At 52.5% G+C, this 279,390-nt stretch overlaps 10 protein-coding genes across 24 annotated transcripts; 5 read left to right on the forward strand and 5 right to left on the reverse strand.

Annotated features, from left to right (window-relative positions):
* Window positions 1-3,123: 3,123 nt before the first annotated feature.
* On the forward strand, window positions 3,124-15,297 carry SP2 (Sp2 transcription factor). Of its 3 annotated transcripts, none has more exons than XM_074926778.1 (8): window positions 3,145-3,213; window positions 5,218-5,383; window positions 9,037-9,112; window positions 9,707-10,660; window positions 11,236-11,572; window positions 13,567-13,741; window positions 13,825-14,018; window positions 15,159-15,297. In XM_074926778.1, the coding sequence occupies exons 3-8, from the start codon at window positions 9,050-9,052 to the stop codon at window positions 15,257-15,259; spliced, it is 1,824 nt and encodes a 607-aa protein (XP_074782879.1). In that variant the 5' UTR covers window positions 3,145-3,213; window positions 5,218-5,383; window positions 9,037-9,049; the 3' UTR covers window positions 15,260-15,297. The 3 variants fall into 3 exon arrangements, with proteins under 3 accessions (XP_074782878.1, XP_074782879.1, XP_074782880.1); XM_074926779.1 differs by lacking the exon at window positions 3,145-3,213 and adding an exon at window positions 3,450-3,504; XM_074926777.1 differs by lacking the exon at window positions 5,218-5,383 and having other exon boundaries at window positions 3,124-3,213.
* An 868-nt stretch (window positions 15,298-16,165) lies between these two features.
* On the reverse strand, window positions 16,166-19,427 carry LOC141970298 (uncharacterized). Of its 6 annotated transcripts, XR_012635167.1 has the most exons (8): window positions 19,374-19,427; window positions 18,725-18,902; window positions 18,189-18,607; window positions 17,902-17,972; window positions 17,508-17,753; window positions 16,982-17,228; window positions 16,655-16,859; window positions 16,222-16,348 (listed from the first exon to the last, which is right to left on the reverse strand). XR_012635167.1 is itself a non-coding variant. In XM_074926783.1 (7 exons), the coding sequence occupies exons 2-7, from the start codon at window positions 18,823-18,825 to the stop codon at window positions 16,750-16,752; spliced, it is 1,113 nt and encodes a 370-aa protein (XP_074782884.1). In that variant the 5' UTR covers window positions 18,826-18,902; window positions 19,374-19,427; the 3' UTR covers window positions 16,611-16,749. The 6 variants fall into 6 exon arrangements, 5 of the variants coding, with proteins under 5 accessions (XP_074782883.1, XP_074782884.1, XP_074782881.1 ...); XM_074926783.1 differs by lacking the exon at window positions 16,222-16,348 and having other exon boundaries at window positions 16,611-16,859; window positions 16,982-17,147; XM_074926780.1 differs by lacking the exon at window positions 16,222-16,348 and having other exon boundaries at window positions 16,611-16,859.
* A 108-nt stretch (window positions 19,428-19,535) lies between these two features.
* Window positions 19,536-22,597, forward strand: PNPO (pyridoxamine 5'-phosphate oxidase). Its single transcript, XM_074926721.1, has 7 exons — window positions 19,536-19,642; window positions 20,572-20,696; window positions 20,785-20,884; window positions 21,140-21,193; window positions 21,463-21,591; window positions 21,683-21,753; window positions 21,835-22,597. The coding sequence occupies exons 1-7, from the start codon at window positions 19,598-19,600 to the stop codon at window positions 21,998-22,000; spliced, it is 690 nt and encodes a 229-aa protein (XP_074782822.1). The 5' UTR covers window positions 19,536-19,597; the 3' UTR covers window positions 22,001-22,597.
* A 1,146-nt stretch (window positions 22,598-23,743) lies between these two features.
* Window positions 23,744-25,741, reverse strand: PRR15L (proline rich 15 like). The gene is made up of 2 exons (XM_074926974.1): window positions 25,637-25,741; window positions 23,744-24,668 (listed from the first exon to the last, which is right to left on the reverse strand). The coding sequence occupies exon 2, from the start codon at window positions 24,654-24,656 to the stop codon at window positions 24,357-24,359; it is 300 nt and encodes a 99-aa protein (XP_074783075.1). The 5' UTR covers window positions 24,657-24,668; window positions 25,637-25,741; the 3' UTR covers window positions 23,744-24,356.
* Window positions 25,742-26,894: 1,153 nt separating this feature from the next.
* Window positions 26,895-31,224, forward strand: CDK5RAP3 (CDK5 regulatory subunit associated protein 3). Of its 3 annotated transcripts, none has more exons than XM_074926645.1 (14): window positions 26,895-26,940; window positions 27,148-27,193; window positions 27,538-27,669; window positions 27,901-28,001; window positions 28,088-28,136; window positions 28,322-28,500; window positions 28,802-28,938; window positions 29,117-29,261; window positions 29,391-29,507; window positions 29,626-29,701; window positions 29,944-30,032; window positions 30,121-30,326; window positions 30,704-30,875; window positions 30,985-31,224. In XM_074926645.1, the coding sequence occupies exons 1-14, from the start codon at window positions 26,935-26,937 to the stop codon at window positions 31,048-31,050; spliced, it is 1,521 nt and encodes a 506-aa protein (XP_074782746.1). In that variant the 5' UTR covers window positions 26,895-26,934; the 3' UTR covers window positions 31,051-31,224. The 3 variants fall into 3 exon arrangements, with proteins under 3 accessions (XP_074782746.1, XP_074782747.1, XP_074782749.1); XM_074926646.1 differs by having other exon boundaries at window positions 29,629-29,701; XM_074926648.1 differs by lacking the exon at window positions 27,148-27,193 and having other exon boundaries at window positions 26,896-26,940.
* A 6,424-nt stretch (window positions 31,225-37,648) lies between these two features.
* Window positions 37,649-40,590, reverse strand: COPZ2 (COPI coat complex subunit zeta 2). 5 transcript variants are annotated; one of them, XM_074926810.1, is made up of 10 exons: window positions 40,552-40,590; window positions 39,968-40,036; window positions 39,693-39,774; window positions 39,457-39,548; window positions 39,330-39,385; window positions 39,032-39,109; window positions 38,671-38,722; window positions 38,477-38,577; window positions 38,230-38,268; window positions 37,649-37,980 (listed from the first exon to the last, which is right to left on the reverse strand). In XM_074926810.1, the coding sequence occupies exons 1-8, from the start codon at window positions 40,567-40,569 to the stop codon at window positions 38,491-38,493; spliced, it is 534 nt and encodes a 177-aa protein (XP_074782911.1). In that variant the 5' UTR covers window positions 40,570-40,590; the 3' UTR covers window positions 37,649-37,980; window positions 38,230-38,268; window positions 38,477-38,490. The 5 variants fall into 5 exon arrangements, with proteins under 5 accessions (XP_074782911.1, XP_074782912.1, XP_074782915.1 ...); XM_074926811.1 differs by having other exon boundaries at window positions 37,649-38,058; XM_074926814.1 differs by lacking the exon at window positions 39,032-39,109.
* Window positions 40,591-44,308: 3,718 nt separating this feature from the next.
* On the forward strand, window positions 44,309-54,238 carry NFE2L1 (NFE2 like bZIP transcription factor 1). Its single transcript, XM_074926934.1, has 8 exons — window positions 44,309-44,366; window positions 44,773-44,900; window positions 45,099-45,306; window positions 45,746-46,257; window positions 50,931-51,146; window positions 51,749-51,838; window positions 52,260-52,421; window positions 52,774-54,238. The coding sequence occupies exons 4-8, from the start codon at window positions 45,748-45,750 to the stop codon at window positions 54,097-54,099; spliced, it is 2,304 nt and encodes a 767-aa protein (XP_074783035.1). The 5' UTR covers window positions 44,309-44,366; window positions 44,773-44,900; window positions 45,099-45,306; window positions 45,746-45,747; the 3' UTR covers window positions 54,100-54,238.
* Window positions 54,239-60,739: 6,501 nt separating this feature from the next.
* CBX1 (chromobox 1) lies at window positions 60,740-71,749 on the reverse strand. Its single transcript, XM_074926592.1, has 5 exons — window positions 71,623-71,749; window positions 63,344-63,519; window positions 62,668-62,845; window positions 61,830-61,924; window positions 60,740-61,123 (listed from the first exon to the last, which is right to left on the reverse strand). The coding sequence occupies exons 2-5, from the start codon at window positions 63,481-63,483 to the stop codon at window positions 60,979-60,981; spliced, it is 558 nt and encodes a 185-aa protein (XP_074782693.1). The 5' UTR covers window positions 63,484-63,519; window positions 71,623-71,749; the 3' UTR covers window positions 60,740-60,978.
* A 318-nt stretch (window positions 71,750-72,067) lies between these two features.
* Window positions 72,068-80,170, forward strand: SNX11 (sorting nexin 11). 2 transcript variants are annotated; one of them, XM_074927019.1, is made up of 7 exons: window positions 72,068-72,138; window positions 76,055-76,103; window positions 76,439-76,525; window positions 76,914-77,014; window positions 77,227-77,325; window positions 77,503-77,715; window positions 79,070-80,170. In XM_074927019.1, exons 2-7 carry the CDS (start codon window positions 76,083-76,085, stop codon window positions 79,209-79,211), a joined length of 663 nt encoding a protein of 220 aa, XP_074783120.1. In that variant the 5' UTR covers window positions 72,068-72,138; window positions 76,055-76,082; the 3' UTR covers window positions 79,212-80,170. The 2 variants fall into 2 exon arrangements, with proteins under 2 accessions (XP_074783120.1, XP_074783121.1); XM_074927020.1 differs by lacking the exon at window positions 72,068-72,138 and adding an exon at window positions 72,253-72,705.
* Window positions 80,171-83,377: 3,207 nt separating this feature from the next.
* SKAP1 (src kinase associated phosphoprotein 1) lies at window positions 83,378-240,340 on the reverse strand. The gene is made up of 13 exons (XM_074926765.1): window positions 240,307-240,340; window positions 234,020-234,125; window positions 222,665-222,690; window positions 208,756-208,872; window positions 111,764-111,844; window positions 110,808-110,891; window positions 109,226-109,350; window positions 108,406-108,469; window positions 107,460-107,624; window positions 102,047-102,106; window positions 97,564-97,569; window positions 96,091-96,200; window positions 83,378-83,476 (listed from the first exon to the last, which is right to left on the reverse strand). Exons 1-13 carry the CDS (start codon window positions 240,338-240,340, stop codon window positions 83,378-83,380), a joined length of 1,077 nt encoding a protein of 358 aa, XP_074782866.1.
* Between the last annotated feature and the right edge of the window lie 39,050 nt (window positions 240,341-279,390).

Consider the following 279,390-nt stretch of genomic DNA (forward strand, 5'->3'; position numbering starts at 1 on the left):
CCCAGTCGTGCCACAGCCGCCTCCCCCCGGCACAGGGCTGAGCCGGGACCCCCTTGGGGTTGGGGTTGATGGGGAGCACCCAGCCACCCCCCCAGCCCACGGGGCCCCACGCCAGCCTGTCCCCATCGCCGGTGGCCCCACAGGGCTCAGAAGAGGCGGGGGCTGGCGTGGGAGCAGCTCCATTCCCCGTAGGACCAAAGGGTGGGCGCCAGGCCCTGGACAGCGGTGACAGCACCGTCCCCCCTTGCGCCCCGGGAAGAGCCTCCGCAAAACCGCTTGCTAATTCTCTGAAGAAACAACCAGGAATGGTTAATGGCCTCGGCTGGGCGCGGGGACAGGGACGGGGACGGGGACGGGGATGGGCTGGCAGCTGAGGAGGTGCCGTAATTGCGGTAATTGAGCGTGGGCTTGGGCGCGCTTCCCACGCCGGGGCACATCCCGCTGGCACGGGCATGGGGTGGGTGCAGGGGGCCTGGGGACAGGGACAGCGGGGGATGGCGTGTCCCTGCTCCGTGTCACAGCTCCGGGTCCTCTGGGTCCTCCCGGTGCAGCCTGGCTCTGCGGGTGTCCCTGCCCCGCTGTGTGAACCTGTGTCCCCATGTCCCCGTGTCCCTGTGTCCCCATGTCGCATACCCCCATGTCCTTGTGTCCCCGTGTCCCCAGTGTTCTTGTGTCCCCATGTCCCTATGTCCCATACCCCCATGTCCTTGTGTCCCCGTGTCCCACACCCCCATTTCCCTGTCCCAGCCCTGCTGTAGCAACCCCCCGTCCCCATCCCCTCTCTCGCTGCACAAACCCTTGTCCCTGTGTCCTCCTGTCCCCCGTCCCAGCCTTGCTGCGCCAACCTGTGTCCCCGTCCCCTCTCTCGCTGCACAGACCCTTGTCCCCGTCCCCACCTCGCTGCACGGAGGTGGCACAGTCAGAGCCGTGGGGACGGCCCTTTCCCAGGAACGATGACAGCAATCGTGCCCGCGCTCGCGTCCGCGCCGGGCTCACAGCCGAGAGCCGGCGTCACTGCCCGCCTGGGGAAACTGAGGCAGGGAGCGGCAGGCTGGGACTTGTCCCGGCAGCCGGGGCGGGAACGCCAGGAGCAGAGCCGAGGCCACACGGGCACCGGGCCAGGCGGTGGCCCTTGGGCACCGGCTGCCTCCCGCCAACCACCGGCTGCCCAGGGTCCCCCCATGGGGGTGACCCCGCTCCCCTCCCGGGTTGGGGTGCAGCCTGCCCCGGGTTGAACCCACGGGGACCCCTGTGCTGGGGTCCCCTCCCGGGAGGGTGGCGATACCAGATGGGGACCCCACGGTGTCCCCCTGCAGTGCTGGGCTGTGGGGTCCCGCTCGTGGGGTGCGAGGTCAGAAATGGGGTACGGGCCAAGGCAGCGCCACGGCGTAGCCGCGTCCTCCACGTGCGCGTCCCCGTGCCCCCGGCACGCGGAGGACGACGCCGGCGCGGCGTCGGGAGCGTCGGTGGCTGCGGTGCCTCCCGCAGCGTTTACGAGCTTGGCCGGAGTTGGGTCCCGGGGGTGGCTGTGGGCGGCCCCCACCCAGGGGACCCCGCCGGGCACCCAGCCCCAACCCTCCCCTTCCACCTGCCGCGCTGGGGGCCGGGCCCCCGCCTGCCTTCACCCCACGGCGGCGGGACAAGGACACAAGCGCACGGGGGGCTGCTTCATCCACCCCGAGATGGGTCACCGGGACCCCCACACCAAAGCGTTCAGGGCAGGGGGGGGACCGGGGGCTGAGGTGGGGGTCGGAGGCGCCGGTGCCAGGCGGTGAGTAAGCAGGAGCATGAGGAGGGGAGGTAATTAAAAGGGAGGCACTCGCCACAGCAAGTTCCCACAAATGAAGGCCCCGGGGCCATAGACACTGCACAACAAAGCACCGAGCAATTATTTGGCTCCAGTGGGAGGTGCTGGTCCCGTGGGGGCTGGAGCCAGCTGGGCACCCCCGGGGCCCTGGCAGGGCTGGCATGGCGGGGTCGGGAGGGGGGGGTGCTGGGTAGGAACCACTGGGGACCCCCCCCCGGCCCAGCAGCATGTGGGGTTCCCGGTCACGGTGGCCCCTCAGCTGCCTGGGTCTGGAGTGGGGAGTGTGGGAAGCTCCGGGTGGGGATGTGGGGGGGGGTGGCAGCTGCCCACGCCCCCCCGCAGCACCCCAAACTCTGTGACTAGGGACCCTGACCCCCTCTGGGCACCCCAAACCCCCCCGGGTACCCCCACCCCTGGGGGAGGTGGGGTCCTCCAGGAGCAGCGGGGCTGGGCGCCACCAGCTTTGGGGGGGGGGGGGTGTCCCCCCCTCGGTTTTTTCTCCCCGCTGGCCGCCCCCCGCACCGGGCGGTGGTGATGGGGGTGGGTTTGCCTCCCGCCGCCTGTTTGGGGAGCCCGGAGGGGACGGTGAGGTGCCCCCCGCCCCCGGCTCCGGTGCCTCAGTTTCCCCATTTGTAGCGGGGGGGGCTCGGCCTGGGCTCAACCCTCGGCTGGAGGAGGGCGGCAGCACCGGGGACACCCCCGGCCCCCCACGGGCGTAGGGACCCCCCGGGGGAGGGAGGGAGGGTCCCACCGGGGGGCTCCTACACGGGGCCGGGCCGGGGTCCGCGGCGGGGTCCGGGACCCCCCGGGGATCCCCGGGACTCCCCGCCCCCGCGGGGACCCCGCTGCCGTCATCAGGCCTCAACGTTTCAGACCCCACGGGCGCGGCCAATCAAAAGCGGAATCCGGCTGCCTCTCGTCTCCCATTGCTTTCTCTGCATGTCAATCAAAATGGCTGCGACCAACCGAGAGGCGGATTGTGGGTAGCTCCCGCCTACGAGGAAGTTCACCTCCTCCGCCTCGAAGGCTTGTCAATCAATCACGGGACGGCGACGGGCTGAGCTTGCTCCCATTAGCCAGCCGCGCTGTCAATCATAGATCTGCCCTCCCATTGGGTCTCCTCTTCCGTCCGTCACCTCAGAGGTCCGCGCCCATTGGCGGAGCTGCCACTCCATCACGGGTCCTATTGCTCGGTGGTGTTGCCCATCAAGCCGTAAATCGCGGAGGATTGGCCGACGATGAAGCATCTCGCCGTCTGTTGGCTAGAGCGCCAGAAAGCCGGGTGGGGATTGGTCAAGAGACTACCGAGGGGGCGGGTCACCTAGGGCGGTGCCCGGGCGGCCCCGGAGGAGGAAGATGGCGCCGTGAAGGGGTCGGAGCCGCCGCCGCCACCACCGCTCCGGCCGGTCTGTGCGGGGCCGCGGCGGGGGCGGGCGCGATGGCGCGGAGGGCGGCGGGGCGGGGGGCGGCGGGGCCAGCGGCGCCGGGCCCGGAAGGGGCGTGCGGCCTTCTCCGGCCCGCCCTCCCCGAGCGCCGGGCGGGCGGGCGGGCGGCGCTTCCGGGGCCGGGGCCCGGTCGGAGGCGGGCTCGCCATCTCGGCCCGCCTCCCCGGGGACCGCCGCCGCCGCCGCCGGGAGGGGCTGGGTGGGGCGGCCTCGCGGCCGGGGGGTGCCGGGCCGTGTTCGGGGGGTGCCCCGGTACGTGGCGGCGGGTGCCCGGGGCTGCCCGGGCGGTGCTGGGGGTCCCCCGGTGCCGCCCGGCTTGGGGGGCGGAGGTGTGTCGGTGCGGGGCGACCCTGCCGGGGGCAGCCGGGCTGCTGCGGGGGTCCTTGGGGATGGGGGTGTCCGTGCTGGGCTGCCCGGGCCGCGGGGAGGGGGCGCAGGGAGTGCCCGGGTCCGGGAGCCCCCACGCCTGTTGCCCGGGGTGGGGGGGGGTGTGAGAACCCTCCCCGGTTTTGGGGGGTGGGATGCGTGAGGCTGGGGGGGTGCTGATGCCTGTTTGGGGGGGCTCTGTGGGGAAGGGTGTTTCAAACCCGTCTCCTTCTGGCCCCTGGGACGTGGAGAGCGATTCGGGGTTGTTCCCGGTACCGGGGGCTGCAGGGCAGAGCTGGGGGAGCCACCCCGGGGCTGGGGGGGGCCAGCGGGGAGCTGAGGACCAAGGCGGTTATCCCTGGTCCTCGGGGATGTGCAGCGCAACAGGATCTGGCCCGCTCAGGGAGCCGCATTGATGGTGCTGGAAGTTTCCACCGGGGCCTGTTGCTGCTCAGGGGGAGCTGCTGCTCGAGGGACCCCCACAATCCGCTTGCTCCCGCGCCTCAAAACCTTCCTTGTATGTGCAGAGCGAGGAGCTGCTCCCTCCTCGCCGAGGCTGGCCCTTCCGCAGAGCGCCTGTACATCCTTGGCTCGCTTTATTTCAGCTGCTTCTCCTCTTAATCCTCCTTAAACGCAACCAAAGTGCCAGGGAATTTCCCCCCAGCATGAAGGAAAGTGAAAACAAACTGTGGCGTTGGCAAGTGGCTGTAAGGCCTGCGCTGTCACAGACACTGGTGGAGTCACACCAGGAGTTAAATCAACAACAACAGAAATCCTGGCCAGTTTATTCTAAGACATTGTCTGATTTCCTGCTGTTAATATGTAAATATGCAGGTGTTTGAGCTCCTTTATGCCTGACTTTGAATACTTGCTTATGGCCATGGCAAACACACAGGGCTGTTACCATCGGTGTGTTTTTTTTCCCCCGGTGTGTTTTTTTTCTCCGTGACTGTGCTTAGCTTCATAATCCCGAGCAGTTTTTTTGCAGTTGCCAAGGTCTTGCATGGATTTTAGGGGGACCCTTGGTTCACCTTCGTGCTCAAGGTGCTAATAAAACCATGGTAACTTAGATCAGGTGTGTTAACTGGCTTAAATAGAGTGCTGAAAGTTAGGATCACGTTCCCCCTCCCTGTGCCCCCAAAAACAGATCCATCAGGCAGATGGGAAGGGTATTTTGGGGAGCAGAGACTCCTTTGCAATTGGAATACCTGGACTGCTGGCTTGTGACCTGTCTGTAAATTGATGTGGTATTTCCTCTCTCAGAGGGGGGCGATGAGAAGGTAACAAAGATCGTGGTGATAGGGCTTGAAATCATGCTCCAAAATTTACAAAACCTTTCCAGACACCCCCAAAAGGGAATTTAGTAGCTGTGTAGAAGTGCCTGCGCTGCTTGAGCTGCAGGACGGGGCGTTGGTTGTGGCTCCGAGGACTGGCAAATACCTTCTCATCAGCGTTTGCCTCTGTCCCGGGCTCTTCCGCTGAGCTGGGAGCTGTAGATCCCACAGAGGACTGCCTGGCAGCTCTCCGAGGAGAAGGGCTTGTTCCTGGATAGGAAGGAAAAAAAAACCACACCATCTCTCCCCTTTATATCTCTTGTAGAATATTGAAGATAATGGCACAGTTTCCAAAGTAAATAAATTCTTGGGAGAAGCGAAGGAGCCACCTCTGAGCAAACCTACCAATCGTGCTGGTGTGAGCGGTCCAGCTGGCTGCTAGCAGGCGTTTCCTCCGGCTGGACATGGGGTCTCATGGGCTGGCGCGGTTGGTAAGTTTTCTCTTCCTACAGCTCCATCGCTGGAGTCCTTTGGACTTTTTTTTTTTTTTTTTTCCATCTGCTGTGAGATCATGACGGGCCCTGAGAGCTCCTCGAAGCGCTGTCAGGCAGACCTCAGGGTATCTGGACAGTTGGTCAGGACGTGAGGCGCTTGGTTCATGTGTCCCGGGGCAGGAATGAGTCCTGGTTGTGCTCGTTTGAGGAACTTAATAAAGGAAATGGTTCTTGAGCCACAAATCGCAGAGTTTTTAGTTCCTTTCTCCTTTTACAGGAGTGAAGGCAGGCAAAGGGCGAGACAGCTGTTTCCAGTCTGTAGGGAGATGGTTTCCCTACAAAACTGCGCTTGTGACAAGCTGAGGAAGAGGAGATGGCCAGAAAAAAATGAATTTTATGAATCAGCGCCCTTTAGTTGCCTTAAGGGGAAGTCCTCTTCCACTTGAGGCTTGGCTGGGGGGTTACAGAAGGACAAACTGGACCTGAACTGCTCAGCAAATTGTTTGTGGGGTGTGAATAAGTGTGTAACGCAGAGCGGGCGATGGTTTCAGGGCATGTGTCTGTGTGAGGGTGCTGGAGGGGAGCTCCTGCTTCTCAGGAGAGTCTGTAGCCCCCAGGGTGGATTTAGAATCATTGGCACTGACTGTCCCTCTCCCCCTTCTATCCTGAGCAAACACGTGGAGAGTGAAGCCTTGTGCTCTGGCACCCGCTCGGTTTCACCGCGCTCTGAGTAGGTTTATACCACGTTACACCCTCCAGAGGTGAAACTGTTGCTGCTGGACTCGGAGGTGAATTGTAGAAGTGAGAAACTCGTGGAGGGATTACACCGCAACTGCAGCGACCCAGAGCTTCTCCCCCAGTCATTATCCTTATTTATTTGTTAGGGCTAATGGGATCTCTCCTGGTATGTGTCTCTCTCTTTCTGGCCAGCTCAGCATTGCTCTTATTTGTAGTCAGGGCTGTTAATCCTCAGCAGTGCCCTAATTCTGCTGAAAGGGAGGGTGCAGCCGTTGAACTCGGGCAGCCGTACAAGCTCCCGGCTTGCTGGGAAGAAAGCGTCCTTTTATCACAGGCCAGCTTGCTGGGTGCGAGCGTCTGATGCTTTCGTCTCCGGGAGGTTGCCACAGCGAGTGGCTTCAAGGGAACGGATGCCCTTCGCTAAGGAACGGGGCGAGTTATTTCCATGCGATGCCATTCCAGGCGCCTGGGACTCTGACCTGACTCTTCCCGGGGATTTATGTGCTCGGTCGCAGCAGCAGGGCTCTGAAAGAGCCTCCGTGGTGCCTCGAGAGGAGCCGTGGAGCCTGTGCTGGCGAGGGGCGAGCTGCCTGCCTTTGGGAAGCCAGCTCCTTGGTGACTTGGCCTGGGGCCCGATCGCTCGATTTCTCAGTGGGTTTTTGTGTGGCAAAAGGCTTCGCCTTCCCAGGGAGGAGGTGTCTGTCTCGGTCCGTGCTGTGCAGGGGCAGCTGAGGGCCTTCACCTCTGGTTTTATGTGAGCATTGCCTGCATCTCAATTACCTGGAGGACTTTTCCCCCGACCTTAAGCTGTAGAAAGATGTGACGAGCGGCCCTTGCATTGGGCAGCAATGCATAAGCCTCCTGCGCTGTCCCCGCTAGCCGACAATTTCAAAACCAAACGAACCCCCTTATTTTCCCACTGCAGACGTGCCTTTTGCCCGGGGCTCCTGCAGCCACGTGCTGGCAGCGGATGCTGCTTCAAGCAAGGTCAAGTTCACTCTCCCTGTGGTTGGGTGCTGGCCTTCTTGCCCTCAGCCAGCCTGTGCTGATGCCTCTCTCCTCCGATGCTGCTGAGCCTTTGCTGGGCCGCAGAGCACGGCGTTTGCTGCCATCGAAACAAAACCCACAGCTGATTTTCCCCACCCATGTCGTCCCTCGTCCTGCCCTGGATCCCCCGCAGCTCCCCGGGCAGGGGTGTGAGGTTGTTAAACAGCTGCTCTGCCCGTGCCAGACCTTCTCTTCGCCGAGCTGGAGCCCAGCGCTCTGCCGCAGTCCTGGGACACGGTTCTTGCCCGGTCCCTGTAAGCAGTAAAAATTCACTCGCTGTGCTTACACAACAGTTAACTGGCTGGTACGATCTGTTATAAGCCATCCAGGGCTTTGTATCTTCATCCTGCTCCTTGTCCTCTGCCAGCATTTCCCATCGCTCCTGCCATCCGAACATCTCTAAATGCCACAGCACTGGCTTCCCGTCGGCTCGCCCGCGCTGGGGCTGCCTTTCAGAGACGCCTTGAGTAAACCCCTAGCATCTGTATTCCTCAGACGGCCGTAATTCCCCGTTTGAAGTCAGGACGTTGTCAGCAGCGGTAATAAAGTGCATTCGAGCTCAGACAAGTTCTCCCTGGCACCTTATCTAGGCAAATATTATCAAGCTATTGAGCCATACAGCGACTGCTGGATGGGGGTGACTGGGGAATTTGCCAAAGGAAATGTTGAGGATGAAATGTCTTGCTAGTCCAGAACAAAAGATTTAGCAAATTGTGAGGATTTAGGAGTCTCTTTCCCTGGCTTTGCTGTCTTAAACCTTTAAAAACAAACTGTTGTAACTGCCCCTGTGGCAAAAGCCGCCTCAGCCTCGGTGTTATCGCTCTGCGGCATTCTGGGCAGAAGTGCTGAGTGTCAGAGTTGCCAAACTCCCAAGGAGAGTGTTGAGAGAGGAAGGCAGCGAGGCCGCAGGGGTGGTGAATCGCCCCCCATCCTCACAGCTGCCCCTCGGGGCAGGGGGAGCCCTGCCTCATCCCACGCTCCCACCGTGCCATCGGAGGAGCCGCGGCCGCTCGCCCTGTGCCCTCCCTGCCCGCCTGTGCCTGCCGAGGCCCTCGAGCCCCCGGCTCCTCCACCGTAACTTGGCCCCTCGCCTCTCCCCGGCACACAGATCCCGTTTATTTAACCGCCGTCGGCTCGGTGGCCCTGGCTCCCGTGGGCACCTCCTCTCCTTCATGTGCCGCCTGCTGCCACGCTCGCCGACAGCTTTTCTCAGCCCCCCGAGGTCCCGCTGCCATTCAGCACCAGCAGCTTTTTTTATTCCCCGAAATGACCTTTTAATTACATAACGACTTACAAACACTCGGCACCCGACAACATACCAAAATAATTGAAACAATGTTTTTCCAGCCTTTAAAAACACCATTCTGTACCAAAACTCTGTCGTTTTTGATTCCCAAAGTTAGAAAAACAAGTTAGAAAAACATCTCGGGGAGACGGCGTGAGCTGGGAACGGGGAAGCCGTTTGCTCGCCGGGCACTCGCCTCCGCGTTGCAGTGGGGGGCTCAGCAGGGCTGTGATGGTCTCTGTCAGCCCGGGGGGGGCTGTAGCTGCGGGTCAGGGCTGTGCTGGGGTGCAGGCAGATGAGCGAGGGCTCACCGTAATTGGCATTTCCCTTTGGTGGCAAACAAACCTCGGAGGAAGGTGCAGGGGGAAGGTGATGAGGTGGTGAGATCTCTCTAGCCCCTCAGTAACCCCCCCCTGCTCTGCTGAAGGGGTGTGGGTGAGGTGTGACGTTGGGGGCAATGAAGGGAGACACCGGGAGAGGCTCTCGGGCGTCGGGGCCTCGGGCTGGGGGCACCGAGGAGCTGCCATCTCGGCTCTGGCTGCTGGTCTTACTCCTTCATCTCTCTGCTTCCTCCTCGCAGATCAAGAGGCAGCATGGCTGCGACTGCTGCCGTCAGCCCCAGTGAATACCTGCAGCCGGCCGCCTCCACTGCCCAGGTGAGCGCGGGGGCATCGGCGGGCTCCTGGCTCCCCCCCCGGGGTGGAGGGACAGTTTTGGGGGGCAGGACAGCAAACGCTGCGTCCTCCAGCCCCTCCTGCCTGCGCTGTAGCCAGCGTTGCCACGTCAGGAGGAGCAGGACAGGCTGGGGAGCTGCGCTCTGGACTTGTTCCCAGCCCCGACACCAACTCTTCCAGAGTGTTGTTTCTCCTCCCCGCGGTGTGTTTTCCTTGAGGGTCGTGTTAGAAGCTGATACCACAGGGTGGTCTTGAAATTAAAACTGCCTGTGACACTCCAGCGGTGTGTAATGGGTGTAAATACCAGCAGACTTGCAGGGTATTTGCAGCTTTATAGAGCTTGTAAGAACACAGGCACCACGATTAAAAGGCAGTCGCCATCCTGATGGCTAAAAGTGGTGTGAGGAGGATTAGCTAAAGGCACACGTGGTGTGGGTAATTAAGCAGTTCCCTTAATAAGGGATGTCTCACTAGCGTGGACTGGCTCACTTTTGATAGCATGTACCCTTTCCTTTGCTGACTTGATCTCCAGATGTTTGACACAAGCCCCTGTCTCTAACTTTCCCGGCTCCCCAGGACTCGCAGCCATCTCCTCTGGCCCTTCTTGCAGCCACATGTAGCAAAATCGGTCCCCCTGCCGTGGAAGCCGCCGTGACTCCTCCTGCCCCTCCTCAGCCAACGCCTCGCAAACTCGTCCCCATCAAACCTGCTCCGCTCCCTCTGGGCTCCGGTAAGAACAGCTTTGGGATCCTGTCGTCGAAAGGGAACCTCTTCCAGATCCAGGGCTCTCAGGTCGGCACCTCCTACCCCGGGGGACAACTGGTTTTTGCCATTCAGAACCCAACTGTCATCAACAAGGGGACCCGCTCGTCCGCCAACATCCAGTATCAGGCGGTGCCCCAGATCCAGGCTGCGGGGGGACAAACCATCCAGGTCCAGCCCAACCTCACCAACCAGATCCAGATTATTCCAGGCACGAATCAAGCCATCATCACCCCTTCCTCTTCCTCTCACAAGCCTGTGCCCATCAAACCGGCTCCGGCGCAGAAGGGTGGAGCTTCGCCAGTGCAGGGCACGAGCAACGTGGTCAAATTAGCCGGTGGCAGCAACGTGACTCTGACCCTGCCCGTCAATAACCTGGTGAACGCGGCTGAGCCGGCCACGCAGGCTCAGATCCTCGCAGAGAGCCCCTCAAAGCCCAGCAAAAAGACTCGAAAGAAAACCATGTCACCCGCCCAGCCCGCCGCCGTGGCCGTGGCGGAGCAGGTGGAGACGGTGTTGATAGAGACCACGGCGGAGAACATCATCCAGGCGGGCAACAACCTGCTCATCGTGCAGAGCCCCGGCTCCGGGCAGCCGGCCGTGGTGCAGCAGGTGCAGGTGGTGCAGCCCAAGCAGGAGTCGCAGGTGGTGCAGATCCCGCAGCAGGCCCTGCGCGTGGTCCAGGCCGCCTCCGCCACGCTCCCCACCGTCCCCCAAAAATCCTCCCAGAACTTCCAGATCCAGACGACGGAACCCGCTCCTACCCAGGTACCGCCTCCTGCGTCCTCCTCCGAGGTCCCTCTGCCCTGGTTCTCCTCTGAGCCCTCACCCGGGTTTTCAAAAGCTGAAGGGTTTTGTTTGCTGCCAAACGTCCTCAGCTTGGCATCCAGTTTAGGCATCGCTTGTGTGGATTCTCTGATGTCTGAGGAGGGCTGGGAGCGCAGCTGTTCCCTCCACAGGGCTTTATTAAGTCTCTCTTGCTGGCCACCTCCTTTTACGGTGGCCTTGAAACCTCTGCTGTGCCACCAGCGTGGGCTGGGCTGAGCCAGCCTGCTCAGAAGCTTTGGGGAGACAGAGAGAGGTGGGGCAGTGGAGCTTTAGAACTCTTAATGTTTCCTTTGGCAAGCAGGCTGCAAGGCCAGAGCAGCTCTTTGCAGCCGTGCAAGGCCAGGACCTTTCTTCAGGAGACCCACAAAGGGACTTCAGATGCTTGGGCAAGTTCTACTCTTTGGCTCATCGCGGGCCCAGATTCCTGGCTTGTGCAGGGAGGGCGACCACCGTGGTGGAGACGGCTGCGCCCGGTGGCAGCGGCTGGTCTCATTCCTCTTCTCTCCTCCCTCCAGGTCTACTTCAAAACGCCGTCGGGTGAGCTGCAGACAGTGCTGCTCCAGGAAGCCCCAGCCATGACGGTGGCTCCATCTGGGACCTCTTGCAGCAGCCCCGTGTCCCGTAACTCCGTCACGGGAAGCAGCAGCAGCACCAGCACCACCACCACCACCACCAGCAGCAGCAAGAAACCAGCCACGCGTAAGGAACGTCCCCTGCCAAAGATCGCTCCCGCCGGAGGCATCATCAGCCTGAACGCGGCTCAGCTGGCAGCCGCGGCGCAAGCCATGCAGACCATCAACATCAACGGCGTGCAAGTCCAGGGCGTGCCCGTCACCATCACCAACACCGGAGGTGGGCTGCGTCCCGCTCTGCCACGGGGCGGGAGGGACAGCAGGACGTGGGCAGCTCCCCCATCCCCAGGACAGAAAGCCACACATACACACACACCCCCCCCCAGCGCTTTTTTTGCAGCTGGGATATTGGAGCTTTGTAAACAGATCCCTTGTACCCCGAGGCTGAATGTTGCTGCCTGCTAAATGTTATCAGTTTCTGGAGCTCCCCTGTCGCTCCGGGAGGCTCCGGGTGTTTCGTAGGGTGTCTCTTTGGTGGTTCTGCTGGGTGTTTCCAAGCCCGGCTGGATGAGCTGTGTCAGGGAGGGTGGGTGGCGGAGGCAGCCGAGCTGTGTGGTCGTGCCGAGCTGCAGGACGTGTCTGAGCGCAGGGGCTGAGCCTGCCCGAGAGCCCAGACCAGCTCCGGCTGCTCCCGAGGTGCCGGGGTAAGGCTGAGCTCTGCCCAGGCCCTTGGTGTCTGTTTTTTCCAGAGAGCTGTGACCTAGCCAGGCAGGGGGATGTGGTGCACCAGAGTTTTCCCTCCTGCACAGACCGCCCTGCGGGACTGGGACATCTCACATCCACTGGATGGTAGTTTAGGCTTCCAGTAGCCAAACTGGGAGAGGCGTGTTCACACACACACAGGCTCTGTGCTCCTCCAGGCTCCGTAGCGAGGGGTCACCATTCCCTGTGAGTGAACCCAGCCCCTCACCACCACGGGGCGAGTGTCTTTAAGCCAAAAATAGCCATCAGTGGCCGTGGAGCGGCCTGTGAGCCACAGGCAGCCCTGCTGCCCGCCTGCCCCCGTGTCACCAGATCCTGGTGGCTGCTCTGTCTTCCCCTCCTGCCCAGCAAACCTTCCCCAGCCCAGTCCTGGGGCAGCCGAGGGGCGGAAGCTGTGTCTGAGGGAAGTTTTATCTGCTTTCTGATCCAGAAAGACCTGCTGCCGCGCGGTGGTTTCTCTCTCAGCAAGAACCGGGCAGGAGGCCCGGCTCGGTTTTGCAGTCGGAAGCTGTTCTTTCTTGCTTGACTGAACGCTGTCAGCATAAAACCCGGGCCAGTGTGGTTTTGTGCTCCGCAGAGGGCCGCCGTCCTCGCTGGGGTTGCTTTTAAGGGGGTTTTTAATTGCTGCTTGGCGTGGAAACCCGGGGCCAGCCGCAAGCGTCGGCGAGATGCCACAGGCAGATTTGGGTGCTGTCTGCGCTGCTGCCCGCAACGCGCCGCAAGGCTGGCGGGGGCCCCGCCGCGGCCCCGGCTGCGAAAGGGACCGGTAGGACCTGCTGGCTGTTGCCTGCGAACGAAACGAATTGAGTCGGGTCTCAGCCAGGGCTCAACTAGGACGTGCCCGAGCGGCCGCGTGGCCTCGCGGCGCTGCCAAAGGGCTGCCCCGACCCTCGGCTTCACGCTTTCCCTTCCCGTGGATGTAGTGGCACCTTTGCTCTGCCTGCGCCCCCCGATCCCTTCTTCTTTCTGCTGTCAGATCCCACTCCTCCTCCTCCTCCTCCTCCTCCTTCCCCGCTTGCTGACGCTGACCCCATCTTCTTCTTTCCAGCCCCCGTCACGGCTGCCGGGTGCTGTGCAAGGCCCAGGCTGCCGCCTCTGTGAGCGCCCGAGCGTGGAGCGGCCCTTAGGGTCTGGGGTAAGTCCCGTTTTTTTGGTCAATATATTGCACGTTTTTTCAAAGTTTCTTTTTTGTTTCCTCTTTGGTCATTTCCCCACCCCGAAGGGTCAAACCAAAAACTTTGAAAAACCGCACAGTATATTCAGAAAAAAGGGACTTACCGGCCCCGCTTGGGGACCAGCACGTGGCGGGGCAGGGGGGCCGTGGCAGTGCTGCATGCAGGGCTGGAGCTGTCGAGATTTGGGGTGTCCCGTCCCGCACACGGGGTGGGGAGGGGTCGGGGCAGGGGGGTCTTTCCTTCCAGGAAACCTCCGGAGGGGTTTCAGCCAGACCAGCACGAGGAGCATGGACGGACGCGTTGGGGCAAAGCCTGACTCCCCACTTCTCCTCCCCAGGGCAGCAGCAGCTGACGGTGCAGAACGTATCTGGCAACAACCTGACCATCAGCGGCCTAAGCCCGACCCAGATCCAACTCCAGATGGAACAAGCTCTGTCCGGAGAGATTCAACCCGGGGAGAAGAGGCGGCGGATGGCCTGTACCTGCCCCAACTGCAAGGACGGGGAGAAGAGGTGAGCGGGGAGACACGGAGAGGGGCAGCCCTGTGCCACCGGCGCCCATCTCCGAGGCTCTAAACCCGCGTTCTCCTTGCCAGGCCGGGCGACCCAGGGAAGAAGAAGCACATCTGTCACATCCCCGAGTGCGGCAGGACCTTCCGTAAGACCTCGCTGCTGCGCGCCCACGTGCGCTTGCACACGGGCGAGCGCCCTTTCGTCTGCAACTGGGTCTTCTGCGGGAAGCGCTTCACACGCAGCGACGAGCTGCAGCGGCACGCTCGCACGCACACAGGTCTGCGGGGCGCGGCGGGGCTCCTTCCCTCTTCCCCCCTGGGGGGCCCCCAAATCCCCTGCGGGGTCCTGAGCCTTGTGAGAGAACCAAGGGGATGTGCTGAGCCCAGGAGTGGGGTGATTTGGGGCCAGTGCAAGTTGTCCTTGGGGTTTAACTGAGTTACTGGGAGGGACTGGAGAACCTGGGGGGGGGCGTTGTGCTGCCTTTGGGCTCTCCAGGTGCTGGTGGTGGCAGAGGTGACATGGGAAGGGGCTGGGGTGGAGTGGCTGCAGAGGGGACCTGGTACTTGAGGGGGGGTCACTGTCACCCTGGAATGTCCCCGCTGGTTAAGGGGACACAAGGGATCGGCCACAACAACCCCCTGCAGCACTACAGGCTGGGGGAGGAGTGGCTGGAGAGCTGCCAGTCAGAGAGGGACTGGGGGGGTGATAATGAGCCAGCAGAGTGCCCAGAGGGCTGAGGAGGCCAATGGCATCCTGGCTTGTGTGAGCCCTGGCGTGGCCAGCAGGGACAGGGAAGGGATCTGAGCCCTGGGCTCGGCACTGGGGAGGCCGCCCCTCGATTCCTGGGTTCAGTTTTGGGCCCCTCACCCCAAAAAGGCCATTGAATGACTCGAGCGTGGCCAGAGAAGGGCAACGGAGCTGGGGCAGGGTCTGGAGCACAGGTCTGCTGGGGAGCGGCTGGGGGAACTGGGGGGGTTCAGTCTGGAGAAGAGGAGGCTGAGGGGAGACCTCCTGGCCCTCTGCAACTCCCTGCCAGGAGGGGGCAGAGAGGGGGGGTGAGTCTCTGGAGCCAAGGCCCCAGCGCCAGGCCCCGAGGGAATGGCCTCAAGCTGCCCAGGGCAGGGTCAGGCTGGCTCTGAGGAAGGATTTCTGTGCAGAAGGGGCTGTTGGGCGTTGGAATGGGCTGCCCAGGGCAGGGGGGAGTCCCCGGGATCCCTGGAGGGGTTGAAGAGTCGGGCTGAGCCAGCGCTGAGGGATCTGGGGGAGTTGGGAAGGGTCAGGGGGAGGGTCATGGTTGGGCTGGAGGAGCTGCAAGGGCTTTTCCAGCCGAGGTGATTCTGGGATGCAGGTTGGTGACGGTGCAGCTGGGGCCGTGCCGGCTGCCCCCCCCCGTGACCGCCGCCGCTCTCCCCCGCAGGTGACAAGCGATTCGAGTGCGCTCAGTGCCAGAAGCGCTTCATGCGGAGCGACCACCTGACGAAGCACTATAAAACCCACCTCGTCACCAAGAACTTGTAGGGCCGGGCGCTGCCCCACCCCACCCCCCGACCACCGACAGACCCCACCAGGGCACCCGCCTGCGACGCAGCAGGAGGAGAGGAGCCCTCGGGGACGTCCTCCTGCCCTTCCTCTGTCCCCCCACGCCTTCCCCCCAGCGGAAGAAACCCTTTCTGAAGGGTGCGAGGGGCCCGCGGACCCCCAGCGCCACGGGCTGGTGGCCTGGAGCCCGGTGAAACGTCTCACAGCCACGCAGGAGCCGGGCACAGAGAGGGGATGGGACGCTCCAGTGCGGGCGGGCCCGGGAGAGGCTCCACAGCACATTCCTACTTTATATTTAAAGTCTATAAATAGCTATAAATATCTATATAACCCCCTTTGGAAAGTCCCTTTTTTCTATGGAGATCGTTGCCTTACGCTCCCCGTTCCCGATTACGGACACTGTGTATCGTGAGTGCTTTTTTTAATCTTTTATTTAATTTCTCCGTAAGATGCTGCCCATCTTCTTGTCTCCCTTTTCTCCTAACGTTTCTTTTCCAATACTGAAGACGTTCTTGGGTTGGTTTTTTTTTTTTTTCTCTCTGATGATTTCTCTCTCCCTTCTTTTCCGTTTCCAAGTAACGTGGCGTTTCCTTTTGAACTTTGGGACTTCAGCCCCTTTTTCCTCCCCCGTGTGCTGCCCACCATCCCCACTGTGTATAGTGTACATTGTATCATAGATTATATTGCTTTTGTGTTTACTACATGTTTAAAAAAAACATATGGCTTGTTATTTTTGAGCTTTTAAATTAAACAAATCCACTTTATTTTTTAGTTGTAACTGCCCGAGGTTGTTTTCTGGATTACGTGACAGATCTGTTAGACTTTATTAACTGTAACTGGTTGGCCGGTGTGGAGTCAGCCGGGAGCTTTCCTTGCTAAATAAATTTAGTCACCAGAGGCAAATCCAGTGCAGCGTGTGCCGCCGAGGGTCCTTTCCTTCCCGGGCCGGCACGGTGCGAGCCGTGGTGCTGGGCCGGGCACTGGCGCGACCGGGGCTGCGCCAACAACGGTGGTGAAGAGCTGAGGGCGAAACGCTCGGGGCGGCTGCAGGGAGGGCGAGTGGCCGCCCTTCTCCAGCCGAAAGAAAGTGGGGTTTATTTACAGGAATCCCACATACGAACTTACTTACAGGAAAATGGCCCCGAGCCCGTCGAGTGGAGCCGCTGCTGCGTGCGGGAGCAGCTCAGCCGCCAGCCCTGCCCCCTGCGCCCGGGGACTCCCCGGCACCCTGAGCGTCCCTCAGCCCACCCAGCACCCACGAGTGCGGCTTCTCCCACGTGGGGACGCGGGGCTGAGCCAGACGGGTGGATCCTCCAGCTGCAGCCCCTCCGTAAGCACCAGGGCGCCATCCCGCCGTCCCCGGCGTGTCCCTACCTGTCCCCACCTGCAGCACCGCAGGGCTCCGGGCTCATTGCCCCCTCCCCAGCCCAGCGTGGCTGGAGGGCCGTGGCCATCCCGTGGGTCTCGGCTCACTTCGTCTTCACGACCATCTTCCTGACGGCCCGCCGGGACGTGCCGCACTTGCTGTTGATGACGGCGTTGAAGTTGCAGCCGCGGCCGCACATCTTGGTGACGTACTCTGCGGGGTGGAGCAGGACCCGACCCCCTTCGTGGGTGGCACTGTGGCTTTTCCTGACCCACCACCGTGGCCGACGTAGCACCCGGAAAGGACGAGGGACCCCTTCCTACCCCGTCCTTTACCTTTGATGGCGTTGACCACGGTCACAGGCAGGCGGAGGGGCCGCTCCATGGTGGTGTTGTTGTGGGCGATGCGTTGGCCCGTGGCCGAGGACCGGGCCAGCGTCTCCCGTGAGAAGAAATAATCGAGCAGCCGCCGGGTCATGAGCTTGGGCTTGTTGGTGGAGACCTGCAAGAGGTCGTCCAGCTGCGGGTGGGTGATGTAGACCCCCGAGTTGGGAACCAGCTCCCGTTTGGGCCTCCCGTTCTCCTGCGGTGAGGAGGAGAGCTCTTGTCTGGGTCCTGGATGGAGCCTGGAGACCCCCCTGCTCCCTCCCGGGGCACCCCTGGGGTAGCCTGACCCCCTGCATCCCTTGGGGACTCTCTGGGCCACCTCTCCTGCACACTGGGGGGACCCCCTTGTCCCTTCTGCTCCAACCACTGCATTGTGCCCGGTGGGGCCCCAGGAGCCTTGGTGGGACCCCAGGTCTCTGGTGGTACCCTGGCAGCTTTGGTGGGACCCCATCAGCCCCAGCTGGCCCCAACACACCTCAACAGGTGAGGCCCAGAGCGGGGTGCCATCAGGCAGCGTGTCCCCCCTGCTCTCCTCCCAGAGGCAGGCTGTGTTGGTGAGCACGGCCGGGCTGCCGGCCCCCTCCTCTGTGCCCAGGCAGGGGGGGAAGCCGCCGGGCAGCTCTGCCTGCAGCTGCCAGGCCAGGGGGCTCCGTGGGACGTCAGCCGGGGCAGAGCCCTGCTCCCCGGGTCTGGGAGAGGAGAAGGGCTGGAGCCCCCCAACCTGCAGGGACAGAGCAGGGTTGGCTGGGCACGGGCGTCCCGCTCGCCCCAGCTGGTCCCCAGCCTCTGCGGGGTGAGGAGCTGCGTGGGTTGGGGACACAGGGGCAGAGCTGTCCCCAGACCCCCACCCTGGGAGGACCAAGACCCACCTGCGTGGTGGCATTGCTCTCCAGCAGCCCCACGAGCCCCTTGAGGAACTGGATGTTGCTGTCGCTGACACCTGGAGGGACACGGTGGGGGCTCAGTCGTGGGACAGACCCTGTCCTTGGGCAATGGGGGGGGGGACCAGCCACTCCCCTCTGTCCTCCACAGCCCAACCAGCCTGTCCCTGTCCCCTTCCCTCCCCACTCACCCTCATCTGTCCCAGCGCCACCCAACAAACCGCGTCCCCTTCACGGCCCGCAGCGGGGACACCCCGCCCGCCCGCTGCCGTTACCAATGGAGCCGTTGCCCGCAGCCAGCAGCGTCCTGGTGGCAGTGGCAGCAGCAGCGGCCAAAGGTCCCCCGCAGCCACCCCTGGAGGACAGCAGGTCGTTCTCCTCCTCCAGGCTGCGGACTTGGCTCCGGAGCTGCCGGTTCTCCAGCTCCAGCTGCCGGATACGACGGTCCCGGCGCAGGACGGCCTCGTCCCGCGCTGCCAGCGCCCGCTGCAGCTCCCCCACCTCCGCCTCCAGCTCCCGCAGCAGTTGGGCGTACAGCCCCGTCACCCTGCCCGCCCGCGGCCCCCAGCCCCCCTCGGCACCCCCCGGCTCCCAGGGGCTCTCCGGTCCCCGGTGGTGGCTGGGGCTGGCCTGGGACCCTGGGCACAGCCGGGGTCTCTTCCTGGCTGTGATGTCCTCAGCGAGCAGGAGGGCCCTGGGGACACGGAGGGGGGAGACGGGGTCAGCGTTGGCCCCTTGGGGGTCACAGCCCCCTCCTCAGCTTGGGGACACGGCGGTGCCACAGGGACATGCCACTGCCCCCACCCCATACCTGCCATGGCCTGGGCTGGGCATGGGGGGCTGCGGGGCCGCGGGGTCTTGGTCCTCCAAGTGCTCGTCCTGGTCCCAGGGCTCGGCGCCACCGTCGGCCATCGGTGCCAGCGTCAGGGTGCACCAGCCCCCAGGCGCCTCGCCGGGGCCGCGGGACACCCCTCCTGCTCAGAGGGGACCTGGCGGGGGGACACGGGGTGGTCACCCAGCACCCCCCTGCCTCATCCCGTGCTCCCTGCCCACCCTGTACCCACCTCCCCTCGTCCCTGACGTGTCCCCTCTCTGTCCCCACCCCCCCCCATCCCCAGGGCCCTGCCTGTCCCCCCCCAGAACCCCTGGCAGCTCCCCTGCCCGCCACCCGCCTGCCCCACAGGCCCCCCACCCCTGTCCACAGTGTCCCCCAGACCCATGTCTTGCCCCCACCTTCCCTGTCCCCAATGTCCCCAAATCTCTGTCCCCCCATCTCCCAGCCCCTTGTCACCATCCTCTCAGACCAAGTATCCCCCCCCCTCCTTCCCTGTCCCCAAATCTCTGTCCCCCCATCTCCCAGCCCCTTGTCACCCCCCTCCCAGACCCAAACCTCCCCCCAGCGCCCCCCCGCCGCTGTCCCCCCCTCCCCGCCCTGTCCCCGCCCCCCGGGGCCGTTGTACCTCCACGGGCCCCCCCATGTTTACAGCCCCGACACCACTTCCGGGTCTCCTCCCGCCCCCGCCGTCCCCTCCAATTGGCTGCCAGAGTTCCTTGGCCCCGCCCCGCCGTGGCCCCGCCTACCAGCTTCCTATTGGCTGTCCCGGGGGAGGCGGCCGGGCCGGGCCACGCCGCGGGGGGGGCTGCGGGGTTTGGCTCCGCTCGGCTCCCGTCGGCCGCCGCCGGGATGGACCTGGGGCCGCTGCGGAAGAGCTACCGGGGGGATGCGGAGGTGGGGACGGGGGAGCCCGGGGACAGGGGGGAGGCGAGCGGGGCCGCGGCGCCCCCCGGCCGGTCTGTGCTCTGGCCGGGGTGACCCCCCTCGGGCTGTCCCCAAGGCGCGGGTTGACACCCCCCCCCCTTCCCACCGTGCTGGTAGTGACCCTGGAACTGGGATGAGCCCCCTCTGGAATTAGGGTGCCCCCGCGTCCACAGGCTGTCCCCAGGGCCCGGGTGACCCCCCCACTGTGCTGGTAGTCACCCTAAAACCAGAGTAGCCCCTGTCCCCAAGGCTTGAGGTGACACCCCCCCCCCCCCCCATGCTAATTGTGCCTCTGGAATTGGGGTGACCCCCCCAGGCTGTCCCCGAGGCCCGAGGGACACCCCCACCCCCCCCTTCCCATGCTGGTAGCGACCCTGGAACCAAGATAACCCCCATCCCGTGCTGGTTGTGCCTCTGGAATTGGGGTGACCCCCTCCAGGCTATCCCCAAGGCCTGAGGTGACCCCCCCCATGCTAATTGTGCCTCTGGAATTGGGGTGACCCCCCCCAGGCTGTCCCCGAGGCCCGAGGGACACCCCCACCCCCCCCTTCCCATGCTGGTAGCGACCCTGGAACCAAGATAACCCCCATCCCGTGCTGGTTGTGCCCCTGGAATTGGGGTGACCCCCCCCTCCAAGCTGTCCCCAAGACTTGGGGTGACCCCCCCCCTCATGCTGGCTGTATCCCCAAAGCCTGGGATCCCCCCTGGCCCTTCCTTGCACATGCTGCACCCCCAGGGCCGGGGTCACCCCGCTCTCTGTGCTCACCCCACCCCTGAGTCTGGGGTGACTTTTCCAACCTGAACAAATGATTCTGTGACACCCCCCTGGCCAGTGCTGGCTGTGTCCCCAAAATCCAGGGTGCCCCCCGCCTTACAATGTCCCCCCCCCGTGTCCCCAGGCCTTTGAGGAGCAGCACTTGGCTTCCCGCGACCCCATCCAGCAGTTCAGGGTCTGGTTCGAGGAGGCCGTGGGCTGCCCGGCCATCGGCGAGGCAAACGCCATGTGCTTGGCCACCTGCACCAGGTGAGGCCGGGGACAGCTGGGGGGATCCCCAGGCCACCTCGTAGCACGGGGGGGGACACCTGTCGTCGCCTCCCCTGTCCCCCCGCAGGGACGGGAAGCCCTCGGCCCGCATGGTGCTGCTGAAGGGCTTCGGGCAGGATGGCTTCCGCTTCTTCACCAACCACGAGAGCCGTAAGGGGAAGGAGCTGGTGAGGGCCACGGCCGCGCCGGGGCTGGGGGGAGGCTCGGGGGGGGTCCCTGAGCATGGCTGGGGGGTGGGCAACAGCTTTCCAGCCCCTTTGCCCTGGGGCTGAGACTCTCGGCAAAGCGAGTTTGATGGAGGCTCTGCCCGGCACCGCGTGCGGGCAGGTCCTGCCGCAGCAAAACTGGGGGGGGGAATCTCCGATTTTTGAAGCTGGTTTGCTGACAGCTCTCTCATATCTCCCCCCCTCTCTGTGCCCCAGGACGCCAATCCCTTCGCTTCACTCGTCTTTTACTGGGAACCCCTCAACCGGCAGGTGAGTCGGGGTTCCCTGGGGATGTGGGGGGGGCCGAGGGGGGCCGAGGGAGCACGGTGTCAGGCAGCGGGTGCTCCCTGCCTCAGCGTGGGGTGTTGGGGCTCACGCATTTAGGTGGGGGTCACACTGGGATGGGTCCCAGCCCCTGTGGATGAGACGGGACAGGGAGTGCCCATGTTTTGGGGGGTGAGAGTCGGGGGACAGAACGATTCCTCGCTCGGGAGCCCACACAGCCCGTTTGACACCCGTTGAGCCGGTGCCCCGCACAGGTCCGGATCGAGGGCTCGGTGAAGCGGCTGCCGGAGGAGGAATCGGAGCGGTACTTCCACTCCCGCCCCAAAAGCAGCCAGATCGGGGCGGTCGTCAGCCGGCAGAGCACCGTCATTCCGGACAGGGAGGTGAGCGGCCGTCCCTTTCCCCACGGCAGCGTTCGGAGGGGCTGGGAAACCAGGGCTGCCCTCGCCTTCACCACCTTCCCCCTCCCCGCAGTATTTAAGGAAGAAGAACACGGAGCTGGAGGAGCGGTACAGGGAGATGGTGGTGCCCAAGCCGGCGTACTGGTGAGTTGTGGGGGCTGTGAGCAGGGTGCTGCCCACCGGTGGGCCCCCACACACACTTAAATCCCCTTGTTTTTCTGCCAGGGGGGGCTACATCCTGCAGCCAGACGTTGTGGAGTTCTGGCAGGGCCAAACCAACCGCCTGCACGACCGCATCGTCTTCCGCCGCCTGCGGGATGGCTCGGCCCCCCTGGGAGACATGACGCACCGGGGAGAGGGCGAGTGGGTCTTCGAACGCTTCGCCCCGTGAGGCTGCTGGTGCCTCCGGCTGCGTTCGCCCGATCGGGAGCGTCACCTGTGCCAAACCTGTCCCCTGTCGTGCCCCGGGAAACGGGGCTGGTCTCGCTCTGCCCTTCCCCGGGAGACACGTGCTGGTGGGGGGCCCCGGTCCCGCCCCAGAGACGCTCCTGTCCCTTCGCTTCCCCGTGGGTCCCAGAGACCAGCTGCTCCCCGTGGGGAGCGACGGCTCCCAGTGCTGCTGGTGGTTAATTAATCACGTGAATGATTATGGAGGGACCAGGAAAGACCCCAGCGAACCCCCTGCCCGTGTCCTGCCGGTGCCTCGTGTTTCACCTAGAACCCTGCGGCGTGCTCTGTCTGTGCCATAACTTATTGAACCGCGGCTTTAATGTCACCAGTCTGTGCAGTAACTGATTGAATTGCAGCTTCAATGTCACCACCGTGTCACCAGCGTTCGGGGCTGGCCCTGTGTGTTGCCACCAGCGCGCTATGGGACCCCAACCCCTCAGCCTGTGTGTTTGGGGGGGGGCACAGGCGGGTGCTGCTCCCTGTTCCCCCTGCAGCTGCCTGTCTGAGCTTGGAAAAAATAAATCCCGATCGGCGCGGAGCCGTGCGTTTGGGTTAATATTTACCCCCACGACGCTCTCCAGCAGACAGAGCTTGGCCCTCGGAGCTGGCAGGAGGTGCTGGCAGCTCTCGCTCTGCTGGGCCACATCCCAGTGAAACCCAGCGCCGATAACCTTCACCCCCCAGCTCCGTGTTTGCTCTCCCAGTCGCTGGCTCTCGGGGCAGGATGGTGCCCCGAGGCTTTGATGTGGGTTCCCCCGGTGGGTTCCCGGCCGCGCTGGGCAAAACCCTGCGGTGGGGTGGCAGCGGGAGGTGCTGGTGGCTCGGTTGGTGCTGGGATGGAGGGAGCCGGGTTGGGTGGCCGTGGGGGTCGTCACACACTTTGTGACCCGCTCGGTGGCCTCGGTCCCTTGTGGGTGTGCTCATCGCTGAGGGACGAGCCTCTGTGGTGGGACGGGTGGGTTCTGGTGTCACCTCGAGGGGACAGTGTGAGGTGGCAGCTTGATGTCCCAGGAAGGGGCCGGGGGCGGCAGGTCTCCCACCCATCCTGGTAGTAGGAGCGTGGTGGGCAAGCCGGATACCACCATGATGGGCGTAAATGAGCCGATTGGCACCAGCTGGGTGCTGACAGCTCTCCTCCTCCCCGCTGCCTCCCTTCCCTCTCAGGCAGGATCCCTCCGGCGCTGCCAGCCCGGGACAAAGAGCAGCCTGTGAGCAAACAGAGCAGAGGGCGGGGGCCGGCGGGGGCCCGGGCCGCCCTGGCACAGGGTTTGTGCCGCAGAACGGGGTGGGGGGGGGTTGGACTCTGGTGCTTGGCACCATCCGGCTTTTGTAATAGCTGGGAAGTGGTGGCTGCTGTTGACTTCAGGCACGGCCGCACCCTGCTCTGCGGGGAGGACACCCCGGTGACGGCCACCCCTGCGTGTCCCCCCCACCTCCGCGGGGTCGGGGAGTCCCTGCGTTGGTGGCAGCCGGTGTCACTCCCCACAAGGGTGGCAGAAGGGAACCACAGCCCTGTGACCCTGCCAGGCGGGGGGCTGGGGGGGTCCACTGAGCTCTCCCTGAGCTGCTGTTGCTTCCAGACCTGGTTTATTAACAGCAGTTAATTATCAGCAGTCGCAAGAGCCGACTAAAGGCTCAGCTTCCAACAACCCGAACAAACACCGGGGTTGCCAGATCGGCTGTGGCAGCTGCCCTCGGCGTCAGCTCTGGCACCGTGCTCCGTGGTCGGGTCTCCCTTTCCAGGGGCAGGGAGCGATTCCTGGATGCGAGCGGGAATACGGCTCTCCTGGGAAGCCCGGAGCCCTCCAAGCTCCCCACGGGGGCACCTCAGCAGAGACTTTGCCCATGGGGTTGTTCCCTCGGGGCAGGGATGTGTCATGTCCCCTGGTTTGGGGGTGACTGGTGGCAAGGACATGGCATGGGTGGCTCTGCCCGTGGCCACGTGGCCCCTTGAGCTTGGGAGAGGCACGGGGGGTCCCCCGGTTTCGTCCCTGCAAGAGGGGGTCAGGATCAGGGCCGTCGTGCTCGGGGCAGAGCTGGGTGAACGATGGGCTCTGGCGGTCTGCGGCAAGCGGCCAAGCTGGGGTGAGCATCCTCATCCCAGTATGAACCAGTCAGCTTCGGGGGGCTCCCCATCCGTCCCTGGGGTGCCGCAAGCCTGCGGGCTGCAATTAAACAGGGTCCTTGCTTCTCCCTTAAATAAACTCCAGTCCGAGTCCTTTCTCCTTCCACAGCCCTGGGGGGGGACGGAGCCGAGCCAGCCGGTGGCGGTGGCAGGGGGGTGACAACCAACCGGGTCATTCCTCCTCCCGCTCGCTGGCGGCGCAGAGGTTGGGGTTCTCTGCGAGCGTTGCCCGCACTTTCTTTTTCTCCTTAAAGCGTCCAGAGTTGGAGACCTTGACGTGTTTGCCCTTGGTGCTCTTGTCCACGATTTTCTCCAAGCGGGCGGCGAAGCCAGGCGGCCCCTCCTCGCCCGGCCCCTCCTGGCTCTCGCCGGCGGCGGCAGCGTGGCTGTCGGGGCTCTCGTACAGCACCGTGGGCACCGACCGGCGCTTCCGCAGGAAGGTCAGCTTCCACCAGCCGTGGCTGTCGGCCATCGCTGCCGGCCCCTGAAATGGAGGTGGGGGTCGTACTCCCTCTGGGGGTCCCTCAGCCCCCCAGCCCTGCCATCCCTGGGATGGACAAAGCGACACGGGCTGGCCGCGCCAACGGGAGAGCCGGGCGCCACGTTTGCCAACGTGACTTTGGTGGTCTCCGACCGTCCCTGCCGGGATGCTCATGGCAGATGCGGGGGGGCTGCATGGGGCTGGAGGCGGGGGGCTGGGGTAGGAGGACCCCCCAGGTACCGGGAGGGGATGATTTGGGCATCGCCGAGCCCGGGGGAAAGGCTGGTGGCACCGCCGGGAGCCGCCGGATCAGCTGCGTGTAGTGGGGCAGGGAGGGAGCCCAGTAAGCAAACAGGAAGAGGAACTGGGAAGCGGGTGGGAGCTGGGGAGGTGCCAGGATCCCTGCCAGGGGGGGTCACAACCTGCTGCACCCCAGGGTCGGGGTTTTCTCCTTACCCAGCCCTGCCTGCAGGGACAGGCAGCAACACCAGTGGGGCCCCGGCAATCCCGGAAGGCTCCGGTGCGGAGCGTGGCTCCAGGGCAGGGCCAGGGAAGGTGGCTCGGAGCGGAGGAGCCAAACTCTGCCCCGGCAGCGGGCAGGGAGGGGATTCCCGCCCCGGGTCCCCATCCCGGGGGCCAGCGTGGCTCCATGCCCCCGCGCCGCTCGGCCATGACCAACCCCACAGGCCGACCCCTGCCCGGCTCCTCCCGGGTGGTGCCTCTGGCGTCGCGCCGGGTGCTGGGACAGGGGGACAAGGACACCGAGAGCGGGGCCACCACCCCAGGAAGACACCTGGTAGCCCCCTGGGCCAGTTTGTTGTGTCCCCCTGCAGCGCCGTGCCCCCGCCTGCTTTCTCCTCATGCCAGAGCCGGGCGGGACCCGTCGCAGAGCGGTGGCCGTGCCGTCACCTTGTGCTGGCAGCGGGGGTTTCCACATCCCACTCCCCACCGCGGGCACCCCCTGTGTGTACCTGCACCTCCCGCTTCTCTGCTGCGACCACCCAGCCCGGGGGGTCCCGGGGGTGCCGGGACAGCTCCGGCTGCGGTGTGCGGGCAGGTGCCGTCTACCTGCCGCTGCCCCGTTTGCTCCCGTCAAGGTGAACCCGCGAGCAAACCCCTCCTGCCTGAGCAAACAGCGGGGCCGGGCCAGGGCACGGCTGAATATTCATGACGGGGGAACCCGGGGCTGAGCCCCAACAGCGGCTGCCGGCCCGGGCCGGGTTCGGGTGCTGGCATTGACCGTGGCACTGGGCCGGGCTCGCCGCCCCGCTGGCCTCGAGGGCAGGTCACCGGCGGGTGCCGGGGTGGCTCATGGCACGTGTTTCGGGCAGACAGGAGTTAAGGGCAGCCGGCGGGAGCGTGGCTACGGTGACTTTCAACGGGATTAGCCGAAACCAGGGGCTGCCAGACCGGTTCTTGCCTCCCGCTTCTCCCCGTTGGCCTGCAGCGAGCTGTCCCCAAGGTTGCCACCGCCAGGGACGGGGCGATGCCACGGGGGATGGAGAAGGAGAGCCGCCAACTCGCCCCTGCGCAAAGACACGGCTCGTGGGGACACGCTGGCTTGGGGATGGCACCCACGGGTGTGCCCCCCCGCCCTGGAGCGATGATGTCCCCGGGGTGCTGGAGGCAGCTGCTCCCCCAGGGCCCGTGGGCATCCCGGGGCGGCAGCTCCCGGCGGGCGGGTCCGTGCTGGGGCACCCAGTGGTCCCCGAGGGATCTGGGAGCTGCTCTGTCCCCTCCCGGGGATCCCCAAGGGACGCTCTGAGGCAGCCGGGGGGTCCCAGGGGGGTCCTGGCTCCGGGCTGGGGGACCCCGCGATCCCCGAGGGATCCGGGAGCTGCTCTGGGGGAAGCTGGGGCTGGATCTGGGCTCTTCCTGCGGGACCCGGGATCCCCTCCGGTGCGGTTGGGGACCCCCGGGGGACCGGGCTCTGTGCTGGGGCCCGCACAGTCCCGCGGGAGCCGGGACCCGCCCGGGGATCCGCCGCACTGCGCATGCGTGCGCGGCGGCCCCCCCCTCCGTACCCGATCAACTCGTTCCGATTGGTCGGCTGTGCCCCCTCCCCCCGCTGCCTCCTAGCCAATCGGAATGCCGACACGCCGTCCCGTCTCGGAGTAGCTCCCTTATGATTGGTAGAAGGGCGGGGCCCGTTGGATAGAGCGAGTTTTGATTGGTTAAACTGCGGAGGCCGTGCCCGGGGATTGGCTGGGGCGGGGCGGGGCGCGGGGATTGGGCGGGGGAAAGCGGAAGCGGAGCGGCGGCGGGCGGAATGCAGGTGGGGGGGCGGCCCGGGCTGGGGCCTGCGGGAACGGAACGGAACGGAACGGGCGGGGGGAGCCGGGGAGGGCCCGGGGCAGCGGGGATAGGCCGGGCCCGGGCGCTGGAGTAAGGCGGGGACAGGCCGCGGCCCAGGCCCCGTGTGGGCTCCGCCAGGCCCGGCCGCGTCCCGCCGCCCCTCGCCTCCCCTCAGGTCTCTCCCCAGGACTACCAGAACGTGCCCATCGACATCCAGACCGGCAAGCTCCTGGGTACGGCAGCCCCGGCCCGGCCTCCCCCGTGTGGGACCACCCCGGGGTGGGCTTGTTGGGGGGGTTGGCGGCGGTGCCGGGTCTCCCCGGCGGGCGGGGGCGGGCTGACACCGCTCGCTCGTGTCCCTCTTCCACGGGAGGGTTTGTCACCCCGTCGTGTGGCAGCTCGTGGCCCCAGCGCTGCCCACCTTGGTGCCACGTTGGGTTGTCCCAGTCCAGACAGCAGCGGGGTGACACCCCACACACACACCCACCCCCTTTCCTCTCCAGCCCTTCCCAGCCCCGCTGGTGCCCCTGCCCCAGGGTCCCTCTCCCCGCTGACCCCCCGTTCCCCTGCCTCGCAGACTGGCTGGTGGACAGGAGACACTGTAACCTGAAATGGCAGAGCCAGGTGCTGGCGGTGCGCGAGAAGATCAACGCGGCCATCCAAGACATGCCCGAGAACGAGGAGATAAAGCAGCTGCTCGCGGGGGCCTGTGAGTGGAGCCTGGGGGTGTCCCAGGAGAGCTGGGACACGGGCGGCCGGGGCCGGTGTCGCACCAGGAGCCTGTTCCCGAGGGTTTGGTTATGGCAGCCTCCCCCCAGCTGAGGAGGAGATGGGGAGTCGGTGGCACAGCCCCTTGTGAGACACGCAGTCCCCGGGCTGAGGTGGGAGAGGGTGGCACCCAGCAGACATCCCGGTGACTGTGTCCCTCCCTCCGACGCAGACCTGCACTATTTCCACTGCCTGAGGATAGTGGAGATCCTCAAGGGCACTGAAGCCTCCACCAAGAACCTTTTTGGACGCTACTCGTCCCAGCGCATGAAGGTGAGCACAGGCCTGGGGACGTGTGGCTGGTGGCAGCCAGCGTGTTCGCAGCCTCCTCCACCCTCGGCTTCCTCGTCCCTCCCCAGGACTGGCAGGAGATCGTGTCCCTCTACGAGAAGGAGAACACTTACCTGGGTAAGGCGGCTCCAGAGAGACCCCGGGGGCTGTTGGTGGGATGAGGGATGGGGTGGGCAGAGAAAGGGGCAGGACGTGATTGAGCTGCCAAGTCCCGCGGGGGTGAGGGCCCTGGCGGGGGCACCCCGAGAACCTCATGGGTGGCTGGCACGGCCTCTCGGCACCCCCCTTACCTCCCCCTGCAGCCGAGCTCGCCAGCCTCCTGGTGCGCAGCATCAGCTACGAGATCCCCTCGCTGCGGAAGCAGATCAGCCGGTGCCAGCAGGCCCAGCAGGACTTTGCTCGCCGTGAGGACGAGTGTCAGCTGGGGGCGGCCGAGCTGCGGGAGCGCTTCTTCGCCTCCTGCAAGCAGTACGGCATCACCGTGAGTCCCTGCGGCCGGCCCCGCGGCGGAGGCCTTCCCTCTGTGCCCCCTGCCTCCCAAAGCAGCCCCCAGACCCTGCGTTTGGCCTCACTGGGGCTCAAGCTGTGACCACGTGTCACATACGATGTCCCCGTGGTGCCACCTTACCTATGGGAGGAGCTGGGGGGGGGTTGTACATGACCCCTCAGTCCTCCACCCCCTTCCTGCCCACATGAAGCTCCTCAAGTAGAGGGTGAAGCCACCCCGGGGGTGCTTTGGCTGCCTGTCTCCGTGCCCGGACACATCCCTGCTCTGTCCCCAGGGTGACAACGTGCGCCAGGAGCTGCTGGCCTTGGTGAAGGACCTGCCATCGCTGCTCTCCGAGATCGGGGCGGGAGCCAGCGCGCTCTCCGAAGCCATCGAGCTGTACCAGGCCTGCGTGGAGTTCGTGTGCGAGAGGTGAGCAGGAGGGGACCCCCACATCCCCTTTCCCCACCTGCAGGGACAGCGGGTTGGGCTGGCAGCTGCTCCCAGGCTCTGGGGCTCTCCCAGAGGGATTCTAGGGCAGGCAGGGGGGTGCTGGGAGGATCCCCCCACTTTGCGCCTTGGGCACTGATGTCCCTGCGCTGGCTGCCAGCTCCACGGAGCTGGTGGTGCCTCTGCTGCGGTACGTGGGGAAGAGAGGGAACACGACCGTGTACGAGTGGAGGACGGGGCTGCAGCCGCTGCGCGTGGAGCGCCCGCGGGTGGAGGAGGTGCCGGAGCCGCCCAAGGAGGACACGGTATGTCCCGCCCAGCCGGGGCCGAGCTGCGGTGCTGGGGAGAGCCCCAGCTGGCTCTGCCCTGTATCGGGTTAGGCTCTTTGTCCCCCGGTGTTTCAGAGGGGGGGTCTCTTGTCCTTCTCCCCACAGATCGACTGGGGAGACTTCACGCTGGAGCCAAGCAGTGTGGGTGATGGTGCCGCTGGCGATGGGGTGGCCCAGGGCGAGGAGATCGACTGGGGGATCACGCTGGAGCCCGCTCCCCAGGTGTGGGACCCCTGGTTGTGTGGTTCTTGGGGTCTGGCCCTGCTCCAGGGCTGGGCTGGGTATCTTGAGGGGCGTCCCGGGCCCCCCCCTGTCTCACAGGGTGCCTGTTCTTTTGCAGCAGGGTGATGGTATTGACTGGGGAGACGGGGAAAGCGAGGAGGTGCAGATCACGGTGCTGGAGGCTGGCACCGAGGGTGAGCACTGCTGAAAAGGGACACAGGGGGTCCCAGGGGGCAGCAGGCAGCGCCCACCCTGCCCTTCCTCCCCCTTCCCTGCCTGCAGGGACCCTGAGCACCCTGCCTGGGCACGACGGGGGGTGGATCTCCACAGAACAGTGCCATGGGGTGATGCTGAGCACCCTGCACGGCATGAGTTGGGGTGGGGGGGAAGGTGGAGATCCCTTCCCTGCCCCACTCACCCCTGGCTCATCCCCCAGTGCCCGAGGGGGTGGCCTGTGGCTCCGACGCCCTGACGCTCCTGGAAAACACCGAGACCCGCAGCCAGTTCATCGACGAGCTCATGGAGGTGAGGACAGCGCAGCAACACCGGGGCAGGGGCAGCCCTGCTGCCATCCCACCGCAGAGGTGAGTGTCCCCGGGCTCTGTCCCCACAGCTGGAGCTGTTCCTGTCCCAGCGGCTGGTGGAGATGGAGGAGGAGGCCGATATCGTGGCCGTGAGCCAGTTCCAGCTGGCCCCCGCTGTGCTGCAGGGCCAGACCAGCGCTCACGTGGGCTCCCTCCTGGCCACCACCCGGGCTCTGTTGGACCAGCTCTGCACCCGCAGCATGCAGCACCTCTTCATGATCCTCGCCTCCCCCAGGTCCTCTCGCTTTGGGGGGGGGGTAGAAAAAAAACCCCAAACCAACCAAACAAAAAAAAAACCAACCAGGGGGTCAAGGGCTTGAGGGGGGACCATGGGGCTCTGCAGGGTGGAGCTGGAGCGGGAGATGGAGGTGTCTTGGGTGGGAGTGGGCACCTGGGGGGGCGATGGGGGTGATTTGGGGCCTGATTCTCCTGTCCTCTTGCTTGGGGGGGGGTAAAAAAACCCAAACCAACAAGCCAGGGGGTCAAGGGCTTGAGGGGGGACCATGGGGCTCTGCAGGGTGGATCTGGAGCGGGAGATGGAGGTGTCTTGGGTGGGAGTGGGCACCTGGGGGGGCGATGGGGGTGATGGGGGGCTCGGCTCTCCCCACACAGGTACGTGGACCGCGTGAGCGAGCTGCTGCAGCAGAAGCTGAAGCAGGCGGAGCTGCTGCTGGCCAAGAAGGAGACGCTGAGCCAGAAGCGTCGGGAGGCCCTGGCGGAACAGGGCACCTTGGAGCCCAAACTCGACCGGCTGCTGGAGAAGACAAAGGAGCTCCAGAAATTGGTGAGGGAAGGTGGGGGGGGGGTGTGAACCCCGCAGGCCTCCCCACACACACTTTTAGCCCCCTACACCCCCCCAACACACCCCCCCACTCCCCGGCTCTGTCTTGCAGATCGAGGCTGACGTCTCCAAGCGCTACAGCGGGCGGCCGGTGAACTTGATGGGTGTCTCGCTGTGAGCCCCCCCCCCAGCCCCGGGACAGGCACCCACAGAGAGAGGGGCAGGGTGGGGGTCCTGCTCCCCACACGTCCCCCCTCATTTACAGCCCTGGGGTGCTGGTAACGTGGCCGTGGCCTCGCTTGAGGTGGGGAGGGTGTGGATGTTGCTGAATAAAGCCGAAGCGCTTCCCCCACCCATCGATTTGGACTTTGGCTGGGGGGGGGGGGGGGGAGCCCCTACATCCCCTCCTGTGCATCAGGCCCTGGGGGGTGGGCCCTGGGGTGACCCCAGGGATGTGGGACCCCTGTGCCCTGTCCTTGGGGTAGCCCTTGGTGGGTGGGGAGGGGCGGGGGGGTGCTCTCTGCTTGCTGAGGGGGGGGGGGGAGTGGGGGCCACGGTGGGGTGGCGAAGGAGGGGGGTGGGCGATTCGATTTTAATTTCATAGCAGAGCAGTTGATTCATGGCCGGTTGTCGCCGCCGGTGACGCCTGTAATGACTTTCCATCACGATGAAAAGTGGAGTGACACCGCTCATTATTCCTGCCGCTCGTTATCGCCGCGCTGAGGGGGGGGGCCCCCCGCCCCCGCCGGACAGTGAGCGATGGCCCCCATTAATCAAACACACTCCTCCCCCCCCCTCACACACACACACCACCCCCAGGCACCGCCACCCCCATCCCTTCCCATCAGCTGGTGGGGGGGCAAAGCCCGCCCCCCCCCCCACCGCGGCCATACTGGGCTCTACTGGGACATACTGGGCTGGGCGGGGCTGGAGGGCCCCCCCCCTCACTCAGCATCTTCTGGGAGGGGCCTGACACACCCCTACACGTCACGCATTGGCCACACCCCCATCCACCCCTTGGTTGCTGTGCTGCTTTTGTGTGTGTCGTCCCGTCCCCGTCCCCCCCCCCCCCCCCCCCCCCCCCCCGCCACCTTCCAGCTGCTCATTGGTCTCTGCTGTGGGTCAGCCCGCCCCCCCCCCCCTCCGAGGGCTGGGTGCTCTGTGGGGCAGGGGGGGGGTCCCCCAGTAGGGCCTGGGGGGTCTCATTGCCTCTGGGGTGCGGCTGGGGGGGGGGTGGGGTGGAGTCTGGAGCATCCTGACCCCATAGGACCCACTTGTGGGGCTGGGGGGGGGCACAGGGGATTTTAGCAGTCAGCACCCGAGCCAGACGTGGGGCTGGGGAAGGGGGGGGGCCTGTCCCCACCGGCTGTGGGGCCCTGGACCCCCCTCCTGTGGTTCCCTGTGGGGGGCAGATCCTGGGGTGCAGCCCCCCCCCCCCATCGTGGCAGCTGTGCTGGGTGGGGGCGGCCACCACCGCGGGGGACACACACACACACACACACACACGTGGGTGAAGGTCACAGGGAGTCACCCAGGCTTCGGGGCGCCCCTCGTTACCGGCTAACGGTGATTAACGGGCAAATTAAACGGTGTCTCTAAATCCGAGCTGCCTGGGGATGGAGTTGGGGGGCCGGGGGGGGGGTCCCCATCCTGCCAGGGCGGAGGGAGCTCAGCGCCGGGACTCGCGGGGGGGAGCGGGTGCACCCGCGGGGTCACCATTGTCTCCATAGCGAGCGCTGGGGAAGGCATCTGCCACGGGGGGGCAGGGGGGGGGTCCTGGCCATAAAACCCCCTTTATGCACTGGAACTAACATCCCCCCGCCGCGGGGCTGCCCCCCAACCCCTGACCCCAGCGGCCCCCCCCGTCCCTCACCAGCCCCGCGGGTCACGGTGGCCTGGCCAGGGCTGGGGGCAGAGGCCGTTGCCCCCCCCCCCCAGGTCAGGGTTGGGGAGGGGAGGGGGGGGGCTGGCAGCACCGCGGGGGCTTTAATGGGGAATTAAATGAGTCGGCAGTAGGGTGGGGGGACCCCGGCGGTGCCCCCCCACACACACATCGCTTCGTTAGGGCGGGGGCGCGACGCCGTTATTGATGTCGCTGTCTCGGGGCCCCGTGCCCCCCCCCGTCCCATCACCCATGAAATATCGGCCAGCGCCGCTGATTGCTGTTCCCATTATCTCCGACATTAATGACAGAAAAATAAAATTACCCCCCTCCTGGCTTGGGGGGGGTCAGCAGGCTCTTGTGTGGGGTTCCAGTCCCGTCCCCCCCCCCCCCGTGTGCACCCCGTGTCCCTTGGGGATGGGGGGAGTGATGTGGACAGAGGGGACTCGATCCCAGGCAAGGACACCCCCCAAAATGCCGGGGGGGGGGGGTCCCTGTGCCCCACACGGGGTGACTGATGTACCGCAGGCGATGGGGGGGGGGGACACCACAGCCCTGGGGTGGGGGGGGGCTCCGGGCTGGGTTTCCTCCAGAAATCAACAGACAAAGGGATGAGGCTGGTTTGGGGGCTCCCAGCGGCCCCCCCTCTGGCTGTGTGTGTGCCCCCCAATTTCCGATGGGGCCAGGGATCGGCTCTGCCCCCCCCCCCCCTTCCCCCTTAGCAGCTCGGGGCGGGGGGGGGGGGGCCGGCTGCCAGCGGCCTTGTGGGGCCCCGGCTGCTGCTTCATCTCACCTGCCAGGGAGGAATTTAATTACCAATTAAGGGCCCTTCCATCTGTGTGAGGCCGCCCCAGCACCGCGCTCCCCCTTAATTACAGCCCCGACAGCCATTTCACTCAATTAGCTGCGAAGCGCAGCAGAGAGCCGGCGCGGGGGGGGGGGCCAAAAATCCCCCCCCCCCAATCCCTTCTGCCCCTCACGATGTCCCCAACTGTCCCCATCACTGTCCCTGCGCCAGCCGGTGCTTTTGCCTGTGCCCTGCATCCCTCCATCCGTCCCCCCTCCTCGCCCCTTCCAGCCCATTTTTAGGGAGAAGATCTCCGGGGGGGGGGGTGTAGGGGGTGCTGGCACCTCCTGCCTGACACCCCCCCACACCCCCCCTCGATTCTGCCTGCGCTTTCCTGCGGGCAGACGCTGCAGCTGCTTAATGGGCTCGAAATTTCCTCGTTAAAATAATACGGAACGGGGGCGACAGATGCCCCAGCGCACCCGGGGACAAATGGATCACCCGGGGCTTGGGGGGGGGGAGCGCTGGTTTCCCCCCCCCCCCTCCCCAGAGCTGCCTCGGGGGTCCCGGGTGCTGGGGGGATCCTCCCGAGCCGTGGCAGGGGGTGAAAACAGAAAGAAGGGGGGAGTCGAGGCACCCAGAGAGGGGAAAAAGCTTCGTGGTTTATTTTTTTGGGGGGAGCGATTTGGGCTGGATAAGTGTGGGGGGGCTCTGTGTGCAGTCACCCCCCCTGTCTGGCAGCACCCATGGGTGGGATGAGCTTGGGGGGGGACTCAGCCAGAGTGGGGTTTTTTTTTTGGGGGGAGGGCAATGGGGGCTCGTTGTGTGCAATCCAGCCCCAAACTGGTCTCTGGGGGCTCCCCGGGCCCCCCAACCCCAGAGAAGGGGGGGTCACCAGCCCCGTACACACATACACCCCCCCCCCCCCCCCTGCCGTGAGGATGCTGCAGCGGGGCAGCCACCCCCGGCCGGGCCATCCATCACCGCGACAGCCCGGGGACAGGCGAGGAGGGGCCCCCCCCTCGGCACCCCAACCCCTGCTGCACCCCCCCGCCCCGGGGTCTATTTTTCCCTTTCTCTTCCTTTCCTCCCCCCCGGCCGGGAGACAAAACCCGGCTGACAAGATGGAGGCCGGGCCATCAATCAAGGCGGCCGCTGGAACCACCTCTCCCCCCCCCCGGCCCCCGGTTAATGAATCCCCTTCCCGGCACCCCCCGCACCCCCAACATGGCTGCGTCCCCCCACGCACCCCGTCCCCGATACCCCGCACCCCCCCGGACATCGCCATCATCTGCCCCCAGGGACTCGGGGTCCCAGCTGGGGTGGGGACGGGTCAAGGGGGACAGGGGTTTGGGGGTGACACGGTTTGGGGGTGACAGGGGTTTGGGGGTGACACGGTTTGGGGGTGATGGGGGTTTGGGGGGTGACATTGTTCAGAGGTGACGGGTTCGGGGGTGTCAGGGGTTTGGGGGTGACATGGTTTGGGGGTAACACGGTTCGGGGGTGATGGGGGTTTGGAGGGGACACGGTTTGGGGGTGTCAGGGGTTTGGGGGTGACATGGTTTAGGGGTGATGGGGGTTTGGGGGTGACATGGTTCAGAGGTGACAGGGGTTCGGGGGCGTCAGGGGTTTGGGGGGTGACATGGTTTGGGGGTGACGGGGGGTTGAAGGTGACATGGTTCGGGGGTGATGGGGGTTTGGGGGTGACATGGTTCAGGGGTGATGGGGGTTTGGGGGTGACATTGTTCAGAGGTGACAGGGGTTCAGGGGTGTCAGGGGTTTGAGGGTGACATGGTTTGGGGGTGACAGGGGGTCGGGGGTGACATTGTTCAGAGGTGACAGGGGTTTGGGGGGTGACATGGTTTGGGGGTGACAGGGGGTCGGGGGTGACATTGTTCAGAGGTGACAGGGGTTTGGGGGGTGACATGGTTTGGGGGTGACGGGGGGTTGAGGGTGACATGGTTTGGGGGTGATGGGGGTTTGGGGGGTGACACTGTTCGGGGGTGTCGTGGACCCAGACTGGCCGGGTTTTGGGGTGCAGGGTGGCACAGGGACAACCCGCCAGGATTTCGGGGTCTCGCGGCCGTGGGGTCTGGGGGTGGCGCGCGGCTGGGTCCGGCTAGCGGGGACGTGGGGCTGGTGGCCCCCAGCCCTGGCTCTCCCGGGGAAGCCCCCTGGTCCGGCCGGTCCCCGTGAGTCCTGTCCCCAGTTCGGGCCCCCCCAGCCCCGCAGTCCCCGGGGGGTGAAGCCCCTTTGTCCCAGGGCCTGCGGCGACGCCTTTGTCCCCGTGTCACTTGGGGGGCACCAGCTGTCATGGCCGGGGACCGCGGGGCCTTCGCGCTCCTCCTCCTCCTCCTCTTTGTTCTCTGTTCCCGCGCTGCCCGGGATGGGAAGGGAGGGGGGACCCGGGGTCCCTTCCCCAAGGGGCAGCTGGGGGGGGCACACACACAGCCCCCCGCCATGATGGGGCAGGCCCCCCCCCCCCTTCCATCCCGGACCAGACGAGACTCAGGGTGGATTTTGGGGCGCCCCTGGGTTGGGGGGGGTCCCTGGGACTGAGGGTCCCCAGGGTGAGAAACTAACCACCTGCCCGCCCCCCCTGGCCCCCCACCGCCCCCAGTTTGGGGGAGAAGAGGCGGGGGGGGGGGGGGGGGCGTCCCGCCAGACACTGCCCTTTGGTGCCATCGCGGAGGGGGGGGGCGTGGGGAGCAAAGGGGCTTTGGGGACCCAGGGCCGGGCAGGCGGCCGCGGGGGGGGGCACAAAGAAGTGCTGGGGGTTGTAGGGGGGGGTCCCGGCTGCGGGGACATCTGGGGCCCCCCCCGGGGGTTGCGGGTGGCTCTGCCAGCTGCTCTCCCTGCCCGGGGACCATCCATCAACGTCTGCCCGGGGCGCCGCCCCCCCCCAACATCCCCCCCCAACTGCCCCCCGGGATCGGGGGAGCCCCCGCAGCTGGGCCGGGTAGAGGAAAACTTTGGGTGGGGGGTCACTGGTGTTTTGGAGGGGAGGGGGGGGGCACACACGCGCATCTTTGGGGTCCAGGGGGGGTGCGGGGTGAGGGGCTGGAGCAGGTGGGGAGGGGGTTTGTTGGGGGGGGGGAGAGGGGTGCATTGGGGGGGGGTGTCACGGGGGCGACCCACAGCGGAGGGAGGGGGGTCCCGGGGGGGGGAGGGGGGTATATTCCCTAGAACTTGGGGGTCCCCAAGTGGGGCGATCCGGGGGATTTGGGGGATCCCAAAGCGGGGCGGGGGGGTGCGGGCTATGATGGGAGGGTTTAGGGAGGAGGGACCGGGGGGGTCCCGAGGTGGGGGGTCTCAGGGCGGAGGCTCCGCTCCGGGGGGTCCCGCGTTCCCCCCCCCCCCCCGGCCCCGCCGCCCGCCGGCAGGTGGCGCTGCAGGATCGCGAATGCGCAGTGCGGGGAGGGGCGGGGCATGCGGGGCGGGCAGGAGGCGTGACCGAGCACCATATAAGGGGGTACGCTTGGCGTGGGGGGCGGGGATATGCAAATATAGCCGTGGCTGCGCCAGGGCGCGGCGGGCAAGGGGCGGTGGAGGGGCGGGGGGGTCTGTAGGCTGGGGGGCTCCCGGGAAGGGGGTGATGCCAAGGGGGGGGTGTCCCCAGGCTGGGGTTCCCTAGGTTGGGGGTCTCCCAGGAAGGTGCTGATCTCAGGATGGGGGGGTCTGTAGGCTGGGGGGCTCCTGGGAAGGGGGTGATGCCAAGGTGGGGGGGTCCCTAGGCAGGTGCAGGGCAGACTGTGCCCACCCGTGGGTGCAACCACCACAGCCACCCCGTGCACGGGCACCCACGGGTGGGCAGCATTCCGGGGGGGGGGTCCTCTGCTCTTTGCCCCCACCCTCAGAGCCACGGTGGGGTCCCGTAGCCTCCTGCCAGCCCCAGGCCACCCTGTGCCCACCCTGTTGATCTGTGGTGGGTTAAAATTATGAACCGGTAGAGAGTGGGATTTAACAGAAAACCCCATAAATGTCGCCTTTTCCCCCAAAGAAAACACACCAAAAAGCGAAAAAAAACCCCAAAGCCCGGCCTCTACCCACGGGCACCCACTACCCCGCCACAGCTGAAGGAGAGCGGACACCAGACTGGGGAGGAAAACTTTATTTATGGCCAGTTTCGGCCGGGAGCGAGCGGGAACGGCGAATCAATTCTCCTTCATTAGTGTTTAATTTTTCCCTTGACATTATTAATTCCGGGGGTGGATCCCAGACCTGGGAGGGGGCCTCTGGAGGTGGGGGGTGCAGTCGAGGAGGAACCGGCCCAGGGATCCAGGCTGGGGTGGGGGGTGTGGAGTGGGGGAGGTCCATGTGTCCAGCTGCCCGGTGTCCCCCCGATTCTGGGGTCCCACCTTTCCAAGCAGCCCCTCCGAGGGGACACCCCAGGGCTGTCACGTCAGCAGCTCGATGTGCTCCTTGGTGGGCTGCAGCACCTGGCATGAGACCCCAGGGATGGGGTGGGGGGGCCAGGCTGACCTTGGGGTGCCCTTCCCAGCTGGACACCTGGGTTCCTTTGGGTGGGGAAGGAGGGGGGGGGTTACACCCCGTGCTGAGCAATTAGGGGTGCGTGGGACCCTCTGCTGGGGTGACAATGGGCGTGGGACACGGGCTGCGCCCCCCCTTCCCGCTGGGTAAAACTGTGCAACCCACCCCCTCGTTAGCGAGGCTAACGAAGCGCTTACCTGAGACGCGCTCCGCTGGGACAGAGGGTTGGCATCAACCTGGGGGAGGGAACGGGGGTCAGGAGCGGGGTGACGGGGTGAAGGGGACACCCCGACACAGGGAGCAGCCCCTCAGCACCCATCCTGCGCGGTGCCCGTCGCCCACGAGGCTGCCGCGGTTGGGAACTTTCCGGCAGCGGCCAGACCCCGACCCCAATCCCTGCCCACCCCGGCCTGACCCCCCCCGGGCACAGGGAAGGGTTCACACCTCCTCGGTGCCGCCTACTCGTGGCCACCGGGGTCCCTCCGCTCCGAGCCACCCGCCAGGTAGTCGAAGAGGACGAAGCCGTAGGCTGCCGGCTCCGGGGCCTGGGGAGGGAGGGGGTGAAGGAGAGGATGAGGAGGGTGAGGAGAGGCAGAGGAGGGTGGAGGAAGGCCACGGAGCGGAATGGCCGCGCTCACCCTCAGGCTCAGGCGCTGGATCACTTGCTGAGGGTCGCTCTCCAGGATCACCCTGCGGGGCAGCGCGGGGCTGTGCCGATCCCACCGGGATGCCCCCGCCGCCATGGCTCCCTCCCGCACCCCCCCGGGCAGCGCCGCCGCCGCCCCGTGCCTCAGTTTCCCTCCCTCCGTGCAAAGCCCCGAGGAAGAGCCGCAGCAACCCGGGGTGCCCAGCTGCCCCTTGGCACCCAGAGACGGGGCCAGAGATGGGGTCAGCCCCCTCCCAGCACCCAGGGGGACGCTGCCACCCCCTGTCCCTGCAATCCCCAGTGCTGCGGGCTGCTTGTGTCCCCCCCGCCGCCTGCCCCAAGCAGGAGCTCACCCCCCATCCACGATCTCATCCACCACCAGGAATGTCCCCTCCATGTTGTCCAGCAGCCAGCGCTTCTCCACCTCCCTCCTGCGGGCGAGCGGGTGGGAGAGTCGCTGCACCCGCTCCTGGTCACGGCCTGGGGTCCTGTGGGAGGTGCTGGGACCCGGACAACCCCTCCCCACTACCCTAAAGGAGCACCGACCCCCCCCCTCTCTCCCAGCCGGGGTTTTAGGGGACAGGGATTTCATCCAGGCTCACACAAACTGCTGCCCTGCCTCAGTTTCCCCACTCGAGGCCGGGGACTCACCGCAGGAGGTGGCCGAGGGTGTCGAGGAGGCAGGCGAGCACGGCCGACAGCATCAGCTGCGGGAGAACTGGGGGGTGTCAGCGAGGCCACGGGGGTCCCCGGGGATTCCCCCCCCCCCTCCACGTACCTCATTCTCCTGGCAGCCCCCCACCACGTAGAAGAAAAGGTCGACGCTGCTCCGGCAGAGGACGGTGAGTCCTTCCAGACAGGCCACCTCACCTACGCGGGGGACACGGGACGGCGTTAGAGGCCCCCCCAGGACCCCAGCATTCAATTTTTTTACAACTGTGTGTCCCCCCCACCCACCCCGTGATTGCAAAAGCTCCTGAGAGGGACCCCCCCCCCGCCGCCCCCTAAACTCACCACCCGCCCGGTGGGTCTGGAGGAAGATGCTCCTCTCGAAGGCCGCCTGCTCCTTGGCCGTGGGGAAGGTGCTGTCGTAGTACTGGGGGGGTCGGGGGGGGGGCAAGTGTGTGCTAAGACCCCCAAACCCACACCAGCCCCCCCCTCTCAGCCCCCCAAGACCCCTCAGCTTGGCAGCAGGGAGATGCCTGAGGTTGGGGGGCTGGGGGACCTGGGCAGCATCCTCTGGGGAAACTGAGGCAGGAGGGGGGGGGGAAGCGGGGGGGGGGCTTCACCTTGGCCAGGAGGCGCTGCCCGAGGCTGTCCAGGATGAGCAGCGCCTTCACGGTGTACAGGGAGGGCTCCTGGGGGAGGGGGGACGTGGGCCGAGGGGCTCAGCCCCGCGAGGGTCCGGCCACCCCCAGCCCATCCTGCACCCCCCCCCTCCAAGGTCTGGATTCTGGGGACCCTCTTTGCTCCCCTGTCCCGTTCTCCTGCTCCCTGTCCTGCCCCCCCCACCCCGTTCCTCCCCATTCCCCCCCAGATCCGTTACCCCATTTCTCCCCCCACTCCCCGTCCCCCATCTCCCCCCATTTCACCATGGCCCCCCCCCCGTCCCCCTCCTCCCACCACCAGCCCCCTCCCCTCCCATTTCCCCCCGTTCCCCCCCCATTTATCCCCATCACCCTCCCGTTTTCCCCCCGTGTTTATCCCGTGGATTTTTCCCTCGTTCCCCCCCCCCCGCCATGTTCTTTACGCCCTTGTTTTTCCTCCCGTCTCGTCCCCCCCCATTTTTCCCCGCTCCCCCCGTCCCGCCGCAGCTGCACGAAGTTCCCGGGGGGGCTGCGGAGCTCCGGTCCCGGTCCCGTCCCGGCCGTACCGGCCCCGCGGGCTCCATAACTCCGCCACCCCTGGCCCCCCCTCCCGACCCCGCCGCTGCCGTGACCGCCCCCCCCCGGCCCGCTCCGCCCCGGCCCCCCCAGCCCCGCACCCCGACTCCTCCCCGCACCCACAGCCTTGTCCCCCTGCACCCCGGGCTCAGGGCCCCCCCCGCAGCACAAGGGGAAAGAGGGAGGGTGTCCCCCGAGGGGGGGGGGATCCTGCACCCCAGTGTGCTGCACGGAGGCAGTGGGGGAACAGGGGGGGACACATGTGTGACCATGGGGGGCTGTTCCCCCAGTGCCCCCCTCCCACACAGAGGTCTTTGGGAGAGGACTGATGGGGGGGGGGGGGGGCAGTCGGCTGGGACAGGGATTGGGGACCCCCCCCCACCCCGAATTAAGGGGCTCAGGGAAGTCCCAGTAGGGGAAGAAGGCTCAGCAGTGGGACGGGGGGGGGGGTCACCCCACCCCTAACCTCTGCTATATTTAACTTGGGGTCACACACACCCCCCCGGGGTGAGCAGGGGGAGGCGGGGGGGGGGTGGGGGGGGTCCTAGGAATGTGGGGTCCCACCGGTGGGTGCAAGCACATCCCTGATCCAGGATTTGGCCCCTGCTGCGGGGGGGGGGGTCAGTACCCCACTATGGGCCATCACAGGTGATCCCAGCCTTGGGGCACTGCCCCCCCCAACCCACCCGTACCCAGGGGCTGAGCCCACGGGGGAGCCTGGAGGGGGGGGGGGGGGGAACGGGCAGCGGGACGCTGCTTGCCCCAGGCTGTCCCCAACTGTCCCCACCTGCTGAAAAGAAAGTGGAGGGGGGGGGCAGTTTTCCTGGGGGAGCAGTGGGGAAGGGGCTCCATGCCCCCCCTCGCCAGCACAAGGCACAGAAAGGCTTTTGCCTGCCCGAGGAGCCGGGCACAGGGACGCCTGCCAGCCCTCCAAATAGTCCCGAGGCGGGGGGGACACACTAAAAATAACCCCACGAGGGGCAGCCCGGCTCGGGTTGCTGGTGGGAGGCTGAGCACAGCCCTGGGGAGGTTTTTAGGACGCTGCCACGCAGCTGGTTTATCCCTGTGGGGTGCAGTGGAGGGGACACACACACACACACACACACACACGATGGGGAGACGGTGCTTGAATAAAGCTCTCAAGGGAAGCAGCTCTACCACAAACCCCTCGGGGTTGGCAGCACCCCCAAACTTCTCACCGGGTGTGAAACGTGCTGCGAGGCAGCTCTTGGGACCGAGGGGGAACCGCTCTGGCAATGGGGCCGCCGCCGTTGCCTCAGCAAATTGCCAGTTGCAGCGCGACGTGGGCCTTGGGCCGCACCCCGGCTTTTGTGGGTGTTTTGTGGCTTGTTTTCCAGGAGGAGATTAGTGAGACGGAGCAACCGGGGCAGGGCAAGCCCATGACCCAAAATCGCTCGGACCTGGGTGCTTCCAGGTTCCTCGCCACCTTCCCCTGGCTGCTCGGGTTCCTTTTCCCTCCCTGGATGCTCTGGAGCTTCCCTGCTCGCAGCGCTGGGGCTATCTGGGTTTGGGGGGGCTTGCTCAGCCTGTCCCCTGTCTCTCAGCTGTGTCTGCAAGCTTGGTCCTTTTCATAAAGAATCAGAAAACTGGAAAGGACTTCAAGGATCATCTAATCCAACTTTTCTTGGCAAAAAGAAGGGGGTTCTGCTCACGCCGCTGCCCTGGGAAGACACCCACGGCTGGGAAACCTCACCCCGCTGCGAGGCGTCGGAGCCCACGCTCATTTTCCACGTTTTTTCAGATGAACTATTGTCTCTGGCATCCTGTTTGTCCCGGCGAGTTTCTGGGGCAGGGAAGAGGGTGTCTGGTTTTGGCAGCTGCAGCCGCTCCGGGCAGCTGCAGTGTTGCAGGAATAGCAGGCAGGGGTGGTGCTGCCCGCCTGCCCGTACCTCCTACCTGTCTGCCCTCACTGCCAGGTCTGCCAGGGGCTGCCCCTCGCCCCGTGGGTGCTGGCATTGATTTGGGCAGGAAGCCCAGGTCGTTCGATCGATGGGGAAGGTATAAATATCCTGCTCAGAGGCGACGGTTTTAACACCGACTTCACTCCGTGCTTATTTATTTAAATAGTTGATGGAGTTCTTTGGTGAGCTGGTGGTTGATCATCCCGGAGCGGTGAGGATGGGATGGGGGCCTGACGCTGGCCCCGTTCCTGCGGCTGTTTGCAGAGCCTTTCTGCTTCTGCTCCTGCAGCTTCGACAAAAGATCCCGGCGCTTTTTGTCGAGTGGTTTCAGAGCCACCGGCTGCGCAGCGCAGGTCCTCAGGCACCAGGTGAGGTGGTTGGGATGAGTTGCAGCCTTTCCCTCACCTTTGCTGGGTAGTTACTGTCTCAAAAGGCATCGAAAAGTCGAGACCTCGGCTGTTCAGTCAAACTCAAACTGGCTGGTGGGTTCCCCTGTGATAAGCAGCGGTGCTTGTGGGGAGACCCACGGACAGAGCGACTTGTTTTGGGCAGACAAGTGCCGACCAGACACACGGACAGTCCCTGGCAGGCGGTCTGTGTCGCAGGGAGCCCCGTCCCACTCCAAGCACCAGCACCCAGGGGCACAGAGCCCCCCCTCCCCGGGCTCTCCCCCTCCCCACAGAGGGAGGCTGGGAGTTACATCTCTAACACAACCATTTGCACCTCCAGCAGCTCCCACCGCCACGGGCGAGCAGCAGCCGACCAGGAGAGCTCGCTTTTCTCAACCCCAAAACAGGCCTGGGCGTAATGAGCAGGGGTATGCCAACTGGGCAGCTGCCGGAGCATGAAATTAAAGACTTTTAATTAGCGAAGGGCTGGAGCAATGAAGAAAGCAAAGCACGGGGTTAGCAGGCGATGCCCTGGCTGCGCTCCCAGCCCCGCCACTGTCTCACTGCAGGGCCCGAGGCGAAGCTCCGCGTTCGGCTTTGACTCAGTCCTGTCTGCAAGAGGCTCCGGTGGCTGCCTCGCACCTGCGCGGGGCCGGAGACCTGTGAGGGGTGACCGTGGGGCAGGGTCGTGTCTAGAGGCAGCGTTACCAGCCCCAGGGCCTGCGGTAGCCCAGGGGAGGCCCCCGGGCCGCTCCGCGGGGGGGGGGGGAGTGAGGCCGAGGAGCCGTGACCCCACCACAAGCCCCGGCTGTGGCGCGGCCCCCTGAGGAGGCCCGAAGCCGCCTCTACCCCCAGGAGGTGTCGGGATCGGGAGGCCTGGGGACACGGCGGGCCCCGGGGCGGTGGCGGGGCCCTGCGGGGCGATGGAGGCTCCGCCATGGCGGCCGCAGGCCTCGCCCTGCGCTGGGGGGCCTGGGGCGCTCGGTGCCATGGCAACAAGCTGCGGGGCGAAAGGGCGGTGTCCCTGTGTCGCAGGGATTGGTGCGCGCCGCTGCCAGTTAAGCGCCCGGACGGGCGGTAGGCTTCTGTGCGTCGTCTCATTGGCGGTTGTCGCCGTCGCTCGGCGAGAGCCTCGCGTTCCATTGGGCGGACGCCTTGTCACTCAATCGCCACGGGGGGCGCGTCGTGTTGTCTCTCTTCTCCTCTCCGATTGGCTCGGCGCGCGGCCGCCGGGCCAAGCACGGGATCCAGCGGCGCTGTCGGCGCGTCGATTGGCCGCTCGGCCTGCCTATCCAGACGGCGGCGGGGGCGGGAGCAACGCCTCACCGTCACCTTCCATTGGGCCGTCGCTCCGTCCCGCCTCCTTTTCCCTGTCGCTGATTGGCGGCGGCGCCGCGCGAGGCGGGAGGGGGAGGTGGTTGGCCAGGGCGGGGAGCGGGAGCGGGGCCGGTGGCAGCGGCGGGGCCGGGAGCGAGCGGCGGCGGCGGCGAGCGGGTAGCGGCGGGCGGCGGCGCGGAGGGGCCGGGGCCGCGGCGGCGGTGCGGGGGGTGCGGGCCGGGCCTGCGGGGCGGGGCGGGCGGCGCTGAGGGGACGGCGAGGCCGCGCGGCGGGGGGGGGGGGCGGGTCACGAGGCGGGGGGGGTCTTAAAGGGCCCGGGGCGGGGCGCGCGGGGAACGGCACATGGTCCCGCCGCCGCACCCCCCCCTCATTGCTCGGTAGCGCTGGGACACCCCCCCCCCGGCCCCGGGAGGGGAGAGCGGGCAGCTCCCGTGCCTTGGCGGCCCCTCCCGGGAGCCGCCCTGCCGGGCTGGGGGCGGGCGGGGCGGGAGGGGCGAAGCCGAGAGTCCCTCGGTCTGTTTTGCCGCCTGTGGAAAGCCCGTGACGGGATTTTGTTTCGTAGAGCTGCTGGGAACGGGGCTAAGGAGTGAAAGGGAGTCGGAGCTGGATTCCTTCGGAGAGGGGGGAAGTTGACGCACCGGCCTAAGAATAGCTCAGGGAGGGGAAGTACGGACAGGATTGTCGCCAGAGGTAACCTCCGCGGCGTGAGTTTCTGTGCCCGTGTTGTGTCAGGGAAATCAACCGCTCGAGTGAAATTCGCTCCGGTTCCTCAGGGGCCCGCGCGCGGGGAAGCCGCCGCCGTTTCCCGGTGTAGTAGGTCCATGTGCAGTGTTTAGGGTGGTGCCTCGTCGGCGCCTTATCGCGTTTGCTCTCTGGTTTATATTTCAGCTGCTGATGAAATCGCGGCCGGGAGCGGAGGAGTCTTTGGACCTTCCCATGATTGGGACCTTTGACTTGTAAAAGGTTCATTCAAGAAGCTTCGCTGACCAGAAGAGGGGAAGAGCAGCCGGTTGTGGGAGGGAGCGGACCCCGTCCTGGAGCGTGGGGAACCGGGGGGGGGGCGAGAGGACATCGCTGTATGTGGAGTTTTTGGACAGTAAGTCACTTGGATTTTGTATGTAGCTGCATGGTCTGGGTTATAAAGCGGTTCTGGAGGGAAGAAAAGGGAAGAGAGGGTGGAGGCTGTCTTCTAGGGAAGAGTTTGTTGCCTTCGTGAGATTTAAATCTTTAATTACACTCTGCTGGCCGACCACTGTGTTCAGAATTTCAAAAGGAAAACAAAGTTATCCTGAACCCAAAGTCTTGAACGTTCTTTAAACTTTTATCCTGTTGTTTAGCGATAACCTGAACGCCGAAGTTGTTGGTTTATTTTGTTTGTTTGAAAGTGGGGCAGAGGAAAGACAAACCCAACCAACCTGTTGTGTGGAGAATTCATCTGACGCTGGTGGTTTGGTTGGTTGGTTGGTGGTTTGTTGTTTTTTTTTTTTTTTCCAAATTCCCAAACCCTCCACCTGTTTTCTTTTCTCCTCCACTAGAAATGCTTTCTTTGAAGAAATATTTCACCGAAGGCCTCATCCAGTTCACCATTCTGCTCAGCTTGATCGGCGTTCGCGTGGACGTGGACACCTACCTGAACTCACAGCTCCCCCCTCTCCGGGAGATCATTCTTGGCCAGAGCTCCGCTTACACCCAGACCCAGTTTCATAACCTGCGAAACACCTTGGATGGATATGGCATCCACCCAAAAAGTGTAGACCTGGACTATTACTTCACCGCTCGCAGGCTGCTCAACCAGGTGAGGGCCCTGGACAGGTTTCAGGTGCCCACCACCGAAGTCAACGCCTGGTTGGTGCACAGAGACCCCGAAGGTTCCGTGTCTGGTAGCCAGCCCAGTGCTGGCATCGCCCTAGAAAACGGCAGTGGCCTGCAGGATGGGAGCAGCCCCGACAACGGGGTGAGGGAGAGTGGAGCTGAGCAGGGCTTTGGGGAAGAACTGGAAGATTTGGGAGCAGTGGCTGCCCCGGTGAACGGAGACCTGACCAAAGAGGTAGGCAGGATCTTCTTTTGCCTGGGGTGGGGGTGGAAAAGGGAGCCCTTCGGCGGGGGGGGGGGCTCTTGCCCTCTGGGATCCATCCGAGGGAGCAGCACTTGGTACGTTGTGTGTGTTTAAGCACTTGGGAAAAGTGGGTCCCTGCTTGGGAATGGCGCAATACTAAATTATGGTTCGGTTAGATGGCTCCAGGGGAATGTGTGGGGTGGTTTTTCCATTTTGTTTGGTTTATTCTTGGTCTGCGAGTAACAGCGAAAGGAGGGAGAAAGGGTTGGGGGTCAGCATTTCAACCTGTGCGCATAGCTTTGTGTTGTGAAACCGATAAAACCAGGCAGGGAAATAAACAGGGGCATTGGGTAACAGCCTCATCCCAGGTGTCGGGCGGGCGGTTGGGTTACTTGGCTCTGGAGTTCATCCAGTGGAGATGTTTGTTGCTTGGTTTTCATCACAGACGGGTGGGGAGAGGTGAACTGGAAAGTGGTTTATTTTTTTCTGTCTGAGCACAACCTTTCGGAGGCTGTGATGCAATGTTGGTCCCCGGGAGCTGCTGTTCTTTTTTTCCTTTTTGGCACCGCTCTCTTTGTCACGGCATGTTCGGCGTCTCCCTGGCCGTGGTGTGGGGGGATGTTTAGTGCTGATTTGCAGCGTCGGGTCCTTCCAGCGTCGTTCTTGCGTCTCATAAATTGTCCCTGGGACGAGCTGCTGGGCATGGTGGGGAGGGGGGGAGCCAAATTCAACTTCTGCCACCCCCTGTCCCCTGCAGCGAGGGGTGGGCAGCGTGGCAGGCAGCTGTCGCGGGTGCCTGGGGCTTTTGTCATGTGGCTTCGGCGCAGCAGTGGGCAGGGGATGGAGGGCGGGCAGCGGTGTGAACGCGTGCGGGCCGCGGAGACAAAGATGACGATTGTTTTGCGTTCGGTTATTGAGGGATGAGCGGCGGGGATGCTGCTGCAGGAAACGTGGATGGTGCCTCGGCTGTAGCTTCCCCCCGTCCCCGCAGGGATCTCCTGGCTCCGGAGGCCTTTGGGAGGTTTCACTCCTGAGAAGGAAAACCCCGCTCTGGGTTTACAACCGGCGACCTTGGAGGCGTCGAGGAGAGGCGCTTGGGTGGCGGAACACAAAGGCGAATGTTCACGCGTTCAGTTTTTTTCCCTGATAAATCCAGAGGGGCAGCTCCCTGTCTTGGGAATGGGAGGGGGGGGAAATTTGTTGAAACGCCTTGTTACAAGGTCAGGCACAGCCCGTGCAAGACTCCGCTGCCCTTCCCCAGGCTGCGGGTGTCGGGGCTGGGGGAACCCTTCACGCTCAGCACAGATTTTACCCAGAAACGCTGCGGGTTTGAGCGCTGAGAGGCCCCTAACGCTGCTCTTTTCCAGAGGCCTGTTTATTTTTGTCTGAAAATACAGCCCTGCGTTCGACACCCTCACACCCGCGCGCGGGGTGCAGCTGCAGACCCGCTCGGCTCAGGCCGGGCTCACCGGGAGCAAAACTCCCGGCCAGGCGGGGCGATGCTCCCGCAGGAGCCGGGGGAGATCCTGGCCTGCACCTCCCTTTATCGCGGGTGTTCAGGCCTCCCCGTTCTTCTTCAGGTCTCTATTATCTGGCTCTTTTTCTTTTTTTTTTTTTTCCCAAACGCTTGGTTTGGCCAGGAGAGGAGGGTGATTTTTCTGCCTCTTTATTTTTTTTCCCCCCTGAACACTTGGTTTGGGCAGGAGGGGAGGGTGATTTTTCTGTCTTTTTTTTTTTTTTTTTTTCCAAATGCTTGGTTTGGGCAGGAGAGGAGGGTGATTCTTCTGCCTCTCTTTATTTTTTTTTTTTTTTTCTTTCCCCCAAACGCTTGGTTTGGGCAGGAGGGGAAGATGATTTCTCTGTCTTCTTTCTGTTTTTTTCCCTGAACACTTCATTTGGACAGGAGAGTAGAGCAATTTTTCTGTCTTTTTTTTTTTTTTCTTTTTTTTCTTTTTTCCCCCCACCCACCCAAACGCTCGGTTTGGGCAGGAGAGGAGGGTGTCACAGCACCTGCAAGGTGCGTTGCACTGCCGGGGGCACAGCACCCGGGCACCCAGCGCCAGGAAATCCCGTCTGCCGAGCCGGCCTCACACACCCACGTCACATCGTCACACCGTCACCCGTCACATCACCCTCTCTTCTCTCCACCCCGGGGCCAGCAAGACCATACTCGCTGCTGCTGCGACGCTTCAAAGCACCGAATCTTTTTTCAGAACGTTACCCTAGTGGTTGATTTTTTTTTCAGGTGGGGGGGGGAGAGGGTGTGTTGTTTTTTGCTGGGGTGTTTTTTTTTTGTTTTTTTTTTTTGGGTGTCTTTGTCTAGAATCTTGACTCCCCAGTAAGTGCTGAGCAGCCACCCAGCCTTTCCAACAGGAATATTCTGCGAGCGATGCGGCTCCCGGCCTCTGGAAAGCACCTGCAAGGCTCAATCCTTCCACACACCCCCCCCCGTCCCTCCCCACCCCGTGCGTTAGGTGGACGATGACGATATGCAGATGTCTTTTAGGGCCGGGGTTTAAATTTTTCCATGACTTTTTCCCAGCGCTTAAAATATTGCGACTCCCTGCGGGTCGTGTGGGCCAGGCGCGACCTTGCTGGGGGAATTATTAATAATTTTAGGAGCTGGAGCTCACCCTTGGGTGCAGTGTGGGGCTCTGGGCTGTAGCAGCAGCTTTGGGGAATCACCCAAAATGGGGAATTCTTGTTATTGTTATATTTTTAAATGATTTTTTAAAAATTATTTTTTAACCCAGGGGTGCCCACTCCTCCTTAGCCTAAAGACAAAGCTCGGTTTAAACCCTCTGCAGCATTGGGGGTGGGGAAGGCGGGAGGCATCGCTGCCCGGTGCCGTTTCCACAACAGGAGGATAAAAATACGCGCGCCCGTCATGACATGTGATGAGCTGCTGGTGCTCAGCCTTGGCCCCGGGTGACAAAGCCCCCCCCCCCTCCTCCTCCACCCATCCCAAGACTTATTGAGGGGGGGGGGGGAATCTCCTTACACTTGGCCTTGCCGTGATTCCCACCGGCTCTCAGGGTGGGCTGTGCCCCAGGTGGGGGTCTGGGGGGGTGAGGAGCAGGCGAGGGGTTGTGCTTTAACACACACGGACCCCCCCGCACCCCCCCTGCGTTGACTGACTTGGGGGGGGGGGCGGGGGGGGCTCTCTCTCCGGGCCGGGGTCTCCCGGGGGGGGAAGGAGCCAAGGTCACCCCGGTCTTTCCTCCCTCCCTCCCTCTATCCGCGGCGGGGCCTCTGGGACGAGCCCCCCCCCCGCCGCTGTCGGCGCAGGGCGAGGCCGGGGGTGGGGGGGGCGGCCCCGCTGCGCCAGGGCGGGGGAGCGGCCCGGTGGGCGCCTCGCAATCGCTCATTGGCTGAGGCAACGGCCGTCGCCGTCATTGATTGGTTGGGGCGGTGGCTCCCGGCGGTGCGGATTGGTCGAGGCCGCCGCCCGGGCGTGGGGCGGGGCTTGGCGGGTTCCATTAGCGGCGCGGAGAGAAAAGTGGGGGGGGGGCGGTGGGCGTGGCCCGGCGCCGCCGCATCCCGGCGGGGCGGGGCAGGGGGCGGGGCTTGGCCGCCGCCGCAGCCAAGGTAACGGCGGGGGAGGGGCGGGCGGGGCGCGCCGCAGCCCGGCCCGGGCAGGGCGGCGGGAGCCGAGCCCAGCCTGAGCCCGGCCCAGCCTGAGCCCGGCCCCGCCGAGCGGGGGGCGCCGCCGCCGCAGCTAAACCGCTCCCGGGGGGGGCGGGGGCGGCTCCTGCCGCCGCAGCAGCGGGGCCGCGGGCACCTGTGGCCGGTGGGGCGGAGCGGAGCGCGGCTCCCCGGCCGCCCCGGCCGGCGATGCGTGCGCGGCACCGCGCCCCGGCCAGCCCGCCCCGCCGCCGCCTCCCCCCCGCCCCGTTCCCCCGGGGACCATGATCGGCGTGTGCCGCGGCCCGGGCGGCAGCTGGGGACATGAGAAAGGTACCGGGGCCGCTCCGGTGGAGGGAGGGCGGCCGTTCCCCGGTGCTGCGGGGATGCTGCCGGGCCGCTGGTGGCGAGGGAGGGAGCGGGGCTGGTGGCGGAGAGCGAGGGGGGGGGGGGGGCGGATGACCCGGGGGAGGCGCGGCGCGGCGGCGCAGGCTGCCGGGAGGCGGGGGCTGCGGGGCGGGGACCGGCGGTTTGGGCGCAGGGCAGGCTCCGTGGGCGGCGGGGGTGCCCCGGGGAGGGGGTGAGAGGTGCGGGGGGGGGGGGTGGTGTTTGCGGGCAGCCCGGGGCCGGCGGTGGCGGCTCAAGTTGCATCAGGTGGGTGGAAATGCGGGGATTTTCCTGCCGGCGCACCCCACCCCTTATGCAAATGGCCGGGATGGCACCACGGGCTGATGCAAGGCGGCCACGGCGCAGCCACCGCCGCGACGTGGGCCCGGGCGGCCCCAGCCGCCTCTCCCGGTGGCGGGCGGGCGGCCATGGGCGGTGGGGAGGGGAGGGCCGGCCTCGCCCGCCATGCAGAGCCCGCAGAGCCGCTCTCGGGGATCCCGGGATGCAGAAAGGCCCCGGGTCACCGAGGAAAAGCGGGGTGCCCGGCGGGTGGGCTGCGGGTCAGGCTTCAGAGGGGAGGGTGGGTCCCTTGGGAGGGGCCGGTGGGTGGGGACCCTGCCCAGGGCTGAAGGAAAATGTGGTCTGTCTTTCAGGACATCGATTTGATTGACATCCTGTGGAGACAGGATATTGATCTCGGCGCTGGGCGAGAGATTTTTGACTACAGCCACCGTCAGAAAGAGAGCGAAGTGGACAAAGAGCTGAGCGATGGGAGGGAGCGTGGGGACAGCTGGAGGAGCGGAGGGAACGAGGGCTTGGATAGAAACCTGCTAGTTGATGGAGAGACCGGGGAGAGTTTCCCTGCACAGGTAAACACCCCCCCCCCCCGGGGCCACCCGGGTTGGGGTCTGCACCCGCCGTGCTGCAGCGTCCCGGGGCGGAGGGGAGGCGAGCGGAGCCACGTCACGTGTGACTTTCACCTGGGGGATCTGCTGAGCCGTAGGATCAGGGTTTTCCCTGGGTGGACGAGAGGATTTGATGCTGGGAACGTGCAGGCAGCCCGCTGGGCCGGGGAGCCGCAGCGAAGGCGGGCAGGGGAATGGCCGTGTGGCCGTTGGCAGGACGCTAAGGACGAGGGCGGCTGGTTCTTGCCGTGCCTTTGGGTTGTCTGGCAGAGGCGGTGGTGGCGCGGGCAGGCGCAGAGTCCCCTCCAGCCCCTAGCCGAGTCCTTGCGCTGGCAGGAGGTGAGGCTTGCCGGGAGCACAGGCAGCACGTTTCCTTTCCCCGCTGCGCTCGGGGAGGGGTGGGGGGGGGGGGCCGTTCTGAGCAGGAGGATGGAGCCTGCGAAGCACTGGGTGGGGCCTCTGGCTCTTTTTTGGATGCGCTGTAATAAAACCCTGCTGTAAGGAGCTCGTTTCTCATCACCACCTCTCTAATCCCGCGGCTACGATTGCTTGTGTTTTTACATCAGGTGCCCGGTGCGGAGGATCAGACAGCCCTGTCCCTGGAGGAGTGCCTTAGGCTGCTGGAGGCCACCTTCCCTTTCGGGGAGAATTCGGAGGTGAGCGGATGGGGTGACGGTTTCTGCCCCTCAGCAGATCTGGAGGCAGCAGTGGCTCCGCCTCGCTCGCTCGCTCGCCGGGGTTTCGCTGCCTCTTGTACCCCTAAACCCAGACCGCAGAACCGGGAGTAAATTGGGTTATGCTGCTTAAGGAGGCTCCAGGCATCGTGCCTGCGAACCCAGCGGCGGTGGTGGAGGATGGTGGGGTGGGTGGGTGGGGGGGGAGGTGGGTGGTCACAATTAATTGAAGACTTGCTTTGCTTCTCATTAGTTCATAGTGAACTGTGGAGGAATAGCCGCAACCGGTTTGCTTTGAACAAAGGAGAAGCGATTGCCCGCGCGGAGGTGGAAGGGCACTGGGGATTGCTGCTGCCTGGCCGTGGCCGAGCAGCCGGGGACTGACTCTGCCTCACGTGGTTAGTTTCCAGCTGCGGATGTCTCCACCCTGAGCGAAGCCGTGTCCAGCGAGAGCAGGTCTGCGGGCATCCAGACCGGCCTGCTGTCTCCTCTCCTCGCCGAGACCGAGTCGCCCTTCGATCTGGAGCAGCAGTGGCAGGACCTCATGTCTATCATGGAAATGCAGGTGAGCTCGAGGCGGAATCGCGGGGCGGCGTTTGCCCCTCCGGCCGCGCGTCGTTGCTCCATCCGATTTAGGGCCGAAGGCTCGTCCCCAAGCACCTGGTTCCCGGACGATTGTGGCTTGGGGTTGGTCTCAGCTGCTTTGGCGTTGTCCCCGCCGGCGTGGTGACGCCGTGCTGCCCTCGCTGCTGCTGTTTTAACCCTCCTGCGGCTGGCGGATGCTGCTGGAGAGAGCTCGTGCCGCGGGATCCAGCAGCGCTCTCCGGCCTCTTTTTTTTTTTTTTTGGCACGTGCCGGGGGCGAAGGCAGGGCTGGAGCGTGGCTCATTTCACCGAGCTGTTCCGCATCTCTTCCAGGCTATGGAAGTGAACAACACAACCGCTGAAACCCTGTACAACGGCACGAGCGGAGACCTGCTGACTTCTAACTACAGCCTGGCTCCGAACACTCCCATCAATCAGAATGTCAGCCTGCATCAGGCCTCTCTGGGTAGCTGCTCACAGGACTTCTCGCTCTTCAGCTCGGAAATCGAAAGCCCCTCCATGGCTGGCAGCTCGGCCCTGCTCCAGCTGGCGCCGGACAATTCCACCGGCCTCAACAGCACCTTTGGCTCCACCAACTTGAGCGGCATCTTCTTCCCTCCGCAGCTGAACAGCACGGTCAACGAGACGGCCGGCCCCGAGCTGCCCGACCCGCTGGGGGGTCTCCTGGACGAAGCCATGCTCGACGAGATCAGCTTGATGGACTTGGCCATTGAAGAAGGTTTCAACCCAGTGCAGGCCTCGCAGCTGGAAGAGGAGTTTGATTCCGACTCAGGTCTTTCTCTGGATTCTGGCCACAGTCCTGCTTCCCTGAGCAGCTCAGAAGCCTCTTCCTCCTCCTCCTCTTCCTCCTCATCCTCTTCCTCCTCCTCGTTTTCTGAGGAAGGAGCTGTCGGCTACAGCTCAGACTCTGAAAACGTGGACTTTGAAGAAGCAGAAGGGGCGGTTGGATACCAGCCAGAGTACAGCAAGTTCTGCCGCATGAGCTACCAGGACCCGTCGCAGCTCCATTACTTGCCTTACCTGGAGCACGTCGGCCACAACCACACCTACAACATGGCACCGGGGGCGCTCGACCCCGAGGAGCCCAAACTGCCCAGCGCGGGGAAGAAGAGCAGCAAGGAGAAGCCGTCCGAGTTCCTGGATAAACAGATGAGCAGGGACGAGCATCGAGCCAGAGCCATGAAGATCCCTTTCACCAACGACAAGATCATCAACCTGCCCGTGGAGGAGTTCAACGAGCTCCTCTCCAAGTACCAGCTCAGCGAGGCGCAGCTGAGCCTGATCCGCGACATCCGGAGGCGAGGCAAGAACAAGATGGCTGCCCAGAACTGCCGCAAGAGGAAACTGGACACCATCCTCAACTTGGAACGGGACGTCGAGGACTTGCAACGGGACAAGTCCAAACTGCTCAGGGAGAAGGTGGAATTCCTCAAATCCATCCGCCAGATGAAGCAAAAGGTGCAGAACCTCTACCAGGAAGTGTTCGGCCGCCTGCGGGACGAGAACGGCCAGCCCTACTCCCCCAGCCAGTACGCCCTGCAGTACGCCAGCGACGGCAGCGTCATCTTGATACCTCGGGCCGTGGCCGACCAGCAGGCCCGGCGGCAGGAACGGAAACAGAAGGACCGGAGGAAGTGAAGGGCCGGCGACGCGGGAGGAGTGGGACACTCGCTCAAGTGAGAACTGGAGAAGGGCTGAGCCTGGAAGTACTTAGAGGAACTTTCATGCCTTCTTATCCGATATATCTTCTCAAAAAAAAAAAACAAACAAAAACAAACGTGACTGCTGCCGGTCAGTGTACGGGAGAGACTGGGAGAGACTGCGGGAGCTGCAGGCTGAGGGGAGGGCTCCCTGCGGGGAGGGGCGAGCACCCTGCACTGCCCAGCCCGGCGCCTTCCACAACCTGGAATCCTTTGAGCGCAGGAAACCGAGCTGGCATCACTGGTGGGGAGATTGGCAGAGGTGGAAAAACTACTGTTAGGAACTGGCTTTAAATAAGAAAAGAGATTTAAGAAAATGAACTTAAAAACAAGTTATAGGAGAGACATTTTTCTGAACTTCCAAAGTTCTGTGATTTCAGGTAGTTGGTGTTTTTTTTTTTTTTTTCCTTTTTTTTTTTTTTTTCCCCTCCTTTTTTTCCTTTTTCCTGAACCAGTTTTGACATCGGTGTGTGTGATTCAATCTGACTTAATTCCAGATTAACCAACATCCCTTCCTAGATCAGACCAGTGCACACATGGAAACACAAGTGGTGTGACTTCCATTAACCCTTTCCAGTCCGAGGAAGCTCAGAGGAGGGGAGGGGGGCTCACAACTGTTACTGTACGTGTGGAGGAGCTGTGACACCTCGGGGCCAGGGGTGGGATGTTGGGGTCGGGGGGGGGGGTGCGGGGGCATGTAGAGCTTTAGGATTTTGGGGATGGGGCAGGGGGGGAGAGAAGGTGTGTGGAACTGGAGAGGGTTAACAGAACCGGTGCGATCTGCGTCCCCCTACCACACTCGGAGCATGTCACTGCCGCCGAGCCCACGCAGCAGCCTGCATGCAAACGCTGTCTTCTTCTCCCACTGACGGGCTGGGGAACTGCTTCAGGAGGAAGGTGGGGAGGGTCGCTGGGTCACCCCCCCCAGCTGCCCGGGGGCAGCGTACAGCACAAGGGGAGCAGAGGGTCCCCGCCCCGGGCCGTGGGCTTGTCACTTATAGAAATTAGACAGCTGTTAGGATTCCTGTTTCTTAACCGCGCTTTGATTTTTTAGGGCTTCAGCCCTGGTTTTCCCTATAGGGTCTAGAGTGCTTGTGTTGAGTAAAAGGGAGAAGCCCAAACGTTCAAAGCTGCTAAATGTTCTCTTTGCCATAAAGATTCAGTGTAACCGTGTGATCACATTATAGGATTCTCTTCTGTCCCTAGGTGTTGGTCTGACTTCCTTTGTTTTCAGGAGGGGGGTGGGGGTAGTGCCTTGATCACTGTCCGTCTCCGCCACGGAGACGATCCTAGAAGCTGTATTTACAATATAGCACAGCTGGGAGTGTACTGACTTTACCAGCAACTGAAAAAAAGCTTAAAAATGGCTTTTCCTAGCCAGTCCTGTGCATGTGATACGGGGTGAGGGCGGCGCGTCGGAGGGAAGACTCGGGGTGGTGACTCGAGGGAAGGAAACCTGGTGATGCAGGAGGGAGGCCTGGAGCAGCCCGCGGCGCTGCCCGGAGGGGAGAGGTCTGGCCCTGGGCACAGTTTTCCAGGCTACGGGGAAAGCAGTTGGACCTCCTCGGGGCGTGTTGTGGGGGGGTCGGTGTGGGACGGACTCGCCCAGGCCCCGGCGGACTCTGTCCTGGACTCCTGAGACTCAACGGCTTTACTTAAGCATGAGATGAAGCACAAGTGGTGGAGATGTGGGTGTGGGGAGGTTGGAAGGGAGCCCTGCGTGTATGTTTTAAATTATTTTCCTCTTAGAAACTTTTATTTTAATGATCTGTGACCTGTCAGGGAAAGAAGAGAGATTGTGTGAGCACAGGACAAAAATAAAACGGCTTATTCACTGTACAAGCATGTTTCATGGATTTTTTTTTTTTAAAAAAAGATTAAGCATGTCTGGGCAACAAAACAGCCTCTGCTTGTGGGTCCTTCTCCCCCACAGTAGCTCCTGGCCCAGCTGGGCTGAGCTGGGAGCAGGTTGGGTTTGCCTCCAGCCAGGGTCTGGGCAGGGAGTGGCTGCCACCCCGGCCTGCAGGTAACAGCCTCGCAGGGGAGGAAAATGAAAAGCTCCTCGCTTGTGGGAAACACGACACGATCTTCTTAAAGCAAGCCCAGGAGAAGCGTGTTTCCAGTTCAAGGTGGAGCAAGTCCTGGGTCCGAAGGCCCAGCCCCACTCCTTGGCGCTTCGACTCCCGTGCCCGGAGCCTCGTGTCCTGCTCTGGGTGAGCAAATGGCCTCGGTGCAGCTCGAACCTTCACAGCAGGTTTGGGCTGTAGCGTTGGTGACGGAGCCAAAGTTTATTCAAGCCCGGGTGTATTTCTATCGGGGCTCTGCAGGCCGGCTCCTGCCCCGGCTCCCTCCCCGCAGGACGAGGCCCAGGCAGGCCCGGGGAGAGCCAAGCCTTTGTTTGGAGCAGCGGAGCTGACAGCGGGGCACTGCTGACCCCCCCTCACTGCCCCTTTGGGCTAGTGGCCGGGGGAAGGTCTGGCCGTGAGCCCGCGGGCAGCTGCCAGGCCGGCGCTGGCTCCAGCCCCTGGTTTGCAGCCTCGTTGCCCAGGCAGGGCTCAGCAAAACTCGGTTCCCACCCAGCTGAGCTCAAGGACAGGCCCTGACTTTGCTGGGGAGCAGCACGGGGAGGGGGACAAACGGCTCTTAAACCGGGCTGGCACCAAAAAAACCTCTGTCTTGAGCCAGGCAGGAACCCAGGGCCTGCAGAAGCCGCCACGCGCAGCTCAGGTGAACAAAGTGGGGCTGGAAAACTGCTCCTGGGAAATGCTGATGCACCAGCAAGAGACTGGGCCGGTGCTGTCGCTGCACTTAAAAAGCAGCACTTTGGGATGCCTGTGGCTCAGCGCCCTATCAATCATTTCTATATATTTTTGAGTTCTAGACGCCTTTCTTCAAGGCTTTACTACCCACCGCCTTACTGGCACGTTGCGTTTTCTCATCTGCTAGCGTTATTATGCAGCAATTCCCGCGCCCTGATGTTGAATATTCAGTCAAAGCCAGAACGCCCGGGTGAGCCGCCGCGTTGGGGGGCACCAAAGCCTCGTGGCCACCAGCCTTGGCCACAAGCCACGCTGCCAGCCCCACTCCGCTCCCCAGCGGTCTTCCACTGGGCTTTCCGTGGGGTAAATGTCATTTTCCTGGGGATTAAACCTCTCCTTATGGGACTGGAAGAGTTCATCTACTCCTGCTGCCGGAGTTGAGCCCAGGCCAGCTCTACACACAGCAACAGCTCAGCCAAGGGGAACGCGAAGCATTAAAATGCTCACTCTGAGGTGCTTCCCGTCTCTCTTCCCAGGCTCTAGGGTATTTATTCCAGATATTCCTTCAGGGGCTGTTTTAGAATGTAATATCGGCTTGCAAAAAAAAAAAAAAAAAACCACCAAAAAAAAAAACCCGCAAGGGTTTTCTGTGCCCTGGTGATGCTGTGAGGAGGTTAGAGCCCCCCACCCCCGGCAGGGTTCCTCCCCCTCCCTGGCCGGGGAAGGGAAGCAGAGCCCGGGTGCGGAGGGACGCACACACGGTGCTACCCCGATTCTGCTCTCCCTTTGCTGCCTCTTCTCTGCAAAACGGGACCTTTTATGTGGCGTCTGCGCTCCTGCGCTCACACACGTCCTTGTTCACGCGCAGAGGAACCAGCAAAGCCCCCACCTGCCTCTCGGGAGGTTACAGGTGAGCAAAAAACGCTGTTCCCCAGCCTCCGGGTACAGCTTCAGAGCAGCGAGGCTGACAAAATCCATCCCCCTCCGGCAGCGAGGGGCAGCGATTTGGGAGCTCAAGCAGCTCCTTACCCCCGGGGCTGTCAGGCTGCTGTCAGAAGCTCCGGCTGCCTGCCAGCCCATAATCAGGTGAAGTGCAGACCTGTCATTTGCCAAAGCAGGAAGCACTTAGCCACCAGCGGGGCCTCGTGCCTCTGATCTCGGCGAGACGCGGCTCAGCGGCCCTTTGAACCCGCGTCCGGCTGCCGCCCGAGCCCTCAGCGCGCGCTCGCGGCCCGCGCCAGGCCCTGGTTTTTCTGCCAGGCTGCACGGGGGGGGACGGAGGAGCTGCCCCTCTCCTGCCCCGCTTCTGGCAGCCCAGGGCGGCAGCGAGCCTGGGGAAGACCCCGTCGCCATCGCCCCCAGATCTCTGAGCACGTTACAAGGGTCGTGCCTCGGTTTCTCCAGAGGTTGCCCGTCCCGCTTACACAGTGCCACAGCCAGGGACAACCGGGACCCAGAGATCCGGTGCCTGCCTGCGGCTCACGCAGGAGCCCCCACGTACTCCACAGTCCCACCTCCGGGATGAAGCAACCCGCATCTTCCAGCTACCTGCTGCGATCGATCGCCCCAGAGCCTCCCCAGGGAACTGCAGCTTTCTGATGTTCAATTAAGTGGACGTTACCCCTTCCATCTCTAGTGATTAATACAGCTTTAATTGCTGCTTCTGCTGGCTGCTGGGGCAGGGCAGACATTTCGCCACCCCGCCGGGTAGAGGCTTGTGCTGCTGCAAATAACCTGGATTTCAACCGGCTGCGTAGTTCTGCAGCCCCGAGTGCCAAGAGCCTCTGTTCAGCCCTAAACACCCCCCAAAACCTTGCTGCAAACGCCAGAAAACTCTGAGCCAGGAGCCACAATCCGGGAACGCTTCGGCCCACCCCGCTTGTCCATGCTGCTGCATGGAGCACGGAGCAGAGAGGACGGGTCTACTCCTCTCTCCCCACGCAGGAGCTCGTGGCCTTCAGCGAGGCCACACCAAGAATAAAGCAAGGCCATCTTCATCTCCAGCCACGCAGACAGTCACGAGAACCATCGCCGAGCTGTAATAACCCGTCCGTAAACGCAAAGTCTGCTCAACGTTCCGGTGAGAATTGAAGTAAAGGTCACTTACCCCCCGCTCTGGTGCCGGATCCTGGCGAGGAAACGCACGCTCCTGACTCAAGCAGCATCTTGCTACATCAAACGAGGTCCCGCATCACAGCTAATCCTCTTGTCTCCAGGGGCGAGACTCCACTCGGGCCTCTAGACACTAACTTCTACGCCACTTCTCTTCTCCAGACAGAAGTCAACATAAACCAGAACCTGCTGTCAGCTGCTCCAAAGCTCCTGCTGCTGTCCACACCCAGATCGGAGCCACGGGCTACCCTGGGCTGCGTCAGAGCTAACCTCGCTCCCAGCACCGCGGCCGCAGGCTCCCTTCCCTCCGTGACCTGCTCTACACCTCGTCCCTCATCTCACGCACAAAGAGCTGGAGGAAGGAGCAAGGTAGAGAAGAAAAAAATCAGCATTATAAATCTAAAATTTTATTGAGACAAAAAACTGACAGAGCTTGGTATGAAGTTAAAATCCAAACACGTACTTTACATTTAAACAACGTTTTCACAGAAACCTAAACACATGCTTTTAAAAAAAGGTTTGTACAATGCAAGTCTAGATACATACCACCCTACAAGGAGGTGCCAGGAGTCTGGTGGGGCTCATGACTCCAGACATTAAATAGTTCAGTATTTGTAATAAATCTGATTAAAAAAAAAAAAACAACTCAGAAGATTCAGGGTAACACATCCGGCTCCAGCACCAACGTCTGGCTTCCTACAAACAATCACTTGTTATGGGAGAATACAGAATTGATTTTTTTTTTTTTTTTTTTTTGTCTTGTGCTGCTGTTGATTTCATCTCCCTTCCACAACTAAAGGGTTCCCAATGCTGCTGGCTGGACAGTCAAATTAAGGTGAGAAAAGGAACAAGTAGTCAGAAGTCTCTCTTCCCCCCAAATTTTGAGAAATAGCACCTTATAACGGAAAGGGTAGAAAGGCTTTTAAAGGGTTAAAATCCATTCCCGCCCCACACCCCACCCTCCCACATACAATGCATGTGTCAGTAACTGGCAGTTCTGCTTCAGGACAATACGAATCACAAGTTTGCATTTTCACAAGTCTCCCCTCACCCCCCCTACCACCACCCCCCCTCACAAAAAAAAAAAAAAAAAAAAAAATTTGCTCGCAGGGTTTTGAGGATCTTGGCTCCAGAGATTTGGACGTTCACAGTTTCAGTCTCGTGTCAGTGTCCCTGTCTCCCTAGTTCTGTCATCAATACTGGGCTCTTTCCCTCCCCCTCTGCTTTTTTTTTTTTTTTTTTAATTTTCTTTTTTTTCTCCTTTTCTGTATTCAGGTTCTAAAAAAGATCTGGAAACGATCTGGAACATTGTCACCAGACCTCATCTCCCCAATTAAACAAGAGAACAATTTTCCCCACATCCCTCCCGCCCCAGCCCCCCCCCCAAAACCAATACACCAGTAAATAGCAAAAGAAAAAACAAAAACAAACAAACAAAAAAAACCAAACAAAAAACCCCCCAAAACCTACACACATGCTACGCCGTAAAAATGCAGAGTTAACACTATTGGGAAGAAGGCTGTGGGTTGCTGAGATGGTCTTTGAAGAATAAGCAGTATCCATCTGCACTCCCTTTCCCCAGCCCACCCATCACCAGTGATAGTCCTTCATGGAAGGGGCTTTGCTTCCTCTCCCACAAGCTGCAAAATAGACAGCCTTGAAACAAACACCCCGATTTTCCCCCTAACACTCCCCCCCAAATATCCCCCTTGTGTTTCCCTCCCCCTCCCCAAATTGAGCCGGGCTGGTTTGAATCTGTACGCAGCGTGAAGCTGCATAAAGCAGTTGAGCAGCTGCAGGGCACAGAAACCATACTGGTCTCTTCAAAGGGCATCTTCTCCAGCCATCGCTACGCTCCCAACCGAGCAGAGCTGCGTTCTCTCCCTCTTGCTCAAACCCACAGTTCAGATCTTTATACAAAGGCTGGCCAGAGCGGGCGCCAGGGGTTAGTTCTTGTCCTCTTTCTTGTCATCGTCCTCTGAGGGGTAGGAATGCCATGTCAACCTCTCCTCGTAGAACGAGATGACCACCTGTGGGCACTTGATGTTGGCTTCCTTGGCAGGGACCAGGTCGGCCTCGTCGGAGTTCTTCCTACAGGCCAGAGCAGAGGTGCAAGTTAGGGGGCTGTGGAGGGGAGGTGGAAGAAGTGGAGACCGGAGGAAAAAAAATTAAAAAAAAAAAAAAAAATAATCAAGAAGCGACAGGTAAACGGAATCCCTGAGGCGCTCGGGGAGGATCCAAGCGACCCCTTCGTGAGTGGCTCTGGAGCAGGGAGAAGCAGCACGTGAACCCGGGGAAAATTCAGGCGTTGTGTTCAGCTCCGTGTTGTCGGGGATGAGGGGAGAAGCCGAATCGAAGCTGCGGCCCTGCCCCCAGCCATTCTGTACTTCTGAGATGGCGCAAAAGCAAACGGCTCCCACACCGAGGCCTCAGCGGTTCAGCTCCCACCTGTGCCAGCGACAAGCCCGGGGTCACTACAGCCGGAGGGGACGCGGTCATCGTCACGGCTCTCCTCTGGGTGCAGCCTTCCGGAGCTGCAGCCCGCGCTGCAACACCAAGCCCCTCTTTCTCCCCCAAGCTCGCGCCTGCTGCAGGGGGACATCTTAAGAGTCACACAATCCTGAGGGCCCTACCTGCTCGTTTCACATCCACGTTAGCCTCAGCGCAGAGGGTCACCTCAGGCGGCAGCGCCATCGCGAGAGATTTCGTGCCAGGTAGCAGGGACTCCCCAGGCGCAGGTCCTTCCCTCTCTGGCACAGAATAAGCGAAGAAGTGACAGACACAAAGACACACTCACCACTTCATCAGGAACATGAGCTCCCCGCTGGAATCCGTGGCACCGATGATTCGCTCTGGCTCAAATCCTCGGGCGAAGCCTCGCGGTTTCTCCGACTGAAAAGAGACAAGTTTCTGTTTGTAGCATCACCCGGGGAGGGGACAGCCACAGCCCTGTTTCTGGTCACCAGGACACACCAGTGGCCGTTCAGAAAGCCTCTGCCTCTCAGATACTGGGACTCTAACGATAAGTTAAGGGCAGCGGGGAGCTGAGGAGACGGCTCGGTGTGAACCCCCCACACAAAGGTGATCTCCTGCCGGGCCCCGGGCAGCACGGCAGAGCGCCCCGCCGATGCCATGAGCAGAGGATCCCGTTTCCAAGGTCCTGCTGCTCAAACTCTTGCGCTGGCCAAGATTCAGCAGCTCCAGGGATGAAACTCAAGAGTCTTTTACCATCCCTTTTCCCAAGCAGCTATGAGCCCCCTAAGCAAGACGCTCTCTGCTCCACCTTGATCTCCCTCTTCAAGGGGCAACTCCTGCCTCCTGTTTCGCCTCATGTGCGGTTCCTCAGAAGCTGGGGCTCCATCCCCTTTTGGTTCAAGAACTGGCCTTTCAATTTAGTGCTAGGACTGGCTCTGGATTCACTAAGAGGCCTAGCTGAGGCAAGAGCTCACACCTCCTTCCGAAAACTACAGCTTTTCAAAAGCACTTCAGGCTGTGTCTCACTGAAGTGCAATAGTTTCCCTTCTGTGCAGGAGAACAGTTTGACTGAGGTTTTGGAGAGTGGCTGCTCTAGCTCCCCGACGCCGTGCCAAGTGCAGGAGTAGGGAGGTGAGCACAGAAATGCCACCCTGCCTCACCTCCTCCTTCTTCTTCTTTGGTTTGCTCTCCTCCCCTTTATCCTCCGTGTCAGACTCCGCTTTGCGCTTGCTTCCCTCAGACTTCTCGCTCTCATGGGCGGTTTTCTGGGACTGAAGGAACTCTGCAATGAGGTCTGGGCAGTCGAGGTTCTCCTCTGGCTCCCATGTGTTATCTTCACTGCAATCAAAGACAACAGCTTAGTTTTACGTGGGGGCAGCTTGCTGCAGCTTTCCCTGCCAAGAAAAGCCCTGGACACCAGATCACGAGGAGATGGTGAGAGAAGCAGCAGAATGGATGTGGGTGTCCTCACCCCATGAAACAGGACGCTGCCCTGATCTGGGCAGGGATGCCAGAGGGCAGGGCAGTTATTTTGCTCCTCGGGGGAGAGGCAATTTGTTTTATCTGGCTGCTTGTTTCAGACTAGGTTTAGAACAGCAGGGGAGAAGCTCCACCAGGGCACTGCACAGCCTGTTTGCAAGGCAGAAACGGGACTTCCTCACCGAGGCTGCGCTCTCCTCACCCTGATTAGAGCTCGAGGCATTTAGAACGACCATTTCTATCGTTACAGCTGCCCTTGGCCTTTCGCTCCATTTTACAGATGAGGAGAGGTGTGGGGAGACTGAGCCACCCGCCCGGAGGCTTCGGCATCGCAGCAGCGGGCAGGGAGTCACTTACTCTGAGAAGCCTTTCCACTTCAGCAGATATTCCACTTTGCCCTTCACCACTCGCCGATCCAGGACCTTCTCCACCACATACTCCTCCTCCTCTTCCTCTAAGACCTCTTCCACTTTCTTCTTGTTCTGTTTTTTTCCCATTGTGCTGGCCAGTTTTTCAGCTTACGGGCGACGCTGCTAAAAGAGGAGAAAGAACCACACGTTTTGTGTCAAGGTCAGGTTTGCCTTTGCCAGGCAGCAGACACACTGGATACGCAGAGGCAAAGCACAGCGCAGGAATGCTGCTTTGGAGAAGGAAAACAGGCACATACAAAGTAGGTAACACAGGAGGAGACAGGCCAGGAAGGTCCTGCCAGCTGAAAAGGCAAACAGGAATCTCCAGCAGCAGCTGCTGCATTTCCACAGTGCCTTTCTGACACACAGCTTTGGCCTTTTTTGTCTCACCAGCACCTTATTTCACCAGTTTCATCAAGCCTCTGCCTGATTCCACTCATACTTTGTCTCTGTTTTCAGCACACCATGTCTTGACCTGGCTGTTCCTGTGTGTTGATCACTGCCCTCCAGAAACGAAGCAGCGTCCTACCTCAGCTGCTCCACACCTTCTGCCTCTGCCGAGGCCCACGTCTGCCCCCCCAGCCTGTTTTCTCCCCTTTCCTCACCTCGCTGACCTGCCCTTCAGCTGAGTTCAACCCTGCCTTGAGCTGCAGAAAGCATCTGCAGAGCTGTACAGCAGCGGGAGGGAGAGAGCACACCGCTGATATTAACTAAAAGTTAATAAATAGTTAATCCAAGTTAAATACAAGTCACAGTCCTTAATACTGAGCTTCCCGTGTTCATTGCTTTGCTGGTTCATGCATGTGCACTCCGGAATATTTATTTAATTCACCAACCCAGAATATGGTGGGGTTTTTTTTTTTTTTCCTCCTTATCATCTAGAGCTGTTTAGACAGTCATAAATTCCTGCATATATATCCAGCACTTGCTGGGAAGTGGCAGAAGCGATGCAGAGCTCTCCGGCCCGACACAGCCCACGGCTACCTGCCCTGCCCGCCACAGCACACAGGCAGGGCCTGGGCACAGCTCTGCTCTCCACTCACACCACAGGGGGGTGGGACGATTGCAGAGGGGGAGCAGCCCTGCCAACAGGCCAGGCGCTTCCCCTAGGCTGAAACGAAACACCTCAGAGAGCCAAAAACCACAGAGAGGCCCCGCTTCCCTCCTGAAACCCAGCTTGGCCCAGTACGAGCACCGCAGCCAGGCAGATCCAGGGTCAGAGTGTGGCCCCGCTGCTGCTGGGGATGGCCACCCACCCCGTCCCTGCCCTCTGGCCCTGTTAAAAACACCCCAGCCCCTTGCAAACGCTCTCCAGCCTCTTCTCTGCTGGTACCAGTTACACCAACACATCCCAGCCCTGCAGCCAAGACCCTGAGCCACCACAGGGCCCCACGAGTGGCATCTCCTCATGCGGGGTTTTTTCTTTAGGTTTAAGAAAAATATCGAGGTCAGGTCTAGTACCCTGACCTCATCGCCAGCCTCTGCTCCGGAGAAGTCTACGCACTCAGCTGAGCGTGCTGAACAAGTTGCACGGATTTAGATCGACCAAAGGGTCAGGAGGTTCCCAGTCTCCCCATCTGTTATCTCTGATAAGCAGCTACGCCATCACGGAGAGCCACTGGCAAAGCTGGCAACAGGGCCCAGACTGCCTGAAACTGAGTCTGTACCTCAGCCTCCCAAAAACCCCACCCTGCTGAACAGCTGCCCGGGAAGCTCTCACAGCCTAAGCGCTGAGGAACAGGACTGCTTTTTTATTCCAGTAAAATATATATCTTCTGCCAAGCAAAATGACTGGTGAGCAGGTCAAACATTACCTGCCCGGAAACTTTCGTTTTGCCACTTCAGGTTATCATGAATCTTCTAGAATAAATTTCAGCTGGCAAAATCTATGCAAACTGAGGCTGGTTTATCTGGCAAAACAAAAATCCTTCAAGCCAGTGTAAATCTGCAGGAGATATCCGAGTTCAGCAACAGTCTCAGCTCTCGGGGTACAGCTGGATGAGCTCCCTAGCGCACAAGATGCTGCTGAGCTGAGCAGCTGCTGTTAAGAGCATCCTTCAGAGAAGGCTTAAAACCAGGCCCCACAAAGCTCAGAAGACGTACCGCCAGTTCAGACCAGTAGAAGCCACAGCAGAGAGGACGAGAGGGAGCACAGCCAAACCAGCCCACCCCATCACTGCCACTATCTCACAGACAGGGCTTGAGGGCAGCCAAGGAGCGTGGAAGAGCACAGAGGGAGAAAGCTGCACTTCTCTGCTTGGCAGGCGCTAGATCAACGTGTTTATGCTTTGGATCCTGCTACTGCACTGCTGCTTTCAACCTGACCTTGGTGTACGAGCTGTGCCAGCACCTGGGCACTCGTTCTGCAGGGCAACTGGCCTGGGGCCGTGCTTGCTGCCAGACAGACATCTCCCCTTTACACCCCATTTCTGCACAAACCAGCCGCGAGGTGACCGCAGCCGCCTCACTCGATGGCAACGTCGGGGTAGAAGGAGGAAAGGAACATCTTCCCCCTGCCACAGCCCCCAGAGCTGGGGGTTGCTCATGAACCCGGCAGAGGACTGGCTATACAGGCCGGGCCAAAGTGGCTGCTAACATCTCGGGGTTCTTGGTGGTCACTGAGCAAGTCCAGAGGTCCCAGAGCCCGGGCTCTGCATCGCAAGCCTCTTTCTCTTTCTGCTCATGTTTAGCACTAAACATCTCCCCCGCCTTTAACTGGTGGTCTCAGAAGGGTCAGCACCCGAACAGGCTGCAGAGCAGACCGGGACGAGGGAAGAGCCTGTTCTGCTGCTGCACTTGCAGAACTCCGGCGTGCACGAAAAGGTGAAAACTACCCCCCCTCCACTGTTAAATGAAGTGAGAAGTTCATTGCCCTGTACAGACCAGCAGCTGAGGTGGTGGCTGGGATATTCCCACAGACAGGCAGTGCTTCCCCTATGGATCCTTCATTCAATGCCAGAGGACACCCAGCCCCCCAAGGATGAAGTTTTATTGCCCTATTCAACGAAAAAAAACCCAACAACAACCAACCACCTGGAAACAGCCCACTGAAGAGCTATACAAGAACGAGCATCAGAGGGGCTTTTTCCCTCCTCAATTCTGGGCTGGAATACACCACCAGCATCTTCAGTCAGCCGCCAGACAGAGGCAAAGCTGCAGCAGCGAGGCTCCCGGTCGCCTGCGGACTGTGGGGAGGAGGAGGCCCGGCTGCCTGGCACCGCCTCAGCTGGTGTGCAATACAACAATGTAAAGCCTCCGACCCACCGCCAGCATCTAATCCCCGAGCAGGAGCCATCGCTGCAGCAGGAAGCCGAGAGATCGTGTTTCACTCTGGAATTCTTCAGGCAGTTCCTTCCTCCTGCGCAGGACAGCCTTCCTCCTCTCCATCCTCCTCCTCTGGCACCGCATGGCCAATGGAGAAAGGGGCCAGAGCCGAGCACGTCACGGCAGAGGAGATTCCCAAGGTGCTCTCACAGCTCCGACTACAACCAGCAAATAAACTCCGGGACAGCCTGCAGGGGTGAGATCTCGGGCTTCAACCTCTCTCAGCAGGAACTCCTGGTCAGCTGCAGCCAAAAAGACTTCAGTTGAAGGCACTGTGGTTATTGCTTGGAGATAGACTTGGTTTTAAGGCATCTAAGGATGCTCAGCTGGATTGTTGGGCCGCTTGAGCTGCTTCATAAGAAGATCAAAGAGTCTAACGGTAGAGTCTGGCCAAGCTGAGCCCAGAGGGGAGTTACTAAAACTAGAGGTGGCGTGTAGGACAGAAAATGGAGAGAGGTACTAGAGCGATGCAACGCTGAGGATCCACCGTTCCCTTGTGGTAAGAGCTGGGCAGAGAAGATCCAAGTCCAAGGCCAGGAGCACTTTGAGAAAGAGCTTCCCAAAAGGAGGGACAAACATACCAGTGCAAAGGGCTGCAGCAACCATACCTTAAGCGTACGGCATGCAGCAACCTCTCCAAAGCCCCCAGGCACTCGGGGCCTGCTCCTTTCAGCAGAGGTTTCCCTGTTTCTGACAGAGGCACTTACACCACAGAGCACCAGTGTCACCCCCCTTGCAGGGACCTGCTCTGCCTCTGTGGGTTCTCAAGATGTCTGCTCCAGGCAGGCTCTGGGCCCTGCTCACCAGCTGGCCCCTGGGCACTCATTCCCTCTGCTGGTTTTGGCTCCAGAGCCCCCAAACCAGAAAGGTGCTCTGGGCGGGTAAGGCCAAGCTGTAGTTCACAGCATCTGCTGTTAAACCCGGTACAGATTTTAGCATTCGAGCCAGCAGCACAGAGACAAGCTGCTGCACAGGCCTCTCGCTGCACTGCAGTCAAAAATGCAGCTCGAGTGTGAGAAAGGGACTTCAGCCCCCCCGGGGGGGAGGGTATGAACTCAGCTTTATCTGGGAAGCATCTGAGCTGCTCCCCACACCCTCTTCCTCTGCATCACAAATGCCTCTGTGGAACAGAGTGCCCGACAAAGATTTCAGCCTTCTGTGACCAGGAACATCCAAACCCTCCAATTTTTGTTATTAAAAACAAACCACAGCCACCCAAAGCACTGGCTGGTTTCTAGTCTCTGGAGGAAGGGGGAGAGGTTGAACAATCCCCGTCTACTTGGAAAGGCAGCGCAGACTTACCCCACGCTCTGCTCCCCCATCTCCAGAGCTTTCCACTAACCACATTTCATTCACACCGAGTCCCTGAGCGCAGAGGTGCAGAGCAAAGCCATTTCATTTTGCCTGAGCCTTTCCGGAGAAGGCAGACAACTCCTGGTACGTTTACATGAGCTCTCATGTAAACTCATGAGTTTATGTTCTCACATCTATAGAATTTGGGGCTCGATGACTCCCATCTGAGAGAGGTCTCATCAGTAGTGTGTTCCCTAAAATTCAGGTTCAACTTTCTATACCTAATGTATGAAAAAAGTTAGCTTACACCAAAAAATATGATTTCAAGACAAATTCAGGATGGGCTTAGGCCAAATTTTCCATTTTCATTTGCTGCTTCTTACCTAACACTCAAGGCCAAGCCGAAATCCTTTGTGAAGAGGAAAGCAGAACAGAGAGAGACCAAAAGAATAACTTCTTGGTCTGAAGCTAAGAGGAAAAGGATCCAGGACACACCTAAGCCACTTGAAAAGAATTCAAACTCTGGTAAAATGGCCACAAAGAAAGAGGCTCAGCACAAAGGTGTGTCCGAACGCCTGCGTTAGTGGGGCAGGAGGGGCGGACGGAGGAGCATGAGCTACCCCTGACAGCACGACATCACAGCAGGTCGGCACGAAGCACACGCTGGTATCGTGAGATCTCCTAGAGAACAGCATCCAGGTAGGAAACTGCTACCAGATCAGGATAAATCCACTCAGCCCCGCTGGCTGGGAGGCTTTCTGTGGAAGATTGTAAAGCTCTACCTAACACCCTTCCGTGATGCCTGGTGCTAAACTTTTCAGTAGAAAGTTTAACAAAGGAAAGGAAGACCAGCCTAAGAAGAAAAATGTGGAGACCCAGGGGTTTAATTTGAGTACAGACTAGTTCCATTAGTGCACCTTAAAGGATTAACAGTTCAGTTCGGCTTTAATGAGTTTTAAACTTAAAACATTTCCTCCTCCTGCCTTTCTCAAACTTGGCTGGGATCACTCATCTCTTTAAAGACTTATGAGCACGCCAAGTTTATTCCACACGCGCCAGGGAAAGGCAGCAGGCATCTTTCTTTTGAAGTGGGAACAAGCATGTTAAGTCTTCCACTCTCCAGAACCTGAAAACAGCAGAAAACATTTCTGGAAAGTTTGAGTGAAAGCTCAAGCCTTTGAGCGGAGACCAAACTAAAGAAAAGCCACAACCTTCAAGCTCAGCCACATCATTTCCAGTTAAATTCATGATCCATGAGAGAACGCACCTCTGAATTTAAGAGAAACACACATGCAGCAGGAGGAACGTTACCTCCCTGCTGAAAGAGAGAATGTGAGGTAAGAAATCCTGTCATGCAGACAGGAATTTTGTTATGCGGCAGCAGACACGACTTCTGAACTCCTCTAGATCAGATAAACGCTCACGGAATCAGAGCGGGGATTCGCGTTCTTCTTCTCCCTTTTGTATAAAGACGAGAAAAACTTTGCCCCAAGTGCTGCACCACCTCCTTCTCCAAGAGCCACCTCGGTCCCCGCAGCACCTTCTCCTGCCACCCTTCATCCCCAGTGACGGAGGGGACCACACCGGGGGACACTTCCCCCAGCAGCCCCGTGCCCAGGAGCTGCCTGTGGGCGCTCACAGGCCCTTCACTTGGTTATTTTTGCATTTCGCTGGCGTTGGGCAGCGGGGTTAGAGCAGCCACATCTGTTTCTCATCGTTTTCACTACCAGGATCTCAAGCACTAATAGGAAACCATGTCTGGGTCGCAAACCCAATGGGGACTCCAAACGTATCCATCGCAAAGACCTTCCCCTCTCTCAAATGCACAAGCTATTTTTTTTTTTTTAAATTAATAACATCTTTCATTTAGAGCCTACAATTATTCAGCCAGAAAGCTTTCTTATACTTTGATCTCTCAGTTTTATAAGGACGTGCTTGCTGCTTCCAAACTGATCAACACCAAGAGCACTGCCCATCTCTAGGATCCTCACACTCAGCCCCCCCCAGTCCCTGATGCTCCCCACCCAGACTCAGGCCACTTTCCAGCCCTTGCCATCTCCTCCACGCCACACCAGAGCAGGTCAGCTTCAGAGCACAACCCTGAGCCAAACCCTGCTGCCACCCCCTCGGCCAGCCCCTGCACTCCCAGGGCAGCTCCACATCTGGAATTTCCTTGGCAAAACCTCGCCATCTCCTTGTCCGGAAATACAAATCCCATTTTGGCTCCATCATCTTCCCTTGCCAGAAGTTCTACTCTTCCCTCAAATACTTTACAACTCCTATTCCATGCAGCTTGACACCCCCCCCCCGCCCTAAGCTCCCAAACCTCCTGCCCCAGCAAAGGAGCCAGAGGAAGGCAGCCCTGCCCAGGAGCTGCCCCGACACCCACCCCATGCTGCAGCTGAGCAGGGACTCGACTCAAACACAGCTCCTTCTCCGTCTCCCCCTCTCCTTCTCCAGCACATTCCTGCTTCCACCTCCTGCCAGCCACAACTTCCCTTTTCCACCTCCTGCCAGCCCCACGCCGAGCTCTCCGCAGGGGAGCTCTCCCCCAGCCCCAAGCCCTCACATCCCCCAGTTTGCTCCCCAACAGCTCTCCTTCCCCCGGCCCCCGGGATCGGCCGCCATCCCGCTCCCTGCCCTCCCAGAGCCTGTTGAGCGGCTTCCCGCTCATTCTCCCCGCCAAAAGTTGACACTCGTCCCCTCCCCGCTCTCGGAGCCTGAATCCCGCTCCTTCCTCAGCCTCCCCCTTTCCTCAAAGCTCTCCCCCAGAAAACACTTCCCTCCCCTTCTCCTCGCCCCAGGGGATCCACCAGTATTTTTTTTTTAAAGCACTGTCCCATCCAAACACCACCTCCCCCCCAGACCAAGGTCCCTGCTCCGGCCTCTCCCCTCCCAAAGAGCAATTCCACCCCGCAGCCCCCACCCCAGCCCAGCCATCCTCATTTCCCCAGACCCTCTGCAGCAGCCCCTCGTTCTCTCCTCACGCACCAGCCCCCTCCCAGCTCACATCTTTCTCCTCCATCCGAAGGCACTCCCGCACCTCTCCCCCCACCCCTCGGGGTCTCCCTCAGCTCCTCCGCTCCCCAAAGGACCATCCAGGCCCAGCTTTGCCGCCGACCCAGCCCCTCCTCGCTCCGAGGCTGCCTTTCCCCCACCACGCAGCCCTTTAGAGTAGCCCGACCCTACCAACACATCCGCCTCTCCCAGCACCCCCAAACTCCCCCCTAACGCTTCTCCCAGCACCCCAACCCCCCCTTCTACTACCCCCCCCTCCCAGCACCCCAACACCTCCCTCCACTACCCCCCCCCTCCCAGCACCCTAATCACTCCCCTCCACTAACGCGCCCGACCCCAGCACCCCCATTACCCCCCACTAACCCCCACCCCCTCGACCCCCCCAGCATCCCACCGCCCCCCCCGCTCCTCAACCGCCGTCTCAGCGCCATAAACACCATCTCCCCCAACAATCCCCCGCACCTCACCCAGTAACACCCAGTTTCTCTCCAGCATCCTTTCCCCCCCCCCCCCCCCCATCCCAACGCCCCCCCGCCCCCCCCTCCACACCCCCACTGCCCCCCCCCCGGCCCACCCGCGACCCTCACTCACCTTGCACAGCCCCGCCAACGGTTCCCGAGGGGAAGGGGCCTGCGGGGCGCGGGGGCGGGCGGGCGGGGCGGGTCGGGTGGCGCCGCGGGCCTGGCCGCTCTCCGTCCGCCTCCCTCGAACAAAAGAGCCCGGCCAGCCCCAGTACCCGCCGCACGCGCTGCGCCTGCGCCGCGACCCGCGCCCGCCCGCCCGCCGCGGGGCACCCTGGGAGCCGTAGTCCCGTCGCCGCGGGGCACCCTGGGAGATGTAGTACTCCCGTTCCGCTGCCGCCGCCCGCCCGCCCCGGCGCATTTTTTTCGGTTTAGACCCAAGCGCGTCGCCCCGGTGTGTATCGCGGCGTGGCGTGGCCGGGACTCTCGGGGATTCCGCCCGCAGGTGAAGGGCCTGGGCCGCGCCCCGCCGAAGGGGTGAACTACAACTCCCAGCATGCCCCGCGCAGGAAGGGGAAGCACCGCCCTTGCTATAAGGGCGCCGCGCCGCCGCGCCGCTTAAAGGGGCCACGGCCTGCGTGAGGAGGTGAGGGGGCCTGGGGGGGAGGACCGGCCGGGGCCGCTCGGTGTGAGCCCCCGCCGCCGGTGGGGCTGGGGGTCCGCTGGGCCCCGCGGCAGGCAGCGCCCGGCCCCTGACGGGGGAGCCTTGGCCTGCCCGGAGCGGCGGGGCAGGGCCCGGGGTGGCGGGGCTGGGCCTCACCCCCAGCCGCCGTCTCTCCCGGTGGGGCCGGGCTGGGGCCGCGGTGACCGGAGCAGCCGCCTTACAGCGGCATCGAGCCCCCGGAGCGCTGCCGGCTGCTGCGAGGCCGGACCGGAGCGGCGGAGTGGGTAGAGCGGCGCCGGGGCCCAGCCCCAGGCCCCGGTGCCGCTGAGCTCGGGGGCGGCTTGGCCGGGCCGCTGCCGCCCGGGTGGGTTGACGTTAATGCGGTCAAGCGTCCGGCCCTTGTTTGATGTGCTGTGGCGTTGGGCTGTCTGAGGACGTCCCCTTCCAGCGGGCAGCGGTGGACCACAGCGGTCCCGATCTGTGTCACCTCTCTGGATGAGGAGCCCTTTCCTTCCCAAATGAGCAAACAACCTCAGAAAATCCTCTCAGGTATCGGTTGTGCACAGCTCTGCCCGGGCGTGACAAGCAAAAGCAGCAACAAATGGGACTCGTTCCCTTTTTTTTCTGCTCCTCTGTGAGGCTTTCCTCAAAACTCAGAGGTTTACGTGGCTGGAAGTGGCCCCGGAGCGGTGCCGTGTTTATGCGGGTGGATGTGAAGCCTCGGCCAGGCTGGAGCTGGGCAGGGAATAGCTGGAGAGGGGAGCTCCGAGCGGGACTAAACCACCACTGGTGTGTGCTGGTTAGGAAAGAGTATTTGCTGTAGGCCCTTGCTGTTAGAGAGGGGTAGAGGCTGCTGTTATGGATGTGTCAGGGTCAGCAAAGATAAGAGATTGCAAGCAAGAGATAAAAACTAACACTTTCTCTGTCTCAGTGTGAGTACAGCTGGGGAGGGCAATCCACCTGGAGCCAGAGCGTGCCTGTGGCTCGTTAAACACCCAAACTGCTGTATCCTGGGCGGGTGGAAGTCCTGAGGCTCCAGGAGTGTGGGTGTGGGGTGTTTCTGTGTGGCTTCCACTGCTCACGTCCTTCTAGCTAGAAGACGTTGAACGTGTGAGCCCTGGAAACGCTGAAATGCAAACTGGAGGAAGATTAAACCAAACCCAAACCGCATATCCCAGGGCCCCTTAAACTGAAGCTTTAAGCAGAAGCCCTGAAAGAGGATTTGGTGTAACTGTTTAAAGCGAACTCGGAGCTATCTCCTCCATTGGGTCTAAGTTGATTTATTAAGTTAAGATCAATTAAGTCCAAATGTAGCCTAAATAAGATTATGTGTTTCTTGGTACAACTCTGGATGAAAGTGGAGTTAAAAGACGTGAGCGCTTGGACTCTCTGATCTCAGTTTTGCCCGCAGCCTCGCTGACTGCAGAAAGCCATCTCCCCCCTGGGGTCTCTCTGCTCTTTGGAGCACCCTTTCAGTAGCTGGGAAATTAAATTCTTCTTCCTGGCAACCCTCCGCTGTTCCATTAGGCAATTTCTGAGTCTCTCTCTTCTCCCTCCTGCATTTTTAATCTAGGCAGGGCTGTTATGCAGAGCAAGAAGCTTTAAAAGCAACGGGACGGCGGCAGTGTCCCCTGGGGAGGCCGGGGAACATAATGGTCAAGTTCTGCTGCTGAACTGGTTCTGGCTGGGAGCCCCCAGCACGGGGGAGGATTGGAGCTCCCCCATTACTGCGCTGAGCAAAGTGACTTATGTCACATTTGGCTCCTTCGCTCCTCTCCTTCCCCAGGGGAAGAATCATGTGTGCTGAAGCCTGGGGTTGTTTTGGGTTGTTTTTTTTTTTTCAGTAGGTTCCCCTCGCCCTCCCCCTTACAGCCCAAACTGGAAACAGCAGCAGCCTGACCCAACTCCAGTGAGAGTTCAGTTACTCTCAAGAGTGGGCCTGGGTCTCTGGGTGTTTATCCCAGAACTCTTCTCGCTGGTACTAATGCTTTCTCTGCTCTCTGGCTGGAATCGGGTGGCTGAAGTCTTGCAGAAAGTACCTGCAAACTGGTGGAGCCAGATTTTTAAAGCCTGGTTTGTGGCTCCACCCCTCCCCTTGTCCCAGCTAAAATTAGCTCCGTCTTCAGAAGAGCTTTGCTTCACATCTGAGCCTATAAATAAAGGCTGGCTTTGCAGCGCTGCCTGACACTTGGCAGCTCTCGTGGCCTAAAAGGCAAGACTCCAGGAATGGGGAACAGGTGAAGGGTTGCTTCGCCTCTGCGATCAGGCAGCCGCGTCCCTCCGGAGCCTGGGCTGTGACAGGCAAAGTCCTGCGCTGCCAGTTCATCCCGGGGGTTCCAAAATCTCTTGCAAACAATCCCGCAGAGGAGGTGAAACCGGGACACGGGACACGCTTGGTCTTCCAGCTCCCCCTGACGAGTATTCCTGGTTTGTGTGCGCACAGCGTGTCTGGGAGGGGGGACTCTCTCTCAGAGGGGCTTCACTGGCTTGGACTGTGCGTTTATTGGGTGCGGGGGGGGTTTATCTCGCTGTCCCCTTCCCCCCAAGTCCTGGCACTGTGTTCGTGGTGTTGCTGCAGAACAGGAATTACTGCAGGAGCAACGTAATGGTGGAGCAAATTAGCTGACACGGTCCAGCAGGACCTGGGAGTGCCGGAGGGATGTGGCTGAGGAAGCGGCTGGTGTGACGGGAACGTTCCCAGCTCATGGTGCAGCTGAGCCAGGAAAGCTGGGCAGCATGGGGGGGCACCAGGCACCTCTGCGGCTCCCCAGGGGCTCATCAGCACCCCAACTCCCACTGGGAGGAGGGGAAGGAGGGTTTAGGGAGGGACACAAGGAAGAACAGTCACCAGGCAGACACAAAACCTAGCCGGGTGGGGAAATCTGGTACTGGGTTTTTTGCTTATTCAGGTGGATTGTGAAAGAGCTGGAGAGAAACAGCCTCTCTGTGTCGGGTGCCGATGGGAGCCTTACTGAGGTGGCACTGGGGGACGGGTCTGATCTACGCAGAGAAAAGCAGGTTTCCTCTGGCGAGGAGCAGCAGGGGCCTGGTGTGGGCTGGCTGCTTCCCCTGCTCATACGGCCAAGGCAGCGAGGGGAGAGGGACAACTAGGAGAAAGAAACTGATAAAATCAGGGTTTTCTCCTCCCCAGCTGAACTGGCTCCCCTGGCATTTCAGTGCAAACCTGCCCGTGGGGGGAGTGGGCTGGGCTCTTCTCCCCTGTCTCCCTCCTGCGTTGCCAGTTCTGGCTCTGCAGGAGCAAACTGAGGACCTGGGGTCTCGGTGCTGTGCAACAAGGAGGCTGTTCCTGGCTAATGGGAGTTACAGTGGGGGAAAAGCTCTCCCGGAGCTATGTCTGGCTCTCCCAGAAACCCCGTTATCTGCCCGGGAGCGAGGACATGCTGTGGGAGAGGAGAGCAGGCAGCTCAGCTGGAGCAGCCGGTTGCCACATCCCATCCTTGGGTGGTTACAACCTGTCTGAGCTGGGAGCCCTGCTCACCTCTGTCTGCAGTCTGGGGATTTCTGAGTGCTGTCCCAGGAGGCTGCAGGATTCCAGTCTGTGGGCAGGGGTGACCTGAAGACGAGCCGTGGAGGAAAGAGGTGCTGCAGGCTCTGACTCCGGTCATGGCGCACTCCAGCATGCCCCAGCAAGAGCCCAATGGGCCACGTTGCCTCAGGAGCCCACAGGAGATTAATGCTGGATGCTCTTGCCCTGTGTGCTGCTGGATTTGCCAGCATCCTCTTTATTTTGTGTTGACTGAGGGAAGAGGATCAGGGTGGGGGCTGGAGAGGTATCTGCAGGATGGGACAGATGTGAGATGCCTGGGGGCATGCAGACTACATGAAAGACCCCATTGTGTTGATCTTGTCTTACTAAATCCCCTTTTTATCTGTACAGATGTTTCCTGCTGGGCTCTGGCTCTAGGATGTTGGAGAACCGAGAGGAAGTAAGAACTTTTCTGACGTGGGTTTTGTCTGTTGTGGGTTTGGCAGTGCCGGAGCTCGGCTGAGCGCCGTGTCGAGGGGGTGGGAGGTGCTGAACGCCAGGCAGAGGGGGTGGGAGGTGCTGAACGCCAGGCAGGGTCCGTGGGGCAGAGCTGAGGGGCAGCGGGTGATGGGGAGAGGAAAACCTGGAGGTGTCTGTGTTGCCCCTGGGGCAGGATGACCAGGCCGGGGTGGTCGTGGGTCCCCGGGAGGCCCCTCTGAGCCCTGCGAAGGGGGTGATGCTGGCGCGGGGCGGCGAGCGCTGCCTCCCTGCGCTCAGGCAGTGTTTGTGCCCTAGGAGCTGACCACGGTGCGTGTTCAGGACCCCCGGGTGCAGAACGAAGGCTCCTGGAACTCCTATGTGGATTATAAAATCTTCCTCCATGTGAGTCGTGACTGGGGGAGAGGGGTGAGCTGCAGAGCTGGGTCGGGCCACAGGCGAGCCTCAGGAGGGGAGTGGTCCAGCCGTGTCTGGGGGTGCTGTGTGAGGATGGAAGGAACCTCAAAGGGGGAACCCCCAGCAGCCCATCCCTCCTTCTGCGCTCTCTCCATGCGGGTCTGAGACCCAGCTTCTCCCCTGGGGCCTGCTCAGGTTTTCCAGGCACTTTTCTAGGCTCTTTCATCACGCTCAGCGCTCCCCAAAGCCCAGTGCTTCGAGGGGATCCCTTAGTCACTGAGCTCAGGGGTCCGTACAGGCGAGATCCTGCCCTCCTCTGCTTTGCTGCCTCTCAAGCATGTGGATTATTTCCGTGGTGGGTTTTTTATTTTTGCAGACCAACAGCAAAGCCTTTACTGCCAAGACCTCATGCGTGCGGCGCCGGTACCGTGAATTCGTGTGGCTGAGGAGGCAGCTCCAGAAGAATGCCGGCTTGGTGTAAGCATGCCTGTTCTCCCGCCTTTCCCCCTCCTGCAGCCAGATGCTGTTTCCCGTTGCCCTGTGAGACCCATGTGAGCTCAGAACAGACATGGGTAGAAACCCCAGACATGAACAGGGGATACGTGAGCTCCTGGGCTCCAGCTCTGCCCCCGTGTCTCCTTGTTCTGATGCTGGAGTTATCTGACCCTGAACCTGCTCTGTGCCTGCAGGCCTGTCCCAGAGCTGCCTGGGAAATCCACCTTCTTCGTGGGCAGCACGGATGAGTTCATCGAGAAACGGAGACAGGGGCTGCAGCAGTTCCTGGAGAAGTGAGTAAAGGGATGGAGGGGGAGGACTCACTGCTCTGGTCTTGCCTAGAAGATGGTGGCACTGAGGTGGCACTAGAGCTGCCGATGCTCACCCTAGTGACGCGGGACACGCGAGCTGTCGGCGGGGCAGGGCTCAGCAGGCTCCTGCCTCGCTCACCCTCCTCTCTCTGTGCGCAGGGTCGTGCAGAACGTGGTCCTCCTCTCCGACAGCCGCCTGCACCTTTTCCTGCAGAGCCAGCTCTCGGTCCCCGAGATAGAGGCGTGTGTGCAAGGCCAGGGCTCGCAGACGGTGACAGAAGCCATCCTGCACTACGCCATGTCCAACTGCGGCTGGGTGCAGGAGGAAGAGACCCGTCCCGCGCTGCTGCCGGGAGGGGACCTGCACGGCAGGTAACGCAGGCAGGGAAGGACCGGCCTGGGGGTGCCACCCTCGCTGTGCCTGGAGCAGGCCTTGGCTCCCAGCAGCACTCTGAGGCCGCTGGCTCTCTGTCTGCACTTCCCCTTGCCAGTGCTTGCAGCTGTGGGTCTGGCTACAACCTGATTTGAAATGGTTGGTGCCTGGGCGAGGGACTTTCAGCAGTTGCAAACAGCCTCTGCTGTGAAATAAGAGGAGCTGCCAGGCTTTCTAGAGATCCCTGAATGGTTTTGGATTTCCCTCTGCCACCCTTGCTGCAGTTGTTTGAGGGAACGATGCGGAGCGCGTGTTCCCCAGCCCTGCACACCCAAAGGGCAGGATTCCTGGGGGTCAAGTGATCGGAGCTGGACATCCTGAGCTGTCACCAGCGCTCTCCTGTGCTGCCCAGGAGGGTGACCTGGCCTGGCCTGGCCTGGCTGTGACTGAGGCTTAGCAGAAAAGAGCTTGAGTCTCTCAGAAGAACTCAAGTTGAGATTTACAAAGGTCTTGGGCTGCTTTCCTCCCTTAATCTCCGGGGAGTGAGGAGCCTTTGGAGGCTTTCAAAGCTCAGGCTTTCTGCGCCTCTTGCCTTTGTCCTTGCAGCCTGAGTTCGTTCTGCAATTCCTCACGCAGAGCTTCAGAGTGCTTGCTGCATGCTGGGGAATTAATCGGGCATCTCCCCAGGGGGCGGCTTCCCTCTGCCCCTGCAACCAGGCCAGGGGTTTTTTTTTGCACCTGGGGAGGCAGCTGGCCAGGTGGGAGAGGAGGAGGAGGCCATCCTCAGTCTGCCCCTGCTGCAGCTCCCTGCGAGAAGCTGACCAAGCACAGACATCACCTGCGTGTTTGAGTCCTGCAGCAGGCGCGGGCTCCCTGCCTGTGCTCCTGGCAGAGGTGCTCTGGGTCCTCAGATACAAGGTCTTTACCTGCTAAGAGGCCGTGTCTGGCCTCCTGTACCCACCCAGCGCCCATGTTTCTTCATCTTGGTTTTCAAATAGCAGGAAGAAAGAGGTGTCTGGACTCCAGCGAGAAACCTGTTTTTAAATAGAGCCCTTCTGGTTTAAGGAAGGGCTTTGTGGGAGTGCAGCAGCCCAGGCTCACGGGTAGGTACCCAGGCAGTGTGGCTCCTGGCTGCCAGCACCGTCTGCCTCTCGCTGGTGGCAGTGTCCCCCCTGTCCCCTTTTCTGCTCTGGGCTTGCGTGGGGGGCTGAGCTGGCTGGGAGCGGGGGGCTGTGCTGAGGGGAAGCGCAGAAGCGGTTGCGCCGAGGCAGCGGTGGTTTGATGCGGAGACACGTGGATGTCTGTACCTTCCCTCCATCCCTTCTCCACTCTGACCCCGTCTCTTTTTTCCAGCTGTGCCGGCCTGGGAAGCCCGCAGGGTCCGAGCTGCCTGGAGTCCTTCCCATACTGGAGTGACTTCGGCGTGGATGACACCCACTCGGACAGTCCGGATGAGCCAGCGGAGCCCCTGGGCGGTCGGCATGAGATGCAGTGAATGGCTCCAGCGATGGCACCCGCTTTCCCCAGGGGCCCCCCCCTTGCTGGGAGAGGGACCGCAGCCGAGCCGGAGGGATGGCCAGACTGGGGGGACTGGGCCTGCACTGGGGGCATGGCCTTGGCCTGGGCTCTGTGACTCGTGGGCCTCACGTGCTCTCTCCCTGCTGACTCTCGACTGTCCTTGCTGTCCCAGGCAGTGTGTTCGTATCGCTCTTCTCTTTGGAGAAGAGATCTAGTGGTTAGTGAAACCTGTGTTTGTTGTTCCCAAGGCCTTTGCTCTCTGACTGGAGCAGTAGCAGGGCTTAGTTAGGTGGCAGTGCCAGCCAGGCTTTGTGTCCCTGGCGTGTCCCTGGCCTGGGGCGGGGTGGGATACGCCGCCTCACGTCCAGCACGACGGAGGAAAGCTTTCCTTGTCAGGGCCACGGGCTGGGAGCAGGGGCTGGCCACTGCCCAGTAGGTCTCCAGTTTAGTCCCCTGTGCTGCAGGCAGGGGAGCTGCGTTTCCGTGCTCTGCGGCTCCTGGGGAGGGTGGTCTCAGGGTGGTCTCAGCTGCGTGGGGCTGGAGCCTGCACGTGGGGTGCTGATGCCACAGCCACACTCACCCCACACGTTGCCCACAGCCGGAGCTGAGCTTCCCCCTGGGAGCACGGGGCAGGGGAATGAGGTGGTGGGGAGGTAAAAGGGGGGGCAGTTTGTCTTCCCTGCCCTTCTGAGGGGGGGGATGCTCCTTCCTCACACCAATTGCTGTGCACAGAGGGTAAGGGGGGGGTCTTACAGCCAGGATCGAGTTTGTTTGGAAAGAAGGAGCATGTAGCTGCCTCAGAGTTGGTGTCCAGCAGCGCCGGGGCTCTGGCTGCTCTTGATGCCTCTCCCTGTGCTCTCCTGTACCTTTTCCTCCCACCCTCTGCACTGGTGAAGGCAGAGCCAACGTGCTCTGACTTGAAATAAAAATGAAGTAGAAGACACTCACTGGTTGCTGGCAATGTGTGTCCTCGCTGCGTGGGCAGAGGGAGCGGAGCTGAGGCTGAGCTAATTGCAGAGAGGTGGCTTTAGGGGAAAGGGGGGGCGTTACTGCACCTCACCACGGGGCTGGAGCTCCCGAAACCATCGGGGCTGACCCTGCCCTGGGCACCGGAGAGGTCCCTGGGTGGTGCCAGGGGACAGGCAGGCCTGAGGGGTCCCACTTTGACCCCCCCAAAGTGAGTTTTGTGGGGCTGGGCCCTGGCAGGGGGGAGGGTGTGTGTATGGGGGGGTGTTTCAGCCCCACACGGGGGGCCAGAACACGCCGGGGAGTGGGGGGGGGAAAAAGGGAGGGCTAGAAACCCGCCGAGGCGCATCCGAAATGTCAGGAGAAGTTCATTGCGAAGGCTGGCAGCTGCTGGCGCGCCGGAGCGCCGCTGCCATTGGCTGCCCCCCCTCATGCATATTCATGGATTATTCATGAATGTGCGGCTCCAAATGGCGCAGCTGTGAGGCCAGCTGTGCCCACGGACCTGCTCCTGCACCCACGCGTGCCCTCGCCCACACGGGGCCTTTCCCTCACGCGAGGCCCCTCGGCCGGGTCCCGCTCCCTGTGCTCCCCCCGCGCCGTCAGCGGGGCCTGGCAGGGCCGCAGCCTTCGCTTGACGCCTCGCCAGGAGCCAGCCGGCCCCGGGCCTTCCCGCTGAAGGTGGATTTGGAAAAGGCTGTTGGGGTGAGGAGGGCTCCAGCCCCTCTCCTGTCTCATCCCCCCCCCCGCCACCACCTCGGGGCTGCTGCCGGCTGTGGTGCGGAGCCAGGCAGAAATTATTTTTAGTGGTGTTGATCAGCTTTGCAAAGCTGTCGGGAAAACAGTGACTCAGAGGCAGACCTGGGGGTGGCGGGGGGGGAGCAGCCCTGCCCAGGGGGAGCTGAGCAGCGGTCCCCTCCGTCCCCCCGGCCCCAGGGCTGCAGAGAGCCCCTGAGGATGGTGGCGGGGGGGACGGGACACACCTGGGTGGCACCGTGCAGGGATTTGGGGGGGGGGAATTCCCTCTGCCACGCGTGGAGCTGCTCAGTGGAACCTTCCCCACCCGGAGTGGGTGAGGATGGCTCAGCCCCCCCCTCCCCATGCCCTCACAGCCTGGCGTGTCTCTCTCCTCCCCACCTCCTGCCAGAAAAACAGCCGCGCTGCTTGGAAGCCGGCCAGGCTCTCCAGACAGCGCATCCTCACCCCCCCGCCAAGGAAGGCTGGCTCGCAAAGACTTGCGAACAAACCCTGGTGCTTCCCCCTCCCCAACATGCCGGGGCAGGGGGGCGCTTCTGCTCCGACCTGGGGCTGGAGCAACCCAATGCTTGGTCAAAGCATCCTGCTCCCGTCTCCTTCTCCTGTTTTCCCAGCCCCTCCTCAAGCAGAGTGTGAATCTCAGGATCCGGGGCAGGATGAGGCCTCCTGATGCTCGAGCTTTAGGAGTGCTAACGGGCTGCTGGGCTAACCCAAGGCCTGGTCTTTTTTTGTTTGTTTTTTTTGCACCAGAGCATCCGCATCAGTTCCTTGCTGCTGGGATCCCAAAGAGCTCCCAGGAACGATGCTGGAGAGATGGACGCTGGGCCTGCAGCTGCCCCTGCGCCGTGCAGGACGCTCAGGGATGGGGAAATGGAGGCAGGAGGGGCAGAGCCGAGGGAGCCTTTCTCCCTCTCCCAGCGCACAGATCCCTGGCACGGGCTCCCATGTCTGCAGAGACCCAGGGCTGGAGGAGCAGGTCAGGAACACCGGCAGGATTTGAGCCAAGCTTGCACCCTGCTGAGCTGAGCTCGGAGCATCCCAAACCCATCGTCCACACCAAAGACGTGCCTGGCAGCGAGGTGCCTTCGCCGGTGCGAGCGAGGGCGTGTGCGGGACCCCGGCGAGGCAGCAGACACCAGGATGGGTTTGGCTGCATCCCCGCAGCCCCCTGAATGCCGTCGGGGTCCCCCCCTGGTTGTGCCTGGCTTGCAAACATCTGCACAGATGTGTCCGGAGTGGCCATTGGGCCGATGTCTGGGTTCACCCCACGGGTGATGCTCCTGTGTCGGCACCAACGCACCCCGGCGAAGGGCTGGTGGGTGCTGGGGGGCTGCTCCGGCGCAGCCCAGGGGGTTTGGGCACCCTCCTCGTGAAGGCTGCAGGCAGCAGGTACTTACCACCATCTAGTGGCCCTTCAGCCAAGTGCGGGAGGAGGAGGAGGAGGAGGAGGAGGATGGGTTAATCCTCAATCATGAGCTGGGCTGGGCCTGGACCTGAGAACTCTGGGGATGCTCAGAGCTGGGGCTGGAGGCGAGAGGTCGCTGCTCACACCCAGCTCCGGCTCCAGACCTGTGACGAAGTCTGGAGCAGCCAAATGTGGAGAGAAAAAAAAAAGGGCTTTATTATGGGCTGCCATGCCCCGACGGTATCGCAGTGGGTACCACGGGGCAGAGCGCGGCTCCGGGGCACCGTGCGCGGGCTGGGCGGTGGGACGTGGGCCTCTTCATGGAACGGGTGCCCGTAGCAGGGGGACGTGTCGGCGGTTTCTCAGCATGGCCAAGGAGAGAGAAGCAGCACCTGGATTTGGGGAGGGGGGGGAGACACGGGTGACGGTGGGGAAGGGGACACCAAGTGGGGCAGACACGGCCTCACACGTTGGTGACTCGCGGGCACAGGGGGGATAACGAGGGTGGGAGATCTCCGGGCGAGCGCGGAGCTTTCGCAGGTGTCAGGACTCTGCCTGTAGCTCGGCTGTAGACCCCTGCTGCTGTCACAGCACTGGCCTGTGCCTCAGTTTCCCCATCTGCCAAATGCAGGGTTTTGTTTGGGAGAAAACCACTGCGTCTGCAGCACCTGGTGTCGGTTGGTGTTACAGCCGCTGACACCCAGCTCTCGGGCTCCAGTGGAGGTGGCTGCTGTGGTTTTACCACATTTCTGCCACGGAGAACTTGAAATCTTGGGAGGGACGCTGGGCAGGGCAGCATCGTCCCTGAACTGTAACTGTGGTTCCCAGCCTTGCCTGCTCTCACGTAAAACAGAGACCAGGAGATGGAGCCAAAGACAATCCTCAAGGCTCAGCACCCCGCTGATGCCGGGACACCCCAGGAATGGAGCCGCCACCCCAGCACCTGCTTCCATGCCCTGTCCCTAGCGGGTGCACCCCAGGGTGCCACCTCTCACCTGGGGTGCCACAGTCCCCCATCACTCCTCCAGGTCGTAGGCAGCCACCAGATAATCCTTCGGGACGATCCCGACCACGTTGTTGAGCTCTCCGACCCACCAGCCGTACATGTTGTACTCCTGGGAAGACACAACCAGAGGGACGAGGGTTTAGTGCTGGGGCAGGGGACACGGCTCAGGCCCCTTCCTTCAGCACCTGCATGTACAGAAGGCAGCCCCCAGACCCCCACCAGAAAATACCCCAGTCCCACCTCTCCCCCTGGGAAATCCTCCCTAACCTCCCCTCCTTCATCCTGCCCCTCTCTCCCCGCTTTGCTCCGGGTCCTGCTTGGGGCTGGCTCAGAAACTCAGCGTTTAATCCACACCCTGATCTTTTGGGGTATTTTAGTTTCAGATGTCAGCCCTCGGGATGTCCCAGGCCCCAGCCTGGAGCTCTGTGAAGCCCCTCCAGGTGGATCGTGCCGGGCTAACATGTCCCCTCCCCAGATTTACGTGCGATTTTCCCCTGATAGCAGATGCTGGAGGCAGAAAACAGAGAAAACCTCCACCCCACCGTGCGTGTGAGAGAAGTTAGCACACACAAGAAGTTTGCCATCAAACCGGGAGATTATTATTTTTTTTTAAAAGGAGATGTTACAAGTGATGTGCACAGCAGCACATTCCATCCCGTGTCCCACACGAGCTCTGACATACCCCCCCCACCCCGCCAGCCTGGTTGGGGCATTTAACGCATCCCTGAGCTCATCCCTGGTTCCCTTTGCTGGGGACAGGGACTGAGTCACCAGAGCCAGACGCTGCTCCCGACGCTTCCAACTCTGCAGATGGTGCTGCCCTCGCTGGAGCCAGGAAAGGGGCTCAGGAGTCCCGACACTCCCCAGGTTGGGATCCCGATGCTCCCCGGGGACCCCCACCCCAGCAAACCCCCCTGTGATGCTGTTGGGACGGAAGGAGCAGATGCTCCATCCCCCTGCCCCTCTATCCTCACCAAGCAGGGAAGAAAAATCCTACTGCAAAACCAGAAGGAAAAAAAAAAAAATCAGGTTTATTTGCTGTAGCCTGGAGACCTGTGGGCAGAGGGGCCGAGATGCACCCCCCAGGCGTGACGGGGAGCCCCCAGCCTCTGCTCAACCCCCCCTCCCCGCCCCAGCTCTGCCATAGCCTGAACACTATGAGGTATTTTAAAATAATTTCTGCTTTGACGAATTGCCGGGTAGTCCGCGATTGCTCATAATCAAAGGGAGGAAAATGCAAATGAGAGCCAGCCGAGAACTTGCGGCACCGAGCGTTTATTTCACTGCGCAGTGCCAAAAAGAATTAAAACAACATTAAACTCCCAGCAATAATGTTTAAGTCCTCGTTTCCAAGTGCCAAATTGCACCACTCTGGATCATACAGATGTTCGTTAATTATGCTAATTTTTATTAAACTATTAAAACGAGGAGTGCACTGGCACAGCAAGGCAGAGCCCAGTGCAGGGTGAACTCTGCTCCCGTCTGGAGGTGCTAATTTACATCTCGCTAACGTGCTGATGCCTGAGACCGGCTTTTGGAGAGGGGGGGGGTGAGGAGAAGGAGGGAGCTCCAGGATGGTTTTGCTGGAATCTACCTAATTACATGCTAATGGGGCCTCTGTGCTCGGTACCTGCCTGGACTGGGTTGTGGAAGGGGGGGCCGAGGGGAGGGGGGGAATGTAATTTAGCTGAGATTTTACAGAAGGGACTGAAAACCCACTAATCGGGAAGATAATTGTTCCAGCGAGGTTGGTGAGCCCTGAGTGGTGGCACTGGGATGGGGGGGGGGGGGGGGGGGGGAGTGGGATGCTCTGCCCCCTCAACCTCCAGCAGGCGCTGTGTGAGGGGCCTGGAGGCAGCACCCGTGGGTGCTGATGCCACGCCAGGAGCCCCTGGGTCGTGGGTGCAAGGGGAGGGGGGGCAGCACCAGGCATCAACCAGGAGGCAGAGCAAAGCCACCGCTCGCAGAAACGCAGCGAACTGGGATCCCAGTGTCCTTTCCAGGCTGGTATATAATGGGGAACTGGATTTAGGGGTCACCCCAACACCCATCCTTCAGGCTCAGCCATTCTTTACACAGCTGTGGTGGCTTCACTCTGCTCCCCAAATGCTGTGATTATCTCCCAGAAGGAAGAAAAACCCTCAGAGCACTTCTCCCAGTTTCATTCCCAAAATCCCCGGTGCCAAGCGAACCCGCAGCAGACGCTCGTTCAGATAATCGCCCGCAATCAGGGCTTTTATGGCGGGTTGGTGCACGGGCCGTAAAAAGCTTTATGCTGCTAATCTCTGTCGAGGAGGGAGAAGGAAAAGGGGGGAAAAAAGAAACAACAAGACGGCAACCACAACCCCGTTTCCCTTCCTGCCTTGCCCCACGGCTCCTCCAGCATCACCAAGGAGAGACGATGCTCTTCCAAGGAGCGGGAAAGTGAAGTCCCCGAATGACCCAGTTCCAGATTCCCCCTGTCCCCATCACGGGGACATCCCACAGCGCAAGCCCACAGCCACAAAAGTGGCGACAGGACCGTGGCCAACCGTCCTCTCTGCATGGCCTCAGATGGAGACAACCTCCTGGCAAAACCCTAAAGGCGCAAGTCACATCTTTCAGCAGCACTTGCCCTGCTCCACCAAGCTCAAACTGTCCCATCCAACACCCCTCCCTGAGGAGCACGAGCCCTCTTCCTCCACGCAGCAGATGATATTTACTCCCCACCGATGCTCCCAAGCCCTCCTTGCCACCACGCTCCTTCGCCAACCCTCATAAACAACCCCGTCGGGCTTCGGGAAGGCCATTAATCACCCCCCTTCGCACAGAAGATCAATGACGCTTTGATGGATGCCGAAGGAAAAGCCAATCAGTCAGGGACTTATCGGTTTATGATTGCTCGGCCCCATTATTAGTGCTTGTGTGTCATACATTATTGTTAGGAAAATGGAGGAATCTAATTCATAGATGAGGTATGGTGGGCGTGTGAGGGGTCGGCTGACACCGGGGAGTTTTATACCAGGTCAGCTATACATCTATTTACCTCGAAAACCAGCTTGGAGCTGCGGGAAGCTCTGAAATCGAGGGTTTACCTGTCCTTGGGGGATTTTGGAGCTGGCAGCAGCTGAGGGAGGTGGCTGGGAAGACCGTTGCCTCAGCACATCATCCAGGCTGCAGCACGGAGGAGTTAATTTGGGTGATGCTCACCCTTCGCCTCAGACCACAGCCTATCATTACCTGCCCCCCTCACCGGGCTGATCTTTTGTAAGGTGAATCCCTATAAAAATAAATTAGTCCCACTTGCTTCCAATGATCCAATTCCCAGCTGCTGCGGGGAGCTGAGGACACACAGCTGGGGCTGGGGTGTTGCTCCTGCCCCCTGGTCCCATCCGCAGCACCTGCTCTGGGGTGGCCGCAGTGTCCTGTGCCACCAGTGTCTGTGTGTCCTGTCCCACCGGCGTCCGTGTGTCTCATCCCACCGGCGTCTGTGTGTCCCCTCCGCTGGGGCTCTCCATGTCCCAGCACAGGGGTGAGAGGCTACTGGAGAGAAGGGGCTCAGAGCAAGTGGTACCGAGGGAGAGGAAGATGATGGTGCCCAGCTGGGGAAGGCCACGCGGGAGTGACCACCCCGGGAGGCACGTGGGCCGTTTTGGCAGGGACAACAGCACGGCTCCTCCTTGAGAGGAGTCGTCAGGCCGTCCGCGGGGAGAGCAGCCTGACGGGAGGTGCTCAGGATTTAGCCCATTAAATTTCCCCATTAAAAACCACCAACGGGCCCAGCAAAGCGGCACCACGGACCCCGCCAACCCCTGGCCAACCACCCTGGGGGTGCCTGAACTCTGGGGTGGGAGGGACCCACGTCCCCTTGGGCACCCCAGGGCCGGCTCCCTGCACCCAGAGCAGGGACAGCACGGGGGACACAGAGCCAGGACAGACGGACAACGCCGTCCGGGCCCCCCGCGCAGCGCGGGAGCGGGCAGAAGGTGCAGCTGGAGCCCCGTCGGGGCCCGGCCGGGAGACAATAGCGGTGGCAGGCTCCGATCCGCGGCGCTGATGGGATTGGGAGCCCATGTGAAACTGCCGTATTAATATTTATTCCATAAAGCGCGCGGCTCCCAGCTTTGCGCGGCTCCGCCGCGCTCTGACCGCAGTACCAACCCTCAGGCACCGCAAACACAATTTGAAAACAATGTGACGGAAATGTTTAATCTGCTCAGCCCATCTGTGCTGCGTATTTCTCCAGATCTCCCTGAGAGAGGCGCCTTCGAATCTCCACATTGCCTTTAATATTCTCCTAAATCACCTCCCCACTGCACTTCAAGGGCCATTGCTACAATATCACAGGTTCATCGAGAGTGCACGGGAGAAGGGGGGGTGCAGCGAGGGGAGGGAGAGGGACTGGGGGTATCGGCTGGGATATTTTTTATTTTAAAATATTTCCCAGGGTTGGTGTTCCTGTGCCCCTCGGACAAGCGAGAGAGAGGAGGGGAAAAAAAAAAAAAAAAAAAAAAAAAAAAAGGAGGGGGGATGTGTGTGTGTGTGTGTGTGGAAATCAGAGGGAAGTTATTGTGCTGTTGCTGGGAGGCGATTAGCGAGGCTGTTTAGAAGCAAACAGGCTGGAATGGAGCAAAAAATCATTTCCAAAGAATCGCTTTTATTAATCTCCTTCCTCGGCCGCTTGCTTTCGCGTGCGGCTGCCACTATCCCTCCCTCCGGAGGCCCCATCCTGCTCTGAGCTTCACACGCCACCGGGCGCGGATGCTCGGGTGAGGGGGGAGCCCCCCAAAACCGCCAGCAGCCCCGGGGTGGGGGTGGCTGGGCCCAGTGCTCCTGCATCCCCCCTCCTGCCCCAGCACAACCGACCTAGAGCCAAGATGTTGCAGCTCAGGGGCATCCCTGCTCCGTGCCTCAGTTTCCCCATCGCGCCAGGGCCGAGCCCCCCCCCGCACGGGGTTTTTCGATGCGTAAAGGGGTCTCTAAGCAGGATGGGGACAGACTTTAGTCCAGCCTGTTGCGATGAGACAAGGGGTGATGGGTTTAAACTGAAAGGGACTGGATATAAGGATATTTTTTTTTACAATTTGGGGGGGTGAGGCCCTGGCACAGGCTGCCCGGAGAAGCTGTGGCTGCCCCCTCCCTGGGAGGGTTCAAGGTCAGGCTGGACGGGGCTTTGGGCCCCCCCCCGTGGCAGGAGGGGTCAGACCAGGTGACCTTTAAGGGTCCTTTCCCACCCAAACTGTGATTCTCTCCCCCCCTTCCCCCCTGGGTTGCTGGGGGCCGCCACCCCCAAATCACCCCACAGCTGTGTATGGGGGCCAGGGGGGGATGTGTGGGGTCTGGGGGTGTGCAGGGTGCAGGGGGGGGGGGGCGTGAGGCCTGGGGGTGCACGGGGTCCAGGGGGGGTGTGCAGGGTGCAGGGGTGGATGGGGTCTTGGGGTGCGCGGGGTGCAGGGGAGGTGTGGGGGTGCGCAGGGTCTGGGGGTGTGTGGGGTCCAGGGGTGCAGGGGGGATGTGGGGGATCCAGGGGGGGGCTGCGGGGTGCAGGGGTTGTGCAGAGTCCAGGGGGAGCTGTGCAGGATACGAGGTGGGGGGCGGAGTGAGGTGCCCGGGGCTCCAGGGGGGGGCTGTGCGGGATCCGGGGGTGCAGGGGCTCCCGAGGGGGGGCTGTGCGGTATGCAGGGGGATTGTGCGGGATCCCGGGGTCCAGGCGGGGGCTGTGCGGGATCCGGGGGTGCAGGGGCTCCCGGGGGGGGGCTGTGCGCTATCCAGGGGGATTGTGCGGGATCAAGTGGTCCGGGGGGGGCTGTGCGAGATCCGGGGGTGCAGGAGGTCCAGGGGGGGGGCTGTGCGGTATGCAGGGGGATTGTGCGGGATCCCGGGGTCCAGGCGGGGGCTGTGCGGGATCCGGGGGTGCAGGGACTCCGGGGGGGGGGGGACCTGTGCAGGATCCGGGGGGGGGGCTGCGCGGAGCCCGGAGGGTGCAGAGGGGCGGCGGGGGGCGGGCGGGCCGGTGCCGCATCCCTCGGCGTTGCCATGGCAGCCGCTGCCGGCCCCGCTCCCGCATCCCCGGGGGCCGGATCCACCTGCTCCCCCCGGCCCGCCGCGGGGTCACGGGCAGGGCGGCAGGATAAATGAACGGGAGCACTAATGATGTGTTGGCTGGCTGTTTATGCTCTCTGTGTGTCAGGGGCACTCACATTTAGAGAGCTCATTATGGCTGCAATTAGACTGCACCATTGCTAGATATTTAACTCCTTTTTCTTTTAAATTAGCATTTTAATAACGTGCTTTGAGCAGGGGAAACAAAATGACCATTTTTCACGGACAAACTTCCTAGCTGTAGGTGCAACTTTAATGGCAAAGTTGCAAGGGAGGTAAAATAAGATCAGGCCTGTTCTCTTCCCACCTATCCCTGCCCTCTCCCCCTCCTCTTCGCCACCGGGAAGGAGGGAAAAAAAAAAAAAAAATCCGGGAGAGATTTTTATTTGCTTTATCGCACACTCCATTTCCTAAATTTGTTCTGCAGCCAATTATTTTCGCCTTTAAAGTCCCGAACGCTCACGCCTGATGAAAATTAGCAGCCATCTGAGTTAAACTCTGCCTGTGACCTGTGAAGAGGGCTCGGAATTATCGCGTACATGTGTGTGTGCACGCGTGTGTGCGAGGAGCCATCCATCCCCGGGTCCCCGAGCTGCGAGAGGGGAGCGGGGGGCTGTGGATGGGAGCAGCCAGTGCCCGTTACGTGATGGGTATTATCAAAATATCTTTCTACAGTAACCCCCAGGGCCGCTTCCCTGCAAAGGTCACTGCAATTATTTCCCCTTCGGTCATCACTCTCTGGCTGGGCTTATGGGCCCGGGGAGGGGGGCAGAGGGGGGGCAGCTGAGGGGTTGGCTGTGGTCGCTGCGCCGGGAGGAGGGATGGGGACCAGTGGAGGGGACACGGCCAAGGCAACGGCTCCGCGACTTTACTGGGAACTTGCAAAACCGCCCATTTTCTTCGCACCCGACCCCAGCCAGCCCGAGCGTCGCAGTTCCGTTCCTCCGTTAAGATTTATGCTCCTAATTAATGGGTGACCCTAAATCCCCCAGGGATTGCTGGGAGGGCCGCGGCGAGGGGAAGAGGGACCCTGGCAGTGGTGTGCCCGCTGCTGCCGGGATGGGAGAGGGACCCAAGTCACCGGGAGCAGGTGCCCCCTCTGTCCCCGACCCCCGTCCCAGCCCCTTTCCCTAACAACTAGCATCCCCCAGACACAGCAGGTCAGCACCAGGAGCCAGAGCTGGGACCCCCAGGGCCCCGACGCAGCCGAAATCGCACCGAGAGTCCCCGAAATCAGCGGGGAACCACAGCAGGGGCAGGGCAGGAGAGGTGGGAGCGAGACGCAGCCTTTGCGAGAACGATGCTTTAAATGTTTCCTCTATTTGCATCCGCTCAGCTGTACCTTAGACACCGCCGTTTCATAAATACAATCCGGGTAGCGCAGGCTATAATTTGGTGATAGCTACCCCAGGACATATCTAGATACACTTCTGTTATTTTAATTAAATACTGCATTATGGTTTGTGACAACTTCATCGCTATAGCGTAAATGAATTTGGAATTAAAGTCTTACTTAGGCATTCCACTACTTCCCCCCCCCCCCTCCTTCCCCTCCACCCCTCCGTGTTACAAAGCAAAAGGCTATAAAATCAAGATGTTTGTTCATTTACAGATGGAGCAGCTTGGAAAAGGGAAAAAAAAAAAAAAAAAAAAAAAAAAAAAGGAGAAAAGGAGGCGAGACGGTGCAGAAGCGAGCGCGAAACACCGGTGGCTTGTGAGCGTCTTCGGGTGGAGAAGAGCACAAATGGGGGATGCTGAATATTAATTGTGTGTGTTAGCGTTATCCTCCGAACCCGGCTCCTCCAAACACCCCTTCCTTCTGTGCTGTCCCCGATTGTCGTTTTTAACTCTTGATTTGTGACTGCTGCGGCGAGGACGAAGCGCTGGAAGTTTTAGACCTTTGGGGATTCAGGCTGTGGGAAGGGCACGGCGGCGGCTGGAGAGACTGAGTTATGGCAAAGGGAAACTTTTTATTTTATGCCCAGGCCTGGGAGTTTCAATCCCATCCATCTATTAACTCGTCTCTAATGAAACTAGACCGTACGTGACATTTTGCAATATAACTGCTTTAAATGTTAGCACATCAATTGGTTTAAATGTTACCCGCGCCTCATGAACCGGGAGATGGTTTTATAATTATCTCCGTCTCTCTCTAATGAACAAAGATTTCTACTGTCTGCTGGTATTTTGCATTAGCAAAGGAAACAAGGATGCCCGCTCGAAACACGAGCGCTCAACAGGCTCAGGCAAATAAAACCCACAAGTTCTGAGGGTGGCAGAGGTGTTGCCTGTCACCTCTCGGCAAATCGGTGCCAGATTTAAACCCTTCCTCATCTATTTTACCTACGTGCAGTTGGGGTTTCATCCTCAGGCCTCCTCCCGTTCCCTCTATCGCCGATTAACCACCTCCCAAATAAAAACGACTCGCATCCATCTACCCGCGCGCGCGCATATCTATGTATATAATATGTAGATCCATAAAACGATGGCAGCCTGGGAAAGTTATGGCCGGGGAGGGACGGGTTTAACGACGAGGCCCCGCTTTAATATTTCCCGTCATCGCAACCCCAAGTGAAATTTCCACTTTCAAGCAGCCGGGAAATCGTCGGGCATTTGTTACGCTGGAAACAAAAAGATGATTTTTTTTTTTTTTTTAATTTTTAATTTTTTTTTTTTTGCCACCCATTTGAAACAGCAGCAAATGTCACCCCCACCTCCCTGGCAGATTAGCGAGGGGCTCGTTACTAAATCTCTGTCTAATAAAGGCAGAGTTGACTCTGGAGGAGCTACTGGTTATAACGCTGGCTTTGGAAAATGGAAGGATTGTCACACTTAAAGACACAAATTTCCCCGGTAATATATTCGAATGGAAACCTCTGAATCCAATACTACATGGGCATATCTAATAAATTCACGATATTTCAGCCTCAACAGCCTACGACGGTTAGTTTTAAAGATTTATGTGGTAAAAAATTACTCGGTGATGAATATAGTTTATTCTGCGCAGTATTGGAGGGTATAAGGAATTAAACTACTGTCTTTAACAGTGAATTTATTATTACCTCTGTCAAAGCCGAAGTCTTTAACAGCATTTATTATAAATTTCAGTGCAAAATAAATGGTCAGAGTACGCCTTAAACCCCTCCAGCAGAACCACGTGCCAGCCCAGAAGTTCATGGGCCGGGGGTGGGCAATGTCTCAGCAGCCCCCCCCCGAGATGGCCAGGGCTGGTGTTGGGGTACCACGACCAGGGGCAAGGGGCCACCACACAGCCCACCACGGCCACCGCGGGGACCGGGGGTGACCCAGCGCGGAGGGCAGGATGGCACGCTTGGTGCTGGCAGGGTGGTCGGTGTGGGGTGAAAGTAGCTGGGTTTGGGCAAAATTTGGGGTGTAGCAATGGGGATGTGCAGGTGAGCCCCCAGGGATGGGGCAAAATCTGGGACGCAGCATCGGGGACGTGCGGGCGCTGAGCATCATCGGCGCTGCCTCCCCGGCGCTCGGCCACCCTTTTGTCCTCGCCTGCGATGGGTGTCCCCTCATTTATAAAAATTACCTGGGAGGAATGAGGCTGCCAGGGGCTTGTTCTGGACGATTGGTTCCCGTCGGGGGGGGGCGGCGAGGGGGCCGGTGGGGGAAGGATGGCCCTCGCTTGAATTTGACCGGTGGGTGACCGTTGCCTTCCAGCTGACCCCGCCGTCCCATCCCCGTCCCTCCCAGCTCGGGAGCCTCCCAGAGGGGTTATTAATGGGAGCCGAACGCCGCCAAGGCCCGGGGGCCCATCTCCACAGCCCACCCCACCGGACACCCCCAGGGGCTGAGCCCCCCACCCCGGGATGCAGCTGCGCGCTGAGCCCCGACTGGGCTCATCACACGTTGGCTCCATCACCCACCAGGTTCAGTGCCGGGGGGGGGGGGAAGAGGGTAGGGGGGACCGTGACCACCCCTGTGGCCTCTCCCCACGAGCGAGATGGCCCCAAATCCAGGCAAAATGCCACTAGATGTCACCACACGCCTTTCGCTCGGGGTCCGGGGTATGGGAATATGACCCCCCCCCCTCCCCTCCCCTCCCCTCTCCTCTTTCCCCCCCCCTGCTTTCATTGAAAGCAATTGAGAGAATTAACTTATCCGGTTTTATGGCCTGCTTGTCACATCCAACTAAGCCCACTTAAAATAGGAAGTCTCGCTGCATTCAAATAATTATCATATCGTACAAATCACTCAGCCGGGGGACGAGGGACCGGTGCTGGGGACAGGGACGCGACGCCAGGGTTTTGCTGGGATTATGACTTCCCCCTCCCCAAATTAATTTCCCCACGTATTAGCCCGGCGGGGCTGCACCGAGCGGGACAGCGGGGTTCTGGGGGTCCCCGCAGAGCAGGGTGATGAGGAGGGGTATGGGCTCTGCAGCTCGGCCAGCTCCAGCTGTGACCCCCCCGCCCCGTGCCCAGCCCTGTTATCGCTGCAGCACCTGGGCCCAGCAAAGTGCTGGTGGCACTGGGGGGGGGCAACAAGGAGCCTCCTGCCTGGGTCTAGGGGGGGGGACGGTGGGAAAAACCCTTGACAGTGGCACCGCTGGGACCCCCAGTCAAAGCCTCCCGGTGCTGGCACAAGCGCCCAGGCGAGGGCTCGGGGCTGTGGGGACACGGCACCAAAGGGACCACTCCGAGGAGGGACGCGGCGGGTGTCGAGGCCGCCCTGGCCCCGAGCAGGGCCGTGTGTCCCCTCGGCCGCAGCATCCCACAGCCCCGGGGCTGTCGAGTCGTGTGTGTGTCCCCCCCCTCCCAGCTACTGATGTCCACTAACCCCCAAATCACTTTTCCCCGCTGTTGATGCTCGAAATGTCAGACAGGACCCGAGCAGCAGCCGGCGTGTGTTTCAAACACACCAGATGGATTTTTATATTAGCTACTATTTCATGTTCAGACAGAGCGACCGCACGGCTAAAACGGCAGCCTCGATGCTGCCGAGTTTGCTTCTGTGAGATTAATTCTGCGAAATTAATTGGGACAAGATTGAAAAGGAAATTAAAATGCAGCTGAGTGAACAGGCTTCTCAAACACCTTTCCCCCCCCCCTCCCCTCCTCTCCCTTCACCACCTCCCTCCTTCCCCCCCTTCTCCCCGGCCTCGCCGCCGCCTCCGTTCTGTGGCGGCCGCGAGCATCCGTCGCACAAAGTAATTTACGGGGAAAAGCTCTCAGGACCGATCGGTTACGTGTGAGGAAGCCAGCACAAGAGTTGCAATCTGGAGCCACTGAAGAGAGCAAAAACCCTGCCGTGACTCCAAGCTGTGTCCCCGAGCTGGCACGGGGGGGGGAGGAACCCGACCTGCTCAGCCATCGGCGGGATGGACCGAGGCACCCGGGGCTGCGGGTGTCACCCCCAGGGACATCTGTGGGCTGCTCCTGGTGTCACCCTCCTGGAGAAATGAGGTGATGAGCCAGGGCTGTGGGTTCAGTGCCCAGAGCATGTCAGTCCCGTCCCGGGGGGCAGCAAGTTGCTAAATGCTGCCATAAAATGCTTGGAGATCCACAGATGGGGAATTCTCAGCCTTCCAGAAAGGGACGGTGAAGCCCAGGCTCAAAGCTGCTCTCTGCTGCTGCCAGGGATGCAGCTGCCTCGGCGGGGACACACAGGAGCTGCCTCAAACACTCCAACTAAAAATATCCGTGCCACGGCGGCTGCAAAGGGTCGGGGAGGTGGAAGGGCAGCCGGCGGGCAGCCCACGCCGCGGGTCCGGCCTCGAGCGCTCTCACGGATGGGTAAAACCTCCAAGGAGAGGCCTGACACCGCTGCCGCCGCTCTCCAGCCCATCGCCGTGTCGGCCGATCGCCCGGGGCTACACCCCGGGACCAACCTGGGGCTACACCAGGATGCCCAACTAAATCTGATTCTTTTTCCTCGCTAGAAAATGTGGTCTTGGAGACTTGGAGGGGCTGTTTGTCTCCGAAGGTCCGTACCCACCACAGCTGAGCCACCGCTGCCCTTCCCCGCGTCGGGTACACTTGACCGTCCCCAGGTAGGTGCTCGCCAAGGGCAGGTGAGGCACAACCACCAAGTTCATCGCTGGTCCTGTGCCAGATCGAGGTGCAAAACGTTGCAAAACATCACCCATAAAACACAACCGCCCCAGTTGGGGCCACCGTGGTCCAGTGGGGACCGGCTGGGAGGCAGGACAGAGCCCTGCGGGCACAAGCAGGGCAGGAGGGGGTCACAGGCACCGGTGGCTCTGCTCTTGCCCCCACAGACCGGTTAATGCAAACACTTAATTTATTCACCTGCGTGCGCCTGCCGAAGGGAGCCCTGGTCACACCCGGCTGAGCAACTCAATTACCCCTGTAATACCTGAGCAACAGCACGTACAGACTCCATTACCATGGAAAAAAATAAAAAAATAAAAAAAAAATATCTCGCTTTGGGGCATGTGAAATGCCACGTGTGACGGCAGGGGGGGTAGAGGCAGGAGTGGCATTGGTGGGGCGGCCACAGAAGGTGGGGTGGGATGCCAGGATCCCCTCCACTAAATTCCTCGTTTAACTCTGGACCTTGATTTTTATCAAAATCGATTTAATCAGCTTTTGACCTTGCCCTTGAGCCCCAGCCCCGTGACGGTGAACACGGGGCTGCCACCGATGCTCTTACCTTGCTCAGGATGTAGATGAGGTCTCCGCGGTGGAAGGAGAGCTCGTCGGGGTGCTCGCTGCTGCAGTCCCACATGCCTTGGTAGTAATTAGTGTAATCACGCCAGGGACCTCCTGGGTGGGGGAAAAAAAAAAAAAAAAGAAAAAAAAGAGAGGTCAGGGTGATGGGGAATTATATGGGGATAAACTGGGGTTGTGGGGTGGAGTGTTGGGGGAGAGAGGTTGGTATTTGTTGGGGAAAGGAAGGAAATGCTGGTGCTGTTCATTTTGCATATCAATTAAAAGGCAGAGGCCAAAGAGGTGCTGCAAGAGAAAGGGGCTGGACAATAAATAAATGCAATAACTATCAGTAAACACATGAAAACACGCCGATAAACGTTTCTGTTTCAGAAAACCCTGAATTAAAGCTGTTTGCTACAAACCACGAAGGGAATCAAAGATGCCTTCCCTCCCTCCCAAGACCCTCATCTCCTCCTCAGGCTCAAACCAAGCTGTCCCCGAGGTGGGCACCCGTAACTTGGTCAAGGAGGGGACACGTGGCACCAGCGCCAGCTCTGCTGGGCAGAGTCCCCGCCATGGTGACGGCCAGTTATTGGCCGTGCCAGAGGCCATGGAAGAGGAATATTGTTAATTAACATCGGTATTTGCACGGGGCTGCTGGGAGGACGCTGGTGGGGAAGGTGATATCCAAGTTTATTTATTAATTAAAGAAGCCAGGCAGGGGATTGCAGTCGGTGGAGCAGGGCCCGCTCAGCAAGGAAACAGCATTGACTGCTCGACCGGGAGCAGGAGCAGGGATGGGAGGAGAGCAGGGAGCAAAGATCTGCCTTCACCCCCCAACGCCGGGAGGTCAGAGAAAGTCCCAAACCTTCCACGGCACAGACAGCTCAGGTCTGGATCTTCCCAGCGAGCTGTGAGTTTGGAAAGGCAGAGCCTCTGCTCGATGCCTGTGCTCACAGTCTGCTGTGGAAAGAGAAGGGAACGTGAAACAGAAAAGTCTTTTCCGCCCCTTTTTTTATTTTTTATTTTTTTTGGAGAGGCAAATGATCTGTTTGCTGGAAGCCGTTTGGGCCGATGAGGTTGTTGGCAAACGGTGCCGAGGCTGGGGACTGCCCTGGGCTGAATGTGCGCGTGGGTTTTCTGGAAAACGTCACAGCAGCATTTCCAGAACCAAACATTTCCCTCTTTGTCATCTCAGAATGGCATTTCCCACCCCAGAAACTGGTCCAGAGACCAGAGCCACCACAAACGGGGGGTCCCCGCCAAAGCATCCCACCTTGCGACGGGACCAGACGCGCCTGACACCAAGCTCCCGCGGAGACAACGACCAGAGGAGATGCTGCTCTGCCCGATTTGCAGAGTGGGGAAGCAACTTGTCCCAACGCATCCAACAGATCCTTCACAGCATCAAAAAAAACCCACCCCAAAACCCCCAGATTCCCAGTTTTCAAGCTGACACGATGATGGTTAAAACAGGCTCCTGGACCAAAGGCTTCAGGCAGGAGCCTGCTCTGATGGCACAGCACCAAGGTGGGGGTGAATCCAGATGTCACGACACGGACACCTCCGTGATGTGACCCCCGTTGACAATTAAAGCCAGTAAAACCACATCTTACAGGGGGGATTTGAGCACCGGGGCTGTACCAGCGGTCTGTGCTGCTCTGCCACGCGGCTGAACCAAACCCGAAAAGCATAAATAGAAAATATCGAGCACATGTTGGAGGAAATGTTTCTAATATGGTATAAGGGACCGAGTGATAAGGGTGCATCTGGAGTACTGTGCCCAGATTTGATCACCTAAATATGAAAAAGGACATTACAGAGATGGATAATGGCACAGCAGGGAGCAACTGGAATGACTCAGGGACTTGGGGAACTTAAATAGAAAGGCTGGGAAAAAAAAAAAAAAAAAAAAAAAAAAAGTAGGTCTGCATCCTTTGGAAAGTATTAAAGGGGGAGCACGCAGTGGTGAGGAAAAGATTGTGAAGGGAATAGAAGGAGTAGGAGCTACTGAGTTATTTAAGCTTGTGCTAAGTGCAGGAACCAGAGGTTATGAACCGGAGGCTGAGGAAATATCGGGGCGGGCGGGCGCTGAGCAGGAGGCTGAGGCGAGCAGCAGCTTTGGCAGGAGCCAGCAAATTGTGTAATTAACACAAAAGGTTGTTGTGGGAGGGTGTGAGGACAACACGGCGGTGTGGAGAATAACCTGGTATGGGGAGCGGGGGGGGGACACACGGTGCTTGGCACTGACCTGCTGGTGTCCCCTGTGAGACAAGGTCGGGAAATTGCTGCTGCTAACGGTGGTACCTCAAATACCAGTAATTTTATGGAGGATCATCATTAACCTGCTGGCGGAGATTTAAATGGAGTGATGCCCCAAATCAGCCTCTGCTCCTCTTCAGAGCGCTGCTCTGGGTCACTAACGTGTTGCGAGGGGAAGGGGGTTTGGGTTGAGGTAGAAAATACATTTCCCTGTGAGTCAAAAGTGCCCGTTCCCCACCCGGAGCTCCCCCAGGACAGGGACCGGGCCGGGGAGCTGGAGCCTCGTCCCAACTGTCTCTCCTTTACTGGGAGCACCCAGGAGGTGCCTCCCTGTCCCCCATCTGCTCTTTCCTGCTTCTCCGAGCAACAAGACGACCTTGGAGGCATCTTGCCACCCTGCCAAGGAGCCGAGAACGGAGCAGCCGTGGGTAAAACAGACTTTGCAGGAGCCGTGCGTGCGCGTCTGGGCACGATACCCTGCGAGTGCACAGGGGGAAGGTTTTCCTGCCCACAGGAAGGGTCTTGCTCCCCAAAATCTGGGTCTTTTTTTCAACTGTGTCAGCCGGCGGGATGGAAGGTCTCACCCCGCCCTCCAACCTCGCCTTCCAAAGGTCAGAATTAATTGCATCAGATGAGGAAGGTGCCTCAGGATGGAAGCGTGGTCGGGCTCTGCGCTCCGTTCCCAGCCACAGCTTCAAAGACAAGGAAGATTTTTGTGCCAGCTACCGAGAAGATCTCGTTAAAATGAAGATCGTTTGCAGAAAAGGGATCCTGGCTCATATTTTACCGCTTAATAAGGCCAGGGAAGGGAGAACTTCACTCCGCTGCCTCCACAGGGGATGGTGGATGCCCACGATCCTCCCAACCTGCCAGCTCCGGGCTGGGTGGGATCCAGATGAGCCACCCCAGGACTCCTGCATGAATTCTGCTCACTTTTACAGAAAAGAGTTTATGTTCAAAAAGCCCCAATGCCCCGTCCAGACGTTTCAATCTGTGTTCAGGGCAGAGCTGTGAGTTCAGTGCGACTGATTTACACTGATGTAAGTGGGACGAGAGCCTGTTCCCATGTTTATAGGCCCTGGGGTCATTAAGAAAACCAGCCAAATGTGACAACCGCATCATTTTCCTCTGCAGCCTGAGCAGCCCCAAGAAGAGGCTGTGGGAGAGGCACAATCTGCCCCAACTCCTTTGCTTCGGGCGTGTTGTTTCAAAAGTCTGTTGATGCTGAAGCCTAATGACAACCGTCTGCAGCTCAGGGGCTTTCACTGCTGTGCTCATGCTAGGTGAAACCTCCTGCCACGCTAAGCGCAGGGGACTGTGACAGGAGGCGGGCTGCGAGGCTTTTTTTATTTTCCAAGTAGAGGAATTTTGCTCTGTTTGTATTCAACTGGTAAGCTCGTGCTGCAGCAGCAGCCCCGAAGCCTGTCCAGCGCAGAAGGCAGGGATTAAGCAGCCTTGAGCAGAGCAAATGGGTGTCTTGGCAGGAGTAGCCTGAAGCTCTCAGCTGGATTTGCTGGGCTGCTCCAGCATTGTGGCATCCTCGTGGTTCTTAGAAATTAGAAACAATAGTTTCCCATTAGCCAAATGCTCATCTGGCACTTTGGCCGTGTGATATAATTAAGAAATAGCCCCTTCCCTCCCTCCCTGCAGCCCGGCCCTCTGCTCAAGGACTCCCGTCATCTCTTTCTCGCCCTTGGTCCAGTTGGACAGAAGTAGAAATTACTAAGGCAAAAGGCACGACGGGGGGGGTGTGGGGGGTGTATGTGTGTGTCCCGGCACTGCGATAACCTTTCCCTCTTGAAATGCAGCCCAGCATTTCAGAAGCAAGAGTCTAATATATTATTTAGTGTAAAACCAGACACAGGACTTAAAGCAATCATGACAATGCTAATAACTAAACCAGTTATAACGATTAACAACAATTACAACCGCCAGGCAGATGCTAATGAGTACGAGCAGGGTGTTTAAATGACTGGCAGGGCTGTGACAGGCGAGAGCCAAAATCCTCGGGGTGGCCTTGGGGTACAGATTCGTCGTCACCTCTGGCACCAGCCCATCCCGGAGCCGTGCTCTGCTCCCCGCTGAGCCCCACTTTGTGCTGGAAAACCCACTGGGGAGCTGCTTTTCTGCCGCCTGGTCCTTTGGATGTTTATACGCTGGGGCAGTTGCGAAAGGCAAAGAAAAACGCGCGTGTGTGTGCGTGCACGTCCCATCGCCTTCTGCTTTCCTTAGGCCGTGCCGAGGAGGCTCCAGGAAAAGCTGCAGTCCCGCTTTATGACCACGATACAGTTTATAAAGAGCGGGGGGACGCCGTTTTTTCCGAGCTCTGGGTGCTGGTACCGGCTGCAGCTGCCACATGCTCCAGTGGCCAAATAAGTCATTGTGCTGGGGGGGGGGGAGTGGGTGGGAAACAAGCTCTGCAAAACCACAAGGAGTGGAGAAACGCTGACTTGCAAGCAGCTGGGACTCAACCCTGTCTGTGCTACCAAGATTTCAGTAGAAACAGCCCTCCTGGGCTGGGGACAACTGCCCAGGAAACATCCAAGGGGGGCTGATGTTGGCTAAAGGGAACTGTTGGATCAGGTTTTTCAGAAACACCAGGAGATTGGCCATGGGGGCTCTCGGGCTGCTGGGAGGGGTAAGCCAGCTTGGGGTGCTCCAGCATTCGAGAGTACAAGCATGTGTGAAGCTTTAACCACCCACCATCCACAGCATCCAGCACCGAACCCCTCGGGTCTCCATCACCCAGCTAACAGGATGCCTGCTGTGGGTCCCCGGCCAGGCAGGCACCCCACGAGCTGAGCATCACCGAGGTGAGACCGTCCCCTCCGAGCTCTGAGAGGGAGGATGTCTTGGGAACCTCTCCCGAGCCGGGCTTTGCCAGGAGGATGTGTTTCCCCAAGCGGGGTGGCAGGAGGTCCCCGGCCAGATCAGCCCTTGCTGTTGGACACCAGCGCCGTTTTCCTGCGCCGGGGAGGAAGCGGCGATGGAAAGTGAAGCAGGTGGAATCGGGGAGGAAACAGATCTTCCGCTCCCGTCCCACGGTGCAGGTCCTTAAGGAAAAAGCAGGGGTGGGGGCCTTGGTGACCATGGCAGGCTCTTGGGCTGCCGGCGCTGGTTCCTGGGGTGGTGGTGCGCATCCTTCCGGCTTCCCGCGCCGAGATCCCTCCCTGTGGCGGCTTCCTCTGGGCTTTGACTTGCTTCCTGCCCTCTTTCCAGGCTGTTTCTGCCCCAACGCCTCGCCCCAGCCCCGTGGGATGTGTCGGGAGGGCTGGCTCCCTCTCCGTGGTCCAGGTGGGATGAGGGGCAAGGACGGGTGAGCCTCCGTGGGAGATTCAGCAGCGGGCAGGAGGGGGGATGGATGTTGGGTTCCTCCACGGAGAGCTCACAAAGGCAACTCCCCATGGGGTGTCAGTCCGAAAAGGAGAGGCAACCCCCATTCCCACAGCATGGAGAAGATGGGGTGAGCTCCCCGAGCCCGAGTTGTCTGAACTTCACCAGGTGCAGAGTCTTCTGTCACCCATTAGTCTGCTCCTGGGGCCTCTCCCACTCTCCACACACCCTCCATCACCACCCACACCCCAGGATGCTTGAAGACGGCTGGACTCAGACCCCTCCAACCATCACTTGGAGGTCCTTGGGGTTTGCCAAAGCAGGGCGGAAAGTCTTTCCTTGGCCAAAGCAAGTCTTACCACTTCTCTGTCTGCTGCCAGCATCCTCCTGGTCCTCTGGGAAGGGGAGTTCCAGCTCCTCATCTGAGGGGGGAAACAGAGCAGAGAAGTCAGGGGAAGGGCTGGCAGTGTTACTGCTGCACCAAACCCCTAGGCAGGCAGAGGGCTGCGAGAGCATCCGACTGTCAGAATAATAAATTCCTGGCTTAATTGTGAAGAGTGGAAGGGAGGAAGTCACAGATAATATTTTAAAACGAGTTGCATAAAAATATGAATTGTTGTTAACACTGGTAAAAACAAATCACTTATTATAGCCTCATAAATTTAAGCAGCACTTTGCCGAGTGCCCTATAGGAAGAGATGCTTCCTGTGCAGGACTCGCAGCCCAGAGAAAATGAGACACTGAGGAGAAATGCCAGGACAGAGAGGAGAGGAAGGATGAGGGACAGAAGCAGAAATTAAGGAGGAGAAAGAGGAACCCAGGCAGCGGAGGGCAGGGTATGGAGGAATGGGGAAAGAAGATGCAAGAAAATAATAAGAAATACCATGGAAAAGGTTAAGGACAGAGGGGTTGGAAGTCATGAGGAAGCCCCACGAAAATACCTAGAGACTGATGGGAGCAAGGATCTACACATAAATAAGTTTAAATAAGATTATTTAACACCAAACCAGGTACAACCCATCCAGCCTGAGCTGCTCTGGGCACGGGGACAAGTTGGGTGCACAGCACCCACATTAGCTGCTGTCCCGGCACCGCCTTCCTTCTGCAACCACAAAGACTAGAAGCAACCTAAAAAAAAATAAATAACATCAATAACCCCCAATTCGTTCGGAAACGTTTCAGAACGCCAACGCTCAGGCAAATTGCTCGCCTGCACCTCTTGCACCGCTGCTGGCAAAGGGCTGTTGGGGAGCGTGGGGCAGCCCCGGCACGGCCGCGGTGTCCCGGTGGCACGTTGGGGGGACGTGGCTTTGCGGTCACCTTTAGGCAGAGCCAGAAGAAGCCAAACCTGGGACTTCTGTTGCTCCCACGGCACCCGATCGCAGGGCAGGGACGTGCTGCTGCGCCCTGGCACCTTCCTAGGACACGGCCCAAGCCCCAGGCATCTCGCCCCCACCCTCCACCCCCCCGTGGCTAATCAATGCAAACCAGGTCAGACCTCCGCTGCCAATTACAAATTGCATCCCAAGTTGGAGGGTCACTGCAACTGCTCCCCCATTAGACGGGAAGCGGCACCAAAAATCTTTTCTAAATAAATCAGACTTTATTGTAAAACTCGGCTACTGACGAGACAGAATCTCATTAGCATTGATTTTAAAATAAATTATTGAAAGTGGCTTTTGCCTGCTCTTTGCATTTGTAAAAGAGAAAGTAAACATATCTGTGACAGCGCTCCCCCCCCCCATCATTCCCACGCACGCGCCCCGAACCCCCTCATCTGGATTCCTTTATACTTTAACCAATAGCACCGAATCCTGTTGTGGCATGAGATGGAGGGTGGTCAAACCAGCTCCCACACACCACAAAACCCCCAGAGCCGCCCTCCAAATCAGGGCAGCACCATTCCCCCACCGCTGTGGGTGACACCTGCATCCAGGGTCTCCCCACGGCCACCCCCTCGGGCTCGCACCCCCGCCTGCATCCTGCAGGCATCTCTCCATCCCGGAGCTGGCCTATCCTCGGGAAACTTCTTCCCAGAGCCCTTCTCACACCTCCTGGCACGCACACACACGTGGGAAGCGACAGGCGGTGCAGGAAAACACGTGCCGCGGAGGAAACGCTGCCGCTGGGTTCCCAAGATGAGCGGAGCCGCGAGAATCCTGCACAGGGAGGGGGTTAGTGCTGCCAGCTCCCTGCCTGGACGCGGTGCTGAGCAGCTGCGGGTGCCCCAATGATCCTGGGGACATGGATCTGTCCTGCTTCCCCCTCACTTTCCTGGGACACCCCCCCCGCCCCAGATTGCAGAGCTGGTCGCCCTCGCTGGCACAGCTAATGAGGAGGCACATTTACAGCCCCTAACGAGCTCAGGCAGCTCTGTGGGTGCCTCAGCCCCTCGCCCCACATTGAGCTGTCGTCCCCCTGAATCCTCACTCCCCAGGAGCCAGGCGAGGCTGCCAGGCAGGGGCTGGGGAGCCTTGCCAGAGCAGCCCCCTCGCCCTCTCGGGCCGTTTTTTTTCTATATTTGATGGAATGGGGCACATAATGGCCTCAAGCTGCCCAGGGCAGGGTCAGGCTGGCTCTGAGGAAGGATTTCTGTGCAGAAGGGGCTGTTGGGCGTTGGAATGGGCTGCCCAGGGCAGGGGGGAGTCCCCGGGATCCCTGGGGGGGTTGAAGAGTCGGGCTGAGCCAGCGCTGAGGGATCTGGGGGAGTTGGGAAGGGTCAGTGCTGGGTTAACGGTTGGACTGGATGATCTTCAAGGTCGTTTCCAACCTTGATGATTCTGTGATTCTGTTCTAACCAGAAATCAAAGCCAGGGCCCCCATCCCTGTTTCCATCGCCCACCTGAGACATGAGCTGGGCAGCTGACTGCTCCGTGGCTTGGACAAGGTGCTCTCCCGTGCCTCAGTTTCCCTTTCTTTTCAAAGCCTCTGCCCTGCCGACCGCTCACTCTGTGCCTTTTGCAGAAGGTACTCAGAGGAGAACCCCAGGTGACGCCTGGTCCCCGCTCAGGGCTGGCTCCATGATGGACGGAGCCTTTGCGGAAGGAAGGGAGGGAACTCACATGGGATTTTTCTCAGGAAAACGCGGTGGGGAGGCAGGTGGCTGGCACGGCTTCCCCTCGCCCTCCCGCACCCCATCTTCTCCTGCAACGCTGCAGCGGGGGCAGCCATGGCCTCTCCCTGCCCTGGGATGGCCGTGGTGGAGGCACTAATCCTGGCGTGCTGCTGAGCCCCGCGGCTTGTGCTGCTCCATGCTGGCCCCGGGCACGGCCCTGGCAGATTCTGAGCTGTGCAGTTCGTCAGCGGGGCCCGTGGGGACACGACGAGGTCCCCTCCACCCCGCAGCCCCGCAGCCTGTTGCAACCAGATGCTTTTCTGAGCCAAGTTTGGAAGCGACACTCTGCCTTCCCGGGGCCTGGGTGTTTGATCTCAGCCAATATCTGGATTTTATAGTGATGAATCAGAGGGAAATGATGAAAAAATGCATATCCTGGGGGCTGTACTGCTTCCCCCTATGCTGCCTCCCTGTGCAGAGCATCACAGCCTCAGCCACACCACCTTCAAGAAAATGTCTTTACTGGAGCAGCACGTCCCCGGGGGCAGCCCTGGGCACCCACACCCAGGGTCCTGAGCCCCCCCAGCAGCCCCCAGCCCCAGGCATGGCCGGGGAACCGGGGGCTGCGCACCCACCGCCGCGCCGGAGCAGCCTGGGCGTTGGGCAGATTCTCAGAGGAGCTGTGTTTTAATGTAGCAATTTGATTCAATTTTCCACTCTATAAAATTACCCATCACTGCTCGTTGCTTCCTAACAGACACCTTCACTCTTAATTTAACAATCCTATCGAATTCTGCCAGGGAAATTGGAAAAATTTATCACCTGTGAAATTTTATTTTTCCTTGGTTGTATCTGTTTTTGTAAAACTTCATTAACGACGATGACTTGCTGAGGAAATTATCTCTTCATCTTCCCTCCCCCTCCTTTCTCTTTTTCCCTCTCTCTCTTTCTCTGCTTTCACTCGGGACACGAGGGAGGCAGCTGCATCCAGAGGAGACCCCAGCTTGGACGGCGACTTTCCCTGCGCTTCCTGGGGTGTCCCAGGGGGGCGAAGGGATGGAGGGGGGATGAGCTCAGGACAGACCTCTCCTACCTGCCCCTGAGCTCTGCGACTGGTTTCTCACCACTCGCACACTGGGCATCTGCCTCTACAGCAACGTGCCACCACCACCTCCCTTAAGCTGGCAGGGAAACGGGGTCTGAGGGGGGTGAAAACTTGCCCAGTCAACAGACACCTGCGCCGTGTCTGAGCTGGGACGGGCAGGACAGAGAGGCCAGTAAAAGCCCATAACGAAAGGAAGGGTTTGGCTGGGATGTTCCCTCCTCCACCACGATGCTCTGCAGCATCAGGGCACGGATGCGCGCGTGGGAGCAGGAGAGCAGAATGTGGGGCCCAAGGGCAAAGCTGGCTGGCGGGGTCGGCTCCGGAGACACTCTGCATCCCAGAGCAGGGGCAACGGTGGGGTCTGTCCTTAAACCCACCCTGGGCAAGCTCCTGGCAGCATCACCATTAGCCACGTAGGTGTGGAATAAAAACCTCACGGCTAATCCCTGCTCTGCAGTCAGCGTCGGCAGCCTGGAGGCAGCCAGGGATGCTGAGAGCCCTTGGCCTGAGGGACCACCTCACACACACACACACCAGCCCAGGGACCACCACGCCGAGGGTCCTCCCAGCGGAGGAGAAAGCTGCTCCCCGACCAGCTGAGGGTGTAAACAGAGGAAAGGAAGATCAGGAAGGAAAGACGAGAGATGGGTAGAGGCTGAGGGTTTGCTGAGGGTTGTGCAGGCAGCCCCGGAGCCCCGGCTCCACTCCCGGCAGCTGCCTGGATGCCACTGAGCAGAGATTTCCTTCGGCAGCAATAACAAGACAAAGATCTTGGGCACCATAAAACTTCCTGGTGCGTTTAATTTTTTTTTTTTTTTAAATTTTTTTTTGTAGTTTAAATCACTACAAATATAAAGTTCTGAAATAAATAAGAAGGAACAAGGGCCTGCTTTGCATCTCTGAACGCAGACACCGAGGGACCCTGCTCTCGGGAATGGGGTGCAGAGGGCTGGGGGTTCCCAACCTCAGCGCAGAGGCAGAACAGCACGTGGGTTTGAATGAGGCTCAGGTGACCCGTTGACCAAAGCCCTGGGGCATGTCACACCGTGATTTCTGCTATAACGGTAAGAAACGTTGCAGACCGTGTCACCCTCGCAGGCTGTTTGGTTCTGTGCCAGGAAGATTGCTCCTGGCCCCTTTAACCGGTAGCCGCTGCCCTGCTACCTCCAGACCTCATGCGCTGTTAGTGAACAAGCACTTGTCTTTAATGCGGTTATTTTATCATCTCTTGGAAGGCCAGTAATTGTGTTACAGCCATGACTGCATGCCCAGAAGGGAGCATTTTCATCGTCTAAAGTCTGATTTTCCAGGTAACACAGCCCAGAGATTCCACTCTCACCAAACTTAATATTACTTGAGCTGAACGGAGCACAACCTCTAAAAGCTGCCTCACCTGAATTTACAAACCCTCCACCTCACCAGAACAGAAAGGGTTTGGTCTTGTGGCCCATCAACCAGTCTGAACCAAGAAATGGGGTCGAACCTTTGAGTTATGGGTCCCTTAAACTCAGCAGAGTCCTAGACGTTCATTCCCATCAACACATAGAGTGGCCAAGATCTCCTGCCGCGTTTGCAGGGCTGAGGCTGGGGAACGGCTCGGCTTTTGGTTTCTCACCTGGCAAAACCTCGTAGATGTCATTGTCTTCCCCCTCAACATTTGGCTCATCCTGATTCAGGGCAGTATTGTGGGATGTTGTGTTCACAGATTCAGAACTGTCCACATCATTGTAGAGCTCTTCGTCATCCTCCTCATCATATGGGATAGTGAGGGAGCTCAGGTCTGGCAGAAGGGAGAAAAAGCATGGTGAGAAAGAGAAAATCAAAGTACTAGCTGGGTGCTGATACTTTCGGCGAGCTGAAATCAAGTAACGAAGCCTGTGCTGCTGTACTCTGTGCTCACCATGGACCTTGCGTGGCCCACGAGGACCCGGGGTGAAGAAAATGGGATGGAAGCTGGGAACAGGCTAAAACAAAGGAAAAGGCCAAGAGAGGATGGCAAATGCCAGAGACCAAAGCCAAATTCATCACGTGCCTCAAGGAACTGAGCCTGACACCATTCCCGGGGAGGCTGCCTATGGTTTCCAGAGGGTTTCCATAGTCAAGGCTGGAGTCTTGTCTCAGTTTTACTGGTCTCAAACTGGAACAACTCCAGTGAAGCCAAAGCAACAGCCCGTTCCTCATCAGCCAAGCACAGAACAGCAGATCTGTGACCCTGGCAGTGAGGAGTGATTCCCACCCTTTTCTTGTCCCCACTTGGTGACACTTGCAGCCTTAGAGAGATCACAGGGCTCTATTCTCTAAAACCAGCCAAAAGCGCTGGGGAATTGACAAATGCCTGAGGGCTCCAACCAACCACTTCTTTGTAAGCACCCGCTCAAGACAGCAAAGCCCCAGAACATCTCTTTTGCTAAGAGGGGATGCTGGGACCCCAGCAAGGTCGTGGCAACCAGCACAAGCCCATGAGTTGCTGGAAGGAGCATCCTAAGCTGGGTGGGAAGGTGCTGCCAGGATCTGCCCAAACAAACAGGGCGCACTGGCTCGGGCCAAGCTGCCAGACTCACCTTTCAGGAGGAACTGGATCTGATCCACCCAGTCTTCAGCCTCTGCTGGGCTTGGGGCTGTGAACTGAAGAGAGGTTCAGCTGTTACTGTGCTGCTTCTCGTAGGGAAGAAGAGGAAAAAAATTTGCAGCTAGAACAGGAGATGGAGAACCTGGATCTGCCATTCTCGACCCTGTGACTTTGGGAAAGCCATTTCACTTCTTTATCTGCCTATTCCAAACAGGGAAGCAGAAGCGGAACAAAGCTAGACTATCCCAGAGGAAGGCTGTCAAGCTTAATTCATTAAAATAATTCAGATGTAAACCACAATCCCCACTGAATATACTATACTGACTCTGAACCAAGACTCTACATCCAAAACCTGCCTGAAGCTCAAGAAGGCTCTCATGCACACTTTGTGGATTAGGCCAAGTTTTTCATTACATCAGTTTTTAGGCTCCCCCCTGGACACTCAACTAACTGCAGGTTTAATTTTAAACTGTCTCTGAGTTGCCTATTTAAAAATGGGCTTTCCAAACCCAACCCTCTACTGCTTCTACCCCATGCTCTCACTTAACCCTTGTGCCCCACAAGTGCAAAGAGAGCCCAGGATCACTCTCGTGCCAAGGGAAAGTCCCTACTGAGATGACCTGCCAAGAAGGAGAAGCATCGTCACCTTCCGCAGGGCCCTTTGGGTTGTTTTGCCAGGGGGGTTGGAGATTCACAGCCCCCCTGATGCCGCAGGTCCAGCCTGCGCCGCTGACCCCAGACCTAGGACCATGCGCTTTCGTGCCTAGTGCTCACACCAGCACAAAAGGTCCACTTTTTCCCCCAGTTCCTACCTCGTAGGTGCGTTTTCCGGGGCAGATTAACTCAAAACAGCATCTTTTTCGAGAGTCTTTGCGGAGATGGAAAGCCAGTCGGGCGCTGTAGTGCTCAATGGAGAAATTGCCTTTCGGTTGCTTGCCTGGAAGAAGAAAAACGTGCTAAACCTGGAGTTTGCATCTTTTTTTATCAAGCTTGCAGTACTGCTGGGTGGCGCAGATGTCTGTTGCCCACGTAGGGAACCTGAAGTACACCACGTGTCGATGGGAAACGGCCAGAAAAAAACCCCCTTCGCTCTAAATATGTCCACCTCCAGGAAACCCGAAGGGAATATTATAAAATCTTCATAAAGACAGAGTAAAGAGGATGCCCTTTTAAGTCTCAAGAGATTGCAAAAGGTTGCCAGGGTCAGAAGGTTGCGTGAGATGAGCTGGTTGTAATGAAGCAGAGACCACTGTGTACTTGGGGAAATATGATACCAATGATTATTCTGCTGGTAAGGCATTAACGGGCTGGAGTACAGGAAGAAATACTAAGTGGAGCCTTTGAGAATTGGCCTACGGACCTTGCCGATGCGCATGCACGGTCGGTGCCAGCCAGGGTGGAGAGAGGGAACTTCCCTGCAGACACCTGAGGCGTCTTTATTTACCCCAGCTCAGTATTTCCTTATGAATCTTCTTGAGGAAGCGTGGACGCACAATTCAGGCGGTCGCTCTTAACCTCTTTTTTTGATTTGTAGATCTTTAAGAAACTTCCAGGGGTGAGGTCAAGCCCTGTACAAGGATTTCAGCCCATCGATAACGGGTTTGCTTTACCCTGTTGTCTTCTGGAGAGCATTGGGAAGCTGACAACCCCTCGTCCCTCACAAAATGTCAACCCTTGGCTTCAACACCTACCTCTGCTAACAGCTCGTACCCCTGCACAACCCCTGCTAGGGTGAGGGCAGTTGGGAAGCTTGTCTGGAAACTAGAAGTGCTCAAGATCCTCGGGCAAAGGATGTGGAAGAAGGACAAAGACTCAGCTTCATCCCCATGACCCACTGGAGTTTAATCCTGTCCTAGCAGCAGACTGGTCAGTGTAAACCAAGGATGTACGTGTGTATTTTGTAAGCTGTTAGCATGCTGTCTTTCTGGATGGGTGGAACAGAGGAAGGCCATCTATCTAATCATGCCAAACTCTGTTGGAGACATTAGCTGTCTGTTTATATGTACCTGATGGAGCATGACTGCAAAATATTTATATACACTGACACACGGATTATATACAGTCACTTAGGGGGTTGAAGCCCAGCTGATGGCTAATGGAAAACTCGGTACCTCGTTATATTTACGCACAGCTCTGTTGCTCGGTCTCTCTTCTTTCGTCCCATACCCACGTAGGTGTTTCAGGGCGGGGGAAGCAAGCTGAGCTCTACCTTTCTAGAACCTGCTTGTTATGCCCTGGTAGGGAATTACAACCTTCCCACGGTACACGCTTTTCCCTTGTCAGCTATTAGTCTGTCCTGCAGCAAGGGCTCTCCAGTTCTCTTTTCCAGCCCTTTCTGTGCCCTCAGCCACCACCCACGGTTTGGGGACCAGGGGCAGATACCTCACCACTTACTTTTCTCATTGGCGTAGTAGTAAAAGGTCCTTCTGTTGAGGACACACCATCGCTTCTGCCACTCTGAGCCGAAAAAGCTGTGCTCTGGAAAGAAAAGGACAGCAAAAGAGTAAAAAATACTTCTGCTCTTTCATCATATGCTTCAGATGAACATTTAGGGGAAAGAATAATTTTTTCCCAACAAAATCCTGCAGATTTCCGGCACAAAATTCAGGCAACAAGTTTAGATACAAACCTCAACCAAGGAGAACCAGGCTGGAGCCCCTGCAAGTCTTCCCAGCTCTCCAGGAAGAGCTGAGCTGAGCTGCTGTGACCCTTTAGTCCTTGGTAACTGGGAAAGAACACAGCTTTGGGTTAAACCTCCCTAATTGAGGTTTAAGCAAATGTCTTTTACTCTGTAATTGGAGCAAGCTAAAACATGCACAGGGCCAGTTACACAGATCAGCTGACAGCCATGAGGAAAAAAGGGTTGTTCTTGCCTCATACCACCTGTCATACAGTAAATAAATCAAGATAAAATCTGAGTGATGAGGAAATAATTTGTAGCTTTCACAAGAGTCAGTAAAATCAAGATAAACCTGAGGCTGACTCACAGTCCTTATCTCAACTTGCTAATGTGTGTGATGCTACGAACTACCTTGTCTTCACTGGGATTTTATCCTCATTAGGTAGTGCTCGTTAGAAGGGCACATCTTGCCTTAGAGGACTGGGCTGCTGCTTAATTCAATTTCTGGGTTTTAATCTTTGTGCAGTTTGATGATCTGCAAAAGAGAATAAATAAAGGCTGTGCCCTCCCTGTGTGTAAGAAAAGCCTGAAAGATTCTGCATGGGCCTAGAGATAAATCCGCAGAGAAGATGTATTTTTCTGTTTGTTCTTCATCTGAAAACTTGCATTCTTGGTAATTCTGAGGTGACATCCCCAAACCTTATCTTGTGATGTACTTGTCAGGCCTTACCTCGAGACCTCTTCTCCAGATATCCCTGCTTCAAAATGTTCCCTGTGTCTTGACCAGGCTTCAGTGCGAACTCCTCCAACCCTAGAGAGAGCAAAGCAAAGCGAAGCCTTGGGATTTCCCATCTGCACAACCCCTCAGCCCAACATTTTCAGCCCCTTTCTCTGCAGAAGAGGCTTGGGAAGGCAGATCAGCGGCTGGAGGTGAAAATCATGGTCTAGCACAATCTCACCAGCTATTCCCAATCCCGGTTGCAGGATCCCAGAAGCCCTCAAGGAAATCAGGATCATAAATCACGCAGCTACACAGACCCATCCTCAGCAAGCTGATGCTCAGCCCTTTACCCCCCAGCCAAGGCTCGCTGGGTTCCTGGGAGCCTTCAGCACCAGGTGGGATCTGGGCAGGTTTATGAGCTTGGAAAACACAATCCCTTTGTCCGATGTCTGGTCTAACCGAGACCACGGCACCTCGCCCAGGCTGGCGGATGGAGCCTGTGGCCACGGAGGAGCCCTGGCACTCATGGCACGAGGTGATGGCCACATCCTACCCCCAAAGGCAGATGTCCCCAAGCCACGGCCGGCTGGCTGCTGAGCAGGTCTCCCCGTCCTCTCCTGCTCATCTCCTGTCATCATAATTTGTATTAAAACACTAAAACTGATTAGTGTAATAAAAGACTAAAAATTACTAACTAAACGCCACTGATCACCTCCCCGGTGCCCAGCCTTGGCAGCCTTTGCCATATGAACAACTTCCCAGAATCCCAGGTCCCAAGACCTTCCCTTGTTTTCTTAGGGTGTCTCACTAACATCCAGCTCCCGGCCCAATCCATCCCCTCCGTCACCTCCCTCACTCAGAGGATATTTTCATTTTTCTGTTTTACAGTTTGCAAACTCTGGGCTCGCTATAAATCCTCCACCAATGGCTCTCGGGGTGAACGGCAGACACGAAGTTTGGGTTGGTGGGAAGGCTCCCCTACGTCTGTCTCCTCTGTTGGCTGGAAACCGCATCCTTCAAAGACCAAATCCTCGGCTTGTGAAAGCTGTCCGAGGCGATTTAGATTAGAGGAAGCTCTGGATGCTCTGGGCTTGCCCCTCTGCAACGCCTGGAGGACACAGACAGCCCCTTCCCGCATGGAGAAATCTCATTTCTCTCCAGTATAAGTTGGGTTGAACTAATTTCTGAGTCTGCTCCGGAGAAAGGCAAGTGGCAGCTTCAGCAAGGATGCAAAGGAGCAGGGTTTCGCCTTTAGTAAGTGCAACTCACTGCACAAGCAGTCGGGGAGCTGAGGGGAAATCGAGACCTTCCTACAAACAGCGCTGAACGTCAGCTTTATTATTTTTCTTCTAATGAAAACAAACAAGGATGCTGAAAAGGACCTAAATTCTCTTCCAGGGTTCAGACTGGCCACTACCAGAAGATTTTTCCCAATGCAGAGGGTGCACAGAATAATGCCCCGAGCAGCTCCTGCACCCTCAGAGATGGGACCCTGCGCTGCCTCCGGCTCTTGAATTTGGGGAAGGGGCTCTGCAGCCCATCAGCCCCAGACGGGTTGCCAGAGTAGCTGTGAGCAGAGGCCACAGTGTCCCCAGCCCTGCCACCTCCCAGGGCACCAACCTGGCATCCCTCCTCTGTGCACAGGTGAAGGCACCCGCCCTGCACAAACACGCTCAGGCATTTTTTTCTAGTGACGCTGAGCATCTGACTTGTGAAAAGGCACACTGTCTTCTCAAATCCAAGCCCCAACCCCTTTTGCTAAAGCAAATCTAAATGTCATTTTACGGGACATTTATAATTATGAAAATGGGACGGTGCTGCCGCATGCACAGGGAGACCCTGCGAGTATGAATATTACATTAACGTACCCAACACCAGCTCGCTGATCCCGCTGGCAGGAGCATAAGAAATGCTTGAGTGAAACTTTTATTTAGACGTTAAGAATCCAGGCCCCAGCGGGGTGACGGAGGCAGCCCCGGCGAGATCCCATCAGCGCGAGCGCTCGAATTGAATTACCCAGGGGGGAAGGCAGGAGCTGCGAGTGCTGCTTTGCTTATTTAATTTCATTTACTTTCAGTACATTATCAGCATGGGGCTTCCCTCTGCCCCCCGTTCCCCCAAGAAAACTGGCTGCGGAAATTGCCAGCGTGCAGGATGCTGCTGCTGCTTGAGCCAAGGCAGGGATGCGTCTGGCCACCCTGGTCCTCCTTGGGATGTGCTTTCTGCCCTTTCCTCGGTTGCCAAGAGAGATTTGGGGGAGCGCAAGGACCTTTCAGACACCACAAAGAACAACCGAAGTGGGGAAGCAGCGCGATGGCAGTCAGCAACAACCTCTTCCAGCCCCACATCTTCTCTCTTCACCCATTTACTCGGCGCTTGCCTGTAAGCAGGCAGGACCCCTGGCACAGCTCCTGCCTTCTCGGTTGTGCTTTGCCCTATTTGAGATCAATTTTCCAGCAAGCAGATCCCATGTTTCAGGTTATTTGGGGCCCTGAATCCCAGGATCTGCTGGGCTGGCAGCTCCCCGGGGCTGGGGCATCTCTGTGGCATCACCTCTGAAACATTGTCAGGAGCCCAAATCTCTCTTACTCTGCAAGAGACACCGTGCCTCAGTTTCCCAGCAGGAAAATCAGAATGAAAGGAGACTCCCTTCTTCTTAAATACTCGGCGGCTGCTCAGACAAACTAATACAATTAAGGAGGGGTTGCGTGGGCTGATTCGATTGCACAGGCTCTGGAAATTTTAAGTTTTACAGACTATGACACGAAGATGACAGCTGTAACCTGCGAGTTGCACGCAGCCTCTCTAATGCAGAGCCGAGAAGATTAAATCTGTGCGAGGTGGGTGAGTGCAGGGGCTGCGGCGCTCGGGGCTCTGCCTGGCTGCAGATGGGGCTGGGGCTATGTGGGGTGTCCCCATCCCCCCCCCCCCCCCCATGTCCCTAACCTGCCCCTAACAACAATCCAGATGGCTTTTGCTAGAAGCAAATAGCTAAATTAACCTGCAAAGACAGTCCCTGGGGTTTTTTATTTCTTTAAAGCAGCCTAATGGATGCCCAGAAGATCCAGAGAGGCTAGGTGGGAGCCCAGCCCCAGAAAGCTCTCTGATTTCTAAGGGCAGAGGGTTTATTTGCCCAGGCGGCCCCTGCCAGATGCCTCTGCCCCAGGACCACACAGCTGGCAGGTAAACCACAGCTCACCCCATCTAGGACTCCCAAGTGATGGAAAAGCCAGCCCGTCGCCTGGTCATTTGTTCCAACCACTAATGGCCATTCACCATTTATAAACACAGAGGAAGAAAAGGCCTCAGATTCAGCTGAGAGACACATCTGTGCTCCCCCAGACACGCGGCCCCTCTCCGGTCACCCCCGGCAGGGCTGTGCCTGTGTTTGGATGGTCTCAGGGGTCCCTTCACCCTGACATCTCCCCCAGCCCACCCTTTGCCCAGCAGACGGCTGGTCCTGGCAGCGCTGCCCACCCTCCACGTGCTGTTTCCTCCGGGGGCTGAGCCCGATGAGCTCCCCAACCTCCTCCAGACACCTCCCAGTGCCACCAGCACCACAAACCGCTTGTGGCTTCTCCTCCATCCTCCGCAGCCTCTCAAGCCTGGCTCCCGAGGGAGCTGCTCATCCCCAGGGATTTTCCCACAGATGAATTTCCCAATCCACCATCCACATCTGGAGCCTCCTGCAGAAGGGCTGCACATTGCTGGCGCTGGGAACAGCTCTGTGCCGTAATCCTGCAAACCGCTTTTCTGCAGCTGTAGCGTTTCAGGAGTGGGAGAAAACTGGAGCCAGAGACCCACACCCGACACCAGCTCTTTCCTCTCCCCTCTTTATCGCACCTCAACTTTGGCTGGGATTTCACCCCCCGGGTGCTCTCAGCCTCAAAGGCTTCGCTTCTGCATCAGGCTGAACCCACCGATGAAGCCTCTGGCTTTGCTGACCAAACGTCATCTTTTGGGCAAAGTTTCTAGGAGTTTGGCTGCCGAGCGTCGTGACCATTCCGCCCCATCCTCGCCATGTCCTCAAGGACCTCTGGCTTTCAGCTCTCGCCCCTTTGGTCTCTGAGTCATACACACCAGCTGCACAAAATGTCACAGTAGCTGCAGCCAAACATGCCCGGGGGCCGCGTCGGTGCCCACGCTGTCACATCAACCGACTCTTCAAAGGGATGGAGCATGGAGGCACCACGGTTACAGCTAATTCCCCATCCTCCAGCTTATTCACTAGGCTCAAATGTGCCAAGAGCAGATTCTGCTCCTGGGGACTTCGCAGGGAACACCCAAATACATTTCAAACCAGAGCACAATCGGCTGTGATTTCCCAAAGCCCTCTGTGGTGGCTGCGCTCTTTTTCCATTGCAGCTAATGAGAAAAAAAACAATCAGAAAGAGACAAACAACCCCTCCCGCTGCCTTCAAAGCGAGACGGACTCGGGAAATGCTGAAAGCTTTTGGAAATCCCACCCACCACCAAGGTCTGCCATGGCAAGCGGGCCCAGGACGTGGTTGCTGGGGCTGCTGGCACTAACGGCCACTGTCGAGGGGCATTTGTGGGTCTATTCAAACACGTTTCATACACGTAAAACCAAGGAATTGTTTGTAAGCCACGCCCCTTCTGGACTCTTATGGGAGATAAAACCCACCCGTTACCTTTTTCCAGGATCAAGAGGCTCTTGAAAGCATCTCTGCTTTCTCACATCATGATCCATGTGGGTACAGATTCCCCCCCCCTAAATCCAGGTGCCCTTAATCCGAGTTACCAGCCAGATCTACCCCATGGTCCAGTCCCCCGTGGGAGGAGAAGAGTGAGCTTGGCCCCTTGGCTCCAGACTCTGGCTTATGGAGGCTGGAGACATCGGGCACAGCTGGGCACGACCTTTTCAGTACCACGCAGATGCTGCAGCCGGGTGAAGAAGCCAGCAATGGGCATGGCCAGATGTCCCACTAAATGGAGCAGGAGGAGAAAGGCCATCGCAGGAGGCGAGCCACCATCCCTCAGCGTGGTCCCCCTGGTCTTGGCCTCCTCGTCCTCCTGCTTCAGGTCACAGCCCATCTCCTGGGTGGCTCCCAAGCCCTCAGACACGCTTGCCTCAGAGCCTGGGGAATGTCAACGAGCCTCTCAGCGCCTTGGAAACGGCTGGGGATCATTTATAACGACGGGAACGAAATGAGCAACTATTTCAAAGAAAATGGGGAACTAAACAATTGTCAACATGGATCACATGAAATAGATCTTGTGCCAGACTAATTTTATTGCATTTTTTTGAGCAGGAAAATAAGAAAGTAGATGAAGAAAAGGCAAGGCATGGCAGGGGAGATTTATTCAGGCTTCAGCGTGACTTTTCAAAAGAGGCTAGTAAGCAAAATTCAGGGTGTAGGCATCCACCCCATGATAACTACCTAGATTGAAAGCTAGTCAGCAAGCAAGAGGCAGTTAAAAATCAATGGCAACAAATCATCGAGAGGAAATTATCAACTGAAATATCCCTGTGTTCAGCTTCGGGATCAGTCGTCCTCAGGCTCAGGAGCCCTCGGATGCTACAAGGCTTCCCAACCCAAAGAGCCCATCCAAAAACTGCAGCTAAACCCTGAGCTTCCTCTGGGACAGGCGGGGAATTGCTAAATGGTCTCTTGTAGCAGCCAGTACAGACCAGTATTGAAGGCAGGAACCAAGATTAACTGGTCCCAGGCAACGGCTGAGGCTTTTGACAAGTGCTGACAGTCAGAAGCAAACACAAAATCCATGGAAGTCGCTCACAAAAACCACAATTCTCACCTGGGGTTGAACGGTGCCTAATTAACTGTGTTGCCCCTAACGTCCTTGTTGGACCACAATTAATGACCGAACACAAACAGATAGGGGACATACAGATGGACCTTTGTTAGGCACCGAGTTAGTGTTGGGTTCATTGTTTTTTCAGAGGAGTCCATGACTGTGGTTTTTATGATTGATAAGCAAATAAGAGAAGAGACAGTCAATGGCAAACAGTTGACTGTAGACTGGCCTGGGGTTTAGCCCAAGAGGATGGAAAAAAGCCTCCAACTTTTATTGGTGTTGGGTGTTTTTTTTTTTTTAATTCTGTCTGGAAAATTTAACAGTGAGTTTGAAGTTAAACCAACTTTGCCAAAGGAAAAAAAAAAAAAAAAGAGAAAAAGAAAAGAAAATTCAAAGAGGAGGCAGAGCTCTGCCCCAAAAGTTTCCTTCCAATTCACTAAGTCTATAATTGCAAAATAAAAAACACTAAATCTCAATATCTATTTGCACAGCTCATTAGCCAAGGGCTTACACTCAGCAAAGAGGGAGGGAAAAAAAAAAAAAAACAACAAAACCCTTCAGCACCAAGTGGATTTGGGGAGTTGCTATGGAAACAGGTCCTTCGAAGCCGCATCGCGCAAATGCCTGCTCAGATGGGTCTGTCTCTCCACCCATCCACCCGTCCAGCCTTCCCCAGGACGCAATTTTTTAAAAAGTCCTCTAAAAAAAAAAAAAAAAAAGCGTAACGTATGCAATATATAAATATATAATCTGTGTAACTCATTCCCCTGTTATTTCTCTCCCCCAAACATAACATTATGTCAGACATTCGACCTGCTGCGCTACCGGGACAACATGATTTACAACGTGAAAAGGGAAAACCTAAATCATCACGTAATGAAAACATTAAAGTTAATGCATCACAAGTGAGGAATTTATTACCATTAACTCCAATAAACAGTTATAAACCACCCGTCCTTTCCTGTCCACGCGCAGGGACACAGGCGCAGGGACTTCATTAAGCTCAACTTTCTTTTCTTCTTCACTAGACCGCTCATGTGTGCTCCAACCGGCCACCATTTATTGTTAACTGGACTGGCTCATTTTCCGGGGACTGGCGAAGGTTTGAAGGCCTCATCCATTTCCTTCCACGGGTGGCTCGGCGCAGACAGATGGAATAGGAAAGTTCACGAGACGTGCAGCTCGATGAGTTTATTTAAACGCTGCTGAAATATACGCTTTAACAAAAGCCAACCCTCGCCCCGGCCCTGTACGTCGTTACTCAAAGAGGCTGATGGATAAGTAATAACATATGGGCACGCTGTGCGGTTACACCGGACACCAGCTTACCTCAGGGTGCACTTGGCCAAATATTTGCTTCTCACTGATGTTACACCACCACCTTGGAAACCTAAGCCTGACATCTGATGCCTTATCGAAATCCCCCCCTGCCCTGGTGTGGGGGAGGACAGCAAGGCTGGCTGGTCCCTGCGTGGGACCGTCTCTCCTCGTGCCCCTCCGCTCCGCAGCGGGTTTCAGGAGGGGTCCCAGGAGGTTTTCAAGGATGCAACAACAGGCGCCGCTATCCAGTTGTGAACTACTGCCTCAAACCTGAGATGTTTGCAGAAAAACACCACCGGCTCCAAGAGGAGCAGCAGATCTGAGCCATTAACCGCGCTGACGGGTTCGTTATTGCAGGGATGCCAAGGAGGACTTGAACGCAAACGTGCTCTTCCCACAGCGCACAAATGAGACCCGCTCCCCCGTGTCCAGCACCCGGGAGCTCAAGCCCCGAGCCAGGACCCCACCACAGCTGGAAAAGCAAAGAGACGTTCCCTACAGTGGCCGGTGCCACGCGTGTCCCCTCGTTACATGTTCAGGGGGGGCTTTAGAGATGCTTCTCCTCTCTCTGGGGTGAGCTAAAAGCAAAGCAGTGGAGAAGTGGGGACGGGATGCAGCATTGGGGGGACCTCGGAGACACAGCCCTGCTCAGGCTGGAGCCCGTCTCCTCCCCGCCACTCCCCGAGCGAAGGCGCCGGTGGTTATCGATGCGGGGTGCAGCCGAGCAACCTTTGTTCCTTCTGCCAGAAGAAAGGGTGCTCAGCTCTTCTCCGGCTTCATTATGCACCCACTTGTGGAGCTCACAGGACCGAATACAGAGATCCAAGGGATTTGCAACATCCATTTCTCCCAATTCCCAACAGAAGCAAATTTCCTACCAAGGAGTTTCCCACTGGAAATAATTCACTGTCTGGAGTCTTGGACCATCGCCATGTCCATGCCGTACTGTGGTAGGATGTCAGTCCAGATGTGAGCATTATGGTTTGGGTCCAACCCCCGAAATTCCTCTCAGTCTTTCTCAGATGGGCACCTGGAAGGGCTGAGCCGCTCTGCAGAGCTGCCACAACTTTGTGACACCCCCAGAAAACACAAAGTACAGCACATCTGAGCCCTCCTGTGTCTTCTAAGACCAGGGTCCCTCCATATCTTTCATCCATGAACTTTCCTGCCAGGAACAAATGGTGAGGACAAAGGGAACCAGATGGGAACACCAAGAGGAAAGGACCCAAGCAGCAAACACAAACTTGGTGTCCACAGCAGCATCTCAGGCTGCTGCTCGGGCTCCAAGGGGGACATCAGCTTTGAGGGGCCAAACTGCATCACGTTCCAGCATCCCGCCGTACCTCCCCAGCACGGTGACACCGTGCCCGAGAGCTGCTCGACCTGGGCCCCTCATGGCAGCCACAAATCAGTGGAGAAAAATTCCCAAAGGGCAGATGTGATTTTAATTTACAGGCTCTCGGCAAGGCTGTGAAAATACCAGACACCTGTTGGCTAAAGCCCATCTTACAGCTCAGGCCTTTTATTCCTATAAAAATTCTGTACCACATAATCGGCAGCCTTGACACAAACGATTCCTATAGATCACTGTGGAAAATCGAGAGGATTTAAGGAGAGAGGAGGGTTAGGAAAAAGTAAAATAAACGACATGCAATTTTTCAAGCGGAAACAATGGCAATATGAAGATATATAGGTGTCAGCCATTCTGTAGGAGGCAGGAGGCTGTGCTCTTTTACCTCTTACAGTGTCACTCTCATGACCTCTACCATTTGAAATGCTTTGATTCCACCTTGCCCAAGGGATCTCTGAGCGCCGGGGAAGAGATGAGGAATGCCCGCGCCTGACCTCACCTCCACATTGTCTAACGACTGACGGCATAAATCAGTTTTTCCCCTCCGCAGACCCGAGTGCCAAGAAACCCGTGTGAGAAGGCTGGAAATATTAAATGATTTCCCTGAGGGTTTTCATTGTTACTTGGTTTCTCTCCTGTAACTGTAGAGCTGTGTTTCACATGAAGAACAACTTTCCCTTGAGACCTCAATTTGTGTATAAAATGAACGGGAGGGGGTGGGGAAGAGGGATGCTGGCAGCTAGGGAGGGGAGCAGGAGGGGCATGACTAAATCCACAGCCCAAACTTGCTGTGCTCATCCTTCCTGGCCTTGTGCAAACCAAAGCCGGTGCAAGTCCGGTAAAGAGATATAAGGAAGACGTCAGCAAGGCTGCTCGTGTAAGGGCAGAACAGACAGGAGCCGTCCTGTCGTTGGACACAAGGCGAGTGAGCAAATCCCGGAGAAAGAATAAAACCAGGCAAGCATTTTTGGCGTACCTCAGCCTGTTACCGCCTCGGGAAGATGCCCAGCTCACGGGATAAAGAGGGGTCACAGACCTCACGGAGGGGACTGGAAGCTGCAGCCACCCTCGATGCTGGGGAGGCGTCTGCAGACTGTAGGGAAGCGCAGTCGGGACGCGGGCATGGTGAGTGCACAAGTGAGCTGCTCCACCCCGGACTTTCCCCTGCGGCTATTTTTTTGTTTCTCTAACCCTGACACTAACACGCTGCCACCTTCTCCCCAGTCACTGAATCCCAGGTCAGGCAGAGCCATTCTCAGAGTATTCAGAGCCCGATGTGGTCATCCCAAGACAACTGGTGGGAGTTATTCCCCAACTACAAATGGATTTATTTCTTGCAGGCACCAGCCAGTCTGGTACCATCCCTGTAAGAAGACCCTTCCACAGCCAAATACTCGGTCCCATGCACTGGACATGGCAGAGAGAGATTTTAAGAGAGACCTGGGGTAAGCACGGGGCAGGCAACGGGCTCTGCAGGCAGGAACAGGCAAGGATGGGCAGATGGCTGATGGCAATCGAGTTCTGAGTCACCGTGTGGAAAACACACGGTGTTTCACACCCAGACAGGGCAGCAGAATGGCTTAAACCCTCTCCTGAGCCTACCTGCTACAGGTGTTCCTCCCTGATCCTGCCCAGCTAGGATGGGCTGGGGGCCTGGGGGCAGCTGTCTATGCCAAAGAGGGGTACCTTGGTGAGCGGAGCCATGTTGGCTGGTCTTAGTCTGGCTTTCATGTCCACAGCAAGCTAAGAAGCTAACAAGAAGTCTTGGGGAACCAAATCAGCTTATTTTAGGCATATTTAACCAAGCTCTTGGCAGCGTTTCTCTAGAAATCAGGCAGCTCACCTTTACCTGGCTGCTGATGCCCAGAGCATCATTAGCTGCTATTTTCACAGTGTTTCCTAAGCCTAAAACCCCACCTAAGCGCTAAGTGGGATCATTATTCCATCATTCAAACCCAGCATCACTCTTTAAAAAGAAATTTTGCAGGTAATTAGTCCTAACTGCTATTTGCAATTTAGCCGCTGGTTTGTCTCATCTCAAAAGCCAGTCGGGGCACCTTGGTGGTGGGTTCTTCGGCAAAAACTCCCCGGTACTGCTGCCCTCGTACCTCCAGACCATGCTGGTGACATCCCTTGGTCACGGGAAGCACCACGGTGGCCCCATGGGCACAGGTGTGTCCCCCCTCCTCCTGCAAGCGCCGTTCGCGAATGGGTGCGATGGCTGCGGGTTGGGACTGCACCCAATTAAACCAAAGGCAAACCACATCCCCGAGCTCCCTGGCGTGGTTTAAAGGTCCAAGTTTGACGCTGGAAATTGCTGTCTCATCGGTGCGACTCCTGGAATGATAAGAAAGGTCCTTGCCAGGGCTCCAGGCAGCGAGTGGGAGGAAGCCGCCCTTCCCGTATTTATTAAACTCTTACATTTCAAACGAGTAGCCTGGTTCTCCCACTTCCCTTTCATCTAGGCTCAGGTCTATTTTTTCCTTGCTTCCTACTTCTGAGTAATTGTTAGAAAAGTAAAATCAACAGGTCGTAAAATGATAAAAGCACGTTCTCTGGTAAATCCTCCCCTTGGGCTCACTTCTCCTCTCGTTTTACACTGATAAAATGCCCCTGCCTTCCCTGGAGCCCTCTTGATTTACATCACATACCTTGGATTACGAAAGAAACGTTGATTTTCTGATATCAACACAACATGAATCTAGACACACCCAGCCTAGCTCTGCTAGTCAAATAAATCAGGAGCAGAGCCAGGAATAGCTTATATACGAGTAATAGAGCTTCAACTACACCATACTGATACGGTGAGAGCAATCCAACCTCCTTAATGTAGATAGTTATATCCAAATAAAGGTGCTTTATGTCAGTATAAATTATTCTCTTCCCATTTAGGGATGCCTTTCTACAAAATGAATGTGCTAGAGCAACTGCCAATCTGGATACAGATATATTGTTTAGAAAAAAACAAAACCGCTGGCAAACCCTCAGTGCGATGCAAACCAGGATTTGACGTCTCCTTCTCCTGGATCCAAGACCTCCCAGCCCCTTGGGACACGGTGCTGTCCCGCTCTGGCTCCCTTCCATGCAGATCCAGTGAGGATCTGCAGAAGGCAGAAGGCTTTTTGGGAAAAAAAAAACCAAACAAAAAACCTTTTCTGATGCATCACCTGAGCAGGTCAGGACTCCCCCTGCAAGAAGGCACCATCCCTTTGCACGAAGGGAGTGCAGCTGAGAGAAGATGGGCACAGAGATGCCTTCGGGAGCCCCCACCACACAGGAGAAACCATCTCCAGAGCTGGCAAATGAATTTCAGACCATACTTCACCTCAGGATTAGTTCTGCACAAATTTGACTCAACCAAGGCAATCTGTACCGACAGAAAGCTTTGCACCACATGCTTTTGTTGGGTCCTACGTGCCTTATACTGGTTTTTAGTCCCTTGTCTGTCCACAGCCACAATTAACCGTGTGCAGGGGCCTGATGCAGGACATGGGATAGGTGGATCGGGAGCCCAGTGCCACCACGTTCCCTCCACAGCATCCCAGGACCCAGAGCTGGGACCTCCAGGGCCAAGAAACCTCTCCCTGAGAAAGAGCTTTTGACCAGATGCTCTGGCTTTTTGTCTGAGGGTTTTGGGTTTTTTTTGTTTTGTTTTTGGTTTTTGTTTTTTTTTTTTAATAAGACGCAAACTCTGCAAATTTGAAAGAGCTTGAGAAATTTCCGAGCGCCTCCTTGTCTCCGTCAGAGAGCGGGGCTTTGGGAGCTGGGCTGTCTTCCCACCACTAAGGCAGCCACCTCCGTTAGCAGCCCAGCCTGGGATCCATCTGCAGACCTCTCGGCGAATTCCCTCAGCTCTCTTCTGCAATCAGGGGGAGAGAAACAGACACTTTCTACCCACTGAGTACAAAGAGTGCCCGGCGTGCGCAGCCGGAGGCAGGTGATGGGAATAATTCCTGCCCCCAAGTCCCCCTTTGCCATTCCCAAGACTGAACTCAACTTCATCGCTCCCGGTGCAACTCCGCGAGGAGATGGAGCAAGGGCACGGGGAGCGTCTGGAGCTCATTAGAGGATCCTGCTTTGCGCTGGTCTGGGACAAAGATGTTTCCTTTTAAAGCCTCGGGCTCCCGCGGGCAGGAGCCCAAGTGATGAAAAGCTTTCTGGGTGGTGGCAGTCCCAGTAGAGATGCAGGAACCGGAGCCCTGGGTGGGTTGATTTAACTCAAAGTGATTTAAATCGTCAATTTTTGCGATGATTTAAATCATCGAGCAAGACATCTTGATTGAAATCATCCATTTTAATGTTGTTTTGCATTTGTACTTTTTATTCACTTTCTTAAGGAAAGCTGGTAACCATTAAAACATGTTGATAAAGTTCCCTTTTATGGTAAATTTAACATTTCTCTTAGCTAACCAGCAGAGCACACTATTTCTATGCAAAAATATTTCAGTCATTATGCAGCTTAACAAACATTTATTTGGGTACTTAAATTTTGTATTATGTTACAAAATGGTGAAAAATGCAGTTTTTAGGAAGTGATTATTAACTTTTATTCACAGCTAATGTTAAACACTATATGGTCTGAGACTGAAATTCAAATAAAAATATTCAAAAGCAATGTTCTGGATTTTATTGGTAAAATAAATTTACTTTTAACTTGATGGATATATGAGGGGGAAAAAAAAATTTAAATCCTGTTAAATTTAAAGCTGATTTATTTAACAAATGAAGTATTATCAGTAGTGATGGGATAGAGTTTAAGGTTCCTGGTTATCGCATCCTTACAGTTGGCAGATCTCATCCTCCCAGATCTTGTCTCGTCTTCTAAATTTTGAACAAAAGCAGAGGTTGCCTTTCTCAGCCTTCCAGATTTTGGCTCTGCATGAGAATGTGAACTAAACTGCTGCAGTATATCAAATTAAAGACAATATTCTCCCTGTGCCTCTGTGTTGTTAAGTCTGGTTTAGGACCCTTCAGAAATCCTGGGACTAATGGAACTCCCCAGTGCCTTGCTTAAGATTTTGGCAAGGAACAAGTTTCAGGGTTTTGTCTTTTTTATTTTTGAGTCTTAACAATTCTTTTAAAGCTTCGTTTTTAAAGAAAGCGTCTTTGGAGTTTTTAAAATTCACCCATCCGAACTCACTCCTCGATGACCTTGCAACAAAGCCCACAGCTCCCGGTGAGGCTTGGTGTGGTTTGGCAGGGCTGGCTTCCCGGAGGGGGGAGCCCCCCACATCCCCGGGCCCTCGGCACAGCCAGAGACCCCCCCAAACCACACAACGGGGCGCAAAGATGAAGCATCACCTTCCTTCGCCCTCCCTGCACCGAAGAAGAGCCGGGGCTCACTGCACCCGGCCAAACCCAGGATTTCACACCTCGTTTTTCCCAACCCAGCACCATTATTCCAGCAACTTCCACCTCCCCACTGCAGCGTTTAACTGTCCCTTTGCATTTCCCGTTCCTCAACTCTTTCCGGGGTCTGGCACCCCGAGGCGAGGCTGACACGAGTAAATCTGGTGTCTGTGAGTCCTCCCAGGCTCCCACCTCCCACAGTCCCGGCTTGGCTGGGCACGGAGCCATGTGGGAATTGGGAAATGGGGAAGGGTCCCCACGAGCCACAGCTCGCTCCGGCGGAGGACGAGTGCTCTGCCTGTGCCGTGGGAGGAGGATGCTCCAGGCTCCGGTGTTGGGTGATACGGGGCAATTAGATTCAAGTATCTTCCATTAGTGAAGAGTGAGAGTTTGCTAAGTGTGGTATCTGTTAGCCCAGAGTCATAACAAACCCCCAGATAAATGAAGTGCCAGTTACCTCCTTCAGAAAAAAAAAAAAAAACAAAAAACCACCACCAAAAAAAACCCAACAGCGAAAAAGATCAAGCTGCTTCCTCTTGGAAGGGCTCTGGGCTCTTGAGTCCCCTGCCTAAAATTCAAGTCTCAGCATGGTCCATTCTGGTGAACCCATTTCTAGAAAACCGGCGAATTTAATTAAAAAATTAAGGGTGTGTATTACAGGGAGATTAAAAAATTAACGGTGTGAATTAGCTGGGAAATGATAAAGATGGGACAATTTTTTAGGGAGCACTGAGTCGTGATGGGAAGGTCGGGGGGGTTTGCTGCCGTGGGAACGGGGCATCACCGTGCCGAGGATGGGGGATGCAGCAGCCCTGCACAACCTCCCCTCAGTTTAGACAACTTTCTGCAGGACACCAAGGAAACCCCACTGGAAAGAGACGGTTGTCCCACGCAAAAATTCACCAGACCACACCGTCGTTCATCTGTCAACTCATTTGACTGAAATTTATACACCGCTTTGCTCAGACGGGCCCAGCTCTGTGGTGGCGTGCGAGGTTCTGCCCTGCTCCATCCTCCACCCTCTCCACCAACCCCGTCCCCCTCCAGCCCGCACTGGGGGCAGCCCCAGTCCCGCCGGCCCCACACATCCAGGGGACCCGAGGAACCCCTCGAAACAGCACCCGGGCAGAGGCACGAGGGCTGGGGGCACACGGGGAGCAGCATCAGCACTGCACACCCTTCCCCTGGCAAGACCATGCCAAGAGCAGGAGCCGGGGCTGGCCTTGAACTTGACTTATTTTCCCATTTTGGGCACTTGCCGTTCCAAGCAGTGCCCCGAGGCTCGAGCAGGAGGATGTGGTGAGCCTGGCTTGGCAAAGCAGAGCTTGCCAGCCATGCTACCAGGTGAGGGGGATGCTGGAGGCAACAAACCGGGGGCAATTCCCTACGGTGGGGCAAAACAGGGAGGAAATTCAGCATTTCTTGCATTTTACATCAGTGATGGTGCACAGAGCCAGGGAACAGAGCGAGGGCTCTGCGCCGAGCCAGTTACGTGCTTCCCTTAAATCTCCAGCCATGCCGGGACGTCGGGCAGAGCCGAGCGCGGCGGCATCACCCCGCTGCCCCCAGCATCCGGGCAGGAAGCGGAGATGAAACTTGGCCACTGCTTCTCCTTGTTCCAGATAAGAAAATCATTTGTCACCGTGGGGCGGGGTGGGTGTCGGGGCTGGGGGGGGGTGTGGGGGGTGTGGTGGTGTTTTATCGGGAAAGTGTCAGTCTGTCCACACGACCTGGAGAACAAATGTGTGTTTTATCATCCGTCCAACAAAACCCGCCGAACACCTGCAGCAGGCGTGTGCCCCGGCCACTCTCGTCCCGCCGCTGCGGAGGGAGAAAGTCACAGTGATGGATTTGCCCATCTTAATTAATGTAAACAAACAAAAGAGGAACATCAAATAATGCCCTTGACAGCCTGAAAACGGAGCCGGGAGAGCAGAGCGCGCTTTATAAAAGAAGGGCCTTTTGATGTGCAGGCCACAGGATCAAGGTTTGTAAATAGCAGCAGCTCCATATCGCGGCTTATCCAAATATTTTCATTTCCCATCACAAGCTGAGAGCCAGGGGTTGATGGTTTTGTACTCTTCAACTTTCAGCTTTCACCCTGCAGCCCCGGAGCGAGCAGGCGGAGGAGGGCGGCGGGGGGCCACCCGCTCCCCATCCCTCCTGGCTGCGCTGTGCTCCCTGATCTCCACTGGGAAAAGAGATACGGGGGCACCTGGGACACCCAGCCTGGAGCCCCCACAAGATTGTCCACCCCGGGGATGCTGCAGCCTTCACCAGCCCCATCCTCTTCTCCCCCCCCAGACACGAGCGGAGGAAGGGATCTGAGGGTTAGGGAGGTTCAGGAGCCGAACATGAATCAATGGTGTCACACCGGGGAGGGGGGTGAAGCGTCACCCGGCGATGTATAAACAGGATTAGCATTGCTGAGACATGGCAAGAAATCCTTCCCCTCTGCTCCGCTCTGGCCAGGACCCCCGACCCCGGACCCCAGCGGGGCTCCTCCTGCCTGGGGAACATTTCTCCTTGTCCCTGCTGGGCACCACAACGGGGTCACTGCAGGGAGAGAGCTGCTGCAGGAGCAGAGCAGCCCAGAGCGAATTTTTGGGGAGCAGAGGGGGGTGTGTGTGTGTGTGTTATTGCTGCGGGTGTCAGACAGAGAGGGAAGCCCCCGTTTAATCCTGAGCAACAACCGGCACTAAAATTAGGGAGAAAAGGAAGGGAGAAAAAAAGCTTTACACCATAAATATCCCGTGAATTCCCGTCTTGACATCAGGGTTACATTTCAGGTCTTTAAAAACACATACGACTAAAATCAAGTGCTTCCATCAGCTTCTCTGGCATATTTACGGTCTCCGGGAAGGGCTCCCAGACAGAAATCCCACTTTGACTTATAAAGGACCCAGTAAAGGTCAGTGCAGGGATGGACAGGGGTGAAACCTTCCTCTCCTGCCACTGCAGGGTGGGGGGAGCCCCGCCTGGAGGCAGGGGGTGCAGCCCACCCCCTCCCTGGACCTGGTACCCAGGGGATGCTGCGGGCGGGGGGGTCTCCCGGGGGCTGCGGCCGCCGTGCCCGGGCAGGCAGGGGCTGCGGGCGGTGGGAGGCGGGGAAGGACCGTGTCGTTTCGGAATTTCGCCACAAGGAAGCAGCAGAAGCTCAGGATTGAAGCCAGGAGTCGAGTTTATCTTGGTCCAGCCCCGGCCTGGCCCGGCGACAGCAGCAGCAGCAGGGCCGGACCCCGCTGGGGGCAAGTGGGACCCCCCTGGGGGCAAGTGGGACACCCCCCCCCCTCCCTGCCCAGTTTGCCCTCCCCAAAGAGGGGCTGTGTTGATCCCCCCCACCTCTAGGAGGGCACCCCAGCACCCTGCCTCTGGGGTCCCCCCCTTGTCTGCGGGCGATGCCCATGAGCACAGAGCAGGCTGCAAGATGGGGGGGGCTGGTCACATCACCCCGAAAAATAATTTTTAGAGACCTTAGTCCCAACCCTGGAGCTTTTCATCCTAAAAAAGCCTGGAGAGAAGGGAACTGGTGAGGAAATGTATTTGGGCAAAGACGTACTAAAACAAGACCTGGGGGTAAAACTGGGTCTCTCCCAGCTTCCAGTCTGGTGTCCTACAGGTTAGACTGGCCAAGCCCGGCCTCCCCGGGTCCCACGTCCCCCCAGGCCCACCCTCAGCCCAGCTTGGGGGACACGGGAGATCCCCAGCCCCATCCCGCGGGGGCCCTGTAACCCCCCCCAGGTCGGTAACGGCACATTCTGCCACAGTTTTCGGAGCGGCTGTACCTTGTGCCCTGGTTTCTGCTGGCGATGGGGATGCCAAGGCCAGCGGATGGCCCAGCACGCTCCTGCCCTTCCCCTCTCCTGACCTCATCGCTTTTCCTTCGCAGACTTTTCTAAAAAGTGCTGAATGCGGCATTGCTTCCCTGTAATTATTTATCCAAAGGTGGGGGATGAGAGAAACACACTATGATTAAAAAAATTATTGGTAAAAGGAAATAAAATAAAGTATTGATCGTGTTGGCTGTATCCCACCTCTGGAAATATAAGAATGTGACAGGGCTGTATAAAGAATGCCAGGTCCAAAAAAGAAGCTGCTTCTTATTACATCTCAGATACCCACTAAGTGATAAATCCAGGCCGCTATAGATCAGGAGTTTATTATAAAAAGCACCGAATGTGGTTAATCAGATGTATCCTTGGCTACAAATCCAGGCTGGCTCGGCGGCTCAGGACTCAGGGGTGACATCTGGACCTTAACCCAACCTCCAGCACCCCACTGGGTAAAGGCTTCGATCAGGGATTTGGTGTGAACCACGTGTAACCTGCTCTGTGAAAATGGGGAGAAAAAGGCAAATTTCAGTGCCAGTTCGGCACCTCTTTAATACCAAGCCTCAAAATTCCTGCCTGGCAGAGAGGGAGCTGAGGAATAGCAGGGCTGGGCTCTGCAATCCCAAATCCCAGCCTAGAGACAGGACTGAAATGTTTAGGCAAAGGTGAGAGAGAGAGACACTGAGACCCTTGAAACGTCTCTCATCAAATCAAAACACTGAGCTTAATGGCTCTGGCTACCTCGGAGACCAATAAAAGCCCCAAAACCGGTTATGAGACTGTGATCTGAGGTTAGAGGAAACCTGGCAGAGTGCTGACTGATTGGGGAGTTATTGGAAATAAATAAAAAGGTTGCATTAAACCTAACGGAAGGTCACAGCGCGAGCGTATCTCATGGAAGGTGACTGCCCTCATTACCCATACCGGGGTACCCCCCTACACCTTAGGGACGGTGCTGGTGGTTTCAAGTCTCTTTGTGGAAAAGAGATTTATATAAAACTGATTATTGTTATTTTTGTAGTAGAGGAACAGCACATTCATCAGGCCGCTCCGCCTTCCCTCCCTTTCGGTTACTTCACTTGCGGCACCTGCAACCGACCCCCTTTTCCAGTCGTGAATTTGTTCAGGGATTTTAAAAATGAAATTTAAAAAGGCAAATAACAGCTTCTGGGGGCGGGGGTGGGGGGAATGCAGGGGTGCTGGTCAGTCCTTTTTCACCAGGACCTGCCTCCGACTGTCCCTTACCCCGCCTGTGCAGCATCGCTCCCTCTTCCCTCCATCTCCGGGGAGTGCGGAGCCTTTAGCGTAGGAGTTTCTGCTGACCCTAAAATTCAAGAGAGTTTTGGCTGTATCCTCCAGAAACCTAATCGAGGTAAGATGCAAAGAGCTTATCTCCCCAAGAGATACCTTATCTCTTATGACTTAAGCACTCGCTTTTTTTTTTTTTTTAGCCTCCTTTGAAAATCCCAGCTTTCTAAATTAAGGAGAAAGCCCAGACAGGGCAAGACGATTGAGGCATTAAACAACGTGAACCCCCAAAAAATATAAGCACAGAGCAAAAAAAGGACTCGAATAACTTCCTACGTCCAGGTTATTCATGTAACTTCAGATACCACCACCCTGCGTTTCTCCCCTGGCGCTCCTGTAAATCTTCAACGTTTCTTTAGAACTTTGCACAAAAGACACCAAGTTCTCATAGGAAAAAAAAACCAAACCAAAACAAACAACAAACCAACATTTAAAATAAAATTCCAACCAGCAGAGTCAAACTGGAAGCTCCTGACAGCTCAACTCCAAACAACCATGGGCCACGGCAAGCTTGCTAATTTGCCCCAGAATCTATAAATCTGAAAACTACAAGATATATTAACTCTGTAACCTCAGTCCTTCCATCCCCAAGAGAGCTCTCCCGCGGGGATGAAGCGTCTTTTCATCTTTATGGCACGTAACTGAGCTGGGACGGGTTCACTGCAAAGTTTCTCCTCCAGGAAGGGAGACGGTGTGTGTTCCTCCGTCCCCAAGGACCCTCTCGGTGTGGAGGGGAGGGAGAGGAACATCATGAAGAATTTGTAACCGTGCATGTAGAGATGACATTTATAGGGCTCTCAAATTGGAAACTGTACGTTTTATTGCACTCTCTGTCAAAAAATGCAGTTCCATCAGAGGCGAGAACGACAAGGGAAACAACCAATCAATATCTGGGCCTCTAATATCTGGACTGAAAAAAATCATTATCCTGTTACTTTTATTATGGCGTTATGCTTGAAATATGATAGTTTAAGGTTGTTTCCATTACCTCAACAATTTTTAAGGGGTGTTTCCCTCCCCTCCGCCTCTGGCTCAACTCCCTTTGGGCTGAAAATCAGAACAAGCCACTCGAGAGGGGGTTACATAGGTCCTGGCTCCCCCCAGTCCCCGGGTGGGTACGTTGGGAGCCCCATAGATCTCAACCAAGACACCAAGAGGGCAGAGGGAGCCCAGGTCCGAGCACACACGCTCAAGCCAGGCGAGGCAGATCTGTGTCTTGCTGCTGAAATGCTGAACCAAATAATTTGGCACTTGCTTCACCTCGTGCAGGCCCTGCAGCCTGCCCCAGCTGCCATCCCAGGCAGCTCTCCGCTGGCTTTCGGTAGCACCAGCACACCCAAAACATCAGCAGCAGTTGGGAGCGAGGAAAAGACCATCTCATCCATCACCAGGCACATAGTCCTTGCCCTAAAGGGTTAATCATATACACACACGATGCTGCTAAGGATGCAGCTGGGCAAACTCACCCTCCCCAAGCACGACAGTGATGCTCTGTCTTAACCTCGCAGGTTTTTCTTTCTTTGGGGGTAGTTTGGGGAGCGCTAGGGTTGTATTTAAGTTCTAGGTTGGCGTTTGGAAGATTATTGATGAAGTTTTGCATTACCCAGGCTAAAAGCCCTGGGCTGCTTCTCTCTTCCAGACTGTCTCGCTTCAGTCCCACAGAGCACTAAGTGGGCCCTTAATGAACGAGAGAAAGGTTATCAGGACCCGCATGGGGCTCAACCGTCTGCTCCAGCGAAAATCAGGAGACGCCACAGATAAGAGTTCAAAGCGATGCAAAGAGACAGCTCGTGCTGGCTGCCGCTCAGGCCACGGCGAGCCCAGGGAGCTGGTTCCCAGCACTGAGCAAGCAAAGCAGGGAAACAGCCATCCTCCGTGCATCCCCAGGCTCCAGCGCTGCCCAGTGCAGCCCTGGAGCAACGGGTAAGGGAGAGGTACCGGGGAAGAGACCCCCATCACACCTCCGAGCCCCACCACGCGTCCTGTGGAGGATGCTGGTACCCAGCACCCCCCAAACCGAGCCTGCAGCCGAAGGTGCTCGCAGCTAAGGGGTACTGCAGCTGATAAAACATGTAAGGTTGGTCACAGGACTGCCGGAACGGTGGGGGTGTGACCCCAGGAGCAACACTGTGTACTGGGGGTCTGTGATGGAGAGACACAGATCCCTCCAGCCTTGGTTGCTGAAGCCTGCGTGATGCGTTTGGGCACCAGCCGCAGCGTTTTGGTCAGGCTTTAACAGCTTAGACAGGGTAAGTCAGAGCATTTGCACCAGGGAAAAACTCAGTGAATGAGCAAAAGAGGCACTGGAAGCTGTCTGCTACAGGATGGCCCTGGAGAACAAAGCTGGAACAAAGCCCATGGATCTATAACAGAGTTCAACAAAATAACAAGGCCAAAAGCTTGTAGAATGGAGTTGAAAATGCCCATCAGCATCTCTGAGTCCTCCGGTACAGGCAGTGCCTCTTTCAGAGGACGGTCCAAACGCGCTGTGGGACTCATCCATCAGAGGGACATTTAAGAGACTCTGCCCGGCTCTATTTACACCGCTGACAGGGTCACAGGGGTAGTGTCTTCGTGACAACATGGCAAACTGCAGGCAAATCCTGGTGAGTCCCTGAGAGGGAGGGCTTGCACGCTGCTGGGGGATGCTGGTGGCACAGCTCCTCGCCGGGACCTGGACCACAGACCACGAGAGGATGTCATGGGGAGATGCAGGACAGTGCCTGCACGCACAGCATCGTCAGGCCCACCATGCAGCATCCCGACAAGCCATGAACAGACATCGAGCCATTACCAAAAGCTGCAAGGGATAATTAGTGCTAAGCAGGGAGGAGAGGAAAGGTTCCCGGAAAGAATTTTGTGCTCCCCAGACTGCAATAAGCACTGGGATTATCTGAGACATGTTTCTTGCCCCTTTTTGAAGCAGTCGCACAACGTGGATCACCAGTGCCGTGACGGAGCCACCCCTCCGGCTGTCACCCGTCCCCAGAGCAGGCGCAGCATTACCTGCCCTTCCCTGCCACCCCACCTCAGTCTCCCTTTCTCTCCGAGAAATCACATCACAGCGTACAGGTTTCTCAGCGCCGCGTTTTAGACGCCGGAGTTGTTTAAGTGGGACACCCTGGAAGGTGCTAACCTTTAAAGGATTTGTGGTTGAAGAGCAGAGAGAGTTGGGAGAGACAGGGCAAGGAGTGAATGTGAAGAAAAGACAGATCAATCCCAACGATTCATCATGCCAAGAGCTGTCCAAATAATCAAAGGCATCAGCCAAGTTGATGTATAGCTGATGTCACCGAGAGAGACCCTTAACAAGGCAGCCAGTACAGCAGCTGCTGGTCAGGGAGTGTCTCAGCACACGCCGGGCTGGGGCACGGCAACACAGCCCATCCATCATTGACCCACCTTAATGGCCACCCTTATTAGTAAGCATTCGCCAGGGCTGACAGCCCACGGCAGCCACCCTCGCCCTCCCCAAAAAGGGCTGTCCCACCTGGCAGGGAGGATGCTGGCGAGGGGCTGCGCCCCGGCCAGGCTGGGTGGGCTCAGCCCCACGCGAGGGTGGGCACTGGTGGGGAACCGTGGTGGTCACGGATGATGGGGGCTGGCTCCAGCGTGGCCGAGAGCCTCGGGTCTATCTGTGAAACCCCCTCAGCGGTGGCAGGACTGGGCTGCAGCAGCTCTGGAGGAAAGGGCCACGGCTCTCCGAGCCATCCCCCATCTCTCCGCACACCGAATATTTATCAGCAACGTGGGGCGAGACCTGGCCGCTCTCCCAGTCCTGCTCTCCCAGCCTGATGTCACAGAACGGGGCAGAGCCCCAGTTTTGAACATCACGGGGATTCTGTAGGGCCGAGCTGGCACAGAGGCCCCCAGGGCCATGGAGGTGACCTGAATGTGGGGATCTGACAACCCCGGGGACTGATGGGCATTGCCCAGCCGGGACGTGTTCCCCTCCCTGGCAGCTAGCAAGAGTGCAAGTGATGGTAAAAGCTTTTGCTTCATTTATTTCTATTTTTTTGAGGAGCTTCTACCCCTCCAGTGCTACCCACAGGGTCAGCAAACCCTCCAGGGCTCCAGCCGGGATGCTGGGGGATGCCTCGGGGACCAGAGCAGAAAGCCACGCCACACCCCAACCCACAGAAAAGGACCAGCTCTACGGGCCAAGCTGGAAATCCCCAGTTGTGAAACCACAACGCATTTACCAGCAGATGGCACTGGGCCCCCCCCAGCTACCCGTGTCCCCACTGCCCACAGCACCTCGGCTGCAGGAAGGGGAAAAAAAAAATCCTCCCGTGTATAAATCTCACACCAGAAACAGCCCCCGGCGTGTGCGTGCACACCCACATGTTTTCATCTGTGTGCACGTAGTGGGATCCTTGGCTATTAAAAAATCAGGCGAAAAATCCCTTGTTTTTCCTCATCTGGGGCAACAAGATGCGCTAGTGCCTGTAATGAATTAATAATATTAATGCAGGTGAAATACACGGTGCTAGAACACCTTTAAACCTCCTGCTACCTGGCAGGACGTGGCTCCTGCTCCCACATCCATCCGTGGCTACGGGAAGGCTCAGCATCGTGGCCAAGCTCAGAGCAGGCTCAGGTTTCCTAAAATACCCTCCTCCTGCCAGGCCCCAAGTGCGGATCCCATTGGATTAACTGGAGTCCAGTTGATTGCTGCAGTTTCAATAGCTTGTTCAGACATCGATTGCCGTCATGTCACTGGGAGAAAAGGATTAATAATCGGGTGCTCAGGTTGGCTCAATACTGCTGATAGTGCCTGACAAAATACCGTTAGGAGCACTCCCACCGGAACACTATCTATGTAGGAAAGCTGCAAGAAACATCATTCAGGGTTTTGCGGAATAATGATTAACTCCAGATCTTCAGCCTAGAAAATCCAACAAATAGTTTCTATTATTTCCAGATAAATTCTCTCTCTTCTTCAGTTCATTGCTGTTGCACACACAAACCTTTTCAGAGACCCACCAGGGGAGATGTATCTCTTCCTGTCTCTCCCTCCTCCTTCTCCCCCCACAACCCCTTTATAATCCATCCCAGAGGAAACACACTTCTTTGTAACCCTCACATTTCTTCTGACCCTCAGCTAAGAATAACACGTCCCCTCTCGCAAGGCCCTGACGCCGCAGATATGAGGAGCAGAGTCCCACCAGGTTCCCGTGTCGGGAGCGCTACCGATGTCCTGCCTGGCCTTGGGCATGTCCCTTCTGCCGGCCACCTCCTCCCTGCCTGTCTCGGTGGCAAGGGACAGCTCTGCACACACACTTCTCTCGGGCTCCCTGCGACCCACGGAGAAGCGGTGGGAGCTGTGGTTCCCCCCGACACCCCGGTCCCGTTTCCAGCCTCACTGGTGTTAATAGCAGCCAGGACCGAGCCTGAGCACGCGGCCGCCGAGATGGTTCCTCAGCCGTGGAGGTGCAGGATCCAACCTGCCATCCCATCTTCCCTCTCCGTGAGCTGGCGCTGGGTGCAGATCCGGTGACCTCCCTCCGAATAAAAGGAGGATGGGATTGGGGCAGTAAATCCCATCCCGGTGCACATCAGCCCGGCAGTAAATCGGAATCCTCTCCGTGCCCTCTTTATTATCACATTCACAGCATGAAGTTATGAGCTTCTTCACAGCTCCTGCTATAAAAATGTGATGGATGGCAGGGGAACCTCAGGGAGTTAATCTATTCTCCCATTAAATTTTACTTTAATTGGTCTTTGAGTCAATCAGAAACTCACTAGACAGTGAATTAAGAAAAGAAAAAGGGAAAAAAAAAAGAATGAAACAGGGTAGGGGGAGTAAAAGGAGGTGCCTTTTTGCTGTTACTGTATTATAATGCTGGATTAGCCTTCTAGGGGAACGGCAAGAGGCTGGCGGGCCACGCAGAGAGATATCTGCATGGCTTGAGGTATCACTACAGAGGGGGAGAGGGAGTCAAGTAATGCAAAAAAAAAAAAAAAAAAAATCCTCAGAAAACACAGGGGCATCAATGAAATCTGGTCATCGGCAACAATAAAGCAGCAGCAAGCCGGCCCCGCGCTGGTGACAGGGATGTGAGGGAGGATGGAAACGGCATCACTAAATAACCGGCATCAATAACATTAACATGGAGGTTGGGGAACGGGGCAGCGTTCCTGATTTCTGGCAATCAGCGGGGTTATACGGCCCGGCCTCATGGCCAGGGGCACCCCGAGAGGCTCCTCCGAGCTCCCGGCATCGTCCCCATCCCCGATTCGCGTTGGCACGGCCAGGAGCAAAGTGTAGGGAGCAGGAGGGCAGGTTTGGTGATTGTGTTGCCTGTGCGGTATTAAAACCTTTAACGGGCTCCAGCTAAAGGTATTCAGGGTCCGTTAACGATCTCCCAGGATTTCCCACCTTATTAGAAGAATAAGAAGTGTGCCAGCGTGCAGATCAAATATCCTAACAAAAATTAAAACTGCAGCAGCAAGAATAAAAGCAGAGGAAAATGGAAGACAAAACAAGGCTGCCTTCGCTCGGGAGCAGCGTGCCGGGGCTGACGTCTGAAGTTTATGCCCTGGAATATATGATAATAAGGTTTTATGGGAGTGAGCCCCAGGGACAGGCATTGTCTCTGTAAACAACGGACTTCAGGGAAAAGCTGAGGTTTGAGTAATGCGCTCAACCTTCACTTATGATAATATATATATGCATATATGCAGATGTGTGTATATATGCCCATAGACACCTATATGCACATATAGGGCAGCAAGTGCAGGGAATTATCACCCTGCTCCGCCTGCACGACCCCCCCGCTGCCTGCGCCCACCCAGAGCAGAACTGGCAGCCGGAGTGAGAAACGCCTTGTCCTGGGCTGGTACAAGGTATCGAAACCAGTAACTCGGGCAGGGTGGAACCAGTCCCAGACGTAGCGTGGCCCTCAGTGTTGTGACATGCAACTGGGGGCTCTCTGGGGCAGAGCTGGACCCACGGAGATGGGCAGTATTTGCGCTGGAGTCAAATGCTTCAGGCTGTGTGAGCCTGGAGGACCCGTGAGGGGTGCAGCACCCCCAGACCCCCATCTCAGAAGGTAAAATCTCCCCCTGGGGAGAGGGTCAGACTCCCAAAGCTCCCCCTCTGAGCAGCCTTAGCACAGCTAGCAGGCAGCAGGCTCAGGGGGGGGAGTTCACAGCTCCCCGCTGCATGAACAACCACTTGCCAGTTGTGCAAGTTCATCACGAGTACCGCAAATGTTTCCTTTAAAGCCCTGTGCTCCCGGAGTCTCGTGAATCCACAATACGCAGCTTCGTTCTCCTTGTAGGGCAAAGAAAAGCTTTAAAACGCAAGGGAAAAGGCAGACGACAAAGCCAGACCCCGCATTTACGACACTTCAGAATTATGGGCAGCACCATCTCGACCCAGAGGGCAGTGAGGGGTGAGGTGGTGCTGGGTACCAGGGGACACACATCACTCCAGCTGCCTGAACCCATCTCCCGGGCAGCATGGGCTCTGAAAGCCAAACAGTCATGATTTTTCATTTTTAGGGGAGGAAGAAGAGGAGGAAGAGGAAGGGGAAGAGGAGGAAAGGCTGGCTTGGGCTTTTGCAATGCTTAGAGCTGAGTGTCCTGTGTGTTCCTACGCCGTCTCTCTCCAAAAGGAGAACTAAGTGATGCTGCTGGCCCGGTCCCGTCCCCCCACACCCCCCAAAACACACCTGCACTGGCCCGAGAGGCCGAAGAGCACCCAGGGCTCCCTGTGCAGGATCCGTGCCTGACCCAGGGATGAACTCCGCAGCCTCTCGGAGCGGAGGCAGCGATGAGTCCCCCGGGAACGTGCCCTTCGGCTTGGCTCTCGCGTGCGGGTGGGTGACCGGAGAGGGGGAGAGGGACGGAGGCAGGCAGGAGTGGTCCTGGATAATTATGAAAATTAGATCTTTTAAGCACCAGACTTTAGGCTCAATTTGGACTGACAGCTCATGAAGAGATCATCTGACGGCCTTAATGGGCGAACACGGGTTCAGCGGCTGTGTGCAATTAAATCACGCACGCTGGTGTTGTGGCTGACACGGGGCTGGGGGCGGGGGGGGGGGCAGGCCCAGATGTGCTGGAGGGGGGTCTAGGGACCACTCTGCATCCAACCGCCCCCTCTGTCCCGCAGGAACGAGGGGCAAAGGCATCACACCCCCCACACACCTCCAAGTACCCAGTGTCCAGCTCGCAGCTGGCTCAGACTTTGTTTCTGCTGGGGTAAATCCCGGGCTAATGTGCCAGTGGCCATGAGAATTTGGCCCCGTGCAGGCAATTCGTTCTTCTAACAACGCACCACCTATCCATCACCTTCACTTTGTACTTTATGCAGCTTACAATAAATCAGCGGGCAAAGCCAAGACCAGAACTTGGAAGCGCTTGGGTCCCTGTTCCAGGTTTTCCGGGAAGACTCAACAAAGGCACAATTTACCATCAAGACGGTTCCTAAGCGCAAAATGCCCATCACTGGAGACCCAGTGAGGAAAAGGACACGAGGGCCATGGGGGATGTGATTTACCTGCTGTCAGGGCCCCTCTGTGACACGCAGGGACAGCCCTTACGTCGAAAGTGCCCACGAGCCCAAAGCACTTGCGCATCCCCCGCGCAGAGCCGAAGGGGTTAACGCACACCCAGCCCCACCCTGAGCAAAAGCAAGCACCTACCCTGCCCAGAGCAATTACACTCCACTTTCTCCATCTCTTCTAAAAGTTAGAGGCTGAGGTGGAGCAGAATAAAACCTCTCCCCTAGCCAGCACCCGCCTTGCCCAGCCGCCCTCCGGGCTGAGCCGGATCGGCGGCGGCGCGGCAATGAGCCCCGTCCATCAGCGCCGGAGCAGGAGCGTTCGGAGGGGTGTAATTCTGCCGGAGGAGAATGGACTTCCCGAGCACATGGACCTAAACTGCAGAGAAACAGAGCCCTAAATCTCTGGCTGTAGATTTACGGCCTCCATTCTCTTTCTTTACTGCAAATACAATCCGGCAGTAATGGTCTAACACAGGAACACCATCACCAACTGGCTGATGGCTCACATAAAAGCAATGTCAACCAAAAACTATGAGTTTATAAAAGGGAACAAACCCTCAACAGTGACAAGAACATGAAACCCATTAACAATTTAAACACTCTCCATTTTTTATTCCCCACCTTGAAGCTATTACGGCTGATAGAAGGCTTCACAGCTGAGTTAACCACTTCAAGGGAGGGCTGCGCTTGCACGCACGCTCACACGCATAAAGAGTTTGCCGAGGCCGCGAGGTGGGAGGTTACGTGGTTTAAAACCACTCAGGGCTCTGCTCCTGCGAGATGCTCAACTGCCTTCCCCTCCCAGGACCTGCTCAGCATCCGGCAGGATTCGGCCGCTTGCAATTTCCAAGGCTTTTTAAAAGCCGCCTAGTAACCCCAAGATACCAAAAGATTATTGCTATGGTTACTGGAGGGAAAAAAAAAAAAATCGCAGGTGTGTTATAATTGTTTTTTCCCAGAGATTTTCTTGCTGCTCTGGGTCTCTTTTGGCACCTTGTCATATTATGGAGCAAATATTTGTGGAAGCTGTTGTGGAGTCCTGGAGCCGAGCACAGAGCCAGCGTGGAGGAGAGGGGAGAGACCACCTGCTCGGAGAAACTCATACGACACCTTCTTGGCAAGATTTTGCAGAAAATACACCCAAATGCCAAATATTTGGGGTGCCATTTAAAATCAGACCCAATTCAGTACCCAAGTGGTAAATGCAGTTCACACGAGGGCTGGGTGCCTGGTGCCGGCTCCCAGCAAAGTGCAGCAAACCCACCAGGACGCTGCTCCCGGCGCTCCACTGACCCTGAAAACACCATTTTACCTCTCTAACTATCAATTTTCTCCAGCTGCAAAACAGGGATAACACCAGTTAACCTCTACTGTAAAGTGCTTGATAATCTTCGATGTAAGGCGCTCTGTCCTTACAGGAAAACGACTGTAATTTTTCCCTGTTATTAGAGAAATGGGGCTAATCCTCATCCAGCCTGATTTAGACCCTCTTGCACGAGCTGGCCCAAGAGCAGAAACACCTTCAACCCCTCCAGGTCTGAAAAAGCAGCAGCTCTGTGCAAGGTGCAATTCTGTGTGCGTAGGGGATCTCACTGATCCTTGATCAAACCAGGTGATGGGGAAAGAGAGAGCGTGGAGGGGCTCGCTGCTCCCGGCTCCCACACAAATACCCCCAGAACCCCCTTTTCCGGGCTGGCTCCGTAATCTCGACCGCTGTGCATCCTGAATTTGAGGCCGTGGGTGCGACCTGTGCCCACGGACCCCACCGGGTCCCTGCAGCATCGCAGTCCCCCTCCCTTCCTTCCTTCCTGCCCTGGCCCCAGGGCAAACAGTGGGACCGCTGGGAACAGCTTGAAATCAGATCCTTGTCCCCAAATGGAAGGAAGTGGCACTGGAGGCTCCTGCCATAAAGCTGGTCCCATCCTATTGAAACGCCGGCAGATGGGGCCATAAACGTTTCCTCCTCCCCTCGCTAACAGCCACCGAGGCTTCAGATTCATCTTTATCTTTATCTTGCTGTCAGGTTGTAAATGCCTCTCACTCCGTCTCTCGCAGCTGGGATGCGCCAGGCCAGTTCCCTTCCTCTTGAGGTTCATTTTAACCAACAAACGGAGGGGAAGGGAGAGGGGAAGGGTGAAACGAAAATGGGATCTGCAAGCAGAAAGGAAAGAAACCCCCGCCTGCCTCATACACGGGTTTATGAAGTTTCCCATGAGATGGAAGCAGGACAAGGAGGACCTGCCAGCAGCTCTGATGAGGCCAAAATCAAAAGCACTCACAGATCCGGGCACATCTCCATTAGCATATCTAAATCACAGGCGACGTGGCAAGGATTAATGTACCCTCTTGTTTACCTGCACCGATACGGGTTAGATATTTACACGAATAGCACGAACATCTGCAGCTTCATTAGGCAAGATAAAAGTTAAGGACTATAAACCTTTATGCTTCGAGTCGTAAAGCAGTAAGGGTCAGAAGGGAATTTCTAAATATAGGCAAGTTATTCCATCACTGTCCATTACGGGGTTTTCTTGTGACTCTCCAAAGCAGCTGGTGCTGGTCACTTGTAGGCACCGACTACTGGACGAGGGCTACGAGTCTAATATGAGCTGGCACATCCCACATTTCCACGGTCTTCATTTTATTTTGCATCCCACACTTCCACAGGCTTTGTTTTATCTCTCAATCACACGTGAGGACCTCAGGTAAGATCTGGGTTTACTGTGTTATTGGGCACAAAGAGCCGCCTCTGTTTTGAAGACCCGATGCTCCACAGCTTTATAATGGAAAAGCCACATTTAGGCTCTGTAATTAATGTCTTCTCGAGCAGAATGGGGAATACTGTCACCTTTTTGACCTAGTTTTTCTACTTGTTTGAAGATTTGGGCAGGCAGCTTGGATCACACCAGGTACTTTCTGGCTTACAACGTTCAACTCCGGCCCAGAAGGGACACGAGCATTTCCGCAGGAGGATCAGGGCATTCAGAAACCGCTGGAGCTCGTCCATCCTTGGCTGCACACTCAGGCGTTCCTGGGGCTGGTGCTTTCCCAACTCCTTAAAAACTCAGGCCACAAAACCTTGAGCCTGAATTCCACCGCCTAATTCTCTACTTTTTAAATGCCAAGCATTAGTTTTCCATCCTAGCCTGCTGCCATATCCACCTTCTTCAGGACAGACATGCCACAAAACCAAAACCCCGGACAGCCGCCCCTCCATGCGCTCCTGGAGTAACCAGGTCAGAGCAGGCAGAGACTTGTCCGGGGCCATACATCAAACTGCAGCTGAGTCGGGACCAGGGGCCAGCAACCCCTACCCTAAACACCGCATTTCCGCAGTCAGCACCAAACTAAACAGGAAAGGAAGCCTGAGCAGCATACGGATACGTTCAGCCTCCACCATCCCACGAGCAGGAGAAGCCTGACAAGATGACGGCGCTTTTGACCCCTGCGATATTTGTAGCAAGGAGGTGATCCTCTACAACAAAGCTGCAATCGGATGGGAGACACCGTGCTTCAAAGAACAAATTCAGGGCGAAGCAGTTAAAACCCCCTAACTAATAATAATAGTGACAGCCTGACATTAATTAGGACAAGTGGACTCTTGTTCAAACAGTTTACTAAATGTTGCTTCGTCCTGCCCGGGGAATGGATGCTCTGGATTGTTTTATTACACTGGACCTCGACCTTTGATTTTATGAACAGTGTGTTTTGGAGGTACCCTGGCTAAAAGGGTGAAAGTTTGGTAGGAGGAAACAAGCTGACAACACTCCTCTGCTGAAGCCCTAACACAAGATGCTCCAGCTCAGCCCTGCATCTCGGTGCCTGCCCCAACGGCTGCACGGCCACGGGGAAGCCAAGCTTCCACGTGTCCTGGCAAGAGCAAAGCTGCAAACCTCAGGCACATCGGCTGCTTTTGCAAGGATAAAATGAGTTTTAAGGACTGGCTGTGTCTCACAAGAGGATAACTGGCATTTTAAGGCCCCTTGTATCTGGCATCAGACGCGTCTCAGCTCCCCTCGAGCTCCGGGAGTTGCAGGACCCAACGCTTCTCCCTCAGTCCACTGACACATCAACGAGCTTTATTCTGAAGTTTCCCATGCTGACTCCCTTTGGCATCGAGTCCACAGCAAAAATGATGGATTTTTTTTACATCCAGCCATTATTCCCCAATAGTTTATGCAAAGCAGTAAAGCTCGGGTATGCTTCTGCCACAGCGGTGCCTGGAAAGGTGACCCGTCATGTGTGGGGTCATCCTGCACCAGGACGGCTCAGACAAGATGGGAATCATTAAATAACCACCTTTTCCAGAGGACCAAGTTGCTCTGACCAGTCTTTCCCACCACGGGCTGGAAACACGACAAATGCAAAGCTCTCTCCACCTTGGAAGGTTTGAGGCCTTGTCCCCTTGAATGTTTAATAAAGATGTTTTTTAAAGCAAAGAGTGTAAACACAGAGGAATTTATTTTTATCTTTTTAATTGTGGGAGCCTGCTCTGCGTTTGTGTTTTCCAGGATTAACAGCTAGAGCTGGAGCTCTCTGTTTTCTAAGTCTTCTAATTCTACTAAACATCCGCTACCCTGAAAGGACTCCACAGAATCCCATAAAACATTATTTATCTGTGTGCGTTAGCTGCACGATACTGTAATTTCCAGAATAAATGCTGGGTGTAAATTGTTGTTTATGTTGGAGTCTGACTGTCTTTACGAGAAACAAAGTGAAAACTGAATCTTCACAGCTTTATTTCTTCCGCTGAAACCTCTTCTGCAGAAGGAGAAATGCCTGGTGGAGCGCCTTAATGGATGGCTGTAAAGATTGTTGGGTTAAAACAAAGTACAGGGAATCACCTTCATCCCCCCCTTTTACTGCCAAATCCTCAGCTGGTGTAAATTGGTGTAGCTCCAGTGACTTTGGTTCATCTGGCCCACGAGTGTCATTTAAATCAAGCTAAATTAAAGTGAAAGCAGCACCACTCACATGGTTCTAATTAAAGGCCCATCAACGTTTCTAGCGCAAACTCTGGCTGGTTAAAAACCCTTATTTTCACACCGGTGTCCAGCCCCCAGCTGCAGGCACAGTGACCCCAGCATCTCCTGGGTGTCTGCGCCCCGTCCTTGCAAGGGCTGTGAAGATGCTGTGAGGTACCTCACCCCGAAACGGGCACCACAACCGATTCTTTGTGGATAAGCATCTTTTGAAGAGTCTGATCAGACTCCAGGAAGGACTTTGGTGCAGGATCTGTCCTCACTGCTCATCGTGCAGCTGCCGTGGAGGGCCAGTCCCGTGCCGTCTAAAGCCTGGACTCACCTCATTTAACTTTTGATACCCACGTGAGATGTCTCCATTAGTAAAAATGCCTCCTCCTCCTCTTGCCAGATGCAAACCTTTCCCCGGGGATGCCTCGCTCTGCCCCAAGGTCTCGGGGTCTTCACCCAGCTCCGCTCCTGCCTGACGGCTTCAAGCGAGGGGGGATGAATCTGAGTGTCAACTACAGAAACGCAGAAGCTTGGCCTTCATCCCGACTTTCCCCACTGGTCGATGCTTTATTTTAGTCCCACGGGGGGGGGGGGGGGGAGAAGTGTTTGCCAGATACAACGGTGCAAACTCAGGTGGGATGGAGCTTAGTTGGGAGGATGCAGCTTGAGGCAGGAGCCTTGGGGACGTGGCTTTGTGCATGGCACACAATTGGTGTGGCACTGCGGGGACTTCACTGCTCCCTCCCACCCGCACTGGCCTCGTGTGCCCGACCTGGGAGCGTTTCTGGGCCAGGGCTGCCTTGAAATTGGTGCCTGCACAGAGGTACCAGCTGTAACACAGCTCACACAGGCAGGACCTGCAGCAAAGGGGATGCGCCGCGAGCCCTGGGCAGCATAAAACACCTTCAACCACACAAAACACCAAATGGGACAGAGCTCGTGCCACTCCCAGCTCCCAAAACCTTTGTCCTTCAACGTTGTCAGTGAACGCCCGCTGATAATGGTGTGCAGGGACAGGAGGAGGGGGCAGAGGTTCTGCCCCGAGCTCCTCGCCCCAACCTTGGGTTGTGTGACCCCCAAAAGCTCCTGGGCTGCCCCACAGGAGAAGGTAAAGGCCAACATTTTCCATACCACAGGACTAATCTGGACCCTGGTAGGTCCTTTCCATGAGGACATCAGGCCTCCGTTCATCCCTTCTCTGCCTTGAGAAGGAGCCCCAGGAGGGACACGAGCCCCCCAGCCTCCCAGTCCCCAGGGTGCTGCAGAAACGGCCGTCCCCACTCTGCCGCAAGCAGCAGAAGATCAAAGTTCAGAGAAACTTTTGATGAAGTGCTCTGGCAGGCCCATCATCAGGAAGCAAGAAAGGTCAGAGAGTGGAAAAAATAATAAGAAAATATAACTGCTTTCTTATGAGGAAAATATTATGAGTTCTTCCCCTTTTTCAGCTTTTATGGAAGGAGATTCTGCCAGTTCCCTCAGAAAAAAAGAAGAAAAAGTAGTTTTAAAATGAGATTATGCACCTTCAGGGTGCCATTAGGAAGTTTTACTGTACTGAGATGACATGAAAGCTCTGGAATTAATATCCCTGAGATGCTTCAAACCTGCAATAGCAATTATTGTACTACGTGTCCCTGGATAAATAATAGGGCCATTCAGCTAATTAGCTTCAATGATTTCAGCTCCCTGTAAATTCTCTCTCACTCGGCTATAAAAATAACACTAGGCAAACTTTTGGTAACAGAAACTTCTTTCAGGGAAAAAAAAAAAAAATAAGGGGGTTCCCCCAGCTCCTAATTCATAACTGCTGTCATGGTAGCGGTGCGATTCCAAGGACTGGAAATATTAATAGGCTATAATAGAAAATATAAAAGGAGAACCATTATTAATTGCCATTTACTGGTAATAAACCTATCGCACCAATTTCTGCCCGCGCACATGTGCAACCCCATTAATTTCAATGGGGCTGCACGTGTTAATTGAGAGCAGAATTTAGTCCACTGGTTGTAATTAATTAATCAAGTTTTCAGTATGGTTTGCATACTTTAAATCTTTTTTCTTTTCCTTTTTTTTTTTTAATTATTTTACGTCTTCACATTTCTCTAGGTTTGACTTATGCAACAGGGGCTTCGCTCGCCACCAGACCGTGATTTACTCCGGGGAAGAGCGGGGTTTTATCCTGCTATCGCTCGTTTTTCACGGGGTAAATTCACCACCATGGACCGGACCCTGTGAAACCGTCACACATACACCTGCCCTAAACGCTGCTCTGAATTATTTGGGCCACATCCTGACCTACACCAGCACCCCTTGACCCCACGCTCCCGCTGTCCCCTGGGACGGCCGCACCACACCGATACCCACCCGCCAGTTTCTGGGTGTTTGGAGCAGTAAAGGGAACACTTTGAACAAGAGGCAGAACTGCCTGCACCTACTTTTAAGCCCTGACGCACCGAGAAATTTAAAGTACTGGCAAATTCCCATCTAATTTCATGCACAAAGTTAAGCACGTAATTAAGTATTTCCTTTAGAGCCTGTACAGTTCTGCCTGTAGAAGGGAATGCTGTGATAATGATTATGTTGTGGGGTTTTTTAAGGCTAAAACATGAAACAAGCTTTAAAGGCCAAGTTTTAATACGGATTATCACACCTCCCTCCTGGATCACAAGTGACCATGAGGGGACGTGGCCACTGCCTTTTGCCAAAGACCTCGATATCTACAATGGGATGAAAAGATTTGTTTTTCTGATTTGGATTAAACCTGATTTCCAACATAGCAACTGAGCAAAACAAAGCAAGGGCACAGAGAATTTTAGGAAGACAGGAAAAAAAAAATAAATTAAAATAAGCAGCTTCCCAGACCAGAATTTTTTTGTGTGATACAAAACAAGCAATGAATGTGAATAAATTTTTTTAAAAAATGAGTGTATGCTCAAATCCCTCCTAGTGGGACCCTTTGAAACTCCTAATTACTGAAGGAGCTGAGTATTTCCCAGGATGAGAAAAGACCCTGCAAAGCCGGGTGATGAGCATTTTCCAGCAGAATACGGCCCAAAAGGCTTGGCTGCCCCCCGCCAGAGCCTGGAAAGCCCAAAGGCTCCTGCAAAAGCCCAGGGGAAGGTGAGAAGCCCAGGAGCCGGTGGCCACAAGTCAGGGCAGCTCGAGCCACCGTGTCCCCTCGTCCCAGGGTGACAACAGCAGCTCGTGCCCATGCTCTGCGCTGGCCCTGCACACAGACCCGGGCTGAAAGAGGGATATAAAACCAAAACGATTCCTCTAAATGGAAATTTATCTCCGGCATCCCCCTGCGTCAGCGCGGCGGCACTTTCCATCTCAGCTCTCGACATTATGGCCCTTGGTGGTAATATTAATAATAATGCTACGATCAGACACCACACGGTCCTTAAAGAACTGACCCAATGTTATTTTAACACTCTCAAATCCCTTTCTCCTTGCTCCCTCTTAGCTGCGCGGCGGCCGCGCTGCCTGCAAATCCATTTCACTTTCGGCGGGATCTACAGGCTCAGCTGACGAGAAATCCAGACACCTCGCTCGCCGAGGATGGGAAGTCATAACATTTGTTTTGGAAATTTATTTTAGCCAATATTTCTCAATAAAATAAATTGCATAAATGAAATCAGACTGACACCGCAATATTTCCTAACTAGCTGGCGTCTCCCTGCAGCACTCAGGGACTGTCAGAAATCTTTCCCCGAGGTTTTTCCCGTTCATTTTATTTATTTTTTGTAAAGTAGGGGGTACGTGTGAAGGTTTTCGCACGGTGTATTTTTTCAAATCAATGCAAACCACATTACATAATAAGCAGGTTTTGCGTGTTTCACGTGCCTCCTGTATTCTGATGCCGTTTTGATTACTATGACAGGTTAAAAAAATTAAAAGCCAATCCTGAAAATAATTAATTCGTTGCCCTCAACAACTTTAGAGGTCTGTGGGATTTGAAATTCCCTTGTAAGATTCAAGCCCATGGATGGGTAAAATTGCCCGTGGATGGGTAAAACTGCCTTTTATTTTTAAGCCTGGTATTGAGTTCTGGTCACTGCAATCAAGATCAGGAAAGATTTTTGCATGGGCCACACTCTCGGTTATACGCACTGCAAAAAAATTAGCTTAAGGAAGAAAGAAACTGAGTGTGGCAAAGACGCATTAAAAAAAAAAAAAACCTGTACAGATTAACACCACCAACAGGGATTTAAACCAGCCAAGCCCTGGGACCAGACACCAGCAGAGCACTTGAGTTGGAGAATCACTAAAACCCAGATTTAATCTACCATGGCGGGAAACGAGACCTTCATTTAACACATGTTCATCAGCACGTTGAAGTCAAGAAGACTTCACCGTATCTTTGCTGACCTGGGAGCTGCCTGCAGCCCAGGGCTGCTACAGGAACAAGCTGTTGGTTAAAGCACAAGACAGGAGGAGGAATGTGTTATCTCCTTTAACTTTGCAGAGAAGCAAACAAAATCCCAGCCAGGTTGAGGTCATTTAGACCAGGTCTACACTGAGATTAGGCGGTATAAAACCCTGGGCTGCTCTACCACCGCTTGGTGTCCCCAAGGGAGAAGGTCTGGGCTTGGAGCATCCTCCAGGCTGGAGGCCAGCAGAGCTGATTTGCTTTTCTCCTCCACATCTTGAAGGGGAACATCCAGAAAAGGGAACATCCAAACCTCATTATCACTCACTACAAAGTCTCTCCTCCACACTCAATGATCGGCCCATGTCCATCGTCCCCTCTCACTCCGGCTACAAGCCACGTGAAACTCAAGGCATAAACCTGGAGGAAAATTGCAGTGTGGCAGCTGTGCGCCCGGCAGCAGGCTGAGCGCTCGGCAGCGTGAGAAATGAGCAGGCTGTGCACTGAAAAGCAAGCGCTGGAAAAAAAGTGACAAATTCAGCCCTAATTCCTCAAGGGTTTATATTTGTCACTATTGGGGTTAAATTGCTTTCAAGGGGTTGCATTATGTGGATACAGCTTTTAAAAAGGAGGACAGGCTGAAATGCCTCATGTTGACCCATTCATGTACCCATGGCCTTAATCTAAACTTTCCTGGATCTCATTCTATGAATAATTATACACACAGGAGGGCAGCTCATCAGCTGGCGTAAACTGGCTTAACTCCACCGAAGTAATTGGAGAACAGGCCAGAATACTGTTTCCAGCCCTGGTACGATGCCACTGGGGTTGAGCAGGCAGCACACGAGGGCTGCAGGCAGGAGTCCGGGGTTTTATCACCGCTCTGGGATCAGCTCTGGTCCAACAGATTACGAGCCAGGACGCCTGCATGCTTTTGCCAGCTCCATGTGGGTCTTCTGAGCTTGCTTAATTCAGTTGACTCCTCTTTAACTTTAGTCTCCCTTTTTTTTTTTTTTTTTACAGTAAAATAATAGTGCTGTCATCTTGAAAAAGCAGCTGGAATTGTGTGGTTTAAAAAAAAAAAAAAAAAAAAGCCCTAACTCTCTGAGTATTGCTGCATATCAGTATTTATTCCTTATTTTAAGACATTGATGTGCGGCCAGTTCTGCTCACAGGCACCCTCCGTTTTACCTCCCCAAATCCACTTTCAGCCTCAGGTTCTTGCACACGCGCTCATACTGTCCTGACCCATCAAAACCAGGGTTGTGCACCCGATAACGCCACTCCTGACTTAAATTCAAAAAAAAGCATCTTCCCAGGACCCAGATCACATTCCCGGTGCCCTTCGCAAAGAGCTTCACCCATGCGAAACCTCGGCGTCAGGTCCTGCACGAGGCAGCCAAGCCGGCGGCTGCCTCGGATCCTATGGATGTGAAAAATATCTCTGTGTGTGGAGGGGATCCTGAGGGAGGGATGGGGGGAGCAGGGACAGGCTGTGTCTCCATCCCTCCTCTGCTCCACCTGGATGGAGAGATTTAGTCCCACAGCCAGAATCAGAGAGTATCGCAGACTGCTCATCTCACCAATCAATTTTTACGGCTGGAGAGGATAATAATGGTAATATCAGTATAAAAAAAACCCCGCAATGACCCATAACAGTAACATATTACAGCTCCTTTTAAATAACTGTGCTAGCTGCAGTTTCTTTGTTTCTCCGGCAGCAGACAAGCCGCGATGCTGGAACCACCTCTGCATCTCTGGGGTTGGCAAGAGCTCCCAAACCGAGGAGGACACTTTGGGATGGGGACGGGTGCGTGGGGACGAGCGACACAGCCACCGTGGGACAAAGGCTGGGAGGAGAGGGTGGGGTGACAGAGGGGAGCGCTCCCCACGCCCCACGGCAACACCGGCTCAACCTGGACAAATTTAGGCTGAGATTTAATTCTGTCCTGGTTCCCATGGCCCAGCAGAGCCGTCCTCTGCGGCGGGTCCTTCCGACACTGTGAGAGACGGAGCCACGGCGCGCCCAGCCACAGCTGTAAGCCAGCGAAGCAGAATGCGCAGCTTAATTTCCAACACCACCACCACCCCCCCCAACCATATGCTGCATCGGGAAAACCTGAAGACAGAGCATTTTACTGTAACACTGGGCACCAAAAGAGAGCGCGTTCCCTAGAGTGAACAGACATTTACCGTGGTTTATTGGTACTGTAGGAAGCAAACTTCTCACTTGCCATATGCAAGACAAAAAGTTAAACCACAAAACTCCCCGCACCTTTGCTCCCGAAAGTCCAGGGTGGGAGGACAGGGCTTATTTTACAGTGGGATGTTACATACCCGCGCTAAAGGGAGCAATGGGGGAAGACTGAACAGCTTTTCATTTCAAGCGTTTCATAACAGGAGGAAGAACGACGCAGGATTTAGGTTTGTTGGGATGGGGAGGGGGGAAGAAAACGAAAGCTACTGCTACTTTCTTAGCGTGACGTTACCTCAGAGTAATTAGCTTAGCTGTTCAGATGTCCACAAAAAGCTCTTTAAAATATTGGACTTGAGTTTCAAGCATAATAAAGCACTTTCATGCTTTCATGTAAAAGGACCTTACAGCCGCCCTCAACCTTAAGCACATCATTAGCCCCATAGTACCTGGTACCTAACGCTCCCAGACCTCCCATGCAGCATCGTAGCCCTGTCCAAAAGGGCTGTTTTCTTCCAGCCACTCTTTCATGCAAATACTCAAAAATCTTAAAAAATTTTAGAACTGTTGTTTAGAGGGTTGAACTTTTTTTTTTTTTTCCTTCATTTAAAACCAGGACCAGATCCAGAGTATTGCTATTTACTTCACCGGCGTTACTTCAGATTTACGCTTGTGTAACAGCAACAGCAAAGCTGAGTCCAAACCATGCAAAAGAGATTTTAAAAACAAACGGGCCAGATGAGAATGTGACAAGACACACACAAAACCACACACACACATATACACGGCATGCCCGGAGCTCCTGCGCTCCCTGGTCCTCACTCCAAACTCTCGCTTGCCCTCACAAACCCTACTCGTGCACTAATTTACCATGGATATTATTTTAAACGATGTTTCCGAGTGACCCTCAAATTTGCACACACAATAAAATCTAATCTGCATCTGCAGGCTGTGAAATGGTGTGGGGACGCCGGGGCATTCGCTTCATACAATCCCCCGTACGTACACGCACCATTTTTCAGAGAGGAAACCTGGAGCCTGGTTTTGACAGATAATACTCGTCTGCTTCTTCCCACAAGCATCCCAAAAACCAGAAGGCAAACGAGGCTGAAAGCGCTGCTTTGGCAGCGGCAATCGGGCTGAACAGGAGAGAAGAAAATGTAAGAGAAGGGATCTTAAACCAACCCTGAAATGTGCTGCTTTAGATGGACTTCTCTGCGAGTGCTGTTTTAAATCCTGCGTCTCGTTCCTCTGTTTTCTGTACGCCAACCCCTAGATTGATAATTCTCTCTCTCTCACAACATTTGCTTAATTTCAGAATATTTCCCCAGCCCTAATGTGGCACAGTCCAGCTCCCACATAACCACAGAGAAATCCTGCAAACAGGGGATTTAGACTTTTCTCAAATTCCCCCAAACACCCTCAGCCCCAAGCCTGAGCCTGCTCAGAGCCGTGTCTCAGGATCCGACCCCCTTTCGCCGTGGCGGGGTGACCCCTCAACTCCACCGGGACAAGGAGACGGGGTACAGCCCCCCCAGACTCCCCTTGCTCCAGGTGCTCTCCCTGGGTATCACTTTTGAGCGCTTAATTCCTAACAAAAAAACCAAGCTGGAGCAGAAGGATTTTGTTAGGGCAGAGGAGTGAGTGCTGCTACGTTGTGTCACCTCCACCGATGTCACCAACTCCCCATAAACCAGTAAATGCTGCTGGGGACAAGTTATGGAGGCATTTAAATGAAAAAGCAAATGGGGTGTCCATGCCGCAAAGGCAGGTATTAAATATATAAGCAGACCATTTAAACCCATCTACTGCCGATACCTGCAAGTGCACGGAGAACCCGAAGCCCAGGTACATCTCAGCTTTGTGAAAAACGACTCAATTTTGCCCAGGAAGATCCTACTTAAGAATTCCCTTATGCAAAAATTTGAAAGTGGGAAAAAAAGTTCCTTTTATTTATGTATTTAGTCTCTAATGATCGTATGTGTGGGAGAGAGAGAGAGAGAGAGAGAGAGGAAAAAAAGTGTTTATTTTAATCAAACCCAGAATATTTAAGCAGCTGAAATGGGTTTATTTTTCATGTTAAAAAGGGACATTTTGAAAACGTTCCATGAAACAAAAAAAAAAAATCAACCCAAAACGCCTTGATCACAAAATAAATTATTTAGCTCTTATATAAACCCCGGCATGAAACGACAAACATTTTTGTCACTTTTGCACAGCCCTGATTACCGTGCATTATGCTTTCTAACAGCTTTTCCTAGCATCATCACTAATGGATTTTATAACATGCTTTATAACAGGTTATTAAGGAATATGGCTATAGCTGGTAATCGCTGTATAATATGAATAAAGCATTTAAGAAACGGCCCCTTCATTTAAACTGTTAACTGGGAAAACTGTCGCATTATAAATAACAGAAGTGAGAGGCATTTCTGGGGAAAGCTTCCTTCTCCAACCCTGCAAAAATATCTATTTGCACATTTCTTCCATTTTTTTTTTTTTTTTTTAAAGAGTTAAACCCGCTCATTCATCATTATTCTTAAAACCTACTTTTGCTGCGATGCCCACAAGAAGCGAATCCCTCGAGACTATTTTCTTTTATATGATGAGTCATTTATTTTATACAATGGTATCATAAATTTTAAAAAAGTTCAAGCGCGCTGTGCATGGGCCATTGCCAAGTAACCGTGTCATCTCACGGCTGTGTTTACGGTCTCTCCTTCCCCACACCTCACTGTTTTGTCATCCCGTCACTGAATCATTTCGGGCTTGATCCTGCTCCCATTTAAGTCAATGGCAAAATTCCCATTGACGTCAATATGAACAAGAAAGGAGCTATCTGGGAGCGAGATGATATATGGATGTGGATGTATATATCAAACCACGGCCCGATGTTGAGTATCTAACTAATAATAAAAAATTACAGTCTGCTGTGATAGTAGGGGAATAGTAGGTGGGCTTGGGGAAGAGAGGAATAAAATTACCATCGTAATTGGGCGGGTATTTATAAATCTGCATCCCGGAGGGGTTTTTAAATGTCTATCAAAAATAAAAAATATCGACTCCCCCAGCTAAGAGACTGGGTGTGGGGTTCTGTGGAGCGCCCACCCTGGTCCCGCGGGTGCTCCTGTATCCCGCATCCTACATCCCGCATCCTACATCCCGCATCGCCCCGGCGGGTGCGTGTCAGTCCCAGCTCTGCAAGCAGGTGGCAGTGGCGACATTTCCCGACGAGGCTTCTCAGCTGGAAATGTCCAAAGCGGGGAGAAGAGACGAGGGGAGGAGGGGGGGGAATAACCCTCACCCAGGAACAAACACACAAAAATAAATAACATCTCGAAACGTTAACTTCTTTCCCTCTATCAGATCATTGTTAACAGCTAATAAAATATCAGTCTGCAGGGACACGAGATATAACCAATACCCTAATAAAGAGAGTCAAAGAAAGGAAATTAGATCTGCTGGGTTTTTATGCCATTCGAATAAAGTGATGGATCTGAAGATTTGGACAATCGTTGCCTAAAAAATTAAAAGTGGAGCCTGCGCGTGCCAGCAGGCTGCCGAGGCGCGGGGAGCCGGGACGCGACTCAGCCGCAGATCAGATTTCCTCCTGTTACAACTATTGGTTAATGTTTTTAAAAAGGGCCCATTAGCAAATGCCACATGTAAAATGATTCATGGGTGGGAACCCGTATGAAAAAAGTATTACAGTCTCTGCTCCGATATTGCGATGTAATTAATATCAATTGAATTAATCATAGCGTGTTAAGTGAAATGTTATTAAACAATGCGCGCGCGCGCAAGCGTCACGGCATCCCCCTTCAGACAAAACGTAACGTTTTCAATATTTGCCTGCAGCTGACAACAATAAATCGTCTTAAATTTGCCTTCCAAGGTCAGCGAGTGCGGGAGATGCATGTATATGATTTTCTAGTTTACCTGCTAAGGAGAGAGAGGGGTCAGTAAATTATACTCCCAATTCAGCCTAATTGAATAGACTAGTGGACGTCAGACTCGAAACTGGAGGGAGCATGAGGACATACTTGACAACATATATCTGTCACCAAAGACAAGAAGAGACAGGTAAATGGACTGACAGAGGGGAAAGATATACCACACGTATAATAACCACCATGTGATGAGAAGAACAAGTGTTAAAGGAAGAATAACAGAGCCACCTCCCCTATCTGGAAAGCAACTTCACTCATTTTTTTAATTAGTGGAACCTGCAGCTGACAAGGGAGGGCAAGATTGAAGACTCGCTGGAAGCTCATTACATATTCTCATCCTGAAATGGGTGGCAAGAGGCGATGTTTTTAAGCAAACCCAGTTGTGTTTCTCTGAAGCAGGACAACTTCCAGGATTTGCCAAATGGGCAAAGAATGACAGGTTGATGTTTTCGAGAAAAATGGATTCCCACTGCAAATCTGTTAGAACAGCCAAAGCAGCAACCCAGGGATTACACAGTGTTTGCTCTTGTATGGGGCTTTTATGCATAGGTTTCAAGGTTCTTTATATGAGAAGGTTTAATGGCATTAATCCCGTTTCACGGATAGAGAAAGCGAGGCAGTCATTTGCTCAAAATTACTCAGTTGAGACCAAGAACCAATTGCTCTGCCGACTGCTCCTGAGCCTCAACCGAAGGGATGAGCAGAGAGGAGCAGCAAAGCAGATGAAGCACGGTGAGAAGCGGACTGATGTGCGAGGAGGGGAGACGAGGTATTTGTGGGAGAACTCCAAGTTGGGTCTTTTCACAAGCTTGATCCAATGATCCCAAAACCACTGTACTAGGCCTTGGAAAAAGGAATAGAGCGACAGCGGTATAGGGATCGACGAGATGAAGGAAAACTAGGAACTAGTATCCTATTATATCAATGCAGCCGTGCAGAAATACCACAAATATACTTGACTTTTTAGAAGAGGGGCCAGGAAAAGTTGGGTGAGTCTTCAGCTGGTTTTCCACAGCAGAAGCTCTTTTAGTTGGGAATTTTTCTTTACATTTAGCAGCTCCTGCCAGAGCACATCAAAACACAGTAGAAATGTTAACAAGTTACTCCTGGGAAAAGGGAGAGTAGGAAGAGGAACGTTGAGAACGTTGTCAACCAGTTCAATCAATGAGCAAACCAAGGTAAAGCATCTTCCACTCTTGTCTCAAACTCACCAGCAGAGCTCGAACAGGAACCAGCAATCTTAACTAGGAATCACATTTGAAGCCACGTGAAAATAGATCTGCTTGCGGTACTACAGAGCTCGCTGTGATGGAGCCCATACGCTTCCTATCTCTCGCTGTGTCATTAACAGCAGCCTTCAAACTAATGTTTTCAACAGTGTTCTGGCGAACAGCTGATTAAGCATCTTTTAGTTGCCCAGCAGTCCCGTGCCCTTCCCAAAATAACATGGTCCCAATAAAATGTTAAGAGACTCTTGAAGACAAAGTGCAACCTTGAATGGACAGCAATGGCAAGCCTACTTGACTGTCAACATAATTTTAAATATCAAGACTAGAAGATCAGAAAACTGCTGATGGGATAACAGGACGTTCCGGCGTTGGCAGGTGACAGATGGCAGAATGGAGGCTGAAATCGAGCTGCAAAACATCCTTAAATCCAAATTCCACAGGAAAGGTCTTCCCTTCTAGCACTGGATCAAGCTAAAATGGTGGCACCCCATCTTCCTGCCACCGCCTCACTCTCTGTGACCCGTCGGGGTCAGCCAAAAGGCTGCACTGTTGAAGAAAGCTCCGTCCTCACCACCAGATCTCAACCTCCAGTGCTGGTGAAGAGTCTTGTTCACAAAACATGGCAATTCTTCCGCCCGGCTGCGAGCAAGTCCTGGGACTGGCCTGATCCTCCCTGTCCTTCACAACAGAGAAGCTCTTTGGATCAGTGCTATCAGTGTGTCACACCATCCCCGAGGAGTTCCCCGTGCACCCGGAGAGGCTGAGCGGTATCACCAGCTCCGCATGTTTGGCTCCGTCCCGACTCCTGAAGTTATAAGAGTGACCGAGGAGCTTGGCTATCCCTGAAGCAATGGTCCGGCAGCCAAGGCTGAAAAGAAAATTGGAAACCAACATATCCCAGTTCCACAGAGAGCAAAAAGCCTGAGCCTGCCCTTTTCAGTCCATCTCCACTCCCAGTGGCCTGTCTTGTGGTGCCATGGGATGAGAGAAGGCTGATATTAAAAACACAAAGTGGGGCACAACCGCTACAGCTCACTTCTAAAGTGGATCAGGAATCAGGGAAATGTCTTCTGGTTAAAATTTCACAAGTAGGAGAGGAGCAGGTAACCGTGGGCACCCCGATGGATGTGAGTCTGAGGATCGAGCTCTTCCCAACCTGGGGCAGATCTGGGGACCTCCCTCTGGCTTTGGATTCTTCATGTGACATGGAATTACCAAATTCACAGAAATTTATGGACAATTTCTATTTCCACAGTGCTTTGGAAGGACGTTTTAAGAGTCCATAAGGTACCACGGGAATACACATAAGGCACTAGAGGAGACCAAGCATTACTATTACCACTCTGGGACTTTCTTCTGTAATTCCAGTGTAGTCAGTCATTCAATTTTAATCATAACTAATGCAACGCCTTTTACAAGAAGAGGTCGTGCTATATTCTAATCCATTTTGTAATTAAGCATAAATTTTAAAGAATCACTTGAATACGGCGATGAACTCCACAGTTTACCCAATGCCTTCTCTGCCAAAGGGTGTCCCTGTGCAATTAACAGGCTTAAAAAGACCTGGCTAAAGGATGGAAAACGTTCCCAACCTCTGGCACGCGGTCTTATCCGGGAAACAATGTAAGGAATAAAGCAGCAATGCCATAAAGATAAGGGAGAGAGGCAGGAGGGGATTTCTAAGAAAATATTTAAGAATAGAGAAAAAGAATTATCTGATTTTGAAATGAGCAGGAAAAGGACATTTTGACCCCTAAGAGAAAAACCCTGCGGGGTGCTTGGAAGAGCCACTGTTAGAACTTGAGCGTTATCTTTAGTTTTGGGCATCATTTTGGGGCATCTTCCCGTCCTTTCAGTTAATACCTTTTCCACTGGCCAGAGGCAGGATGGACCCGATCCTGCACATACTGGGGAGAATGGTCTTTTCTATCATCCAGTTTAAAGTACTGGGACTGTCCAGGCAGGCCCGTGGTGGGAGGTATCGGCAGGGCCTGGGCAGTGATGTGCTTTGTCTGATTTTGATGAAGTAGCAAAAGAAGCTTAACGAGCCCCTCAGGTCCGACTCTCTTCCCTGTCCGGGGGAAAATAATTTAGCCTGAGAACTTGAAATTGAAGTCGGGAGAAGATGGGATGTCTCTCTCTGCAGTTTTGTTAATTTAAACTAGACTTTATTAGGGATGATTTTAAAATATAAACATTTTTAACCAGAGCCAGGATTTTAACTGTACTAAACAGTCTGGCTGCAGGAGTTTGGACTGCTGCAGAAATTGCTGCCATTTGCAAAATTTGGACACAGACACTGGGATGATTTCAAGCATCTCCACCCCCCAGGATGAGCCCTGCATCCTGGCTGTGGACTCGGCTCCAGCTCCACCACCTGCATCCGTCAGAGGCTCAGCGACCCAGCCGGCCCCTCCGCCGCTGTCAGCAGAGGGCAATGAAGGCCACGCAGAAAACCCCACGCCAGCACCACCCAGAAGACAGAAAGCAGAATTATTTTTTTTTTCCCATCCCAATTACAAGCCGAGCAGCCCCCAAATCCATCTCCTTTCCCAAATCTAGGATCGGATTTCTTCCCCATCTGACAACGGAGCATTTTTGCTGGTGTTTACACAAGGCAGAGCAGAGCAAAGTCTCTCTTCCCATATAAATACTTTCCTCACAGCAAACGCTCCCATCAGGCACACGAGTCCAAGCCTTCCCAAAGTCCCCCCGCGCTCGCGCTGGCCCTGAGGTCAGAATCCATCCCACTGTCTATTCATCAGTGCGGAGTCTGGGGAGATTTAATTTTCTTTCTTTCTTTCTAAAGCCAAGATGAACACTGCGTGTGCCTCAGACCCTTGCAGCCTCAACGGCAAGACTCTATGCAAATACAGTTGCTAAGGAGAAAACATTGCTCTCCCCATGTCCTCCTAAAAATACTAATTAAAACCAACCCCGCTCGCTGTCGCAGGGTACCAAAGCGATGCGAGAGGCAGTGAACTCCATGCAGCCAGCCATCAGCATCGGGAACAGGCTGGAATGATTTGGTTTTGACCGCCAGATGACCTCGAGGGCTGCCCGGCCTGATGGACAGTCGGACCATTAGTCCTTTTAACACACATTCTTTTCCCAAAACGCAGACATCACTCCGCTGGTTCGCAGAGAGAGAGAGCGAGCACCATCTAAACCAGCCATGACCCTGCCCGCTGGGTTATGGGCCCTAAGGCGAGGGGGAATTCATTCGGGGAAGGAAGACGACAGCTCGCCTTTCACAAAGAGCCCCCGAAACCCCAAGCATTCTCCCCAAGCCTGAGAAAACCATGACACACCACGGCAGCCCCGGGAAAGGAGGGTACAGAGCTCCACATTCCCATCCCTGCGCCCCGCAACAAAAGGGAAGAGGCAAATCTCTCCTCTCTTTGTGTTTCCCAATGCTGGTTTTTTGTTTGGTGGGTTTTTGTTTTTGTTTTTTTTTTTTCCTAACCCAAATAAACGCTAAACATCCCTCACGGCACCGTTTGGGAACAGCCGTGCTGCTCCGTGCTCTTTTATCAGAGGACGTGAAATCCCGATTCCTTTGATTTGCCTCCCTCTCTTCTGCCCAGGCATAATTTTTTGGTCTTATTATTCCAAGCAAAATGAGGCAAGAGCGAACGAGCCCTGCTGCTAATAGACCAGAACAACCTATTAATCCAGAGCAAAATTAAGCAGCGCAAAGGTTAGGGAAACGAGAGTCTTGCTGGTTTTTAACCTCATAACCGAGGCCTGAGCTTAGAGCCTACAGATGACAGGAGTTTTTTCTACTGACTTTAATGAGATTTAGACCAGGAGATTTAGGTGCACTCAAGGGTCTGTAGATATCCCAGGGGCATTTTCCCTCAATTGAATCAGAATTTTAACAATATCTTCATTTTTCTATCACCTTAATGCAAGACTAAGAGCAAGCTGCTAATGACCACAGCTGCCTCAGTTTCCCCAACAGATAAATAAGGATTTAAGTACTAATCCTCCTCTGTCAGGTTTATCACAAAGAATATCTACTAAAAGTGCTCCAAGACCACCAGATGGAAGAGAATAAAAACCACAAATTGCTACAAATACTCTGTTGTTTGCCTAAACCAGTAGCTCAAAAAGATGCTGGGTTCGGCCAGCAAAATGAATACAAAACCACAAAGTATGCTTTGAGGTGGAAGGGGCAGCATGAAGAGGGATTTTCTGCCCCCTGCCCCAAAGAGATGATTCATTTCATCTAAAAATAAAACGAGTAAATAAATACAGATGCCAAGCGCACAACACGGGGGGGGGGGGGGGGGTGTAAAAAAAAATAAAGCTTTTCATCTCCCTTTTCAGTGGCTGCAGCAGACAGAGCCTTGCCTGTCCCGAGCCCATTTTAATTTCCCTCTTGGGATGACTGACAAGCTATGCTGAGCTAAATGAGGAAACATCTGTTTGACTTTCCGAAAACTGGCACTGGGTGCCGAAGCCTGAATGCCAAACGCCACTTTCACAAAACCCAGCTTCTCCTGCTGAAAACAGCCCAGCCGGGCAGCGCCAGTGGCAAAGGCTCCGGACTTTCTCGTTACTCAAGATCTAAGCTCAGAAAGGAGGTTGTATCTGAAACGCAAGCGCCCAGCCAATTTTCCCCGTGCTGGGAGAGAAACCGAATTTTGCAAAGGGCAAGCTGAGCCCCATTTCCCCGCACAACCTTCCCCACCGCACCAGCAACACTGGGAGTGTTATAACTCCTCTTAACAGGAGGCAGAGAGAAACTCTGGATGTCTCCAGCCTGCTCTATGTCCAGGAAAACCTTACAGGGGCCTTTAATTATTTTTTTAAAGTTGCTTCCCACAGTCCCTGACATTTTGCAGGCTGCTGGCTGTTTGTTTTCTCTAGCACGGTGGCTGTACAGTAGAGTGTGCCTGACCCCTGCACTCCGGCGAGAAGTGTGTCTAATGCTCCTACAAGGTAACCTTTTCACTGGAGTTTTCTTGGGTGACCCCGGAGTCCCATCTGTCCGAAGACTAACTCCTACGGCATGTGGAAAATGCAGCTGGCCTGTCTCCAGAATGCCTCCTGCAAGACCGACCCATCTGCATCTTTTCTGCTTTATCCAACTTTGCAGTATGGCATATTTCCCCCTTCTCCCTCTGTACAAGCTCAAAAATTAACTCTTTCTGCCCAGGCAGAGGATTGAGTTTAAGCAAAATGAATCAGGAGCAAGTTTAGACTGACTTGAACCCACACAAATCCACAGCGACTTCAACGAAATTACACCCTGAATTTACTTCGTAGTGGTTAAGAAAATAAACCAGCCCTTTATTCCTTCCTTTCCCCCAGGAGGGGTTTATCTGTCTCATCTTGTCCCCAGTCCCTGCTCAGCAGTTGGCAGAGCTGTGGGGACAGTAAGATGCTGCTGGTATTGCTTAAGGGACAAGCTAAGAATGGAGAGTTGCCCGATTGCAGCGATTACCGGTAAACTACAGCCGTGAGGGATTTTAGGCAAATGATCAGCTGGGTGGGGGCTGTACTGGGGAAGAGTTGCATTTCCACTTCGATGAAAACAACAGCGTGCCTTGATTCATTGGGGAATCTTCTTAATAGTGAATTAGTGGCTGAAGACCTCCGGAGCACAACCAGAGGGATGCTCAAGCCCGGGACCGTGCAGATTTTCAGCATCAGCCTCTGTGTGGGTATATAACAATTAGGCAAATATTTGCAGCAGCAGTGAACTGCAGAGAAATCCTCAACCTCAAGTTGAGTTCCAATGGGCACAAAACGGTGGCGTTCAAGGACCGGGCTTGCCATTTAAAACTGGCTTAAAATAAAGGAGGCAAAATGGCAAAATGAAGCCACGGTGCTTCGACAGCTCTTTACCACCCCGTCCTATAGTTTGGGGTTTTTCCCTCCTGTCTCCCCAGGAAACCCTGCACAGCCCAGGGAACAAGGATTGACATTCAGACACGTTTGGCCACACTTGTGAAATTCCTGCGTTTCTGCTTCATTTAGATGAGTAACGTTTCAAAACAAACGCCGGCAACGATCGCCGGTACCCACAAAGCTGTCCTTGCAATGCAGGCTGAGCACACCTGAGAGGGTCAGAAAACCTCCCGTTTGTTTATTTTAACGGGACTAAAACTGCACTTTACAACGAAGGAGCAGAATCCAACTCCAAATTACCTGGGAGTGAGGATCTAACACCCGCAGGCACCTTAGAGAAATTCTCAACTTTCATTAACAAATTACAACAGAGCTTTAGTTCCCGCAGGCTAAAACACATAATAACCCCAGAATTAACTTCAGTGTATTCACAGGATTAAAGTTGTACCAAGGGCTGATAATTAAAAGAATCCTGATAAAGACTCTGCCAAAAAATTAATTAATAAAAAGAGAAAAAACACTGTAACATTAGATCTGTGGGTTTGATACTCCGGCTTGCACAGTTAAACAAATCTCTTCCGCTCGCTGAAAACCTGGCACTTAAGTGATGTAAAAACTTTAGGAAGGGCAGTCAGTGTGGCTGAGTTACAAAAGCAGAGCTTTTCTATCCCGATTAGGCTCTGACACTTGAAATCCAAGGCAGCTGCTCCGCTTAGCTCGACCTCACTCCTTCCCCCCTTTTCCCAACAGCCCATCGCTCCCTCCTCGTTCTTTATTTCTAAACTTCAAGTTTTTGCAATCAGGAAAAAAAATGGCAGCCATTAGAAACACTAGTTAGGGACTTAGTCCAAAATCAATTTTAATTAAAAACACACCGCTTTAATGTTGAACATGGTCATTTTTAGCGTTGCTGTTGGCTAGACGATCTGTGCAGTCTGGCCACCGTTGAGATGCAAGGAAAGACTTTCCACCAGGAATAACCCTCGTTATTAAGGGGGGGGGGCTGGATGTAAAGCCCTGGTGGCCAGCGGAACCCTCCTATGGCTACCAGCCGTCTCTAAACGGCGTTAGGGTCACAGCACCTAATGACTGGATGTATTTCATTTTGGGGAGGGGCGATACGAGGGTGAGAAGGGGCCGGCGAGGCGGGTGTGGGGGTAAATAAACTGTAAAGCAGAGCGCTGTGGTTTTACGAGAGCCGCTATGACCCAGAGTCAGTTGGTCACATGCAGCCGGTGCCCATTACCAAATCAATAAGCATTAAATCAACCTCATTTTCTACTATTTAAATTAACTATAACTGTTTTAATTGCAGATTCATAGCCTGCAAACTGCTTATTACGCTTTACATTATAGCTGAGATTTGCTTGCACGTTACAGACCATTGAGAGCACTCTACAAACCCAGCCCTGCTGAAACCTTCCCCCCCCAACCCCAGCCTTCAGCGTACAGGAGGAGACCCATTAAAACCAGGGGAAGCGGGGAAGGAGAGGGAGGGCTGGGAACACACAGCGTGGGAGCTCGGCACAGGGTAATGGTCACCGCAGAGTGTAGCAGAAGGCTGGAAATGAAGGGCTTGTACTTACTCCTACAGAAGATGCTGCTGCGCTTGGCAGCGGCCGGCGTCCCAGCCCAAGGGGCTGCGGGTGGAGATTGGCTGTTATGGGGGAGACACGTTATGTGGGGTGCACCTCTGAGGGCTGGGAAAGGGGGTGCTTAGCTCTTGGGGTTATAAATCCTCAAGAAGAGCCTCCGTGCAAAATGGCAGTGACCTTCCACAGCGCTGGGCACGGTGGAGAGAGGGGATGAGACACCCCAAAGGGCAAAAATCAAGGGAGACGAGTGAGCCCGGGTTGTCCCTGAGGTTAAACTCCTGGCTAAACTCTTGGAGGCAGAAACTAAGTCCCAGGGAAAGCAGCAGCAGGGCCAGATCCTGCAAACTGCCTGTGTGGCACCGGGCAAGACGGAGCCCGTCTGCTTGTGCAGACAGAAGCTTGGGCTTTCACTGCCCAAAGGTGCCCTTGCTCTGGTCTTTATTGCATTTCTCCCTAATTTCCAGATTGCTCTCCGGCAAAGCACAGACATGTTTGATTAAAAAAAAAAAAAAAAGAAAAAAAAAGAAAAAAAAATCTCATCCAGTAAACAATCTTTCAAAGTTTTCATCTTTCCTAGGAAGTGCACGCCCTGGTTTCAGCCCTGGACATCATTCTGACATTTTTACCTCTGTTGAGCTCTTGTCTTCTTCCCCTCCTGCCTCCGAGACAAGGAATAGTCTGTAGGTAAACGGGAGTTTGTTAATTTTTTATGGATGTCAGTCTCTTGACATTAGTGCTAGATAGACTAGTCCCTGGGTCAGTGGCAATGACCCCAGCAGCACTAAAACATGCACAGAATAAACACTCAAGGGTGGGCAGCGAGGGGGTTATTCTACAACAAGTTTACTCGAGGCCTCCCCCCTCGCTCAGGAAGGGTCTGTGGGTGCACAGGGCCAGCCCCAGTCAGCCCCAGAGACCGTGTCCCCCTGGCACTTCTGTCGGTCCACGCTCAGCGAGGGGAGTCCCTCCGTAATTTTTCTGGAGTTTTAAGAGCAATGAGCTCTGCTTGATGCACTTGGCATTGCTGATGAGAATCCACCTCCCCAGCAGCGGAGGTTTACACCCACCTTTCTTCCCCAGCTCTCCAAGGCACAACTTTACCCCCACGATTTCTCACCTGCTTGTTTTTACACCCCAGTTATACACCAAGGCCAACGGATCACACGTCGCAAGTTGAGAGCGATCTCTGCTGAAGCCCCTGGTTCCTGCACAATCAGTCAGTGACGCAGACTGATCAAGACTAAATATAAGGAAGAAATTTTTTAGAGTAACCGTGGTGAAACACTAGACCAGGTTGCCCAGAGATGTGGTAGATGCTCCATCCCTGGAAACATTCAAGATCAAGTTGGACGAAGCTCTGAGCAACATGATTTAGTTGAAGATGTCCCTGCTCATTGCAGAGGGTTGGACTAAATGAGCTTCAACGGTCCCTTCCAACCCAAACGATTCTGTGATTCTATAAATACTTCCACTTAATGTCACGGATACTCTCGAATCAAGCAGACTCCGGTATTTCCACACAAGCATTATCCAACCTCCCCCTGCCAAAGGAAGAGCCATCACAAGAGGATTCGGGCAGCACAAGAAAATCTGTCCATGCTATCAAAAGAGGACACTGAGGAGCAGAGGGGCACGACCAGCCTTCTGCACTCCCACAATGACCAGGGCTGCGTGGGCACAGGAGTCCACACAGCTCCAAGAACTTCAATTTACCATCTCCTGAAGCACCTTCCTGGTCTCTGTCCTTCTCCTCCCCCTTGCACAAGCACAGTCCCAGACCATGAATCTCCTGGTTCAGCGACTGGACTGAACCCCCAGCTCCCTAACAAGGTTTTCTCAGCATTGCCAGATCTGTCTTTTTTTTTTTTTTTTTTTTTTTGCCAGGCCAGAGCACCCAGGGAAAGATCAAACGCTTAATACTGGCATGCAGGCTGCTCTTCATGGAGAAGACTGTTTACAGGATCTTGCTCCAATCTCTTGGGTCTGAACGAGAAATTTAATTCTGGGCTCCCAGATTTTCTATCTGCACAGCTGGCTCTGTAACAGGAATTCTGCATGCATGCTGGGTATAAGCCGGGACTACTTTAACATCTAATTTCAGCACAGCAAGAATTAGCTCATCCATAAATGACAGCAGGCCTGCAGCTCCTCTGTCCTCTCAAATGCCCAAAGCACAGATTAGCGATAAAAATATCTGATTTTCTAGATGCTATACTTGATAATAAGCTAGTGAATTCCCCTGGATGGATTTCTTAAACAGTCCCTTTTACTCAACAACCTGCCCTCCCCAAGAACTGTAGTTTCCAAGGCTACTCCAGTGGACACCCCCCCACCATCCATCCCCCCTAGACCCCGAGGTACAGCTCCGCTGGGACAGTTAATAGCAAGGATTAGTGAGCTAACCAATATCATGACTCTCTCCCATGTATTTCCCTGGTCTCCATTACCGCCCAGAGCGCTGCCGGAGCCGTCTGAGCACTTTGCAGACATTAACGTCCCCCAGAGTGCGAGGACCGTTATCCCCGTCCTACGCGCAGCCGTGCTGCGGCTCAATTTCTCAAGAACCTGCAAAAAAATCCAAGGGAGAGACCTGCTCATGAGGCAGAGCAGCCCACTGCCCTCAGAGTCCCTCCCCAGCCTCCTCTTCCTCAGGAGTGGAAGAAAAAAAGATGTTAAAAGGAACATGTAAATAAGTAAATCATTATAACCAGACTTGGAAGCCAAGGAGACACCAAAAAGTGCCAATATTGTTCTACAGAAGAGGTTCCTATCCCATTCTCTGGGCTCTCAAGGTGAAGAGCACGGAGAAGACCCGGTCAGCAGCCTCCTACAAAAGTCCCTCTTCTCCCAACTTTGTTGAACCCCATCCTCAGGCTTTGGTCTGAGGGAAAGATGTCCAACATACCGGGCTGCATCCCAGGCCCACTGGGCTTCCAGAAAGGGCTGCGGAGCTGAGCTGGGCACAACAGGGAGCTCAGCTCTTGGGCAGTAGGTAAATGCTCGACTCATCACACTCCCGGCCTGAGCAATGGTGAATAACGGACAGGACCCCAGAGGAAGCGGAGAAAAATGAGGGGATGCCCAGGGCTCTAATAGGGAGGCAAAGGTCCCCGCCCAGGTAGGAGAAAATGTGCAATAAAATTGGCCGATTTGGCTTAACAGGTAATTACAGAGTTAATAAAACCAGGCTCCTTGACACGATAGGTCCTAACGATACAGCCTGTGTCATGGGCACTAAGTGACTTTTTACTTTGCTGATCATTGATCCAGCAGACAGTAACAGCTCCGAATTGGATCGATGCAGCTGTCGCAGGCTGGCAGCGAGGCCGCACGCTCGCAAACCGCAGGACATTTCACATGAAGAAGTTTACTGCTCTTGCACTGTGACCTGTTTGGAAATGAAACATCTGGCCATTTACCTCTCCTGCTTTTAATACAAAGATTAATCCGTGCTATGAACTATTTGCCAGAAAGATCCATTTTCTTTTTTTTTAAGAAAAGTGGCAGTGAGTTTTATTGCAAAGGGAAGTGGCAGCTTTTCATGTTTGTGAAGTTTTATTTTAATTAAAAAGTTCTGAAGTTTGGAAAAAAAAAAAAAAACAACCCACAAAACAACCCAAAACCCATACAACAAACAAGTCTGGGTCAAGGACTGCAACCCGAGACAATCTCTTTCCATCCTACCAATTCCCCAACCAAAACTTGTTCATTTTCCATTTGAAAACAAAACCTGAACATTTTTTCTAGAGAGACTATTTTTATGGCGAGAGCTGATTACTGCAGAGACCTTCCCAGCGGCTTGAGCACGCACAATGCACAAGCCCTGAGTGCCTGCAAGGAAAAGCAGGTTGGTTGAGCAGCCCTGGGGTAGATGGATGCCCACGGATGGGTCTGTGGCCCAGAGGTGGCCCCAGGGCTGGGGCACACGGTGTCTGGCCACCCTGGGGTCCCCTGAGGTCCTACAAGACCGAAGCCTGATGGCCACAGTCGCTGTGCCAAGCCAAGAGACTTTCTCCTTCCCTCTTCTCTGTCAGACGTGGAATTTCATAGAAGTTCTAAGAGATTAAAGAATTTAAAACAACTTCTGCTCAATTTGGCTGAAATTGGCCAACGGGTTAAAAAAGTAAAGAGTGGAAGAGGGGATACCCAGGCGGGTGGGGCGAGAAAGAAACTTCACCTCCCTCAGGAAACCTGGATAAAAGCAAAAAAAAAAAAAAAAAAGCAAGCTGCAAACTTCTGGCAGGAAGGAAAGGGTGCAACAAACATTCCTCCTGGTTTGATCTCCCCAGGTATAAATACCTGCAGGGCAACGAGCATAAGGAAATCTAGGATGGGGGCCACCGAGTCACCCCCGGACGGGGACAGGAATGTCACCACAGCTCAGTGCCTCATTTTTCACCTGCCTCAGCACAGCACACCTGTGGCTTGCAGTTGGTATAAACTGCTGAAACAAAGAAATGCAGTTGGATTAATATTTAACAGTGCCACCCAGGCATCTTTAAACATTATACAGAATATATTTACAGCTTGCTTTAGAGTTACTCCAGCTCTAGAAAGTTTCCACAGAGCCAGTCACCCGTGCTCTGCCTAAGTGTGCGTTTTGTGTTGCTGGGAAGAAAACGATTTATCAGGAGCTGGAATTCAGCGTGGCCTCGCATGAGCAGCTCAAACCTGATGGATAGGAAGCACGGTCTGCTGGGGCCAGCACCAGACTGGAACTGGGGGGACTGGGCTTCAAACATCTGCTCTGCCACCGAGTCCCCAACAGCCCTGGGCACATCACTGAGCCTCCAACGTGTCTCTGCTCCCTGGTCATCCTGTGAGGTATGGCTGTGTGAAAAAAAAGATACTAAAATAAAAAAGAGAGGGGCTTGTAGGTCCCTATAACTGTACTGTACTGGGAAAAAGTGGAGAGTGGGCAGAACGGCCACCCTGGCTGTTGCATGGGGGGTTGATGGGGAGAAGGTCTCTGACCGACTCACTTATCACTCTGATCCCCTATCAATTAAATCCGTTTAATTGTGTAGAGCTGGCACAGTCTCACAAAACAGCTTTGGCAAAAAAAAAAAAAAAAAAAAAAAAAAAGGGGAAGGACCGGGCCCCAGTTTAAGGAAAAAGCTGCCCTTGCTCTTTACAGGCGCCTGTACCTGCCCTCGTGCAAGGCAAGGTCCAGCCACCGCTTCAGTACTGCAGGTTTTAAGAGACATCCAAGCACATGGTTCCTGTGTTGGGATTGCACTAGTTTGGGAAATTGGGATTTTTTTTTGTTGATTTTGCAAATTGAGGCCCCACAGTACCCATCCTCAAAGACGGGACAAGCACCAAGTTACCAGCCATGTTACACCGAGGCCAAAACACAAAACACCTCAGTGCAAAGCTGCGGTCGGTAGCTTATTTCTAACTGGAAGGGGTGGGGCGGGGGGGGAAAGTATTTCAGCATCCTTTGCAGAATAAGCTCATGAAGCTAAACACACGCTTGATAAACACATCTCCCTGGACCAGACACATCTGTCTGGCTCCTGATTTAACAATTTCTGAGCCTGGTTGGGATAGGTGACTGACTCTTAGCCATTACATCAACTATTTCACTACAAGAAGACAAGCCTGTCAAATTTTTACAGCCCCATACGCAGAGAACAGATACATGCACACACACACACACACACACTGTGGGATAAGAAAAACGAAAAACATCCAGTTGCTTCTTTACAAGCATTCCCACTTTAACTAAATATTTGCAATATGTTTATACAGAGTGAGCTGCATGACCTTTTATAGAGCGAGCTGAACAAGCATTAGCTGCCCAGGCCTCGCTATAAGCCGGTCACCTAGAGAGTCCTAGAAACCATCTTAAAAACGCAGTAATTATCCTCCCCCCACCCTCATTTTATCCATGAAGGAAAGGCAACGACTGCTCTTTCAAAAACGTTGCCAAAGCTTCATCTAAGTTGTCTTTTTTTTTTTTTTTTTCCCCTGACTAAAAGATTTCTGAGAGGCACAATAAAGTGCAGTACAAATACAAAAAAAAAAAAAAAAAAAAAAACACGTTTCCAATCCAGATTATTAACTCTGAGCACGAACATGAGGCAGCGCAGACTCCAACCAGGCTCGGTATCAGATGTAGTTAACGTGGACAATTAACCACGTGTGGAAACTCTGCGATCTGATACCAAACCGGTTTAAAACCAACCAAATCTCCCCTCGCGTAGTTTTGGCTTTCTGCACCTTTTGCTTGCACAAGCCCATCGGTTCAGAGCGCCCGTATAAGCCGGCGTTTCACAGAGATTTAAGAGCACCCATACAAGGGGTTGGGTTGGTTTTAAGTCTCTCCAAAGCACCCACACAAGGGGGTCTGCACCCACCGAGATGAAGCATTTAAAATTCGGATTCAAACCCTCTGGCTCTGTGGCTGGGTGCTCGCTCAGTTAGCAAGTTCAGGGAATCATTCATTCATTTGTTCAGGTTGGAGAAGACCCTCGGCATCAGCGAGTCCAACCATCAGCCCGACTCTACAAAGCTCTCCCCTACCCCACATCCCCCCACAGCTCATCCAAACGAACCTCAAACACACCCAGAGATGGGGACTCCCCCCTCCCTGGGCAGCCTGTTCCACTCTCTGACCACTCTTGCTGGGAAAACTTTTTTCCTCGTGTCCAGTCTGACCCTCCCCTGTTGCAGTTTAAAGCCATTCAGTTGTCCAACGCAGTCTTTCACTCGCACCCTCTTGGTGAAAACTGTCTCGGAGAATTTACTCCGTTTCCCCTTACAGGACTGTCCCCTTTGGAGCCAAAGAGCAGACCTTGGGAGGTTTGCCTTGCTGCTGACATGGCCCTTGCCTGCCGAGAACTAAGGGACTGTCAACGTGCTGCATGACAGAAAATGCAATATCGGGTATCGCACAAAAGGATGGTTAATCTCCAGAGTCCTTCAAATGTCTTATAAAAACTCCCATATATAAATAATATCAGTATGGAAGTAGAGGTCCCCGCAGAGATCAGGGCCCTATCACGCAGGGTGTTTTATGTACACGTTGAAAAAAGGCTGTCTATATTCAGAGGAGATTATATTTTAAACAGAAGATAATGAACCTCATTTTGCAGGTGGGGACAGAGACATAAAGATAATTTGCACACGCAGAATCCGTTGCTAAGCCAGACGCTGCACTCGGATCCTCTTATAGGTCCTGTCCACTGCCACAGCCACCGAAGCATCCTTTTCCTCCCTGCTCAACACTGTTGTGTAACGTTGCCAAGCTCCTCCAGAAAATAACCCGTGCTGTTACGTAGCTAAACTGCTATTCTGGGGCAAATTCTCTGCTCGGTGGTACTGGTTCAACCCTGCTCACTTCAGTCTGGCTGTAGTGGAAAGCCAGGCTAAATTTGGCCCTCGGGCACCTCCAAAAATAATTGGAGGTGAGAAAAACACAATAGCAACACGCAGCTTTTAAAAGTATACATAAAATATTTAAAAAAAAAAAAAAAAAAGAAAGATAAATTATATATGTGTATACAATGCCCAGAGATGCCTCGATTTATATGATACGGTTTCCTGAGAGCAGTACAGCTCCAGGCAACAGAAATGAGAAGTCAAGCTGAACAGCAATACTGTATCCCAGAGATTGTGACATCTTATAACTGGGAACAGAGGTGCCCCTGGGGCACCCCGTAAAAATTATTACTGAGCAACAAAACAACAATGTAAGTTAATTTCATTGAAATTAACAGTAGTTTCCTCCCCTTGAGCACACGGAGAGGTATAATCAGAGCGAAAAAGGGAGGGGAGGGGGGGGAGATGTGAGGAAAGAGTCGTGCAGTTGGAGTGGCTGAATCGCACAAATGCTTTGGAGAGACTTAAAACCAAACAAAACTATTGCAGGATTTTGGACTTGATGGGTTTTAAAAAAAAAAAAAGAAAAACTGAAAAAAAAAGAAAAAAAAAAGGAAAGAGCTGTTTAAATGATTGCTCGATCTCGCCTTTGGAAGCTTTAAAAAAGAAACCCTGCTTCTTCTTTAACTACATTTTCCTCTGTTGAGCCCAAATCTGACAGTAGGGCTGCTTGCTGCTGATGGAGCTGCTCGGGTTTCCCTTCAGCAAGGAGATAGCAGTGTCTTTGCATTATTTCTAACAGACATGGGATTTCACACGCATCTCATCTATCACTGAACCCCATCCCGGAAAAGAAAAAAACAAAAAAAACCAAAAAAAAACTTTGCTCCAGAAATGGATTTTTGCACGCTGTAACCCCTGCTGTGATTTATCTGAACTGGATTACAATAATTATATTAGTACATACTTCTAAAGTGAGTGCAGTTAGACCAGAACGGATCTGGTTTATGTTGGTACAACTTGTTTACTTCCTCTAGAAGTATCCTGGTACCATGTGAACGGGTTGTATGTCTTAACGCATCGTTAAAACAGTCCGGGAGCGTGCAGACATGCCTTTAATAGACGGAGGCTCCGACTCTTTAAAAAGACAATCCCCATTCAAAAAGTACTTACACACATGGTTAAGCCCCGCTGACTTAATTTGTTAAGTAAAGGCTGGTTTAAGCATATGCTTAAATATTTTGCTGCAGTTGAGGCCACAAGAACTTGGGAGTCGCTCTGCGGAGGAAGACCGGCCGCGTTCACGAGGAACGTGGAAGAGCTGCATGGACCAGGCTCCGTGCTGGAGGAGCGATGCCTTGTTAAACACTTACCATGTGCAATTAAAATAAAACAACCCAGGCAATCCTCTTCAGAAGGATAAAGTTACTGAGGATGAAATACTAGAAGGAGGGAGCAGTTCGCTTTGGCTCCACACCCTCGGCCTCGCTGGGGGGTGACTGCTCCGTCCCTCAGTTTACTCCCACCCCAAGGCGGTGGGAATCACATCCCTGTTGTCTCCCTCTAACCATCATCCTAAAAATCACTTTACGACAAGCTCCTCTTCTTTAAACGCAAGGATAAGAGACAAAACGTCCTCTAGCGATAATGAAACAAAAGGGAAAATACTTGGAAATTCAAAATGAAGACCAAAAAGCCTTTCGTCATGTCCTCCTGCTGAAGTTCAGTAATATATGAGGCAAATAGGGTAACATATCACAGGCATCCAGGACATTTGTAATGCCAGGGTCAAAGTGCCATGCACAGAATTGTGCCTTCTCCCTCCGGGCAAAACTCTCCCAGGCAGATTTTCAGCTGGTGTAAATTGCCCAAACCCCATAATGAAGTTATGACAATTTACAACAGCTGAGGATCTGTTCATCTAATGAAGAGAAATACTGGGAGGAGGGAAGGAATTAGTTTTAAGAGCTCATTGCAGAGCACACACACAAATGTTCTTTAAGAGATCCCTAAGAACCTAAGAGAGGAGAAAGAACAACAATGTCCTTTCCCGAGCAACGGGATTTTTCTTTTCTCCGTCAGCTGACGGATGGGATTCAATAAAACCTTCTCAGACATGCAGGGGGAAAATTATCTACAAGTAAGCAAAGATGTAAATAGCATTAAAAAAGGAGCTTCACTTTTCTTCTGGGCTGTGGGTTGTTTTTTTTCCTGTTTCCCTCAAACAGGAAAGCCAGCCACGCTGCCCATATTTCACTCCTGACAGTCCCTTCCATCACTGGAACAATAGCCCTGCACGGCTGACCAGGGTCACAACCACGCCGGCGCTTTCCCAACGCCGCCGTATCGACAGAAAACATCAGTCTCTATCTCCGATTCTCTTCCTGCGATTCTCTCGACAGAGCCCTCTAACTCCAAGCCCTGACTATTTCACAGAATATCTACAAAATCCAGGCAAAAAGGGATCCGAACAAAGAGCGCAGATGTAAACCCTTTCATCCGGAGACAGTCTGGGCAGCGCGAGTTCGCGGTACTGCAGGCGAGATCCTATATTGATCCGTAGATAAACTATCAGGGAAGTGGCTCCTTCCTTACAACCCCCCCTCTATAAAAATAAAATACACCGCCTCCGTGTATGGAGCACATATGTCCTTTCCACATGGGAGAACCCATTCCCTGCCACAGGTGTCCCAGGGACAGTTGTAATAAATAAAAGTATTTCAGCTGTACAAGGAATAGCAGGGAGTTACGTATTCAGATCGACTCAGACCAGAACAACTCAGCAATTGAATTTAAATGAATTATGCCTGTAGTAGACTATGCACAAGGTATGAAATACTTGGAGAGTAATGGATGGGCAATATTTCACCCACCCAAGATGGAAAAGAGCAGGAGATTTGAGCTGATGTTTTCAGACACCGGAACAAAATCTTTGGGGGCACAGAAAAAGCCAAAAAGACAGTGATAAGAGGCAAAGGAGAAAGAGAAATAAATGAACTCCTCCACGAGCCCTGTCTGTGAAGCACAGCATGTTTGAAAAGCCCAGAAAAATAAACCCAGCAATGTTAAAATATATTAAAATAAAAGCCACGCGATGCAAAATCTAACTTGGCTAGCTTAAATTCATCATTACCAATATTAACAAGAGCCTGACTCCTTAAAGTCTTGATTTCTTTGCATTCATTTTTTTTTTTTTTAAGCTAATCTAAGTTTTTGAATGTTCACCTCTTGTATTTTTCTAAAGGAAGGAAGGAAGGAAAAAAAGTCCAAAGCTCTTCAGCTGAAAGGACTTTTAAAACATCTGTCATCGTAAATGTGTAAAACAAAACCAGGCAGCAGTGAATTCTCTGTCTTTACTCACTGTGCTACCCGGCAGAGGCAAAATTCATGCTCCGTAAGTTTTTCTAGGAAGCATTTGTAACAGAGATTTTTTTTTTTTTTTTTGTAATTAAAAAAAATTGTTTCAATTAAAAAACAAAAGAAAAAAAAATAAATAAGAGAGTGACTAAGTTGAGGGCAAGTCTGAAAAATGCATCTACTTAGCAGACTTTTTTTGCAAACCGAAATGCAGATTGCGGCGATGAGATGAGCGAAGGGGATGCAGAGAGAACACCTGAAAGATCCACTGACAGCACTTGTGTCGGAGGTGCTCGATGGCTGTTTACACCAAGTGCCATCTGGCTGTATAGATATAATAACAATTATTTCATCGAGGTATGCAGCTCTCTAAATCATATTAATATACAGCGATTCCACTAGTCTTATAGGACTTGCTGTTTCTGTGTGCTCCCATTTAACCTGGGTAATGCGCTAAAACAAGCCTGCCTCATCATTAAGAATTGATTTTTTATTTATGTGAACGTCGCTTGCAATCCCATGATATCCCTTTGTAATTCAGGAGAATGGGGGCCGCATCCCTGCGTTAATCTCATTTTATGGCGTATCTTTAAAAATTTGCAGCATCTTGCTGCATTTGGATATTTATGTTGAGATTTGTGTCCTCGCGCAAGGCTGCTGTTTTGCTTCAGAGATCTATTTCACACGGCAGTGGCGCGAAGTATCTAATATACTTCATTAGCTATATTACATCAGATAAAGGTTTTATTTCTTTAAATTATTTAACCTTGGTAGAGCCCACTGGGACCACATAAATTACAGCCCCGCTAATGAAAATCATTAGTTAGGCTATTCAAAAAGACAACAGGAAAAGAATTAAATCTCTTTTAAAATCAACTCTTTTAAAAATTTGAAATCCAAGATATTTGATAATTCAGCACAATCCTCTGTTTTCTCGTATCAGTGCTGATTAGAGCTCAATACCAAAACATCCGAGACAGCTGTATAACATTTTTTTTTTCAGAATATACCTTCTTTTTTTTTCTTTTTCCTCCAATTTTTGGAGAGCTTTGAAAAGCTCCTCTGCTGCCTTCCGAAGGAGAGCAGATTATTAAACACCTTTTTATCATCATCAGTAGAGGCAGAATTTAGTTCCTAATTACAGAAATAAATGTCAAACACTCTGTGTGTCTTTCCTTAAAGCTGGAATTTCTCATCCAGACATAGAAGTAGGAGATGGTGGAGCTCAACCCCCAAGGCCCCATACGTGCTCCTTCTGGAGAAGACCCCTGTGGTGGAAACCCAACCAGAGTCTGCACAGGGAAAAAAAAAAAAAAAAGAAGGAGGAAGCAAAATTAAGTACACTTGCTTCAAGTTGTTAGCTGAGCATTAAGTAATAAACCCAGCACATTTAATTTAGACTCTCCCCCACTAAGTATCTCATGGGGGACATCTTTAATAACACCTTCCACCATCCATATCACTATTATGGTAAATGTTGCTGCATTAATTCAAGTTATTCATTTTTCGTTCGTCTTCCGTAAAGAGGGGCTGTGCAACTCGCTGTTTGGGGTTGGCCGAGCTCCGCACACGCTCAGCATCGCGACGTTTTGGGAGGGTATGAAGAAAGAACAGAATTTTGGGTGGATTCTCCAGAATAAAGGCTGCGGCAGTACCACCTCCCTGGTTTTGTCTTTGTCTTTTTTTAAAGCAGTTGAGAAGAGTCAAACAAACGCCACAACTCACCGATCTGACCCTTATATGAGTCAGGAATACAAAGACTTGGGCACAAAGTCCTGACTTACACACTGGTAGCCTCTAAAGGCTCTTGTGCACTACCAGCCCCATCCTTAGAAGAAACTATCAGAGAGAAGACAACATGAGCTACAACCATCCTTCTCCTCCCAACAACCAAACCAAGCCAGCTTCAGAAAAAGCACAGCAAAAATAAAAATAATAAACAGGGATGACTTGAAGATGAAAAATAGCCTATAGTGTTGTGGAAGTGGAACCACCTCCCTAAGAGGTAAGTTGGATTTACGAAGCTGCAGAAGTTTGTTAAGGTCTACAGGGAGGTACCAGAGCAGCTCTGTAGAACTTGGTCCTCTCGGGCCACTGGTGACCACTTCCAGCACTTGTGAGCATCGGACTGGGCAGCCCTGATGCAAACCAAGAACCCCCCAGCTTTTCGAAAGCCTTAGCAGCCAGATAAATATATTTTAGAAGCGGTCAGAGTTTGGTCTGCTCTCCTGGGCTTTGCTCCAATCCAAGGCAACTTTACCAGAATAAAACCCGAGTCCAAAGAAGGCTTCACCCATCAGCTCCGCGGCCAAAATCAGAGGCGGCCGGACCCTCATCTCCAACCAGGCTTTGGATCACACTCACACTGTGCGTAGAATCATGCACCACTGTGACCCCTATAAAACCCCAGGTTTAAAATGGTGATTTAAGAATGGCAGTTCAATTTCCCAGCTCTTACAGATTTAAACTCAGACTCTGGTAGAAGCCAAACGTATTTTCCCTGCTTTAATTACTGCACCTTAGTTGGTTTCAAAGCGCTTTCATTTTTTTTTTTTTTTTTTTTTTTTTGGTTAAACCTGTAAAATACGCCCGGTGCGGAGTTAATTTTAACGTTCAGCTGATAAACCACGAAAAACATGGGGTTTGCAATGAAAGTGCTGACAGCAACAGTAAAGACAGAGCGCTGCCATTGGGTGTTGCTGCAATTTGCCTTCCAGGGCTGTCTTTGAAACAAAAAAAGCTCCACATGCAGCATGCAAAGAAGTTACAAGTGTGTTGGGGGCTTGGGGAGGGGGAAAGCACATGTAAGACGAGAAGGGCGGGTGGCGATGGGAGTGGGGAAAACTGCAGATCAATCATTTATAATTAACAAAAATCCGATTGGTGCTTTAAATAGAGATCAATGTGTTGCAGGCTGAGTGGATTGCGAGGATGTATTCACCTTCTCGTAACTCTCCTCGCAAGCTGTCACACCTACAGAATCCCCATTTGTTTTGTTAACAAAGCTTCAGGGGGCGCCAGGCTCTCATTGAAATTTCATTAATCTAATGGAGTAAAGTCCTATAGAAAAAAATCAAATTCTCGTTGGGCGAGATGGTACCTGGGAAAGATAACCTCTGGTTGAACTCCCCGACTCTGATCGCTCTGCTATTAGTCTGAGGAAATAGACAGCAACTAGGATGATTACAGCCACCGGCCTCAACATTTCCCCCCCCCTCCACCCCTCTCCTCTTCTCCCACCACCCTCTTTCCTCACCAGCAATTGCCAGCACCACCAGCGCGGCTCTAAAACTCAACAGCGGAGGGAGGTTGGTCCCCGCAGGCTGGCGGGGGGGACGGAGGGCTGTAAGTGGGGTGGGGGGCTCTGGACACATCCCTCCCAGGGACACGGGACAGCAGACACGAAACGGGGATCTCTTTAAAGAAGTTCTTTGGGGTGAGAGCAGCAGATGGGCCAAGAGCAGGCGTGGGGCTGTGTCAGGTCCTGAGCACGTCTTGGATGTGCACTGGGGTGTCCCCGTGGCTGGTGCCCACCATGTTCAACCATCTGGTGTCATCGTTCCTACCTCTAATTTAAAAAAAACCCACCCAACTTACTTTTCTTCCCCATGCAAGTCCACTCCTCAACCTCTCATTCTTCAGACCCTTAAAGATTTTGCTAGAGGTTTCCGAGGGAAAACCACCGCATTTCTGCTGCTGCTGGATGTGTGACCTCTACAGACAGGACAAACATCTCTTGCTAATTTTTTGAAGATGTTGTATTTGGAATATTCCAGGAATCCCAACAACTGGAGTAATACAATCGCAGGAGATTCTCAACTTTCAGTTCACACTCCTCCCAAATTCCTCTTCCCCTTGTTTGTGGGAAAGAGCAGGAAACTTGAATCCAAGGGAGGAAAGACTATTGAAAAAAAAAAAAAGAAATCTCACGGTTTTCTGAATGCTTGGGATTGCAGTCAGTGCACGATCTTCAGAGGAACTCAGCACCAGTTGCAATGGGATTTCAAGCGAACAGTTAGAAAGATGCTACTGAGCACAGACATATGTACAGCTAAATTCCGCTACCCGAGTGGTAATTATTTTACAAATTCTTTTGAATTTATTAGAAAAGTTAAATAGTCCGTTCCTCCACTCTCAAATCACTCATCCAGGTGGCTTATAAAATCCAGCTGTAATTTTTATTTTGGAGGACTTATATAATCCAAGACAACACTACACTTGCCATCTGCGGCGTGTGGTTCTGAGCCCTTGGCCAACTGTCAACATGAAAATAATAAAACAAAAAAAATCATGCCATTATTTCAAATTAAAGGACCCCCACAATAAATAGAACTTTAAACAGATCAGATGTGGAAATCAAACCCTGAAAAATCTCATCTGACTGAGCATAAATTTAACTGCATTGGATAAAGTGTTTGTGCCACTTCACCGGGCATAGCTATTTAATTTTTATTTTTTTTTTTAAAGTGTATTTGCTCTCTGTTTACAATCTAAATACACAGTGCACTTGAGTGCCTTCATCTGAAACTGTCACAGGGCTTTACGGTAAGCTGATGGAGCCTCCACTCTTCTGGGAAGGACACTTACTGCCCTGTTGTAGGTGGAGAAGCGGAGGCAGCCGTTGCCTGCTGGGAGGAGGTCCATGACCACCCGGTCTCCTCCTCTGCTCTTGGGAGCTGAAGGATCCGTGCATGGGGCTCACAGAAAGGTGATGGGTCCCACCTCGCCCCTACACCAGTCCCACCACTGCAACACAGAGGTGCTGAGGGCCCAGCTCCCCTTTCTGAGACCAGCTGTTGACCCCCTGTGTAATCTTTTGGATTTTTCCCTTCCAGCCTTCATGTTCTCCAAAGTCTTTGCAGCAACCGCCTCCTCCAGAGCTGAGACTCACCTCCCCAGCTCTACCCATCTCAAGCCTGGTAACCTCACCAAGCTCTGCATGTGCTCAGTGGAGACGGACAGATATTCCTTGTCCTGAGAAAAAGGGATCAGTGCTACCATGGAAGTAGCCCCTTCCTCCTCCCAGCTGCCCGAGCCCACCCCGCGGGTGCTTGGATGGGTGTACTCAGGTGAGCTGCATCTCACGATGGGACTTTACACTTTGAGCAGCCCAACACCCTCCTGCTTTTAGCAGGTGAGCATGAACCAGCTCAGATCGAGTTTCCCAGCCCACGATGCTACACCGCTGCAAGGGGACAAAATGCAACAGACAGTGGGGAAAAAAATGGTAAACTGAAGTGGGGAGAAGGGCGAGGGCAGCAGGTCGGCCGTGTTGGCTGGCACAGAGTGACCGCGCAGAATGGTGGCTGCAGGATGAAGGGACATGGCCAGCCCAGGAGGGGAAGGGCAAGGGGAGCTGAGCCAGCAGAACCCCAGCTGCAACCAGAGACGGTGTCTATGGAGGGCACGGAGTGACAGGGCTGAAAGCTGAACATAAGGAGCCTGACGGAGACAGGGAGGGATTCAAGGAGAGGGCAACATTGAAAGAAGGCAGGAGGGGATTACGGGTTTGGCAATACACACGTTACTCTCCCCGCTGCCGTTACTTGGCACAGCTCTACTCACTAATCGATATTTTTCCCATGTGCGCCCCTGCACTCCCAAACCCCTCTCCTTCCACTGGACCTTCTTTGTTTGCTTCTTGCTCTCACGCACACACAAGTGCGGATCCACCTGTGGAATGAACTTCCCATCCTCCATCCCTTACCCCTGTTTATTTGTTTACGCTGTTCTAAGCTGTGTGATGGAAGTGCCTTTACCTTTCCGAGCCAAAAGGGATAAAGGACAAGCAGGGGTGGGAGAGGAGGAAGGGCGCTACCAAGTTAGGATTCTTCCACGGGGGGGAAAAAAAAAAAAAAAGAAGTAACCTTTGTTTAAAGTACAGCACCTTTCTGGGCATCTGTCTCTTAACAGAGAGCGAGCAAGTCTGGGAGTGAGAGAGAGATGTGCGCGCACACACCCAATTGCAAACACACACACACACACACACAGATGAGCCTTCAGGGAATTGTATGAACTTTTGAACCAGAGATGCAGAGACAGAGCCTAGCCTGTTCCCACTTTAATAAACAATTTTTTTTTTTTCTTCAATTAATTAAGGTTTGGAAAGAAAAAAAATTGCAGAAGAGAAGTAATTTAGCATGCAGCGCGTACTTTACAGATGGATCCTACCTTTGGATGCTTATTAAATCTATGCATGATTGCGCTAGAGAAAATTAATCGCATTGTTTTTCACTATTCAGAGGGGTTTGCAAACAGCACAGAAAATGATGCAGAGCTCCTATTCCCTACCCCCACCCAGCTCCCCCCATTCTCACACTAACAATAAGGACAGAAACCTAATTCACGTCCTACCCGCACCGTGCCAGAAGGAGCGTGTTTTGACCGAGACTCGTCACACAACCCACTGCCATGCAAACGTTCATTTTCAAGACTCAAAAGCCCCACTACCCGAATTTCTCACTCTCTGGCCTCTGAACTATCCAGTTAGAGACTGAAGGGTTTTACTCAGACCCTGCTGGGAAGCTGACTGTTAGGGGTGTACTCTGGAGTGAAGCTGCTATATTTCAGCTTGCTGAGTAAACCCCAAACCTCCAGTCCTTTGACAATCTAATATCTGGCTGAAAATAGCCAAGGTACTGGAAGAAATGCCCAGGGAGTCATGAGAGATTCTTTTAGTTTTAAAAATATTGGCATACTCTAGAGATGGAGCCCACCTTCAGCCTCCCCCTCCTAACCCCACCCCAGCTGCCCCAAAATGAGCCTCGTGCTCAACTCACGAGGACCACACTCTTCAGCTCACAAGGACCACACTCTTCTAAAGGCATCGAGAACATTCACTGGGTTTTCCGCAAGTCACCTTGAGGTTCTTTTTAAACCAGACCCTTCCAACCCAGTCCCACTTGGCTGGGTTTTTAACAGGACTAACTCTCCATCACAGGCCAGACCACTGTATTCGATTAAAAATCCCAGAACACGTTTGAACCTGGATCTCAATAGGCCAGAATGATCATAGTCCCTTCTTTCTATCCTCATTTCTCTCTTCCTTCCGACCCTCCATCCCACCTCAGAATATATAAGTGGCCGCAGCTTCAAATCCCACAAATTGGGAATGGGCAAGTTTTAGAAACAATTCAGAGTTTTAATTGTATCTGAAAGGAAAGGGGGAAGGGAAGGGGTTGGCCCAAAGAGAAGAAGTAATGTCGGGAATTTGATAAAGAAAATGATGCTGAGATGGGTATTCTGAGCAAATACTCTACCTTCCTAGAGATAGGTCCCATGAGAAAGCAGGACCAGGGAGGACGCTCAGCTGTAACCCACAAAACCACCTTGGTTACACGTTGGTACCGATATGCAAAAACGTACCAGTGGCTAAAGGCCAACTGAAGGAAAGAGGCCCGTGTCAGCATTTCATCTGGGCTACTACTGAGGAAAATTATGGAAAATAATTAGGTAAAATCCGACATTAGGAGCAACCATAAAAGAAGGTCTCCTTAGCCAATGTAGCAAAGGAGCATATTGAAATAAGGACACAGGGCGAGACTTCTCTCTTACCCAGATTTTAACATTCCTAGTGACCGTCTGCAACTTTATGCTCTATTTTACAAGAGTAGAAACCATTAGCCATAAGCTACTTGGCTCTTCACTTGCTCAAACATCTGTACAGAGCAAAGGGATGGAAGAAAACACTCACAGCAACAACAGCGTATGCTTTCAGCAAACGCTGAAAAGCAAAGGCCAGAAAACCAAGTATGCAAGAAATTATACACAGGACTGTGTTCTGATTAGGTCTATCTGGTGCACACAGGACAAATACACACAAAAAAATCAAGGGCAGGTGACAGCCCGCTGGCCTGGGCACGCAACATGTTATGGACTACAAGGTGTTTAAGGATTTAACATAATAATAAGTTTCTCTGATTCAATTCCTAGTTCTCCACCTCCACACACTGCAGAACAGAGATAATCCCTACCTAGTCCACCAGCAGCCCCACAAGAGTGAAAGCAGATGTGTTTGGCATACATCACATTGGTTCCCGCCTGGTCAGCGCCAAAAAAAACCCCAGACATCTTGGGCACAGATCCGTAATTCCAAAAATTAGTGTACTTGAGCAAAAAGGTGCAATTCCCCACTTGCTGTCAAGTGGAGAGGTCAGTGAGTGCCCGCCTGGCTCAGGAGGCAGTGCTCGCTCTGGTTGGGTATGGAGCCTGCCCCAGCGTTGTTACGTTGCCATAAACCTTGACAAAAGTCTGAAAGTTGGAGATTTTGTGCCAAGTGTTTGCCTGTATCCAGAGCAGCTTCAGAAAAGCCTCCGGCTCCACCATGGTCCGAACAGTTAACCCTTCCACTCAGAATAAGGTTAAGATGTAGAAAAACAGCCACTAAAGAACAAAAAGATGACCAAAAGGATGGGAAAAAAAAAAAAAAAAATCACATCAGGTTTTCATGGGAATAGAGGAAACTACAGAGAATGAACTCCAGGAGCTGAACAGAGAGATGGAGTCAGGACTCCCGGTGTTCCTCTATATTTTAATGTTAAACCTCTCTCATCTTAGGCAACTTATTTTTCCCCTCTCGGTTTCTTTTTTAATAAAACGGAGGCAGAGATTCCACTTCCACACAGGGGAAAGAGCATAAAGTTGTCCAACACTCGTCAGAAGAGCATCACGTAAGTCCTTGCCCCTTCCCAGCAGCTCCAACACTCCTTGCTAAAAGCACATTTCAGACATGGATCCAGCGGAGAGGAAAGCAGAAAAGGCTTTTCTTGGGATGAAGTTACCTACAAAAGGAGGTTTTTTTGCGAAACACAGTCCTGGCACTCTACAATCCCCATCCCAGTCTGCTTTACAAGAGCTTCCTGGCATAGTTATGTCCTTATTGACATTCGAGTGCATTAAAAATACATTGGGCAAAGCAAATAACTTTAAAAACCAAATTTTACCAATGTGGAGCTATAACATTAATTGCTGGGCTGGTTACACGTCTGCTGCTTTCCTCTCAGCTATCTCCAGTCGTAAATGTAGAGGACAAAACAAACATGCAGGGGTCTGGCTTCCTCCTGGTGACAAGCGCGCGCGGCTGAGCGCACCACGCAACGCAGAAAATGATGCTACTGTTTTTCTTGCATCCCACATTTTCTCACAGAAACCTTGAAATCCTTCAAACACAAACAGCCTGTGCCTTACCGAGCTCGTTTGTGCTTTCCCGCATGCCAACGGGAAAGATTTTGTTTCCAACAGATATAAGAGGAAAGAATATTGTGGAGCTGTTAGGGTTTTCGGGTCGTTTTATTCAAAATTTCTGCCATATTCTACTTTTGCGGAGATACAAGCGTTGGCTTTACCAGCCCCATGAGGCGACCGACATCGGCAAAGGACCAGCAGCCCCTTACTGTGCTCCTTGCATAAAAAAGGTCTCAGTCACACAGATTGCAGCTGATTTGCAAAAGTTGTTTTACATTATGGTTACAGCCCTATATCTATTAACTTATAATAATAGGGTTATAACAACAATTTTTAAAAATAAGACAATGAAGTCATACTGATAAAATAGGCCATAAACAGGGATCTATAGCCTGCTTATTGCTTTGTAATGATGAAATACGACTTACCCTCAGTTAGCTAGAAGCAGGGATTTATTTTTTTTTTAATACCGCATCTATTAAATAAATTATCGGTAAGTTCTGTTGTCTGGAAGACACCACACATCACTGGAACTTCACAATATGGCCCAGGTGGGAACAGAAGTAAATAAAGCCCTGCACCGTTATGGCACTTTCCACCCAAGGTTCCCAGAGCATTTCAGACACTGTGAACCTTTAAAACTGGATGGCACTGTGTCCACAGATGAACAAGCGTGATGCAGATGGGAGGTGCAAGGAGATTCCCTCTTAGGTCAAGCACAATATTGTAAAAGGTAAAACCAGACATTCCATTCCCTAATTCCTGCTTTAGTACCTCCAGAACCTCTTGTTCCTGTTTCCTCCACCGCAAGAGATGTGCAGGGACACAGGTCCTGACATCTCCCCGGGGTTGCAGTGGGGTGGAGGACTGGTCCACGTCTTCAAGGGCATCACCGCAACCACAAAAGCAAAACTCTCGTGAGCTCAGTTCTCCTGAGGCAACTGTGCTGCTGGGATGAGGATCAGCGTTACCCCCAAGGCCTTTGGCCGAGTAGATAAATCCGTCAGTATTTGTACTTGCATTGTTCAGAGCAAGTAAGTATTTTCACAGCTGTCCCGAGGTCTTTGGAAGTTGCAGTCAAGCCCTTTAGACACCTAAACTCAGGAAAGCAATTAAGCATATGCTTACGTGTGGTACTGATGACTTATCATTTTCTGTTCTGGAGCTTTAGAGAGGAAGAGACGGGATAATTATTTTCAAAATAACTTCACCAGAAAAATACCGGCATTTCTCAAGTTCAACAAAGCTGGATCAAGACGCCTTCTGGGACACACAGAGACTTGGACTTCACCAGAAAGGTAACGGGATACACTTGAACATGGCGATACTCTCCTTCCAGATAACATCCATTTTATCAGCAACACAAACCCAGCAACGTTTCTTGGATTTTCATACCAAAACCAGTACCAGCTCCAGCTATGGAGCAGGGATGGCAAAGCCCAACCTTGCTGCCAGTGAACAGACCTGCCCAAACCATCCCTACCCGCACAAGACTTCTTCACAGTCTGGAGATTTACTGATGCAGATGTTCTTCACCCAAATTTGGCCTTTTTAGTGCTGAGCATCACTCAAATTTACAGGAAGTTTTCTCCTTTCCTTACAGAGTGCAAGGAAAAGACACGGCACAGAAGTGAATTGACCAAATGGTCATCCAGGGAGGACGAGCCACACAATAAAACAGCGACCATTGCGTGCACACGTAATATAACAAATACACATGCAATAACAAACTGCATAGGGTGCAAGCGTACAACTCCAACTCGAGTCTATGATTGGGGTGGAAGTTATTCCTGCACACCGAACACGTGTGGGCACACACAAACACTCGACTGAGCTGCTGCCGTTGAACATTTCAAAGGGACTTTGTGTTTGCGCTCTGCTGGGCTGAAAGCAGAAGCAGCCACCATGAGGAACAGCAACCACCACCACAGCGTGGCATTCCTTCAGCCCCAAAAGCTCGGGAAGGGAAACGCATCCCTTCCTCAAGGGCGATCGAATGCCGGTCTCCAAAATCCCCCACGATCCTGAGCCACCAGCCATCAAACCTGCCGCTTCAGCCCCCATAATGGCAGCAGCCAGGGTCAGGCTGGAGCCCAGGAATCAGGGCTCAGCTGTGGCCCCTTCAAACTTTTAAGGAATTTGTACTTTCACATGGGCCAGGTACAACAGCAATAACCACCACTCCACGTGCAGAAGCGTAACAAATAAGTACCAAACATTCACCACTTGGGAAGCTCAAAGCTTTTAAAAAAATAATAAATATGCCTTGAAAGATTACTGCTATGCAACTCATGGGGAAACTGAGGCACCAAGGAGAAGAGGGAAGTGACTTTGCAGCAGTCCCCACCCAGGGGCACAGACAAGACCGGGGACCCATCCTGCCCACCCAGCACCCATCCTCTTTCTCGGGGTCCTCACACAAGCTGCTGACACAGAAAAGCTTTTCGGCAGCGGGCTGAGAGGAAAGGGAACAAAACCAACTTTCTGCATCTTTGTGCGAAGGTGCCCGAGATGAACCGCCCGAAATATAACCAATTTGTTGGCGGTTTTTAAAGGCTGGGGGAAGGGGAGGATGGAGGAGGCCTGGACTATCTTTGGGGGTTGCCATGGCTGCAAGGTCATCCTTCCAGACTTGGCTCTACCAGCAGAGTTCAGACGGGTCAGCGTGTGACCGGCTCAAACCCCGAGGTTAAAAGTTCAAGCAGGGAAGGAAAAACCAATATGTCCACGCAGAGTATGCTGTACAATTTATTTCAATTTACATCAAGCCATGCATATAAAATTTAGATAAATTCTATTCAGATCTGATGTTGCCTGACACACAATGTATGCAAACAGATGTCTTTGGGGCTTTCACTCAGCTTTGGGGAGGAGACAGGGTGCTAAGTTAATATATATTAATAATATATATAAATGTTTAGGAGGGGGTCCTTTTATTGTTTTACAGAATAGCAGGAACAGAGATTTTAGGTTGAAAAACACTGAATTCTCTTCTCCCGGTTTTAATTTTTTTGCCCCCCCTTTGTAATTTCCCGAGCTCTCCCAATCCACACGGTGTCATATTAAGAAAGATAATGAGTATTTACAACTGCAGCCCTGCTTGTCACTGCAGTTATAGCCTCTATTTATATCCTGTGCCACTTTCTCCGGATTCCCGGTGACTGATGGCTTTGATTTATATTTCAACGCGGTTCCCCCCTTTCTCGCCTCTCCTTGAGGTCCCACCTTCGGAGCGAAGCGGGGTGGCTGCGGCTCGGCACCGTGGCCACGAGATGGCTCCTGGACCCCTTCTCCGGCCACCGCCGGGGTCTGCACAGGGTCCAGAAATGCATCAGGACCCCAAAGGGGCCAGCGCAGCGATGAGCCGCGATACGGCACCACGCAGGTCTGAGCACAAGCGCTACTTAAATCTAAGCACAAAACTCCCCTATAACTGCCTTTGGCTGCTTTTAAGAAATAACAGGAGGAGAAAAATAAAAAAAAAAAAAGATGGAATATTGTTTAAAAAATTTAAAAAAAGCAGGGCACCCAAAATCCCAGAGAGAAAACATTTCCCGTGGCTGCACAGCAGAAAAAAAAAAAAAGTCAAATAATTTGTTTTTCTCTGATTATTATCTCACCTGGGGGAGGTTTTTTGGGGGAGGCTGGCAAGCAGGAAAAAGAGGACAGATGGGGAAAAAAAAAATAATGGGAGAGCACCAGAGGATGCCAGTGGGTGCCCTTTTTCTTTGGGGGGACTGGATTAGACCCCCCCGGATGGACAGAAACTAAAAGTTGATGCCTGCCCAGGCACCCGCAGGGCTGAGTCCCACCGAGTCTCTCCAGGGAGGTGCTGGAGCTTCGCCCAAGCCAGGACCAGCAGGATGAGGCTGAAGTAATAAAATTTGAGTGTTCTGGAAACACACTGCAGCCTTTTAGGGAAAATTAGCCAGATTGTTTCTATAACTCATTTAATGAGAAACAGTCACACTTTAAGGGGTGCTTGAGTCGTCGACAGTAATGAGAAGCTGCTGCACTTCGGACGAACGCTGCAGTTATTTTCCAAAGGGCACTCGTCTGTAATAAGTACATATGCACTTTTGCATCGAGCAGCATCTTTCAGCTTCCCAAGATTTTATATTTTTTTAAATAAAATAGTCTGACTTATAAAAAGCTCCTTTAGCCTGGCAAATAACCAGCAAGCTGTTAAGCGTATTTTGGTAAGGCAGCAATTAATAAAATCAACATGCTTGAAAAAAAAAGTGGGTTTTTTTTCCTTTTCTTTTTGCTTTTAAATCAGTCTTCTTTAAGCTGCTTTCAGTGGTAAAAATTATGATTTCAGGTGACCAATAATTTTCTAATAGCCACCCTTAGCTTTTCTTCCTCCAGAAAATAATGAAAAAAAAAAATCAGTTACAAATTCTTTAGTTAGTCTCATAAATTTGAACCAACCTACAGTCAGTTTTCTGTTGAAGGAAGACAACCAGAATTTCATACATCAGAATATAAATCCAATTCTCTTTACCTGCCAGAATTTCCTTGGAGAGCAATTTCAAGGTCACAAAGAATGGGCCAAATCCTGAAGTCTTTATTCAGTTTTATTTAGTAATTATTCTGACTTCACTGAGAGTTTTGCCCGTGACCCGCAGCCCATACAAGTAATGCCTAAGTAATGGTTTAATAAAGACCTTGGCGTATTAAAGTAAGAATATTAGGTCAAATGGCAATCATCCGTCCGAGAGCACGAGTGTATGTTTGTGTTACAAATGCACGGACGAAACCTTCCACATGTTCAAAGCAGTTCCTTATTCCGGGACAGGAAATTAATGTTCTACCCACTTTTCAATGACTAAAAACGAGGGAATAAAACCATTTCAGAAGCCCTCAATTTCTCGATATGTACAAAGTGCCTTATTTTCATCATCCCTGTCAGTTATGACAAGTGCCGACTGGACAAATACCAGCTCGAATTCTGGCCATTCATTTCTATTCATGATGATCTGAGCAGAGGCTCAACTGCCTAAAAATATATATGAGTTCCCTTCTTTTTTTTTTTTTTTTTTTTTTCTGTCCACGGAAGGAACAATAAACTATAAAAACAAGACAGGAAGATTTCAAGATGCTTTGCAATGGTTACAGCTACTGAATTTCAGGCTCCGGTTGTGCAAAATGGACATTTCCACCATTTAAAATAAATAAATAAATAATAAAAGCATTTGCCCTCTCAGCCCCCCCCTGCCTCCTCTCTCAAGACGTGCCGGTCGCTTGCTGGAAGCCAAGTTGCAAGAAATAAGATTTACGGCAGCAAGAAGCTTTTACTATATTTGTAGTGAGTGTTTCTTTTATATCAGTTCCAGACTCCAGCTCACAGCATCCCTTGAAGAACAGATGTCCTGGGGACGTGTAACCATTCATCCTAACCACAGTTTGGGGGGTCAGTCCCGTAGGAGCCGACAGCCAAGAGGGCTCTACAATTGGCATGAGAAATCTACTTTTCTGATGAGCCGGAGAATAATATAAAAACGGAGCATTGCTGTGAGCAAAAGACGCTAATTTGCTACACTACTGGATGTGGCTGGGGAGAGGCGGCGGGGGGGAGAAGGAGGTGGGGGGGGAGAAAGAGGGGATGGAGGAATAAAATTCCACCCAGTTACAGAATCAGTGTTCAAACCTGCTCCCAGTTCTTCATCAGCATGAAAAATTACAACTGTAACCAGATTTTTCTCTGTCACCGGCGTAAATGTGCGATTACAGCTGTTCATATTTTCACTCTAATGAAGGGTTGCACATTTAAATGGTAAGATTTATTATATATTGTATGCCGCCTATGTACATGCAAAACTGTTAACCGACGCCTAAAATGCTGCTTGTTTATTCTGGCATCAATTATCATTTTTCTCAATTTTTAAATAATAAAAAAGCCCATTTCGGCACAGACGGGTTTCTGTTTCTTCGGAAGAAATAAACAAAACCTCAAAAATACAAAGCGGGGGGGGGGGGGGGGGGGGGGAAGGAAAATGTCACGATGCAGACTGCGGGAATCAAATAAAAGAGAAAGAAACCCCATCAGCGAGCAGGACCCTTCCTCATCCCGACAGAAACAAGGAGCCGATCGCCCGCGCTCGTTTGCTTTTTTTTTTTTTTTTTTTTTTTTTCTCAGAGAAACCGGTATGAGGTTGGGTTCATAAACAGGTGAAATGATGGAGTTTATTGCAACCAACATCACCACTGAAACTAAATAACTGTGTTGCCATCTCGGTCCCGCTGAAAGACGGATGGTAAACTTGACCTGCCGCTGGTACTATCCGAGTGCCATTTTTTATCGCCCTTGGCCGCCCCCCCGGCTGAGCGCGCTGGGTAAATGCCTGTGCGTGGTCAGGTCAGGCGCGGGCGCGGGTGAAACTCCGTTCACATTTGCATACAGGCGGGCTTTCACAATGAAGACCCATCTGTTCCCGTCACCGAGTACAAATCGAGTGTCACCCAACTCGCTGCAAACGACAGCCGCACGGCCATTAGATGGAGGAACACTTAGCTCAGGTTACGGATATGGAACTGCTGATTTGGGTTTAAATACCTGATAACTGAAGACTTTTTATTACATGTGAACAAAGAGTGAACCTTGAACTGATCACAAGAGCACCCTGCTCCTCCACGGACCCTCCACCCTGACACCCACCCCTCACCCTCTATTATCCACACAAAACTGCTGTATATTTTTCCAGGGGGGATAAAAAAAAAAAAAAACAAAAAACCAAACCACAACCCTAAACCAGATTGAAATGGCACAAAACTGATCTTAACAGCAACTGATGACATCAAATTTATACGGAAGACAGGACTGATGCAATAGGAAAAAGGAGAAAAGGAGCAGTGGTGTAAACAGAAGGTGAACTCTGAACTTTGCATGCCCTCTGAGGTCATTAATATTGTTGCAATGTTGTTCCTTGAACTTCTACTAAATTTTGTCGCGGTGGAAATATTTGCAGCTCGGGTTCAGCAGAGGTGAGGCTCTGTCCTCCTCGCCCCTGCAGCCACCCCTTCCCAATCCTCTGGCCATCGGTGCTGCTCGCGGGGACGGGCCGGGACCCACGACACCCGTGTCACCGTGTCCTCCACGGTTTGTCCCCAAAGCCAGGCGCCAGCCGTGTGAGCACCAAGGCCAGGAGGATCACAGACCAAGTTCGCAGCGAGCTTTACTGACAGCACCAAGATCTCTGGGGGCTGCCCCTTGTCCAATTTAGAGGTTTCCTGGGGAGCTGCTTTGGTACTTTTCCCCTTCAAGCGAGGGGAGTTCTATTCTGCAGTTTACTTTCAAGATGAGGTCAAACAACATTATTTTGTGCTCAGAATGAGCCCCCTGTCCCACGATGAAGCCATTAGGAATAAAAGCAGCGAGGCAATCAGCACAATCACCACGACCATGAACCCCTCCTTGTTTCCACAGAAAAAAGGGCACAACGAGCAGAGCCAAACCCTCCTGCAGAGCCACCTCCAAGCATCCGCTGCAAACTCTTGGGGCACAAACGTTGGTGCTACACGTTCAGAACCCAGCTGTGGCCAAGGCAGGAGCCCGACGCTGCCCGAGCAAGGAGCGGGGCTCCAGCCCCCCAGAAGTGATGCACTGTTGGCTCAGGGATCAGATTTGGTGCCACAGTTTCCAAGATCACATAATGATGCTGTGAGGAAGAAGCCAGAGACCCTGACTTGGATCATAACTGTTAGCCCGCCTTTCTACACCTACACGTGCAATTTAACAACCACTTGTAAGGGCAGCCAGGATTATTTTTTTCTTATGCCCTTTTCTCCCAGGTCCAAGAGCACACAAGTGCTTCCCAGGCAGGTTACAGAGAAATCCGCTCCCGTCCTCCATCAAACCAAAATGTGCCCAAGCCTCGGCAGAAGTCACATATTTACTAAGAGGAAAACATTTCACAAACACTAATAGGAAGATATTTTTTTTTGTTCCACCAAAAACGTTTATGGGAAGTTGAAATCCCATTAAATCCCCTAAGACGGGCGCTTTTCCCCACTGTTCACAGCCCAGCTGCCTCCCCCCCACCCCCTCTTGAAAAGTTCCCATAAACAAAGTGGGTATTTGCATATCACAGGCAAGGCCCTTCTCGGGATGTCACAGATTTGCATGCAAGGTGGCTGCATGTGGCAGCGCGCTCCGAAGGGAAGAATAAACCAACTAGGAAAAAAACCCATTACACAAGGTTTACCCTTCTGTTGGCTCCTAAAGAAAGAAAGCCCCATTAAAGAGCTGTCACTGTTTTAATTCCAGTTTTCCTACAGGGATATGATCCCATTCCCTTCCCCAAAAAGATAAAGCAACTCGTCTGATAGAAATATTGGCTGCTTGGTGTGCGTGGGTGTTGTTGTGGGGGTTTTTGGGGGGTTTTTGTTGGGTTTTTTTGTTTTTTTTTTTTTGTCAAGAGTGAACAGGAACTGAACCTTGAACTTCATTTACCCTTTGAACTCGTTACCTTTAAACAAAATTCCCCATGCTTTCCCTCTTCAAACAAATTTCATCACAATTACAGTCCCTTCCACTTCACTTAAAGATATATAATCATTGACTTGACCTAATTACCTGGTGCAGGCCTTTCTCTACAAGGTGAAAGCCATATTGGTGTGAACAGAAGCTGACCCCTGTATTCTTGATACCCCAATTTTATTCTAATTATTGTATAGGAGGTTTTCCATCTTCCTCTGTCCTTCTATTCCCTCCCCCCAGTTGCTATTTGGTTGCTGGCGCATTCGGTGATGCCCTTTGGGTTGCGAGCTGCCTGGAGACAGGCTGCAAAATACATCTCGTGTTGAAAAGCGCAGGGTTTGTTGTTCGGTTTGGGTTTTTTTTTTCCAGGCTCCCCCATTCAATAGAGAACCAGGAGATTCAGCTCCACAAAAGGCTGCCAGGAAACATCTCCAGGAGAAGCGCACACAGCGCGACCCGTCACCCACCACGAGGACGTGGGTTCGGGGAGCAGCCTTGGAGCCCCACACAGTGACCCCCCCCCATATCACAGTCCTCCTCCAGGGAAGCCTGGGCTGTTTGCATACATGGTTTAAAAGCTTTACAGCTACCAGGGAAGGGGAATTCTGGCCTGGAAACTGAAGCCAATATTTTCTGTAACTCCAGAACAAGGCAATTGTATTGAGAACAGAAGCACAAAGAATTGGGGTCTGGGTGACCCTGCAGTCTCCTCCCTCGCCCTCCAAATCCAAGCAAAGAGCACCTCGCCTGCAAGCCAAGGTCACTCAACTGCCAAGAATCAACATTTCCAGCTAAATTATATTTTTCAGCTTCAATAGAGTCAGTATGGCAAACCCAGGACTCACATGCACATCACACTGCTGGGTTTTCATCCCCTAATTCATCCTCTCAAACTACAATGGAAAGTTTGAGGGTGCCGCGTTGATCCTAGTCCACCATGACCCCCAACAGCTGGTGTGTTGGAGTCAAATCACTTCCCACTCCTCTAACATCACTTTGTCATCCTTTACCATGTCTGCTTGTTCAAACTGCAAGCTCTTCAGAGCTGGAACTTGGTGCAAAACAGCTTTGATACTGGGGTGGTACCACAAAATATCACTGCAATGAGAATTAAATTATCTGCCAGAAGACTAGGACAAGACTGTTGTACCTTCTTGTACAATGTTGAGGCTTCCTTGTGGATCCCCAGCTTCTCTGAGGACAGTTTTTCCCTGAAAAATAAAATGAAGTTGCAACGAGAGGATGGAACTTCCCACCAGTGTCATTAGCCTGCTAATTTCTGATGGCATTGAGACAGCGAAAGGCTTAAATTACCTCTGTAATTCAAGATATTTCCCTCTTATTCTTTAAAACCAACAAGAAAAATCTAACAAAACGAGCTCCAACGTTAATAAAGAGTCACGGCAATTGACAGGCAGGGTCACTGAGAAATGGCACCTCCCTAACCTTCTCATTTGTCTTGGGCAATTGAAAAATAATTAGCAATTGCGAAAGGGTTCAATACCTAAGAGTAAACAAAGGGAAAAGGGTTACTCTAAGTCATGGTCCCATGGCCTGGGGCAAAGCATTTTCTCATCCACAAGGTGAGCATCCACCCCCCCATGACAAATTAACCAAGGACTGGCCAGGAAGCGAAGGGGAGGGCAGGTGTGGACGGTCAACCCGAGCTGCTCTTTGCATTCAAACCCCCTTCCTGCTCCCTCTTAGTTTTATAAACACCACAACAAAAGAAGAAGCAGAGACAGAAAGAGCCAGCTCCGAATTGCGCAGATAGGTGGTGCGCAAAGCTCGGTTGTGTGTCAAAGAGGTAGTGCATCCATTTGTTATGGTCTCTTGGCGAGAAAGGCCATGCTCAGATGCCCTGGAGCTCCACTGTAATAAATAGACACTGAAGATTAAAGGAGCAAATCCTACCACCTGCCCCAAGCCTGAACCCACAGATTTAGCATACTGGGGTACCCAAGAGGGATGGAGGCTTTGTAGAGAGCGGAGCTATAGCCATTTTATGGCAGTTTGTGCAACCTCAGGGCTCGTGGCTGTGCCCCTGGCTCAGACAGCTCAGCTCCCCCGCTGATCCGTGAATTCAGGGGTTGAACGGGAAGACCAAGGGGGAGGGGGAGGAAAGCGGTGCTCGTCCCCAAGCCCACCCCAGCCATCACGGGATCAAACCGAGGAACCAAAACCCAAAGTCACCATGATCCGCACTATTGTCCTCCTCCTCCCAGAGTTCTTTGATCAGCAGCAAGTTTGCATATCAAAGAAAAGAAGGAAAGGAGAATACTCAAATACCAATATTGTCTGGCCTTGCTTTCCCTTGGTAGGGCTGGTTCGTTCTCCATCGTAAAAGTTTGTGCATTTTTCAATCTTCTTGGTTTGCTTTTTTTTTGGTTGGGACTTTAAAAAAAAAAAAAAAAAAAATTAAAAAACCCCAACAGTATCTTTGCAAGACCTTAAATATAAAATTGAAGCGTTTGTGATCAACTTATTCCAGTAGCATTTGAAAAGAAAAGCTTATGTTTGGGTTTTTTTTCCAACTAGATTTCTCCTACACTCGGGGGAGGAGGGACACAGACTTGACTCCACATAAGTTGCATTTTTTTCCCCCAACAAAATAACTGAAGCTGATGGATCTGGTCCAGCAGAGCTGGCCGATCCAGGGAGGCACTCAAAGCAGACGTGGCATTTCCACCTACTGATGAAAATAGAACAACTTCAAATCAACCTTGGCAGAAAGCAAACTGGAAACCCATCTTCAGAGCAGTGTCACCACCCCAACATCTGCCAGATGACAAACAGAGCTAGGCGTTGGCAGCAAAGATTTCTCACCTACTTGGGAGATGTCATTACAACTCGAGAGAGCCAAAGTCATGTTCTGCTCCCTGATGGCCACAAAAATTACCCTGGCAGCCATGGGCTTCCTAGACTAGGACAGGGGTGTGAGCATGGAAAAGGGTAGACAAATGTACCCGTTTATTGTTTTGTACTTCTAAGGTTGCGCTTTCCTTCCCATCAATCTGTTTGCGTGCAGTCTTACCAGAATTACGATAAAGTTCCCAAACTCACCAAGCCAATGGCCTTGCCTTCTAATCATAGCAGAGGATTAAGAAATCCCGAGAAGGAAATAATCAAATGTATCACCAAAGTTTAAAAATACAATACCAAGGTGAAGCTGAAAAACACTCTGGCAAATCTAATGTCACACTCATAAAATAATGGAACAGATTTAACAAAAAAAAAAAATCAAAAAGGGACTAAATTACTTTATGAGCACCTAGGCTATAATTGCCTTCTTAGCAACAAGCAACCTTTGGGTTTGCAAAGAGCCAATGACCTTAGGCACATACGGTCAGCCTTTCTGATCAAGCTACAAAATTAGCAGACGAAGGGTAATGTGGAAGATGCAATATATCTAGAGACTTTACTGAGCGTTTGATGTGGTGCCACAGCAAATCTCGCTGAAAAAATTAATTTACCTCAGCTTGGATAGAAGCAATCGTCACAGACTGAAAATTGGCCCAAGGGCCACAGACAAAAGCTGGTGATAAATGGCTTTCTGTCACGTGGGGGTGAAGCGTCTGTGTTGGGGTACTGCAGGGTATTAGTCCCCGTTTTATCTAAGGCAAGTAAACAGTCCATTAATTCAATGAGCAGGAAGATACTAAATTAGGTGGTAATGCAAATATCAAGTGAAAGCAGAGGAAATAATAGTAAGGGACACAGAGAGGTTAGGGATATGGTTAGAATAATAAAATGAGATTCATCCTTACTAAAGAATAAACCAGGGTAACAAAACAAGTAATCCAGAGCACATCCAGCACCAGGGAACGTTACAGAGTAAAAAGGGAGAAAATAAGAATTTGCAACGTAATTGAGGATCTCAAAAATAAAACGGGCAGGGCCACTTAAAAAACAGCACCCTAAGGTGGGTCGCTGAGATAAAGCTGCTCCATCAGACCCCCTGGTCTGTGCAGGTGAGTGTCACCTGGTGAACGTGGCACGGTGCACTGAGGGGAGGGACCTCTGCCACGGAGAGAGGAGGGCAGTCAGGGTAATCGCAGGCTTCTTCCAGCAATGATGCACCATCAACACGGCCTAAACCCCAACGTTGGATCTGGCCTGAAATCTTGGGAACTTGCACCTAATACACCGACCCCATGAAGGGTGCGCAGGGGATGGAAAGCATTTCCCTCCGCAGTCAGAGGCAGGGGATCTCGGAATTCCATCTGTAGTCCACAGCTCCCTGGAATAATCAGGCCTGCTTTGAAGCATAAGGATAGGGATGAAGTTTAAGGAAGCAGAAATCAGAGTCGACCTGAAAGCTGCACCGAGCCAAAGACTTCTCCTGCAGATGCTCACGGCCTTTGGGGGACAGCAGAGTTCTGTCTTTTAAGGTAACTAAAAGTGGCTAAAACAAAGATACGGGTTATGGGGGGTGGAGAGCACCACCCTATATACATGTTCAAAGATTGACACCAACTGCCTGCCTGCTCCAAATCTTCAAGGGAAGCTCATCTCTATCACGCATGTCCTCTCCACGCACCTCATGCATCAGGTGTTTATCAGGAAAGGGAGAGCGCTTCTAGGATTTGGAAGGAGTTCAGAGAGCACAGGGAGGTTCACTCCACTAAATTTTATCCTCCCTTGGGTTTTGTGACTTCTTTACCCACTGCTAGCACAGCCCCTCCTTGGCATCTCTTTTGGCAAGCTCCCGTTGCCCCCAACATAAGACTATCTAAGTACTGAGTGCCTTTGCCCCAGATACCATCAGTTTAAGGCTAAAATAAACTTCCCATTTCTTCCCCCAAACTCCATCATTTTTGTTAATGCTTTGATCCTCCGCAGAGCGATGCCAGACCATTTCCATTTACAGCAGATGGCCAAGTCTCATTACTAAATGCAAAATAGGTCTTTGGCCAGAGAACCTGAGCAAGGTGTTTGGGGCTCCGAGGCGTTAAGATGGGATTGCCACGTACACCACCGACTCCTCATCAGACCTGGGTCAAGCCACGTGCACTCCGCATCAGCCCCAGCTCAATGAGAATTATTTCCTCCACCCCAATGGATGAATCTTACTGTAAAACCAAGCTAATGCTCTCCCCCTGTGAGCCTTTGATTTGTCTAGTGAGCTTTTTGGGATTGTTCGGGCAAGGCTTCTTTCTCCAAAGGCTACCCAAAGTGCCAGCAGCATCTTTGCACTTCTTCGCTGCTCGGAAGGTGCCATTGCGAGGGCAACGTGGTTAAAAACTGCAGCTGCAGAGACACAGCCCTGGGTGATAGCGTGTTTCAAGGAATTGATCTGCCAGAGCATTCGTTCAAGCACAGGGTGAGGGTGGATAGAGGAACAGCAGCAATTCACCAATTTCAAACAGCAGCTCCCGCTTTAACCTATGAGCACAGGAAAAAAAAATAGGGGTGAAGCTTTGTAACCAAATAAAGAGAGCTGTGAGCTCAATAACAGGCATTATCCTATGGCAAAGATTTTGTTATTGTTGAGTACTGATTCCTTTATCTCTCGGAGACAATCAACCTTCAGCCAGAGGAGTCTAACCTTAAAACCCCATAACTCAATTTTACATAGTGTTAAAGTTTGGGGGGATATTTGTCAGTGCTGGAGCTGATACAATCAGTCTGGAGGACCCTAGAACAAAGAGCAGTGGGTGAAGAGCGTGTCACCTCCACACACATTCGTTTCCTTGATGAACAAGGAGCTATTAGTTGGCGAGAAAGCATTATCAGGGTGAAGGATGATGCCGATTGTTTCGGCTGCTCTTCCCGTGACACTGGATTAGAAGAAGTCATCCCAGTGTTTGCTCAATGCCCCCGCCGGCTCTGCCCCCGCCGCACACAGGTACGCGGCCGCGGTCTCCCAGCCACCCTTCAACGCAGACCAAAAATCAATCTGGACACCCAATCTCTTTCAACTGCCACATCTCTCGGAGGGTTAAACAATAAAAGTTTAACTCGTTTTAAGAAGTAGTTCATCACCGTAAGTCTTAAACAAAGCTACTCCTTAAAATACACGCGTGCACGCACGCACAAAGTGCCTTCATGCAAAATGACAGTGACAGAACATCCAACGGAGCCTCTTTGCTTGAGTAAACCCACCGATAGGTACAAGAGCTCTAGGGAGAAGCTTCCTGAATAAACTTATACTCAACTCCTTACATTGGAAAGAGAAATGAAAGAAAAGAGGAGGAAAAAAAGAAAAAAAAAAAAAGGCCTTTTCTTCCCTCCAGTTGTCCTTTAATGCATTTCACTTCAGAATTTATTATAACCAGTCTTTAAATTAAATTCTTCAGGACAGTGGCTTTATTTTTGCACATAGTGATTTTCAGCACTGCATAACCTGAGTAATAATTTAATGTATTCCCTGTGGCTCACATTGAACCACACATTTAAGCACATGCTTAAGTCGGAATGAAGTCAGTAGTAGTTTAGCATGTGTTAACTTATATATAGCAGGGGGTTTTATTGCTGTCCAGACCATTTCTCTCAGCTGGGAATTTTGTATTTCAGGACTTGTTAGTGTTTCAAGATTGATCCTGCAAGATACAGGTACCAACATCATTATTTCCACAAGCTGTTCCACCCAGGTGAGCAGACAATTCTCTGAACACGTTTGTGGGATGAGGTCTTCCCTACTCAGAACATATCTTGCTTCCCCCTCTGTGTGCACACGTACCAGGAACATGGGCAAGGTACGTGTTTGCCTTTTTGGCCTTGAACTGTCCTGCATTTGTGTCCCACAGGTGAACAAAGGGAAGTTTATCCTGGCTGCAGACAAGTTCTCACGTCATTCAAGCAGAGTCTCCTACACTTCTCCCACTAATGACCCCGTTACGCTCAAAATTCTAATAAAAAAAACCCAGATCAAAGCCCAAATCTTTGCTATAACCTCAATATATTCCAAGTCCATAATTTAGAGCATCTCTTACCCTCGTTCCTGTTGAAGTATGCACATAGAACCCACCAAATATTTTATCTTACTCTATATCTTCACTATATTTGATGAAAGAACGTCAAGCCTAGACTTGCTGTACCCCCATCACTACCAGTCCCAAGCATGCTCAACCCCTGGCACCTCTGGAAGTGCAAAACCCCATTTCCCAAGTCCAAGTGAAGTCCCTTGGGGTCAGCCGGGGGCTCTGGGCATCCCCGAGGCTGTTTCCACACGGCCACGGGACACCGAGCAGCTGATCCAAAACTGGCACCTCCTCTGCCACCACTGCCCGACCACCACCCTCAGCATCGCTCCCCCCCGAGCATCCCTCCTGCAGAGAAACCCTGTGTAGGTCAGGGATGAGCAACTCCGGTGCCTGTTAGTTTAGGAAACTCGAATCACTGCACTGAAAAAGGGCAGAAGAAGAGAAGCTGTAATGAAGTTCCACCCCAACACTTTGTTAACTTCCATTTCCTGCATATTGATCCCTCTGCTGGGGAGAACACAGAGACACAAAGCGTTTATGCCTTGGATTTACATACTCATGAATAAAAAGGCCTTTAGGAGGCGGGTGCGTAAGTTATCCCAGCCCCCCACGCAACAGTAACTTGCGCATTGATAATTCACGTGTGTTTGACAATGAGGAACATGCAATTTGCCACGAGAGGAAGCTCCATCCCGGCTCCTGACAGCTGCCACACCACCCGGGACCATGCACCCGACAGCATCAGCTCAAAGGCGCCCACACTCCCAGCCCCTGCTCCCGCTGAAATAATCTACGGGCTGAGGGCATCCTCCGCTGCAATTAATTTTAAGCTGTGATCATAAGCCAACGCTCCCCGTTTTCACGCAAGCTTACTGTTAAGCCGCTTACTAAAAAAAAAAAAATAATCCAAATAACACCTTGTCATTAAAGACTGTCCTCTAGGTACGGAAAATAAATCTATTCATCTGATCCTGCACTTATAAAGCCATACAAAGAAACTTTAATTATGCTTTCTCCCTGTCGGCAAACAGCAAAGAAGGCAGGATTTTTCGCTTTAGAAAAGCTGCATTAATAAGTTATCGGCATTTCGCTGACTTCTAAGCAACTTGAATTATAACTCCTGTCTGGGGCCCCACAGACCCACCAAGCTGCGGAGATTTTACACCACATGTTTCATAATATTTTTGTTTTTCTTAGAAGCTCTTGCCATCAAGGAATTACTTGAGAATCTCGGCTTAAAAAAAAAAAAAAACCAAACAAACATCCCAGCGGTTGGGCAGAAACCCCCTTCCAAACCACAGACCAAGGCATGCAACACCCAAAGACCAAATCACAAACACATTATTTTGTGTAAAAGCAACACGTGCTTCTAAAGCCAGCACTTGAATCCTGAGGTTGACGGTCCTCAACTGCAAATAACCACCATGAAATTGCATTGGCTTTAGATGTGGGAGCTTAAGGGATAGGCTGGACCAAAACATTTCGAGGCCCAATCTGGTTTGTCTCAGGATTACGTCCCAAAAAAAGCGCTGAGCAACCACCAGATAGGCCCGGCCTAAGAGAGCCCAGCAGCCAACCCTGCGCAGGGCTGAGCATCAGCGGGGACTCGCCCCTCAGTCCTCCCATCAGCCAGTGCCAATGTGTTACGTTTCAACGCTTTATAAAAAACTGCTTTTACGGGGTGCAGAGGAAGATAAGGGGGGAGATTAGACAAGGCAGGAGGCACTTGCAACCGCCCGCTCTTCCACAGACACCCTCAGCGCAAGAACAGCCTCTCCGACCAGTTTCCAAACATCTCCAGCTTGAGGAAAAAATGACTTTGAGCTCGAAATGGGCACCCACAAAACTGTGGGCTCAAGACCAGCATCTGCAACCTGACATGCCCGGCTGACAGAAGCTGCGGCCACAAGTCAGGATTTCTGCAGCAATTACTTGTGCTACAATTTGCTGCAGCTGTGAAATCCCAAATGAGAACACGAAGCCACTTTGGGTTGGGGGTTTGTTGGTTTGTTTGTTTTAAAGGAAAACTGAAAATCTTGGTAGCGTTACTCTCACCACCGCCCGTTCCCTACAAAGGTCTGAGTTGTCCGACGTAATTTATGCATCTATTTCTGGCAGCCTGCAAGCAACCCACCCTCCTCCTCTCCACGCCAAACAAATAATCCTTAATATAGAGGTGAACCAAGTTGCTCTGTATAAAATATAGCCAAACCTTTTGACCAGCTAGAGTACCGTTCCAGGAACTTATTTGCACAATGCCAGAGACATTATCACACTGGGCTTGAAAGCGCTAATGTTATGGTGCATTTCCATTCAGAAAATGATAAATCAAAGAGCGTGAGCTCTGTAGCTTTAAGGGAGTCTGATTTCTTTACAAAATGTCACGCAGCGTAAGGAGATATTTTTTTAGAAAACACGATGTTTTCTTATGCGTGGAGTCGTGCCTGTTCTCCTCCCCCTTGGCAAAAACTCACATTGAACTGGTCAAACCTGCTCAAAGCCCTTGTGAGGAATCAGGAGAAATAACTGGTCTGTGTTTTAACCTCTCACTCCCTGGGTTCCTCTGGACGATGCCCGAGATCAAGAAAAGAAAAAAGCCAGGAGAAATCTTCAGCAGCAATTGCACTTGTCACAAACCCATTCCCCAAACGTTTTCTAGGCTGTTTCCTAAGGCTTAAAAGTACATCGACAGCAAGTTTGTAATAACCTGGTCAAAAGGAACAACAGACATTTCTGGACATCGTGGAGGCAGAGATAATTGCTTCTAATGGTATTTGAAAAGAAAAATGTAAAGCTTTCAGCTCCAGCATAATAAGCATTTCCACTCATCTGCAGGATCTATACAGACTGTCGAACTTGCAGAGGCTCAGCATTTCTGAAACAGGTTCTTAGGCTGCGTTTTATCTCGCACACTTTGTTATTACACCAGAAATTCAGCATCATTGGGCCAACGGCTCCTTCGGGCCACGGCGCAGGCTGAGAGCCCCCAAACCCCACCTGCATGGATCCCCCAGCCCCTCAGCACCGCCTGCTCATCCCAGTGCGGTGGGAATCAGGCTGTCACTGGGGCAGAAAACCACAATTCCCGCTTTTGGTTCGGAAAAAACGGAGATTTGCTGTTACTCCATCGGCACAAGGGCTTCAGTCAAGCCCCCGCCGAGCTGTCAGCGCTCCCGCAGCCGCGAGAAGAAAAGAAAACGCCTGGTTTGGAGGTTGGGGGGGTTGGGGTTGAGGGGGGGGTGTGTGTTCGGGGTTTTTATTTTGTTTGTCGGTCGCGGTTTTTAACTAAAAGGACCCAGAAAGCCCGAGGCGTGCGCGGGGTCCCGCCCTGAGCCACAAGGGGGCGCTGCAGAACTCCGCTGCTGCCGCGCTACTGCCCCCCCCAACCCCCGGTACCCCCCGGACAGCGCCGCCCCCCCCCAGCATCCCACTGACATCCCCCCTCCCCGGCACCCCACTGACTGACATCCCCCCCCCAACACCCCGGGGCACCGCCACCCCCTCCCCAGCACCCCACTGACATCCCTCCAGCACCCCACGGACACCGCCATCACCCCACGGACACCCTCCCCAGCACCCCACTGACACACACAGACATCCCCAGCACCCTACAAACACTCACGGACACCCCCAGTACCCCACGGACACACGTGGACACCGCCAGAACCCCACAGACACGACACTGACACCCCTCCAGCACCCCACTGACACACACAGACACCGCCAGCACCCTACAAACACTCACGGACACCCCCAGTACCCCACAGACACCCGTGGACACCGCCAGAACCCCACAGACACGACACTGACACCCCTCCAGCACCCCACAAACACCCACAGACACCACCAGCACCCCACGGACACCCTCCCCAGCACCCCACTGACACACACAGACACCCCCAGCACCCTACAAACACTCACGGACACCCCCAGTACCCCACAGACACCCGTGGACACCGCCAGAACCCCACAGACACGACACTGACACCCCTCCAGCACCCCACAAACACCCACAGACACCACCAGCACCCCACGGACACCCTCCCCAGCACCCCACTGACACACACAGACATCCCCAGCACCCTACAAACACTCACGGACACCCCCAGTACCCCACGGACACACGTGGACACCGCCAGAACCCCACGGACACGACACTGACACCCCTCCAGCACCCCACTGACACACACAGACACCGCCAGCACCCTACAAACACTCACGGACACCCCCAGTACCCCACAGACACCCGTGGACACCGCCAGAACCCCACAGACACGACACTGACACCCCTCCAGCACCCCACAAACACCCACAGACACCGCCAGCACCCCACGGACACCCTCCCCAGCACCCCACTGACACACACAGACACCCCCAGAACCCTACAAACACTCACAGACACCCCCAGCACCCCACGGACACACCACTCATACCCCTCCAGCACCCCATGGACACCCACAGACACCCTCCCCAGCACCCCACGGACACACACACCCAAAAGCACTCCACGGACACCCTTCCCTTAGCACCCTGCTGGCACCTCCAAGGTGCACCCACCACCCACATCCCCAGCTCCTCCAGGTGCCACTGAAAACATTCCTGCAGGGTGGATTTTTAAAGCAATTAAATCCACATTTAGGAAGCCATTCCTCAGAGTTCAGAAGCGCGTGAGAAGTGCAGGGAAAATAAAAGCAGAAGGTGCCAGGACTAGCTAAAATTTTGCAGGGAAGCACGTGTCATTCATTCAGAAGACGACACACCTCAGGGAGAAAGGATCTGGGGCTCCAAACCACCAGGTGCCTTCACCCTCTATAGGGAAAAAAGTAAGCAAAGAAAACAAGCAGACACACACACACAAAAAAAAAAATCCCCTGGGTAAACAAAAAAAAAGAGTAAGTCATCACCAAAATTCAAAAATCCAGAGGAAATCACAACCGAGAGAGAACACAGGACACCTGGAAAGAGAGGAAACACATGGAAGAGGCTGCCACAGACCACAAAACTTCTAAAAGAAGTTCACAGACCATCTCCCCTGGATTTGCAAGTCAGCTGGCCAGCAGCTTCGTTCTAAAGATTTACATACAAAACTCACTTTGGCATTTTATTGTCTCCCCGCCCATTTGTGTGGACTTAGAAGGTCAAACATGAGCAAACGGGGCCTTCTCCGGGACACAAGCGGGTTCAAGAAGTACCTGGAGATGGATTAAAGACGCGCCACCTCTTTAGAGTCTCTAATCCCCTCCAAAAAAGTTGTAGAATCACGTTGTGTTTGTATCTGCCCCCTCCCATCCCCAAGCCACTAGGGCACGGTGAAGTACCATCTCATCTACCACCCTCCACAGCTTTGAAGATAAAAGCCATTTTGAAGACATTTTTATAAAGCAACGGGAATTTTTGCTAAAGGATTTGATTTGAAGATACTCGGAAGTCAGGTATTAAAAAAAAAAAAAACAACAAAAAAAAACCAACAACAAACCACAACAATACAGAACTGAACGAGCTGTAAGTATGTTTGGCCAAAGTTCTCTGCTGACATGATGGAAAAATCTTGGAACTCAGAGGCAAGATTTCTTACCATGCCTAACAGAACTCGTAAAGCACATTCCCGTCACTCTGAGTTATGCTCCCTTCCACGTGCTAACGGATACCTGTGTAATATAAAAGGAAATATATTGTTGCTTATGTTGTTATGCCACGGCAGCGCAGCCGACAGCCAGGTGCGGGGGGCAGGAGCCCAGTGGCCCTCACCCCCTCAGCTCCCCGTGATCTCGCCGTGATACCCGGAGAATCCTGCGGATCCTGGCTCAGCACCCCTCCGGCAGGAGATCGCTGCGCAAGGATCCCAGAAGCGCCGCGAGGGAGCCCCAGGGAAACCCCAACTGATCAAACAACATCTAGAAGCGTGTCGCGGATGGAAGTATTGACACGGTAATGATTTAGTAAAAATAATCTAGATTTATTAATAACTAACAACAATTAGTCGTTACAAAATAACTCAGACAGAAAAGCGACTTATTCAGATTCTAAAATGACAAGATTCACTCCAACTTACCTAACGGTACCTTAATTTATACATAGATACACATGCACATACACAAACCAGACATATACATGCAGAAACAAAGGTGTTTGGATTCAGTAAAATGAACACAAAATGGACAAACACATAGGAACAAGGACAAGGGTACGCACCCACACACACACCAATAAACAGGGAAAGAATGAGTGAAATAGAAGCTGGCTCAAAGAAAATTTCCCTCTCGAGTTTAGAGCAAATACTCCCAACAGCTTGGCATTCCTCAACGGGTGATAACTGAAACTTGAGCGGGGGGACTTCGTCCTGGCCTTTGGTCTGGAGCAGACGACACCTTAAGGGTTTTGGTACCCGAGAGGCATCCCAGCTCAGGGGAGATGCTGGTCACAGGCCGCGGCGATCCAGGAGAGCTCAAAGGGCCTCTCTGGTGGTCGCAGTTTACAGGGTCCAAGATAATTGACTTTTGTCAAATGCTATCTGGTGCCTTCCAGCAGTTGCACAAGAATTTGATGAACATGCAACCCTGTCATTGTTCCATCTGACCCCATCCCAGGCACAGGTGTGCCAGGCCACCAGGCGATGATGGGCCATTATAACCTTTTCCGAGCCATCAGAGGCGGGGCAGGAGTCAGGCTCGTTAAGGTTATCAGTCCTTATCTCCACAGATTGGTGTATGGCTCGGTGGGGGTGTGGATGGAATCACACCTGGCACCAAACAGCCCAACAAGGAGGGCAGGGAGGGATCAGAATTGCACCACCACAAAGCGTTCGATATCAAAGACATGATCCTACCCCTCGGGGTGCCGTGGTACCTACCTCACGCTTCACTTAAACTAAATGCAGGCAAATTAAGTGATCTGCCCGTTTAAAAGGCAAAAACAGTTTTGTAAAGTCTTCAAGTGGTCTGAGCAGGGTACATTACGTGGGAAGTGTCTCCTAAGAAATACTTATCATTATAACAGCGCTTAGCACTTCCACAGTGCTTCCCAGCCTCCCAGCACTGTACAAACATTAGCTTCTTAATCACTCATTAGGGACGATCCTATAGAGCTGGGCCATGCCTCATTGAGTAAAGTCATCCCCAACTCGCTCAGTCCCTCTTGCTCCCTCCAGAGACAACTTTGAAGGTTCTCTGGTTCCCACGAGAAGTTCAGAGCAAGCAAGGCAAAGGCTGTTCAGAACGAACAGCGGTGGCATCCCCCTGCCTCCAAACTGCCCCGTTTTTTTGGAGCAAGAGGCAGAAATGAGCATCATCCCAGTCAGAGACCTGCTTCCATTAAAACCTGGAATTAAGAAAGTTGGGAAATTCGGGAAGGCAGGAGGTAGCAGACTTCACCAGCGCTGTGGGCTTGCACCCGAGGACACAACCTCTTGTTGCAAAACAGGGCTAAGGAGGGATGGAAAAAAGCCACAGGAATGATAAGTGTGTTCCTACAACTGGCCAATTTATTCTTCTGGCCGTAGCTAGATGGATTACCTCCACACATCAGCCACCTGTGCTGCGTGCCAGGAGCAGCTCTCGGTCACTCATCTGGGTGACAGCAGCACCCCGAGGGGCCGTGGTGGCCCAGGCTCCGTAGCAGCACATGGGAGGAGGGTGCCTGCTCCAGGGACATCGCTGCCTGAACAGACAGGAGAGCGTGGAAGAGAAAAGGGGCACAGCAAAAGTGCAGTTGCGCCCACCCAGAGAAGCCAAGGCAGACTGAAAAGATGAAAATCAGTTCATGCAATCTTAAAAGTTTCCACTTCTCCCACAAGGATGCTCCAATCCAGAAACCAAGGCTGTTTGACACGCCCTTTAGCTTAATTCACTTCTCAGAACTACTGGTTTAAACTCTCTCAGGTGGCTGACTTCATATTCACAAAAAAAAAAAAAGTCACGGTGCCTTCTACCAAAAAAAAAGTCACAGTGCCTTCTACAGAAAAAAAAAAAAAAAAAAGTCATGGTGTCTTCTACAAGAAAAAAGAAAAAATCGTGATGCTGTCTATAAAAAAAAAAACCAAAAACATTGTGCCTTCACCCTCTGTAGGGAAAAAAGTAAGCAAAGAAAACAAGCAAACACAAAAAATTCCCTAAGTAAACAAAAAAAATCTGATAGTAAGTCACCACCGAAATTCAAAAACCCAGAGGAAATCGCAACCCTGATTCATATCCATCCCACTGGCAGATATCTAGAGAAATTCGTTCTGATGATGCCTCTACAGATCATGGCAGGGCGAAGAAAAAGTTTCAAAAATCCTGCGTTCAGCCTTTTTTTCCCTTTAATATTACAGTTTCAGACTATTAACAGCCTGCATCTATAGTCAGCCAGAATTGCTCAACTGCCATCCGGAGCGAACACACACCAAGTCAAGCCCGTGATTTGCTGTTATTCAGCCCTCCTCCCAGTTTCCAAGAACTAACACCTCATTTTAATGTAACTGCTCTCCATGCCAACTTTTCCCCCCTCCTTTTTGTAGTATGTAATTTTCTGTGTTATCAATCTCCTCGCCATTCACCCATTCGGGCAACCTTCCATCGAGCCTGGCATTTCATCTGTGTCTGAAAACTTCCAGTGGTGCCAAGTGTTTGCATACCTTGCAAGTGTTATGTCAAACTCTACCCCTTAGAGCTGCCAAAAACCACCACTCAAAGTTAGCAAAGCAAATACCTCCTTAGACAAGCTTAATAAACACGCCAGGAGAAACCCTAGACTTCATAAAGACATTGCTCGCCTGACGAGGCCAAGCTTGAGGTCTTCAACACGCTTTCATGTCCCATTTAGGCCAACATCCATTATCCTTGTCACACGTTCTCCACCCGCACTCCGCGTAAGTGCATCATATCTGAGCACACAGATTATTTAAAACGACCAATCCCGGCCTCCACACCTCCTTTCATGCTGCAATTACTAGCTAACTATCAGACTAACCTTGTCTCTAATCAGTCTAAACAAAGCTGTTTATTTTATAGCCTGAATCAACGCGTACAGCAGATACGCCGGGTGGTTTGCGCTGCGCAAAGCGGCTGACTTTGGTGCCCGTCAGATCTTATGGCCTCATCTGAAATAAATCCTCATATTTCTTTGCGTTCTTGACTAATGGCTACCAATTCACTAACAAGAGTGGGAGTAGACATGAAAGAGTACATTGAGCAGAGAAAGGTGGAGAAGAGGAGGGACGGAAGCAGAGAAAATGAAAGAGGAAGGACAAAGGCGGGGGGATAAGAAAGCACGGAGGGGGAAAGTGCAAGGGAAGTAAAAGGGGAGGAGGAAACAAGATCTGTGGGAAGCGGGAGATTGAGAATCTGAGACCAAAGCAGTTAAGCCTTCACTAGGGCCCAGAGATAACCCCTGAGAAGATCAGAACAATCTCAGCTCTGTAGGCTTCAGTTTTAATAGCGCAACGCAAATCCATCACTCCTAAACTGCCGCCACAAGCAGACGTGAGCGTCGCAGCAACTCTTTGGCCACAAAAAAAAAAACCCATTGGACACTTAATGCTTTGGAAAGGACCCTCGGCCTCGGATCCCAGCTCCCTTCCACCGCTCAGCTGGGAGCGCTTCCACGCTCGCGGGAAGAAGGAGCCCCAAATTCCCAGGCACTAGAAGATCTTAAAAAAAGGCTCTAGAAGATCTAAAATTAAAAAAAAAGGCTCTCCAAAGCAAAGCACTTTCAAGAGGTCTCATTTTCAAAGGGTGAGGGGAGACAAGGTTTGAGAAGACACAGCCCCTCTGAAGCGTGAGGCTGAGCACCCAAGAAGAAACACACCCAAAAGTCACACGTTAACTTTGGGAAACACTAGTCACCAGGTTAAATTCTGCCCTTTTCCGTCACCGTTGTCAATCCAAAATAGAACAACCAAGTCCAGTTTGCACCAAGATGATCAATACGTACATTTAACCAGCAAGAAGAAATTAAATTCAGGATCACCACAGCATTTTATGGTCATTGACAAAACAGATACCAGTCAACAAAAAAAAACCAACCCAGAACACACCTCCTGCATTATGAGATGGATGAAAGACAAGGCAGTTTTATTAGATTGCACTTACTTTTCGATCTTCTTAAGAACTTCAAAGAGCATCAGTGACTTACCGTCATCCTGGAAGTCTGATGGAAGTGAAGCATCAGATGTCATGGAAGGGGCTAAGCTCCAGCTCTGATTTTCATCAGAACTGTCCTGTCCAAAGCCAGCATCATGCTGATCCTCTCCTAGAAAGAGAAGGAGAGCCTGATTTTAGTGAAGAGGACACATTTCTAAACCCAAATAGTATTGCCTACACCATGAGACGTGTTTTCTTTCGGTTCCCACCTTCCACTGAAATTCTCTACAAAACCCAAAACGACTTCCGTGGGGTTAAGGCCAGATTCATCATTTAGGACCAAGGCAGCATATTCCTGCTGCAAGAACACTCATGCTGGATATGTACAGACTTCATACCTGGAAGACACACGAGGATGAGGCTGAAAATATCAGTCTCAGGGCCAAACTACTAGAGCTACGTCCAATTCCTCATTCTTGCTCTCAGCACATGACCTCTGCATAAATCATCCATCTGTAAAATGGAGGACCACGCGACCTGCTTCGCTAGAACGAAGAATTTCCTATATTTTAGGGAAAAGCTTTGAGATCCTGAATGGAAGAGCAATAGGGGAAAAAAAAGATTGACTCCCTATGACAGGCAGGCACATACAAATTAAGCAAGCAACATGTCTGTGTAAGCTACTACCTCCCCAGACTTGATGTTGCATCGAATTTTTCTGTAAGCAGACATTTCGCTGGGGAATTTGCTACTGATATTAGATCTCACGCAGAAGGTACTCGAGATACCGCAGTGACAGATGTTAATATCAAATTTTAATATAAATGGAGTGCAGCTAGCCTACCTGTAGAAAAAAATACTCCTCACCCTAAACAAAGGCAAAAAGTGGTCTTTCAAGCTTTTGCCTCCCATTTCCTGAATACACACAGCCCAGACTGCTGATAACAGAGGTAAAGACAGCTGCTTACTCATTCAACACACAACAAACAGCAAGAAAGGTGAGTTTTCAGCTGATGTTAATTGTGTTCAAACACTAAAAACAAGTTTTATCTCAGCAAACAGAGGAACGGTGCCCCGCGGTTTAAATCAAGCACCGATGAAAGGGTAGTAGGCCTGGAACGGAGGGTGACAACGTTCTTCCTCCCACCAAGAAACACAGTGGAGACGCCATTCAGTCTCCACCTGCACAAAGATGTGACACAATATTTTGGATGTGTTTTATTTTCAACACCCCAGGTTGCAACCTTCCTTTGCTCGCTCTGAGCGTGAAGCTCTCGGAGACGCCAGGCTCCTGCATTCAAGGGCACATTTTCAAGAAAAATTTTAATTCTTCACCAAAAGGAACAATCTGGCTGTGAAGAGCATAACGCATACAAGATTGTCCTCCCGCCGTCCTTAAAAAAATAAATCTAAAAACCAAATCACACTGGGTGCCAGACACCATGATAGTCTTGCTGATGTTTTAAGCCAGAAGGTCTTGGAAAATTGATTGAAGATTTGACTTTAAGATTTAGCAAAGGCCTATGGGGGTCAGTGACAGAACAGAGGGGTCCCTGGCAGCCCACCCTTTAAGCCACTACAACTTTCCTAACAGGGGAAGAGCCCAAGAAGTAGTCAAATCTTTTCCCAATCCTATGCTCACTTGCTTCCAGCCGCCATCCCAGCACGCAGCGTGTGGAACATCAGATTCCAGAGAAAAAAGAAATACAGAAAATAACTTTTCTCCTTTTGAGAGGTGCATCATTCAGCATCTGCACTGTTAGTCTTTCATGCCAAGAAGTAAACTGCAGGTCCCTGGCCCAAAAAGGGGCAGGCTCTGCTCCCTCCTGCGAGACGAGGCATCAGCAGAGGTGGTACCGCAGCAGTCTTTCATCCACGGACTAAAGAGTAAGCAAAGCACGTTCCTCTACGCTACTACAAACTGAAATTTATGCATGCACCTCCATGAAGAAGAAAAAAACCAAACAAAACAATTAGGGGTTAAAAAGCAGAGACTGAGATGCCCCGCTCCGCTGGCCAGACTCTGGGAAGCCGAGCCCATCCGTGAGCGCCCCACCGACTGCCTGACCTTGGAGAAGTCATTTCAGTGCTTTGCTCAGTTGTGTGTGACCAGGGGATGTTTCTTCCCTGGTTTATAGTAGCACTTCGAGATCCTCAAATAAACAAAGCTCTAAAAAGCCTGGATAAAAAGCCGCTACCAAACAGCAACTCAATGTTGTAGGAAAACACGGTGTTCATTCTAATGAGGAGCCTTCCTCCGTGCCGCGCTGCAGCGTTGCGGGCTCGACTATCCGCAGTGATGTGAAGATGCCAGCATTATAAGACGCTTTCCAGAAGCCCGTTCAGCCCCTTAAAAAGAACATTTTCTTTCAACCAAACCGCCACCAGATTAAACCCAGCTTTTCAAAGCAACACCGAGGTAACAGGTGGTCCCCTATAACGAGATACAGGTGCAGGATTATTGCGATAACGAGCAAACTGCTTCTGGTTTGTGAGGAGCAGGAGGCAGCGCGGTGCAGCCGCCGCGCCGGGGAGGCACGGCTCACGCCTCGCTGCGTGGCTGCACTAAACCGTTTGGAACAAGGGCCCAATCAGGAAAGTTACTTGCAAGAATAAGTCACTGGCTTTAACAGCGGGAGAAGCTGTTACACGCATCAACCACGGGGTAGAATCGAGGCACAGGTCCCTCTTTTGGCAGAATAATTCCCAAGTATGAAATATCGGGGGGTTGTGTGTGTGTGTTTTGTCACTACAAATGTGCTCTTTCTTGCTGTCCCCACGCAGGAGTGGAAACGGGGGCTTGCCGTGTTCGTGCAGGCTACCATAACCCCCTCAAACATACCCCATAGGTACATACATGTATCATGCCAAGCACGGACTTGTGGGGAGTGGGACTCAGAATTTCAGGAGCTGCTGTGACACAAATCAATACAAAGGCGTTTTGTTTGCTTTAGTATTAGGAATATTTTCAAATGCCACCTGTAGTTTCACTAACCCAAAAAAAAACAAAAAAAAAACAAACAACCAAAAACTCTGCAGACGTAGCTACTTAAAACAAATCCTATTGCCTTTCCATTTGGATCTGCATTACGAGAACTTCTTGTGCTTTAATCCACTTCTCCATAAAGTTTATGGAGCAGCAACAGCTAGTTGAGTCCAAGCAGAAAAAATAACCAACAACTTGTCAGGGGCCAAGCTATTGTTCTGAATGAAGAAAAAACTCATTAGCTTTTAATGAAAACACAGGGAATAAAAACCAAATAGCACAGAACCCCAGCAAATAATTACTCTGCACCTGACGCAAAGCTGCTCTATCTTCCTACTCAAATTCTCAGCAAAATTCCCCAACTTATCGCTCTTTGGAGCATGAGCAAAAGCAAGACTGACTCTAAGGGAAAGAGCAAGAGGTTTCTCGGGCTTAGACCTCATCCAGGGACTCCCCTAGCACCGTTTGGCTACCCTCAAGTGTGCTAAATACCCAGCTTGCTTGCTTCATGATAGCTGTGGCATGGGGGGGGAAAAAAAAAGCCATTTTTGAGCTGTTGGTGATTTTGTGCAGAGTTTCGCGCACCAGCAGCGGAAAGAAGGGCTTGAAAGAATTAACACAGATACCGGGCTTTAAACTTATCGACTCAGCAAATTACAGAGGGGACAGACTGTGTGGCCAGTGACCGGGGTGTCCCCAGCAGAAGAGGGGGCGGCAGTTCCGAGCGCAACGACTTTGAGCAGCAGCATCAGGTCGCCCCAGTCACGGCGGGTCCCTGCAGGACCCACGGACATCGCACAGAGCTGGCAGCCTGTGGTAAAGCCTCTGCATCAAAGGAGAAAAAAAAAAAAAAAAATAAAAAATCACCAAGATGAGAATGGAAAGAACCAAATGAAGCATTAACAGGGCTCCGAGCAAGAAGCACAAGCAGGACCTGCAGGAGGAGGCCGGGAACACGTTGTTGCTTCCTCCTCCGCAACTTCAAGAGCACAAACCTGCTCTCTGCAAGGAAGGGAATAACCTGAACGTGCCCGTCCTATTTCCTTTGGGGCTTGCAATGCTGGAGGTAAAAATAAAAGCCCTACCTCTGCTCCGGAGTAGTTGCAGGACCTGGCAGGTGGCAGGTCTTACGACAAACCCTAGAAAAACCTCAGTTCACCTTCTGGTTTTGCTACAGCTTCTGTTGGGCGGTGTCAGAACACGCCTCCACGCCCGTCTCCCCTTCTGCAGAAGTGGGAGAGGGACAGTTACTCTCTTTTAAGACTAAAACCTCTTCTTGAGGCCTCAAAAATCAGTTTCCCCAAGACTGAAATTTTTTTCCACACGTGAACTGGCAAAGTTTTTCTTTCTTTAAGCTGCACTTTGCCTCTCGTGGGAGGGGAGGGGCGGGTCTGTGGAATATAAAAGCTGAATTAATGCATCCTGGCACACACAGGAAGAGAAACAATCTAAATAGGTGAAAGGGCTTTGTAGTAGGAAAAAAAATATATATAAAAATAAAAAATCATCTCCAGTAGCTTGTTAAGGGAACTGCAATTAAGCTTGCTTTGCATTCAGTGAAGGTCTTTATCTAGGTACCTAGAGTTTCATTAAGCATCTTTTTAGAGCATAAGAAAAATCAATACCAAGCGAGTTCCATTTACGCTTTTTATGATAAGCTTGTTCATGCCAAAGCGGAAGTAAAATCCCCAACTCGAGTTAATATTCAAGGAAACAAAGTTCCTGCTTTAAAGTAATGACTCCTTAGTATCATACTACAAATAAAGGTCTCTGATCCAAATCCCATCTGCCTTCATGCTCGACAGTGTTAATATCTCTAGATTTTCAGGGACTAATTTAGCCGTAATGCATTTCCCAAAGCAGAGCTGTAAAAGTATTATCAATACTATGGTTTAATATCCCCTACTACAATCACTCGCAGAAATTATGGAGAATCAGATGGAAACACATCAACAGAGACGCACCCACACAGTAAGTACTGCTCACATGTAAATATATTATAGTTTAGCTTTTGTAATGTAGTTAAAGCTCTGTCAACATTGCTATTATAAATTACGTACCTTTTTAAACACATTTATGTGCTAGAAAATGGACCAATTTTTTTTTTTTTTTTTTTGCATGCCTTAAAGGCTTCATCAGCTCCTAAACGCCCATTTGGATCTGTGTGGTTAGTCCTTATGATTAATATGTGAATAACTGAGGGTTTGGTGGATGCAGATTTTCTGCACCTTCTTCATACAGACTTAGTGATTTCCTTACAGTGCCAGTACCACGATATTTGCCTGAAAATCCCACGTTTTCTATCGCACGTCGCCGTGATACGCATACACGCCCATCCTCCCCTCCCGGGCTGTACGAGTAACAGTGGAATTATTAAGAAACTACACGAAAAATGTCTTCATCCACAGATCTCAAAGTGTTTATCCCACTTAATATTTTCTTGGATGCTTGGAGCATGCACTGAAGGAAAATAACTTTATCCCCGGCTCACGAGGCGGACAAGGCCGTGGTGGGAGCAGGACCCATCTCTGCTCTCACCGTGTTTTATCAGTGGGACGGCTCCCACCTCACGGCAACGGGGTCAAAATCAAAGCGAGGAACCTCCTCACCCGAAGCAGGAGCAGATTTATCACGGTTTTACAAATTTTGAGCCAAACAGGTCTTGTGGCTGGCTGACAAGTGAATCCGGTCCAAGCCTAATTTCGCCCACTCGGGCTCCAGTTTTTGCTAATTACGCGTAGTAAAGCAAATTAAAGGGCTGCTACAAGGGCCCTACGTGAAGGGCCGAGCAGGGCTGCAATGCTGCGGGTGCCCAGCAGGTCGGGCTGCAGCGCGCAGCTTCAGCCGGGGCTGCGCGGCCGCTGCCAGACGCGCGGAACCTCCGCACCGCTGCGCGGGTTGGGGGGAGCGGGGCCACAGCCCTCTCACCATCCGTGACAGCAGATTTGCTAAAGCTTTCTGGAGTGCATAAACCTGCTCCTATCGTCGGGGTGCAGCCAAAAAAAAAAAAAATAAAAAAAAAGCTACAACGGGTCCAAGTGTTTTATTACGCCAAAAGCAATTCGAGTTTTGCAACTCTCAGCATCAAGAGAATAACCCCAAAGGAAGCTGAAAAGCTCACAGCAGGCTGGGGTTAAATGATTTTCTCTCCCTATCATACGGCAGAGAAACTTAATAATGATTTCACAAAACAAAAAAAGTCACCTGGAAGTTTTTCATTTGTCAACCGTTTAATCTGACGTGCAGATATGTCAAACCAAAACCTTCCCACAGCTGATGAGGCCTTGATTTCTAAAAAGGAAGAAAAGCCAATAACACCACAAAACCCAAAGTCCTATTCACACACCCAAAAGGCCACCCCACAAATGACATCCAAGAAGTTTGCGACTTGTAAGCGCTGCCCAAAGGACAACTTTGGCAGGGCTGCTCTGCAAGACAGCAAAGCTCATTCTCACAAAGCCAAATAGCTGATGAGGTGGGAGGGGGGCTTTGCTATCCCCCCAAACTCATGAAGACAAGCTGCTGAGCTCACAGTGCCTCTCTCCCATCACTCTTTTTTCTAATTCCCTTGCCAGCCCCTGGTGCCATTCCCCAGCTGAGCTCTCCTCTCCAGTTTTCTCTTCCTTTTCTCGCTGCGTGTTTGCTCTCTCCCTCCCTCCCTTTTAACTTCCTCCCTCCAAGCTCCTCTCCTTCAATCCTTGGCACCCTTTCAGTAAAGGCTCTGCACATTCTGCCTCTCAAGTGGGCAGCAGCTACACAGACCAGCTGCCTGACAGGGGAAGCCCAGCACAGCTCAGTCTTGCTAGGAACAAGCCTGAAACCCAGCGCAGCAGAAGATTCCCACGGGATGTAAACAAGTAAACAAGATTTATTCTTTCTTTCATGACCCCGTAACACATCAGTGAAATACAAAGCCCATCTAATGTGAGCAAAACCAGCCTAAAGCTACCAACAGTTTGTATTTCTGTCCGCTAATAAATTATTCCTCCTGAGCCTCTTTTGAAGAGAGAAGGTCTTCGTTTAGAGGATGGGGATACTGAGGCAAAGTACGAGTCTGTACTTTGGTTCGTCTTCTGAGGTACCAGCTCTGCTAGGAACACAGCAAAAGAACATCTATAAAGCCAGACTCCACGCTTGTGCAGTGCAATAATTAACAAGCAGCTCTGCAAACACAGGCTGAGATCTTAAAAAAAAAAAAAAAAGTCAGCATCATCGATACCAAAAAGGAAGATACAGGCCAAGTAGTTTTGAGTAATGTCCGTTGCAGCATGAGTAGGTTCAGCGTATTTTCTTAGCTGAAACCCTTCCAAGCGAACAAGGAATAGACAGAACCAACCCACAAGGGAGCTGGGGTTTAGCGAGCATATTCCAATGACAAGACACAAGGAGGCTGTCTTGCCCGTATCTGTAGCAATTTTCACTGTTAAAATAAGTGCAGACAGTGAATGCAAAGACAGGAGCGTACAGCAGAGCGATAGGCACTCTGGGGACTGAAGGAGATGCCCATTAAGCATTTATGATGATGCAAAAGATGATTTTACGGTTGTGTTTCAGGATGGAGGCGACTAAAGGGCAGAATTACGATTTCGTAGATGATTTGGATGGGGTTACTGCTCTACAAACCAAAGCGACGCAGAAGTCACTGCGGGGAGAGGGGGGAGACAGGCTCAGAGCTCCAGATCTGAACCACCCGAAGGTCTGGCAGAGGCAGGAGTGGGACCCGGCGCTGCACCCCCAGCCCCGCCGAGCGAGGGCTCAAGGACACGCAACAGGACGCTCCTTTTCCTAAGGACTCCAAATTTAGACCCTTTTCCCCCATTTTTGTGGAACAGGAGGGTCTATTTCCCATTGTGAGAAAGCTCGGGCGAGGTATACATGGACACTCTCGTGCTCTATCCCCACGGGGACGAATTCTTGAACCTTCTGTTCTGCACGAAGGCAGAGCAAGGCTTGGGCTGCGGGTCCATCTAAGCACGTTACAGCAACCCCTGGGATTTCTTTGTAAAAAAAAAAAAAAAAAAAAGAGAGAAAGCTGCAGCACATTCCTATTACTCAAACAAGTTCAGAAAACACAGAGGGTTCATTTGAGAAGACTCTCTACCTCCAAAGCTGCACATCAGGCAATTTAGACAATCTAATAATTAGAGTATTTTATTAACTGACCAAAGTGAGAGCAATAGAACTCGTTAATATTTAACTTACTGGGGCTCCCCAAACTGCTGTATATTTAGCATCTTTACTGACATTTTTATACCTTCTTCTTTATGGTACATTGCTTTATTCTTAGGAGTCTGGCGTGCTCTGAACTTCCCCGGGGAGGGAAGCAGGGACACTGCTAAATGTGAACAAAGAGGCCAAGCTCTGCCCCACGGTGTTACAATCCGGATGGGTTTCAAAGGGCTACGGGTGATTCAGTAACTCAAACGCTTTGATTAATGAAGGAGAGATCTCCGAGAAGCATCTAGTAATCCAAACCAGGAAACCTTTCTCAAGTTTGGAAGGAGTTTTAAATCAATGAGCTGGTTTAAAAAGAGTTCAAAAAGGCTTCCTCATTAACCTAATTCTTCTCAATAAAGGTCATGAAAGTTTTGACATTAACTGCGGAATAACCCAGCTAAACTGCTAGTTGCTGTTAACCTGCTTTCAATCCGATCAGAAATTCTGCAAGTTCTTTATTTGCTGGCTCCAAGTAAAGATTGATAACAGCACACCTGATTTTTTTTTTTTTTTAATCAATTGACACTTTTATTCCTGGAGGCTTTTCCCCTTCTCCTCCCCTGGTTTCATACAATGAACACACCCAAAAAGAAGCCTCTAACATTTTCAAGAAATGCCGAAAACACCTTTTGTATTTCCTTGTGCTACAGCAATATGAATTCCAATCGGGGGTAAACATCTCCCCCTTAACCCCTCTGCTCTTACAACCAGTTAAACCCATTTCTCACCGCTACGGAACCACGTTCAGGGGTGCTCACTCTCTGTCGCAGCCCTTGGCCTGGACTCTCAGGTTTTTAAAAAGATTTTAAAAGCTTCATGATAAGCGGGGGAGAGGGAGGGAGACTTAATTTCTGGTCTGAACACCCAAAATGCAACAGCAACAGTTTCAAAGTTACATATACCTCTTGATTTTTTTATGTATAGACGGAAATAAAAATGCAAATGCACCGCCACGCAGCCCTTCCCCGAGCACAAACGCCTCCTCCCTATGACATTTTTCCAAGCAGAGTGTTCTGTTTCCTCCTATAACCGTTACTTGCCTCCAAAATTTGTGCACAATACCTTAGGTAGCAGAATAATTTATAAGTCTATGTAAAAGCAAAGCTGTGCAGCTGCTCCGTTTGCAAAACTATGAAACAGGAGGGATTTCAATGCAAAAAAATACTGTCTCTACGCAGATTAGTTTGCCCAAAATAATACACACACAGAGGCAAAGAACTGCACGCTCAAGAGTTGCAGGAAGCAAAGCTTCAGCGCTGATAAAGGGAGCTGTCAGAATTGTTGATGTTAAAACTTTTCTCTTTTTTTAAGTTAAAGAACATATGCCTTTGTGTATATTTTATTTTTCATTAATTAACTCTGTTCCACACACCACCCAAACACATCTTGGACTTTAGGAGGCATTCTAACAAAAGTTTTTTTGTTTTCTTTTCGTCTCTACATGTTATGACATTTCAAGGGTTGTAGCTGGCACTCGTGTTTATAAAGCAGGGGAATTCCAAGCATGGCGATAGAATAGATATTTTAACAATATGTTACAAATATTGTCAATTCCGTATTTTTTCCCTTGCGTTTTCAAACACATCATAAATCTCAACTAGGTTTCTGTCTATGAACCCTGCTTACCACTGAGCTGGAGACTCTTGGCATCAACGCAAAGAGGGGTTTTTATAAATAAAACTTTGTAAAATCACAGTGCACTCCATTAATTCAGGAACACTCCGCCTCAGCTTCAAAGCGGATCTTTACAGTAAAGATGGTGTTTTTGCTGCTTTAATGATTTGCTACTTGTACTTGTCATAACTACATGAACCAAATATGCAATACGAGGGAGCAGGGGTTTAGGGAAATGCACAGTTCCGTCTCCCATCCAGCTCCGCTTCAATTCAATTCAATAGATTTGAGGGTTTATATAGAAAAGCTACTTCATAAATCTAACACTTGAGACCTTTGTATGATGCCAGTTAATGAAAGCAAGCTACACGCGTGCCTCGGGTATATACATACCTCATGCACTGCTACCACATCCAGCCCCAAGAATAACTGGCGACCCGTGAAGAACTTGGCATCCGAGTCAAAGCGAGCAGGGACGATAGAGGTAAAACGATACACACTCCATCTAAATAGCATATACTATGAGAGAAGTGGCCTACTAAGACTTTCCACACTGTTAACCTGCTTAATCCTTTTACAGAATATGAAGGGTCTGAATTTTTTAAGTCACGTTTTACCCCAGCTTGTCCCTTACCCCACCTCCCCGCCACACATTTATATTTATTGCTCCAAACTTTAGGGAGGCGACATTCTCTTGGGGTTAAGGCACAGAGCTGGGAGCAGCACTCGATCTGGACCCCTGGATGTGTCTGTAGATGCTCTGGAACCTTAAGTACATTTCTTAACCCTCAGTTTTCCCAAATTTCATAAATGGGAACAACTTTCCTCTCTCTGTCACACGTTTTGACTACTTATGAATATTTTAAGGAATTCTACTATTCAGCAAATATGCACGCAGCACTTCAGAGAAAACCATTTGGAATGAATTTTTGATGGAAAAACAAGAGTGTTATCATAAGCTCAATTAAAATAAATCTGGTTTTATTCATCTAGTTGGGGTTGTTTCCTTCAAAATAAAGTAAGAAGTTATTGCCTACAGCCGCATCCACTGTGAGGGTTTTTTTAGTGTGAATGAGGACGTGGAAGTTCGAAGTTCTCCGTGCAATGCTAAGGAGACACTTGCCCAATGGGAAGGACCTGGTACCCCCCCAGGAGCATTTGGAGGGTCAGTTCTGTGTCAGGTCCAGGCTGGGTTGGGCAGAACCCCATTTTCTCCACCTGCAAAGGTCCGTGTCTTCCAACAGAGTGTGTTACAGAGCAACCTGTGCCCCCGAGAATCTCAAAATACTGTACAGTCATCAATAACTTCATCTAACTCGCTGCTACCAGTAGCCATATGCCTTTTTACACTTGCCCATCTTCGCATGCCGTTTGGGAACGGAGAAGCCAGAACACACCAGTGACAAGAATTTAGTGCAAAGTCCCGTTCCAGCAAAGACAAACATTCAGCCCTGACCCACAGCTCTTTAGCCACACATGCACCTTTTTCTTCTTTAATCCGTCCTCTTGCACTGCTCCCTGTCCTTCCCTTCTCTTCCCAAACGTTCATCTCTTTCCTCCTGTTTCCCTCTCCTGTTATTTCCTTGCAGTACCCCAGAATGGCCTGTCGCCGCTCCCTCAGACCATTCGTTTCTTCTAAACCAAAGCTGTTGCAGACCATTTTCCCTGTGCTGAATTGTGAGAAGAGACAGAAACAGCAGAAAGGAACTTGGGGGGAGGGCTACAACTGACCCAGGTCTTCTCTAGATTTTCTTTGCCAACTTTCCTTAGCTCTCTTTCCGCAAAGGGGAGGTTGCTGCAAGACAGAAAGGGCGTGCAGGCGTAAAATATATTAAGTGCATAAAATGCTTCACATAGGCAAGTCAGCCCTCCCTCCAAGAGGAAATGAGTCACCCTGGGGCTCTGTTCAAAGAGCACCTAAGGAAAAAGGCAAAAATAGTTTGCAGCTACACGCTCCAGTCAACAACACTGCTTGGTGCGTATGAATTAGGCACCGCAACTCATCCTGCAAATCTTGCACTCTCTTCAGTTACGTCTTTCTGAAACCCCACTCGTCTACCCAACTCATCCTCAAGACCTACCCTCCTGTTTCTTATAAATTTCTGCTTGCTGAGAAACATCAAGACTGATTCTATTAGCTTCAGCCAATACTGGAAACCAACAGGTTGGAATAGCTGGAATCACTGAGGTTTGGGGCTTCAGAGGGATTTCAGCATGGCTCCGAGTTCAAGATGTGGTCACTAGTTGTGCTTACCCCCTTTAGAAAAAGCTGTTTTCTAGGTATTACAGAGAAAACCCCAACCCTTCTTCAAAGCCACCTTTTCCTTTGCCACATCAGCTTGGTATTTAAAAGCACCGGCAGTGCCGCTGAGCAGCTAATTAATTTGTACCTATTTTTTTTTCAGTCCTCTTATCAATATGTCCAGACACATGAGATTTTTTTTTTTTTTTCTTTAAAACCAAGACCCACATCATAGTTCTCCGATTCTTTTCCTTTCAACCTGCACCAAGTTCTCATCACCACCTCTCCTTCCCCCAGCAAGGTGTCATATACTGGAGTTGAGGCTCTCAAGCCCGTGTTTTCACTCCCAAGTCGTCCTGTTTCCTTAGTACTTTTTTTTTTTTTTTCCAAGTAGTATTAGTTCCCAAGATGACATAAGGACACATTTAGAGATACCTACACACCCGAAGACCCAAACACTTGCACAGTAATTCCTAGCAGACATGTAAGCAAGCTCGGCAAATCATTTACAAATCTAGACACAGTTCTACAAACCAGTCTTCTTAATATTGTTAGGCTTCCAACTGTACAAAGAATATTTCAAAAGAACAAAAGCATCCCTCCTCCACCCTTTAAATTGTATGAACTTTCAAAATTTAAAAAAAAAAAAAATCTAATTTTGAGCCCTTTTATGTGTTCTAATCCTCTCTCACTTTTTTTTTTTTAATTTTGAACACAGCTGTCTGTTGTACTTTCTCAAATGATGCCAGATGCTGGGTTCATCAACCAAACGCATGAAAACAATGGTTTGAAAGCAATTAGAAGCACCGAGGCTGCACCGAGGCTCATATTAAAATGTGATAACACTGTTCTAGTGGGAATTGCAATGCTGCTGCATTTCTGACATTTCTGTGCTGCCAGACAGACAGGATGTGCTGGAAGTGGGCCCTGATCGAGGAGGTAACATACTGGAATTTATTCCTGGAGTAAATGAAGGATTAGTTGAGTTGGAACACTCACAAGGATTTTTATTACGGCCCCAGCTTCCATCTTGTTTGAACAGTGGCAGATCCTTCTGTCCGTGCTCACGGATCACAACCATCGTTTAAGGGAAAAGGAAGAACCCACGGAACCACGTGCCTTGGCTGCAGCCTGGTTGTACCCAGTGCTCCACATGAGGAATCAGAGCTGAGCTCCACCGATCCCATACGGAGTCAAAGGAGCTCCAGGTCAGCTCCGAGCAAGCATGTATCCATCAACTGCCCCAAATACGCAGAAATATCCACTGACACGGCTTGTGACCTGCCGGCACCCTGGAAAGTTTAAATCATCGCTCCCATCATTGAGCAAATGAAGATCAAAGTCACAATCAGAATCTCCCAGCTTGTTAACAGACAGAACAAGAGATGGTCACGGTCCTGAAAAATTTACAGCCCGACCCTTTGTCTACACCTGAAGGTTGATTCGGTTTCAAGTTCGGGTTAACACGAAGCGATGGGACTGGAGGAAACTTGCTGAAGGTTACCCAACAGCCTTTGCTCCAGAGTCAGTAGCCCACGGCAATGTCCTTCCTTTCTGAACTTCAAGCCTTTCTGGAGACAGAAGTTTTGCAGAAAAATTTCCTGAGCTTGTCCAAGACAATACGTTTACATCAGCACCATAGAGTTTTGTGTTCTTTGCTCTCAAGGGTAAGGAGAAATGGACTTCTGCTGCTAAGAATACTAACCCCAACTCCTACTATAGCCCTCACCACAGCTTTGCCCCTCCTCTCCACCCCTAACTGCCACACAGAGCTATAGATTCAGTTTAAGCTCTTCTTTTTGTTGACTTTGCATAGAAAACTCCACACACATCCAGCCCTTCCCTATTCCCAAAGTTCATAGCAGCAAGAACTCACCCCTCCTTCCCCTGGCTTGTACTCACCCCGGGGCAGAAATTCCAAGTGGTACCTAAAAGACAAGAAAAAAAAAAAAAAAAAAAAAAAGACAAAAAAGACATAAGCATATATTATTTTCTTAATGATTTGTTCCAGCCTGATGAGTAAGTGACAGATGGGAAAATTATGCCAGACTGCTGCCAGGAACCCAGCGAATGGCCAACACACTTTTTGTGTAAGAAGCTTCAAGAGGAATTACGAGTCCTACAGATAAACCTCCTTCACATCTCCTCCTCTTGAAAAGTTCCAAAGCTCCCAACTTCCTTCCATTAGAACACATCTCTCCAAACACAAAGGTTTGCATGACCTTTTGCTTTGCAGCCTTAATTAAAGGCTTTTAAAGGTCCCTTCCGCCCCAAACTGTTCTACAGTTCTATGAGTCTTTTCTACAATTCTACAAGTCTTTTCTTAACCTCATCTCACACCTTCCCTTCCAGCAGCAGCATTGCAGAGGGCAGTATGAACACTGCCCACTTCTGGCCAAGCCCCCCAAAAAAAAAAAAATCCTCCATGATTTCTTCATCTCTTACACCCTGAGAGCATCTTGCGTTGATATCCGAGTCATTTTAATAAGGGAACAGCACTGGCGAGATCTGGAAACAGATCAAGGATTGGGGATAAACCCCAGAGTGACCCATTCGCAGGTAACAAAGGGTTGGCCTATAGGCACTAGTGGCAAGAATCCAGTATATAAAAATCCAATCAATTTGTTTCCTCATTAAAAGCTTTCACGAAGAAAATGATTTAACACAAACATTCAAGCTACTGACACAGATTAATTAGAAAACAACAACAGAATTCTGATTAGGGCCATAATATTTGTTTGCTTTGGACAAAAAAATTAAAAAAAAAAAATTGAAAATGTGCATAGACAGAAGAAACTTTCCTGGGAGAACGGGCTCGGTGATAAATAAGTTGGGAAAGAGCCACACCACCGTGCTTTGTAAGGGCTGCAAATTTCTCTGGGCCTTTGGATGCTCTTGGCAGCGGTCCCCCAGTTTTACAACGAGCTCTTTCCGATCCATCCTGCAGCAGCTCCATCTTATCTCCCAAGCCCAGAGAAGTGACACCACCTGCCCAAGGTCAGCAGAACCGTAGCAGCACCCCCATCCTTTTGTCTTCAATCAGCCTCAACCGTTCCCTCCACGTTTGCTTTGAGAATCCAAACGTTATTCAATATTATTCAGTAAGAAACGTCCCTTCCCTGGGCTCAGCCTCTGCTCTGCGGGAGGGGTCTGTATTCTCCCGACCCCCCCAAGCCCAGCAGCCCGGAGAGTTGAAATACTTTTGTCTCCTGAGCAGACAACGCCTGCGAGACAAGGACAGCAAAAATCACTTCTTGTTTTGTGAACTTTTGTCTCTTGTGCTTGAGAGACTGTCCTAATCTCCCCTGAACATGTTTTAGTGATAACATTTACTGCACCAGGACCAAAATGATTTTCTGTCACTTCTAATTCCAGTTCAATAAAAGTATAAGAGCTTTGTTTCTAACCTCTGTCATTTTTAATACAGTAAAATGGTTTAAAAAAAAATGTAAAATTGAGTTCCATTTCCTACTGGACCAGCAAGCCCATGTTAGCTTCACTCTGATCAAATTTAAGGTGGGGGGGGGGAAATACCAAAAAAGATGCTTTGCTTTTTCTTTTCTTTTTTTTTTTTTTTTTTTAAGCATAAGGAAACAGTCAAAAATTCTAATCTCATCAGATCAGGATGTGTCTTTAATCTCATGCTTTGATCATTTTCACTCTGGAATGGCTTAAGCAGAGAATGAAAGTTTAAAATTTAATCGGGAGTGGGGGGAAGATGGTCTTGTTCTTTAGGGAAGATGAAAGAGTAATGATCTAATTCCTTCATCTGCCACTGACTGCATGAAAATCTTGAATAAATTACTTATCTTGAGAATTTAAGAGGCACCCACATAGGATGCCACAGTATTTTCAGTACGTTCACTTACAGGATTTCTTTCTTTCCCCCCGATGTTTTGTACATGTCTAAGGGAGGGGGGGAGAAGGTTTCCCCCAACCCTTCCTTCAACCTTAGTTAATCAGCAAGTTATATTTTCACCATTTTCAGAGACGGTCAGAATATTATGTTCTTGCATTACCCAAGAAATACAATTTTGGGGGCAAAAGGCCCATTTTTATCCCAATAACCTCGGTAGCAAATAGGGCGAGTTCAAGTGTATCTACAGCCCGAAGCCATGTGCGTGCTTAAGGATTCAGAAAAAAAGCAGAGGAGGAGGAACTCAGCTGGCAGCAGCAGGTTACTCATCTTGGGCCATTCTCCAAAGTACAGAGCTTGAGGCCAATTCTGATTTTTGTTCCCAATTAAGACGGTCCTGACAAGCACGTTATGTTTTTAACACCGTGGGTAAGAGGCAGTTACACAACGTTTCATTCTCTCTTTGCCAGAGGTTTACCCTGAAAGTGATCGTTCAATAATCTCTCACGGCGGATAATTATAAGAAAAAGTAATTGCTCCATACACATCCCCTCCTTGAGCCAGACAGCGTTAAGGCAGAAACCAGAACCTGCATCTTGATTTTGGAGGTTATTTTCCTTGGGATCAGTTTGACATTTTCACCCTTACAAAACTTTTTAGATCTCACAAACACCGAGAGTAAAAGCTTCTCATTCGTTTCCTTAACCAGAAAGTTTGGGAATAGGTGATAGATTTGGTTATGTCTTAACTGTTCCTGTTAAGCACTTGATTTAAAAAGCTCCTCTCCACCAGCTGCGGGTAGAATCCCCCAAGAAGAGAAGCCGTTAAGGCAAAGCCTAGCAAAGTTTTCAACCAAATGGAAAGATCCAATTCACATCAGACCTAAAGGAAGTGGAGGGAGATGGGGAAACACTCTTGTCAAACCCTTGACTAAACTTCAACAAACCAAACTCAAAGGAATCTACTGAGATTTTTGATGCAATATGTAAAGTGAGGAACTAACCCCAAAATATCTGATTTCCATTACAAAGCTAGAGAACGAGTGTTGCCCTGCCAACAGTGTAACAAAAGACATCCTATAAGCATTTCCTCCGCGGGGTTTGCAACGAACCACCCACCTCTCTCACCTCATCGGTGCATTTTTCAGGCCAGACAGGAAGAAGCCACAGATTTGTTCTGTTCAACACACAAACTGTTTCTCATGATCGTACAGCCTTTGAAGTTACGCACTCAACAAGCAAACATCAGAGGGGCTCGCTTTTCTGGAAATGTTTATGTTCTTTGCTCCTGAAAAACGTACAGATCCCCGTTCGAATTCATCAGCCTCCTAATAGCAATGTTTCCAGCCGGACCAAATCGAAATTGCAACTCAACTGTGTTAGCAGACCTCAGAGGGGGAGTTACCATGAGAAAGAGTAGAACAAAATGCTGTTAGCACATAAGAAGGGGAAACCGAGTCACAGAGCAGGCAGGTTTGCCAGAAAGCCTCGTTCCCAACAGGAACCCACTGTCCCTACAGCCCTGAGCCAGAACTAACAGTGTGTAAGGACCAGAGCCTTCTGCTCTCTCCCACAGAGCCAGGACTTGGTCTTCAGAAGTGAAAGATGATTCCAGGACGCACCAGGACCTTGAGCCCAGATCTTATGCTCGTACTGATTTATAGCAGAAGCAAGATTGGAAGCAACCCAAGACTATCAGTTGGGCACTTGCGAGGCTTGAAAATGAGTTCTCCAAATCCTACCCTCCCCAGCTGAACTATGAAGGATTCACCTTCAAGAGAGGAGAGTTTGGTTTCCATAGCTCTTACTCAAGTGCAGTCACCTGAGGACAGTGATGCTTCCAGGTCTGACCAAGCAGGACTGCCAGTAAAGAAGTTACTTCAGCACTTTATCACCTCAGCAGCAGTGTTTAAGCCAGGGAAACCCAGAAATAGCCCCTCTTGTTCCAAAAGGAAGGAGAGATTAAGCCCTGAAATACGCAAGGATGAAATTCCCCCCGGGTCAGTGTTATTCTGGCTGCACTAGGTGCAAGTCATAGAATGGTTTGGGTGGGAAGGGACCTTAAAGCCCATCGAGTTCCAACCCCCCTGCCCCGGGCAGGGACACCTTCCACTAGCCCAGGTTGCCCAAAGCCCCGTCCAACCTGGCCTTGAACCCTCCCAGGGAGGGGGCAGCCACAGCCTCTCTGGGCAACCTGTGCCAGGGCCTCACCCCCCTCACAGGGAAGAATTTCTGCCTTAGATCGGATCTAAATCTCCCCTCTGTCACTTTAAAACTGTCACCCCTCACCCTACTCCCCTGATCAAGGGTCCCTCCCCCCGTTCCTGCAGCCCCTTTCAGCCCTGGGGGGCCGCTCTAAGGTCTCCCCGGAGCCTTCTCTCCTCCAGCTGAACCCCCCAACTCTCTCAGCCTGTCCTCACAGGGGGGCTCCAGCCCCCCCAGCATCTCCGTGGCCTCCTCTGGCCCCGCTCGAGCAGGTCCGTGTCCTTCTGCTGTTGGTGCCCCAGAGCTGGACCCAGGCCTGCAGGGGGGTCTCACAGAGCGGAGGGGGAGAATCCCCCCCCTTGCCTGCTGCCCACCCTGCTCTGGTGCAGCCAGCACACGGGTGGGCTTTGATTTGCCCTTTAATATGAGCACAGGAATTGTGTTTTCTTGGATCACCAAGATAACTCGGGTTTATTCCTACATTTCCAACCTTTACACAAAACTCAGGCATCAGATTTACCCCAGGCCTCTCGTTTTCTGTTTCACTGCGGGGAGGCGAGTCACAAATTCCATCAGCACACAGAAATCCAGTAAAATACATAACATCCCCCCCCCGCTCCTCCCATCCACAATTTGAGTTTGCTGAGCAGTATCCACTGCTCGCAGCAAATCCCAGAGCTGAAGGAGTCTGACCAGATCCATTTGGGGCTCGAAGCAAAAATTGTTGTCTGAAATCTTATGGTCTATGTTATGCAGGGGGTCAACCTTGATGGTTATAATGGTCTCTTTGCAGCTCTAAAGTCTGTAAAAGTCTAAACCCCACTTTCCTCTCAGACTCAATTTCAACAGGAACCATAAAATAAAGTCAGGTTTCAATCAAATTTCCTGTATTTTCCTGTCCAATTAAGAACACTAATATCACCACAGATGTTATTAAATTAGATATTTCAAGGCAGTCTAATTTGTTCGGTGCACAGCATTCGTTGGTTTTTAATGTTGGCAAAAAAAAAAAATTTAAATCAATGCTGTACAAGATTTCAAGCAGAAAAAAAAAAAAAAAAGATGAAAATGGGATTGGGGAGCTCACCATTAGCAAAGTCGGTTACAAACCACTTCAAATGCATTTCTCGGTTAAATGTTACAGGAGCAGCAGCAGCAGCTATGCAAAGACTCTGGTTACACAATTTCAATCATTTACAGTCCTCAGGTTTCAGTTTAACAATGCATTCACAAGGAAATGGATGGGGAAACGGGGGTAATTTTATCAGTTGGAATGGAAAATGATGCAAATTACTGAAAGGAGTCAAACCCAGAAGGCACCAAACTGCATTACTGGCAGAGTGAATGGCCACATTCTCCCCAGGTATAAAAGCAGGTAGAATATGATAACAGCTGAATTGAATTTGTGCCCCTGCCATGCCATGTATTAACACAGGAGAATTCCTTCCTCAGCACTCCCCAAAAGGAGGAGAGAGGGGGAGAAAAAAAAAAAAAAAATCCCCTACCAAGATTACAAAATAAATTGGGAACATCCTAACAGAAACTTTACCAGACTTTAAAAAGAAATAATCACCAGAGTCAGTATTAAACTTGACTGTTGAAAACTAAAGGAATTCCTGTGCTCACACACACCCAGGCGCAGATGTACTGGTGCAGGGTGGTGAGAGGCTTCAGATCTCCATTAACACCAGCTGGTCCAGCACACGCTGGTGTCCCCACCCTGGGCAGAACCCCATCCCCTCTGCATGACTTAAAAAAAAAAAACCAAAACCCTGAGGAGCTCATTTTTAGGATAGAAAAACGCCAATCCCCAAACTGCTGAGGACTTCTGAAGTGACAGGGACTCGCTTTTTTTTTTTTTTTTTTTTTTTTTTTAGAACAAATCTGTATTTAATGGCCAAAGTAAGTGTGAATGAAATCCTGCTCAGCAAGATCGTTTCCTTGCTGAGCAAATAAATTTCAGCTCTCTGAAGAACATGAAGGAGGAGAACAGCACTTCGCCTAATTAAGGACAATGTGGTGGGGCTACAGTCCAGCCCTGGCATTAATGTGCTGAGCTCAATTATCTGCCCATCAGGTCACATTCTTAAATTCCTTTTTATCTTTGTATCGCATGTTATTCAGCGTAATGAGTTTAATATCAGTAGGAATTACAGGCAGTGCATTTACACTAATGAAGCAAAATTACCCTGAAATTGCATTTTCTTTCATTTCAATCTTAAAACTTTAAAATAAGGTTGAAAATTGAAGTAATAAATGTAGTTAATACAGTTAGGAGGTTATTAAAACAGGCCAAACACCGCTTTAGACAAAATTTTGGATGGATTTTCATTAGTGAGTCTTTTACAATCCTACTGTAATACCTTGCCACAGAAAGGATTGAGTTCAACTCAGTAATTAGGCTGAAGTTCCCCTGGTGTTGAAGCCTCCACAGTTCAGCTACACCGGTAAACCAATAAAACCCAGTAGCTTACTGGTTTGTGACAGCCTGCACAACCCACGTGCTACAACAGCTTGCTGAGATTTGTAGCACAACCCCAAGGACACCCAAACCAGAGGCAGACACGCTGTGTTGTCTTTACCCTTACGCTTCCATTTGGGGTCAAACCATCCTGTTTCAGCTCAAGTAGCAAGTGCAGGATTTCTCATTGACATTAACACTGTCGGGGCCAGAAGTGGCAAAGCACCCAGCAGGAACTGGGTGATGGTGTTACCCAAGTTTGCTCCCCAAAACCAAGTATTTCTGCAACTCTGACTGAAACAGAGTATGGAAACACACACCCAGGCACTGGGAGCATCTCTGACCCCTTCTGTATTCCGCATCTCTGCACTCAGGGTGAGCGATTTCTAAGCTCAGAGGCTGTATTTATTTTTTCTCAACTTCATGAACTCAGGGTGGCAGAGCCCAGGCTCTGGTTGAAGATACAGGACAGCCATGCTGTTTCACTACAGAATTAGACATTTAAACCCCTCACCCCAGACTTAGACACCTAAAAAAAATCACTCGACCAGGCAAGGACCACACGTCTGTTGTTCAGGCTGGGAGTCCAAACACGCTGCCAGCCACAGCACACTCACATCTGTGACACTGCACACAGATACCGGCGTGAAACACAGCAATTGTAGAGGTCTGGGAAAGACCTTGGCTCCTGCAGGCTCTCCTTAGCAGGCCAGGACATCACCTGAAGATGTCGGAGATGTGAGAAGTTTCACTGCAGAATTAAAAGACCACACGCAGTTTTCCTCACTGATAGTGCTTAGGAGCATTAGAGGTGGCAGTAAGATGAGGTTTGGGGCTTGTTACCCAGGGGTGAAGAGCCTGGTGTACACTGGAGCTCCTGCTGCTGGAAGGAATGTCAGAAAACAAGCCTGTGTATTAGTTACGAGCAGCAGGATTGGGCCTCTGGTTTACACCATTGGTTTCGTCACAGCGGAGCAAATTAAAGGTAAAGTTTCTGTGTCTATTTTGGATTTCCTAGTGGGTGTATGTGAGAAACTCAACATTAATTAAACCGCTTTCTCTTCATTTCGGCTTTGATATACAGCAGATCTGCCTCGCTCTCCTTTTAGCGCTATTACATTTCACCTCAGGGGGAAAAAAAAAAAAAATACTAAGAATTTGTTTCCATCAATACAAACTTGCCTTCCAACAGGGAGTTTAAATGACTAGCTGACTCCAAGGAGATGGAGGAACTATTTATCTCCATATTTTTAAATAAATCCCATTCTCCCCATCTCACCCCCTGCCATTGTAACTGCTCTAGAAATGTCGAAATGCTGAGGTGAGGTCATTTAACAGCAAGAAGACTTTTTTTTTTTGGTTACTGATCTTGCCAAAGGACAAGAATGGGCTTGTGTTCCTGAGCGGAGTCATGTATCCGATTCATCCCAGGTGTCGGACATCTGCTGCTCGCTCTGCAGCCGGCTTTGTTAGGACACAAGAAACAGCAGTGATGTTCCCAAGGAACAACTTGAAACAACCCCTCAGCACCAACGGACCTAAAACAGAAGCAACTGAAAACCTTCGGGGTTTCTGGGAGACAAGCAAAACTGTCTCGGCACCACATCCTCCCCCTACCCTCCCCCAAACCAAAGCTGCTTTTGAAGCAAGTTTTACCCATTACAAACTCTTTGTTTTTCTGTTCAGAGAGTAGAGCAGAGTCCCCAGCCTAGTTAGGACACAGGTAACTCTACACGCTACTGTGCTACGAGATCCTCATCCCTCACACAGATTATTCCTGGGGACTGAGGCTCCAGTTGTGTTTTGTGGCTTGTTTTCCTAGATGCCATGCAAAGCAATCAGGGAAAGCAATTATAAAAAAAGATACTATCAACAAAGCCAGAGATTATTAGGAAAAAAATAATGCCAGGCCAGGATTTACATATAAGGTATTAGAAAGTGGGATAGGATCTGAGTTATTAGGGAGGTGGGAGAAAAAAAAAAAAAAAAAAGAGAGAAAGAAAAGAGAACTGTTTCAACACAACAGTGCACTTTAAATAACCAAATGGATTCTGAAAGTAAAATGGTACAGGGACTCATAACTCAGGCGTATGGTGACAGCCTCCCCACAGCCACCGCCTGCAACGCCTCTGACATGGCTCCTCGAGCAAAAATACCCCAGACTGCCTCGGAAAAAAAATTATAACCTGCAAACACAATCCCCTCCCTACCTACCGCACTTCTTGCGGCGAGACGGGAACAATATATCCTCACAGGTAGCACATGTAGACATAAAACCCAACCACTTGTTCACATTATAGTCATCAGCGAACCTCCTGGTGGGGGAATGTTATGAGGCCACGGGGAGAGCAGCGATATAAAGACCTGACGGCCAAGTTACAGGAACAGTTATTGAGCCTGGCTCAGGATAATCATACTAGATGAAGCTCTTCCCTTTCCGAGACACATGTGTGTCTCCCCTGTAGCTGAGCAGTTTACTTATGTCCATTATGAACCCAAATAATGAAACCCTACCCGCCGTGTTGTGTTTCAGCCCGCAGAGGTGAAACGTGGAGAGCGGGGCTGCTCGGGGGAGGCAGGCGCTTCCTGACGACGACGGCGGATGATTTCCTGAACACCCGCCACAAAAGCCACAGGAAGCTCCCCAAAGAGACAAACCCGCGCCTCATCCCCAAGAGCAAGACCCGCTTAGATCCTTTCAAATAAAAAGATATAGTCATTGTTACAGTAATCTCCCACCACAAATCATTGCATTAATGGCTCAGGTCAGAACAAGGACATTTGAATACTGTTCTTCTCACCCTTTCCAAATGCCACCAGGCAATAAAACACAAGTAGGAAATCATCAGTGCCCTGTAGTCTTTGCTCAAAGGTCTCACTTTCCCCTCCAGAAATACCTGCAATTTATTTCAATAAGCAACAGGATGGAGGCCCACGTCTTAACCGGAGCATGCAGGAGGAATTTGCAGATCACCTCCCGACACAAAGGCTGCTCCATCACATCTCCTACTTCGAGAGACTTTGTTCTAAAAGTTTTATCCTAAATTGTATTCTTTGGTTGAGAAAGAGCTCGGGACCAAGGTTGAGTTCTGCATCACAACATCAGTGTTTACCCCAGGACCATAAAGGCAGCTCCTTCTTGAGCAAGTCACCAAAACCACACAGAACCCCCCGGGAAGCCAGAGAGGTCCACAGGACGATGGTCACAGCAGCCCCTTTCCCTGCTGCTCGAGCGTCATCCACAACAGCACACAGACAGACCACTTACTTCCAGAAGCAAGAACAATCAGTATTTCCAGGTTTGCCAAGCGCCTCACACACTTATCAAGTTCCACGCTATTTTTAATTCATTAAAAACAGACCTAAAGTTGAATTATATGAAGATAAAGAGTTGTCGCTTTTAGAGTTTCGTGTTCTCAGGACAGTTTTAAAAACTCTTGGGTTGATGTCTGAATACTTCAGGTTCAGAATTCTGCTTACTTGACTCTTCTCATCTAAGATCAACACCTGCCAACGAGTGGGAATTTTTCAGAGAAACCATTCTAATCCGTTACAAACATGGAGTCCAGCCCTTTCTTCTGCAATATTACAGGACACTGTTACACACACACCCACACCCACCATTCTTCTACCAGATATGCTACAGCCCCATTTTCCAAAGGCTTCCATCTTCGGCGTTCAGCTCGTTTCAATTATTCAGGGCAACCCAGGCTGATAATTACAGAGTCCCGAATTGCTGAGTAAAACTGATGCTTAATTAGCCAGCAGGAAAGATCGATTAAGATACAGCAGGGCATCTTGCAAAGTTCTTCAGTGAGACTGCAGGGAATAGAGTCTGGCTGTGCCCTTCCGAAGGATAAAATTCTCCACTTCTCAGGGACTCGACAGCAGTTTTATTTAAACTGGATGCTTAGATCAGTCAGCCACCCTGAGTTTTATGGTCAGGTCTTAACGTCAAGTGACACAACTCATATCTTATAACTAGAGCATTAACAGCAAGCTCTGGATCACGTTTCTAGCCAAAAATATAATGCAGCTGAGGCTGAAAGTTTTATGTAAGCCTCCAGCAACCTGTTTTCTATTTATGTTCCTTGATTTTCCCTGGCACAACAGAACAACCTTTGTTCACTCGCTTATCCAAATGATGCAGCTCATGTTCTCATGCAGGATTTGAACAGTCCTGAGGACATGAGATTTTTGAACCTGGGTCAGACTTGAGCTTTAATTCAAGAAGTCCTCTTCATTCCTTTTTTACTGTATCAAGGTCCAGGCAATACATATTTGAGTTCAGGAGCCACTTGTGAAATAGATGCCTTCAGCACGAAGCCAGCAGCATGAATCTTTGCTCACTGTATTGATTTAGCCACAAGCTTAAGTATCAAGCGATGGATTTTTTTTTTTCCCCCCACAAAACGCTCTCTAGCACAAGGAAGAACAGGACAGGACCAGAGACCCACAGGCAAAGAGCTGTACGGATGCAGCCCGGAGCATAGTTTTCTTAGTTTGAAATACAAAAAAAATTCCAAACGAATGACAATTTGGCAGACAAGAATAAAACTGGTTAAACAGGCGAGTGTACAAACCAGCGTGCAGCACACTCGCACGTTATACCAAGCCCTGAATGTCCACTAAATTTCAAAGTTTTGGTCAATGTCCAGCTGAATACAGCATGTGGTACCCAAGGCGTGAGACTGTTCTGAAGCATTTTTTATTAGAGTAATTCAGGCAACACAAACCTGGCTTTGACTTGCCGGAAGCCAAAGAGAATCACATCCCTCTGCTCCCTTGCTTTAGCGCTCAAGTTCTCATTCCGCAGTCCATCCACCAGGTAGCCTTCAGCATCTGGGAAAGAGAATTACAGGTTAAAACTCACAGGCAGTCGTACCCATCCTTGGCTAAGAAACCTGGCTGTGCACCGGGACATCCTCGAGGCAGCGTACCAAGCTGTCTGATCTAGAGACACGAGTCAGTTTGAAGACTTAATTTGGAGAAGTTAAGACATTGAAGTGATTGCGGAGAGAAGAGGATCTAAATATTGCATGAGATGACAGAACTTCTCTCTAATTGCAAGGGTGTAAGACAAATAAGCAGCTACGAGGAAACCACTGAGCAGAAGGAAGGGGAAGGTGGAGTAAAATGTGGATCAAGACTGTTGGACCAAGTGCAGTTCCACCTGCCTCAAACCCTAAAAATCTGCTGCTGTGAAAGGCTTTTGGCATTAAGGACACAGAAGAAGTGGTCATCTCATTCAGAGCAGGATCCAAAGCATTTCTAAAGTGTCAGTGCAAGATATTCACTGACACTTCAAGGAAACCCTAACCTGTGGTTTTCACAAGAATGATCTTCATAAAGAACTGAAAAACGGGTTGGTTGTGCACTAGCCTACATGCACTTGTATCACGAGTTCTCCTGCAAGGTTGTCGCTGAAATACTGCGCCCTGTGCTTGCTCAGAGGCAGCTAGAAAGAAGTAAATACGGTATTCTCTCACCTGGAAACCACATCTATATGCAGAAATTTAACTTGAACTGGAAGATAAAAGGATCAAGTGTCTTGTATTTGCGTAAATATTTATGTTCTTCACAGAAACTTTCACAAAAATCTCACTGAAAACAAAAACCGGTTCTAATCACACCTGCTCGGTAGAGGAGAATATCACCCTTGTACTTCAGCAGCATTACTGCCGGTTTCCCCTAACAGAGAAAAGATTGGCTTCAAACCTATGGTGTTGTACATCCACAGGCCTCTCCAACCTTTAACTCACACCCCATACTGTGACACTAATGTCAGTTTAATATCCTGCTTGCAAGACTTTCAGCTCCTTATGCTTCAGCTGCCAGTACAACAGCCAGCACTGTTTAGCACACCCCAGGAATCTGCACAGCTCCTTAAAAACAGCTCCTCCACCTGCAAGCACGTCTCAAGATCAAAATGCCACGAGAGAAATTAATACTTTTTTCTGTTAAAGTCATGAGCCCTCATTTCTTTTTGTTGCCTGCTCATGACATGCTCAAGACAGGCTTAGAGCTTGGGGGGAGTGTGTGGAGGGAAAAAAAAAAAAACAAAACCAAACACCACAAAAAGGAGCTCAAAGCAAAGAGCATAAGGAAAGATGTGGAGGGGAACAAGGCTGACGCTTGGGCATCCCCCCAGGACCCTCTTCCCACCTCCTCTTGTGACAGAGTGACAGAAGGGCAAGCCCAAGGAGATGCAACTCTCACCACAGCAGCCTGGGAAGAAGTGAATCCAGATCATAACCCATGAATCCATGACAGTCCAGTTCTCCTTTCTGGATTTATTCAGCTGAAAACATCAGTTCCCACGGGAACACCCTCTAATAAGCGCATTTCAGCCAAATGCAGACTCCTCCATGTCCTCACTAGCCCCTTCCTCTGTCTCCCTGCCTCTCCTCCTACCAGGAGGGCTCCTGACCCACAGAGGAACCGGGTCTGAGCCAGTCGTGCCACACAACCTGCAGCCCCCGCTTCACGGCTGAGAAACAGAACTTAAAGCCAGAACACGGCTCCGAGGTACCGAAGCATCCCAACACAACCCCTCCGATGTGCTGAGATGTGGCAACTGAGCATCCCCACATCTCAACACCAATCCACAGCATCGCTCTCAAACCCCCACCTACCTCCAACAGTGCTTCTGGGAGCTCCGGGAGCACAGAGGTGTCAGGCCAAAAGGCCTATTAATATCAAGTTCACTGCTAGTAATTTAGCCCTAGGTGGCCTGCCTGGGATAAGACGAAGGCTTTGCCGGAGCAGCTGAGTGAAGCTTTTTAAAATCCCAGGCCAATCTTCTAATCCTTAAGCTAAGCTGCATTTTCTGTACATCTCTATGCAATTTTAATTGTGCATCCAAGATACAGCACCAGCTTATGACAGGCCTAACGATGCCGAGGCTTCCAACACTTACAAATTACTCAGAAAGTACCCAAGTACATATATCTAAGCACAAAGGATATATCTTGCTCCGAGGAGCTTACTGCTTAAGAACAGATGAGGCTAAGGGGACAATTTATTATATACAAACCAGCATAAAACCAGCACAGTAGAAACGGGTCGGCAAGAGAAACCACGCAGAGGCTTTATTTCCACAGTGAAAGAACAAGAAAAACAAACTGCTCCCAGAACTTGTGCAAATATCAGTTGCATCTCTGTCATTTTTAAGCGCAGATTAGCTCCATGAGTATGTGATTAGCTCTAATATGGTATTTACTTACTGGGATGTCAGCACAGATCAGCTGCTGGATAAGTTATAGTAGAACCAGGGTCACTTCTGCAAACCAGGCAGAGCCCCTTTCAGAGCCAGTCACTGTGTTTATAGCACCAGGAAATGAAAAAGAAAGCCTAACCATAAACTCTCAAAGTGGATCAGGAAGAGCAATATGTAAGCAGCTCTAGAGTAAATCACCCTAATGTTAGTTTTACTGCTTGTCAGTAACATTATATTCTTGATGTTTATAGATTGCTCTCTGCGATCCACTCTGAAAGTTTACAGGACTCTCCTTTTCATTTCCTGCAGCTAAAAAGGTAAGGGGGGGGTGGGGGGAAAAAAATAGTTGAGATTTCATCAAGTGTTTCAGGGGAGTTTCTAGAGGCAATTGCAGTTATCCACTTTAATCCTGCAGGAGATGCACAGCATCATAAGAACTGTGTCACAACCACTGAAGTCCAGGTAGTAAATAACCTTTTAATGGCAGCACTAAATTCTAGGAGTTAATCAGCGCTCAATGAGCAGAGCTGAAAGGTATTAAGATGCCATGTGTATTCTCTCCATGCACATACACACTCCCACTTCTTTTTTTTTGCTCTTTTCTACTCCTCTGCCAGCAGAAATCCTACACTCCACGTACAGAGGAATTAGTCCCACAGAACCACAACATTTCAGTGATGCAAGATAACGCAGAGCCAACCAGTCTGCTCTAACACTTATTTGATGCTTCACACAATCCGTCCTGCAGTTTATCACCCCAGCTGGCTGGGAAAATTAATTTTTGAAGTTTAGGCCACCTATCAACACAGAGAGTGCAGGTACCTTGAGCATCCCTGAGACTAGATGAATATATTTCCAGGATACATCCCAAGACAGCCAGGGATTTGGAAGGCTGGTTGTATCATCTCCTGTCCCACCTGTCAAAAGAAAAGCTATGAACTATCACACACTGTGCTTCTCGACTTTTCTGCGAGCTCGAGGAAAGGATGGTTTAATTGTGAAACATTTTTCAGATGTCCCTCCCTGCTTTTGCAGGGCTGAGTCAGAGAAAGCCTTGAGAATTGAAGCCATCTCCATCCATCCTCCTGCAATGGGCTGAACAGGATGTTCTCCCCTGTGCAATGGACCATGGGGGAACTGAGAACAGGTCCCCAAATTTTCAGCTTCTAAGCCTCCACCCCAAATTCCCTGATATTTAGATTCCAGAGCTACTCATGATGCTACACCAACACTGACTGGGGCTTAGGAGCCCTCACAGGACAGAGCATTTTACTGTTGATTTTTAAACCAGCACTGAGGCTGCTTGCTTTGCAATTAGCAGCTACCAGCTTGGTTATGCCGTGCAGGTGCAGTCACAGTCTCCCAGCGCAGCACCTGCTCTGTCCTTCCTGTTGCCCAAACTCCAGCAAGAAAATGGCTTTCCAGACCTACCATCTGAAATGAAGAGCATCAAGCAAGGCAGGTGAAGGGAAGATAATCAGCCTGCCAGCCTGCCTTTGCTTCTACGCACAAATCCAGAATCCCTGGGTTTGTCAGAGATGTATCACATTTTTTAAAACCACCGTTTCAGCCTTCAGAAGACATTTGTGCAAAACAAATATGAAATACCCTTTAAGCAAAAACAGCTGTAAAAGGGACCTTGAGCCAGAAGAGAAACTCTGTGCAATTAACTGGCAACAAAGCCTTAACGAAACTTGGGTTGCCGATTTTTGCAAGGTGGGACTTAATTGTTGCAACCACAGCCACTCATAAACAGAAAAAAACAAGTATTCATTAGTGCTGCGGGACTGCAGTGTAGAGAGAATAGCTATATTGTGTTGGCTTTCAACCACGGCAACCTCAGAGATGTCTTACGTGATAAGAACATGTGATAACTGCGACTAGGGAGCCACTGACTACCTGCTTTTGTGCATTATGTAAGCAGTCCTGCACTCCAGACCAAACTTTAATATAAGGAAGCAGATGATATTGCCTTGTACATCAGTATGTTTCCTCCTCTCTTTGTGATTTTTATTTTAAATACAAGAATTCTTACGGTAACGCAGTTTGCCAGCACTATAAAAGCTTAAGCTCCTTCATTTCCAGCCTGCAGAGCCAGAAACCTCCGCAGCCACTGGAAGGCCTCGAGACCTTATAGATTGTTAAGACACAGCAAGTTTGATACAGAGGTATGTGACATGCAATTAATCTCCATTCATAGCCTGCTCTACCTGTCAGCAAATAAAGGCTGCGCTTTAGAAGGAGATCTGAAGCCTTCAATTAAAAACAGTCAGCTAACAAGAAAATAATCTAAGTTAAAGGAAGGTGGCAGGTGCAGAAATGAGTTGTTTACAGAAGTGTCAGCGCTGAACAATAAAGTGCTGCGTATCAAAAACGTGAAAGGGTGAACTTCGCCGAAGCCCCCGTGATTAAAAAACAGAGGAGAAAATTTACACCTACATCTGGGGGAAGACACAAAGCATTTGGAAGAAAGCTTTGACGGGCTTGGAGGCTGCACGTGCTCCCTCTCTCAGACTGACAGATCCCAGGACTGGAAGTTATTCTGCGTCTCGGCGGGGAAGAGGCGAGTGCTCTGGGCTGCCAGGAGCCGTTGCAACAGGAAACAAAAGGTCACAAAGCCTTGCGGCGGCCGGGGCCAACCCCAAACACGACTGCTCTGAGCAGGGAGCAGCAAGATGCCGACAACGCCGTCCCCACCACCCGACGCACACCTGCGGCGGCAGGATGTGCCAGTACCACGCGCACGTGTTGTTCACTATGGGGCTGATGCCGCTGCTCCAGCCTGTGGTGCTGCTACAGCTTTATTTAGGGGCAGGTTGTGGTGTGGTTACCTCTACATGGCTTTTCTCTCGCCAAGCCCTTGCTTACCACACCACGGGGTCAGCAATGGCTGCAAAGGTCCGTACAGAACTCTCTCGTGAAGCATGTTTCAGTAGAAGAGCTCGGCATGGTTTCTACTTGCCTGACCCACTACTTCAAGGAGTGGAGATGTTGCAGCTCAGGTTTGTGAGGAAATCCATGAAAAAGAGCTTCAGAAGCCTCACACCCGCCATCTCACACACAGAAGGAAATGCTGTCAGCTCTCAGCACAGCTCATTCACCCAAAAGCTGAGACCTCAGGAGGTCACATTCAAAGCACCGAGCAGGAGCAGGGCTCGAAGCCAGCACTGCCCTCTCAGCTGTACCCCCATTTTCAGTGGGGTTGAAGCTTTCCTGAGGATGCAGCCCCAATCAAACGAGCTTGCTCACCACATCTCCAGCACAACACTTGCAGAACCTCTAGAGCCAGGAGATACCAACTGCCACAGCCACAACAAAAGCCTGAGAGGGCTCACTGTAGCACACAAACTTCTTGTATCCTCTCCCTTGTCTCACCCTAGCGATGCTCACCAGTGGAGTCTCAATACCTTCAGAGAAAGCACTCAGTGGTGACATCCTCTGACCACCCCAGAAGAAACCCCTCAGTCTTACTACGTACACTCTCTTCCCCTTACACAGGCTCTGGAACCACCAAAGAGCTTCCCCACCCCTAACAGAAGCATGGACCCACCTGCCAACTCCTGACAGTCCCCAAAACACCAGGATGGCAGCCACGTCCCCTGCGCTCTCACTGGGTTTAGGGACAGGGAAGGCTTACGTAAAGCCCCAAACCATCAGCCTTAGAGAAGTAGCTCCCACCATCCTTCCACTCATCTCCCTGGCTCGGCACAGTGAGGTGCAAAAAGCTTTTCAACCTCATCCCCTGCAACCACAACAGATTTCTCCCACAAAGCAGAAGAGGAGCAAGGAGGAATTTGTGATTACCTTCCAGGAGCCTCTGAATCTCCTCTGGGATCATGATACCTGCCACCTTCTTTTCCACAAGAGTCAAACCTGCTGCTACTGCTCCTGTCCCTCAGGGCAGGGAGGAAGAAAGCAAAGAGGGCGGAGACACCCCAAAAGAGGTAGGAGGAACCTCTAGGCTCTGCTCAGATACCTCCTCCTCCTCCAGCCCCAGCCAGCTCAATCTACAGCCCTGTAGGCAGCCAAGATACCCAGCTCCCCTGGATGCTGAGCACCTCCACACTCCTGAGAGCCTAAGTTCTACCCAACAAGCTATAGAATACCTGATCCCATCCCAGAAACAGCCTAGCTGAACCCAGGCTCCTGCATCAGCATTTTAATCAGGTGGCACTTAGGCATGAGCCTTCTTCATTATCACCCAACTCGGGGCTCCTGCTGCCAGAGCAGACCCCTGAGCTCTGCCCAGCCATTGATTTCACCTCCTGTGCCTGTTCCTAGCACAAGAGGAGCTGGGGAATTGGATTTGTTCCAGGCAAAGGCAGGCTCCCTCCTCTAATGTGCAGGGGAAGAGTATGGTGCTTGGCTCTTCTGCAATAAAACTTCCTCTCTTCCTGCATCCTGCATAGGAAGGGGGCTGGATTGTAATAGCCATTCATATTTCTGTGTCTTGCCCAGAGAAATAACAGGGTTGCGCACTTTAACTTGCTTTATGACAGGCAATAAATGCAAACTGCACTCTACAAAACAAAAATGGCATTGCATTAGATTAACCCGCAGCCCCGCATCTGCTCCTCTCCTATATAAATGAATTAGCACAAGCTGACTATGGGGATACAGCTATTATTTTTCATTCTTGCATTCCCAAATTTTAGGCTCAGTATTGACAAACGCAAAGACAGCCGTCTTTATCTGAAGCTCATCAGTGATTCCAAAGACCAGTTTAAGATTTTCCCATGGGTTAAGTGTACAGGATCCAATCCTTTCTTTGCAATATCCCAGTATTAGACAAATATTTATTATTATAGCCTACAGAAAAGATTATTCTGAATGTGCTTGCCACTTTTACTTTTCTGGTGGTTTATGCCTGACGTGTAATCTTTAATTATATTTTCCCAACATAGCAAATGTTGGAGATGGCATGAAAGGATGCAATCCAGCTGTGTTGGCCACAGACAGAAAACCACAGAGCTTCACAAGAATTAGTGCTTGCTGCTTGCAGCGGTGGCACAACACAGCTCCTGAGCGTGGAGAGCCAGGCCTGTGCACTAAAGTGTAGCATAATGTGATGAGGCAGGGCCACTCTGAACTCTCCAAGGAGGCCCCCTCAAACTGCTTCTCTTGCTGCTTTGCTCTCCTCCTGCTCTGGGCAAGCCAGCCTGCCATAGTAATTATCACAAGCTGGCAAAGCACAATCTGGAGGGAAAAAAGAAAAAAAAAATATGCCTTGGGCTCCCAGACAGAGATACACAAACACTTCACTACAGTCCCACTGAAGGCGGTGGGACAACGCCACGTCATGAGACTGAGCATATTTCCAAATAATTGCAGAGTCCGATTCTTACAGCTCTCTGGATGTGTCACCTGGATGGAATAAAGTTGTTGAGCGGCAGGCCTTGGATGAAGGGAACTGGAGCAGATTCCAGATTTGCCTCAAGCTTCTCGCTCGGTTCAGTCAAGGCAATCTGTGTCTTTCAGGCTCATCTCATGTATGTGATGTAAGAGCTGTACGGGCAAAGGCTGATATGGAAGAGATGGAAATATATGAGAGAGATTCTCCTCTGTATGCTCTCTGCTGCTAACGCCTTTGTGACCCCCTTTCCGAGACAAGTGGGTGAAACAAGGGAAAAGACTGTTATGCTTTTACTTATCAGTACAAATCAGATAAAGAAGAGGTAGAAGATGAAGCACAGTGCTTTGTGTTTTTTGGTTTGGGGTGTGTGCCTGTAATTCTAGTGCGTCGTCTCCACAGTGGAGTGAAAGGGGAAACCCTGCAAAGGAGCTGCAAAGTTCTTTTGCGACGTTTTGGTTTACTTTTATGCATGGGGACGTCACCTCAATAACTCACATATAAATAACAGTTGTCAAAAGGGATGGCTTTAAAGGAGAAGTGAAGATACAACGAAATGACCACATTTAGTGGGTGTAGCTGGTTTACCAGAGAAGTGCCGTTGTCTTCTGTGCAGAGTCTCTTCGTGTGGCGAGGCTGAAGTGGCAGCTGCCATTTGGGGTTTAGTCATAAAGAGGAGAAGACAGTGGGTTTTCTCTCTTGCTTAGGGAGGCTCAATTGCTCTGAATCTGGGAAAAAAACCACACCACCACTTCTGATGTGTCACTTGGCTCTGCTCTGTACGCGCATGTAATTTCAGAACGACCTGGAGACTGCCCACGTTACCAATCCAGGCCTTACAGGTTTTCTACTCTGAGTTTCTGTCTTTCCCTCTTTACCTTAGGCTCCTCTGCGTGGGCTCACCCACACTGACACCACCACCGCAGCAAGTTCTTGATTTTAGGACAACACGTACGAGAAATTCCTCTTCAGCAGACACAGAGTTCTTAAAGCACAGAAAATGTCGCTGCAGGTTAGAAGGACTCACACGGGACGTTGCCGTGCTAGGACACATATACATGGCAGTAGTCTTCCCTATGACATCTCCTAGTCGGGTAGGGTTTCATGAGTCAGGATTTAGAAAATTGAGAGTCTCCTATGGGAGCAAAACGTGGATCTCTGTTAGCTGCCTGAGGCTCCTGACATGTTTGAGTGGTTCTGATTTCATGCAAGGATTGGTAGCGGGTGTAGGTGGATGCGGATGGTAGATGGATCTGTGTGTGTGTTCTCACCTGGAGGTGTTTAGGGATAAATATTTAAACACGTCTGTGTAGAAATCCCAGTCAGTTCATTACAGACTACAAATAAAAGCAGCTGCTTGCTGAGACTGACTAACTTTAAAAATGAGTTTATAAAGGAATGAACTAAGTCACTTAGATGGAAGAAACTGCCTTCAGATATGCCAGAAAGATCAATAAAACCTGATCAATGCAAATCTCAGAGGAAGAAATGTTCATGCAACTGTAAAGAAAAGGGTCATCTCACATGTCCTCTACATTTCTGTGGCTCATACAATAATCTGAAAGCATAGCATTGTAAAGAGTGAACTAGAAGATACCTGGTCAATAAGTTTTACTCAAGAGTTAAACTGATTTACCATATTTAGGGTCTGGAGGAAATTTTTGTCAAAATATCCGTGACTTGTTTTACAGGTGTGTTTTGTGGGTTTGCCTTCCTTTTCTGCCCTGGGTGTGATCATTGCTTAAGAGCATATGGGGATTTCACCCAACAAATTTCCTGCTCTTGCAGTGTTTACAGCATCAGTAAAGCTCCGGATCTTTTCTGCTCACCTTCTGACATGTACTGCAGTTGTGATTTCTGGTCTTTTGCTACAGATCTTAAGGTTATCATAACGCATTGAAACCGCTTTCATGTGTGGAGGCTGAGGCACCCTGAATGCTCTTGGACCACACATCCATCCCATGGTCCTGGCAGCTGGAAACAGGACCCAGCACCTAGAATGTTTCCCTCAGGCCCTACAGGAAGATTTTTAAGGCCAGGCTGACCACGCAGCAGCTGTTGTTATTATTAAATCCATTTTACTGAGGAATACGGAGGCATAGAGCCTCAGCTGCCATGGAGCCATAGGTGCTATTACCCAACGCCAAGCCCTCCACTCAACCTTATGCAGCTGCAGATAAAGCCAGGCAGACTGATTTTTGAGGCAAATGACCTTTTTTTTTTTTCTTTTTTTTCCCCCTTTTCCTTCTTTCTTGCCACTTTCATTTTTGAAGGTGCGAATAGGTTACAAATTTAGTTTTGTGGTCAGGTGGAAGGAGATGGGGGAGTCTGGCAGTGACTGGCAACTTCCACTGCATCATTGTTATGTAGCATCAAGCTTTACGGGCTGTAGATGTAAAGCTGCCTCCCTACATGATAAAAGCTCCACCTTAATCATTTTAGGTCCCAAGTTCAGCAGACAGACTCTCTCCTAATGATATTCTGTTAAATGGACAAATTCCTTTGAAGGCTTGTCTTGCTTTGAAATCCAATTTCACAGGAAGCCAGATGCGATTGGGTGTAGCTATGGAAACAAAGCAAGGCAGCCTTAGAGGAGCTGAGCGATGCAAGGTAAAATGTGAGCGTCAGAGTCCTTTACTGCGCTGTCGGAAATATCAAAGGATCTGGAGAGGTTGGCAGGAGACGTGTCCCTGTTATGGGCTGTTCTGTGTGGCTGGGTACCAGCGCCTGTCAGCGGAGGTAAGCAGCCAGCTGTCCTGTCACCCAGCCTGAAGTGGAGCTGAATGCACAAAAAAACTGGGGGGAAAGGGGGGTGCAGACTCGCCAGTTCCCGTCTGCCCCCTCCCTGCTCCGCCAGCACATCAGGATCTCAGCCTTCCCCTCGCTGCCATTCGGAAAGGTTAACAACAAAAGGCTAACAAGGTTAAACCACAAAGCCCTGGCTGATAACAACCCTTTCAAGCAGCTGCACTGAAATTAATCTGAAACTTCTAGTAATTAGATAAGATAAGGATGTGTGCATGCTTGTGCGGGCACACGCTGACCCTGGGACACCCATTCCACAAAGGAGGTGGAGGATCACAGGCTTCATTAAACTGGATCAGGTTATTTGTTCTCGTAGTCTGGTGCTGCAGCACTGAAAGTACATTTCCAGCCCCTTTATTCATCTTGCTCAATATCCCTGGATAGTGCACTGACTTGCCCTTTTGTCCTCTCTTCCCGGTACTGTAGCTCCTGCCAATACAGAGCAGACTCTAATTCTTGCTTTTTTCAGAGCAGATGCTAGTCCATCCATTTCTGTATCACAGCTCCTGCCATTCCAGGGCAAATTGTTGGGCCACTGGGTATCATTTGCTGCCTCTCACAGTGACCAACAACTCAGTAAAGAGGCAACTTTCCAATCTGGTAATGCACCTGACTGCTTGAGTGATGTCTCCTGGTTTACTAATCAGCTATGCCATGCTAATGCTCTGCTGTAATCCCAGAGTTTACATGCTTATGTCATTTTCTTTGTCCAACAGCTCATGTATCTTTGCGTGTGACTTAAGTCATTCGGTTAAAGGTTGGTTACAATCCTCATAAAGCCTCTTTCATTTTTTTTCAAGCTAAGTGGTCTTTGGTTGTCCTCATAATTTGATTCTGCACCTCTGCTTCACAAGGGCTTGCGTGTTACTGTTCATCAGTTTCTGGAGCCAAAGAGAAACAAAAATATGTCAGCAGCTCTGAGTTATGGTAAACAGATCTGGTCCCAAAGCCAAACTAAATGACTGGACCTTGCTCCTGGCTTAGACTGCCAGACTCTGGATTCATTTACCTTCCTGACATGCTGCATTATCTCTGCTGTGAAGTCTTCTCGGAAGCAAGCAGGTGTGTTGAGATGTATTTATTAGAAGATCTGTGAATCTATAGTGACTGTTTTTCATCACACCAACACATTAGTTACAGTAGGACCCCACTAGCACACAAAAACCCCTGAAAGAGTTTATAGAATGACCGGACAAGATGAAGTATAGAAGAGAAACACAACATCTCAAAAGAAGACCCTGGGAAAATGAAGAAGAATGTTGGTGCCTGGGGTAGTGTTCAGGTTATCCAGGTCCACGCCGCCGTTGTCAACAGTAGCGCTTTGTGCACGGCACCCCAGAAATAGAAAGGCAGAGTCAGCGGTTCTTCACCGAGAGGGAGGAAGGAAGCTCGGGAGTCTTAACCCAGGAGTGGAGAGGCCCAGGTTTCCTCCCCTGCTTCGTTCTTCCTGTGTAACACTTGACAGTATGTCAAGCTCAAGTCCAGGCCTCAGTCCGGAGTCCAGATTCACATACCCTTGCCACATGGGTGGAAGTCCCATGGACGTGAGCCAGTGAAGACCAGGCACCCATTTCTTTTTCATATGGCAAAAACATCCTCTCCCCTTCAGGGTGAATGGACCCCACTGGTCCTTCCACTCCTACATCTCCCGTGAGGAGGTGGCCTGTGGCAAGGAGGTCTGTCTCTGGGAGTACCCGCAGTGATCCGCGGGGTGAGGGTGGTCTGTGAGGTAACAACGAGGAGGAGGCATCTCCCAACAGCCTGTTCTCAGACACTTCTGGTCCTGAAGGTCGATGCAGGGCATGGATAACACCTCTGGAATCCTAAACAGGACACAGCTCTGAGACAGCATCTCTACAGCCTCTGGCAAAAGCTGGCCAGGATCAGCGAGCGCAGGACGCTCTGTAAATGGAAGGATTAGAAAGATAGGAAGCCAGGAATGAGCAGTGAGCTGAGCTCCTGTGGAGGCTGCCGTTCCTCGGGCTGACGGATGGGCTTCAGTTTAATGCAAAGGTGATATTGATCCCTTGCTGTTTGGTTACAATGTGTGATGGAGCTGCCCTCTGCCCTGTAGATGTGTTGTAGCACCTCTTCTCTTTCTCCCAATCCTCATCAAACTACTTTAATGACTCTTTTATTGACAACACTGAGTCTTAATGAGGAGGACTGCCACACACTTCATTAAGGCTGCAGAGGGGACACTTCCTATAAACAGCTAGGACCAAGGGCTGCTATCAAGGCTGAGGGAGAAGGATGGACTTGAGGGAGAATCCATAGTTCTCTAGAGGAGGGAGAGCTCCCTGTCTGCTCCTGAGAGAAAAAGATTTAGGACAAAAGTCCATATGATCTGAGAAGCAGCGGGTTGAGGAAGGTCCTGGAGAGAAGCCTTGGTGGACACAAAAGACATGACATGAGAGTTCCTTGAATATTTCTGTTCAGGATAAAACTGAGAGATGAAAAAATGTTGGATGGCTAATGGCTAAATTTAACCTTGATTTTATTATTCAGTGTAATAATAACACAGTATGTCTACACTGCTGTGGAAGGTGGGGATGGCAGCATGTGTCAGACAGCCGTGAACGGGAATACGGGCAGTAGTGCTGGCTTTGGTCCAGCCTACCAAAGTAGCGTTGTTGGCTCACCTGCACTGAGATCCAGGCTGCCAGAGCTCAGCTTAGAGGCAGTTCAGAGACATCTGTGTAAACATCAATCACATCATTACACTCAACGGTCCTGAGATTTCATGGACAGTTCGGTGATGTTTCAGAATAAAACTGGACCAGCCATTCTGTGAGGTTTTCTTCATTCCGGAAAAGAATCTCCTACCTAAAACCAGCACAAAAGCCAGTTTTGGACTCGAGGGTCTGGATTCAGAAGAGACTCAGATATGATGTTCTAATGTAGCCCTGCTTCTGCATTAACATCCATAAATCTCCATCCATCACACAGTTCTATTTCAATTATTGAGCCAATTTCCAGACACTTTTATGATGTATTGTTTGATTTTATTAACTGGAGTGAAGGTTTAAACTCACTGAATTCCCATAGTAATCTTGCCCTGTAACCCTACCCACCTTATCAAATCTTGCTTAATGAAATGCAGGCATCTGTCTTAATGGCTTTCAAACTATGCTATGTAGACTGACCCAGATGTTAGTTCGTAAATAGGAATATTTGGAGGTGTTAAACAGGGTAGCTGGAGACAGAAGTAGGTCCCTGAAGTGATCTTTTCTCTTATGAAGGAATCAGTGATATGGGAGAAATTACTATAAATCTTCATGAAGAAAAATGAGAGCCAGAGGCCTGGGGAATGGCAGCTCTGCACTGCAAGCAGCACAGCAATAGAACTGGTCAAAAATAATTTCCTGAAGAAACTGATTATTTTGGTAGAAATTTAAAAATCAAACTAGTTTGACCAAAGACCAAAATAGTCATCTGAAGTATTTTGCCTGGAGATTATGGTCATTCTGCTGCGTGGAAGTTAAGAATTTGGGTGTTTCAGGCTCTACGGACAGAATCCTGAGTCGGGCTGCCTCCTCTGGGTGCTCGACTTGTCCTCAGGGGCCACGGCACATCCTGGAGACACAGCCGAGGGCTGGGAAGGGGACTGCAGGGCCCATGGGAGTGATTACACAGAATACTGGGATTATGTCTAATGTAATATCCGATGGGATAATTTTTTCAAGTTGAAACGTGTTCCATTCCAGGTAATTGAGGGCATTTCATTGTTAAAGGAGAAAAAAAAATCTTTAAAAAACCAAACATTTTTCTGGGAAAAAAAAAAAAAAAAAAAGACCAAAACCAACAACCTCGTCCTCTTTTACATGTAAAAAATAGCAAAAAGCAAACCAGACAGTCTCGGAAGCAGCCCTGCAGTGTGACAGACACAACACCAGGGGCTGGCTGCATGTGTTCACTGCCTCACCGTTCCTTCAAAGCTGTGATGGTGAATAAGCCATGATTTTTGTCCCTCAAGGGTTTTTTACTGCCACACTGCATCATCTCAGCTCTTCAGCTTCTCCTTCCCCACAGCTGCTCTTGTTCCATACTCATGAGAAAGAAAGAAAGAAAGAAAGAAAAACTGACAAGGCTGCATGACAATCTGGTATTTAGTGTGACAGTTAAACTTAATGATATGGGAGGCATGTTAGGCTGTATTACAAGCCCATTATCTGCGAGCTTGGATATTGGATGCATTACATTATTAATTAAACACAAAAATGACTACCGTTAGTCGGCGATCTTATCTGCCGAAAGAACCGCAAGGCAGAAATATTCCCTAAATTCAAGAGCTTATTGTTTCATTCCTGTCATTTTGTAAAACAGTTACCCTTCCGTTTCATGCTTGTCAAGCAATCAATGAATGTTTGTAAACTGCTTTGAGATCTTCCAGTGAATGAGGCTACAGTTTATAAATGCAAAGTGTTACTACAGTTCATTCATTATGAAATTAAAGGATAAAACTTGCAGATGCAAAAGAATTTGGCTTGAAAAATACCCCAAACATTTGTGCAGCTGTTATTATGTTGCCCCCTTCTGCCAGATGCTTTAAACACTCTTACGTAAGGGATGAATTCAAACATCACGGAGCTGCTCTCAAGGTGAAACCCTGGAGACATGTTTGAACTACGGGCACTAATGCCTGGCTCTTACACTCTTCATGAGCAGATTTCCCAACATTTCGAGTGCAGAAATGCAATTCCCGTTTCATGAAGGAGGAAACCGAGGCTGAAGGAAAGGAAATATCTTGCCTGAACACCTCAAAGCCGGTGAGAGAATGAGGAGCAGGGCCTACGTCCTCTGAGTTTCAACCCAGTACCCGTCCCCTTTAAAATTCATTTTACAGTTTAAAACTGGAGTTCTCTTCTCGTGACTCCTACTGCATTGGGTATCTGTCCTCCAAGGGTGCAATTCTGCAAAGTGCTGGGCGCTATGGCCTTCTTCCAGGGAAGCACTTAAGGACGTGATTAACTCCAAGCTTATGAATTGTCTCATTTATAACATCAGAAAAGGTACTTTGAAAAGAAAATAGCGGTATCCCTAATTAGTGCTTCCCATCTCAGGAAAAGGCAGACAGCAAAAGCATCTGCACTAGGAGCCGTGAGCTGGGCTCTGTCCATCAGCAAGGAGAAAGAGAGGGTGGCACTTCCACAGCCTCACTCCACCCATAATCTGAACCGTCCTCCAGGGCTGCTCATTTCTTCCACTGGCTGTAGAGGCCGTTCACACCTGTCCTCGTACAGACACAGCAGGCACAGCCTCTCTGGATGCTGTGCAGGCACAGCACAAACACTCTGGGGGTGAGTATTGAGCTGGGCTTTGCAGACCAGTGGCCCAGATCCAGAACTGGATCACCAGGAAACTGTGCTCAGAGCTTGCTGCCATCTCAAACGTGGATGGGTTGCTAGGTAAGGAGCGTAATTCTGACATTTTTACCCACAGCTCTTACCATTCCCTACTTTGATAAACACCCATGCTGAGCTACGGTTCTGGCCATGTAGAAGCGCCTGGCAGTCCCACAGATCTGACCTGCCTCCTGCTGAACTTTCCCGGGTGAAATTACACAGCAGATCTCAGTAAAGTTAACCAAATTCCCCATGGCAGAGTATAGCAACCAGAGAAGCATCAGCCTCTACTGCAGAAGGACACGCAGATAAATGTGTGCCACTCATTGTCAGGATCCAGCCTCCTCCAGGGATTTGGCCAAAATCTGCAGAAGAGCTTGGAAGCAAACCTGGGTCTCCTAAATCCAGCTTCAACGCGTCACTCCTACAGCAGGGCGTCCTCTTCTCCATCCCCCTGTTGCTTCCAGACGGATCCAGGCAGGCAGTAACGGTGCCTCTCTGCTGTCTCTGGTTCAGCTTGAAAAGGGGGTGGCGGGAACTTGTGTGAAAAGTTTGGCCTTTCTTTTGAGTCACCGATTCGTATAAACAGTGGTGTGTGCTTTTCGGAGTGGTTATTCACGCTACGGATCTTTAGCCAGCTAAGTGCCCAGTTATGCTGCTAAATCTGAAAAAAACTCATTTTCCTTCTCTGCTTTTTCTTATCTCCTCTGATGCAATTATCTGCTACTTTGTATTGCGCTTCTCTAAACTTCCACAGTTCCCTACTTTTTAGCCTCCACTCTCTGTTTCTTCTACCCCAGAGCAAATGGGGATTATTCAAGGTGAAAGAGAGGCCAGTGGAGAAGGACCCTTCATGGGTAGGGATGTCTGTGGTGCTGCTGGGCTGCCCCATTCTCTCTCACTCTGCATTTCCATGGCTTTGGGGGATGCACATATTAAAGGCTATGGAGATGTAATCCACCAGGATTACAAGGGTTTACAATTTCAAATCAAAGCATTACAAAGGTCAGATATCCAACCCAGAGCAAGCTGATCTGGGATTCCAGCTGATGCCTTTTCTTTCTCACCTCCTCCTGAACCAACTGATCTCTTAGTCATGGCTCAGCATCCTCTGTCTACAGCACTCACAGTAATCACTCTTGTGGTGCCTAAACAATGGATCTCTTACACTGAGCTGGGCTCCAGGGGCTCCTGAGCTGGTATGCAAACTCTTATTCTTTGTATCATGATAGCTTTGTTGAATCCTTTCATAGTGCAGATTTCTGCTGGGACAGGCAAGCATCGCTGAGAGATGCCCCAGAGAGCTTACAGTCGATGCATAAGGCAGTAGACAAGAGGGAAACAAAGAGGTAGGACCTTAAGGGGCACAGGGATGAGAGTCCAGTGGAAAATTCAGCTAGATGCACTGGTTCCCATCCCATCCAGCTCCCTGGAAGCATCCCTGACTCCTCACACCACAAATTACCCTTTATGTATCACTGATTCTTGCTTCTAGCTCTTGAGTCCGTCCCCCTTGTTTCAGCAGTGCTTGTCACAGCTCACATTTTGTCACACTCCTCTGGTTAGGTAAATCCTTGACACTCCCTCGTGCTGGTTCAATGGAAATCATGATGGTTCTTTTCTTTGTACCATGTACAACAGTTCTCGCTCCCTGTCTGTGGAGGGAGCCTGGATAACTACCTGCAAGCTGAACGTGCTGAAACTAATGTTCAGGGAGAGGAAACTCGCTTTAACTGATCCACCTGAGACCACACAGAGAACCATGAAGGACCCAAAACTGACCTAAGCTCATCTCAGATCCCAACAAATTCTTCAGCTACAAAATTCCCATTCTGTGGGCACTACTCTGGTTCCCAGCCACCTGCCCTTATCACCACAAGTGCCTTTCTCCTGTAGTTTATCTCCTTTCATCCTGCCCCCATCAGCTAGTCCCCAGCTCCCAGCTCTCCTCCGTCTTCCACCAAACGATCAGAGAATCACGTCTGCGAGAAGAGCAGAGAGAGAGCAGCGCCTGGGTCCCGTGTCAGTTTTATTTACCTTCATTGCACTGCCTTCCATTGCTTAACAGAATAGTTTTATACCAGAGAAAATTGGAAGCTAAGTAGTTGCCTGTCAGGTAGTGTCTGTCGCCTGTGTGAGAAGCTGACATCGTAGTCAGCTACACTGTCAGCCATCTCCGTGCTGAGCATCCGTCCTGGCCCCCGAGTCCTCCTGCTCGTGCTCTTTCTCTATGCTGGTATTTGTAACAGTGCCACTGGGGACTCCCCTTGTACAGCAGCACACTGCAGTTTCCACTTCCATCCATGTGCACTGCGCAGGCAGCAAGTTAGCTAACAAGATGAAACTGCTGAGACACAGCCCCGTGCTAGAGGAGGTCTTAGTTTCTCAAAGCGTCAGGGACTGAGGACCCCACCCATCTCCAGAGCAACATCCCACACTTCAGGGAATGGCACAGAATTATACCAAGGGTCCATTCAGCTCCAAGTGTATAGAAGAAAGAGGCAGAGTAGAAAATTAAGAGGTCATTTCACATCAAGGCAGACTAGGAGTAAGGGTATGACTAGGAGTAAGAGTGTGTCTGGTATGGGAGAGACACGGACTGGATGCAAAGCCTGTTTTGAAAGGGGGGAATGGAAGGGGAAGGTTGTTGTGATGGATCCATAAAAGTGCTGTTTGATAATAAGTTTAATACACAAACTCCCTTCCTATGCAGGAGAATTTCTTGATAAAGATGAGCGAACTATCTTTCTTCCCCCCCTTTTCTCTTTTCTTCTTGTTTACTTCTTCTTTTCTCTTCTTCTTTTCTCCTCTTCTTTCTCTCCCACCTTCTCAGCATCTCCTGGAATTGCCAGTCAAGATTACAAGGTGTCAAAGGGAGTGAAATGAATTTTGCCACTCGGCTGCTCGTAAACTTGGTGCCCTGGCTTTCGATATTACAGCGCCGTAGCCTCTACCTTTAAATATCAGCCACCCACAGAAACAACCTGACTGTACATCGGCAGCAGGAGAGGTTTCCATGGTGACAGGATGCAGGTCACAACCTCTGTAAATGTAATCAGAGCACTGGGACTGGTGTGTGGAGACAGGTTTAATTCTCCGTTAGTGGGAGCTCTGTGGTCCAACATGTACATAAGCTCCTCACGTTGACAGACAACCTGTTATCTTCAGGATGGCACCGCTGTTGCCGGTCCTCCCGCGCACCTGCCATCTCACCTTAATTTTTAAGCACTGACAGAGCAATTCCACCTGGGATCCAGCGTGGCCCAACCTTCACTGCTCTGGGCTTTGCAAAAGCTTGTTCAGATCATTTCAGCTGGCCGTCACCTTTTCCCATTTCTGCTCCCTATCCCACCCCGGCCGCCTGTGCAGGTGGAAGGTTGGAGGCATAGCTTCATCCCCTCCACTCCACATCTATCAGGTCTCTCATTCCTCCTCCGTCTGGATACGCAGGTATTGCACGGTAACGTGCCTGTCTCCACGGTGCCTACATGCCAAGTGCAATACAGCAGAACAGTGCACCTCGATGCTGGCTGAGAGTCAGACAACTCCTCAGTAGGGCAGGAACATTTCTTATGAAACATGCTGCAGAGGAGCTTCCTGGGAATGTACCCGGGGGGGCTTTTACTGAGTATACTGAAGATTTACAAGAAGGATATGTCCTGAGTTTTTATAGGGTCTGGGCTGAGCTTATACAGTATGAGACACAAAATTTCTGGCTGTTTATGTCATGTACAGAAGCTGGATATTTACTGACTGTGTCATATGTTGAGTAGTTCTCAGCTTTACGTTTTTCCTTACCCTTCTTTTTCTGGCTATATATCTGTCTCGCACTGGCAAGCCTCGCTTTATCTACTTCTAAACTGCATAAGAAATGAATAGTTCCCATTTTCAAAGATAAAAGCAGCTGCATGTGCCAAATTGTTTTAGTGATGCGCAGTGTTTAATAAGCTTTAATTACTGGTTTCTCCTCTCTTATTAAGTTAAGCCAAGAATATTTTAAGCCCAGCCTGTAATAGTATTGGAGATCTCCATTTTCTGAGTCAACAGTTTGCACAGATGACTTTGGAAGTCAAATAGCAATTACTGCTTGCTCTCCTGTGTATTTGTGCATTTGCAGTGAAGAGAAGTTAAAAGCTTCTCTCTAGTAGGAGCCACATGCACTCAGGGTCAGTCCCTGAATGCTATCAGATCCACAGAGCAGCACAACAGTAGCAAGTTTGACAGATACCAGAAAAGAAGAGTTAAAAGACTTGTTCATTCAGAGTTCACCCAAAATTGCCATTCCGCTGTAGCTTTATAGCCTTTAATTTCAGATTAACTTTCACACATTGTCAAACGGATATCTGACTGGGCAGCTAATGTGGCGTGCATAGATTCCTTGAAACGATGCCTTCGGATCTTTGGGTGAGGGAATGCTTTGAGAGCATCAAGACTTTCAGCATGTGAGCAAGTGTCCTGACCACTGGTTCACTCTTCCCTTACACTGGCAGCAGGTACCAAGCCGACTCTTCAGTCCTTTACTCTCACTCCGCCGTGCTGTGCCAGTCTTTTCAAAGTGCCATCACCGTGCTCAGGAGGGAATTTGCTGAGTACATTCACGCAAGTGCTCTTTGAGAGGAACTAATCGATTGCTAAAGACAAAGCTCAGGAGCAGAAATCTCTCAGCCTGTCATCTCTATTATCTTTTTTGCTTCATCTGCCTCCACACTGTGCATGGACAGAGAATGGAAACTCTGCCAGGATCCTGTGCAGCTCAGAGAACCCTGTCACCTGAAATATTATCCTGTCTAGTTGTGTGCAGCAGATTTAGCATTTCAGAGCAGCGGGCCTGAGTTGCCAGGCTGTCATGTGGATTGCTCTGTGCACACCTAGGTGTTGATGGGAAGAGGCATACGTGCTTGGGACAGATGTTAACCCAAAAGAGTGAGGTGAAACCAATGGGAGGAGTAGGGTTTTCCTGGGCTATTGGTATCTGTGCAATCTGGCCTATGCAAAAGCCTTTGGAAAGTAAAGAGGGAGAAATATAAGTGGATAGGGTTGGGCTAGGGGAGGTTTTTTCCACCTTTGATCCTCGGATTGTCCTGTTCAGCTGAGTGGAATACAAAGCAAGGGTGTCTCAGAGCTCACACTTCACCTCAGCAGTGCAATCGACGGGAGAAGCAGTGAGCGAGACCGACAGACTGTCACTGGCAAAATGAACTGTCACCTCCCATTTTTCAGAGGCGCGGTGGGATGAATTGCGGCTTTGAACCATGTGGCCCGTTGCTGATTGAGTTCCGCTGTCTTAGAACCCCACTGAACAAGGCAAGTTCATTTCAGGCTGACGTACCACTGCTTATCAATTTTGGAGCCAGTAAAATTAACCGCTTCAGAGCTGATTTCCCCTTTTCCTCCCCTCCTACTGCCACCTTCCTAATTTTGTACCTGGAAAGGTCAATGAATAAATCTCGCGAAGCATCAGATAAGACCCTTGTGGCCTAGAGAAGGCTTAAGAGAGGTGCTGTTCTTAAACGGTGCTGGCTTTAAAGGACAGCAGTTCTGGTCACCAATCTCTAGTGGACATTTGTCCGTGTCATAAAAAACAAAGCAGAACTCGCTGCACAGTTCGGCACGATTCAGTGTGCTTGGCAGCCTCCGAGGAGTCAGGGGGAACCCAAGTCCTGCAGTGACAGCTGTGTTGGAAATCAGGATTGAGATGAATTGGAATGGCTGTGGGACAAGGCTGGTAATGGAAAGGCAGCGACTGTTCAGGGACAGAAACAGACCCCTCGCAGAGCTCGGTGAGACCAAGAGGGCTAAAATACCAAAGATGCTGCGAGCCAGAGCTGCCTGCCCAGAGCTGCGCAGAGAAAGGTGTGTGTCCCCCACCTGTTTGATCCAAACTGGATTCTCTGCCTCTCACCAGTCCGACATCTTCATTCCAGTCCTGATGATACCAGTTAGCTGCCCCTGGCGTTGTGTTTTCTGTCTCTTGGTTCCCTCAAGAATCAGTCTTAGTTTCTTGGCCTTTCTTCTCACCCAGAATTCACATAAACCTGCCCTTCCTTTGCTTTCACATCATCCTTGTTTTCTGATATCACTTCTCCCCTTTCAGATCTTTCTCCTTTCTCCCTCTGTAATTATGCATCTGCTTCCAAGCCAACATTTTTGCCCTACAGAGCCGCTATTACTTCTGTCCTCAGTCTCCCTCTTGAAGCCTGTTTTTTTCCTGTTTCCTCAAAAGTTGGGCCTCATCGATTGTGTGTCTATGTATTTTTGCTGATATCCCTGTGTCTCGTGTCTTATATTAACTCGGGGCAAAGTTCTGTGGTCTATAATTGTTAGTACACAGCAGAAACTTGGTTTAGGATGGAGGCAGCCCTGAGGAATGAGCCCTTTCAGGGCAAGATTTTGGAGGACGAGAATTACTCTCCTCCTCTGTGTTTTCAGGAAAGGGGGACACACTTAGCCTTCGACAGCGTAGGTCTTTTTGTTCGTGTAAATCAGGATGACTCCACACTAAGTAACCCAGCTGGTGGTCAGGTACAGTACTCTCTGATTAAATTAATGTCTGCTGTAATTCTATTGGTATCTGGAGAAAAATCTGTTTTGTCAAGCATCATCCACTGCCGTGTTCCTACCTGCACAAACAACTATAACACAGTATTTCATCGGAGACTTCCTAAGCTGTTCTCAGCCTGATTCCAGCCCTAGAAACAATCCCTATTTTTCCTCTGAATACTTCATATTCTGTGTCCCAGACGTTTTAGTAAGTGTGCAAAGCTGCAATGAGAGATGGATGGGCCACTGACAAAAGGGGCAGGAGAATTAGTTCCAATGGAAATAATTTAAGAAAAGCTTTATTCAAGATGTCCATGAGTGGGAAGCTCTGGGCCTGTGTCTCACCTTCCTACAGCCTGAACAATCGGATGAAATATTAGCACTTTCCACATGTTAACACTACAGGATATCATCCATCTTCCTCACCAGTGGGAAGTGTTAGCTAGCACGGGCCTTTATGAAGCTGATTTCTATATTCCCATATGCCAATCACAGCTTAGAAACTGTCTGAGTTTGCACTTTAGGAAAAGGGACTGTGAATCTGGGGAGGCAGCCCTCAGGCTAATGGCTACCTCCCAGGCTTTCTTTAAAATGCACAGCTGTGCATTACCTCAACTAGCTTGAGAAATAGCAGCACAATATTCCCTCAATCTTCAGTGAAGGAGCTGCACTGGCAGACTGACTGAGAAAACTTGCCGTGGTTGAGTCTGAGCTTTGCGGGAGACTTAAAGCTACAGCAGCTGAGCACGTAGAGCCTATCATTTAGGCCAGGGAGCTGAAGTTTGCTGGTGAGGAAAGGTGGTCATGATGCTCCCTCGGGGGAGCGTTGGCTGCAGAAGCTGGGCCACTTCAGTCTGTGTAAGCAGGCTTGGAAAGAGTTGACGGTGACCACCTGACAGTGGTATCTAGTCGTGCAAGTCTCATCTTATTAGAAAGGGAAAACTTCTGGCAGAAATCCTTCCCTCCAACAGGAGTCAGAGATTTGTTTATACCAGCAGAGAGAGAGAATCTTTCCACCAGTACTGAGAACCTGAGGCTTGGCTAAAAACCTATTACACAGCCCTGTGACTTCAGCAAAAGGTTTTCCCTTGTTGCGGGATCTGACACTCCATGTAAACCTGTCCATTATACAGGGCTAAGGTGGAAGGGTTGATATAAAAGATGCTCCAGCACTCACTGGAAAGCAGGCAAGCCGGCAGTGTCAGCCCTAAGAGCTTCCTCTGAGCTGGGAGAACATCACCCAGCAATTCCTGGGTCACGCTCCAAGTCCTCTTTACTCCGGAGCAGCTCTTAAAGTGCTGAAAAGCTGTGTGTAGCTTTAGAGCTCCAGACTGGCCATCCTTGCCCTCATGCAACCTTTGTTGGAGAGAAGAGCTCGCTCCTCTGGGTTTTCAGTACTTTTTCCAACCCCTGCAGTGAAAGCAGTCTGAACACACGCACACACGCACAGAGCAAAATATATAACTGATAGTTTCAGAAGGGCAGAAGCAGATGGGGACCCTCCGTTCAGAGGAATAGCCACGTCCCTCCTCCTCATATTGCAGCAGTAATAAAACTGCGGTCAGTAAACTGAGTCAGAGCACAAACCAGCCTTCCAAGCAGCAGCTCCACCACGTTGCAGCTGGCTGAATATTTAAAATACGCAGATTCCTGCCATCCATCTTGCCTCAAGTAACCCAAGTCCTCGGGTTTCTGCTGAAGCTCCCTGCTCCTGAGGGGCAGTTTGACTAATACAGCAACGGATAAAAGGTTTTTCCATGGTTTAAGTATTTATCCCTAACGCTACCGGAGAGTGCTTTTTTAAAGGCCAGCCCTGGGAGGCGAGATGCTTTAATATGAATCTTCTCTCCTGTATCCAAGAAGAGCCTGCGGGATCAATGCTTGTAACATTCCTTCACAGAAATTAATGCCACTGCGTAAGGGCTTGTCTACACATGAGCTATCCCAGTGAGGCATTCTGCTTTACATTTGCACCTTATTTTATTGCAGAGTAAGTTCCATCTAGAGACAAAAGCTCCCTTCGTAAGATCATCGTGTCAGGGGGACAATCGCCTAAACTTTAAAAGCTCGTGGGTATTTTCTGGCCTTGCTCTAGTACCCACCGGAGTCTACAGAAGGATTACACCGACTTTAATGGTCATTGGTCCAAGCTATGGGGAAGTGATAATCAAGGATAGAAGAAGGTGAAAAAGTAATTTCTCATGTTAAAATCAGAGCTCGACCCACATGTGAACTTTAGACTGTAAATAGTACCAGTTCTAAGTGTTCCCACGGGTAGGGATGTGTGCATGTGGCTGTGTGTAATACAGCAAGGGAAAGAAGAGCTGAATGGAGAATGAAACGAGGTGGTTTTGGCATTTCAGCTTCCTGCAAATTTGCAATTTCAGTAGAACAGATAAACACACAGCGAAGAGAACAGAGCAAAGAGAACAGAGAGACTGTCATCCTTCACTGAAGCGCAAAGAAAATCTGTGTCTGAGGCTTCCTCAAAGCTCAGTGTGTAACAGAATGAACTTGACTGTTGTTTTAATTAAGCTCCCATCAAGGCCTGATCCGTACAGAGATTATACAACATGTGACTAAGAGGACTGCCATTTTACTGATGGAAATTACCCTGAAATAATGATTAGTGGGAAGACAGGAGTGAAATAAAATCCTAACCTGGCTCTGAACTTCCCCAAAATGTGTTAGTTTATTTATAATTTGGGAAATAAAACGGCCCAAATTCAGTGTCAGAGTTTGGGAAGAATATTATTAAGCCTTGAATCAGAACAAATTCAGCCATGTGAGCTGCGGCAGCAGTCACGTGGTGTGCAGTGGGTGTGATGTCATCAATCTGTGTGGCAGATGTCACAGGCAGGCGCATCATTAGTCTCTGCAGGGCTGCGTGATGCATGGTGACACCATGGCTGAGAGGGGCGTGATTGATATTTGGTGCATGGAGCCATATGAAAAATCTAGTGTGCAAATAACAGTTTTATAAATGCCTTTCTCATTCTATATGCAGACAGGCCCCTGGAAGGAATCTAGGAGATTGAATTAAGCTTTTAACCCTCTAGGCTCTCCTGTCGTTTATTGTTAGGGAATTAATAGGAACGCAGGAATGCAGATGGCCTGCCTGTCAATTCCAAGAGGTGATTTTTCTGATCTTCATGGACGTTTCCAGCATCTTTCATTAAACACTCATGTACCAATTTGTCATTTTAACTGGGCAGGAAAGAAACTCCCGTTGAACTCCTTAGCTCAGGTGCTGTAAGTTAAATTCCGAAGCAGAAAGCTTTGCTTTGTTACATCTGCCAGACAGGCTTAGGGTTGATGAAGAGCCTTCGATATCTGTTTAGGTAGGTAGAGGGATTCCGGTAGGATGCTCTAGACCTCTCTGCAGTCAGAATAAAAAGAGATTATTCAACAGGAATGGGAGATGTCTTATATAGATCCATTGAGATCCCAGAACAAGTGACAACTTAGAAACAGTGTTTTCAAAGGGAGACAGAGAAAACCATAAGGAGACAGAGTCTAATTCAGATCTTGCTACTTTAGTATTCATGTAAGTGGAGATCTTCGATGGGTGTTCACCTTTATACGAGTAGAACTGGGACTCCAACTTTCCCAAGGTGGAACTAGTCTTTGTAAATGGCCCTTTAACAAACCAAATCTGGAGCTTTGTAGAATGAATTTGGAGATATCTATAGCAGGCAGGTACACAGCAGTGGGACCAAAGAGCAGAGCAAGGTGCCCTGTAGGTTGGGGAGTTTAGGTTAGTTGGAAGGTACCTTGGTATCTCAGCCTTGCCTGTGCTATAGATGTGACATCAAGAGATACCTAAAATGGGCACCTCGAGTTGCTGCCACTGCAGAGGGCCCTCAGTCGCAAAGCAGTGCTCTCTGGGAGCACAGGAACAGTCGGACTGAGGCAGATATCTATTCTGACTGTTGTTGGTGTCAGAAGTTGTAGGAGCAAAGCCTGGCAGTAGGACCCACACAAAACAGGCAGATACTTAGAACAGCAGTAAAACGGGCCGAGTAAGGGATGCCCATGCCCTTGCCGACTGCTTTGCCTACGATGGAGAAGACAAATCTGCCTGTGCTGCAAGAGTGGGGGATCTCTCTGGCTGTTGCCCACCAGGTTACAATCATTTCTGCCACTGTGGTTGCTGAGGGTGTTGGGGGCAGCAGCTATTGCAGGTTGGATCCGCCGGCAGCATTCACCACTTCTACCCTCAGGGCAGCAGCACATGACTCAGCTTCCCAGGATTCTCATCCAGAGGGATTTATTTCTTTTCATCTTTAGGTTTCTTTTAATTTTACTTAATAAAAGGGTGAAAATTATCTCCACCAAAACAAAGTCAGAAGTTGCACTTTGAACTGTATGTTCTGTTGTTGGGGTTTTTTTTCTTGCAGCAAATAATTTGACAACTTCTCAGTCTGCCAGGGCATATTTAAATAGTTTTAAACCTGACCAAAACAGATTTAGTGCCCGCTATTTTAATCCTAAACCACCAAGATCAGAGTGAACTTTCCCATTGACGGGACTGGCTGAGCGGGTGATGTGTTGAATGAATTCAAACTCCAAGCAAAAACGGAGTGAAAACTTCCCACAAGAAGAAGGGTGAAGGCTCCTAGCATGGTGGAAACTCTCATCTCTGCTGCCAAGCTTTCCTGAGCCTCACAACAACAGCGAGGCCATGGTATGGCAGGAGGTACCTTCACCTCCAAGGCCTCTCAGGTCCCCAAAATGGAGGCCACTGGAGGACAGCAAGGTTATTCCTACGCCTGAAAACACCATCACCTGTGGGGAATCTGTTGGTTAAAATGATCTGTGGGGCTATTTCCAAGTGTAATTGCCAGGCAGAAAGCAAGCTGTCGTGTCCCTGATGCTGCGGTGCTGGGTCCGTGGTTGGCGATGGAGGACAAGGAGGGGGGCTGCAATGGCGCAGGGCAGCGGGGCTGGGCTGGAGCTGAGGGGAAGCTGGAAGGGGCAGTCTGGGAGGGAACATGGGCTCTGAGGTGATACCGACTGGGAGGCAACGCCATCTGTCCTCAGTCTGTGACGTGACTCAGGCTGCGGCACGATGCTGGCTCTGGAGAGCAAGGCCTAGGCCACCATCTTGTGACACCTGCCCTGGCCAGGCCTTGTGGGCTCTGCGAGGCTCCCTGGGGTGCAGGGACGACATGGCCACAGCCTGAGGGGAGCAGAGCCACGGCCAGCTTGCCTGGAACCTTCCCAGGCTGAGATTTCTCGCTGAGTGCACGCATGGAGGAGGCAATGAGGGACTTTGCAGTTCAGACAATGCAAGGCGCTGCTTGGTGAGTGTTATTGCCACCTCTGCTGGCACTTTCTGGGGTGTTTCATCAGCCCAGGAGTAACCCATGGTGGTCACACCATGGTTCCCCTCCTTATGGGACTGAGCCGAAAGCAGCCAAAGTCATCCTGATGGTTTACATGGGCTTGGGAGCTGCCTGTGGAAAAATCTGAGAGCCTTGAGTTCCCAAGATTCCTCTTTATGGCTTTTTGCCCCCATCAACTCATCTGCAGCTTGACACGCTCCTGGCACAGAGAGTTGGTAGAGCAAAGTGAAGTCTGCCCAGTGGAAATGATCAGCTGAGCTGAAAAAAAAAAAAAAAAAAAGCAGCAGGTTGACTTCATTATGTGCTCATTAAGAAATCTGTAGCTGTAGTTTGTTCCTCTGTGTGTGAGCTCTGGCTGTCATAAACCCTGACAGATGGACAGACAGACTGAATTATAGTCATAGAGTATAGACTGGGCAGGATCCCCCATTAACGCTTATTGGAAATTGTCATCACTTCAAGCTGAATGGGCTCCAGATGTTGAAACCCTTGTAGGGAAATCTTGAAGGTGAAGGTTAGAGGCTTGTGATTTTTGCCTGTGTTGTATGAGAGCTGCAGCCGTTCCCTTTGATTTATTATTGTTTAAGGCAACAAGATTTGGTAGTAGGGGAAAAGCTGAAGGGAGCAACACATGGGTGAGGGTGCCTGGTTCTGAGCTGCTGAAGGAATTGCTCCACTTTTATTACCTGAGTGTGAGAAAAACATTAAGCAAATGATTGTTGAAAGTTTGACCGGCAGATTCAGCACCTCGATATTGTCTGCTTTTACAACAGGTAGAGTTTACGTTGCTTGGTTTGTGTTGATGTACCTTTTCATTTATGTATTTCAAGGGCATTTGGAAGCCACGGTTGTAGAAACACCGAAGATAGAGCTGTATCAGCCTTCAAAAGTGGGGACAGTTACTTCAGTCAGACATTTAACTTTGCTTAGATTTAAAAATGTCCAGTGGTGGGGAATCCCGCAGCCCCCTCAGGCACCACATGCTGGTGCTGCACCATCCTTACTGTCAGAAAGTTTTCCCTAATGCCTAATCGAAACCTCCCCTGGTGCAGTTTAAACTCATTACCCCTTGTCAAATCCTCAGTGAACATGGAGCATGGTTTATTACCTTCCTTTTTGTGGCAGCTTTTAACATGCTTGAAGATTGATAAATCTCCCCTCAGTCTCCTCCCTACACTCAGCTACTACTCTTGGTCTCTTCATGTAGGTCATATTTTCTAGATCTGAAATTATTTTGTTACTCTCCCTCTAGACTATTCTCTTGTGGTGTCCAAAACTGGGCCAGCTGAGGCCCTTGTTAGGGCTGAGGAGAGTGTGGAGACTTCTTTGTGTATCTTAAATCTGACAACCCTTTTATGCAGGCCAGCATAATTCTGTTCATGCCTTTTTTGGCTCAATGATTGTCCCAGATTTTTTCCTGCAAAACTGCTTTCTTGGCACTTATTTCCCTGCTCATATTTGTGTGGGTGATTATTCCTTCACAAGTAGGAATTTAGCACTCATCTTTATTATTTTACTGCTTTCAGATTATTGCTCTTTCTGAATTCAAACCCTGCTCCCTTGCAGCTCTGTCCCTCTTCCCCATCTTGAAATCATCTGCACATATGCTCAGTTCCATTGCTTGAGTTATTAATAAAAATATTGAATAGTGTTGAATTCAGGAGCGGGGGGTCAGACGAAAACTGAGGACTAGTAGCACTTTGCAGGATCAAGCCTTCTGTTTTGATCGCATAAGTATTTACAGATACCAGAACTGTTGCATCGCTGAACATGTACTTTGCTCCTGGAGGTCACGTCTCTGGCTTGTTGTGCGTGATGCACATTTGCCTTCCTCCAATAGAGCCACTGGGCTTCTCCCTGCACTACAAACAGGCTTTTTTTTTCTTTTTTTCTTTTTTTTTTTTTTCTTTTTTGCTTATCAGAGTTCGTGAACTGTTCCCTGGGCTGGACCCACAATGGGGCCTGAGCCAGAGGAAGGGGCTGGAGCAGAAACCTTAAGAATGGCCCTTACTCATCAATAACTGCTCCGTGACAGGGCTGAGGGATACACAAAGTGGCTTGGCTGTTGTGCTGTCACTCCAGCTGGGACACAACCTACAGCGGGGCCCTTGCTCACTGGACTTTGCTGTCCAAAGCACCCTAGAAATCCTTTCACTCGCCTTTTGAATGTTTAAACTCATCTCTCAGGGGTTGTGTCTTGGGGGAACAGGACATTGCTAGTCACATTTTTGGGTCTTATTAAGATGATTTGTACCACTGGAACATGTGGGCATTGGCAGGCTTGGTTATGCTATTGGGCTCAGAGCAGGTACAGCCTTCAGGTGATGCACTGAAGGCAGCGAAGCAATGCTGATTTACACCAGCTGAGGACCTGGCCACCAGCGATCCTGAGCATCAGTTGCAACCATAGCTCTGTAGGATGGGTAGATGAGAGATGGCAAATTGCCTCCTGCAGTTCACATCCAAACACTCCCTTTCTTCTTTCAAGCAAATCTTCTTTTCGCCTGCCTGACTTCGTGTGGTGTAAATGAGGAGTAATTTGACTGAAAACTCTGTAGCGAGGTCAGAGTTGGGGAGAAAGGAAAAGACACATGATTTTATTGTTTGTTATGAAATTTGAAAACTGTTATTGGAAAAGCCAGTTAACCTGGGAAACATCATAAGCTTCAACGTCCAATTCAATACAGTGATTGGGACAGAAAGGAAGCTCGGTGGGAGAGTTTATTCGGCAGCAACATCAAAGCTATGCTCCAAGGATGTAGTTACTGTTTCTAAATCCCACATCTTTTATAACTTTAAAAATCAGCAATCCAAAGTAACTCAAGTAAAATCAGGATAAAGGTGAGAAAACCAGGTCTGATTCCTGAAAAGTAAATTTTCTATTCCCCTGCATGAATGTACATAGAATTAAATCCTAAAATTCACACTCAGACCTTATCCCAAGCAAGACTCCCATGGCAATCAGTAGTGGATCCTGCAGTCAGCCAACAGCGTACCTGGCACCCTAAGGTTTGATTCTCTTATTTTACTAACTGTAAATAGTTGTTCGATATTTCCCGAAACATGGAGGGAATCAGACCATAGAATGTTTACAGGCTGTTTTTCATTATGTGCACATGTACGTGTTAAAATAAAAAAGAAATGTAGCTGTTTGAATGTAGCACAGTAGTACCTAAGAATTCCCATTAGAAAGTGTTCTCTGTTACCACAAGCACTGGGAAATACAGGAGGAAAAACCATCCCTGTCCATGGAATTTACGGTGTGAACTGATTCTGTCCTTGTTAAATTAAAAGCCTTTTGCTACTGACTACAAGAAGAGCAGGTTCAGCCTTAATAAACTTTAATAAATGGAGGAAAAGAATCAATTAAAAAAAATGGGAACTGATATCTGTAATTATCTGACATTAAATCATGCAAAAAATGTTGTCTCAAATATTACGCTGCCAGGACATGGATTTTTTATCCTGAGCTTTGCTAATTTCCGTTGATTTATTTTTTTCTTGGAAGCATTTATTTTCTCCAACAAGAATGACTGCTCTAGCTAAGGATTAGATGTGTATCCTTTGGTGTGGGCAGGAAGCCTAAATGGATGGGAGAGATTTTGCAGCTGAAAAGGATGTTCTGCTTTTTCAGTGTTTCCTGTGTTTCGAGAGTATATAATTGCAGCAGAAAGCAGAGAACGAGCAAGCAAGAATCAAGTGGAGCGCCATCCTCTTAATCTGAAGGCATCTTAAGTTTAAAAGCCAAGTGTTTTCAGTATTTCTCTTCATGGGCTTGCTCCTAACACTTTGTGGGTGGTGATATGAGGTGGAATAATTGCTAAGACTGTAATTCCTTCTCAAACTCTTCACCAAGGCAGACAGAGGGTGACAAAATCCCTTTGGTGGCTCATCCCTTGGGGCTGGATGGCTGTTGCTGGGATCTCTGGAGTCTGTGGTCTGTTGGTGAGCACAGGGAGTGGCTCTTGGAGCCTGTAAGTCATGTCTGCTGGGGGCTTATCCTTCTGCCATAATGACACATGGGCAAGGTCTTTGTCTGCCAGGATTAATACAGAGAGGTTAAAGGTCCTCGGAACCAGTGGTGTTTAAAACCTGTCTACAGAGAGTTCCTTTCTTGGGTGTTTATTGCCAGTAAATAAGGCTTACGCTGTTTCTATGGAAGGATCTTCTTTCTTTGTTTTTTTTTAATATATCCTATGAAAGAGTGACTGCAGCTAGGTGTGGGGCTTAAGGCAAGCAGAGGTTTGGAGCAGTAACCAAGCCAACCTGTGTCTTCTCAAAGGGAGCGATCTGGAGGAGCTGTGTTTCTTGTAACCCCTTCACCTCTGAATTATTTGCTGACACATGCACACCGTATCACGTCTAGTAACTCCTAAGGGCTGAGGGGTTAAGTATCTTGTCACTCCAGTATAGACGCCTCACTTGCAAATCCCAGACTTTTTACCAGTCGTCCCCAGCAGGAGTAGGGGATCCCTGCCGTCAAGCCAGAGTAAAGGCCCAGGGCTCTCTCTCGGCACCCCAGAATAGTCTCTGAACGCCAGGCAGTGTAGCCTATGGGGAAAGGGGTATGGGAGAGCACTGAGCAGGGAGACCAAAAAGTTGGGATCTGCTCCAGCTTCTGTCCCTGACCTGCTGGATGATAGTGGGCAAGTAAGTCTTATTCTTTATGCCTCAGTTTCTCCATAAATTAAAAAGGTGGAAGTGATGCTGACCTCCTTCACGAAGGGTCTTATGGCCAAAGTGACTAAAATCACAGAATGGTTGGAAGGGACAATAAAGCCCATCCAGTTCCAACCACCCTGCCATGGGCAGGGACACCTTCCACTAGCCCAGGTTGCCCAAAGCCCCGTCCAACCTGGCCTTGAGCCCTGCCAGGGAGGGGGCAGCCACAGCTTCTCCGGGCAGCCTGTGCCAGGGCCTCACCCCCTCACAGGGAAGAATTTCTGCCTTAGATCTGATTTAAATCTCCCCTCTTTCAGTTTAAAACCATCACCCCTCATCTGACCCCTACCCCTGTGATCAAGAGTCCCTCCCCCCTTTCCTGCAGCCCCTTTCAGCCCTGGGGGGCCGCTCTAAGGTCTCCCCGGAGCCTTCTCTCCTCCAACTGAACCCCCCAACTCTCCCAGCCTGTCCTCACAGGGGGGCTCCAGCCCCCCCAGCATCTCCGTGGCCTCCTCTGGCCCCGCTCGAGCAGGTCCGTGTCCTTCTGCTGTTGGTGCCCCAGAGCTGGACCCAGCCCTGCAGGGGGGGGCCTCAGTCTGTAACATCTGGACATTGCAGTATTTATTGCAGCAAAACGAGTGGAAAAGTTGCAGATCTGAGGTTCTGTCACGACTCTCCCTCCACAGAGCTGTTCGTCCCGCCCCGTGTCCGGTTGCCCCGGCCATGCACGCGTGCTGCACTCACACCTAGAAGTGATGAGGAACACTGAGTTGCAGAGCCGCGTGATAAATTGTTTGCATCGTGCACTTTTGACCACCTCACCTGTGCACTCTGCGCGCTCATTTGACAAAGTCTGGGCAAGCAAGTGCGCTGCCACTGTGGCCTTACCCTGCTGACCAACATTTTCTCATCATTTTCTTAGGTTGTCCCATCTATCTGTATCCACCTGCTGTCTTTCTTATCCTTCGATTGTAAGCACCTCGGGGTAGGCACTGTCTGTGTTTGTAACCATGAATGAATACGAGCATTAGCAACTCGTAACAGTCCACAGACTGGGATTTGAAATGCATCAACAGTGAGAATAATGGCACACAGAATTCATGACTTTTGAGCACTTTCACACTGACCACATGGCAGGTACCAAACCCAGATTCCTTAAGTGGGGGACCTGACTCCTGGAAACTGAGAAATTACAGGTAGTGTGTGGAAAATCTTAGATGAGCAGCCGCAGGGGTGGTGGCTTGGAGCTCTTCATTTCTAGCTTTGATTTGTCTCACAGCCACCACTGCCATCAGGATCTCAGTGCTGGGAACACCCTTCCCATCTTTTCTTTCCCTTTCTGTTATTGATCTCCCATACGGGACACGCGATCCAGACTGAAGCCTTCATCCATCCAGATCAGTGCTAGAGTTGTCAAGTTGAATGCAAGCAGAGTTCGGACCTCTCCTCTTCTGTTCCTTCTCTCTGCTTTCTCGTAGCCAGCAGCTTGCTCTTTATTATCTTCACCCACATTTACCTGTAATCGTGCTTATTAACCATCTAACCCAAATTGCACCAAAATCAATGGGAAGATGCTCATTACAACTGATAGTTTTGGATCAGCCCCTGAAAGAAAAGCTTTCCATTGCCCTCCTGCTGTACTAACATTAACTACTTCGTTTCCACAAAGCTTGCAGGCAGATGAGCTGAGGGCAGGGAAGACTCTCAGCCCTTGCCAGGAGAATATGGTGGCGAAGAGAAGAGGAGCTTCTGTTTTCAGATCCATCACTCCTCCCTCCAGCCCCTTTTCCTCCTGCCCCAGACACAGCCTTGGCTGCTATGCAGTTGTTCATAAACACCATCTACATCTGTCCTGAGCCACGAGATGTATTAATCAATTTGATGAGGATGTTAAAGCTTTCTCTTTGCACCTAATTATGGGCTGATTTATAGTACTGGCCTTGTGTTTGATGGAGCTCTCCCCTTGGCAGTGATTTACATGGCATTGGCACCAACCTCTCCATCTCTCCAATACTCTGTCATTTTCTCTGCCCCTCTTTCTCTTTCTTTCTCTCTCCTCTCACCATCTCCCCCCTCCTCCCCACACCCCTCTGCTCTATGTTTCCTCATGAGAGCCTAATGACATGTTGACAGACTAGTGAAACATTGCTCCCTCTTCACTGCATCTGTCTCTGGCTCGGTGGCTCCCCAGTGCTCTCTGACACATCCAGATGGAAGGCCTGGCAGGCGAGGCAGAGGCTCTGGCCGTTGCCCCAGTGCAAGCCCTGCGGCTCCACAGATTTCCTTCTGGAAGTGGTTGATGCAGAGCTCTAGATTCCCCTAGGGGACATCTCCATGCTGGTAGGGATCTGGGGACCCCCTGTTCTGGTTCTCCACTGCAATTCTCTAATGAAGTAGTTAAATAGCAGTGATTCAGGCTTCCACAGCATGGCTCACCTGAAGATCCTCAAAATTTTCATGGTGGGGGTGACAAGTTAGTCTCCTTTTAAGTACTGGAGAGGAAAATAAATCACAGAGGCATTAGTGTTGCATTTCTGAAAGGTACAACTGATAAAGTCATCCCACTCTGGTTATTGCCTAGAGGTTCCTCTCTTGAAGCTAATGGGGAAAGTGGGAGGAGAATGAAGCCATTATACCAGTTTCACTCATCTCTGTGAGATTAACTCTGCCCCAGAGCAGAACATGTTCCATATGTTTCGGTTTTACCTTTCTTTTCTCTTTATCTTCTTTATATTTTCAGAGCTGAGAGTCTTAAAGTCAAAGAATTCTCAGGCTATTTGAAGACATACCAAAAGGAAGATGTGTTTCACATAGGTCATATATTACACTGGATCAGGCATTCGTGGCTACTGGTACTAATGCAGCTCCAACCTCATCCCCCGCCTTCTTTTGTGCCTGGAAATTGCAAAATTCACTTTTCTAGGGGAAATATCTTTACCTTCCCTCTATGAGCAAAGATAACAGATTGAGAGTAGAGGGGATTCAGAAAAAATTTTTGTTTGCTAGCTCTGAATTTCCTAACTTTGGCTGCTTTCAATTAGGGGGTCTAATGTGTGGGCAAATGACAGCAGTGATGTGTCCCTGAGCTAAGGGAACGTGCTTAAAATCTCCAGAAAACAGCGAGATATTAGACGGTACATACTGACCCTGAATCCATCCTCCGGTTTACATGTGCACTCACTCCTCTTTGAGTTGTACATCCCCGTTCCCTACATGCAGCTGCCACGTTCCACAGCAGGTGGTTGGTTCTCCAGCTGCCAGATGTGCCCGTGAGACCAGATGTTTTGTGTGTTGGAAATCAGCTGCACATCTACAATGTATAGACGAGTTCAGTGGTGTGTGCTGCAATGAGCACGACAGTACGGAAGGTGGAAACTTGGTTTATTGTTGCGTTACTAATACCGTAGTGACAATAGAACTTCTAGTCTGTCCCTTCTTGCGAGAAAAGTTGCTACCAGGAAATTATAGGTAAAGCACTTTTTGCTTTGCCATGAATAAAACTGAAGCCTGTTTTCACTTTCTGGAATAGAGTCATCAAAATTCAACTCACAACCAGACTAACGACTTGAAAAATCTGAACTTTGGAGTTACACCAAAGATAAACTCGGCCAGTTGTAACATATACCAAAAAAAAAAAAAAAATTTGAGAGTCCGAATATGGATATTAGGATATATTCATATGTATACCATATTCATGTGTCAGTGCGGTTCATGAAGCCACGTTCATCTTGTGAAGAGCAAGATTTTGGCTCGACAAGATGCCCTTTGCATGCAGGTGTGCATATGTGCAAAACTATGCGGACGCTTTAGCCCACAGATTGCACATGTGTTCCATTGCACTCCATAAAATGCATATTAATGGTGCTGAAGCTGGAGTCCTGTCCAGAGAAGCAGATGCTTGTCGATGGTGAAGCTGGCTGCGCTGAACAGATGAAAAGACATCTCTGCTGCTGAGTGAATTCCATCAGACCAGGAGCAGCTGCTCTAAAGCTTCTGAAAGCAAAAATCCTCATGAATAAATATTAGGAGGGAAAAAATGAGGCTTCTAGAGAACAAAAGGAAGCAGAGGAAGTTACTGAGAGATGCTGAGACCTTTCATCTCAGTAAAATATGCAATTAACACAACACACACATCTCCCCCAGAAAGGCCTTGCATTTGTTCAGGGTGACTATAGGATCACAGATAAGGTTTCTTTTGGTGAACAAGGAAGACCATAAACTGCTATTCCTCTGCCTGTCAACACAGGAGCACTTGGCATTACTGATTTCACAAAGTTACTGAGTCAGCCTCCTGGAAATGCTCAGCAATCATTTGATCTAAAGGGAAGCTTCTGGGGTTTCAGGTTCAGAAATGCTTGGCATTCCCTTAGGAAAAAGAAAAAAAAAAGTGTCCATTTTTGAGGTTGGCCATACTTTGGAGCAGTATCCCATTCCTTTGTGGGTCATTGCCTCCAGGTACCAAGGCAAAGCTGCAGGACCTGATTTCTAGTAGCCCGACTTACACCTGTGTGATGCAGAAGTAAAATGCTGCCGGATCAGCAGAGGTGTGATGCAGAGGAGGACTTGCAGCCTCAGCATTCTCCATCTTTACAAGGTATCTGGTGATAAGGTGAAGCAGAAGTGGCTTCGGCTCTTCTGGGAAATGAAGGATGGGCTTGAGAGCAGATGTGACTCGCATGCTCTCTGTCCACACAGCCATCTGTTAGGCCAGCTTTCACTCAGGCTCTGAGATCTGCAGTGTACTTGGAAAGAGCTGACCTTAGACTATCTGCTGATGGATCGGCCTATGGGACAGTTGCCTTCATCTGATGCATCTGATCCCTCTGCGCTGCGTGCATGAGAACCTGGGGCTCTCCCCATCCCATGAGCAGGTTCAGGCAGCCTCCCAGCATGACCTTGAGGACTTACTACAGCTAGTAGTCACAGCCAGCCTTGGGAAAGGCCCAGAGCTGTGCTGGCCTGGCAGTACAACAGGCCCAGTGGAACACGGAATCTGCTCTGTAGCTAAAAGCTGAGATGTCATTTTGCCCAATTACTTTCAAATCCTTTGTTCAGTTATTAATTCTTATGTTCGCACTGGTGCAAATTCTTTGTTTCCACTAGCTCTGCTTGTTACTGTCAACAGCCAAGAAACAGGCCACCAGGGCCACATGAGAACACTGGCATACCAAGGTGGCCAGGCTGAATTTGATCCCATTTCTTTCAGGAGCCAGGAGAAGATGCCTAGAGGAATATGTAAAAACTTCCAGGAGGCAGATGTTTCTCCTACACCCTCATCTTCACACCCTGCATGTACATGCATTCACTGGAGTCTCTTGGCTCCAGACTTGGAGAAAATGTTTTCAAATGTATCTCTGTTCCTGTCGCCTCCCCATAGCTCATATTGCTACCAGGAGATGACATGTCACTGCCTCATTGCCGTACGACTTGTTACGGTGGCTGAGGAGTAGCCAGCTTCCTCCTTTCTCATTTGATCCATTTGAACCACTTCTTGATGGCAACCTGCAAATCTGCCTTGCAGTGTGCTCACCCCTTGGAGCTATCAATTTATTACAGATTTAAACCAAAAAAAAAAAAAATAGGGATAACTACAGATGGCTCGCAGCTGGAGGAAAAAACAGACACAAATTTCTGCTGGCTGCAGTTTCAATTGAGCCCAGGATAATTCCCTCCTTCTGTTTCTTCTGGGTGAAGAGATGTAGTTCATTCTCTTCCTGTAAGCAGTAATAGGTAGGTTGAATTGGTGCAAAAACAGTAACAGACTGAAGCAATCAAAAAAGTCCAGAATGACTTTGCAGAATCAAATAACTCTTTTGCCTTCCTTTCCTTTCCTTTCCTTTCCTTTCCTTTCCTTTCCTTTCCTTTCCTTTCCTTTCCTTTCCTTTCCTTTCCTTTCCTTTCCTTTCCTTTCCTTTCCTTTCCTTTCCTTTCCTTTCCTTTCCTTTCCTTTCCTTTCCTTTCCTTTCCTTCCCTTTCCCTTCCCTTCCTTTCCTTTCCTTGCCTCGCCTCGCCTCCCCTTCCCTCCCCTTCCCTTCCCTTCCCTTCCCTTCCCTTCCCTTCCCTTCCCTTCCCTTCCCTTCCCTTCCTTCACATTTTTGCATCCACCATGAGCAGGTGCGGTACTTGCAGAGCTCCATGTATTCTGAAGAAAGTTGTGCAATAAATCCCCCTCAGAAGAGCGACAATTTCAGTTTACCCTATCTCCATGAAATACCTCCCATTCCTCATTCTCATGTCTGTCTCTCTTCTCCCCTTCCCTTTATTTTTCCATCAGATATGCAATTGTGGCTTCTGGTTGAAAATAATCTGATATAGGATGCTGTGTTTAAAAAACAATGATTAACAAGTCCCAAAACACTGGTATCTTTTGCTAGACAAGGATCCAGATTTCATGCATGTGGAATCCCTAACATTATCTCCTAGGCTTTCTTGGCGAGTCTGGTGCATCTGGACTCACTCACTTATCTGTTAGATATAAGGAGTTATCTGATTTACAAATTCTGGAGAAGGTACAAAGAAGAGCTATAAATTGATCAAAGGTATGGAGAGTCTTAGCAATGCTGATAGACCAAAGTGTTTAATCTCATGCAGTTTGGAGAAACTGAGATTACAGGGTGGGGATGTTGGGTGTAGAGAAAGATATGGGGGAGAAAAGATTGCTCTCGCTCTTCCTGAAAGCAGATCTGAGAGACATGGATAAGAATGTGCTGAAACTGAGCAGGAACAGAGAAACATGCAGCTGCTCTAAGAGGCTGAAGTGATGCTGTCAAATATTTTTACTCAGAATGTAGGTTTGCTAATGCATCGCTTTCTGCCCTTGAGGAAGATGGAAGGTAACTCTAATTATCCAGTGTGTCAGAGGGAATCCCAGGTCTGTGTTACACAGACAGGAGTAGTACTATAACCATGACAGTCTAGTGATTTTGGATTTTATATCCATCATCCAGTGCTATCAAAGTGGCACTGTGGCTGATCCACTCCACCAGAGAGAACAACCTTTCTGCCTTAAAAAGAAAAGATCTAATTTAACAGCACGTTTATTTCTCTTGAAAGATCTGACAGTTCAGACTCTCTCCTGGTAGTGCCACAAGAACTGCTGTTGACAGTGGCCCTAACAAAAGACACGAGAGGAAATCTTTCTTCCGGCACTTACTCCTGGGAGTTGGACCTCTCTCTAAGCGTCCTTGTACTTGTGGTTGTGGAACGGTTTCTCCTTATCCAGGAAGAAAATATAGTAACTCTGGCCCCTTCTATTCTTGGTCTCTCTGGTGTGAATATCTCCAATGTTGGCTTTTGCCAGCATGCTTTGGGGACCATTCCTGACAGGGGAGGATGAGGGAGGTGGTTCAGATAGTTGGGAATTAGAACCAGCCTGGCTTTAATTTGAATTAGGCTGCTCTGGATGAGAAGAGTTCATGAGCAGCTTGGTGTTCCTCTCCGGTTTTGCTCTTCTGGGCAGTTGTTCTGATGCTGCAAAATTCTTCTGATCACCCATAGCTTCTGGCCTCGTTCTTCCCGTGCCGATTCTCTAAGTGCATTCAGCTGGTGTTCAAGTTCTCTGTCACCTTCACTATCCGAACCAAAAGGGTTTGCCCAAGCTATTCAGGGAGAGGTGTTTTCTTGCAAAACGATCAAATTTTGTATTTTCAAGTGCTTTTAATATTTGTTATATTAATACTTTAGCAACCAGCTGTGTTGACAGTGCAGCCTAGTGGATAGAGCACTGGGCTGGGTCTCAGCAGACCTGAATTTTGTTCCCAGGTCATCTTCCTGGATAATTATCAGCAACTCTCTTTGCCTGGCCCTACATTCCCAATTATAAAATCATAAAAATGCTGATATCATCTGTAAAATCTACCAGAGAAAACCAGGACTGGTCTTTAGCTTATCTTCTGATTGTGTTTTATCTTTGTATAATGTGGTATTTGCTGACGAAGGTAGTTAAGTAAACATTATTTATGACCAGCGTCCTGTGAGAAAGGGCTTTCCAATGTTAGAGGTGTGGCAAGGGGTAAATAGAGAAGGCAGAGGGATGAAGAGTGTGGTCACAGCAGAGGGTTTTTTTTTATCGTGCTATTTTTATAATGGCATATTTCTATCCTGGCACATCTTCAGCTGGTACAGCTGGGGCAATTTTATTTGCTGCAGTGAAATTCTGATTATTTACGATAGCTGAGAAGAGTCCAGTTCCTACAGTGAACTCTTGTTACAACAAGAGTAAGAGGAAAATCGGGTCCCGAAAGGGATTCTGAAAGAGTGGGTTCTGCTCTGTGTGTCTCCGTAGATTGATGCTGAGGCCCACAGAGCTGGATTTGTCTGTCACTGCAGCCATCGGCTGCCCCGATGCTTCCATATCCTATTTATTCCTAGGCAGTAGGTAGAACTCCTTCCAGTGTGGATTTTTACTCCGTGTGTATAGACTTCCATGTGATGGGAAAAAAAAAAAAAAAAACAAACCAAAAACCTATAGGACAACCAGCAATTAGAGAAGACTATCCTTTCTTAGCTGAAACAGGAGGAAAAGATCCCTTAGGCTGGTAAACGCAGCAAAACCCAGGAAAAATGCAGCATCAGTCAACATTAAAAACAAAGTCGCGGGGAGCACTTTTGCTGTTTGGGTAGGATCTCATGCTAGTGACGGGACAAGTTTTCATTGCCAGCACGCTGTGGATCTGCAGTTCCTCAGCAGGACTGAGATGGCTCTGTTGCTTTTGATTTGGTTTCCCTGTTGCTTTTGATCTGATTCCCCTTTCAGAAGGCGAGGGAGAGGGAGAGAAGGGCAAGGTTAGCTGGATCCAGGAAGGGCTGGAAGCGTTGATCCACTAGAGTGCATCTGTGGGCTGGATGTCGGAAGGGTGCTGTTTTCAGATGCCAGCTATTAGGCTTTGGGGTTGTTTCTACTGTAACTATAATTAGGAAGGGGGGCTCTTTGTTTATTTAGGCTGAGAGCTTTAAGATAAATGACAGCTCCGAAGATGCTTTTCAGCACTTCATAAATCAACTGCCAGCTGGCCAGTTTCACCTCTGAAATGTCTCCTGCTTTTTTTTCTTTGCTTTTTTTTTTTTTTTTTTTTTTTTCCCTCCCAACTTTGGAAAGATGGTATATCCAAAAGGGAAAAAAAAAAAAAAAATCTTCCAGCGAAATAACTGAGATGAGGAATACGTGCATTTGGGAAGGGGGGGAGGGAAATGACTTCATCCTTGAAAGACTCAAGGTGTTTGAAATCCTAGCCCATTGCCTCGTTGCAATTTCTGAATTTAAAGCCATTAGAAGGCATCTTTACTGAGAATTAGCAAAGGGCAGAAACATCCAGCAGACTGACTGACACATCCTCAGATGCCATGACAGACATTTTTCTGATTTCATTTAATGGCTTTTTTTGCTGTCTCACTCAACACATCCAGAGATTTACTGCTGTTCTTTTTCGTTAGCTGAGTTGCTTTGATTCCTGCACAGCTCATGGGATTGTTTGTGCCAAGGACCCAGCATCCCCTTTCTCCAGGGTGAGGCAAGATTCCAGCCGAGAGGTTGTTGACAGCCGTGCAGTCTCTGCGGGCAGAAGCGAACAGCATTTGAACTCAAACACCACGCACGCTTAGAAAGGCTCTGGACTGTTCTCCAACCTCTTTTCCAAGCCTGGAATCACATTTGGTCTGTGTATGAGGGCGGGGTATGGTGCAAAACGTGACTGAGGCCTTTGGATTCTCACAAAAGTACCGACAAAATCTGTGGTGGTTGAATTTTAGGATCCCAGATTATAGGTCTGTGCAATCTGAAGAGATGGAGTTGTTCTTTCATTTTGAAACTGAATTATAGGCTAAACACTGTTCTTAGAGCAGAGGAAGACAACATTGTCAGTCTAATCCTGCTTTACATGGGCATCGGCACACGACTAACTGAAACATGGATTCTACCCCAGTGGGTGACACAGATACCGAGATAATCAGAGGGACACAATGGGAGGGGCACTGGCTCCAGCTACTGGAACAGAGAAGAGGGCAATTTTGCCTATGGTAGTCACAAAACCCAGTCTGGATGGAGTCCTGCCTTAGATACCTCCTTCCAAGAGTCCCTTCCCGTGGTCACCACGGCTCCACACGGTGACGGCACACGGGCACGTGGAAGTAAAGACCAAAATTGACGCAGCAGTCAAGACTTGCCAGCTGTCCAGTTAAACCAGGGTCTCCAGGATGGCCTGGGGAGTTGGGGTGGGAGAGCATATATGGGTCTATGCTACATGATCAAGGCATGGCACTCTGTTGGCAGCAGCATTACCAGTATAACCCTGCCCCCCTGATCTCCAAACTCTGGGGCAGAATGTCAAACAACTGTGGATGGGGGCCTAGATTAGTCCAAGGGATGTTTGGATGGAGTTAAGGAAAGGGAATGAGCAATGTGCCTGTGAAATATCCTGCTAAAATAGGCCCTGGATTTCTTTCTAGATGAGTGGTAAACCTACTGTGGCTGTGGGGCATGTTCTCCTCTTTCAAGTGGGTTTTTCTGGGCATCTAAACTTAGCCATGAATGGGGCAACCAAAGCTCTGGCTACAGACCAACATAAATGCAGCAGAGACAAAAGGAAGACACAGAACGAGTAGGAGATCATGTAAAGAGGAGACAAAGGACTAACAAAGGGACATACAGCTTTTAGACAGATCTTCAGAGCCTATAAAACTGCGTGACTCTCAGGTGCATGTCACAACATCGCTGAGAAAACTGCACTTAAATTAACTAGATTCTGAGCTCGTGTAAATTGGCCCAGCTCCACTGACCTTTTGTAAACCACAGAGAATAATGGGGAAAAGTTTCTTTTCAAATAAGAAGTGTGAAGACTGAGATGTTTAACAAAGGGGCCTAGAAAAGCTCCAAGCACCGGACAGTCTCCACCTGGTTGCATTAAACCAGTCTCTACATTTTTCAAAATCCACCCGTACTTTAATCTCTGCTCCATTTCACATTTCCTTGTGATGTTGTGCAAAGAAATGCACTCATTGGCAATAAGCTTAACAGTCACCACAAAGCTTAACAGGACCTTGATGTGGCTTTTAAAAAACCCCCAAACCCTTAACTGCTGAGGCTCACGAATTTTTTCTCCTCAGCAGATGTTATAGGGGGACTGAAGCTTGGCAAACATTTGCAGACATGGATAATGTTCATACCCATGGCCTGATTCTCATTTATATGAAACTGCCTTTACAATTGTCTGGCTTGGAAAAAAAAAAAAAAAATGCCTCTAAAGTGTGTACAAAGGCAGTTTATGCAAGGGAACCTTAGCAGGAATGAATATCAGACTGCCCTTCTCCCCAGGCAGATGAGCATTATAAATATCGTTAGCTTAGCTTTCTTGATTGTCATCCAAAACCCTTGATATTAACTTATCTGTATAAGCCTGTTAGAAACATCAAATTCTTTCACCAAGAGCCCTTGTGACAGCCACAGACTCTGTCTCCAGACTCCTGATTATCCTGATTGTTAATGAGTGCTGTGATAGCATCTAGAAGCTGTTTTCCTGAGTCAGGACCTTATGTTCAACCACAGAGGAGCAAAAAAGATGTTTAGTGCAGAACGTTTCTTATTTTGCAGGGCAGTACAACCTTGTCACCCAAAGGCCAGGTTGGGGACTCACTTCTTCCCCCTTGATCCAGGGTGAAACGGCAGCTTTGACAGTAGCAGCTTCAAGCTCAGAGACTCCTGAAGCAGGAGGTGATGTAGGAGATGTGATATTTTCAAGCCCGTCTTGTCTCTTCTTGCGTGGAGGCAGTGATTCAAGCACATTTCTACATATTCTGCTCTCAAACTTCCATGGATTGATTTAAAAAAAAATCTAACTCACTTGAGGTGTAACGGTTCCCTTTGCAGATGCAAACTTCTAACACAACAACCTTACGTATACAGTCTGATGTCCAGAAGTCCCATAAAGTGGTAAATCAGGAAGTTTAAACTTCTTGGTTGGTCTTAGAACTAACCTAAACTTCCAGAAACCGGAATAACTTAGAACCTTGTTAATCGTACGTGGGTAGATTAAGTAGAAACAACCTCATCTCTACTTTGTTCAAAAAACATCGTAGAGAACTACTTCAATAGTTTCTAACTTTGGGAAGAGGAGAGTAAGAGGGGAAGGTGTTTTTACAAGCTTTGAGGCATTTCCTCCTCCGGTGATACTGAAGCTGGGCACAACATAAGTGGTGACAGTTTATCTGGAGATGCTGCTGTGTTCATTAAGAGGGGCTGTTGCTGTTTATCTGCGTCTTGTCTGCAAAATCAGGTGTTCAGAAAACAAATTCTCAGTGTTGTCAGCATGTTGTAGTGTTAGTGTGGAAAGGGGTAGATTTTCAGAGGCGCTCACCCAAAGTCTGAAGCTGGCCGTTTCTGGGAGATGCTGCTCCTCCTCCTTACAAAAGCTGTGGTGGTGTAAGGGAAACCATCCCAACTCTAAGAGAAAAATCTCCTTTTTTGACCCATAACTACAGAAAATACTTAAAGCCTTATAGCAACTTTTTAAATATTGCCTTAGGTAGACTGGTACATCCATACAGGGAGCAATATGACCAATACTACAGGTGAGTCACCACGGATGTGGTAGATGTTTGCCTCTGAGCTGGTGGTTGATGCTTTTTTTATAATATTGAAGGAAGGGGCACTTCTAAGGTGCGGTTCATCTCCTTCTGAGTGTCAGAGTTTAGCTGAACTGTGCAGGCAAAGTGCCAGTTACTCTCCACCAGCTATAAAAGGAGTCTGGATGGCTGGATTGGATGAAAACATACCCATAAGCATCTAAAGTTAGCAGAGATGAGTCCCTCTGGTGAAATCTGCTGGTCAATTTGCTATTGCTGCTTG

This window comes from Athene noctua, chromosome 25 (assembly GCF_965140245.1).
Source record: "Athene noctua chromosome 25, bAthNoc1.hap1.1, whole genome shotgun sequence".
Lineage (NCBI taxonomy): Eukaryota > Metazoa > Chordata > Aves > Strigiformes > Strigidae > Athene > Athene noctua.

Excerpts from the sequence above, each read along its gene's own strand:
- SP2 (XM_074926777.1), top strand. The coding sequence starts at position 9,050 with ATGGCTGCGACTGCTGCCGTCAGCCCCAGTGAATACCTGCAGCCGGCC. Across the intron at positions 9,113-9,706 it reads CGGCCGCCTCCACTGCCCAG|GACTCGCAGCCATCTCCTCT; the intron begins GTGAGCGCGGGG and ends CCGGCTCCCCAG. Across the intron at positions 14,019-15,158 it reads GCACGCTCGCACGCACACAG|GTGACAAGCGATTCGAGTGC; the intron begins GTCTGCGGGGCG and ends TCTCCCCCGCAG.
- LOC141970298 (XM_074926780.1), bottom strand. The coding sequence starts at position 18,825 with ATGGCCGACGGTGGCGCCGAGCCCTGGGACCAGGACGAGCACTTGGAG. Across the intron at positions 18,608-18,724 it reads CCCAGCCCAGGCCATGGCAG|GGCCCTCCTGCTCGCTGAGG; the intron begins GTATGGGGTGGG and ends CCGTGTCCCCAG. Across the intron at positions 17,754-17,901 it reads AGAGCAATGCCACCACGCAG|GTTGGGGGGCTCCAGCCCTT; the intron begins GTGGGTCTTGGT and ends CTGTCCCTGCAG.
- PNPO (XM_074926721.1), top strand. The coding sequence starts at position 19,598 with ATGGACCTGGGGCCGCTGCGGAAGAGCTACCGGGGGGATGCGGAG. Across the intron at positions 20,885-21,139 it reads GCCGTAAGGGGAAGGAGCTG|GACGCCAATCCCTTCGCTTC; the intron begins GTGAGGGCCACG and ends TCTGTGCCCCAG. Across the intron at positions 21,592-21,682 it reads CCGTCATTCCGGACAGGGAG|TATTTAAGGAAGAAGAACAC; the intron begins GTGAGCGGCCGT and ends CCCTCCCCGCAG.
- PRR15L (XM_074926974.1), bottom strand. The coding sequence starts at position 24,656 with ATGGCCGACAGCCACGGCTGGTGGAAGCTGACCTTCCTGCGGAAGCGC.
- CDK5RAP3 (XM_074926645.1), top strand. Across the intron at positions 28,002-28,087 it reads ACTCGTCCCAGCGCATGAAG|GACTGGCAGGAGATCGTGTC; the intron begins GTGAGCACAGGC and ends GTCCCTCCCCAG. Across the intron at positions 29,508-29,625 it reads CGCTGGAGCCCGCTCCCCAG|CAGGGTGATGGTATTGACTG; the intron begins GTGTGGGACCCC and ends GTTCTTTTGCAG.
- COPZ2 (XM_074926810.1), bottom strand. Across the intron at positions 39,386-39,456 it reads GGGGCTGCCAGGAGAATGAG|CTGATGCTGTCGGCCGTGCT; the intron begins GTACGTGGAGGG and ends GTTCTCCCGCAG. Across the intron at positions 38,578-38,670 it reads TCCAGCGCCTGAGCCTGAGG|GCCCCGGAGCCGGCAGCCTA; the intron begins GTGAGCGCGGCC and ends CTCCCTCCCCAG.
- NFE2L1 (XM_074926934.1), top strand. The coding sequence starts at position 45,748 with ATGCTTTCTTTGAAGAAATATTTCACCGAAGGCCTCATCCAGTTCACC. Across the intron at positions 51,147-51,748 it reads GGGAGAGTTTCCCTGCACAG|GTGCCCGGTGCGGAGGATCA; the intron begins GTAAACACCCCC and ends TTTTTACATCAG. Across the intron at positions 52,422-52,773 it reads TGTCTATCATGGAAATGCAG|GCTATGGAAGTGAACAACAC; the intron begins GTGAGCTCGAGG and ends CATCTCTTCCAG.
- CBX1 (XM_074926592.1), bottom strand. The coding sequence starts at position 63,483 with ATGGGAAAAAAACAGAACAAGAAGAAAGTGGAAGAGGTCTTAGAGGAA. Across the intron at positions 62,846-63,343 it reads AAGTGGAAAGGCTTCTCAGA|TGAAGATAACACATGGGAGC; the intron begins GTAAGTGACTCC and ends CTTTGATTGCAG. Across the intron at positions 61,925-62,667 it reads CAAAGAAGAAGAAGGAGGAG|TCGGAGAAACCGCGAGGCTT; the intron begins GTGAGGCAGGGT and ends GTCTCTTTTCAG.
- SNX11 (XM_074927019.1), top strand. The coding sequence starts at position 76,083 with ATGTTGGAGAACCGAGAGGAA. Across the intron at positions 76,104-76,438 it reads TGTTGGAGAACCGAGAGGAA|GAGCTGACCACGGTGCGTGT; the intron begins GTAAGAACTTTT and ends TTTGTGCCCTAG. Across the intron at positions 77,326-77,502 it reads CTGCAGCAGTTCCTGGAGAA|GGTCGTGCAGAACGTGGTCC; the intron begins GTGAGTAAAGGG and ends CTCTGTGCGCAG.
- SKAP1 (XM_074926765.1), bottom strand. The coding sequence starts at position 240,340 with ATGATCCCAGAGGAGATTCAGAGGCTCCTGGAAG. Across the intron at positions 208,873-222,664 it reads CTTGGAATTTCTGCCCCGGG|GAGAGGATCAGCATGATGCT; the intron begins GTGAGTACAAGC and ends TTCTCTTTCTAG. Across the intron at positions 102,107-107,459 it reads CATCTACGAGGTTTTGCCAG|ATGAGGAGCTGGAACTCCCC; the intron begins GTGAGAAACCAA and ends TTCCCCCCTCAG.